General features: G+C 45.9%; 2 protein-coding genes and 1 pseudogene across 4 annotated transcripts; 2 read left to right on the plus strand and 1 right to left on the minus strand.

Annotated features, from left to right (window-relative positions):
• Positions 1–49,956: 49,956 nt before the first annotated feature.
• On the minus strand, positions 49,957–50,694 carry LOC308515592 (large ribosomal subunit protein uL30-like; annotated as a pseudogene). Its single transcript has one exon. The product of its transcript is annotated as a large ribosomal subunit protein uL30-like (transcript).
• An 11,902-nt stretch (positions 50,695–62,596) lies between these two features.
• On the plus strand, positions 62,597–193,558 carry PUM1 (pumilio RNA binding family member 1). Of its 2 annotated transcripts, none has more exons than XM_081087502.1 (22): positions 62,597–62,829; positions 67,289–67,662; positions 91,139–91,207; positions 114,630–114,738; positions 115,689–115,867; positions 126,015–126,181; positions 128,472–128,742; positions 137,322–137,415; positions 138,543–138,659; positions 143,631–143,782; positions 148,328–148,466; positions 150,536–150,679; positions 151,823–152,119; positions 153,176–153,412; positions 168,866–169,133; positions 170,692–170,821; positions 173,320–173,448; positions 178,241–178,378; positions 184,002–184,127; positions 185,383–185,504; positions 188,841–189,033; positions 192,980–193,558. In XM_081087502.1, the coding sequence occupies exons 2-22, from the start codon at positions 67,300–67,302 to the stop codon at positions 193,109–193,111; spliced, it is 3,576 nt and encodes a 1,191-aa protein (XP_080943628.1). In that variant the 5' UTR covers positions 62,597–62,829; positions 67,289–67,299; the 3' UTR covers positions 193,112–193,558. The 2 variants fall into 2 exon arrangements, with proteins under 2 accessions (XP_080943628.1, XP_080943629.1); XM_081087503.1 differs by having other exon boundaries at positions 138,555–138,659; positions 173,320–173,454.
• Positions 193,559–204,802: 11,244 nt separating this feature from the next.
• SDC3 (syndecan 3) lies at positions 204,803–242,522 on the plus strand (the record flags this gene model as incomplete). Its single annotated transcript, XM_081088427.1, has 5 exons — positions 204,803–204,937; positions 233,850–233,967; positions 235,468–236,081; positions 237,521–237,812; positions 238,691–242,522. 5 exons carry the CDS (start codon positions 204,803–204,805, stop codon positions 238,855–238,857), a joined length of 1,326 nt encoding a protein of 441 aa, XP_080944553.1. The 3' UTR covers positions 238,858–242,522.
• Between the last annotated feature and the right edge of the window lie 45,836 nt (positions 242,523–288,358).

Raw genomic sequence — 288,358 nt, forward strand, 5'->3', positions numbered from 1 at the left:
GTACATGCCCTTAACCGGAATCGAACCCGGGACCCTTCAGTCCGCAGGCCGACGCTCTATCCACGGAGCCAAACCGGTTTCGGCATATTTTTTCATTTTTAATAGAGGCATCCACAGCTCTACAGTTAGATGAGTTTTTGTGGGTTGTTTTTTTTTTTTTTTTCCTGCAAAAAGCTTTATTGTTTCATTTGGTCCCATGCACGGGAGACGGCTCCAGGGTGGTGAAAAAAATGGCCAGTGGTTTCAGGGAGAAGCTCAGGCAAAGCCAGACACCAGGGGAAGCAGAGGGGCCCCTCAAAGGCCTCTGGGCTCCAAAGGCCCTGGCGGTGCTTGAGGGGGAGGCTTCCGGAGGAGACGCTCCCCGGCCCAGCCTGGGGGCCGGCAGCCTGCGGGGTGAGGCAGGTGTTGCCCATCCTCCGGGTGAGGTTCACCTCCTGCCCGGAAGTGGTTCTGCAGGAAGCCCCGGAGCTGAGGGTCTGCGGGTGGAACCCAGGGCGGCAGCTCCACGGGGCCTGGCTCAGGTGCCTCTCCAAGGCCGGGGCGGCTGCCATGGGCCCTGAGTTTTGCCCCCTCATCTTGGGGGGCTTCAGCGCGTCCTGGAGAGAATGCGGCCGCCGCGCTGGTTTCACATCTTCAAGCTGCTCAGCGCCCTCCATGCCTTCACCAGCTCTCGGAAGAGGGGCCCAGCCCTCCAGAGCCACATGGTCCCAGTCGGAATGGAAACGCAGAGAGAGGTAGGTGTGGGGCCGCAGATGCAGCCGGCCAGGCGGCTGACGGCAGCCCCCCCCTCCCTCGGTGGAATAACTCTGAGGAATTGGGAGCTCATGGTTTTCGGCAATAAGGTGTTAAGTTTTTAAAAAAGATCCCCAAAACGGTGTTGGCTGGTCTCGGATGCTGAGGATGGCTGAGGTGGTTCCAAAGGTGGTCACTGGAAAAGACATTAGAGGGTGGTCAGAGGCTCAAGCAAGAGACAGATCCAGCCCGGCTGGTGTTGCTCAGTGGTTGAGCATCGACCTGTGACCCAGGAGGTCATGATTCCATTCCCAGTCAGGGCACATGCCTGGGTTGTGGGCTCAATCCTCAGTGTGGGGTGTGCAGGAGTCAGCCGATCAATGTTTCTGTCTCTCTCTCTCCCTCTCTAAAATCCATAAATAAATAAATAAATAAATAACAAATAAATAAATAAATAAATGATCCAGGACCTTTGAGGGCACTCCAGTTAGATGAGTTTGTTTTTTAAAAATATATTTTTATTGATTTCATAGAGGGAGGGAGAGGAAGAGATAGAAACATCAATGATGAGAGAGAATCATTGATTGGCTGCCTCCTGCATGCCCCCCACTGGGGATCAAGAATACAAACCAGGTATATGCCCTTGACCGGAATTGAACCTGGGACCCTTCAGTCCACAGGCTGATGCTCTATCCACTGAGCCAAACCAGCTAGGGCAAGATGAGTTTTGACAAAGGCATACCCCCTGTCATCATCTCAAGGTAAAAAATATTTACATCACCCTTGAAATGTCCCTCCTGCTCTTCTCTGTCAATCTCCCTGCCTCCATCCCAGGTAACCAGTACCTCCCCAGTAATAAATCATAGGAAAAGTTGGTATTCTGATTTTTGCACACAGTGTTATATCATAAGCAATTGCTCATGGTAATGTAGGGAGGAAATTCATATTGACTGATTGGGAAGTACATGGACATTATCTTACTTATTTTCACAACCACCTCGTCAGGTATCAATATCCCCATTTATTTTTTTAAATTTTTTAATATATTTTATTGACTTTTTACAGAGAGGAAGGGAGAGGGATAGAGAGAGAGAAACATCAATCAGCTGCCTCCTGCACACCCCCCACTGGGTATATGCCCACAACCAAGGTACATGCCCGCTGGGGTCCAGCCCCAGCAGGTCCAGGGGTCCCCAAAGGTGTGGATGGAGTCGGCGAAGAAGGAATGACACCGAGACAGCGTTCAATTGGTCAGCAGCCTAGGCAGGATCTCTAGCCAAGTTCTGGTCAGGATCGCCAGCGAAGTTCTGGTTAGGATCTCCAGCCAGGTTCTGTGTCCATGTTCTCTTGCTAGGTTCTCCAGCCAGGTTCTGTAGCCATGTTCCCTCGCTAGGTTCTCCAGCCAGGTTCAGTCACCAGGTTCTAGTTAGGTTCTCTTGCCATGTTCTATCCAGGTTCTGTAGTCAGGTTCTGTCTCTAGGTTCTTCAGCCAGGTTCTCTCGCTAGGTTCTGTCTCTAGGTTCTGTGGCCAGTTTCTGTCCCGGATCTTTTGCCATGTTCTCTCCAGCGAAGTTCTTCTGTCTCTAGGTTCTGTGTCTAGGTTCTGTGGCCAGTTTCTGTCCAGGATCTTTTGCCATGTTCTCTCGTTAGGTTCTGTGTCTAGGTTCTGTGGCCAGTTTCTGTCCAGGATCTTTTGCCATGTTCTCTCACTAGGTTCTGTCTCTAGGTTCTGTGTAGGTTCTGTGTCTAGGATCTGTGTCCTGTTGTCTTGTTACATCTGTATTTATACCAGTTGATTCCAATCCTATCAATCTCTATTCCAAAGGTTAGGGCGTTTCTTATCTCCATTCCAGGGAGTAAAGATTATGTAGCTTAAGCATGATTGTTCGTAGTTAAAGTGATTAATTACCCACCTGGCACTTAGTTAAGGGGTTTTATTCCCTCCCTAACTTCAGGGGAAAATCCCTACCTGGGGAAACAACCTTTCTCAGAGAGGTGACCTTGGTTAAAACACATAGTGCCAAGAAGGTGAGCAAACATATTAAGAACAGTATGCCATATATGCCAGGTCCCTTGAAACAGCAAGGATGGACCGGCTCCCGGCACATGCCCTTGACTGGAATCGAACCTGGAACCCCTGAGTCTGCAGGCCGACACTCTATCCACTGAGCCAAACCAGCCAGGGCAATATCCCCATTTTACAGGTGAGGCCACTGAGGCCCAGATTGGTGAAGCAGCTGAATAGGTAGATTGGGTCATAAGTGGTGGGACTGCTACTGAGAACCAAGGCTCTAAGACTCCCAAGTTTCTGTCCCATTCTGCTCATGTTGCCTCAATATAATTCTCTACTAGTGACTTTTTTTTTTAAATGCCAAGGTGTGACGGAGGCAAGAGTTGACCTAGAAGGTGTCCGAACCCTGGTAGCATGTCCTCAAAGGGCCCCAAGTTTACCATGGGTGTTGGAGTCTGCTCACCTCTGCTCCTGACTGCATACGGTTCAATATTCAGGTTGATGTTGAGTTGGAAATGAACTAGAAATCAGTCACAGTGAGAGTATTCACACCAAGGAAATCAACAAATGCTACAAACCAGAGCTATCTGTTCACCCAGTAGCTGGTGGTTGGACAATTACCAGCACACCACTCGTGACCTCCGTCACACTGACTCCTCTTCCCTACACAGGATCACGCACAGTCAGATAAGCCCGCTTAAACAGTCGAATGAGAAAGGCCCAGGAGATGAGTGTGTTATCTGAGTTTGGTAGTCCCCTAGATGAGCGACCTTGAGCAATGAGCTCATTGCTCAGTCACAGTAAACAAGGGGAAAGGCAAGCCAAAGCACATCGAGTTAGGGTCCTGAGAGCATCTCTAGCTGGGGCTTTCTGATGTTTCCAGGCTGCGGTGCAGGACCAGGCAGGTTTTAATAGTCTCTTCGCTGTTAATAATGTAGAAGGCTGCCTGGTGAGACAGAACTTAATTTTTGGTTTGGCAAGAGAAGCTGCTATTTTTAAATTGCTGATTGCTTCTCAGCCTAGAGACGGACACAGAAAGTCATTAAGGGGCAGAGCTGTCCAGGGAAGGATTCCTGGAGTGACCCCTATTAGTTATATAAATGTAAGGCTGGTTTGCCTGCTGTGTGTGTGTGTGTGGTGTGTGATTGTACTCTTTGTGGCCTGCCATGGGCTGCCTCTCCAAATTGGTGTCTGGATGGAGACAGGAGGACCGAAGAAAATTTGCATTCTGGGAATGATCAGATTAGGATCCCGACCCATAGACCTCTCTCCAGAGGTCTATTCTCTTTCTGAAATTCCTAGTAGTTAGCTGTTGTTCTTCTGAACTCATCTCTGTTTTTTTTTCCACTGAGATTGGAAGTTAATTTAGAAAAATTAGAAAATACAGGCTCTCTTAAATTATCTTTTCTAATTACTTCTTGAGAGCACAAAGAAAAACAATTGATTTTGTCCTATTTATCTTGTAGCCATCTCCTTACCAAATTCTCTTGTTAGTCTGGTAGTGGATTGGTTCCTAAGGCTGCCATAACAAATGCCATGACAAACCTTGGCTTAAAACAGAAATTTTCTCTCCCAGAGTTCTGGAGGCCAGAAGTCCAAACTCCAGTGGCAGGGCCACATCCTGTAGAGGGTGGTCCATCCTGCCTCCTCCAGCTTCTGGTGACTCTATGTTAGTGGTCGACAAACCACGGCTCGCGATCCACATGCGGCTCTTTGGCCCCTTGAGTGTGGCTCTTCCACAAAATACCATGTACAGTGCGAAGTTTACTTAAAACTTTAAGTAAAGTTTATTAAGTTAATTTTAGGGAACATTGTGGAATGAAAGAAGATGTAGTGTTGAGGATTGAGAAAGGTATGTTGAGATGGTTTGGACATATAGAGAGGATGAACGAAAGGAGAGACGAAACAAGTATACAAGACGAGTGTGGATGGGAGAGTTGGAAGGGATCGACCTCAGCGAATGTACCTCAATCAGTTGAGGACATTTTTAGCAAAGGCCAGCTTAGGAGCACCCTAACTAAGTTAATAACAATGTACCTACCTATAGTTTAAGTTTAAAAAATTTGGCTCTCAAAAGAAATTTCAATTGTTGTACTGTTGATATTTGGCTCTGTTGACTAATGAGTTTGCCGACCACTGCTCTAGGTGACCCATGGCTTGTGGCTGAATAACTCCAATCTCTGTCCGTATCTTCACATAGCCTTTTCCTCTTCTCTGTCCATCTCTGCTCTGTGTGTCTCTTATAAGGACATTTGTCATTGGATTTAGGCCTACCCAGATAATCTTATCTCAGTATCCTTAACTTAATTACATCTGCAAAGACTCTTTTCCCAAATAAGCTTGCATTCCCGGGTCCCAAGAGGTGGACGTATCTTTTTTGGGAACTACCATTCAACCTACTGCAGGAAGTTTGATGTGGGTGTTTTTTTTCTTCTACTAGAGTGGATTGGGGTTTCCTAAGTAAGTAAAACTATCATTCAGCATTCATTAATTCAACAAATATTTCTTGAGCAACTCCTACAGGCCAAGGACTACTATGGGTTAAGGTTTCTAGGTGCTGGGAACACATGAATAAACAAAACATAGAAAAATCCTTGACCTTATAGAGCTTACATTCTAGTGAGGAGAGATAGATAATCACAAGAAATAAATACAAAATATATCAGGGGATAATAAGTTCTATAAGAAAATTAAAGCAAGCTGAGGGATAGAGGGTAACTAGAAGGCTATTTTAAAATATATCTGTTGATTTCAGAGAGAAAGGGAGAAGGAGAGATAGATAGAAACATCAATGATGAGAGAATCATCAAATGGTTGCCTCCTGCATGCCCCCTACTGGGTGTTCCACAACCCAGGCATGTGCCCTGATTGAGAATCAAACTGTGACCTCCTGGTTTATAGGTCGATGCTCAAACCATTGAGCAACACCAGCTGGACTAGAAGTGCTATTTTAGATTCATTGGTTGGGGAAGGCCACTGTGATCAGTTGACATTGAGAAATGATTTGATCATGTGAATCATCTGAAGGACATTCTTGGCAGAGGTAAAGGTCCCAATGTGAGCTTGATGTGTTTTGGGGATAAAGAGTTAAGTAGAAAAATGACAAGTTTTAAAGCATTGCTCTGAATGCTGAGTGGAGAATAGACTATGGGGCAGGGCAAAGGTGGAAGCACTTGGAGCCAAATTAATTAATCCAGGAGAAAGATGATGGTGGCTTGCACTGATGTGGTGACTGTGGGGGTATAAGAAGTATCCAAATTTTATACACACACACACACACACACACACGCATATATATATATATATATTTAGAGATATATTTTAAGTATGTTTTCATTGATCTTTAGAGAGAGAGGAAATGAGAGGGATAGAGAGATAGAAACATTGGTGGGAGAGAAATATTTTCAATAGGCTGCCTCCTGCATACCCCCTGCACCCCCCACTGGGGATGGAGCCCACAACCCCAGCATGTACCCTGATGGGGAATTGAACCAATGACCTCTTGGTTCATGGATCGGTGCTTAACCACTGAGCAACACCAGCTGGGTTAGAGATATATTTTAAAGACAGAGCTGATAGCATTGCTGATGGATTGGAGCATAGAGACACAAGAGGAGAGGAATCAAGATGGATACAATATTTTTGACTTGAGCAACTAGATGAATGAAGCTGTCACTGATGAGATGGAGAAAATTGGGAGAGGAGCAGGCTTAGCAAGGAAAATCAAGATATCATCCTGATTAGGTTAAGTTTGAGATGCCTATTTGAACTGCCAAGTGAAAAAGTTTAGCCAACAATGGAATTCTTTGTCTGGAGGTCAGGGAAGAGGTCAGAGCTGGTGATATAAATCTGTGGTTGTCAGCACAGAAATGGAATTTAAACCCATGGAACTGGATGAAATCACCTAAGAAGAGACGGTAGCTAAGAAGGGGTCCAAGGACTGTGTCATGGGGACCTCCAACATTTAGACGTTAGAAAAGAAGGGAGGCTTTGTCAAAGAATACTAAGGAAGAGAAGCCAGACAAGTAGAAGGACCAAGAGTATGGTGTCCCAGAAGCTAAATGAAGAAAGGGTGTTGGGAGGAGGAAGTGATCAACTTCTCTCATCATAGATCTACACTCAACCACTGAGCCACACCGTCAGGGCTTTTGAAAATTATTTTGATATAATCCTAGACTTACAGAAAAATTTTAAGAACATACAGTACAAAGTATTTCATATACAATTATTATTTACATTTTGCCCTACATAATTATAATTCTCCCTTTCTCTCTGTCTCTCTCCATGTTAAAACGAAGACACTCTCCTTTATAACCACAGAACAATGATAAAGTCAGGAACTTTAATATTAGGGTATTGTTATTACCTATATACAACCATATTCAATTATCATTAACTAGAGTTCCAGTGCACAAATTTGTGCATGGGTGGGGTCTGGCTGGCCCAGCCCCAGTTGGAGCAGATTGGGGGCCCAGACTGTCGGGAGGGACTGTGGGCAGTGGGCCGGCTGGGAGGGAGGGGCTGCGAGAGGTTGGCCAGCCAGCCTCACCCCCGATCGGGCCGGTTTGCTGGCTGCAGTGGGCACCATAGCGACCGGTCGTTCTGGTCATTACAGCGTTCCAGTCGCTGGCTTTTTATACTAGTACTAGAGGCCTGGTGCACGAAATCCATGCATGGGGGGATGGTCACCTCAGCCCAGCCTGCACCCTCTCCAATCTGGGACATATAATCCAGGACCACTGGCTCCTAACTGCTCACCTGCCTGCCAGCCTGATCACCCCTAACTGGCCCCCCTGCCAACCTGGTCACCCCCAACTGCCGCCCCCCCCACCAGCCTGGTCACCCCCAACTGCCCCCCCGCCAACCTGGTCATCCCCAACTGTCCCCCCTGCCAGCCTGGTTGCCCCACACAGCCTGCTGTTTGGTTGTTTGGTCATCCCTCACTAACCCCCCTGCCAGCCTTGTCATCCCACTCAGCCTGTTTGGTCGTCCGTTTGGTTGTTTCAGATGTGACGGCCCCTGCTCTTTATATATATAGATATATAGATTATTGTAGTAATGCCACTTAAAGCTGTCTCCTGCCTGCCCCCCCCCCCCCACTCAGGTCCAGGATCTAACCTAAGATCGTAAACTGCTTTTAATTGTCCTTTTAAAGACCTCCTTTAATCTTAATCTGGAATAGTTCCTCAGCCTTAATTTGTTTTTCCAACCTTGGCAATTTGGAAGAGTCCAGGCTGTTATCTTGTAGAATGTCCCTCAGATGAGCTTGCCTGATGTTCCCTCATGATTAAGCTCAGATTGGGCATTTTTAGCAGAAACATCACAGAAGTGAGCTGTGTCCTTCTCAATACTTAGTACTGTACCTTGATAAACTGTCAGCTATCCCAATCATGGTGAGTTAACTTTGACTATTCAGTTAAGTTGGTGTCCTAGTTTCTTCACTGCAAAGTTACCATTTTTAAAATTATTATTTTTTTTTAATCATCACCTGAGGACATTTAAAATATATATATTTTTTATTGATTTCAGAGAGGAAGGGAGAGGGAGAGAGATAGAAACATCAATGATGAGAGAGAATCATCGATTGGCTGCCTTCTGCTCACCCCCCACTGGGGATTGAGCCCACCACCCAGGCATATGCCCTGACCAGGAATCAAACCCCAGGGTCGATGCTAAACCACTGAGCCACATCCTGCTTGACTGAGGACATTATTTCCATTATATCTTTAAAGAGCGTGGAGGAGAGGGAGGAGCGGGGGAGAGAGAGAGAAAGAGAGAGAAAAAAAAAATCGATGTGTGAGAGACACATCAATTGGTTGCCTCCAGCATGAGCCTAGACTAGGCTCAGGATTGAACCAGTAACCAAGGTATATGCCCTCGGCCAGGATTTGAACCTGAGACCCTTGATCCTCGGACTGAGGCTCTAACCACTGAGCAACCGGCCAGGGTGATCATTTTTTTCAATTTTTAATTAATAAATATTTGTGGGACATTATTTTGAGGTCACCTAAATATTCTGTTCCTCATCAAACATCTGGTCTCATACTTTAAAAAAAAAAATGGAGCTTTGCTTTGACTGGTGTAGCTCAGTGGGTTGAGCATCGTCCTATGTACCAGAAGGTCGCCAGTTCGATTACTGGTCAGGCTTTGTGCTCAATCCCTGGTGCGGGGCATGCAGGAAGCAGTCAATTGATGTTTCTCTTTCCCATCGATGTTTTTCTTTCTCTCTCTTCCTCTCCCTTCTTCTCTCTCAAAAAAATCAATAAAAACATATTTCATAATTGTAATAATAATAGAGCTTTAAGCACTTTCCGATCTCTTTTTGATGATTGGGGATTCAAGTTGTATAGTTATTTTTGGGTCAGGTCTCTGCCTGTCTTCTGCATTCTGGGGAATTTTATCACCTTTCATTTAAAATTCTCCAAATGCATTTTAAAAATACGTAAGCAGTCATTATGAATGCCAATAAGTCTTCCTCCGTTCATTTTAACAAGCATGCTAGTGTTGTTTAATGGATTGCAATAACTTCAGATTTCTCTAAGGACACCAACGGGGTCCATTACATTATCTTTTTACCTCCAAGGCCTTTTTTTCCTACTTGTATATCTTGGTCCTCTGCTTTGATGTGGCAGGCTTTCCTCAAATGCTTGGCAAGCCTTGCTGGTGTGCATTTCTAAGAAGGAGGCAACGCAAAGGCTCTCGGGGACTTGTGAGAACTTGCTGGAGGTTTTCTGACGGGAGTGGGAGGGCCGTCATGGTGCTGGAGGAGCTCTGAGGAGAGGTTTATGTCGGGCAGGAGCTTCCACCCTCACTGTGCTCACTGTCTCCACAGAGTTTGCTTAATTGCTTTCGAGGCGAGCACTCACATCGTAGCCTGCCCTTCTGTGTGATGGAAAGGCGTCTGGTAGGGACGTTCCACGAGTACCTACATTTACAGCCCATTTTTGACTCGAGTCCTTTATCCTGTTCTCATTTCCCCGTCAGGAACATCTGAGAACTCTGTGAGAAAAATGGATTCTCTCTCTCCCTGCAGCCTCCTCCTCGCACATTCATATTTGCTGCTTTCTCCAATATGCTTCATCAGTTAACTCTTGGCCAGCATTTTCCATCATCCTGAAATTGGCTGACTCTAGTTCACTGATAAATGAATCCCCACCTTTTAGATGCCGATATATAATTTTTAATCCTCACCCGAGGATGCGTTTTTCATACATTCTAGAGAGGGAGGAAGGGAGAGAGAGAAACACCGATTGGCTGCCTACCGCATGCACCACCACCAGGAAGCGAACTGGCAACCCCGTGGTGCAGACAATGCCCAACCAAAGGTGCCATGCCAGCTGGGGCATTACTTTTCCATTTTATAGGTGAGGGTGTCTATGCAGCAAAATTGACCCCTTTGAAACACAGCTCTGGAATCTGTAAATATTTTCATGATTTCCTGTTTGATAAAAATCAAAGTTAAGGGCCAAGAGACATATGAAAGCATGCTCAAAATCACTAATCATCTGAGAGATGCAAATCAAAACAACAATGAGGTACCATCTCACACCTGTCAGAATGGCTATCACCAACAAATCAACAAACGACAAGTGCTGGAGAGGATGTGGAGGAAAAGGAACCCTCATGTACTGCTGGTGGGAATGCAGACTGGTGCAGCCATTGTGGAGAACAGTATGGAGTGTCCTCGAAAAGTTAAAAATGGAACTTCCATTTGACCCCGTGATCCCACTTCTAGGAATATATCCCAAGAAAACAGAAACACCAATCAGAAAGGATATATGCACCCCTATGTTCATAGCAGCACAATTTACAATAGCTAAGATTGGGAGACAGCCTAAATGCCCATCAGTAGATGAGTGGATTAAAAACTGTGGTACATCTACATGATAGAATACTACGCTGCTATAAAAAAGAAGGAACTTTTACTATTTGCAACAGCATGGATGGAACTGGGCCAGTCGGAGAAAGATAAATATCACACGATCTCACTCATATGTGGGATATAATGATCAACATAAAGTGATGAACAAAAATGGATCCAGAGACAAGGTGGCACTGAGTAGACCATTCAACCTCAGGGAGAAGGCATGGAGGGGGGGAGGGTTAGAGATCAACCAAAGGACTTGTATGCATGCATATTAGCATGATCAATGGACACAGACACTGGGGCAGTGGGGGTTGCCCTCGGAGGTGGGAATGGCTGGAGGGGTTAATGGGGGGAAAAAGAGACATGTAATACTTTAAACAACAAAAAGAAAAAAATCAAAGTTAAGATTCCTTCGTTTGGAAGACACTAAAATTTTATTTATTTATTTATTTATTTATTTATTTATTTATTTATGAGAGAGAGACAAAAACACACACGGTCTGTCGTTCCACTTAATTATGCATTCATTGGTTGATTCTTGTATGTGCTCTGATCAGGATCGAACCTGAAACCCTGGTGAATCAGGATGACTCTCAAAGCCACTGAGCTACCCAGCCAGGACTATTAAGACACTTTAACACCCAGCTCCCTACACCTCTCTCACCTTGTCTTACATTCTTGGCTCCAGCATCACTGACGTTTTCTCAGTCCCTCCAAACATAATAATTTTGTTCTTTTTTAAAAAAATATATTTTATTGATTTTTTTACAGAGAGGAAGGGAGAGGGATAGAGAGTTAGAAACATCGATGAGAGAAAAACATCGATCAGCTGCCTCCTGCACACTCCCCACTGGGTATGTGCCCGCAACCAAGGTACATGCCCTTGACCGGAATCGAACCTGGGACCCTTGAGTCCGCAGGCCGACACTCCATCTGCTGAGCCAAACCGGTTAGGGCTAATTTTGTTCTTAATATTATGTATTCTAAATAAAATTCTGGTTTCAAATGCAAGAATAAGAATATTTAACTCTTGGGCAGAATCACCTAATTTACACCATTTGTGTTCCATAGCTTATACAAACATACATGTTTACCAGAACAATGGAAATGCTGTGCCAGACTCAGCTGCTTTTATTTCACTTCTTGATATGCACGCATTCTATCAGCATGGCTTACTGATGAATAAGGAAGGAAATGAAATAATTACTACTACTTATCATAATGTTAATCTTAATAATAACCACCACTGCTAATAATTCATATGAAATAATTACTGATGAATAAGGAAGGAAATGAATTTTGAGTTGCCCTATCTCAGAACAAGTGGCTGGTTAACACAGGAAAGTAACGTGAGTAAGAAGTGATAGGATAGGGTTTTCCAGCCACTTGTGTTTCTGAGAATGCTACTGGCCTCTTTCTGCTTTTGAAACAGGTTCTGGTTTGAATAGGAACCATGACCCCTCGGGACTATCAGAGCTCACCCTTCCTCAGGCGTGGAGGTAGCTCACTTTCTTTGCTCTTGCAGTGAGTCCACTAGAATTCTGGGTTCACAGCCTCCTGAACACTGTATGCAAATGAGGGCGGCAAGGAATGGCAGTCACATGGTGCTTATCTGCTCTGCTCATGCACAGGCTCCATCATCCTCAGATTTCTTACAAAACACAAGTTCAAAGATGAAATTATTAAGAATTTCAAAGGGATGACAGTAGAGCACTAAACCAAGCTTGGGGCCCTTCTGAAGATGGGGTCTTGTGAAACTGCAGAGTTCACACGCTGAAATTGCCGCTATCTGGAGGTCCTCCAATTATTGTGGTTCTTTTTAGAATTTGAGGCACTTATTGCCTATTTGTCCCAGTTTGGGGTCAAATCTCCAAATCTGGTACACCAGGAATTTTCCATGCAATTTCTGTTATACTTGTGTGGCAAAGTCTGCTGATCGTCCCCTCTTCTCTGATAATAGAATTTCTAATATTCAACTGGTCATAAAGTCTAGAATAAAGACTAAATTTCCCAGACTTCCTTGCAACTAATGTGGTACATGATGCTCTGGCCAATGGGACGGAGATGAAAGTATCCTATTCTTTAGAGACTCTTCATAAGAGTCTTTTTAAAAAAAAAAATATTTTATTGATTTTTTTACAGAGAGGAAGGGAGAGGGATAGAGAGTTAGAAACATGGATGAGCGAGAAACATCGATCAGCTGCCTTCTGCACGCTCCCTACTGGGGATGTACCTGCAGCCAAGGTACATGCCCTTGACCGGAATTGAACCTGGGACCCTTCAGTCTGCAGGCCGACGCTCTGTCCGCTGAGCCAAACCGGTTAGGGCCATAAGAGTCTTAAGTGTGAACTCTTTTTTAGAGACTCTGGGTATCCCTTTCACTTTTTCATTTCTTGGAGTGTAAAACTGGCTTCTTGCATCTTGAGGTTTAGACCAAGCAAAGTGGGGTCAAAAACAGGGGAAACCTGTGTTCTGACAACAGAATCTGGACCACCACCCTGACAGAATTGTTTTGGGCTTAGTGCATTAGCAGCTAAACCTAACCCTAACAGACATAACTTCTTTTTGTGGTTGTCTTTCCCAATAGACTAAGCTCCATGAGGACAAGAACCCATCAGCCCTGACTGCCCTGTTCACTATTGTACTATAAACACCCAAGACAGGGTCCCACACACTGTGTTTAATAATCGAATAAATGAGGTGAGGAAACTGAGGGCCAGAGCAGTTGATTAACCTGCCCAAGGTCACACTGGATACCTGGTAGGGGGCAGTTTGAATCCAGGTCTACCTGCCCTCAAGAGTCATGCCCCTAATACTCTACTCCATTGACCAGGCTAACTCTCAGGGCAGTCCTCTTCCCATATTTCTTCCCATAGTCCCAAATGACACTATTGAATGACTTGCAGTTCCCCTAAACACTTCTTGCTGTTTCATTTCTTTGGGTTTTTGCAAAGCTGTTCCTTCTGCCTAGAATGCCTCACCCACCCCTCCCCACCTTGCCTTCTCAGCCTGGTGAGCACTAGCACATCTTTTAAAACCCAGCTCACATGTCACCTGTACCTTCCAGGAAGAATTGACCTTTCCTTCCTCTTTGCTCCTACTATATTCTGTACAGATGTCTATGAACCTACAGATAATATTTTACTCTATGACAAATTACAACAGATGTACAGTGTTGTGCTCCAACTGTAATCTCTCCATAGGCCAGATCTAGGCTTTATTTATCTCTGAATTCCAAGGACCAGGAACACAATAAGTGATTGAAATATTTGTTGAATTGTTAGGATCCTGATAGAAATTTATAGATAAGGAAATTGATCTTAAGACAATATTAGCCTGGCCTATGTGGCTCAGTGGTTGAGCATTGACCTATGAACCAGGAGGTCACAGTTCCCCGTAAGGGCACATGACCGGGTTATGGGCTCCATCCCCAGTGGGAGGCGTGCAGGAGGCAGCCAATTGATGATTCTCTCTCATCATTGATGTTTCTATTGCTCCCTCTCCTTTCTTCTCTGAAATCAATCAATCAATCAATCAATATCCTATATAATAAAAGCCTAATATGCTAAGTGTCTCACCATTCGTTCAACAGTTCGACCAGTCGTTATGACATGAACTGACCACCAGGGGGCAGATGCTCCAACCAGTAGGTTAGTTTGCTGCTGGGGTCCGGCCGATTGGGTCTGGGCGAGAAGGGCCAGACACGCCGTGGAGCCCTCCCGCGGTCCCTCCCTGGCCCTGATCGTGTACCAGTGGGGTCCCTCGGCCTGGCGTGCAGCCTCTTGCAATCCGGGAACTCTTGGGGGATGTCGGAGAGTCGGTTTCTGCCTGATCCCCACAGGCCAGGCCAAGGGACCCCACTGGTGCATGAATCCATGCACCCGGCCTCTACTATATGTATATAATTTCTGTATTTAAGACAAGATTAAGCGCTGTTACACAGCCAAATCTAATTGGGGCAAGATGCAGGTCTCCTGCCCTCAATTTTTGTATCTGTTTGCTAGCGCTGCCCTAACAAAGTACGACAAAGTGGTTTATTTATTTATTTATTTATTTATTTATTTAATATATTTTATTGATTTTTTTACAGAGAGGAAGGGAGAGGGATACAGAGTTAGAAACATCGATGAGAGAGAAACATCGATCAGCTGCCTCCTGCACACCCACTACTGGGGATGTGCCCGCAACCAAGGTACATGCCCTTGACCGGAATCAAACCTGGGACCCTTGATTCCGCAGGCCGATGCTCTATCCACTGAGCCAAACTGGTCAGGGCACAAAGTGGTTGTTTTAAATAACACGAATGCATTGTCTGAGAGTTTCGGAAGCCAGAAGTCTGAGATCACGGTGTCAACAGGGTTGGTTCCTTCTCAGGGCTACGAGGAAGAATCTGGTCTGTGCCTCTTCCCTGGCTCCTGGAGGTTTGCAGGCAATCTTCAGTGATACTTGGCTTATGGAGCCAGCACCCCAGTCTTCCCTTCAGCTTCATATGGTGCTCTCCCTGTGCGCACACCTGTCTCCGAATTTCCCTAATGATCTCACTTTAACTTGATTACCTCTGTAAAGACCCTGTGTCCAAAGAAGGTCACATTTTGAGGTACTGGGGGTTATATCTTCAACATATGGATTTTAGGAGGACACAGTTTAGCCTGTAACAGTTTCTTAACTGCAAAATGAAGGCCTCTGCCTGGGTGGTTGTTAAGGTCACTTCTGCCTCCATACGCAGGAAGAGGAAGTGGCTGGCCCAAGGCCACATAAATAGTGGCTGGAGCGGGGATTCCAAACCCTGAGCTTTTAATCCAGACAGATTTACGATGCCCAGTTCACGGGAGGGAGCCTTCCTTCATGGGCTCCCTCTGTTCCGGGGTCAGCCCTCGGCCATGTCTCTTGTCCTTGCAGCTGTTCTCGGCCTCCTCCCTCCCTCATCCTCTGGCGGAGCTTTCTGTACCATTCTGAGCTGCAGCAGTGAGGCCCTGGGCAGGAGCTGCCTGTCTGTCCCACCCTCAGACCCAGCAGGGAAACAGTGAAGCCCAGAGCTTCTCCATAAATATTTGTTTTATGAATGTATGCTGGGTGGATGAGGCTGGGTTGCTGAAATTCTCAGACTGAGGATTCCGCGGTGAAATCCACAGTGAAGGGAATTTGTGCCTCACCCCCTGTGCCGAGGGCAGGACTGCTCTAGGCCTCTTCCGAGCCAGGCGCCTGAGCAGTGAATGGGTGATGACTGAGGACTCATCTGCATGGGTGGGCCCCTGGCACCCTCACAGACTCCCAAACATCCCAGAGCAATGCTGCCAGAATTATAGGTGTGACCAGGGTCACTACCCATCTCTAAACTTTAATTTTACCATCTGTACGAATACAGACAAAAGTACTTATCTCTTACCATTGTAATAAATAGTTATCAGTCACTGGGCTCTTCCTAGGGGTCAGGAATTATACCAAACCTGGGGTTGGCACATTTTTTCTGTGAAGGGCCAGATAGTAAAGATTTTAAGATTTGCAGGCAAAGAGCCAAAATTGAAGCTATCATGTAGGTACTTATATAACATAAGAGAAAGCAAATTTCCACTAATTTTTTAATGGGATTATAAATGTAAAAACTGTTTTCAGCTCCTGAGCCACATAAAAATCCACAGCATGCCCTAACCGGTTTGGCTCAGTGGATAGAGCGTCAGCCTGCGGACTGAAGGGTCCCGGGTTCAATTCTGGTCAAGGGCATGTACCTTGGTGGGCACGTCCCTAGTGGGGAGTGTGCAGGAGGCAGCTGATCGATGTTTCTCTCTCATTGATGTTTCTAACTCTCTATCCTTCTTCCTTCCTCTCTGTAAAAAAAATCAATAAAATATATTTTAAAAAAATAAAAGTCCACAGCAGGCCAGATTCGGCCCGTGGGCTGAAATTGGCTGACCCTTATTCTAAACACATTAAGTGTAATGAAAGGCTCAATTACTCTTCTTATGAATAGGATGAGGTGTGTACTACCTTATCCTTGTTTTAGATGAGGAAACCGAGTCCTAGAAAGGTTAAGTAAGTTGCCCCAATTCACACAATTTGAATTGGTGGAGCTGGAATTTGAACCCAGGCAATTGTTTCTGGAGTTTGTCAGCTTAACTCCTTGTTGTCCAACAAACCTCATGCACATGGAGGACTTGGTACTTATATATACTTATATATATGATTTCTTCCCTTTCTCCTCTCAGCGGTGCCAGACTGGTGAAACGATATTTCCCATGCACAGTAAGAAGTACAAAGCGAGAGGAAAGCACAAGGAACTTAGGGAGCAAAAGGTCCCTCAACATTTCCAGTTTCATGCCCATTACCTCCCCATGACGCTGTGACTCAGTGAGAGCAGATTTTAACGTCCTGTAGTTTTCTGAGTAGAGGTCTTTTACCTCTTTAGTTAAGTTTATTCCTAGGTAGCTTAATTTTTTTGGTGCGATGGTAAACGGGATTGTTTTTATAAGAGCAGATTTTATTATCTCTCTGTTCTACAAATGCAAAGTGAAAACTCAGAGAGGTGAGGTGACTTGCCCAAGGTCACACAGCAAGGGTGTGGCACAGCCAGGATTAGGGCTCCAGTCTCCTAAACTTGTCTAGGGTGCATCTTCCATCACAATGTCCTTCAGGCTCAGTCCAGGACAGTGACCTCTCTGCTGGTGAACACGTTATCCAGGACCTGGCCTGTAGAGAACAGCACGTGTGATCCCACCACGGGTTATGCATCAAATCCCCGATTGTTAGAGCCTTGCAGGTGGTAAGTGGTAAGTCCAAGAGAAACCATGAGGGAGTCCTCTTACTTCCAGGATTCTTCTGAGTTCTGGGCATTGCTGGCTGCTCCCATTATTCCATTTAATTCCACAAAAGACTTCAGGACCTTTCACTTACTCATCTGTGGGTGTAACAGTAAGTCTCAGTGAAAGGAGCAAAGACTGCTCCTGCCAATCCTGACTCAACACTCACCAGCTCGATGACCCTGATCAAGTTGCTGCACCTTTCTGGGTCTTACTTTCCTTTGTAGGAAAATGGGATAATGACACCTATCTTAACAGCGGTTGGAAGAATCGAAAATAATATTTGTTTGTTTGTTTGCTTTTTTAATCTTCACCCAAGGATATTTTTCCACTGATTTTTAGAGAAAGTGTAAGAAGGAGGGAAAGACAGAGAGAAATATCCATGTGAGAGAAACATCCATTGGTTGCCTCCTGCACGTGCCCTGAACGGGGCCCAGGCCGTGGAGGAGCCTGCAACTGAGGTACGTGCCCTTGACCAGTCCTTAGTCTGACACTCTACTAGGTGTACCGGTTAGTAATGCGGATTTTGTAATCAGAGAAAACACAGTAATTTCAAGAGAAACATCAAAGTGCTTTATTCAAAGTAATGTCCATCGCTAGCTACACATTTCCCCCATCTTTCAGGTAATTTGTGGATACCGCCCCAATAGAACTTTTCTTGTTTTGAGGCAAACCATTCAGAGACCCAATTTTCCACTTCTTCGTACGCTTTGAAGTGCTGCTCAGAAAATGCGTATGCCACCGATCGGAACAAGTGGTAATCTGAAGGAGCAGGGTCTGGTGAATACAGCGGGTGGGTTAATACTTCCCTGGCAAGATCTTTTAGCGTGCCGTTAACGGGTTTTGAAGTGTGTGATGGTGCGTCATCATGAAGCAAAATTACTTTGCCATGTCGTCTGGCCCATTCTGGTCGTTTTACAATCAAAGTGTGGTTCAAATTGACCTAGATGTTCTTTGTCTTTCACATCGAAATCATCACTTTTAAAGCGTTTAAACCAGCGTTCACAAGTATCTTGAGGTGGAGCATGTTCACCATAAGCTTCCTTAAGTATACGATAACTTTCAGCAGCACTTTTCTTCAAAATAAAGTAATGAATTAAAACCTCACGCAAATGTTCTTTTTTTGGCATGAAATTCGACATTTAAAAAAATATATATTTTATTGATTTTTTACAGAGAGGAAGGGAGAGAGATAGTGAGTCAGAAACAACAATGAGAGAGAAACATTGATCAGCTGCCTCCTGCACCACCCCCCTTCACTGGGGATGTGCCCGCAACCAAGGTACATGCCCTTGACTGGAATTGAACCTGGGACCTTTCAGTCCACAGGCCGACGCTCTATCTACTGAGCCAAACCGGTTACGGTGAAATCCGACATTTTTAAGCATAAAAATATCTATGATGCTAACACCTTCAGAATATTTGACATATGAAGTTTTGAAGCTGTTGTCAATACAACCAAATAGCATACATATCAAATCGCATATATATCAATAATAGTGTAACTCCATCTATTGAAAAAAATCCGCATTATTAACTGGTACAACTAGTATCCACTGAGCCAAACTGGCTAGGGCCAAAATAATATTTATATGTCAAGTTGTTCTCAGTGGTTACCACTAAGGGATAGGATTATGGGGGACAGGAACATTTTATAGACTCCTATAATTATAAATATTTTATAATAGTCATATATTACTTTGTAGGTAGGAAAGTATGTAGGGATGAATATCATATAAGCACATATATAGGCTAAGTGCATATAGTAAGCACTGAATTTACTTGTTTGTTTATATATTTATTCAACAAACAGATAGGGAGCACCTCCTGTCTACCAGGCTCTAGCTACAGAATGGTACCTGGGATGTGAGCCCTACGGAAGTTCCCAGTGTGATTCACTGGGTGAGGGGGAATGAAGTGCTGTGTGCAGGTGGCAGGGCCAGTTGGGGAGTGTGAGCTTCTAATTGTCAGTTAAAGGTGATGGAGACACGGGGGTTGGGGGGAAGCAGGCACCCAGAACAAAGGGTAGATTTTATGGATTAGAGCTTGCCGGAGGGCAGAGCAGGAAGGTAGTTTCCCACATCGAACTGATTTTTTTGCAGGATTAGGAGGAAAAGAGTTCTTTGTTTGAGGATGTCTCACAATGTGTCAACCTCTCTAGCAGGAAAGTCAGGGCCATAATATTTAAGCCCCAGCAAGTCGTCCTGGTTGGGAGGAACAACTCTCAGAGAGGCTGGGCTGTGGCCTAGATGGAGTCAAGCTTCCTTACAGATTTAATTGTTAAACCTAATGCCATCAAAGTTCAGGAAGAAAATATGAGAATATGTTTATAAAGTGGGGTTCAGGAAAGTGTTCCGAACAAACACAAAACCATGATGTAAAAGATTGATTCATTTAATGAGGAAAAAAATTAGACATATGTATTGCAAGAACCCAAAACTAAGTTTTAAAAATGACATATTGGGCCCTACCTGGTTTGGCTCAGTGCATAGAGCATTGGCCTACAGACTGAAGGGTCCCGGGTTCAATTCTGGTCAAGGGCACATGCCCGGGTTGTGGGCTTGATCCCCAGTAGGGGGCGTGCAGGAGGCAGCCAATCAATGATTCCCTCTCATCATTGATGTTTCTATCTCTCCCTCTCCCTTCTTCTCTGAAAGCAATAAAAATATATATGTATTTTAAAAAATGAAATATTGGGAGTAACTATTTGTAAAATACTAGAGGCCCAGTGCACAAAAATTTATGCACTGGGTGGGGGGAATCCCTCAGTCCGACCTGTGTCCTCTCACAGTCTGGGACCCCTCAGGAGATAACCACCTGCTGGCTTAGGCCCGCTCCCCAGGTGGCAGATGGCAGGCCCGGATGGCGGCGGAGCGGGCAGCGAATTGTGCTGTCCCGCCCCACCTGCAATATGCAAATTTAACAGCCATCTTTGTTGGGTTAATTTGCATACTCTTCTGATGGGCTGATGGGCATAGCAAAGGTACGGTCAATTAGCCTATTTGTCTTTTATTAATGTAGATATGTGATATACACAGTGTAAGAACAGCTCACCTAAAAGCAAATGACAATAAAAAAATAAAGAAAACAAATAGGCAATTCACAAAAGAAATGGCTGAGGAGGAGAGAGGTCAATGGGGGGAAAAGGAGGCATAAAATACTATATATAATACTTTAAACAATAAAAAAGTTAATTAATAACCTGTCAAAATGTTAATGGAAATGGAATGACTCCATTTGTAAATCATTATTTACCAAAAAAAAAATTATTTGGATTTCAAAAGTGTTTTAAATAGATGTCTTATATTTGGTTTGTTTAAGAAACAGCCTGTCCCAGAAAGTCTATGGCTAATAAATGAAAAACTAAAACACACACACACACACACACACACAAAAGAAATGGCTGAGGAACGTAAAAAGATGTTTAGAACCCCAGCTGTGCAAAGTGATAAAAAATCCAATGAAAGGCCGAAACCGGTTTGGCTCAGTGGATAGGGCATCGGCCTGTGGACTGAAGGGTCCCAAGTTCGGTTCCAGTGAAGGGCATGTGCCTGGGTTGCGGGCATATCCCCAGTGGGAGATGTGCGGGAGGCAGCTGATCGATGTTTCTCTCTCATCGATGTTTCTGACTCTCTGTCTCTCTCCCTTCCTCTCTGTAGAAAATCAATAAAATATATTTTTTAAAAAATCCAATGAAAGAATACATTTATTTATATATTTTTAAATAAAAATTATATATATATTTTAAATTATATATATTTTAGGTGTACAATATGATAATTTGATATACATATTCATAGTGAAGTGATTACTATAATCAAGCTAATTAACATAATCTCATGTAGTTACCGTTTTTTGTGTGTGTATGATGCATGTACCTGAAATCTACTCTCTTAGCATATACACACACACACACACACACACACATATTTGTTGTTGTTAATCCTCACCCAAGAATATATTTTTCCCCATTGATTTTTATTTATTTTTATTTATTTATTTATTAACATACATATTTTTATTGATTTCAGAGGGGAAAGGAGAGGGATAGAGAGAGAGAGAAACATCAATGATGAGAGAGAATCATTGACTGGCTGCCTCCTGCACACCCCCCACCAGGAACCCAGCCCACAGTCCAGGCATGTGCCCTTGACCAGAATCGAACCCGGGATCCTTCAGTCCACAGGCCAACGCTCTATCCACTGAGCCCAAATAGGCTAGGGCTCCCCATTGATTTTTAGAGAGAGTGGAAGGGAGGAGAGGAGGGGTAGAGAGAGAAAAACATCCATGTGAGAGAGACACATTGATAGGTTGCCTCCCTGCACACCCCCAACCAGGGCAGGGATTCTGCAACCCGAGTACTCACCCTTGACCGGGAGGTGAACCTTCAACCCCTTGGTCCTTGGGCTGATGCTATAACCACTGAGCAAACATTCCAGGGCTCTTAGCATATTTTAGTGATCAATACAGTATTATTATTAAGTATAGTCAGTCATTATGCCAGTACATTAGACCTCTAAACTTAATTCAATTAAAATTTCCCCGTATAAGTGAGATCATGGTACTTGTCTTTCTCTGTCTGGCTTATTTTACTTAGCATATAGCAAATGTCCTCCAGGTTCACCCATGTTGTCATAAATGGCCGGATTTCCTTCTTTCTCATAGCTGAAGAATATTCATTCATCTGTCAGCGGGTACTTGGCTGTTTCCATATCTTGGCTATTGTGAATGATGCTCCAAAGAACATGGGAGTGCAAATATCTCGGAGATCCTGATTTCATTTCCCCTGGATAAGTACCCAAAAGTGCTATTGCTGGATCATCTGGTAGTACTATTTTTTAATTTTTTGAGGAATCTCCATACTGTTTTCCATAATGATGGCGGCTTTATTTTTAATATATTTTTTATTGATTTTAGAGAGAGAGGAAGGGAGAGGTAGAAACATCCATGATGAGAGAGAATCATGGATGCCCTTCACTGGGGATCGAGCCCACAACCTGGGCATGTGCCCTGACTGAGAATCAAACCATGACCTCCTGGTTCATAGGTCGATGCTCCACCACTGACCCACACCTGCCAGGCAATGGCGAGTTTTTAAGAATTTGTTTGAAATATTTATGAGCACATACTAGAATTATAACTTTAAAAAGAATAAATGTTCTATAGAATAAAGAGGTGATATGCAAATTAACCCTCACACCATAACACCGTCACAAGATGGCAGCGTGCACAGCAGGGGTGGGGCTGGCTGCTCCGCGCGCCTGCCGTCACAGTTCCCTCGGCCCCGTGGGGGGGTGGGAGGTCCAGCGGCTGCTCCACGCGCCTGCCACGGGAGTTCCCTCAGCCCCACCGGGGGCGGGTCCCGGCTGCTGCTCCACGCAGCTTCCACCGGGGTGACCAGGCCAGAAGGAGAGGGCAGTTGGGGGCGGTCAGGCCGGCAGGGGAGCAGTTAGGGGGTAATCAGGCAGGCGAGCAGTTAGGAGCCAGCAGTCCCGGATTGTGAGAGGGATGTCCCTGGGGGATTGGGCCTAAATCAGCAGTTGGACATCTCCCAAGGGGTCCCAGATTGGAGAGGGTGAAGGCTGGGCTGAGGGACACCGCCCCCCCCCCTGTGCACAAATTTTGTGCACCAGGCCTCTAGTTTTAAAATCACTAAAGAGAAAATTTTAGCAGCTGCCTACATCACCAAGATCTGCTTTCTGTTTTTGTTTTTTTTTTTCTCTTCTCCCTTCTCTTCTTTGTTTTTTCTATTCTTCTTCTTACTTTTAAATCCACTATTATTTTAAAATATATTTTTATTGATTTCAGAGAGGAAGGGAGAGGGAGAGAGAGATAGAAACATCAATGATGAGAGAGAATCACTGATCTGCTGCCTCCTGCACGCCCCACACTGGGGATTGAGCTCACAACCTGGCATGTGCCCTGACCAGGAATTGAACTGTGACCTCCTGGTTCATAGGTTGACACTCAACCACTGAGCCATGCTGGCCGGGCTCCACTATTATTTTTTAAAAACTTTTTTTTAAGCTCATAAGGACTTTACCATGTTTGTGCAGTGAGGGGCCCTAAAACTTAGTGGTGGCAAAGTGCTTGGGTTCAAATTCCAACTCTGTGATTTGATTGATTGATTGATTTAGTGAGACAGGGCAAGAGAGAGAAAGAGAGGGTGAGATACATCCACTTGCTATTCCACTTATTTATGCATTCATTGATTGCTTCTGGTATGTTTCTTGTATGTGCCCTCACCCGGGGTCAAACCCATAACCTTGGCACATCAGGACAATGCTCTAACCAACTGAGAGCTACCCGACCAGACTCTAACTCTGCTATGCACTAGCTGTGTGACTTTGGTAGCTTTCCTAGCTTTTTTCTCTGTAAAATGATAATAATAGCAACTCCTTCCTAGGGTTGTGGTCAGGATGAAATTCATGAATATGCATCAGGCCTGGAGGGCAGTGTTTGGCACAGGTTTATAAATGAAGAAATGAAGGCAAGCCATAGGGACCCAAGCCCACATCCATTGGCGTGGCTCCAGAGCCTGAATCCTCAAAGCCTTCCCCCACTCCACCCTCCCCGCCACTGCCCTATTTTGGGAGTCCACCTTTGGCTTGGACTCGGGGGCAACCTGGGGAGGTGGAGCTGGGAGATGTTCCCTTCATGGTCCTTCCTGTGTTGCTTCAGCTGGTGAGCACAGCAGTGTTTTTCTTAATTAAGCAGAAGACAGTCTTAGGAAAACTAGAAGCAGATCCTCCGCACTCCAAAATCCTCAGAATTTTTATGCTGGTTGTAAAATTAACATGTGCAAAACCTAGGAGGGTCTCGGGGTCGTGCGTTTTGTGGGGGACTCATTTCCGTCTTGGCCTGAGGATCTGCAGCTCTTTCTGCTAAGATAGCAGCAAGGGGAGGCAGGCTGGCGGATACCCCGCATGCGGGTCAGGGTCCCATTAACCGCCCCTGCAGGATGGCCTGGCCCAGAGGCAAAGAAATGAAAGAGAGCTCCCTTGGAAAAGTTGCTTTGAAAATTGTGTTTCTAAAATATTGTCATTGTTTTGCTTCAAAAACATGTTATTAGATGCTTATAGAAAAAGAGCAGATGGAAATTCATTTATTTATTTTTTTAGTGCAGTCACAGAGGGAATGTGCAAAGTCCAAGGCTTTCTTTGTGCTGCCCCTACATGTACTGCCCCACCCCCTCACTCCTCCACTCCTCTCCTTTCCCCACCCCCTCACCAGGTGTGCCGGAGCTCTGGGGCCTGGGGGTAAAGCCTGCAGTGAGGTAAGAGGCTAGGGCCACCTGGTTGAACTGGATCTGCTCCTATTCTTACCCAAAGGCCTTTTCACACCAGGACCTTTCCAGGACCCAGGCTCCTCCCCCACCGCCTCTTGTTCCTTGTAATTTTGTATAATGATAATGATTTAATTCCTGGGGTTTGTATGTATGCAGAATCTGTGTGTGCATTGGGGGAAGAAGTCTGGCTTATACTCCACTGAAAATAAAGAATAATAAGCCACAGTCCTTGCTGGTGTGACTCAGGTGGTTGAGTCCAGGGTTCAATTCCCAGTCAGGGAATTGATCCCTGGTGGATGGGCTTTGGGGAAGCAACTGATCCATGTCTCCTCTCTCTCTCTCTCTCTTCCTCTCTCTGTAAAAATTCAATCCTATATAATAAAACCCTAATATGCAAATCGACCAAACGGTGGACGACCAGTCGCTATGACACACACTGAACACCAGGGGGCAGACACTCAATGCAGGAGCTGCCCCCTGGTGGTCAGTGCGCTCCCACAGGGGGAGCACTGCTCAGCCAGAAGCCGGGCTCACGGCTGGCGAGTGCAGCAGCGGTGGCGGAAGCCTCTCCCACCTTCACTGCAGGAGGTAAGGAGCCAGAGGTCCCGGACTGCGAGAGGGATGTCTGACTGCTGGCTTAGGCCCGATCCCTCAGCCAGCAGGTGGACATCCCCCGAGGCGTCCCAGACTGTGAGAGGGCATAGGCCGGGCTGAGGGACCTCCTCCCCACCAGTGCACAAATCCATGCACCAGGCCTCTAGTGAAAATATATCCTCCAGTGAGGATCAAAAAAAAGAAAAAAAGAAAAAGCCACAAAAATCAAAACACATGCACAAAAAGACGACTTTGAAAGCAATATTTTATTCGGGTTTTTCTTTTGCTTCAAAAGGTAATACATGCTCTAAACAGCACAAAATGGAAAAAACAGAATGAAAATGTAGCTACTCACCACAGCAGGGGCCAGCCAACCTTGTTGTGCTTCTTCTCTTTCGGTTACAGGACGCCTGTGATGCTTATTTACCCCTCGGGCTGGGTAGACAGCCCACCTGTCACTGCCACTGAGCACTTGTGTAATGAAGCGCCCTCTCTATACCTCCCTCCCTCCAGGGCGGAGAGAGCCTTGGAGTTAATGTCAGCTCTGGGAGGGTTCACCCCAGTGGCTGGAGCTAAGGACTGAACCATGACCAGTGTCAGTTTGTGACTCTGCTAATGGGAACAATAAGTTGACCAGATTTCATCTGGGCTCTTTGACTCAGTGGAAAGACTCCCAGAGGGCAGAGCAAGACCCCCTTTTCCTTCAGCTCCCTTAAAATACACTTACTCACCCACTTGTTAAACATTAACTGACCCCCACCCTGCCAGGTTCTGGGGCCTCAGAGGTGGGAAGCCACACTCCAGGGCCTTCCAAAAGCTATCAGTTTACTGGGGACAAAGGAAAAGTGAGAGACAATGGCCCTGGTCCGTGTGGCTCAGTTGATTGGAGTGTAGTCCTGTACACCAAAAGGTGGTGGGTTCAATTCCCTGTCCAGGCACATACCCAGGTTGTAGATTCAATCCCGGGTCAGTGATTAGGATTAGGGTTTCTCTCTTTTTCTCCCTTCCTCTCTCTAAAAATCAATTTATATATATATATATATATATATATATATATATATATATGCCTAAGCGACCATTCGACCGGTTGCTATGATGCTCACTGACCACAAGGGGACAGATGCTCAATGCAGGAGCTGCCCCCTGGTGGTCAGCGCGCTCCCACAGCAGGAGTGTCACTCAGCTGACCGATGGGATCATGGCTGGCAAGCGCAGCTGTGGAAGCACAAGCCTCTCCCGCAGACACTCCCCCTGTGTGCCCCTCCCCTCCCCCCAATCCAGATCAGGACCGGGATCCAGACAGGAATCAGGACTGACTGGGCGTGAGCCCGGGGCCACTTCTGGGTCATGGGGACGCAGGCATCGCCCTAGGACAGGTGCACAGAGACTGCAGCAGAGCCGCAGTGAGCCTATCGAGCAGCGGCGGCAGGCGCAGCGGGGCCGGGATGAGCGGGATCAGTGCAGCGCCTGGCCCAGACTCGGGCTCTTCCCCGGCCACCTGCCGCTTCATGCACTACTGCATCTCTCAGGGCATGTCCGACTGCTGGTTTAGGCCCGATCCCCGCAGGCCAGGCCGAGGGACCCCACTGGTGCATGAATCTGTGCACCGGGCCTATAGTATTGTCATAAGAGACAATGAATGTCACTAAGGGGCACCCCAGGAATGTAGGGAGAGGGGTGGGAGAAAAGAGAAAGAAGGGCATGTAGCAGAATCCCAGAACGTGTATGGACTATTTAAAAAAGAACATTATAATTCCATTTTCATTTGGAAAATACAAAACAAAAAAAGTTATATTTTTAATCAGACTATGGCAAGTAAAACAGGAGGAAATCTGGTCTTGCTTTGCTGGTGTGGTTCAGTGGTTGAGTGTTTACCCAGGAACCAAAAGGTCACTGGTTCAATTCCCTGTTAGTGCACAAGCCCAGGTTTCATGTTCGATTCCCGATCGATGCTCTCTCACATCAATGTCTCTCTCTCTCCCTCTCCCTCTCTCTCTCTCTCTCTCTCTCTCTCTCTCTCTCTCTCTCTCCCTCTCCCTCTCCCTCTCCCTCTCTCTCTCTCTCTCTCTTCCTCTCTCTTCTTTTCTCTCTAAAAAATCAATAAAATAAAATAAGAAAGAAATCTGGTCTTGGGGCCCTGGCTGAGTAGGTGAGTTGGTTAGAGCATGGAGCATGATCCCTAACTGATGTTTTTCTTTCACTTAAAAAAAATCAGTTAATAAAAATTTTGAAAAAATAAATCTGGTCTTGGAGCTATCACAAGTCTTTTCTTATCAGTGATCCCAAATCTGGTGAAGGTGAAAGGGAGCAAGACCTTGCCCCTTTCTAGAGGCCAATCAGGAATGGGTGGGTGTGACCAGTTTTGTTTGGTACCAGAAGGGTGGGGGAGGTCTTCCTGATGAAGAAGCAGAGAGAATCTAGACCCTGCAGGTGGAAGGGAGAGCTTGGCGACTCTCCCACGTGGCTGCCCCACAGTACACATTTTAGGCTTTGAGGGCCACATAGAGAGCTGGAGGGAGGCGGTATTGAAAGGGGCAGTGGCAAGACATGAGGCTGGGAGATTGCCAGGGCTGGCACCTAGGACCCTGAGTCCTTCTGACCTGTGTCCCCAGGGCAATGTGAAGCCACAGAGAGTATTGGCTAGAGTTACTGGGTTAAAGGCCACAAAATTTCATTCTAACTCTTAAGGAAAAGGACACTCTCTTTTTTTAAAATATGGGTGTGTGTTTTTGTAATTTATTTTTTGTTTTTGTGTTAATCCTCACCCAAGGATATTTTTCCACTGATTCTTAGAGAGAGTGCAAGAGAGAGGGAAAGACAGAGAGAAACATTGATGTGAGAGAAACACATAGATTGGTTGCCTGCTGCATGAGCCCAGACCAGAGCCTTGGCTCGGGAGGAACCTGCAACCAAGGTACGTGCTCTGGACCAGAATCAAACCCAGGACCCTTTGGTCTGCAGGCTGACACTCTATCCACTGAGAAAATCGGCCAGGGCTTTATTGATTTTTTTAGAGAGAAAGAGAGATAGAAACATCGATAAGAGAGAAACCTCTTCAATTGGCTGCCTCCTGCATGTCCCCCAATGGGGATTGAGCCTGCAACCCCAGCATGTGCCCTACCAAGAACTGAACCAGCCACCTCAGTGCACAGGTTGATGCTCAATCACTGAGTCACACCAGCTCAGCAAAAGGCTCTCTTAAAGAGAGCTGAAGGACAACCAACCTGGCCCAGGGAAGAGGAAGAGGGGGTCACGGCTACAGGAATTTGTGTGCTAGCTCTCTAGGACTCAGGACAGCTTTCTTTATGGGGTCCCTCCCTGTGCCAAGCATTGCTCTGAGCCCTTCACAGGAATGAGCCTATTTAATCCTCAAGTGGTAAGGCCTTAGTAAGTGTGACCTGTCGTTCTGATACCCCTTGCACAAGTGAAGACACCCAGGCCCAGTTCTGTGACTTGCCCAAGTCACACAGTTTAGTGAGTGGTGGGGCTGAAACTCAAATCTAAGCAGTGTGGCTCCTGAGCTCACAACTGAATCCCTACTCCAGTGGTCGACAAACTCATTAGTCAACAGCCCTAGCCAGCTTGGCTCAGTGGATGGAGCATTGGCCTGTGGACTGAAGGGTCCCGGGTTCGATTCTGGCCAGGGGCACATGCCTGGGTTGCGGGCTCGATCCCCGGTGGGGGGCGTGCAGAAGGCAGCCAATCAATGATCCTCTCTCATCATTGATGTTTCTATCTCTCTCCCTCTCCTTTCCTCTCTGAATTCAATAAAGAAATATATTAAAAAAACAAAAAACAAAAAACACCTCATTAGTCAACAGAGCCAAATATCAACAGTACAACGATTGAAATTTCTTTTGAGGGCCAAATTTTTTAAATTTAAACTATATAGGTAGGTACATTGTTATTAACTTAATTAGGGTACTCCTAAGGGTCCAAAGAGCCGCATGTGGCTCGAGAGCCGCAGTTTGCCGACCACAGCCCTACTCTATAAAGCTGACACCCATAACAATCGATTCAGCATTACTATGCATCTTCACTCAAGATTGAAATTCCCAGGAGAGAGAGCAGTGTGGGACTCATACTCACCTATTTGATTTTAGAAAAATCACAAGATATGGGAGTCTTAACACATTAATGTCCCATCAAAATCACTTCCTTCTACATAGAAATGCTCCAGGGCTTAAGTTTGTTCTATTTTCTCCTCTATCTACGTTAACTCCCTTCCTAATCTCATCCAATCACATGATTTAAATACCATTGGTATGCCAGCAACATCTCATCTCAAATTTGTCATAAATTTTAAAAAATATATTTTTATTGATTTCAGGGAGGAAGGTAGAGGGAGAGAGAGAGAGAGAAGCATCAATGATAGGAGAGAATCATTGATTGGTGGTTTCCTGCACACCCCCTCCTGGGGTAGAGCCCGTGACCTAGGCATGTGCCCTTGACCTGAATCGAACCTGGGACCCTTCAGTCCGCAGGCTGACGCTCTATCCACTGAGCCAAACCGGCCAGGGCTCAATCATAAATTTTTACAGAATTTTAGTATACCATACTTTTTATAATTCTTCAAATTAGATTTATTATCTGGATTAGAACACTTTAAAAAGGCCATATTCTTTCAGGATCATAAATCTTTAAAGATGCTATTAGTGGGTCTAGTATTACAAAATAAAATAATTTTGAAATTTAGTTTGGGGTTTTGGAAATCACAATAAAATGATTTTTCCTAGCATATTCTACATGAGCAATAGCATCAATGTTGAAATGTCACTAGGCATCAATAACCTATTTTTCATAAATCTTGCTTCCTTTTTAACACAAAGAATACCTTAAGGTTGTCACTCTCTTCAAGGGCATTATATATAGTAAATTTTGGTTCACTTATAAGATTTTACCTAAATACCATTTCATATTAACGATGAGCAAATACATTTAAAAGCTGAAATTTGCTAGAGTGTACTTGGCATTGTAGAATCAATTTCTTTATTAATATTAAGAGTTCCTAAAAAGGGCTTTGCCTCTGCCTTTTGAGTTTTTAGTGACATTGCATCCACTTGACTTTCTCATTGTGAATTCAACATTTGAAAATTTGTATTTAAAAATACGCCCTGACCGGTTTGGCTCAGTGGATGGAGCGTCGGCCTGCGGACTCAAGGGTCCCAGGTTCGATTCTGGTCAAGGGCATGTACCTTGGTTGGGGGCACATACCCAGTAGGGAGTGTGCAGGAGGCAGCTGATCGATGTTTCTCTCTCATCGATGTTTCTAACTCTCTATCCTTCTCCCTTCCTCTCTGTAAAAAAAATCAATAAAATATATATTTAAAAAAATAAAAAATAAAATAAAAATATGTGTTCAAGCCCTGTATGGTTTTCTCAATGGTTAGAGTGTTGGCCCTTGGACCGAGGGTTATGGATTCGATTCTGGTCAAGGGCATGTACCTCGATTGCAGGCTTGATACCCACCCCGGTTTGGGTGCGTGCAGTAGGCAACTAATCAATGTGTCTCTCTCACATCGATGTTTCTCTCTCTCTCTGTGTCTCCTCCTCCCTTCCACTCTCTCTAAATCAATGGGAAAAATATCCTGGGGTGAGGATTAACAACAACAACAATAAAATTGACTGAAATTTTGCTCTATAGTTCCTGGACAATATTTTAAATTCAATGATGTAAAAACCTTTTTTTTTTTAAATATATATTTTATTGATTTTTTACAGAGAAGAAGGGAGAGGGATAGAGAGTTAGAAACATCGATGAGAGAGATCGATCAGCTGCCTCCTGCAAGCCCCCCAGTGGGGATGTGCTCGCAACCAAGATACATGCCCTTGACTGGAATTGAACCTGGGACCCTTCAGTCCGCAGGCCGACGCTCTATCCACTGAGCCAAACCAGTTCGACTAAAAAACCTTTTTACCATGAAATTCACTATCAAGTATAAAGAATACAAAAAACAAAGAAGAAAGATTCCCCTAGAATTATTTTTTAAAGATCTTTTGTTACAATCCATTATAGTTTCCCATGCATTTTTGTTGCATTGTCATATTTCTAGCCCCTTGGGTTATTTTTGTCTAGATTCAGTTTCTGTAAGTAGTCTACTGAGATTGTAAAATCCTTCCCTAGTCGAGTCATCTGCTAAACAAATTGCCCCAAGATGTTCACATATAGATATATTTGCATTTTGGAAATCAACAAATCTAAAAGAATTGCTATGTCTCTAACATAGCTTGCTCTTGGCATTGTATTTAAAATAATTGAGTAATGTCTAACATTTCTTATTTTATTTAACAGGATCTTATTCATTGTATCTGTAATTTTAATTATTTAATTTTGTCTTTTATTCCCTAAACAATGTGTAATATTATTTTGTGTCAGTGTTTATATTTTGCATAAATGTTCTGAAATAATGGTATCAAATTTTGCTAGGATTCCTGCCAAATAAAAAAGATTTCCCATTATCATACTCATTAACTTTCTTGGATGAGCTTAGCTAGTCCCTCACCAAAAATTGAATCATAAGTATCATATGCTCAAAAACAGCACCCAATATTTTTTTCTCATTTTCGCATGGATATATTTTTGGAATTAGATTTCAATTTGGTGTCACTTTTTTAATGTTTATTAGAAATAGCAGGAAATGCTGCCAATCTTTGCTTTCATTCTCATTCTAGTGTTGATTTGATTTTTTTATATTTTTGTCTTGACATTACAATGAGACAAAATCTCCTTTGAGGTAGATTTAGTGATTTTTCTTCTCTCTTCAAGAACTATGAGTATTAAGTTTTTTTTTTTTTTAAATGCTAGTAACAAGACTTTATTCCTATTCTTATTTTTTTTTTAATATATTTTATTGATTTTTCACAGAGAGGAAGGGAGAGAGACAGAGAGTTAGAAACACCGATGAGAGAGGAACATCGATCAGCTGCCTCCTGCACATCTCCCACTGGGGGATGTGCCCGCAACCCAGGCACATGCCCCTGACCAGAATCGAACCTGGGACCCCTCAGTCCGCAAGCCGACGCTCTATCCACTGAGCCAAACCGGTTCTGGCGAGTATTAAGTTTTCTGTCTTGTTATCTGGAAACAACATTTCTTCTTAAAAATGTATTTATTTATCTTCTTCTTTTCTTTCTTTCTTTTTTTTTTTTTTGGCTTTGTTTGTTTCTTGGAAACTTAATATTTCCTACCTGAGATAGATAATTTTTGCCTGCATTGCCTGTTTAATGTAGAAAGTTATGTGGTCAGGTTTCTGATAGGCAGGCAGTACATTTGGTTTAATGGATTCTTTGTCTTGTTTGTTGTTGTTTCCTCTTCCAGTATTTCTTGAACTCCATCAGTTATGGAGTGTAGAAGTCCAAGGTAAACTCAAATCCCGCCCCATCAGCCCATCAATCATGTGTTAGTGCTTTGTTTTGCTAAAACTAGTGCCTCTGAAGTGTTTTCTTTTCTTCTGGCAGTCCATCTAATTTTCGAGAAAGTTGGTCATCTGGAGGAGTCTCCATTTTGCTGGCCAGTGGAATCAAAATGCTTAAGACAGTGCCTAGATCATTGTAAGCAACTATATCACTATATCATATTTAAAAAAAAAATTTTTTTTAACAGCTTTCTGATTTCTTTTTTTCTGGACCTCATGATGTTTTAAACAATGTTTTTCCAAATTCCTGGAGAGAAATAATGTCATGATTTAGTATTTTATATTATGACAGCACTAAATTATTATTGATATTACATGCTAATAACCTTTAACAGTAGTTACTGTTTTAAGTAATGAAATCTCCATGGCAACAAATAAATAAACAATTGCTATAATATAATTAGCAGATCATTATATAACAATCTTTAAGTTATATCTGTGTAATTCCTTGTGGATTTTCTTTTTAAGTATAAGAGACAGTTTATTTAGAAAGTTGCAGAGGTAGTAGAAGTGAGCCAGCTGAGCTGCGTAGCTCAGGAAACAGGTTACAGCAGCAAAAGAAGGGGCCTTGGAGCTTAGGAGAGAGAAAGGCAACCCGCACGGGAGAAGGGTGTGGCTGACAGGAAAGGCAGGAGTATGCCCTGAGAGGGGAGGGAGGCTTTTGTAGATTTTTAATGGGAGATTCATGCTGGCTATTACACAGTAATTTGTTAAAATGAAAGTACTGGTAAATTTAATTGGAAACTCAACAATAACCTCATTGTACAGAAACAGCAGATGGTGTGACTTGTAAGTTAAAATATGTCACATTTGGCCAGGGCAATAATACCAATGGGATTCTTGTTTTTGTTTGTTTGTTTGTTTGTTTTTTAAGATTATTACTGATCAATACTGTAATAAAAAAAGCAACTGTTATTCAACTTATTTTCTTTTTTCCTTTTATGTATTTAAATTATCTTAGATGATATTAGAGTGACAAGGTTTTTGTTTTTTTTTTAAATATATTTTATTGATTTTTTACAGAGAGGAAGGGAGAGAGAGAGAGAGTTAGAAACATCGATGAGAGAGAAACATCGATCAGCTGCCTCCTGCGCATCTCCTACTGGGGATACGCCCGCAACCCAGGTACATGCCCTTGACCAGAATCGAACTTGGGACCTTTCAGTCCGCAGGCCGACGCTCTATCCACTGAGCCAAACCGGTTTCGGCGACAATGTTTTTTTTATTGTCAAAATGAAATGATATAGATTGACTTTGTTAGAAAAAGTCACTATTATTATTGTTTTAAATTTTGTTTATTGATTCATTTTTTTATTTGTTGATTTTTAGAGATAGAAGAAGAAGAAGAAGAAGGAGAGAGAGAGAGAGAGAGAGAGAGAGAGAGAGAGAGAGAGAGATTTATTGTTCTGCTTATTTATGCATTCGTTGGTTATATGTGCCCTGACTAGAGATTGAACCCACAACCTTGGCGTATAGGGATGATGCTCTAAACAACTGAGCTACCTGGCCAGGGCTTAGAAAAGGACACTTTAATATCTATTTAAACATTGTTGCAATACCAATAACTGTGGAGTCAGGAACATTATAATGAAATATTATAAAATTGTTTAAATAGCAAAAATATTGCCTGACTGGTGTGGCTCAGTGGTTGAGCATTGACCTATGAACCAAGGGGTAAGGATTGGATTCCTGGTCAGGGCACATGACCGGGTTGTGCCGGATCCCTAGCGGGGGATGTGCAGGAGGCAGCTGATCAATGATTCTCATTGATGTTTCTATCTCCTTTTCCCTCTCCTTTCCTCTCTGAAATCAATGAAAAAAATATTTTTTTTAAAATAGCAAAAATATCTACTATTTGAATGACACCCCCTTAGATAGGGTGATGTTATATAGTGTTCAACCTTAACTATAATACACAGCGACTCTGCTATGCAGGTGATCAGATGGAGATGGTGATGAATACCCAGGGAGAGGACACCAATCCCAGAGAAGAGGCATTTTACCCTAATCCAATGACAATTACTGCCAGGAAAGGTTGGGAGGAGAGATGAGAGGAGGGCTACAGATAGAGCCTCTCTGTTCTCATTTTCTCTGACTTGAAGAACTGAGCCCTTTAAGCAACCTAGTCTTTACTCAAGCTTACTCCTGCCTTAGGTTTTTGAAATGCAGCACCATCTTGGTTCATCAATTCTCTCTAAAAGCTTTGAAGTTGCTTTTCTTCTACTTTCCTCAAGACCATAATCCAAAGGTATAATGATATACCTTTGGATTGCTTTTCTAGTCTTTCTCCCTACTGTCTTGTCATTCATTCATTCATTCATTCAATAAGCACATCAGGTGCTAGACTCTGGAGGTTTGAAGATGGACCAATTATAGTCCCTGGTCCCTGGGCCTAATGGAAGACTCAGACAGGTAGATTTACAATATTTCAGGCCATTTTATAAATACTTTACACAGGTTATCCCATTTAGTACCTGCCACAAACTCAGTAGTGGATTGGAGGAAAGAATGTGGGTAAAGGAGGTGCAATGACCTGAGGTTCCTGGACTGACTGGATGAATCAGAAGCCTAGTAGACTTTTTCTTGGCAACTGGATAATAGTAGTGCCACTTACAGACATGGGGATACACAGTAGGTTTGGGGAGAGATAAGTAAAGGCCCATACAAAGTGTGGAAGAGTCTAATAAGCATTTGGTGACTATGAGAGACATCTGTACTAAGCACTTAAAATTGAGCATAATTAGCATATAAGTTATAGCTGCATCAATAGAACCAACCAAGGAAAGACTGATAAAGAGAATCCAAGATTAAAAACATGAATAACAGCAACATAAAAAATCCAGGCTATATATTCTAAGATTCTTTCAGTTGTAAATAATAGAAAACCAACGGAAACTGGCTTAAACACAAACAAAACAAAAAGAATTTCTTGACTCAAGAGGACTGGCTTTTGGGTATGGCTAGAACCATGGCCTCAGTGTCCTCAGGTCACCATATCTTGGCTTCATTTTCCTGTTCTTCTCAGGAAGGCTCTTCCTACAAGGCAGCAAAGATGACAATAGGCAGAGCCAGACTTATATCCTAACAGTCAACAAAGTCCATAGGAAGAATGCAGAATTTCTCAACAGTTCCAGCAAAAGTCCTAGGCGTGATGCTCAATGGTTCCTGTTGGATCATTAGACATTTCCTGAGCCATGACAGTTTGGCCAGACGAGGGCCATAAGTGTACTCCTGTGTTGGGAATGAGGTCGGTATCATTTGAACCAAGGTGGGTGGAAGGATGGTTCCCCACAGGAAAATGGAGCCTCTCTTAGCAGTTGAAGGGGGAGTGGAGCTACCATATGCAAAGCCACCAATGCCCATTACACAGACAATGGGTATACCAGGGAAGCCCAGGAAGGAGGTGAGGAAGGAGTGAGAGGACTAGAAGATGCACCCCTTGACTCAAGAGGTGGTATCACTGGAAGCAAGGAAAAAAGAAAGTTTCAAGTAGGCCATAGTGATCAGTGTCAAAGGAGAGATCAGGGAGAATGAGGACTGAGCCATGTTTACTGGATTTAGCATTTAGAGATTTTTGGTTGGAATGATAAGAGCAAAGCAAGATTTCAATGCCTGAAGAGTGAATAAAAGACGAAGATGGGCCCTGGCCAGGTAACTCAGTTGAAGCATCATATAAGAATCAACCAAGCCCTAACTGGTTTGGCTCAGTGGATAGAGCGTCGGCCTGCGGACTCAAGGGTCCCAGGTTTGATTCCGGTCAAGGACATGTACCTTGGTTGCGGGCACATACCCAGTAGGGAGTGTGCAGGAGGCAGCTGATCGATGTTTCTCTCTCATCAATGTTTCTAATTCTCTATCCCTCTCCCTTCCTCTATGTAAAAAATCAATAGAATATATTAAAAAAAAAAGAATCAACCAATTACTGCATAAATGAGTGGAACAACAAATCGATATTTCTCTCTCTCTCTCTCTCTCTCTCTCTCTCTCTCTCTCTCTCTCATCAATCAATAAAATGTTTAAAAATACAAAGAAGTAGAATCTTTATGTAGATAACTGTTTCAAGTACTTTTCCTGTGAAGGGGAAGAGAGACATAAGGCAGTAGCCCATAGGTACAGTCTTGGGCCTGTTGAAAATAAAGAGCCAGGAATAATATTTTCATAGCTCTCATTTATTGAGCACTTGCTAGGTGCTGACCATTTTGCTGTCTTTGAACATAAGACTTTGGCCCATGTGTTTTGACTTCAGATGGCGATTTGTCAAAGAAATGGTCTGGAGACAACGGCAATCTCAAAATCTGCACCCACATGCATGCTTCCCATAGCGACATAGATGAACTTTCTTTGTTCCTGTCTAGAGTCAATCTCTCCTCTGGACATTGCCCAAGGACATTGCGCCAGTGTTCGTCCTCTCTCTCCTACATCATCAACATGTGCTCTCTCCTGGATCATTCTCACCAGTTCACATTCTGCTATTTCTCCCATCTTAAGAGAAACTTTCCACCAGTTACAGCTTCTCCGAAGCCAGTCTCTTCCAAAGAGTTGTGTCTGTTCACTACCTCTAACGTCTCTGCCCCCATTCTGTTTGAATCCCACTCTAATCTGATTTTTGTCCCTGGCATTCCACTGAAACTGCTCTGGTGAAGGTCACCGATGACCTCAACTTTGTTAAATTTCGTGGTTAATCTTCATTGTTCCTCTGGGTTGTTACATATGCCCACTCCTCCTTGATGCACTTTCTTCTCTTGGTTTCCAGGATCCCACATCACCTCCTGCCATTTTGTGGGTTCCTTCCCTTTTCTCAGACCTCTTAATGTAGGAAAGCTCCAAGGCTTAAGTTTGTACTATTTTTTTCTCTATCTATGTGGACTCCCTTCCTAATCTCATCCAATCGCATAATTTAAATACCACTTATATGCAAGCAATTTCCAATTTATATTTCTAGCCCAGACCTCTTTCTTGAGCTCCAGACTTACTTCTCTGTCTAGTCACCGATATGCTTGAATCTGCTTGAATGATGAGTCAGCATCTCAAATTTAAAATTCAAACTGAACACCTAGTCTCTCCCACCCTCATCCCCCCAACTTCCTCATTCTATAACCTTCTGCAACAAAATGAGGACAACTTTCCAGTACTCAGGCCTCCAAATCCTCAAGTCATCTAAGTTGTAAGCCAATGTTGGGGGTGGAGGGTGGAACAGACAGTGAGAAGGGACAATAATAATATCTTTTTAGATATTATTAAAAATTGCTAGTGCATAATGATAATAAACAGCAGACCAACAGTAGTCCTTTTTATTATGACTTAAAAATTCTGCCCTAGCCAGTTCGGCTCAGTGGATAGAGTGTTGGCCTGTGGACTGAAGGGTCCCTGGTTCGATTCTGGTCAAGGGCACATGCCTGGGTTGCAGGCTCAACCCTCATTCCACCCCCCCCCCCACCCCAACCCCTCCCCAACCTGGGCTCCTGCAGGAGGCAACCAATCAATGTATCTCTCTCACATCGATGTTTCTCTTTCCATCTCCGCCCCCGCCCTTCCACTCTGCAAATCGATGGAAAAATATCCTTGAGTGAGGATTAACCCCCCAAAATAAAAAGAAACGTAAGTCACATGATGTGGAGACCCTGCTCAACAGTTCCTCAGCTCAGTCTTCACAGTAACCTCGGAGGCCCCGCAGGTCAGCAGCTCCCTAGACCTGACCTCCTCTCCTGCTTTCTTCTCTTTCTTGCCTTTTGTGTTCCCAGCCGAGGGCCTTTGCAAGAGCTGCCCCCGTCATCTGTCAGCTTGGCCAACTCAGGTGTTTGTTCAAATGTCACCTGGAGGCGGTGTACGGACCCCAGCCACACTTGTTAAATTCTGCAGTCCGTGCTGCGCTCCCCTATCCCAGCATTCTAGTCCCCATATCTTAATCTGCGTCTGGATTTTCCTTTACCTTGAGCACTGTACCCTCTAATGCATTACTTATTATATTTAGTGTTTATTGTCTTTCTCCTGGACTAGAATGTATGTTCCCTGAGGGCACTGATGTATCCCAAGGGAACGGTAGCCATACATTTATCATCCCAACCAGGAGTGAAAGGAGATGCTATTTTCTGGGACTTCTTGGGTATAAATGAAGACTCCTCCGCGCCCTTCCCTCCCCCCCCCCCCCCCACACACACACAGCAAACTGGCATATGGTCATCCTACCCAAAGGCCCAGGCAAAGTCAAATTTTTCACTTGCTTATCGGGAAAACTTGGCAAGGATCCAAATACACACTTGACAGCAGATCTTCCCATGCAGATTTTCCCATCACACTCTCACCTCTTTTTTTAAAAAAATATATTTTATTGATTTTTTACAGAGAGGAAGGGAGACAGATAGAGAGTTAGAAACATCAATGAGAGAGAAACATCGATCAGCTGCCTCCTGCACATCTCCTACTGGGGATGTGCCCGCAACCCAGGTACATGCCCTTGACCGGAATCGAACCCGGGACCCCTCAGTCCACAGGCCAACGCACTATCCACTGAGCCAAACCGGTTTCGGCTACACTCTCACCTCTTTGTTTTCGTTCTGGCTTTATGATACAGTCTCCCCACTGCTGCCAGAATAGCACCCCTCTTTTCCTTATTCCTTTAAGGACAATCATTTAATATATATCCTTGGAGTTATAATAAGTATTATTGTAAATGAAAATAATATTTTAATAATGATATTTTATGTGTTTGAGTTTAATTCCTGCAAATGGAACTGATTCTTCATTTAAAATTTTCCCTATAACAACATATGTTAAAGATCCACTCATACAGAGAACAGAGGGACAGCTGTCAGAGGGGAGGAGGGTGAAATAGATGAAGGAGGGGTGAAGGCAGGTGGAAGAGGGTAAATGGGGGAACAAATGGTGGTGGAAGGAAACTAGACTTTGGATGGTGAGCACACAGTGCGATGTGCAGATGATGTATTGCAGAATTGTGTGTATATATATATATATTTAATAAATTTATATTGATTTCAGAGAGGAAGAGAGATGGAGAAATAGAAACATATATATATGTTTATTGATTTCAGAGAGGAAGGGAGAGGGAGAGAGAGATAGAAACATCAATGATGAGAGAGAATCATTGATCAGCTGCCTCCTGCATGCCCCAAACTGGGGATGGAGCCCGCAACCTGGGCATGTGCCCTAACCAGGAATCTAACTGTGACTTCCTGGTTCATAGGTCGACACTCAACCACTAAGCCATGCCAGCTGGGCCACAATTGTATATTTGAAATCTATATAATTTTATGACCAATATAACCGCAATAAATAAATAATACATACATACATACATATCCTTTCATGTTGCCTTGTGTACTGAAGCATAGCACTCCACTGAGGGCATCCACCCCATTTCATCTTTTCGCTACCCCAGTGTTGGACACCTGGTCTCTGTAGCCACAAATAAAGCCATGAAAAGCATCCTTCTATGATGTATGGACCCTTGTAAACATTTCTTTGGAATCTAAAATAGGAGGTTGAATTGCTGTATCATAGGATGGGCGTATCCTTAATCTGATCAAATTCAGATGTGTTGATCCTTAAAATGGCTTAGGGCCTGAGGGATCCTATATGCCTCTGTCCTTGACAACATTCAGATTCTTGGCTTTTTACTTTTTGCTGCGGTAGTAGTATGAAGTGGTATCTCACCATGGTTCTAATTTGCATTTTTCAGATGACTAATATGCCTGAGCATCTCTTCATATGCTTGTTAGCCTTTTGCTTTTCCTTTTCTGTAAATTGCCTGCTTATGTATCTGCTGCCAATGTTGATTGGCAGGAATGCTTTGTTTTTTGAGTCATTATCAGTTCTAGTCATTTTCAGTCATTGTAAATACTTCTTCCACTGTCCTCTGCCTTTTTTATTTTTATTTTTTTTATTGATGAGAGAGAGAGAGAGAGAGAGAGAGAGAGATTTGTTGTTCCACGTATTTATGCATTCATTGGTTGATTCTTACTTGTGCTTTGGCCAGAGATCAAACCCAAAACCTTGGCAAGTTGGGAGGACACTCCAACCAACTGAGCTGCAGGGCCAGGGCCAGTCTTCTGTCTTTTAACTTTGTCTATTGTATCATGCTTTGTAATACCTTCATTTTAATGTGATTAAAATAGTTCATGTTTTTAAAGTTTCACTTAAGAAATACTTAGTCCTACCAGTGTGGCTCAGTGATTGAGCATATCCACAAACAATGGATTCAATTCCACATGCCTGGATTGCGGCCTCCATCCCCAGTGTGGGGTGTGCAGGAAGCAGCCAATCAATGATTCTCTCTCATTGATGTTTCTATCTCTCTCTCCCTCTCCCTTCCTCTCTGAAATCAATAATAATTTTTTTTTAATGAAATACTTACTCATTCCTAACTCACAAATATATTCCCCTATTGACTTCAGACTTTGCCCTTCACATTTAGGTCTTTACCCCGCTTGGGTCTTCTTTTGTATGCAGTGGTGAGTCATCATCATGTTACTGTAGCCAGTTCTCCCAACTCCGCCTCCTAAATAAACCATTCATTCAACACTGATTGTGGTGCCACCTTTCTTGTATTTTAAGTTCTCATATACTGTGTATTTATATCCCACATTCAAAGGCTGTTAAATCGCATTGTTTACCCATATCTTCAGAAAAAAATCACTTCTACTGTCGTGGTAAACAACCTGCTTTCCTGTTTATAATGGTCTGGCCCTCTAGCAACTTCAGCGCGAAATTATAGCTAATTTGCCTACAAACATCAGGTGGTCATAATAATCTGGCCCCTCAGTGTATACATGGATTTTTCTGTAAGCTTTCTATTTTATTCCATTGTGCTCTTTGTTGGTTCTTGAGCCATGCTATATATAATATATTTTATTCCTATGGTTTCATAGTGTGTCTTTTTAAAAAAATATTTTATTGATTTTTTACAGAGAGGAAGGGAGAGGGATAGAGAGAGTCAGAAACATCGATGAGAGAGAAACATCAATCAGCTGCCTCCTGCACACCCCCTACTGGGTATGTGCCCGCAACCCAGGTACATGCCCTTGACCAGAATCAACGGGGGACCCTTGAGTCCGCAGGCCGACGCTCCATCCACTGAGCCAAACCGGTTATGGCTCATAGTGTGTCTTATAACGGACAAAGCTAGTGCCCTTTCCTTACTCAGTCTTTTCAAGGTGGACCTTTCTCTGTGACCCTCTCATTTGGAATTATTATTGAGGTCGCAATTAATTTGTAGACCATTGGGGAGAGTTGGCACTTATATAAATTTTGAGTTATTTCTTCTAAGACATGTTTTTTCATTTTTTCAGATTAGCATCTATCTCAAAAAACAAACAAAAAGCAGATTATCGCCCTAGCCGGTTTGGCTTGGTGGATAGAGCATCAGCCTGTGGACTGAAGTGTCCCAGGTTCGATTCCAGTCAAGGGTACATGCTCGGGTTGTGGGCTCGATCCCCAGTGGGGGGCATGCAGGAAGTAGCCGATCAATGATTCTCTCTCATCATTGATGTTTCTATCTCTCCCTGTTCCTTCCTCTCTGAAATCAATAAAAATATATTTTTTAAAAAACCAGATTATCATTTATCTCCATTACCATGGTCTTAAAAGTTTTCTCAGTAAATATCTGCATATTCTTTGTTCTTAAATACATTAAGATTTTGTTGTCATTGTGACATGTTTCTTATTTTTTAAAATTATGCTTTCTAATCGGTTATTGCTGGTAGAGGCAAATTTCATTGATTTTGATAGGTTGCTATTCAGTAACATTGCTGAGCTGTCTAATAGATTCTAATAGTTTTTTGATGAATCTGCTGGCTTTTTTAAATATATATTTTTTATTGATTTCAGAGAGGAAGAGAGAGGAAGGGAGAGATAGAAACATCAGTGATGAGACAGAATCATTGATTGGCTGCCTCCTGCATGCCCCACACTGGGGATCGAGCCCGCAACCCAGGCATGTGCTCTGACTGGGAATTGAACCATGACCTCCTGGTTCATGGGTCAACTCTCAACCACAGAGCCACACCCGCCAGGCCTGTTGGCTTTTTTAGACAGATGATTATGTTATATGCAGTAGTGATAATTTCATCTTTTTTTTTTAAAATATATTTTATTGATTTTTCACAGAGAGGAAGGGAGAGAGATAGAGAGAGTTAGAAACATCGATGAGAGAGAAACATCGATCAGCTGCCTCCTGCACATCCCCCACCGGGGATGTGCCCGCAACCCAGGTACATGCCCCCGACCGGAATCGAACCCGGGACCTCTCAGTCCGCAGGCTGACGCTCTATCCACCGAGCCAAACCGGTTTCGGCAATTTCATCTTTTTGTTTGAATCCTCACCCCTCTGAAGTCTTTTTTCTTTTCCTACGGCGTTGGCCAGACCTCCAGTAATATGGTAAACAATAGTGGTGACCGGATGTCTAGTTTTGTTCCCATTCTAAAGGGAACACACTAAGAAGTCTCAATTAAGTGTAATATTTGCGGTTGATTTTTGGTATAAAATCTTTACCAAGGTAAGGATGCTCCCTTCTATTCTTAGTTTGCTGAGTTTCAAAAGTACTGTAATAATAAGGTAAACTATCTGTTTTTTCCATCATTAATCTTTTAATACTTAGTATGTATCTATCATAGTTCTAAATATTTTATTTTCTCATTATATTTAATCTTCACAACTCCATGAAATAGGTGCTATTATTATACCCACTTTTCAGATGGAGAAAGTGAGGCACAGGGAAGTTAGATGATTTGCTGAAAGTCACTCAGGAAGTAATGGAACATGGGGTATAATAGGTAGCCTGGTTCCAGAGTTCACACTCCTTTAAAAAAAGTGTTTTTCATTGATTTTTAGAGAGAGAGAGAGAGGGAGAGGGAAAGAGAGATAGAAACATCATGAGATGAGAGAGAAACACTGATCGGCTGCTTCCTGCACACCTGCTACTGGGGATCTGACCTGCAACCTGGGCATGTGTCCTGACTGGGAATTGAACTGGTAACCTCTTGGTGCAGGGGTTCACACTCAACCCTGAGCCACACCAGCCCATCCAGAATCCATGCTCTTTTTAAAAAATATATTTTATTGATTTTTTTTTAGAGAGAGAGGAAGGAAGAGGGAGAGATAGAAATATCAATGATAAGAGAGGATCATTGACTGGCTGCCTCCTGCACTACTAGGGATCGAGCCTGCAACCTGGGCATGTGCCCTTGATCAGAATTGAACCCTGGACCCTTCAGTCCACAGGCCAACGCTCTCAGCCAAGCCAGCTAGGGGGAGTCCACACTCTTAATTATTACACTAAAGTTTGTGATTTTTTATTTGGTTAGCTAATATTTTATTTATGTGCTTGTATTTCCATTTATAAGTGAAAGTAGTTTTTACTTTATTAGGTTACCTTAAACTTTTTAAAAATTGAGATATAATTCACATACTGTAATATTCAACATTTTAAAGTATACATTTCAGTGGGTTTTAGTATAATCACAAATCTGGGCAACCATCACCACTATCTAATTCCAGATTTTCACCACTTCAAAGAGACATCTTGAACCCATGAACAGTTACTCCCCATTCTCCTCTTGGTCCAGCCCCTGGCAACTACTTACCTACTTTCTGTTTCTATGCATTTCCTAGTCAACATTTCATATATATGGAATTCTACGATATATGGCTTTCTGTGGCTTCTATCACTTAGCATTATGTCTTCAAGGTCATCTACACTGAATTTTTATTTGTTTTTATGGTTAAATCATATTCCGTTTAATGGATATGCCACATTTTGTTTATTCATTAATCAAATGGTGAGCACTTGGGTCTTTTCCACTTTGTGGCTATTAATGATATCGCTATGAACATTAGAGTGTGAGTTTTCGTGTGGATATATGTTTTCAGTTCTCTTGGGTATATACCCAGGGGTGGAATTGATGGTCACTTGGCATGTTATGTTTAATTTTCTGAAGAATTTACCTTTATCCCAGATTGGACTCAAGATTATGCATGTGCTTTCACTTTCTACTAAAATAGAAAAATGGTATGGGCTGCTGCTTCCTCCCCAAGTCACCCCCACCCCCACCCCAAGAAACTCAAACTGAAACTGATACAGAAGATAAGGAACCAAAACAACAGGGAGAAAACCCTGGGAAAACCCTTTTTAATTGGTTAGTACACACACACACACACACACACACACACACACACACACACACACACACAGCTAGAGACAAAGGGTAGCCTGCAGGGCTATGAAAGGATACATTCCTAAGATGCAGTTTAAATTCTGCTCTGGCACCCCTCCACCATCACCTTGGTTTAGCTGTTCCCTGGCCACTTGCTGCAAAAATCTGGGGTCATGACCCAGACCTGTGACAGTGATCAAATCAAGATAGTGGGGGTCGGGGAGATAGTGGGAAACAGATGGTGCCTCAGTAGCCTTGGGCACTGACTTATTCCAGTTCATTTCCCACTCATTCCAGTTCATTTCAGTTTGTTTCTTGGAGGTTTGGAGGGAAAGCCAAAAGGATTTTGTGATGTTCTTTGGGACTAAGACTGAAGCTGACCTTTCTCTCTTCCCCCTTTCCCAAGAGGCATTTCCAGGCACAGAATTCAGTAACCCCAGGAGAATCTGAGCTGGCAGGCCAAATTAAGAAGATGTCATACAACTAGAACTGCCCCAAATGAAAACCAACAAATCGATTGCCCATATTATCAGAAACAGACGTCTTAAAAACAAAAAGCACCAAGATTTAACACAGAATATATTAAAGAGATAAGAAAAGTATTAACAATATGAAAAATAAACAAGAAATTAAAAAAAAAGGAAGAACCAAGTAAAAATATTAGCCAGGAAAAATATAATAGATGAAAAAGAGGACATTATAGATGGGATAAATGGTTGTTAGATATAGCTGAAGGATGAATGATTGGATTTAAGATCAGATTTCAAGAAACCCCCAAGAAGGAAGAAAGGAAGGATAAAGTAAAGGAAAATAGAAAGATATTATGAGCCATGGAGGAAAGAAGTAGAAGTACCAACATTTGTCATTTAGGAATATTAGAGAGCAAAATATTTTTAAAGAAAGGACTTTTCAGCATTAAAGGAAAATGAAAGACATCGGATTGAAAGGGTTCATGAAGTGCCAAAAAGTAATGATAAAAATAATTCTAGCCCTAGCTTGTTTGGCTCAGTGGATACAGCATTGGCCTGCGGACTGAAGGGTCCGGGTTCAATTCCAGTCAAGGGCAAGTGCTTGGGTTTCAGGCTCAATTCCCAGTAGGGGGCATGTAGGAGGCAGCCGATCAATGATTCTTTCTCATTGATGTTTCTGACTCTCCTCTCTTTCTCTCTGAAATCAATAATAATAATAATAATAATAATAATAATAATTCTAAATACATTTCAGTAAAATTTAAGAATATCAACCCAAATGAGGAAATTCTAAAAGCTTATAATCAGAAAAAAACACACAGAGAATTTCCAAAGGGATAAGAAATAGGATTGAAAATGGACTTTTGCCCTGGCCAGGTAGGTCAGTTAGTTAGAGCATCATCCCAATACACCATGGTTGCAGATTTGATCCCTGGTCAGGACACATACAAGAATTAATCAATGCATAAATAAGTGGAACAACAAATCTCTCTCAAATCAATAAATAAAAATTAAAAAAAGAAATTGGACTTTTTAAAACTACAATAGAGAGTTGTGCTATATAGTAGTATGGTGGATAAATAGATACAAGGCGACAATGAAATAAATATCTTAAGAGATTAAAGGAAAATAATTTTGAACTATTTAAATTATCACTCAAATGTGAATGTGGAATAATAAAAATAGTTTCAGGCATGCAAAGTATTGCCATGCAGACTCACATAGGAAATGTTGTTCTTGGAGAGAATTCAAGGAGAAAAACAAATCCAGGAGATGCTGTAAGAGATAAGAAGTAAAGTTAATAAAAAATGTTGGAAAGGCTTGCTGTAGTCTTAAAACAACAGAACAAAAACAAAACATCTTCTTTTTCCAAAAAAGGAAGAATTATTTTCATAACAACCCAGAATTAAATTTTCAGACAATATCATTATGATGAGTGAGGAGACACCAAGGGACATGAGAGCACACTAAAGTTCTCATCTTATCAGAGGAACAATAGAGATATTAGGTTTAAAAAGAAATAAGGGCCTGGCCAGGTGACTCAGTGGTTGAGCATCGACCTATGAACCAGAAGGTCACGGTTCAATTCCTGGTCAGGGAACATGACCCGGTTGCGGGCTAGATCCTCAGTGCGGGGCCTGCAGGAGGCATGCAATCAATGATTCTCTCATTATTGATATTTCTATATTTCTCTCTCTCTTTTCCTCTCTGAAATCAATACAAATATATTTTTAAAAAAGATATTTCAAAAAAAGTGTTCCCTTTAGCCACACGTATACTAAAATTGGAATAATACAGAGAAAATTACCATTACTCCTATGCAGGATGACATACACATTCGTGAAGCATTCCATATTTTATTTATTTTTTAATGTATATATTTTTATTGATTTCAGAGAGGAAGGGAAAGGGAAATAGATAGAAACATCAATGATGAGAAACATTGATTGGCTGCCTCCTGCATGCTCCCTACTGGGGATTGAGCCTGCAACCTAGGCATGTGCCCTTGACCGGAATCCAACCCGGGACCCTTCAGTCCACAGGCCAACGTTCTGTCCACTGAGCCAATCCAGCTAGGGTAAGCACTCATATTTTAAAATAAAATTAATTTTTAAAAAACCTTTCAGGTGAATTTTAACCAAAAGTAAAGTTAAATAAAATGTATAGTTATATTTACTAGTATAGCAGAAGAAAAATAGGCTTTAAGACAAAAAACATTATTGGAGATAATAAAAAGCCACTGTATAAGAGTAAACGTTTTGCCCTGACCAGTTTGCCTCAGTGGATAGAGCGTTGGCCTGCGGACTAAAGGGTCCCAGGTTCGATTCCAGTCAAGGGCATGTACCTCGGTTGCGGGTACATCCCCATTAGGGGGTGTGCAGGAGGCAGCTGATCGGCGTTTCTCTCTCATTGATGATTCTAACTCTCTATCTCTCTCCCTTCCTCTCTATAAAAAATCAATAAAATATTTTTTTTAAAAAAGAGTAAATGTTGCCGAAACCGGTTTGGCTCAGTGGATAGAGCGTCGGCCTGTGGACTGAAAGGTCCCAGGTTCGATTCCGGTCAAGGGCATGTACTTGGGTTGCGGGCACATCCTCAGTGGGGGATGTGCAGGAGGCAGCTGGTCGATGTTTCTCTCTCATGGATGTTTCTGACTCTCTATCTCTCTCCCTTCCTCTCTGTAAAAAATCAATAAAATATATTAAAAAAAAAAAAGAGTAAATGTTTCAGTTCACCAAGAAGATATAAAAATCTTAAACATATATGCTCCTAAGAAAATAGCTTAAACAAACCCAACATTAATAGAACTGTATGGAGAAGTTGCTAAATCCACTTTCATAAGAGTACTTCAATTCATCTTTCCCAAAAAACAAACAAACCCCACATCAGCAAAGTTTAAGATTTGAACAATATGATTAACCAACTCTTCCTAGTGGACTTATGTAGAATGATGAATTCCATCATTAGAGGATTCATGGATTCTTCCCAAGTCCTTTGAACATTTACAAAAATCATATCATATGTATTGATGACGATATGGAGAAATATGAACTCTCATACACCACTGATGGGAATATAAAATAATTCACTTTGAAAAATAGTGTGGCAGTTCCCCAAACAAGGAACATAAACAGAGTCACCGTGTGACTAACCAATGCCATTCCTAGGTATGTACTCAGGAAAAATGAAAACATAATCCACACAGAGGCTTGTACACGAATGTTTATAGCAGTACTATTCGTATTAACCAAAAGGTGGAAACACCCAAATATCTATGAACAGATCAGCAGGTGAACAAAATACAATGAAAGAATATTATTTGGCCATAAGAAGGAATAAACTACTGATACATACTACAGTTTGGATAAACCTTTAAAATTTTATGCTAAATGAAAGAAGCCAGTCACAAAAGACCACATATTATATGATTCCTATAATATAAAAGTTCTGAATAGAGAAATCTGTAGAGAAGAAAGTAGATTAGTGGTTGCTTAGGATTGGGGATGTGGAAAATGGGAGGTAAGGAGGATAACAGCTAAAGGGTACAAGGTTTCTTTCTGAGATGATGAAAACACTAATTGCTAGCGTTTGCAGATATCTGTAAAGACACTAAAATGCATTACATTGTACACTTTACATGGGTGAATTATATAGTATAGGAATTATACCTCAATAGGTAAGTCTCAACATATTTTAAAAATAACTATCATAAGTACATATCACAAAACTATTAGAAGTTATTAGTAAAAAGATAAATTTAAAAAGTTGTATATTAAGAAATTGAAAGAAAAACTTTTAAAAAATATATTTTATTGATTTTTTACAGAGAGGAAGGGAGAGGGATAGAGAGCTAGAAACATTGATGAGAGAGAAACATCGATCATCTGCCTCTTGCACATCCACCACTGGGGATGTGCCCGCAACCAAGGTACATGCCCTTGATGGGAATTGAACCTGGAACCCTTTAGTCCGCAGGCCAGTGCTCTATCCACTGAGCCAAACCGGTCAGGGCTAAAGAAAAACTTTTAAATAAGTCATGAGTCAAAGAAGAAATCACATTGGAAATAAACATACATAGAATTTAATTATTTTAGAGATACTGCACTTAACATTTGTAGATGCAGAGAAAGTAGAGTCTTAAGGGAAATGTATGGCTTTAAATATTAATATTAGAAAAAAAAAGAAAAGCTGAAAATTAAGGAGCTAAATGTAAAAGAACAAATCAACAGTAAACCCAGACTTAAGAATATAATAACAAAAAAAGAATATAATAATCAAAATAATTAAGGGTAGAACTCAATTAAATAGAACCAAAGTCAAAAATTGTGTGCTGCCCCGGCCAGTGTGGTTCAGTTGGTTGAGTGTCGTCATGAACAGAAATGTCACTGGTTAGATTCCTGATCAGGGCACATGCCCAGGGTTCAGGTTCAATCCCCAGTCAGGGCTTGTGTGGGAGGCAGCTGATTGATATTTCTCTCTCACAGCAATGTCTCTCTCTCTCTCTCTCCCTCCCTCTCTCTCCCTCTCCCTCTTCTCTCTATCTAAAAATCAATAAAAACTTATTTTTTAAAAATTGTGTTCTTTTTTTCCCCCCAACTTGAAAGCAATTACTGTTTACTAACTGATCAGGATACAAAAATAATCATGGTAGATACCTGAGTTCATCCTTCTAATAAGACTGTTGATCCGGTGTTCCCTGTTGCCAGCACCTCCCCCTTCTACAAATAGGTTGTCTTTCTCTTCATTCCACCCGTTGGAGAAAATAGCTTGAAGAGCCATAGGAAGTTGCTCCTTTGAAGCATTTTCTAACAGCATAGAGCGCATGAAACAGACCAACCATGCAGTCGATGCATGAGGGATGATGATCAATGTGTTATGCCAGGGCAATCCGCTTCTTGTTGATTTAGCCATAATTATGCTTGTAGATCAATTCATTAACCTACTTCAAGTTCTACTACCCCTTCCAAAATATGTTAATTGAGCTTAACAAAGGTGCCATTGAAGATCTGGCGAAGGCAAAGGACCTGCCAACACTCAGACTTATGAGCTCACGCCATCTATACTACTAGGATTCTGACAATAAATGCTAATTTGGGTTCCGCAGGTACACAGAAGTTGCCAGCTTTTCTTGCCATCCTGGCCATTTGAATCTCAGTCTGTACTTCTGCCTATATTTCTTGTGATAGTGCTTAGTTTTTTTTCATAGATAAGTTTCCTCCTTGCCTTTGGAAACATGTCTTGAGTAACCTTCTTTCTCAGATGCTTCACCTTCAGCTCTGTAAAATTTCTTCTCTGTTTCTTACGGGTTTCTGTCATAGCAGGAGCCTTCTTTTTCTTCTCTTCTGAACCCTCCATGGTTCCAGATGGAAAAGCGGAAGAAAAATAATTGTTTGTTTGTTTTGACAATCTGACAGAATAGACACATACTTAATAAGGTTTAATGAGAATAAAAAGAGAAGCACAGATAAATATTATACATAAAAAGGGAAACTTAGATTTAAAAATAGAACTATCATAAACTTCATGCCAATTCTAAATTTGTATGAAATGAACAAATTTCTAGAAAATATAAACAACTAAAATCAACTCAAGAAAAAAAGGCAAATAATCTTTTAAAAAATATATATTTTATTGATTTTTATAGAGAGGAAGGAAGAGGAATAGAGAATCAGGAACATCGATGAGAAACATCGATCAGCTGCCACCTGCACACCCCCAACTGGGGATGTGCCCGCAACCAAGGTACATGCCCTTGACCGGAATTGAACCTGGCACCCTTCAGTCCGCCAACGCTCTAACTACTGAGGCAAACCGGTTAGGGCAAGGCAAACAATCTTATAATGATTAAAATTGTACTTTTGAGCATTTATCTCAGAGAAATAAAAATTACATTCACAAAAAAAACACTATACACGCTGGTTTGTGCTAGTTCTACTTGTAATTGCCAAAAACTGAAAACAGCTAAAATGTCCTCAATGGTTGAATCTACGGTATATCCATACCACTGAATACTACTTATTTAGCAATGGGAAGGAACAAACTATGGATACATAAAATAGCTTGGATAGAACTCAAGGGAATTATGCTGAGTTAAAAAAAAAACAAAAAACACACACACCCCAAACTAATCTTGAAAGGTTACATACTGTATGATTCCATTTCTATAATATCCTTGAGTTAACAAAATTACAGAACGAATTAATGAGTGCCAGAGATTAGAAAGGGGGAGGTGGTTATGGCTATCACGGGCAGTAGGAGGGAGCCTGTGGTGATGGGACAGTTCTGTATCTTGATTGTGGTAATCGTTACACAAATCTTCACATGTGAGAAAGCTGCACCGGAGTGCACACACATCAGCCCACAAATGTGTGCATGCAAACTGGTGACATCTGAAGAGCCGTGTGGGTTGGTCAAGGCCCGTTTTCTGGTTTTAATATTGTACTATAGTTAAGCAAGATGTTACCATTGGGGAAAACTGGGTGAAGGGTGCACAGGATCTTCCAGTACATGTTTTTGCAACTTTCTGTGAATCTATAATTATTTCATAATAGAAAGGTTTTAAACGTGGAAGCAGTAAACAATTTCCAGCAAAGGGAACACCAGGCCTGGTGGTTTTAGAGGCAAATTCTATCAGCTTTCAAGGCACAGATCATGCTAATCTCCAGATAAAGAAATCACAGGGAGCCCAGATGGTGCGGCTCAGTGGTTGAGCATTGACCTGTGAATCAGGAGGTCATGGTTTGATTCCAGGTCAGGGCACATGCCCAGGTTGGAGGCTTGATCCCAGTGTGGGGTGTGCAGGAGGCAGCCAATCAATGATACTCTCTCATCACTGATGTTTCTATCTCTTTCTCCTCCCTTCCTCTCTGAAATCAATAAAGATATATTTAAAAAATAAAAATAAATATAGGAAATCATATCACCCATTTGTATTTAAGGTCAGCCAATCAATGTTTTTCTATCTCTCTCCCTTTCCTTTTCTCTCTCTAAAACAAATAAAAATATATCACTGGGTGAGGATTTATAATGTGAACTGCCTCCCTCCCACATTGGCCTGGACCGGGGATTAAACTTGCAACCTGGGTATGTGCCATGACTGGGAATCAAACCCATGACCTTAAGTACAAATGGGTGATATGATTTCCTATATTTATTTATTTATTTTTTTAAATAATAGAGACCCAGTGCACAAAATTCGTGCATCAAGGCGGGGGAGGGGGGGGGCGCAAAGTCTCTCACCCCAGATTGCGAGAGGGCACAGGCCAGACCAAGAGACCCCACTGGTGCACGATCGGGGTCAGGGAGGGACATGGGAGGTTGGCCAGCTGGAGAGCGACCACAGGAGGGCTTCAGGGCATGTCTGGTCCATTTCACTCAGCCCCAGTCTGCTGGACCCCAGCAGCAAGCTAACCTACCGGTTGGAGTGTCTGCCCCTGGTGGTCAGTGCATGTCATAGCGAGCAGTTGAGTGGCCTTAGCATATCATTAGCATATTACACTTTGACTGGTTGAACGGATGACTGGATGACTGGACACTTAGCATATTAGGCTTTTATTATAAAGGATATAAAATTTTGCAAGATCATATAGTTGACCATGGACATCTCCACAGAGTGTAAGAGCCAACGAATCTTTTACAATTTTTTTTTTTAATCTTTACCTGAGGATGTTTTTCTGTTGATTTTTAGAGAGGGTGGAAGCAGGAGTGTGGGGAAGAAACACAGATGTGAGAGAGACACATCAATTGATTGTCTACTGCAGGGGTGGGCAAACTTTTTGACTCGAGGGCCACAATGGGTTCTTAAACTGGACCGGAGGGCCGGAACAAAAGCATGGATGGAGTGTTTGTGTGAACTAATATAAATTCAAAGTAAACATCATTACATAAAAGGGTACGGTTTTTTTTTTTTTTTTTTAGTTTTATTCATTTCAAACGGGCTGGATCCGGCCCGCGGGCCATAGTTTGCCCGCGGCTGGTCTACTGCATGGGCCCCAACCTGGGCCAGGCCAGGGATTGAGCCTGCAACTGAGGTATGTATGTGCCCTAGAGCAGGAATCAAACCCTGGACCCTTAGGTCTGCGGGATGAGCTCTAACCACTGAGCAAAACCAGCTAGGCTTCTTTTGTGATTTTGATTCCTGTTATTAATAATAATAATATTCTTCTTCTTAATAATAATGTTATTATTTTCTTCTTATTATTTCCTTAGCTCTCATAGGATCTACATGGTTCTCCTTTAATTTTCCCTTTGGGCTTGCTCTGTAACTTTTTCTAACTTCTTGAATTGGATGGTTGGCCCATTCATTATGAGCAATTTTATCTCCTAAAAAATATATTAGAAATAAAGTATATTTAAAATGATACAGACCCTGGCCAGATTGCTCAGTTGGTTAGATCATTGTCCTGACACACCAAGGTTTTAGGTTTGTTCCCCAGTCTGGACACATATAAGAATCAACCAATGAATGCATAAGTGGAACAACCAGTGGATGTTTTTCTCTCTCTCTAAAAAATTATTTTAAAAAATGATATACTTCACTCTAAGTACTGTTTTTGCTTTATTCCAAAATTTATTTTATTTCACAATTTAATATATATATATATTTTTTTTATTGATTTTAGAGAGAAAGAGAGCTGGAGAGAGGGATAGAAACATCAGTGATTAGAGAGAATCATTAGTCGGCTGCCTCCTGCACACCCCCCACTGGGGATTGAGCTCTCAACCTGGGCATATGCCCTACACCGGAATTGAACCTGGGACCTTTCAGTCCACAGGCCAGCACTCTATCCACTGAGCCAAACCGGCTAGGGCTCCACAGTTTGACATGTAGTGTTTTCCTATTAATCATTTGTAAGGACTTTTCTTTACACTTTTAAAAATACAATGGTTACTTAAAAGTATAATTTTGCAATTCTGATTGGACAGGGCAGATCTTTGTCTGTTGGTAGAAAGACGAAACCAGAGTCCCCTCACCATCCTCCTGACAAAAAAGAAAAAAGTGTAATTTAGTTTCTAAGTATATAGGGGTTGTAGTTTTCAGTAATAAAAAAACAAAGTTTTAAATTTCTTATTTCATGGTTAGGGAACTTGGTCTGTATGATATTGTTTTTTTGGAATTTGTTGAGCCTTCTTTTATAGTATTACTAGAGGCCCGGTGCACGAATTTGTGCATGGTTGGGGTCCCTTGTCCTGGCTGGGCGATCATGGCTGATTGGGGATGGGAGAGCTGGCCAGCCAGGGGGAGGGACTGAGGGAGGTTGGCTGGCGCGGGATGTTGGCTGTGGGAGTGCACTGACCACCAGGGGGCTGCTCCTGCATTGAGCATCTGCTCCCTGGTGGTCAGTGTTCATCATAGCAACCAGTCAACCGGTTGTTTAGTTGCTTAGGCTTTTATATATACTAGAGGCCCAGTGCACAAAAACTCAGGGGAGGAGGGTGTCCCTCAGCCCGGCCTGAGCCCTCTCACAGTCCAGGAGCCCTCGGGGGATGTCTGACTGGTGGCTTAGGCCTCCTCCCCAGGCCTAAGTTGGACATCCTTAGCGCTGCTGCAGAGGTGGGAGCAGCTCCCGCCACTGCTGCTGTGCTCATCAGTTGTGAGCCCGGCTTCTGGCTGAGCAGTGCTCCCCCTGTGGAATTGGGCTGAAATCAGCTCTCTGACATCCCCTGAGGGGTCCCGGATAGCGAGAGGGCGCAGGCCAGGCCAAAGAACCCCACTGGTGCACAATCAAGGCCAACGAGAGATGCAGGAGGTTGGCCAGCTGGGGAGGGACTGCGGGAAGGCTCCAGGGCGTGTCTGGCCTGTCTCACTCAGTCCTGATTGGCCGGACCCCAGCATCAAGTTAACCTACTGTTTGGAGCATCTGCCCCCTGGTGGTCAGTGCACATCATAGCGACTGGTTGACCAGTTAACCGTCTGTCTCCTGGTGGTCAGTGCATGTCATTGCAAGCAGTTGAGCAGCCTTAGCACATCATTAGCATATTACACTTTGATTGGTTGTATGGCTGACCGGTCAACTGGACACTTAGCATATTAGGCTTTTATTATATAGGATAGATGTATGTTCTATATTTGTTTAAAAAGCTTATGATTTTCTGTTGGTTGGGAATATAATTCTACATATAGTACGTTTAGTTCATTAATTGTCTCATTCAGATTTTTGATATTTCTATTTATTTTTGTTAACTTCATCTGTGTATTTTTTAAAAGTTATGTTAAAATCTTTAATTTTATTGATTGATTTATGATTTCTTCCTGCAGTTATATTACACTACTAGAGTCTGTGATATTCATGTATAAAACTTATGTTACTGCCCTAACCGGTTTGGCTCAGAGGATAGAGCCTTGGCCTGTGGACTGAAGGGTCGATTCTGGTCAAGGACATGTACCTTGATTGCAGGCACATCCCCAGTTGGGGGTGTGCAGGAGGCAGCTGATCGATGTTTCTCTCTCATCAATGTTTCTAACTCTCTATCCCTCTCCCTTCCTCTCTGTAAAAAATCAATAAAATATATTAAAAAAAAACACTTTATGGTACTGATAGTTCATGTTCCACTAACTTTTTTTTTTAACCAATTGTAGCATACCTTTTTGTCATTATATATAGACTAGAGGCCTATATATCTATGCACTGGTGGGGTCCCTTGGCCTGGCCTGAGGGGATTGGGCTGAAACCAGCTCTTTAATATCCCTCGAGGGGTCCCAGATTGCGAGGGGGTGGTTCTCAGGTGATGCACCCCGCAACCAGGCTTCCTCCTCTCTGGTTCCGGAGCATCACCGGAAAACCACAGCTTGGCAGCTCCTGCATTGAGTGTCTGCCCCATGATGGTCAGTGCACGTCATAGCTACTGGTTGGCTGGTCAAATGGCCAGCCAGCCAGCCAGTCGCTTAGGCTTTTATATATATAGATATATTCATATTTAGCTGATATTTGTTTTTATGTGTGTCTCATAATTTCATTCAAATCATAGAGTTCTCATCTTTTATTGGTAAATTAAACCTTTTTATATCTATTGGAATTACCTTTAAGACTTTTCCCCTATTATATTAGTTTCTATTTTTTATTTACTATACTTTATTTTTTTACTTCTAAAATCTACCCATACCTATATGGATCCCTGTATCTCCTAACCAGCCAGTACTTCTGCATCTTTCTCATTGCCATTGGATTCTTCTGCCATGAGGTCATTTATGATCATATTGTCCAGAATTTTAGTTCTGGGATCTTATTCATAAACTTTTTAATTCTCTTTTCCTTTGGAGTTAGCTTTTCTCCTTCTCCCTCCCTTCCTTCCTTTCTTTTGCCAACACTATACTTCCTCCATTTCTTGCCATGTGTTGAATTTGCTTCAGCTTTGTTTTCATTGAGGCTTTTGCAATGACCTGAATTGACCTCATTTCTCTTGAGGATGGTGAAGAGACAGTCACCACTTCCTCAACCCTCACCTACATTCCAGCCTTAATTTTCCTGAGGTTTCTTGTTTATAATTCATAGTGTTTCTTGAATTTGTGTGTTTATTTTTTCATTAGCTTTGGTAAGTTAGCCTTTTCATGTCAAATATTGCTTCTACCCCAGTCTTTCCTTCCTGCACTTCTGGTTTTCCAGTTCTATACAGCAGTTAAACTGTGTCATTCTCTCCTCTGTGACTCTTACCTTTTCTCTTCTTTTGCCTTTTGATGTTTCATTCATTTATATTTACTCCCGGCCTCTAAGTTTATTAATCCTCTCTTTAACAGCATTTACTCTGCTGTTAAACCCAATCCACTGGGTTATTTATGTTTATTATTATATTTTTTCAGTTATGGAATTTTCACTTAAGTTGTTTTGTATACTTTTTACTTTTTGGCCAAAATTATCAATCTATTTATCTTCTTGAATATAATAAGCAATGTAATGACTATAATATCTGGGGTTCTTTGGGTCCTTTTCAATTGTCTTTTGTTGCTGTTGGTTTTTGCTCATGTTATACTAGAGGCCCCGTGCATGAAATTCATGCAGGGGGGGTATGCCTCAGCTTGGCCTGAACCCTCTCCAATCAGGGACCCCTCAGGAGATGTCTGACTGCCTCTCGCAATCCAGGACCGCTGGCTCCTAACCACTCTACTGCCTGCCTGCCTCATCACTCCTAACCTCTCTGCCTGCCTGCCTGATTGCCCCTAACTGCTCCCCTGCTGGCCTGATCGCCCCTAACTGCCTCTGCCTCGCCCAGCACCCGGGACCCAGGATTCCCTCCTCTGGCTGGTTGCAGGCACCCAGGACCAGGGCTTCCTTCCCTCTGGCTGGCTGCAGGCACTCAGGACATGGGCTGGCTTCGCCTGGGCTGGCCACAGCCGCAGGGGACTGTGGGCGGGAGGCTTTGCTCGGTCCGCAGCTGCAGGCGCCCAGGACTACGGGGCGGGCGGCTTGTCCCTCTCCCAGGCTTCAGCCTGGCTGGTCCCCATTCCTCTCTCCCCAGTGTTGAGTGTCTGAGCCGTTACCACGTGACAGCGTGAGGGTGTGATGACCATTTGCATATTAGCTCTTTATTATATAGGATTGTCTTCAGTATGTGTGATAATTTTGCTTGTTGACTGAATATTGTATTTGCATAATTGTTCATAGAAACAATTTGAGGCCTAGGATGATGATATCTTTAACAAGAGCAGATTCACTTTGTTTTCCGCCACATACCTGGTGGCAATAACATTCTGAGGTCACCTTAATAAAATTTCAGGCTTTGAGATCCTAGTTCAAAGCTGAGTTTTAATCTCTGTAAGAGCTTGTCTACTCTATTCACCTTTGCTTTTAGAGTGCAGTCCCTTGGGATCCTAATCCAAAGTAATAGTAATTTACTAGGTGCTCTCTCTCTGAGCAGGGTCTGGACTCTAGTTTGCTTTCCCATAACTGCCCAGGCTGTTAAAAGCACTACGCAGTCTCTTAACTATCTCCCAGGAAAGTCCCACCTGGAAAAGTAGTCCTAAATGTGGGGCTTAAATTCCACTTTCCCTCTTTTTCATTTCATTTCAGAATGAAATCATGGAACACAGCACCTGGTAAGATTCTGGAAATTCTGTAATTTTCTCATGTCGGCTATGTTTCCTCCTCTGACATTTTTTCCCATTTTAGCTACTCCACACTCTCCAGTGTCCTTACTGCACGGGGTTAAGTGCTTTATCTGCTTTATTTCATTGAGTACTAATTTGTTAACTTTCCAATGATTTCCAGAGTTTAGGTTTTTCTGGTTTACCAGTTTTCCTCAGTGGGAGAGTGGCCAGAATTATCTATTCACTAACACTGGAGGCCCAAACCCTCCCTCCCTATGAAAAACACACTCCAATAACCAAGATTTCCCAGGAAACCAAATGACAATGGAAATGCTAACAGTGTAACCATTTCCAAGAAACAAAACAACTGTGGGAACGTGCCACCCAAGAGAGATTCTACCAATCCCCCAAAACACAATTGTAACATAGTTGCAAGAGCAACTGAAACCAACGTTGGAAACAAAGTATCTTTTCATATAAGTGGGAGTATTTCAGCTTTGTTTGAGAATATTTTATATTTAGTTTGCCACATGGTTACTTTTATAGCCAATAGCAGTTGGTTGTAAGAGAGAATGGAAGACTGTGGAATTGAATAGTATTTGTCCATTCTGGGATTTGTTCTCAGCTGTCAGCATGGCCAGGTTGGTGGACTCACCAGTGAGCCTCCGGCCATATAGTTTGACAATCACGACTGAAGGAAGTGGTAAACATTTGAAATTTTTATTTTATTTTATTTTTTTGTTTTATTTTTATCCCCTCTGTGCCCTCTTCCACCTCTCCCTCTGCCCCCCAACATTTGTAATTCTTAAACCAAGGCTTTTTAAAATGGTCTTCACTAAATTTTTCTGTCTTGAGATCTCCGTCTTTCTCTGATTAGGTTACAATGGGATGGATTTGGTTTCTACTGATTAGAGTTAAAGTACCCTTCTCAAATCCACCTTAATCCTCACTCCATCTTGGTAAGATTTTATGAGTTTAACCAGAAGAATTGTGAAAATTCCTAAGCTTTAGGAATGATTTCAACATCCTCTAGACCAGACAATTCTCAGCAAATAGCTTTAGATAACATTTTTGGTTAAACGCAAATCTTGTTCCTTAACTTCCTTAAGCTTCAGTTTCTCATTTTTTAAAACAGGAATAAAAAGGGAGGATAAATGGTGATGGAAAGAGACTTGACTTGGAGTGGTGAACACACAATACAATATTCAAAGGGTGTATTATAGGATTGCACCCCTGAAACCAATATAATTTTATTAACCAATGTCACCCCCAATAAATTCAATTAAAACGTGTAATGGGAATAATAATGTCCAGGTCATAGGTATTTGGGGAGGTTTATATGAAACGAGAGGCCCGATACACAAAATTCGTGCAAGAGTAGGCCTTCTTTCCCCTGGCTGCTAGCACCGGCTTCCCTCTGGCACCCGGGACTGGGCTTCTCTTGCAGCCCCGGCTTCATCTGGAAGGTTGTCCAGAAGGACGTCTGGTCTAATTAGCATATTACACTTTTATTATTATAGATAATGAATATAAAAGCCCTAGGATGTCTCATGAATTTGTTGGAGGTGATGCTCTGATAGGGTTATTTTGGGCTGGGCAGGGTCCACTGGTCCTTTGGAGCAATTCCTTAAGGGAGACCAGAGCTGGGTAATTAGCATTCTGTTGGGATTACAGCATTTGACTGGGGAGGGGCCTGAACTGGGAGTGGTACCACATGGCTGTGACTAAAATGATATTAGAATTTCTATACTGAGTAATAAAGTTAAAGCTTAAAACTAAGGAGTTAGCCATGGAGCTCAGAATGAAATCATGGAGCACAGCACCTGGTAGGATTCCGGAAATTTTGTAATTTTCTCATGTCGGCTATGTTTCCTCCTCTTACATATTTTCCCATTATAGCTACTTCCCACTTTCCAGTTTCCTTACTCCACGGGGTTAAATGCTTTCTCTGCTTTATTTCATTTAGTACTGTTAAATTATTAATCTCATGTTCCATGGGGTGGGGGAATGAGGCTTAGAGAGGTTATTTCTGGTCTGGCTTAAGAGCTGGATCTATGAATATAACTGTCCTAGTGTATTATTCGTAGGGTTGTTGAATTTGAGAGTTGACACTAAATGGCTGTTGAATTCATTCATTTAACAAACATTTAATGAGCAATGACCATATGCCCTGTACTATGTTGGTCTCTGGGGATTCAGAGATGAATATTAAGACTGCAATGACAATAAAACAGTTATTTATTGAGTACTAATTCTGTGCCAGTCACTTGATGTCTGGTAGTTCCTTTAACCGTTACAACCACCCTGTGAGAAGAGTATTGGTATCCTCATTATGCAGGGGAGGGAGCTGAGATTCTGGGATTCACTGAAGGTCACTCAGCCAGGATCTCTAAATTCCAAGTCTTCCCCGTCCCCTGCACCCCCCAGAAATAAAAATCTCACTATTTTATTTTTAAAGTAAAAGTGACATTATTTTCCACCCTGGTCAAGGTGGCTCAGTTGGTTGGAGCATTGTCCTGTACACTGAAAGATCTCGGGCTTGCTTGATTCCCAGTCAGGTCACAGCCCTGGTTGGTGTGAGCTTCATCTAGTGCTCCAATAGGTTGCCACTTTGATTCCAGGTCAGAGCACATGCTAGGATGCAGGCTCCATCCGTGGGCGAGTCCTGGAGGCAGCCAATCATCAATGTTTTAATCTTTCTTCTCCTCTCCCTTCCTCTCACTCTAACATCAATAAAACATGTTTTTGGGTGAGGACTAAAATAATAATAATAATGATAAAAATATAACATTATTTTAAAAATAAAAATAATATATATGCAAACAATGTAATCAATGAGTGCTAATTTTCTCACAAAATATGTTTTTTACACAAAACTCGCTAAAACAGGGTGTTAATCATTTACATTTTTACAAGTGTATTTAATAGATGAAAATATTATATTTCAAAGTTGCATTTATTATTGCATTTCTCACTTTTTACAGGTTTATGAGATCTATTTGCACATACCATAAACTTCATTCATCTGAAGTGCACAGTTCAGTGGTTTTTAGTGTATTCTCAGAGTTGTAGCAAACATCGTTACAATCTAATTTCAAAACCTTTTCAACACCCCCCAGAAAACCTTTACCCACTGGCAGTCCCTCTCCATTCTCCCGCCTCCACCTCTCAGCCCCAGGTTAGTTATCTTTTATGTGTTTCTTGGCCATTTTATGTCTATCTCTTTTGGATTGCTCTTTTTTGATTGCTCAGAGAAGTTCTGTATTGATCATGAAGATGAACTATTTATCTATGTCTGGAAATATTTTAAAGCTATTTTCTCATTTGTTCTTTTTTGTTGCTGGCATCTCTTACTGTAAAGATGTTTAAATTTCTTTTAAGTTTAAAAATGATTTATTGATTTTGATTCATTATAAACATTCCCTCCTTCCATTATAAAGCTTTCCCCTGTATATCTTTTTTTCTGGTTTCTTATAATACTGTAGTTTGCCTAAGTTTTCAATCCATCTTGGGTTTAGTTTAAGATAGAATAACTGTATCTTATCAAATACTACTGATTGGGAAAAAAATCACTTTAATCAAATTCCTATTCATTTTCGAAAACGGACAGAATGACCACAGCTAAGACGGATGGAGCCCTTGCAAGTCGGGTCAGCCTTATGTTTACGGTTTCAGGTTCTGCGATCGTCTTGAAATTTTTAATCATTGGGGAAAAGGGACCCCACACCTTTGGTTATGGACGGAGAGGCTCCGCTTACAAGCCGCAGACACTGGACTGAGCCCTTTGCAAATCCTATTTCGCTTAACCCCCTAGGCAATTGCGGGGTAGCCGTTTTCATGTCCCTCTTCATGTTGCAAACGGGGCCATCCATGGAGCCGGGAAGACGAAATCAGCCTCCGAAGCAAAGAGCTGCAGCAAAGGTTTCGATCCCAGCACCTGTCACGCCCGAGCCTGGGGGCGGGGGGTGTGTGTGTGTGTCAGCGTCCGTGAGCCAGGCAGCCGGTTACAATCGGGGTGAAGGCGGGTGGGCGCGGAGGCAGGAGGTGCGGGGTGTAAACTCCCACGGCCACCCGGTGGAGCGCCCCTGCCTCGACCCCGCGTGCCCAGCTCCGTGTCGCGCGCTCCGGGGCGGGCCCGCGGGACCTTGCCTTCGGCCCGCGGCCGCGCGCGCTCGCCCAGCAGGCGGGCCCTCACGCGCGCCGCGGCCGTGCCGCCTGCGAGTTCCCCAAGTTCACACAGGCCTCGGGTTGGCATGGCAACCAGGCAACCTGTTCCAGAGCCGCCTGCCTTCTCCGCGCACGCCGCGGCCACTGCCGGAGCCGGGGCCAGAGCCCATCCCATGATGCACCGCGCCAGCCCCGTCCCCAGTGGGCCGCCATGTTGTCGGAGTGAAAGGTAAGGGGGAGCGAGAGCGCCGGAGAGAGAAGAACGGGGGGCTGAAATCCATCTTCATCCTACCGCTCCGCCCGTGAGTATCCGCACCCCGCCGGCCCTAAACGCGGCTCCGGACCCCCAGCGAGCAGATTGTCCCGTCGTATTGGTGTTTGAAAGCGATTGGGGGGACGAGAAGGGCTTTGGAAAAGCCGCCGGGGCCCTGGCGCTGGCTCCTCGCTCGATGTTCCTCGTACATGTTTTGGAGTCAGCAGCAAGGCCCCTATTGTTATCAAAGGAGGGAGGGGGTGGGGAGCGGGGTCGAAACGAGGAAAATGCCGGGGGTTTGGGCCTTGGCCCAGGGCATAGCCGTCCCTCCACATTTCTGCTCGGCCCCTTCGGAACCCCCGAAGATTGATGTTGCCATTTGGGTTGCTTTTTTTTGATGGGTTTGCGAAGCCCCGAGTCTTCTGTGTGGCCATGAAGTGTGGTTTCGTGCCCCTCTGATTTTTTTCGACTTCTCGGGCTTCCGCGGCAGCGCCGAAGCGGGAGGAACAATACATAAATCGCTTAAGCGGCGGCCACGGCCCTGGGCTGCCGGCGAGACCGCCGTGGGGGAACTCCGCGAGCCGAATGTGGACCGGGAGCGATCAGGAAGTTTCGGACCGGGTGTTCGGCTGCCGGGTGCCTGTGGCCTTTTGTTTCCGTGAGAGCTGGTGCTTTCGGCGTCTGCTTCCTCTCTGGTCCTCCCCGGCTGGTGCGTGTGTGTCTGAACTCGCAGAGGGGCTCGCCCCGCGGCCGTGGGAAGGCAGATCCTCGGTACGAGGTAGTTGTAGTCCTCGCACACGTTCTGGGTAAACAGATCATTTATTCCGCTTGTCGGTACCCCTCCCAGGTCCAGGGGTGAATCCACTCCTGCAACTTTTTCTTCCCCCGTGGCCTCCCCCCCCGCCCCCCCAAACACGCTCGCTCAACATTTATCAGGGAAGGTTCTCTCCTCGCCGCAACTTGAAGGGTTGTTACTTTTCATTGTTCAGTTACAGAAGACACTGTTTTTAGTTGTCGATACAATCCGTTCCCTTCATACTCTTTTTTAAGAGTGGTGATAGCTTATGAGGCTTCTTTGGGGCTCTGTTTGTTCTAAAGGCATTTACGTTTGAAGCCGTCGGTTTGTACATTTAGCTTTTTGTCTATTTCCTGAAAATCAAAAACAAAGCAAAACCCGTAAAAACTCATCAAGACAAGCCCTCCTGCGAATGTGTAGTTTTGAGGCAGTTTTGTTTTTTTTTTTTTGTTTTTTTAGTAAGCAAAATACCAGACATGTGATTTATTGCGAATTTCAACTTTATAAAATACTCTTGTTTATCTGGATCTTTGGGACATACTCACGGGATTCTGAACTTTGAGTTAGTATTTCACCTTCATGGAATTCATTTTGTCTGAGGCCACAGTTTTTTGTTTTTTTTTTTTTCAAGTTGGGTTTGAAGTTTAATTTGGGTTTGCGGTGAATTGTTTTAAATGTATGACCATAAACTCCCCCCCTCCCCCCCAGGGTGGTAAAAAATAAACACCTTTCAGAACACTAAGCATTTTTGTAGGAAAAAAAGATAGGCCATGGAGATAGACTAAATCGTGTTCCTTTGTTTGAAAGCTGTGTGTTATTTAAAAAGACAACCAACCCGTGATGTAAACAGTTTGAAAACTGGAGGAGTAATTAGAATCAGCCCTTATTTCTAGTTGCTTAAAATACTAATATTTATCATGTGCCATTTGTAAACAAGGCACATTTGAAATGCTACACACAACTTTTTAATGGACTTTGAGAGTTCTCTAAAAGGCATCAGCAGTTTGAATGTTTTCTAATATTTAAGTGACCGATTGAAACATTTTTGTGTTGTAGTTGCCAAGATATTACAAAATTACCCAAAACATGTTAATTTGCTCACTTTCAAACTGTCCCTTCTGCCAGGTTTTCTCTTGTTTGAGAAAACTGCCTTGCTTCATTAGGTAAAGCAGGAAGTCCCAGGGCAGATAGCTCTACAAAAGCCAATTGTTTTGTTTGAACATTTTTATAGGAATCGGCCCCCCCCCCCCCATCCTTTGTTGGAATGAAGTTGTGTTCAATGTGTTTCAGAGGTACAACACCCTTTCCATATGGAAAGTCTTTGCTATATAAGTATTATGGCAAATCTTTTATTTCAGAAAAGATTGCTTTGGCTGTTTTAGGAATTTCTCAGGGACTGGCGTGCCATAATGGCCTTCACTGATGGTAACCGAATTCCTGGGGTCGCAGCATAGTGACTTTATGTTTACAAAAAACTTTTACATCTGTTTTATTTTGATTCAAAATCAAACTTGTGAAGCATAAAGGAAGGATTTTTATCATTTTCTAGATGAGGAAATAGCCTCAAAGAGGTTGCTAGTTTAACGGTAAAACTTGGGGTTTGGAATTCTTGGCTTGCCTTCTAAAACAAAGACTGTCAGATTGATACTACCTTGTAGAAGAAAATGGAACTGGCTACTACCGTTGGTAATAGGAAGGCAAGAAGTTCTTTTGAAAATCAAACCGGAAGGCATTAGGCTGGTTAGCACTTTGCAAAGATTGATGTAAACACTGCAATGACTCTGATTTTGGTACTTACCCACGGACACAGTTCAATACATGAAAGCAGAAACGGAACTCTAGAAAGCTAAACTAACTCGGTACGCTGGTAAGGTTCTGATGCATTGGAATTGTTACTGAGACTAGGCATTTCCAAATTAGGCTTTGAACAAATGACAAATTCCGCTGTGCCTTTTTTTTTTACGTCTGGCTTCAAAACATGAATTAGTTGTGAGAAGCAAATGCTTCTTTAGAGAAGGTTTAATTATCTATAAAGAAAGAATAGACTTCTCATAACTCTTGTGGGTCTGTTTTTGAAATGTTACAGTTGGGTTAGGGAGAGAGAAGGCATTTGTAGCAGTTAAGTTTATAGCCTTGAAATCAGTTTTTATGGACAGATGTGTTCTAATTGGTCACAGGTTAATTACTTTGTAGCATTTTTTTTAGCACCTACAGGGTGTCAAGTGTTATAGCTTATGTACAAATGTAGTACAAATGTAGTTTTTTATATTTAAGAGACTTAAATAGTAATGTTTCACAATAACAGTTTGGCGGTTCTTTGTTCAGCCTTCCAGAGAAGGAAGAGTAGCAGATGAGGGTGAGAGAAATAGTGTATCTGTGTGGATGTACTGGGGTGTAGCAAGGGGTTGATAGAAAGAACTAGACTTGGATGCACAACAGACTTATGTTTGAATCCCTTATCCATACTCACTAGCTGAATGGCTTTGTGCATATCACATAACTTTTCTGTCCCTTAATGTTTTCATCTGTAAAATAGGGATGATTAAATAAAGTCTGCAGTATATTTGCCATACAGTTATTGTGTTGAGGCATCTGATCGATCTATCGATCTATTTATCTATGGAGAGTGGGGAAAGGAGAAGGGAGATACATCATTGTGAGAGGAAAACATCGATCAGTTGCCTTCAGTACAACTGACCAGTGATCAAACCCACAACTTGGGTATGTGCCCTGACTGGGAATTGAACCTGAGGCCCTTCGGTGTATGGGAGGATGCTCCAACTAACTGAGTCATACCAGTCAGGGCATGTTTATATATATATATTTTTTGGTTATTGTCGTTTTTACAGTGAGGCTTTCTACTCTAGCGTTCGGTTTGGTCTCATCCTGTTTGTAGGAGTCAAAGTACTAATGGAATAATGTGATTGCGATTATAATTGTAAATTATTGGTAAAAATATTGACCCTCCCTCCCAACCCCCCATCAGTAGCAGCTGAGGATAAGTTTCAGGCTAAGAACATTCTGTTGCTTTTCTGGGTCAGGGGGCCTTATTGTTTCTTCAAGGAGCATCCTATGAATTTGTTGGACATTTTAAAGGGTCCAGTCAAGTTTTAGACAGTCTGAGTCATTGCTAATTATATATGGGGTTTGGATTTTTGTTTGGTTTATTTATTACCTTATATCTGCTTTAGCATTAAAATATCCAAAGTGATATTTGATACAGCTCTTGCTTATTTAAAAAGTATCACCATAGTTGGCTTAAGGTGTAAATAAGTTGAAGTTTAATTCTATATTGTTTCCTTTGATAACAGAATAAGTTTCCCTGAAGTTGCCATGTTGAGTCCTGATCTGCATACCTTGTCTGAGTACCTGCCACCAACCACACTTATTCACACTCACAGCACACACACACACACACACACACACACACTCAGCAACTTAAAAGTGGAGGTTTCAGTTTAGAAAATAGTGTTATTTATTTTAAAATATATAGCTGCTTGGTATGAACTAGTTGTAGATGATATATCGCAAAAGACATGGAGCTCACTTTTATCTTGGTGTATGTCAAGTAATGTTTTAAAAGTGCAAGTTTTAGGGGGCAGGAGCGGGGTGGAGGGAGTCATTGGGGGAAAAAAGGGGACATCTGTAATACTTTCAACAATAAAGATAAAAAAATGCAAATTTTAACTATTTGTAACTTTTTTGTCCTTAGGTGTTGGTGGAATGAGCGTTGCATGTGTCTTGAAGAGAAAAGCAGTGCTTTGGCAGGACTCTTTCAGCCCCCACCTGAAACATCACCCTCAAGAACCAGCTAATCCCAACATGCCTGTTGTTTTGACATCTGGAACAGGGTCGCAAGCGCAGCCACAACCAGCTGCGAATCAAGCTCTTGCAGCTGGGACACACTCCAGCCCTGTCCCAGGATCCATAGGAGTTGCAGGCCGTTCCCAGGACGACGCTATGGTGGACTACTTCTTTCAGAGGCAGCATGGTGAGCAGCTTGGGGGAGGAGGAAGTGGTGGAGGCGGCTATAATAATAGCAAACACCGATGGCCTACTGGGGATAACATTCATGCAGAACATCAGGTAAAAAAAGTTCACTATTTCAGCTTTGAAACTCTTTTGTAATCAATCTGCTTTTAGTGAATGTCTTCAAAAGCCTAAATTGCTAATTTCATGTGGTCTAAATTAAATAGTCACTTGTTTTAAAGGATGATTGTTTTAATGTCACTGGGTCATATCAATCTGGTGCTAAATAGTAAATGACCAATTCTTTAAAAAAAAGACTTAAGATTGTTATAATGTGCACATTGCATTTGTAGGTATGTTTAATAATACGACTTTTTTTCCTCTTGATATATTCTTTTAAGAACGCTTTGGGCTGTTTATAGATCATATACATACAGTGGGGCCTTGACTTACGAGTATGTCAAATCAACAGTGAAAGAGTGAGACACGTGATGCTGGGCTGGTGTTGTGGCGTTCACTGTGATGTTCGCTGCGCCAACTAGCGGTGGGGTATCTGAAGCTGGCTCGTAACCCGAATTTTAGCTCACAACTCAAAGCAAAAAATCTGCTGAGAGACAGCTCGTATCTCGAAAAACTCATTAGTCGGGACACTCGTAAGTCAAGGCCCCACTGTATTTTCGAGCCTTTCCTGTTGGGTGAGGGTGACTTTTGTTTTTTACGATGTTATAGTTGAAAGTAGTAGGAAGTTGATAAGAGATCAGCTGCTCAAGTGAAATTTATTTGACGTGGAATTGATATGTAATGTTTTGTGTCAGAGAGGAGTGGTTGTGGCTTTTAGATTTTAACCATCTTCATTCTCTTGTTCTAAGACTTGTTTCACTTGGTTAATTTTAACATGCTTACCTTTACTAATCCAGAAACATACCTGGGAGCACAGCATATTTTACTGAGAAGAGTATCCTGATCTGTATTTCCTAACTTCCTGATAGTGATGAAAGGATGCGGTTCTCAACCTGTGGGTCGCGAACAATGAAAATACATCCTGCGTATCAGATACTTATAACGATTCATAACAGTAGCAAAATTACAGTTATGAAGTAGCAACGAAAATAATTTTATGGTTGGGGGTCACCACAACATGAGCAACTATATTAAAGGGTCGCGGCATTAGGAAGGTTGAGAACCACTGGTAGGATGTTTTAATCAGGCTATTCTTTGAAATTGTACACAGGTTGAATTTGCAAAGGTTCATTTTATATTGCTACTATGTGAGTACTGACTAGCAAAAAGAACTGACATCTGTCAGGAGGCCTCTAGTGCTTCTGTTCTGCTTCAGAAACAAATTAGGCACAAACATATTTGCAAATCTGAAGTCTCAGTTGTGCTTCCCCTGTCCCTTCAAAAAAGTAGCCTATGTACCATAGTAGAAATCAAGAGGGGGAATTTATCCTCTTATTCCACAGAAATATATTGAGCACATTGATCAGTGGTCTTCGGTTTACTCAACCAATCATCAGTATCAGTGCTGCTTCATAAACACCTATGTGTAGGTGAGGGATACTTAGAAGTATGAGTATACGGGGTTTCTTGTGAAACTTTTAAGGTACTATATCTGTTTTCTATTTTCTTGCAGTAGTTGAGGGGGTCATTTTATTCATGTCAATATCCCAGTTCCTAGAATTTGGCATATAATAGAGTTTCAGAAATTTATTGAATGTATGAGTACCTAATCCTTTGGCCTTAAAATAAAGTTGGGGAAAAGGACATTGTCACAAAGATATAGGCCTTGAGTGCCAGGCTAAAATTGCATTAAGTAGGTTGTTGTTGTTTTTTTTTTAATGTATTTTTATTGATTTCAGAGAGGAAAGGACAGAGAGAGAGAGAGAGAGAGAGAGAGAGAGAGAGAGAGAGAAACATCAGTGATGACAGAGAATCATTGATCAGCTGCCTCTTGCATGCCCCTCACTGGGGATGGAGCCTGCAACCCAAGGATGTGCCCTGACTGGGAATCAAACCATTTATAGGTCGACGCTCAACCACTGAGCCACACCTGACGGGCTGGCGTGGCTTTTAGTAATGTTTTGGAAAGATTGAGTCGGCAATAAGAGGTTGGAGTGGGTAAGGGGTGATACTAGCTGGATAACAACTCTAACAGTTCTGGTATGAGCAATGGAAAAAGAAGGTATGGATGGTACTGAGAAATACACTGAATTTGGTGATTGAATTAGAAATCTTAGGTCTTGGGGAAAATGAAGTAATACAGGAAAAGGAATACAAAAGGGGATATGATTTGGGGACAAGGTAATTAAATTTAGTAGTATACATGTTGAGTAAGATTTAGGCAGCTGTACATGTGGAGAGAGAGAGAGAGAGAGAGAGAGAGAGAGAGAGAGAGACAGACAGACACACACACACACCCTCAAGGTAGGGAGGTGTTGAATTGCACCCATAACAGTTCTGTTGGGTTGGACACATGATATAATCAAGAGCATTTAGGGAGTTGAAGGTAGTTGCTATGCTGCAGATGTTGGTCACACACACAAAAAGTCATTCCAGTGTATTATAATTTATTTTTTTGGTGTTGATATCACATCTTGGACTGAACTATACTGGGGCAGAGGCTATTGTATTTGTCATGTCTCTTTCCCAGGTGGTGTCTGAAATTTTTGTGTTGATTGAATGAGGGAAAAACCACTAAGTTCTTCAGATTTGCACCAGGTAAAGTAGTGGAACTTAGAGCTCAGATATTCTGTTGGGAAATCCGTGGCAGTAGGTAAAGGCCACTTAGACAAGCAGCAGTGGTGAATGTAATGTAGTTAAAGAGTTGAGGGGCATATCTCTAGGTCAGTGGTTCTCAACCTTGGCTGCACATTAGAATCACCTGGAAATCTTTTTAAAATCCTGATTTCTGGGCCTCATCCTCCAGAAATTCTGTTTGTTACTAATGTTGTGGCCTCACCCCATAACAAAGAAACAGAATTTCCGGAGGATGAGGCCCAGAAATCAGGATTTTAAAAAGATTCCCAGGTGATTCTAATGTGTAGCCAAGGTTGAGAACCACTGCTCTAGGTGAATCACTGCCCTCAGTAGCCACTGTTAAGATTGGAATAAGGTGTCTCTGTCAGGTGGGAGTACAAAAGAGGTTGAGAATCACTGATGATGATAAATAGATTTACTGAGCACTTACGTTCTAGGAGGTACTGGCTATATATTTCCTGTATTTAATCCTCAGAAAAGTCCCATGAGGGAAGTAATATCCTTTTCTGAGAGATGAGAAAATGAAGTGTAGTTACCAGGTAGAACCTGGTTTTTAAATTAGGTCTCTGATTCCAGTGCCCATGCTCTCTGTATATTTCTGCCTCCTTAAACATATTTCTAGCCTTAAAAATTAAACCAAACTAAACTATTCCAACAAAGTAACGCATCCTAAATAATTACTTTGCTTTAATTTTAGAGATGATAAACTTGATAATAAGGAGCTGGATACAAATGTTGACTTTTCTCCTATAATTGCAAGAGTTCTCCCTTCCCCCCACAGGAGCAATCATGCTAACATTTTTCCAGTTTTGTTTTTATTATGTGTGTATTCTTTTTATAAAATTTACCTTTATTGTTGAAAGTATCACACCCCTTTGTTTTCTTCCCATTGACCCCCCTCCACCCTACATGCTTATTCTAAGTAGAAATTGTGGGAAACTTTTCTCTGTTGAGACAGAATGACTCAGTATAAAGTGATACTAGTGCCAGCACATTCTGCAATACCAAGAGTTTATTTGAGCCAAATTGATGATGTGCTGGGAGGAAGGATCTCAAATGCTTCTGGTCTACTCCTTTTTGGTGGGCCTATTGCCTTTGGCGTGCGCCCCTCCCCCCTTTTCATTTTGAAAGTATGTTTATTAGAGCTGGGGACAGTGAAACAGGAAAGGCTTAGGATAGAAGCAGCAACAGGAGAGAGCCTCGGTGAGGCTGCTTTGGCTCACTAGTAATGTTATAGGAAAGAAATGAGCCGAGGTGGTGCAGTTTTGGCTCACTGAGAAGTCAGAGAAAAGGGGGGTTGGAGACGGGTTCAGGTGGTTAGCAATGTCGATTGCTCCCCTGGTTGCAAGTCTTGAGGGATCCCTTAGAGCAGCGGTTCTCAACCTGTGGGTTGCGACCCCTTTGGGGCTCGAACGACCCTTTCACAGGGGTCGCCTAAGACCATTGGAAAACACATATATAGTTACATATTGTTTTTGTGATTAATCACTATGCTTTAATTATGTTCAATTTGTAACAATGAAATTGGGGGTCACCACAGCATGAGGAACTGTATTAAAGGGTCGCGGCATTAGGAAGGTTGAGAACCACTGCCTTAGAGTTACGAGATGCATACCTGTGGGGGAAGGACTAGGGGAAAGGAAAGGCCCTCAGGAGAGCACACCTCCTTTGCCTTTTTCTAAAGGACTTGGCATAATGGAACAAAATTTAAGATCAGATTGTCAGAAGATCACAGGCTGTGATGGCAGCAGCAGTGTTGGCGGGAAGGGAACTATTTATAGTGCCAGGTACTTTACATTTATTTCTCTCATTACTCTCATTTATGAGCAATCACTTTGTTATACTAGTACTAAAACATTTTTTTAACCTGATGTAGACATTCTCTTAATGTCTGAATTTTCCCCCCTTTTAAAAGTGAACTCTTTAAGCTGTGCCCAAATATATATGTGATTGACTTTTTTAATACTTAAGTTTTTCCCCCATGCCCCTCCCCTCTCAATATTTAATTTTTTAAGTATGAAACTTGAAAGATAATTAGCATGAGGGCTTTTAAATGAATGTAAAACATCAACAGCTTGAGAACATGTAAAGAGGTAATAAGCAGTACTTTAAAGTTGTAACATTTGCAGACTATGGTATTTCTGTATTTTTTCTACATTATGATTAAAAACACTAAATATCACTTGTAGTACATAAAATTATTGTAGCTAGTATTCTCAGAAACGTAAAAGCCTCCATTTTTGGGCCAAGTTGAGGTCTTTGGAGAGGAGTGAGGGAAAGAAGTCCCATTGAATAAGATTTATTTTTGTCTATGAATTTACCCATTGTAAACAAGACAGTGGGTGTGGATCAAGATATAGAACACTAGAAAACACTCCTTCTTAAGTGAATAACATTTTAAATGTTATATACAAAAAATGTACATATTTAACAGTAATTTTTATAACTGATTTTTTTTTTCTGAATAGTATTAAAAGTATCATTGTGCAAAACCCAAGGTCAGTCTTTGACTTGTTGTGATAATTTTCTCTTATTGTGAAATCTGTTTTCTCTAAAGTTCTGTGAGATAAAGTGGGTGATGAAATAGGGAAAACATTTTAAGGTCCTCAGATTAGTTGAACTGTGGTCTCTACTGGATTTTAAGGGGCAGGGATAGGTGGAAAAGAAAATTTAGAGGACAACTCCACAGAGCTTTTTCTCACTTTTTTTTCCCCTCTCACTTTTGTTTGTAGTCTTTTGGTGCTAGGATGTATCACTATCTACTGTAAATTGACAGCTCGTCGGAGATAATTCTAGGCAGAATTTTGTGGGTGAATCTTCTTTTTGGCTCTATTTGTACCCCCTTTTTCTTTTATTTTTTTCTTTTTTTTTAAAAATATATTGTATTGATTTTTTACAGAGAGGAAGGGAGAGAGATAGTTAGAAACATCGATGAGAGAGAAACATCGATCAGCCGCCTCCTGCACATCTCCTACTGGGGATGTGCCTGCAACCCAGGCACACGCCCTTGACCGGAATCGAACCCGGGACCTTTCAGTCCGCAGGCCGACGCTCTATCCACTGAGCCAAACCGGTTTCGGCTGTACCCCCTTTTTCTTCCACTTGGTGTTGCCATCCTCTAGTGGTATTCTGACACCACCTTTGATATGTCTCTCTTTCTTCCCTTCAGTGACTGTGAGATAACCCTTACACTTGTAATTAATAAGTACTGTGCTAAACTGGAAGGGCGGTCAAGTATTCACCATACTGGAAGTTTTGGCATTCCCTGGAGAGCCTTTTCTGTTTTCCCTGTTGAATGACTTGAGACTAGAGTCTCTTATCTTTTCTGGGCAGATTGTTAAAGAGTCCCAGCATTTGGGACAGTGGCATCTAGTTAACACCATGTGGTAAAGCTGAGTAATTCATGCTTCCATGTCCGCCCCCCCCCCCCCCCCCCGGTACTCTTAGAGCCATTTTTGAAAATTGATTTTTATTTTTAGAGAGAGGAAGAGAGAAAGAGAGAGCAAAACAAATATCGATGTGAGAGGAAAACATTGATTGGTTGCCTCCTGCACTCACCCTGATCAGATCTGACCTGCAACCTGACTGAGAATCAAACCTGGCAGCTTTCGGTGTACAGGACAATGCTTCAACTAGCTGAGCCGCACCCACCAGGACACTCTTAGAGCCTTTAAAAAATTGAATTTGCTGTTAACAAAGTCTTAACGTTATACTCTTGTTCAAAAGGACCATTAGAAGGCCGCCTTTGACTAAGATTTTCCAATTTTAGCCCTGGCCTGTGGCGCAGTTTGTTAGAACATCGTCCAGATACGCCAAGGTTTCGGGTTTGATTCCCAGTTAGGGCTCATTAAAGAAGCAACCAGTGAGTGCATAAATGGGAGGAACAACAAATTGATGTTTCTTTCTCCCCCCACTCACTCTCTCTAAAATAAATAAATAAAAATTAAACTAAGAAAGATTTTTCAATTTAAAGAACTAAGTTCCAGTGTTAAAAAAAAAGTATTCACTCAGATGCTGTTTTGTTTTAAAGATTTTTGGTGTGGAATTAGGAAAAAAAATGGATTGGTGGTACTGAGATATAACAGTGGGAAAATAAGAGTATTTTAGGAAACGAAGCGGGTATATTTAGAATTTAGAAATATGTACCAGTTGTGGGTTACAGAATTTGCTCTGGGTGCCCATGTGGCCAAAGAAAAGAGGGAAGTGTGTTGAATCATGAGAGTTTTAGTAAAGAGAAAAACAGGGTAGTTAGGAAGAACTGTGTTCCAGATTTCAGTTATGGATATGGTTGAAGTGCGTTGTAAGCTGTAAAGTAACATACTGTTTTTCATCACACCTCTTTGTACTTGCAGAAGAGACACATCTTTTGTGCATGTGTCCATTTTCTCAGGCAACAGCATTTACGGAATACTTTCTACAGGCTGAGACTGAGAACAGAATACTTAAACAAAAAATTGAAAATCTATCTGTTCACTCCTGAGAAATGGCTTAACACCCTCAGAATAACATAGACTGAAAACACAATGCCAAAAGAGTAGTAAGTGCTGGAGATAGGGTAAGTAATAGTTTTTTGTTGTTGTTGAGGGATTTCTTATCCACTCTTCTCAATTTTTATATTCAGTTTCCTTATCTTCTGGGTTTCAGCTCAGTGGACTGCTCTGGCATTTTGCTCCCTGCTGTGAATATTGTGAGAAGTGATTAGCAGTAGGTTGGGGGAGTTTAACATTTGGGAATTTGGTTTAAGAACTTGAGCCTGAAGGATGTACTAGTTAGGGGTGGGCAAACTTTTTGACCCGAGGGCCACAATGGGTTCTTAAACTGGACCGGAGGGCCGAACAAAAGCATGGATGGAGTGTTTGTGTGAACTAATATAAATTCAAAGTAAACATCATTACATAAAAGGGTAAGGTCTTTTTTTTTTTTAGTTTTATTCATTTCAAACAGGCCGGATCCGCCAGCGGGCCGTAGTTTGCCCACAGCTGTAACTAGTATATGACATTGGTGATAAAACCTGCAGTTGAAGAGTTTATTGGACCTTCTCCAGGGAATTGTTATTTTTTTCATGTAATATTTTTTGAGAACTGTTAAAGTACCTTGTTAATGGTGCCTAAAGATTTATTTGTCTGTTTATGGCTTTTAATAAGTACTCTTTTATGGTTAAAGTATCTTTCTTAATGTCTTTACAAATCTCATCACAAAAACTTTTTTAAGTTTGTGGAAATTGCGGGCCCTAAAGATTTTTCAAAGAACTGCATTGTTGATATATAATCCACCTATTTAAAGTATATAATTCAGTGGTTTTTAGTATAGTAGAGAGTTGTGCAGTCATCATCACAATCAATTTTAGAACATTTTCATCATCCCAAAAATCCTGTACCCAGTAGCAGTTGCTCTCTTGTCCTAGACTGCTTTTTCTGTCTGTGGATTTGTCTATTTTGGACATTGTATACAAATGGAATTTACAGTATTTTTTTTAAATTATTTTTTGTGTGTGTGTTTTTAAAAAAATATATATTTTATTGATTTTTTTTTAGAGAGGAAGGGAGAGGGATAGAGAGTCAGAAACATCGATGAGAGAGAAACATTGATCAGCTGCCTCCTGCACACCCCCCACTGGGGATATGCCCGCAACCAAGGTACATGCCCTTGACCGGGATCGAACCTGGGACCCTTTGGTCCACAGGCCGACACTCTATCCACTGAGCCAAACTGGTCAGTGCATGGAATTTACAGTATTAACAAATTTTTAAAAAATATATTTTTATTGGTTTTAGAGAATGAGAGGGAGGGAATATAGGAGGGAAAGAGAAAGGGAGAGAGGAATATCGATGTGTGTGTGTGTGAGAGAGAGAGAGAGAGAGAGAGAGAGAGAGAGATGTCCATTGGTTATCTCCCCCATCCACCTAGACTGGGGATTGAACCCGAGACCTGGATATATGCTCTGAGCGGGAATTGAACCCACAACCTTTTCGTGCCTGTGACAATGCTCAACGAAATGAGCCACAATGGCCAGGCCAAATGGAATTATACAATACATGGTCCTTTGTGACTGGCTCTTTCACTTAGCATTTTTAAACATTTATCCATGTTGTAGCATGTATCAGTGCTTCATTTCTTTTTATTGCTGAGTAATAATAGTACATTATATAGATATATACCACATTTTGTTTCATTTAACAGTTGATGAACCTTTTTTTTTTCTACTTTTTTGGCTGTTATGAGTAATACTATGAACATTCGTGTACAGGTTTTTGTTTAGACATAACGATTTTTTTTAATGAATTATTTAAAAAAAATATATATTTTTTTGATTTTTTTACAGAGAGGAAGGGAGAGAGATAGAGAGTTAGAAACATCGATGAGAGAGAAACATCGATCAAGTGCCTCCTGCACACCTCCTACTGGGGATATGCCCACAACCAAGGTACATGCCCTTGACTGGAATCGAACCTGGGACCTTTCAGTCCGCAGGCTGATGCTCTATCCACTAAGCCAACTGGTTAGGGCAGACAACGATTTTTAAAGGTGCCTATGTGTCTAATGTAAAGATATAAAAACAACAGGGATATTATTAGTGGTGCCAGGTGTTTTTTAGAAATAGAGGTAGGGAGGATTAGTTTATCTATTTTATACCATGGATTTGGAATTTTTTCAAGTGACAAGTTTTCTGGGCTAATGGTAACTTTCTTCTCTGTCTGAAGAAAGTTTATTTTATTTTTTTTAGGTTGACAGCATAAATAACTTGTTTATAACCCTGGAAAGAGGAATGTTTAAATTATGTAGAGAACAGGTGTTTTCAGGGGAGCTCTATGTTTAGATACCATGAATATAAAGTCAATTGATCTGTTAATGACAAGTATTTTTCTCTATTGAAGAAAGTTCCCTAAGGACTTTAACAGTTCATTAACCTAATTCTGGTTATTGTATGTATTTAAAAGCACTATATCTGATGTTACTAAAAAAATGTTTTTTAATTTGTTAAGAATTTGTTGATTCAAATTGTTCTTTCCTCCCCAATTGTCCAAATTAGGAAGACACTATATCTGTCAGAAGCCTATCAAAATGCAAAATGGTGAAATTAATATATTCTGTCTCTGAAGAAACTTTGCTTCATGAAAGGAGGAATAAATTATAAAGAAAGTTGTTTTAAAATGAGAATTTCAGGGAGTGTCTATATTGAAATGGGTGCTGAGATGAGTAATTTTATGTTACAGTTTCTTTTTTTTTTTAATATATTTTATTGATTTTTTTACAGAGAGGAAGGGAGAGGGATAGAGAGTTAGAAACATCAATGAGAGAGAAACATCGATCAGCCACCTCCTGCACACTCCCCAGTGGAGATGTGCCCGCAACCAAGGTACATGCCCTTGACTGGAATCGAACCTGGGACCCTTGATTCCGCAGGCCGACGCTCTATCCACTGAGCCAAACCAGCCAGGGCAATGTGTTACAGTTTCTTAATTTATTATCTAGAAATTGGCTTTAAGCTCTATGTATTTTTTAAAAATATATTTTTATTGTTTTCAGAGAGGAAGGGAGAGGGAGAGAGAGATAGAAAACATCAATGATGAGAGAGAATCATTGATTGGCTGCTTCCTGCATGTCCCTCATTGGGGATCGAGCCCACAACCTGGGCATGTGCCCTTGGCTGGAATCAAAACCGGAATCCTACAGTCTGCAGGCCGACATTCTATCCACTGAGCCAAAACAGCTAGGGCTCTATATATTTGTTAAGAGTGCTGATGTACAAGAAAAAAGGACTGGGAGGAAATACAGTAAAATATTGCCTTTATTTGCGTGGATGAGATTACAGCTAATTCAGTTTCTTGTATATTTTGTTTTTCCAAATTTCAAACCCTGAAATTTTTATAGGCTAAGGAAGAAAAAGACAGACCTTATACATTATATTAAGAGCTTGGTTTACCATATTGAACAAAAGTGAATTGGCCCTGGCTGCTGTGGCTCAGTTGGTTGAGTGTCATGTTCCGTGCGTACTGCTGGTTCCATTCCTCGTGCCCTGACTTGATCCTCAATAGGGATGTGCAGGAGGCAGCCAATTGATGTATTTCTCCCTCTCCCTTCTTCTCTCTAAAATTAAAAAAAAATCTCTCTATATAAAACCCTAATATGCAAATAGACCGAACGGCAGAACAACCGGTTGCTATGATGTGCACTGACCAAAAGGGGGCACGCACAGGACATGGCAGGCATCATCCGCAGCAGGATGGTGGAGCAGGTGAGTGGGGGCACCAGACCAAGGCAAGGCTCTGGTGGCTGTTATCAGGGCGAGCCTCTGGTGGTTACTGAAAATTTTTGCTCTTGTGCGCTGTGGTCCTGCCCGCCGCTCGCACCTGCTGCCGGCGCCGCTGCTCGTACCCGCTGCCTGGTGCTGGTCTCCATCACTCAGAGAGCTGGCAGCTGCTGCCATCGCCTGGCACTGGTCCCAGTTGCTTGGCGGGTGCGAGCAGCAGCTGCCAGCCCTGATCGCCCCTGAGGGCTTCTCCACCTCCCCCTGCTCCTGAGGGGTGATCAGGGCAGCAGACAGGAGGCTGGGGGCCTTGGCGGGAGGGGTTGAGCAGGGGCATGGAGGATGGGCCGAGACCCACCCCTGTGCCCATCGCAGCCTTGTGGCCCACAGTTCCTTTCAAGGTGCACCAATTTGTGCACTGGGCTTCTAGCATATTATAATTTAGGGATACCAGTAAGAGGTGAGTTTGTATGTCTAATTATAGGAGCCCAGTACTTGATTCATAATAGGTGCTCAGTGAATGGCATGATGCTTTCCAAAATGGAACTCATTAGTTCTTTCATTCCCTATATTCTATTTCTGCGAATGACATCTCCATTACAGGCAACCTAGGAATTTTAGATTCCTACCTCCTGCCTTGAAAAGTTCCAAGGATATATTTATATTGCCTTATTTGATAGGCTCATATTTCTTGCTGTGACATTTATAGTAGTCTTCTGACTGGTTTTCTGTATCCCCACTCCCCTACTCTTTCTTTCTTCTGGCTATTTTTATGCTGCTGCCAATTTGATATTTTTGAGGACAAATCTGCTTATGTTTCACCCTTGCCTAAATTTTATATTTAGATTTTCAATTGCTTTTATTTTTTTTAAAATATATTTTTATTGATTCCAGACAGGAATGGAGAGGGAGAGAGAGATTGAAACATCAATGATGAGAGAGAATCATTGATTGGCTGCCTCCTGCACGCCCCACACTGGGGATCAAGCCCACAACCCAGGTATGTGCCCTTGGCCAGAATCAAACTGGGACCCTTCAGTCCATAGGCCGACACTGAATCCACTGAGCTAAACCAGCTAGGGCAGTGGTTGGCAAACTCATTAGTTAACAGAGCCAAATATCAATAGTACTTCTTCAAAATAGATTCGCCCATGCCGAAAACTGAAGTTTCAATCGCACTGTATGTGCGCCCGCACGTGGTATTTTGTGGAAGAGCCACACTCAAGGGCCAAAAAACCGCATGTGGCTTGTGAGCCGCAGTTTGCCGACCATGGGGCTAGGGCTTCATTTGCTTTTAGATAATTTCCAAGCTCCTCAGCATAGCATAATGTAGGCCCTTTTGTGTTTTGAACCAGTTTCCCTCTCCAGTCTTTACTGGTACTCCACTTCAGCTGTACTGAAGTATTTGTAACTTTCAGAACACACATGTTATTTTTATAATTTGTGCAATTCCTCAACATAGTAGTTGTGCTCTTTTTATTTATGTAGTTTCTCTGCTTGGAATTCCTTTCCCCTCCTTTTCCCCCTAGCCACTCCCTCTTCTTTCAAACTTCAACTAAAGTATCTCCATCTTTGGTAAACCTTCCCCTTTAACTTCCTCCTTTCGTAAAGGTTGGTACCTCTTCTGGTGCCACCATCATGTTTGGTACACATCTAATTGAAGCGAAGCATTCAGCTGTGTGTGTGGAGTTGAATACTGACTTTTTCCTTCACCAGTTAGTGCTAGGAAGCTATTTGCAGTAAAGAGATTCTTGGGCTTAAGTCCAGACTTACTGAATCAGAATCTCCAGTGATGAGATGCAGTTCATGTATTTTTTAAAAAGCACTCCCTGGTGATCCTCCTGTGCACCTTGGTTAAGATTCACCCCTTGAAGAATCTTTCAGCCTTGTGTCTTCAGCACCTGGCAAATAGTATGTACCTCATAAATGATGAATGCATACGTTATGTCATCAGGGCATATTGAAGAGACTTATTGAGTGTAGTGCTTTATTTTGAAGACTATTAACATGTCACTTAGAATTGATGTGTATAAGATAGAACAGAATGTAGGGTCTTGAATACTGAGAGGCTTTTAGGCCTGAAGGTAAGGAGGAGTCTGTCAGCATTTTTGAAGGGCTACATTAAAAAAATTTTTTTTTTTATCCTCACCCAAGGACATTTTTCCATTGATTTTTAGAGAGTGGAAGAGAGAGGGAAAGAGAGAGAAATATTGATGTGAGAGAAACACATTGATTGGTTGCTTCCTGCTCATGCCCTGTCCAGGGCCCGGACCCAGGAGGAGCCTGCAACTGAGGTACATACCCTTGACTGCAATCGTACGTGGGACCTTCTGGTCTGCAGGCTGATGCTCTATCCAAACTGGCTCTATCCAAACTGAACCAAACTGGCTAGTGCTAAATTTTGAAAGTAATTGCTATCAGCTCTTATTATGGGCTAGAGCAGCCATGGGCAAACTACGGCCCGCGGGCCGGATCCGGCCCTTTTGAAATGAATAAAACTAAAAAAAAAAAAGACCGTACCCTTTTATGTAATGATGTTTACTTTGAACTTATATTAGTTCACACAAACACTCCATCCATGCTTTTGTTCCGGCCCTCCGGTCCAGTTTAAGAACCCATTGTGGCCCTCGAGTCAAAAAGTTTGCCCACCCCTGGGCTAGAGGCCCAGTGCACAAAATTTGTGCACTGGTAGGGTCCCTAGTGGCTGCTGGCTGGCAGCCGGGTACTCCCTCCCTTCCCCTGGCTGGCCCTGCCCCTTTGTCGAACTCCCAGATAACTTCCGATTGATGAGACAATTTGCATACTACCCTTTTATTATATAGGATTTTATGTTCTTTTTGGTTTGCCTTTTTTTTTTTTTTTTTAAGTCATATTAGAGGTAGCCAAACAAGGGGCTGTAGGAACAAGATTTACTTTCCTGAATTTGGAAAACATTGAAACTTTGTTTCTGTTCCCAGTCACATCACATATTGGGAAACAGTGCCATATCCATTTCAACTTTTTAAGGTTCATTCCTGTTCTCAGAAGTGATTTTTAAAAAGTTGAATTTATTGGAGTGACATCTCTAATAATAAAAGCATAATATGCTAATTAGACCGGGCATCCTTCCTTCTGGACAAAGTCTCAGCAAGTGGGGGGCGCAGCAGAGGTCCCTGGCTGCGGCAGTGGTGGATGGGGCCTGGGGCCAAGGCTCTTGCACGAATTTCGTGCATCGGGCCTCTAGTTGGTTAATACAATTAGATAGGTTTTAGGTGTACAGTTCTGTAATACATCATCTGTATATTGTATTGTGTGTTTACCACGCCAAGTCCAATCTTCCGTAACCATTTATTCCCCATTACCCTTCTTCTACCTCCTACCCAGAAGTGATTTTTATCATCTAGGACAGTGGTCGGCAAACTGCCGCTCGGCAAACCGCGGCTTGTGAGCTACACGCGGCTCTTTGGCCCCTTTGAGTGTGGCTCTTTCACAAAACACCGGCTCTTTCACAAAATACTGACTTCTGCGCATGGGCCACGAAGTTTCAATCGCACTGTACGTGCATGCCTGCACGTGATATTTTGTGGAAGAGCCACACTCAAGGGGCCAAAGAACTGTGTGTGGCTCGTGAGCCGCGGTTTGCCGACCAGGGATCTAGGATAGTTCAAGAAGATAACGTCCTTATGAAGATAGAATGAAGGTTGTATTTTATTTGTATAATGTCAATCATTAACTGCTCTTCAGACTATTGGCTTATTTTTCTCATTAGAAGCTTTTTAAGAGATGCAATTTGGGTTTAAAGTTTCTATTGGGACATAATGTATAGACAGTGTATCTATTAAAATGCAAAATGTGTACTGTATTATAGTTGTGGATTTTGTTATAAAGTGAAATTTTAAAAACAACTTTATTGAGATATAATTCACATGCTATACAATTCACCCATTTAAAATGTATCTGGAATCTAACTGGGAACCAACTGAGCCACACTGACCAGGCGCTTAAATGGATTCTTGTATTCTGCTAGTAAGATTGTATTAATGCAGTGGTTATCAACCTTCCTAATGCCGCGACTCTTTAATACAGTTCCTCATGTTGTGGTGACCCCCAACCATAAAATTATTTTCGTTGCTACTTCATAACTGTAATTTTGCTACTGTTATGAATCGTAATGTAAATATCTGATATGCAGGATGTATTTTCATTGTTACAAATTGAACATAATTAAAGCATAGTGATCAATCACAAAAACAATGTAATTATGTATGTGTTTTCCGATGGTCTTAGGCGACCCCTGTGAAAGAGTCATTTGACCCCCAAAGGGGTCGTGACCCACAGGTTGAGAACCCCTGTATTAATGTATCTGCCATCCTGATGCCAATGATGGCAGATACATTAATTTCATTTCATTTTTTTGAAAACAGCCTGATACTTCTAGATTTAAGAACTGTTGGGTGTAGGAAAAAAACACACAAAAACAAAACAAAAATCACAAAAGAACTTTTGGGTGAACATTTTTTATTTTTTATTTTATTTTTGCCTTTTCTATATGTCATCTTTTGAGACTGGTATTTCAGAATGAAACTTTTTTATTGCTAATGAATATGCTTTGATGTCTTCTCCATGTGCAAATAACCATTATTTAAATATAAATATGATCTTCTGTATAGTTGTATAGGAGTCTCTTTCATGTTTTTGGAATTAGTTCCTTTACAAGCCAGAAATATGCCATTCAGGCCCAGCCAGCGTGTTTGAGCGTTCATCTATGAACCAGGAAGTCACGGTTTGATTCCCAGTCAGGAACATGCCTGGGTTGAGGGCTTGATCCCCAGGAGGGAGGGTGCAGGAGGTACCTGATCAGTGAATCTCTCTCATTGATATTTCTATCTCTCTCTCCCTCTCCCTTCCTCTCTGAAATAAATTTAAAAAAAACCAAACCATTGAGCTAGATGGCTATAGGTAGTAGTTTCTAGATAAGCAGAGATAAGATTTATCATTATCTTAAGTTTTAAACTTTTAAAAATATATATATTTTATTGATTTTTTACAGAGAGGAAGGGAGAGGGATAGAGAGTTAGAAACATCGATGAGAGAGAAACATCGATCAGCTGTCTTCTGTACACTCCCCACTGGGGATGTGCCTGCAATCAAGGTACATGCCCCTGACCGGAATCGAACCTGGGACCCTTGAGTCCGCAGGCCGATGCTCTATGCACTGAGCCAAACCGGTTAGGGCTGTATAAAGTTTTAATACATTATATTAGAGGTCGTGGTGGTACTGTTTTACCCACAGCATCTACAGGAATTGCTGCAAATTTACTTCTCAGTGGAAGCATCTTTCATTCCCAATATAAATTACTGATTCTATTAAATGAAACTTCAATTTCTAGACTCAATATAAAGAGTGAAATTGCTAAAACTATTAAAAAGGTCCAACTTCTCATTATTGATAAATGCACCATGGCATCCCGTCATGCTATAAATGCCACAGACAGATTACTAAGAGAAATTATGAGTCTGAATGTTGTATTTGGTGGGAAAGTTCTCCTTCTTGGAGGGGATTTTTGACAACGTCTCAGTATTGTACCGCATGCTATATGATCGGCCATAGTACAAACGAGTTTAAAGTACTGCAGTGTTTGGGGATGTTTCAGAAAGTTGTCTCTTACAACAAATATGAGATCAGAGGATTCTGTTTATAGTGGATGGTTAGGAAAACTTAGAGATGACAAACTTGATAGCAGTTTTCATTTAGGAATGGATATTATTGAAATCCCCTGTGAAATGATTTGTAATGGATCTATTATTGAAGCTTCCTTTGGAAATACTATATCTATAGATAATATTAAAAATATATCTAAACATGTAATTCTTTGTCCAAAAAATGAGCATGTTCAAAAATTAAATGAAGAAATTTTGGATATACTTGATGGAGATTTTCATACATATTTGAGTGATGATTCCATTGATTCCACAGATGATGCTGAAAAGGAAAATTTTCCCATCGAGTTTCTTAATAGTATTACTCCTTCGTAAATGCTGTGTCATAAATTAAAATTGAAAGTGGGTGCAATCATCATGCTATTGAGAAATCTCAATAGTAAATGGGATCTTCGTAATGGTATCAAAAGATTGCGACCTAACATTATCGAAGCTGAAGTATTAACAGGATCTGCAGAGGGAGAGGTTGTTCTGATTCCAAGAATTAATTTGTCCCCATCTGACACTGGCCTCCCATTTAAATTGATTCGATGACGGTTTCCCGTGATGCCAGCATTTGTGATGACTATTAATAAATCACAAGGACAAGCTCTTCACAGAATAGGCATATTCCTACCTGAACCCGTTTTTGCACATGGTCGGTTAGTTATATGTTGCTTTCTCTTGAGTTTGAAGAGCATGTGACGTTACAGTTAAAGTTCTAAATACTTCATCACAAGGGAAATTAGTCAAGCACTCTGAAAGTGTTTTCACTTTTAATGTGGTGTACAGGGAGATATTAGAATAAGTTTAATCACTTTATCAGCCATTTGCATCACTGTTGTTTTTATATCATGTTTTTGTTGTTTTCATATCATGTTTTTGTTGTCTTTATATCATGCCTCTATTATATCCTTTGGTTACTGTTTATTAATAAATTTATATATTATTTTCATATACATTTTACTAATTTCCCTTCATCTCTCACACCTCTATTATAGAGAAAGGGAAAATAGCAATATTAAAATATTTCCGCTAATTAATTCTGTTTTAATATGCACAAATTTCATGCACCAGGTACTAGCCCAGGAGTGGGCAAACTTTTTGACTCGAGGGCCACAATGGGTTCTTAAATTGGACCAGAGGGCCGGAACAAAAGCATGGGTGGAGTGTTTGTGTGAACTAATATAAGTTCAAAGTAAACATCATTACATAAAAGGGTACGGTAGTTTGCCCACGGCTGTACTAGCCCTATATAATAAAGAGGCAATATGCAAATTGACTGTCACTCCCTCACACAAAGATGGCTTCCCCCCATGTGGTCACAAGATGGCTGCTACAAGATGGCTGGCAGAGGAGGGCTGTTGTGGGCGACCAGGCCTGCAGGGGAGGGCAGTTAGGGGGGACCAGGCCAGCAGGGGAGGGAAGTTGGGGGCAACCGGGCTGGCAGGGGATGGCAGTTGGGGTATATCGGGCCAGCGTGGGAGTAGTTAGGCGTCAGTCAAGCTGGCAGGATAGTGGTTAGGGGGTGCTCAGGCTGGCAGGCAGAAGCGGTTAGGGGCAGGCAGGCAGGCAGGCGAGCGTTTGGGAGACAGCAGTCCCGGATTGTGCCTAAACCGGCAGTCCAACATCCCCCGAGGGGTCCCAGATTGGAGAGGGTGCAGGCTGAGTTGAGGGACACCCTGTCCCCCACCTCCTAGTGCACAAATTTTGTGCACCGGGCCTCTAATAAATTATGATTCATAACGTTTTTGTGTCATTAACTTCTTACATTAGGATTCCTTTGTGCCTAAGTTTAAGTTTAAATATTTTTCTTTGATAGCAATGTTGGCTGGCAAAAAGAGAGACAAAATCTAAATAGAGAGGTAGGAGAATCAGGAGACATAGTGGTATGTACTACTAAGTCAAGGAATGAAGGAATTTTAGATGGTGACTTTACTGAGATTCTTTTTCACAAAATGAGAACTGAAAGAACATGCTATGATTTTTTTTTTTTTTTTTTTTAAGTTTTGGAATGGATGAGAATGGAGAATGGAAGTTTCTCCAGATTATTTAGCTGGAAATTGAGAAGAGAGAAAAATGAAAGTACTTTTGAAATGCTAAGTTTTAGAAAATAAGTTAGGCCCAGCTGGTGTGGCGCTCAGTGGGTGAGCACCGACCCAGGAACCAGGGTTCGATTCCCGATCAGGGCATATGCCCAGGTTGTAGGCTCAGTCACCAGTAGGAGGTGTGCAGGAGGCAGCCAATTGATGTTTCTCTCTCATTGATGTTTCTATCTCTCTCTCCTCCTCCTTTCTTCTCTCTAAAAATCAATAAAGACATATTAAAAAAAAAGTAAGTTAGCTGTTCACATGATCTAGGTATGTACTTCTAATGTATTGATTATGGAAATACCTGAATAGAACCTCCTGCTGCCCTTGCGCCCCCGCCCTCCTTTTCCCCAAGAAATGAGCAAAGCATGCCCTGTACTGACTGAGGGTAGGGAAAGAAGGATGAACCTGTGGAGGAGGCATTTTAGTCTCTTAAAGAGAATGATCTGTGAGTGGGTCCAGTTGAATAAGTGCCTACTAAGTTGGACATTTTACCTCACTTAATCATTATAACAAACTTGTAAAATAGCCTATTATCTCAGTTTTATATATGAGGAAACAAGGAAGTGTGTAACATTCATTGGTGATTCTGGTAAGTGTATATGGAACATTGGGTATGGTAAGTAGGGTTTCTCAAGGGGTGATGGATAGGGTAGGCACTTTAGAATATGATTTTTAAAATAAAGATTTGTGATGTTTTTGCTTAATTTTTTAAATTTTTTTTGGCTTTAGGATCTTTTTATTATTTTTTAAAATATATTTGTATTAATTTCAGAGAGGAAGGGAGAGGGAGAGATGAAAATATCAATGATAAGAGAGAATCATTGATTGGCTGCCTCCTGCACACCCCCTACTTGGGGTTGAGCCCACAACCCAGGCATGTACCTTTGACTGGAATCGAACCTGGGACCCTTCAGTCTGGAGGCCGACACTCTATCCACTGAGCCAAACTGGCTAAGGCTGGTTTTTTATTTTCCATATGTGATGTATAGTTCTGAGTATATCTGTTTTGATTTTATAACTTTCTGAATGGTTAAGCACACACTTAATTTGCTAAATTATGGTTCTAGTTAGGATGGAATTCCTGTTAGAAGAAGGCAGATGTTGAGGCTTACAAAAGAAAGTTCTGGGATCTGGAAATGGAAGGGAAACTCAGAAGCATAGGTCATGTATCATTGGGTGGAATGAAGAGAGGAATATAGAGGTAGGTCAGGCACTGAAGTGGCCTCTTGCTTTGACTCTTTAATAAAGGGCGTGGGAGATGCCTTTATGGGGAGGGGTAGCAGTAGAGAAAGTCCTGGATGGACATGAGAAAGTTACATTACTGGCAAGTAGCCCAAAGAGAAAAATAGGAAATAATTTTGTGAAATCGAAGGAGATAGATAAGGTCAGTTAGTAGAGTCTTAGAAACATTTAGCAAAAGTGAAGGAATTTTAGTAATACTGGAAATTAACATTGGCCACTCAAATTGAATTCTAGAGGAAGAAGAGTTTGAGTACAAGAACTTGAAAAGATTATTCTGTCTTCCTGAGAGCATTTACTCTGATAATAGTAATTTACAGCCAGCCTTTCTCCTTTATGATAGAAAAGGCTTTTTGTTACCTGCTTATAATATTATTTACATTTCTCTGTCTTCATTCTTTGATTTAATTCCTGAGCATCTGATTTCTGATCATTAGTTATGTTTTCTAGGAAGAATTTTGGCTGCAGAGTCTGCCTGGTGTTGATGACCATCCCAAGGGTAGCTCCCGTTTTAAACAATAAGTTCCTTACTAATTTAAAACCAGTTTTGTGAGAATGATTTGGTCTTTCTGGTGTAGACAACTATGGAAGAATGGTTTAAAACGGAGGTTCTGGACTGGCAAAGAAAAGCTCACACAGTGAGGCTTTCTCAGCAGTCCTACCGGAGGTAGGAAGGCAGTACTCAGAGGTAGGAAGGCAGATGGGAACACCACGGAAGGGGGAGGATGGGAGGTGAAGAGAGAGCTAACGTGAGTGAGAGAGGAGACCTGAGAGGGTGAGCTAGTGAGCAAATAAGTAGTGAGAGAGCATGAGTGGGAAGATAGAATAGAAAGGAGTGGAAATTGCTGCAAGGGGAGGGTGGGCATATTTTGAAGTTAGGGGGAGGAGACAGTGGAAAGCAAAGACAAGAAAGACCATGAAAGCATACTTACCAAAACCAACAGCAGAAACAGAAGGCAGTTTTATCTAGGGATGGAAACTTCCATCAAGGCAGCTTGGTGATGTAGAAAGGACCTTGCTCTTTAAATTGGAAGACCTGGATTTATATCCTAGCAATGCCATTTAAGTCCTCTTCCCTACTTAACAATGGTTGGGTAAGTAATTTCTCTGATGCTCTGTTTTTTAATATCTTTTAAAAAATATATATATGTTTATTGATTTCAGAGAGGAAGGGAGAGGGAGAGAGAGATAGAAACATCAGTGATGAGAGAGAATCATTGATTGGCTGATTCCTGCATGCCCCATACTGGGGATCCAAGCCAGCAACCTGGGCATGTGCCCTGACCGGGATTGAACTGTGACCTCCTGGTTCATAGGTTGATGCTCAATCACTGAGCCATGTCACCTGGGCTATTTCTTAGTCTCTTAAATGGGAATAATCTGTGAGAATGTTGTGATGATTACATAAATATGCATATTGTATGTTATGTCTTTGCCTAGTCCTACATTTTCCTTGGGAAATAATAGAATTTTCAGTGTTCTTGGTTAAAACTATTTGTAGATTTTTGGATTTTTAAGAAATTTCTAGCTCTAATTAAATGTATGATCAGATTCCTCAGAAAGAGCTAGATACAGAGCTTTGTGCATTTGATTTACATGCTTTGTAAATGTTAACTTTGACCTTAAAACTCAAAATGATTTCATTTAACATGTAGAGTTTCCAGCTAACATCCTGTCCTCATCCTCCCCTATTTTTTTAAATTCTTTTTTTAAAAAAAAAATATTTTATTGTTTTTTTAGAGAGAGGAAGGGAGAGGGATAGAGAGTTAGAAACATCGATGAGAGAGAAACATTGATCAGCTGCCTCCTGCACACTCCCTACTGGGGATGTGCCCGCAACCAAGGTACATGCCCTTGACCGGAATCGAACCTGGGACCCTTGAGTCCGCAGGCTGACGCTCTATCCACTGAACCGAAGCTGTTGTGGCTCCCCTATTTTTTTTTTTTTTTTTTTTACTGCATATTGCTTAGAGCTTATTCAGTGTGCTTACTTAAATAAATACTTTACAGTGTGGTCATACTTTCTGTTTCAAGGCCTTTTCAAACTGTTTTACTAAAATAACAAGGCTTGTCTCTGTCTTTGTTCTCTTGGCTGAATTTTAGCTTCATTTTTAACATTAAAATTTTTTTTTTATTATTAAATTGATTTTTAGAGAGAGAGGAAGGGAGAAAGAGAGAAACATCAGTGTGAGAGTGAAACAATGATGAGATGCTTCCCATACGCCCCCTATCAGAATCAAGCCCACAACCCAGGCATGTGCCCTGACCAGGAATCGAACCTGCAACCTTTTAGTGCACGGGACAATGCCCAGGCATCTGAAGCACCCTGGCCAGGGCCATTTTGAATTTTATAAATTTATATTTTTAGCAAGCATCTCAAAGCTGTTACATCTTAGTGTCACAAGGTGCCATTTCTAGCATAGTATCAGTTCTGAGTTTTGAAAATAATGTGATTTAAAACAATGCAACTGTATTTTTATGTGGTGTCAGTTCAGTTAAATTAAGATTGTTGGGTGATATATAGGCAGCATGTTAATAAATCCTTTAATTGGGTTCCTGAGTTGTATTCTGGTTCCTGTTCTCTGTACTTTTCCCTTTCCCTGCCTGGCCCAAGCTTGATCTTCTTTGCATTTACTGACTGCAGAACCTCACTGGCTGGGCGAGGATATGTTTTTATTGAGAGAGAGAGAGAGGTAAAGAGACTGAGAGAAAGAAACATCAATTGGTTGCCTCTGGTACATGCCCCGACTGAGGATTGAGCTCTTAACCTAGGATGTGTCCTGATGGGGAATTGAACCCACAACCTTTTGGTGTATGGGATGACACTCCCAACAAACTGAGCCAGGGCTAATTTTGAATGTTTTGAATAATCTGTTTCATGCTTCATCCTTGATCCTACCGTTACCTTGTAGTAATGACAGGAATGAGTTAATGGAAGCCCAGAAAGGTTATGATGTAGGTAGTACATTTACTGATAGGTAAAGTTTGAAGGAATTCTTGTGATATGCTATTTTTTCCCCTCTAAATTTGAGATTCTAGGAGCCTCCCCGAGATCTTCCAGTATGGAGAAATGTTGGGGCACTCTGTTATAGTTGGCACCCCTTTCCCTTTGGTTTATCAAAGAAATACTGGGTTGGATCAAATGAGTTCCCTAATTTATATGCTCCTGTTTGGGGACAAGGGTACAAGTACTTGGTCTTTGATTTAGCAACCAGGTTTAGGTTACATAATCATCCTCATGTGTAATTGCTCTTCAGTATGTTGGTGTTTAATAATTAAATTAAAATGTATGAAAAAAGCTAACATAATTCTTGTGCTGTAATTTGCTTTTTCTTTGTTTGGATTATATGTTTTTCATGTTTTGAAAACAAAAGGGAATGGGAGGGGAGAAAGCAGGGGTCATTGCTGAACCCTGATGGCTAAAGGTAAGTGAGTGTTTAATCTCAATCTCTTGAAAATTGTTAACTGTCTTTATCAATATCTGAAAGTCAACAAAAGCTTTTCAGTTGTGTTTAATGTGTATGTAAAATTCAAGATGCTAACTTGAAACTTTTCCCTCCTCTATTCTGAACAATAGGTACGTTCTATGGATGAACTGAATCATGATTTTCAAGCACTTGCTCTGGAGGGAAGAGCGATGGGAGAGGTGAGTGAATTGGTGTGTCAGAAAAGTGGGCCTGTTTTTAAGGGAAGGTTGGAACTGTCTTTCTTCAGATGTATTAGATTCTAGTCTCCAGAAGTATGTGTTTGCTTTTCCTTGTTGCCATTCTCATGATAGGAATGGAATATTGCAGAATGTTGACAAAACGATCTCATAGGAATGTTAACCGTAGCCTAATGTCCTAAAAACAAGGTAAAACAACCAAAATATGAGCACAAATTATTTAGTATTAACTAGTGAGTTGTAAATTGAGGTGTTAAAATTTTACAAAATAATTTAATTTTATATGCATCCAACATCCTTACCTTTGCTTCATTTTTCATTTGCTAGAAGAAGGGAGATTTAGATTGGTAATTATTCAAAATATGTTGATAACCTATTTTTAGAGTAGTGCCATGTTTGAGGAAGTTGTGTAGAGCTCCATTGTGAAGAGGAAGGTGTTAGGTTTCTGGCAAAATAATTCCAGAAGTAGAGGCCTGAGCCAGTCATTCCTTATGTACATAGAATTCAGAAACAAGAATTTTTGTTTATTGGTAAAGTTTAAAATTTGCAAAAACAAAATTTACTATCATCTGTTATATTGGCAGGGAAGATTGCCATAATTCTAAAAGAAAGGGGAGTATAGATGAAGTACAGTTGATTTCTAGTGATTCTAGTTGTTTACAATAAGAATGTATTGGTGATAAGGTAGAACATACAGTTTGCTTTGCTAAAGATGTTACAGGTTCATAAATCGGGGGCTCTGGCTTGTGATTTTCTTGTTCTAGAGAGTTAGCTTAAGTTTTTTCCTTCTGTTTCATTTTTTGTGTATCAGATATTTAAAATTTCCCACATCTATTTTAATGTTTTAAATAAATGGATAATAGCTATATTCTGAATTCTTTTTTGATACCATTCATTAAATACATTTGTTCTTTGACTTAGCCAGTATTCTGTGTTCCAGGCACTGTGCTAGGTTCTGAGGATTCAAAATGAAGATAATTCCTTTCCTGACTTATAGCAAATATTTGTAGACTGCCCTTGTGGATAGATATTAAATAGTTAAACTCTTGGGTTTTTTGTGTGTTTTTTTTTTTTTCCAGTCCTGAGATTCTTGCTTCCTTTGTTAAAAGATTTTGTTTCCAATGTTTCTGAATCCTCTTATGATCAGAGTCCAGTGTCCTATCATTTTAGGTTCATGGGTTTTTGGTCTGTTCTTGTTCTTTTCCCCTAGAGCTTTACGAGAGTATTGGTAGGTGTCATTGTGTTTCCTGTGCCTGTCTAATATCATTGAAACAGTGCACATCAACAAATCATATTGGTTATAGGGTAATAGATTTTCTAAATTAACTACTGTAGCAAAGTTTGAGCAGAAAGTTAACAGATGTGTCTGATATTAAGTATAGATTGGAAAACCACATTTATCTTCTCCACTCATGTGATTCTAATCTGGTCCACTCCACCAAAAATCTAATCCCAGGTTTTAAAAATTTATTACACAAAATCAAAATAATGTCCTGTTGCTGTTTTGCAAGCAAGACTTTGTAATCTCTAAAGATGAGTTGTAATTGAAGAATAGTGAACAGAATTGAATAGAAAGTGAATTTTATTTAAATGACACTTAAAATAAATATTTTTTAAATCTTTCTTTTTTGCCCAAAAATGCTTCTTTTAAAAGATCTCCAAACCTCATTCTCCTTATTTTTCCTAGAAATGCTATTTTTGGATATATGTATATATATTTCCCCAGATCTGTACATAAACATGCATGCATTATCTCATCAGTAACTCTTATCAGGTTGATGCTATTATGCAGATAAGGAAAAAGGCCAATAAAAATGAATTAATTTGCCCAGGGTCATGCAGCTATTAAGTGGTGGAGCTGGGATTCTGACATGGCTTCCTCTCCAAAGCATGTGCCCTTAGAATAACAAAGCCAATACTTGTAAAATGATTGACGGTAAAATCTCATTTTAATAAGCTTTATAAAAATTGATTTTTGGGAGTATTCAAAAAATGCTTAATATACTTCCCTCTGAAAATACAAATACTTAACTGAAGTTATTTTTTGGAAGCATAACCAGTGTCTAGGCACAAAGGGGACAAACTAAGTATGGAGTAGTTTCTATACACAAGGAACTTCCTTTAACTAGTTGAGGAAGCAGTGAATACATATGACAACAGAAAATGCATGTTTTTTCTTGAGTTTAGAAAGTGATTGGGCTCTGGCTGGTGTGGCTCAGTTGGTTGGAGTGTTGGGTTCATTCCATTTCCAGCCAAGGCACATAGTACTTAGGTTGGGGGTTTGATGCTTGGAACCGATCTCTCTCTCTCTCCCCGCCCCCCTTTCCTCTCTCTAAAAGTCAATGAACATGTCCTCAGTGAGGATTAAAAAAAAAAGGGTGGGGGAAGTGATCAGTATTGGCAGGACTAATTTATGATTACATGAATGGAGGGAGAAATAAGACTTGGGAAACATCTAGTTAGGATTTGCATAGGTGCAAGTTGGGAGTGATTAAAGGGAGATTGGCATATAAGAGAAATGAAGATATTGTTTACAATAAAAATTTTAAAAAGCACAGCTTCTAGTTTAACTTTATTAAATTTTCTTCCCTTTAAGCAATAAAACATCTCTCTGGGAGGCGATGGGTATAAATACAGCCGTTACCCATATAAACTCTAAAATTTCAAGTACATTGCATGAAATATACCAAGCTAGGCATGGTATATTTTTGCTGCAGTTATTTTATGTGTATTTGTATTGGGGGGGGTGGGGAGAAAAAGAGAAGAAGGAAGGGGACACTTCATTAGAGTAAATACCTCTGTCCAAGAATGTAGGAATCCTTAGAATTCAAAGAGAATTGGCTGTATTAAAAATAATTGAAAGTAACATTCAGGCTACTTGGCTCTTGTTATTTATTTATTTATTTATTTATTTATTCATTCATTCATTCATTCATTCGATCAACATAGTTGGTTCTCTAGCCAGGATCTCCAGCCAAGTTCTGATCTTGTTATATTTTTTTCATCAAAGCCACTAGTAGACTCTTGGTGTCATTTTGCAAGATTTGGAGCCTATCTTAGAAATCTTGCTAAAGAAGTGGCTTAACACATTGCGTACCACATAGAAATCTCTAAGACATACACCAGGGACCTCATGTTTTTGGGCAAACTGCACGTTATTTAAATCATCATAATGCACTTAAGGTGTTGTTTTTCAATAATTATAACATCTTTATTTACAAAAACAATTAAACAGTTAAACTATTAAAGTTCCTAGTACTTTTTTAACATATGGTACTGCATAAAACATTTTCCTCTATGAAGAGGGACCAAACAAAATTTACATAAGTATCTAGATTCGCACCTTTTTCCATGGGCGTGAAAAACTAGAACACTCGTGAGGGGTCCTTAACAGATGGCGCACGAAACACGAGAAAACTCGTGAGTGGTACGAAATGTGTTAAAACATCTTCTTCAAACCTTGTTGGTTGTCTGAATTATAGCTCTTAGCTGAAGGACTCAGTACAAGTGCTTTAATTGCCCCTATTCTAATTCAGTGGTCGCCAACCTTTCAGACCTCACGGACCACCGCTGTTTTAGAAGGTAAACATAAAAAGGAAGATAGGGAAATATTTTAGGCTTAAGGCAACAAATTATTTTCAAATATTTCATCCACTGCTTGCTTAGCCCCTTTCATTCAACATAAAGTCAAAGTTCTGAAAAGTTTAAAGGCACGTATTTGAGCCGCTTCTTTATTTATATACTAGAGGCTCGGTGCACGAAATTTGTGCACGGTGTGTGTGTGTGTGTGTGTGTGTGTGTGTGTGTGTGTGTGTCCCTCAGTCCAGCCTGCACCCTCTCCAATCTGGGACCCCTTGAGGGATGTCTGACTGCCCGTTTAGGCCCGATCCCAGTGGGCAGTTGGACTTCCCTCTCACAATCCGGGACTGCTGGCTCCCAACTGCTCGCCTGCCTGATTGCCCCTAACCACTCCCTTGCCAGCCTGATGATGCCAAACTGCTCCCCTGCTGGCCTGATTGCCCCTAACTGCCTTCCCCTGCTGGCCCGGTCCCCCTCAACTGCTTTTCCCTGCTGGCCTGCTTCCCCTACAACTGCCTGCCTCTGTAGGCCTGGTTGCTCCCAGTTGCCCTCCCCTCCCGGCCCAGTCACCCCTAACTGCTCTCCCCTGCAGGCCTGGTCCCCTCCAACTGCCCTCCCCTGCAGGCCTGGTTGCTCCCAACTTCCTTCCCCTGCAGGCCTGGGTCCCCCCCAACTGCCCTCCCCTGCAGGCCTGATTGCCCCAACTGCCCTCTTCTTACAGGCCTGGTTCCTTCCAGCTGTCCTCCCTTGCTACCTGATCGCCCACAACTGCCCTCCCCTGTTGGCCATCTTGTGTCCACATGGGGGTGGCCATCTTGTGTGTTGGAGTGATGGTCAATTTGCATATTGCCGCTTTATTATATAGGATGAAAGGATTAGTTGGTAATTGAGTGTTTTAAGAGATTATCTTTGTAGTACTGAGGAAGGCTCACTAACCTTTGGGTTTTGGAGCTCTGCTTCTACATTGGTTTGGTTTATGATCTTGCATGACCTATTTGCTCCACCTGCAGGAGGGCAGCATTATTTGTAAAGAGGAGAACAGTTCTAATTAGAAAGTACTTTGAGAGCCTTTGACAGAAAAGGCACTTTATTCTGTGTAATTGGTTTTCTAACTTAAAAACTAAGGACTTTTTTTAAGATTACTTAATGTTTTATATGTGGTAAACTTGACAGCTTTCAAGAACGTTAAGATCAGGGGTCCTCAAACTACGGCCCGGGGGCCACATGCAGCCCAACGAAAACATTTATCCGGCCTGCCGGGTGTTTTTGCCACCGCTGCCTGTTGCTTAGCAGCCGACTAGGTTTTTTTTTAAACTATATAGTCTGGCCCTCCAACAGTCTGAGGGACAGTGAACTGGCCCCCTGTTTAAAAAGTTTGAGGACCCCTGGTTAAGATAGTAGTGATTATTTCTGGGGGAAACAGAATGTATTTAGACGTGTATTTAGATGTTTTAGAAAACTGAAGCATAGAAAAACTTACTTTAGGTGATATACAAATTTGACACCTGAGGAAGGAAATCTGGAAAGCACGCCTGTATATAGTGAATACTGAATACTGACACGTTCTGTTCCCTGAAAGTAGAATAAAGTGAGATATCTATAATAATAAAAACACAATATGCTAATTAGACTGGACATCCTTCTGGATGACCTTCCAGACGAAGCCGGGGCTGCGAGGGAAGCCTGGGTCCCGGCTGCCAGAGGGAAGCCGGTGCCGGCAGCTGGGGGAAGGAAGGCCTACCTACTCTTTCACGAATTTCGTGCATCGGGCCTCTAGTATTTAAAATATAGCTTTAGGTTCTAGTCAGGGGTGGGCAAACTTTTTGACTCGAGGGCCACAATGGGTTCTTAAACTGGACCGGAGGGCCGGAACAAAAGCATGGATGGAGTGTTTGTGTGAACTGATATAAATTCAAAGTAAACATCATTACATAAAAGGGTATGGTCTTTTTTTTTTTTTAGTTTTATTCATTTCAAACGGGCCGGATCCGGCCCGCGGGCCGTAGTTTGCCCACGGCTGTTCTAGTCAGACATTACATGGGAATTCTATCTATTAGTATGAGACAGCAGAATGACTTGTAGAGAGAGGAATGTGATAGTGATTTGGAGAGCTGGTAACCCAAAGAATGGCATAACTTGGTGAAATAGAGTTCTCACTGGACTACAACTTTGAAGCCACAGCTCCCAGTCTTGGCTCAGACATTCATCTTCTTTGGACTTTGTTTTTTTTTCCATCTGTAAGACAAAGTGGGAGTAGATGGTGTTCCAGGATCCTTTCAAATCTAAGATTCTTGGATTTTGCCCATAAGTCTGTTTTTAAAAATATACAAGACAGCACACACGTGAAATCTATATGTTCATGTTGACCAATGTCACCCCAATAAGTTTTATAAATAATAAAAAAATACAAAAAATACAAAATAGTTTATTTTTGGGCTTTCTATTCTGTTTCATTGACCTGCATGCCTATTTTTATGTTAGAGCCATGCTGTTTTGATTACTATGGCCTTGTAGTAGATATTGGATAGCATGATACTTCCAATTTTATTCTTTTTTTCTTATGGTTGCTGAGGTTATTTGGGGTCTTTTATGGTTTCATATATGTTTTTGAAATATTTTTCTAGTTCTGTGAGATATACTATTGTATTTTGATAGGAATTGTGTCGAATCTGTAGATTGCTTTTGGTATGGACATTTTAATGATGTTAACTCATTCTTCCTCTCCATGAACATAGTATATGCTTCCACTTATTTGTGTTTTCTTTAATTTCTTCAGTATCCGATAATTTTCCGAGTAAAGGTCTTTATGGTTAATTAATATTTGACAAAGGCGGCAAGAACATACAATGTGGTAGAGACAGTCAAGTCAATAAATGGTGTTGAGAATATTGGACAGATACATGCAAAAAAATTAAAACTAGACCACCTCCTTATCCTATACACAAGAATAAACTCAAAATATATTAAAGACTTAAATGTAGGTCATGAAACCATAAAGATCCTAGAAGAAAACATAGGCAATAAAACCTTTGACATTTCTCATAGCAATATATATATTTTTTGGTAAATTGCCTTCGACAAGGAAAACAAAAGACAAAATAAACAAATGAGACCACATAAAACAAAAGCTTTTACACAGCAAAGGAAACCAACAAAATGAAAAGACAACCCACTGAATGGGAGAACATATTTGCCAATGATGCATCTGAGAGGGGGTTAATATCTAAAATTTATAAAGAACTTGTATAGCCCTAGCTGTTTGGCTCAGTGAGTAGAGCGTTGGCCTGCAGACTGAAAGGTCCTGGGTTCGATTCCGGTCAGCGGCACATGCCCAGGTTGTGGGCTCGATCCCCAGTAGGGGGCGTGCAGGAGGCAGCTGATCAATGATTCTCTATCATCATTGATGTTTCTATCTCTCTCCCCCTTCCTCACTGAAATCAATAAAAATATATTAAAAAAACCCCAAAAAAACTTGTACAACTCAACACAGAGAAAACAGTCCAATTAAAAAATGGTAAATGACTTGAATAGACATGTCCGCAAAGAGGACATACAGATGGCCAGTAAACGGATGAAAATATGCCCAGTGTCACTAATCATCAGGGAAATGCAAATTAAAACCACAGTGAGATAATATATCATTTCTGTCAGAGTATCTATCATTAATAAATCAGTAAACACGTGTTGGTGAGGATGTGGAAAATAGGGAACCCTTGGGCACTTGGTGGGGATGTAGGTTGGTGTAGCTATAGTGGAAACCAGTATGGAGCTAACTCAGAAAATTAAAAATGGAGCTGACTTATGACTCAGCGATTCCACTTCTGGGGATATATCTGATGAAACCTGAAACACTAATTTGGAATACTATATATCACCCCTGGGTTCATTGCAGCATTATTTACAATAGCCAAGATTGGAAGCAGCCCAAGTGCCCATCAGTAGATAAGTGGATAAAAAAGCTGTGGCACATTTACACAACAGAATACTACTCTGCTGTAAAAATGAAGGAAATCTTATGTTTTGTGACAGCATTTATGCTAAATAAAATAAGCCAGTGAGAGAGAGACAAATACCATATGATTTCACTTATATGTGGAATCCAGTGAACAAAATAAATAAAATAGAAATAGACTTATAAATACATAAAACAGCCTGACAGCTCTCTCCCAGGGAGCTGGGTGAAAAAGATGAAGGGACCAAAAAACAAACAAATAAACAAAAAACCCAAATGACACAGGCAACAGTATGATGATTATCAAAAGGGGATAAATGGTGGCGGAAAGAGACTTGACTTTGGGTGGTGAGCCTACAATGTGCTGTAGAGTTGTACACTTGAAACCTGTGCACTTGAAACCAATGTCACCCCAATAAATTCAATGAAGAAAACAAATCAAAAACAGAAATAGTTCTCCTTTTTCTAAGATATTCCATAGGGCATCTAAAAGATGCCTTTTTAGAGTGACTTTGCCCTTGTGGTGTAGAGGTTTCGTAACTTTCATTGTATTCTCTAAGACGCATTCACCAGTCTGCAGCTGCCTAAGACATTGGCTGTCCATTAGGGCTTGTGGCTTGGTAATTCTGAAATCAAGACAAGGGAGAGCCTAATGTGGATACCAAGTCTTAAATTTTTTCCCCATATCTTTCCATCATGGCAAACAGAATGGTTCATAGAATTGGAGGCTTTTGGGTAGCCAAAAGTACTTCCCAGATCTACAGCTCTTCTTCACACTGGCAATTCCTTGCAGAGTATCATAAGAGTAACTAAGGTGACTCCAATATGGATTGAATTTTGGAAAGGAGAGATATTGTCCGCCAGCAAGATCATACAACCTTTCTTGCAGAAGGGAGGAAAAAGTAATAGTGCCTTGTCATGTATTAATATAAAAATATCTGACCAAGCAGTGTAACAAATCCGTTTCCCCCCAAAATGTAGCTTTTGAGTAAAGATAGTAATGCTAAAAGCTGCTTTACTTCCATACTTTGTATTAATACTGTGAGAATGCTCACCTGTCCGAATTCAAATAACAGACTTGGAGACAGAAGTATGGCAAAAATGAGACGTTTAATACATTCTTGAGAGCGAGTGTACAGGCATACCTGGGGCAGCAAACACAGCCTATTTATTCAATCCCTCCTCCAGTTCCTCATTGGCTGAGTACTATGGGGTCACCTGTTTCCTCATATGTCTCCCTTTGGGCCATTTTAAAAAAATTGGTCTGAGGCCTTTTCAAGTTGCCTCCACCTCCCTCCCCCTGTCTAGCTGAGGCGGGCACCTGGTTGGCTGGCTGGCGGGGGAGGGGTGAGGGGGGAGGGGGGGGCACCATGCTGCTGGCACATGTCCACAGTTCTTTGTTCCCATATCTTCTTCCCTCCTCCCTACATTCTGTTTATCTTGGAAAATTCAGCAACTGTTTCCATCAAAAGCCAACCATGCTGGAGATGGTTCACAGAGGCCCATTTCCTACAATACCATTTAGTTGTTTGGTCATTTTTGACATCGGCCTTTTAAAATGGAATATTTAGAGAAAACATAGTTAGCCAGGTCAAGTAAACTGGAGGAAGGAAATTTTACTTAATAACTTTTCTGTATTAGATTAATGACTGTGTGTTAGAGGTGAAGTGACCTCTTCACGAGTCTTATTTGGAAAAGTTATAGTTTAGGGATTGGACATTTTAAGGAATTAGATAAGAAGGTGTTTTCTAACCCTGAGAATGTGGGTACAAATGACATTTGAAACCTGTTTCCCAGTTCGGTCCTGTCACTTTGAGACCTGTGTGGAACCCCACTCATTCCAGTACCTGCTTTCTGTCCTGCACTGGGCAATCTAGGCAGACCAGGCAGACTTACAACCATGTATTTTGAGCTGTTCTTGGAATGTTTGTGGCAAAACATGCTCCTTTGAAGCAGAATATAACTGATCCACACACTGCATAATCTGCCTTCATTTAATTTCTCCCCTTTGGTCCTCCTTTGGCTAAATGTTTTCATTCACATAAAGTATACTTTATATGAGTGGAGGTAATCCAACTAAATAACTAAAATAAAACATTAACACTTAAGACACCTTGGTATTGATTTCATTACCTCTGTCAATCTCCCAACAGGTTTTTGTGAGATATCAGTACCATTTTTTTTTCACATGTGGAAAATTAGTCCTAAGGTCACGTGATTCTAGCTAAGGTCATAAGTGTCAAGATGTTGGATTGACTAAGTTTTATTTCATTAGGCTCAGAAATAATAGCTGCAATATATTGAGGATATATGATTTTCCAGGCACTGTGCTAATCACTTCATATACATTACTGTCTTTACCGTGGCCCTTCAATATTATGATGCCTTGTTATAGACCAGGCAAAAAGTGATTACAGAGGTTAACGTGATCATTAGGTAGCTGTTTGAACGCAGATCTTGATCCAAAACCCGAATTTCTGTTCATTTCTGCATGTCCAAAGTCTACCCATTATTCAAAATTCAGCCTTAATTATCAGCTCTTCTATAAAAGTTGTCTTATTAATTAAATTTTTTTATTATTTTAAATTTATTATTGAAAGTATTACAGATGTACCCTTTAAACATTTTTTTTTTTTTTTATTTCAGAGAGGAAGGGAAAGGTAGAGAGAGAGAAATATCAATGATGAGAGAAAATCACTGATAGACTGCCTCCTGCATGCCCCACACGGGACCGAGCCCACAACCTGGGCATGTGCCCTGACCGGGAATCGAACCGTGACCTCCTGGTTCATAGTTCAACGCTCAACCACTGAGCCATGCCGGCTGGGCCAGATATACCCTTTTTTAATAAAGGCTTTCTTGCTCTCACCAACCAGAAGCTATGGAAATGAATTCAAATAGCAAGTTATTTGTATCATTCTTATGGCTCTAGTTTATTTTATACATAATGATTTGTGTAAATGTTTTTTATTTGATTGCACTTAAGTTTGTTGAGGGCAGGGGCTTCAGCTAATAATGTACTTTGTAAATAATGGATGCCTAATATATTGTTTTGAGTGAAACTTAAGCAGTAAATACCTTTTTCTAAGCATGGATTCCTCTTTATTTTCTCTTTATTTCAGAAGTTGGTATTGGCCTCTCCTCAAGGTACCATAGTTCAATTATGAAAGTCTTTGTCTGTATGCTCTGTTCAGAATACTTTTTTACCCTTAGGGATAAGGAGTATTTGAAAGGAGAGGATGAGGAACAGATATAACTGAAAAACATTTATTCAACCTTCTCTGCAAATTTTTATATTTTTGAACTATTAGATAATTACTTTTGTTTAATACAGATCAATAGGACACTTTCTCTGGGCCATTTGCTGGGGTATGGAAATATCCTTATTACATATACCCTACCAGACATAGGGTATTTGAAAAACTGAAATTATTTTTGTTATATTTCTTGTTTAAGCATGTGTTAGACTGTGTTGTGTATAATTCTCATATATTGTTATTTTATTGATGAGGAACCAGAGCACCAAAGTTTAATTCATTGTCTCTTGGTTAATGCATTCTGTGGTTTTCATAATAAAGCACGTAGAAGTTTATTTTTTCTGTTGGTCTTCCCAATACATATATAGTAGCCATATCTATGAAATATTCATCTCCTGGAATGCATGAAAAGGGAGCTTGTCCATATATGGCATACTGAGATCCTTGCCAATTGAATAATAAAAAATACTCTGAGGTTGACTGGATATGAGTCGGGTAGATCATGAAGCAATCTAGATGTTTTCAGGGTTTTGTGAGCTTTACAGGTTTCTTAAGTAATCTGGAAGCTTAGCTTTTGTGCACTGGGCTCTCAGGAACTGTAACAAAAATCATTTATATAACTATTAAAGTCTAGATGTAGTATAACATGAATGTAGTTACGTTATAGATCAAACCATACGCTTATACATATATGAAAACAAATGGCCTTATTTATAGGTAAATAGCAGAGGTGACATAGTCTTCTGTTTACTTACGTGCTTTTCCTGTACCCTGCAGAAAAAGCTTGGGTCATTGGGCATTTCTTCATATTTTGAACATAGTTTGCTGTCTGTCAGGTTTTATGAAGAAGTTTCGTTTGGCTCTGTTCCAATAACTTGCACTAGGAAGGTATAAAGAAAATTTTATTTTCATTGGATTTTGCAGTGGAAAAGGAATACTGTGGAGTTTGCCCTAGGTTAATTTATCAGAAAAATAACGTGGAGATTGAGATGTTAACAGTAACTGAATTTTTTTGAAGAGCATGTTTTATGAAAGTACAGCCAGTGTCATGATAAATTTGTTAACATTGAATGTGTTCTTTGTGTGGTAAAAAACACTGGGAAACCCCTGTGCTCCTTTGAGTAGAATGCATTCTCACACTAATCATCAATTGAAGAACTGTTTGCAATTTTATCTAATTTGGGTTCTAAAATTGAAGAGCTACTAAATTTTTCTTATTTGATTGCTTTTTTTACTCCAGCAACCCACAGTGGACCTCCAGGACAACCTTAAAACTTTACCATTGGACTTGTAAATTTAAACTTGCAACACCATCTTCTGACATATTTGTATCTTGTTTTTCATCTAGTTTTGCACTCAATTGATTCTACAGAATCAGTTGCTGATTAAAAGAACTTCAATGATAGACTGGCTTATGTATACTTAGTGACTTCATTCTTGATTATCATAATGGGCTATGAGTCTTCACTTTTGAAATTACATAGCTTTATTTTTTAACTAGAGGCCAAGTGCACAAATTCGTGCTCCAGTGGGGTCCCTCGGCCTGGCCTACGGGATTGGGCCGAAACTGGCTCTCCAACATCCCCTGAGGGGTCCCAGATTGTGAGAGGGCACAGGCCAGGCCGAGGGACCCCACCACCTATGCATGATTGGGACTGGGGAGGGACTGTGGGAGGGCTCCAGGGCATGTCCAGACTATCTCACTCAGTCCCGATCTGCCGGACCTCAGCAAAAAGCGAACCTACCAGTCGGAGCATCTACCCCCTGGTGGTCAGTGCACCTCACAGCGACTGGTTGACCAGTCAACTGTCTGTCCCTTGGTGGTCAGTGCACGTCATAGCGAGTGGTTGAACAGCCTTAGCATATCATTAGCATCATGATATGCTTTGATTGGTTGAACGGACGACTGGACACTTAGCATATTAGGCTTTTAGTGTATAGGATAGGATGCTTGGAAAACTGAGAGAGGCATCTAAGCAGCGGTTCGTACATTCCTTGCCCCCATTTCTATAGATCTCTTCTTTAACCATTTTTACCTAGATTACCGTAGTGACCTCTTTGCTTAGCCTCCCAGCATCCAAGTGCTTTCCATTACCCCATTTTATGGAGAAATGTCAGATTAATCTTTTAAAATTAGTTTTTATGATGTTACTCCCTAGTGGATTAGAGCCCAACTTGTTGGTGTTCCATAAAGACTCACTGGCGACTGGACTAGTTCTGCTTTTTCACCTCCTTACTCCTTTCCTATGTCAATACCAGCCTTTTTTATTGGTGGACACCTGCCCCAATTGTTTTCATTTCTAGCTTTGCTCTTTATGGAAAGCCCTTTTCACTGTCCTCTCACTCTCAATCTCCCCTCCATCCCCCACCCTCTTTAAGGCATTCCTCGACCTGTCCTATCTCAGGTTATTGTTCCTTTCTTCATCTGTAGTGGATTGTAAAGTTTAACACTCAGTACCATACTATTAGTGTGTTTACTCTAAAGCGCTTTGTAACTGTATCAGTTTGACTCCTGGTAGGTTTTTATTTTTAATCATTTCTTTCAGGGCAAAGAAGTCTTTTACTACTTTCATTATTCCAGTAGTGGCTAATGCAGGCTATTCAAGTAATAGTGTTTACATCAGTAAGTACTTGAGATGCTGAAACTTTTAAATATTTTCAGTAGCCAGAAAAGTAGTATTGGTCTTCAGATGTAGGAGAGAAGATCAAATTAGATCATATTGTCCAAGCCTAAGTAATGTCATCCTTATTGGAAGGACATTAGATACAACTATAAACAGTGCTTATGAAAAGTAGTTAATAACTTGGCAAAATATTTTTTAAAAATTTGTTAATTTTTCCCTGGCCGGTTTGACTCAGTGTATAGAGCGTTGGTTTGTGGACTGAAGGGTCCCAGGTCCCATTGCAGTCAAGGGTACATGCCCAGGTTGTGAGCTCTGTCTCCAGTAGGGGGCGTGCAGGAGGCAGCCGATCAATGATTCTCTCTCATCATTGATATTTCTCTCTCCCCCCTTCCTTCCTCTCTGAAATCAATAAAAATATAAAAAATAAAATAATTTAAAAATAAAGTTAAATATAATAATTCCCCCTTAAAAAATAAAAGAAACTGTCCCCCCCCCCCTTTTAAGTATGGACATTTGTTTTCAGTAGTAATTATCTTGCCACATAAGCTAAAAAAATTTTTTTTTAAACAAATGGATTAGTGACATTTTTAAAAATTGATTTTTTTAGAGAGAGGAAGGGAGAAAAAGAGAGAGAGAGAGAAACATTGATATGAGGGTGAAATGGATTGGCTGCTCTTGCACATTCCAATATCGGGGATCTAGCCTACAACCCTTTTTAAAAAAAAATATTTTTATTGAGTTCAGAGAGGAAGGGAGAGGGAGAGAGAGATAGAAACATCAGTGATGAGAGACAATCATTGATTGGCTGCCTTCTGCACACCTCCTACTGGGCATCAAACTTGCAACCCGGGCATATGCCCTTGATTGGAATTGAACCTGGGACCCTTCAGTCCACAGGCCGATACTCTGTCCACTGAGCCAAACTGGCTAGGGCCGTGGTCGGCAAACTGCGGCCCGCGAGCCACATGCGGCTCTTTGGCCCCTTGAGTGTGCCTCTTCCTAAGCCTTAGAGGAGTACCTTAATTACGTTAATAACAATGTACCTACCTATATAGTTTAAGTTAAAAAAATTTGGCTCTCAAAAGAAATTTCAATCGTTGTACTGTTGATATTTGGCTCTGTTGACTAATGAGTTTGCCGACCACTGGTAGGGCAACCCCCAACCTTTTGGTGCATGGATGACACCCAACTAACTTAACCACACCAGCCAGGGCTAGGCTAAAAATTTTAAGAAGTAATTACTAGATGCAGATTGTGATGCTGCCTAGTAGAGAAATGTGAAAAAATTATAGCAAATGTTGATTGTTAGAAATTTTTTTGGTGATTTGAAATAAAACAAAAATGTAATAGTAACATTTAAAAATAATCTTGCCCAGTCCAGTGTGGCTCATAAATAGAGCATTGGCCCACAAACCAAAGGATCTCAGATTGAATTCCCAGTCAAGACACGTACCTGGGTTACAGGTTTGATCCCCGGCCTCTGTCGGGGTGGGTGCAAGAGGCAACTTCTCTCATATTGGTGTCTGTCTGTCTCTGCCTCCCTCTCTCTGAAGATCAATGGGAAAAATATCCTTGGGTGAGGATTAACTAAAAAAACAAAACAAAACAAAAAAACCATCTTTAGCCCTGGCCTGTGTAGCTCAGTTGGTTGGAAGCGTCATCCCATAAATTCAAAGTTGGGGGGTTCGATTCCCGGTCAGGGCACATGCCTGGGTTGTGGGCTTGATCCCCAGTAGGGAGTGTGCAGGAGGCAGCTGATCAGTGATTCTCATCATTGATGTTTCTATCTCTCCCTCCCCCTTCCTCTCTGAAATCAATAAAAATGTATTAAAAAAAAAAAAGGGCAAGGCACTTCCTTAATTAGTAGATATATGAATAGGAAGTGAGAATTTAAATCATATTCCTTAAATGGAAAGAGAAGGTGAAAACTAAAACACCGTCTTTATATAATTAGTTATTTTTAATTGAAAAATACCTGGCTAGAAAAATATAAAAATAACTGGCTAATGATTAAACTATTGAACATTTTGAACATTTCCTTATTTAAGTGATAGTTTGCAAAGTAGATTGGAAGTTATCTGCTTTCTTAAGAATATTTGAAACAGTGTTGCTCAGTGGTTGAGTGTTGGCCCATGAATCAGGAGGTCACCGGTTTGATTCCTGGTCAGGGCACATGCCGGGTTGCGAGCTTGATCCCCAGTAGGAAGCGTGCAGGAGGTTCCTCTCATTGGTGTTTCTATCTCTCCATCCCCCTCCCTCCCCCCACCTTCTAAAATCAATAATGACATATTTAAAAAAATACTTGAAACATGTTATGAGTTCTTCCCTTAAAATTGCCATTAACTTTTGTCACTTAAAAATTAAGGTGAAGTGAAATGTGTCTACTTAAGAGAACATGTCTTATTTATTTGTAGAGAATTCTGTATCACCATCATCGAAGTTTTTATTTATTAGAAAATCAGTTCCAAATCATAATAAAAGTAGATTTTGTAACAAGTCATCCATAATCCCATCACACTAACCTAGTTCAGTTTTTATTTTTCTTCCCAATCTTGATCTAAAAGGGAAAGAGGTACGATGAGAAGCATTATTTACATGTATATTTTACTTTTAAAATTTAATGTTATTTTACAAATATTGCATATCATTATTATTATTTTTAAAATATATTTTTATTGATTTTGGAGAGGAAGGAAGAGGGAGAGATAGAAACATCAATGATGAGAGAGAATCATTGATCAGCTGCCTCCTGCATGCCCCCTACTGGGGATTGAGCCTGCAACCCAGGCATGTGCCCTTGATTGGAATCGAACCTGGGACCCTTTAGTCCGCAGGCCGATGCTCTATCCACTGAGTCAAACCAGCTGGGCTCCATATCATTATTATGGCTATTCTGGGTGAGCTTACATAGTACTTAGTAGCTGTCTATTGAACATTTACTTTGCTCCCAGTTTTTTTTGCTCTTTTATGTTGAATGTAGAGTTTTTTTCTTTTGACTTTTATGTCATTGAGATCAATTCTCAGGAATGACCATGATTCTTGATGTATATATTTTCTGATATAAAAAGAATTGTGACATTGAATAGATATACCTTTTGTTTAAGCCTTCTAAATTATATTTAAAAAAATGTTTTTATTGATTTTTAGAAAGAGGAAGGGTAAGGGATAAAGAGATAAAAACATAGATTGGCCGCCTCTTGCATGCCCCCTACTGGGGATTGAGCCCTCAATCCTGTGACCTCTTGGTTTATGGGTTGATACTCAACCACTGAGCCACACTGGCCAGGCTAAATTATACTTTTACATTTAAATTGGTTTTGGTTAAAACTTTAGTAATTATTTGAGTGTAGTTCATAGTATTTGTGAAAGCACTTTGTACACTATCTTACTTGATTTCACAACAACCCTCTATGGCAGTGGTTCTCAACCTTACTAATGCCACTACCCTTTAATACAGTTCCTCATGTTGTGGTGACCCCCAGTTTCATTGTTACAAATTGAACATAATTAAAGCATAGTGATCAATCACAAAAACAATATGTAATTATATATGTGTTTTCCGATGGTCTTAGGTGACCCCTGTGAAAGGGGAGTTCGACCCCCAAAGGGGTCGCGACCCACAGGTTGAGAACCGCTGCTCTATGGTATGGAGGGCTAGGTAAATCCCCTAAGGACATTAAGGTTTTGAGAAGGGCTTTCTGAAAATTTTCACACATCACAGCTCTGACTAGAACATGTGACTGTCAGCAGAAACCAGTACAACTATTTCAGTCAGTTCTGAGCTCTCCTTTTTCTGAGTTAATATCCAATTCTTTTAATGTAATGAGATAGTTACTAAGAAATTAAAAATAGGGTGAGGGAGGGGGGTGTCGGTCTATATCTTACCAGCTAGTTAAAATATCAGGTATTTGACTTGATGATTGGCTACATTCCAATGAAAGGAAGCTTGTGTTGGAAGTTTTCATTGCCATTACATGATCAGACCTGTGCATGGCTGCAGGGCTGTAGCTTTCCTGTGAATAGTATTCCTTAAGAAGCCACATTTCTGCTGAGGGACAGCTTTATGCCATCTATGTTGAGTCTATAAGCAGTGACCTAATATTTTATGCCTCTTGAGCAGAGTGCTTGTTGGAATGTGCATTTAGTGTTGAGACCATCTGAAAACTTCATTGATACTTCCTTATGCAAATATTAGTGATGGTATGGTCAAAAACGCCCAATCTTTTTTTTTTTTTTTTAATATATTTTATTGATTTTCTACAGAGAGGAAGGGAGAGAGATAGAGAGCCAGAAACATCAACGAGAGAGAAACATCAATCAGCTGCCTCCTGCACACTTCCCACTGGGGATGCGCCCGCAACCAAGGTACGTGCCCTTGACCGGAATCGAACCTGGGACCCTTCAGTCTGCAGGCCGACGCTCTGTCCACTGAGCCAAACCGGTTTCGGCATAAAACGCCCAATCTTTAATAATCATCCTGCCTCTTAGTTTCTGCAAAGCTGTGGTCATGGTTCTTCTTGTAGTGTTTTGTGAATGCTCTCAATTTTATGGGATTTGCACTGAAGTGGGCTGGGTGATGCTGTGCTGGGCACATGGGAGCATTTCATTGGCTAGTCAGTAGTTTTATCAGTATTATTAAAGAACAAAGTACTAGTTTGCTTTATAAATAATAATAGCAGCTAATTTGTTGAATGGTTACTCTGCGTTTAGCATTATATATTATACACTATCTCATTTCATGTTCATAACAGTTCATTTATGGGTGAGAAAACTGGGCGTGGAGGGGTAAAATTCACACAGTTGGGATTTAAAACCGTTTAAAATATGATTTCAGAGCACCTGTGTGCTTTACCACTGTATTAGTCTTAAAATAAGAAGCCTAGAGGTTCTTGACATTCTCAGCCCTTAATTGTCTCTACCTCTGTTTAAAGGGCTCTTAGTAGGAGTTAATGTGATGATTGCACAACGGTGGCTTTGTGTATGGTCTTTTTGTTACATGATAAAATAAAAAAGGTGTTTCTAATAAAAATTTAGAGGTTTCCCAAGCAGATAGCAGTATTTGTAAACCAATGCTTGATTTCTGTTTTGTTCTCCAGAAGCCTCATGACTAAGCTTGCCTGATTTCTTCTTTAAGTCTTTTCTTTTACAAACCTATAGTTCAGGCTGGGATAATAGTGTGTGTGTTTCTCCCAAAGATTTGAAAACAGAGGGGTGATTAGGAGTCCCATTTAATGGGATCATACAAAGAAGAGCACAAGGTCCTTGTGTTGCTGGGAGGATGTAGGCTCCCCCAAGTCTTGTTTCTTAGTAAGTCTTGAAAGGGCTTTAAATCTACAAATCATAGATGATTGGATTATGAAATTAACCCACGCTAACCAGAACTGCAAGAGACTAATGTAAGAAAACCATAATGTAGTTTACTAATTTATAAGGAGAAGTAATAACTCTCAAGTGGACAGGAGGATTGCATCCAGTGATCAGCATGCTTGGCTATAGGAGGAAGCCAAGTTCTTATAAAAAGTTTGCTTGGTAAGCAGATTTTGAGCCAGGGAAGTTACTTGGATGTTTTTAGTAGCTGCTGTAGTCAAGCTACTATCTAGCCTGTTGCATTAACTGTTTTTTATAAGGATAGAATTGTTTGTGCATCATATATATAAACATGCCAACTGGATAATAATGCCTACATCTGACTCCCTGGGTCTCCTTTGCTTTTTTCGGACCAATTCCTAATTCCTATTATCTTCTTTTAGAATTGTCAAATCTTTTAATCCTCTTTTTACCTAAATTTTTTTAAAGTGAAGTTTGTAAACCTCTGCTGTGATCTTTTTTTGTTTTTTAAATATATCTTACTGATTTTTTACAGAGAGGAAGGGAGAGGGATAGAGAGTTAGAAGCATCGATGAAAGAGAACCATCATGAGAGAGAAACATAGACTAGCTGCCTCCTGCACACTCCCCACTGGGGATGTGCCCGGAACCAAGGTACATGCCCTTGATTGGAATCGAACCTGGGACCCTTCAGTCCTCAGGCTGACGCTCTAGCCACTGAGCCAAACCGGTTAGGGCTGCTGTGATCCTTTTTGTTCTGTCAAAGAGCAGTATTTATTTCCAAGTTCTTGATGGGGTAAGCATAACTCTCTTTTCATCCACTAGTTGCACTTCAGTTTTTGGTAATTGAATTGAAGTGTGGTTTAAGTGAAGGTTTGGCAGCTCCTGGCATTTATGCCGGTCGGTTGGTGAATCCTAGGATGTTTTAGCCAGTGCTGTGAATGACATAACCTCCAGAAAGTTGCTGCTGAATTTGAAGTAACAGTTGGATACTCAACATTACTTTGCTGTATAATTCAGTAGATTATAGTATAGCTCCTTTTACTATGATCAGATTTGAACAGTAATGTATTTTAGTTGACTCTTGAATATGTGATTGCTACTAATTGTCAGTGAGCTTAACATCTCTGAGTTGATTTGATTTAGGAGAATATAAAAAAGCCAGTCATTTTTAAAATAAGGGCTATTAGGGAGAACATAAAATGGAATGGATATAATTTTTCCAAATTCAAAAGTACTTGGATTTTGGGCATTAGAACAAGAAGTGCTTCTTGAAGAAGTATTTTGAATATAAGAAAATACTATATATTGACAACTGTATCTGTTACCTATTGCTACATGACAAATTACCCCAAAATTTAGTGGCTTAAAACAACACAGGTTAAACCTCACAGTTTCTGGAGGTCAAGAACCCAGTCATCGCTTGGCAAGAACCTCTATTTTAGAGTCCCTTGCGAGCTGCAGCCAGTCATCTCAAAGTCAATTGGGGAAAAGTCTGCCTCCAAGCTCACTCACATGGTTGATGTCAGGATTAAGTTCCTTACAAGTTGGAGTGAGGGCCTCAATTCATAATGAATTGATGCCCAGTGACCTCTCGTGGCTCCAGCAGCTGGCTTCATCAAAGGGAGCATGCAAGATAGATGTGAGTAAGAGGGTAAGAGAGAGAAGTAGAGGCAAGACTGGTCAGTTTTTTATGACAACCTTGAGAGAGACAACCCACCCCTTTTGCCTTATACAAGGTCTAGCCCACAGTAAAGAGGAGATTACCAGAGGAATCATTTCAAATGCTGCTTACCACACACCTGAAGAGTGGGGATGGGTATGTTTTGGACAAAAGAAAGAAATAGTAGGTTCCATGTAAGATCCAGAGACTGAAGAAGTTTGCTAAGTTTGCTTCTGTCTTTGCTCAAGTACTTTGGTGCAGTACTTTTCCTTTCCTTTCCACTTGCAGGGCACTCTTGTAACCCATAATTTCTACCTTTTTTCTCCCAGAATCAGCATGCTGCCATCCTCTCTCCCACCTCCTTTTTCTTTATCTCTTACAGACTTGCCTTTTCAGTGCCTGCTGTTTTCATTGATAATAGTAATTGTATCTTCTTGTTGCCACTCTGCCAAAGCATAAGGAGTTCTAGTACTTTTGGGGCTGTTCCTAGCATCTACTTAGGATTTATATTTATACCAATTGTTAATAGTGGGACATATGGCCTCTTGGTATCTGACTAGGGTCATGAGTTTTTATGTGTGTTCCTATGAGATTTGTTGCATTTATCCCTACTTTTAAATAGAATCTTCACTTTTTAGTAACTTTCTATGTTGTACTAGTATAGTTGTTTCCTTTGAGAGAATTTCATCTGGAAACAGCCTTGTTTATATGTTCACCTGCTTTTGCTAGCTTTGTGTTATGACAGCCTGGCAAGCTACATTGAAAATGACAGGATTCCAGAAGCCATTTTTGAAGTCTTGAGTTTAAGGACTGCTACTCTCAGTAAGCAATTTGACCAACTATGGACAGATTATATTATTTTGCACATGGAGTTTGGTACTTACACAATCTTTTCCTTGAGGTTTGAATAAAGATTTTCCAATTTGTGTAGAGAGGGATGAGCACTATAATGAATATTTTTAATCACCTTTGCTCTCTTTCCAGAAATTAACCAACTAGTGAGGTGCCCCTTATGCTGACATTCTTCTGGTACAGAGAAGTTGATGGGAACTTCTCTTTGCTCACACTCCCTACAAAATAGAGGAGAAAAATCAAAATGTTAGTTGGAAAGGGACTACCAATAGGGAAGTAAATTCTGTTTGTAATCTTCCGAGAGGGCATTTTTGAGACTAAAAGGAGAAGTTGTTTAAAAGCAAGAATTCTTGAATTGTGCTTGAGTAGTTCTCATTAATTTGCAGTGTCCCTTCTGTGATTTATAGCTATTTTGCCTTGATGTAATGCCATTGAATACATTTATTGAGAACCTGATATGTGGCAGGCATTGTGCTAGGCACTCATCAACAGAACTTCTAATCATCCCAACAACTTGGAAAATATTTCCTTTATCAGTACAAAGAGATGAGGCACCCAGGACAGTTCAGTGATTTGTCCTAGGATACACATCCAAGTTGTCTGGTCTAAGGCTTCCTTATTCCACTACTTAGCTATGGTCTGGGCTCTTTCTCTTGTTTGTTCCTCCCCTGCTTCCCAAATCTCAAGTTAAGAGACTAGCTCTCTCATTGTTTCCCCCAAAGAATGAACCCAAGGGGCTCACTAGGAATTGACTGCTTATAACTACTTATCTTCAAGCAAATCTATGCTTCTGTGTATTAAAATGCCAGACCCAAATCTGTATTCTGTCATGATCTTGTTGGCTTAGAAATAAATTAGGACCTGAAGAGAAAAGTGTGGGAAACTGCTTTGGTCCAGGTAGTAGTAGCCCATGTCTATCAGATTTATAGAGCTAGATTAACTAGATTTAAAATATGCTGAGAAATGTAGAATTTCTGTTTGGAAAGTTGAGATTTATTTTAGTGAGGGCAAAGTTGAGTTATTCCTCCATTATCATTGGGTTATGGGTTTTAAATTGGAAAGATAAACATTTATTATCTAGGAAAGCAAATGTTTTGTTCCTCCTGGGTTTTAACTCTGTACCTCTGAGACATTCAGCTCCCCAGGTGTGCTCATTTATGCTCAAAAGCCGTGATTAAGTACTATCTCAAACACCTGAGTTTCTTGTCTGACTAGTAGCAGCTGAAATGAAAACATAATTAGAGGAAATAAAGAGGGACATTTTAGTAAGTAAAGCTGATGACCAGAATGAAGAATGATGGCATTCTAGTGGAATTTTATTTTGTAATTCTGGTCACGAATGCTTTGCTCTTGTGTAAAACTGTACTGTGTTTTGCTTAAAGGCTACTTTGCATTTCTTTGGTTGAAGCTAGTTTAAAGTTCTCACATTGTAAGTTTATGGCCAGTGATGCCTGCATTTCTACAAAGTATAGAATGTTTTGTGAAGTCACTTTAATGACATTACTAAGTATTGTTAAAATTAATTGAGGTTAGGAGGTTTTATGTCTCTTCCAGTAATGGGGAAAGACAGCTGTTCTGTCTTTCCAAAAATTTTGGAATAGGTTAATGATGTGGTTGGGAAGTATTTTTTGTTTGTGTTTTTCTTTCTGGTGATGAAAGTTTTTTAGTTAACAGAATCTCTGTATATAAAGGAGGTGGATTTTGCCTGTAGCATTCTGAGTAACTGTATGGTCAGTTAATAACACATGTGGGCAAAAGTGTTTTAGTAGTTGTAGGTATTTTTCTTTTTTCAGTAAGAGACTTCTTAGCAAGCAGCTAGCTAATAGGTCTAATATGAGTCCCCTTCCCCCTTTAAAAAATCTTGGCATAGGTTAAGTGAAAAGTTGTAGATATTTAAGCTGAGCCTCTATTGTGACGGCCTGATCTGTGCAGGGCCCTCCCCACCTGCCACCCTTGCCGTAGACCTCTCTGTGACTTTTGCCAAACGTACAGAAGTGTTCTGACCACAGTCTGTGTAGCCAGAACACTGTGACTGGAAACTTCCAGGGCACGTGAGCATCTTCAGTACCCTTGTCTAAAAGAAAGTGTTGACTGCTGTACTTTCATCCTTTATGAATTCTTTAAAAGCGTCTATTATTTTTAATTTGCAGCAGCTCTTGCCAGGTAAAAAGTTTTGGGAAACAGATGAATCCAGCAAAGATGGACCAAAAGGAATATTCCTGGGTGATCAATGGCGAGACAGTGCCTGGGGAACATCAGGTAATCTAGATCTAGCATCTGTACTGTGATTTATGCCTGTCTTAGAGCTCCTTTCCTCAGCAATTGGCAAGTCATAAATTGTACATCAGTGACATAAGCATGTCAAGCAGTGTCCTGTCCTATAATATAATTACCATGAAGGAGCTTATGTGATATAATTTATTAAAGCATAATTAAGCAAAATCAAATCTTCAGTATTTTATTGAAGTGCTAGCCACAGGGGAATGGTCTTATTTGAAATGACCATAATTTCAGCTATAACTTCTTGTTCTGTACTGCTGTCAGCATACTTAGAATTAGAAAATCCATGCCTGCCATTTGAAGTCATGCTTCTTTTTCCTCCCCTTGCCCCCCTGCATAAAGTGTATGGGATGATCTATCTGTATGTGGGTGAGGCCAAAATCAAGTCACTGGGCACAGATGCTCTTTTGACAGATTACCCTTGAAGAGGGATGGGGAGAACTTGTAGAGGCAGACACACTGACAGCAGAAAGAAATGATAGATCACAGGGAGGAAGGAGACAGAAAATCCAAAAGCTGATGTGCTGTTATAGCACAATATAAGAATGGAAACTCAGATAACAGCAAGTTATCAGAAGAATCAAATTATGTTTAAAAAGGGCAGTAAAATCATATTTTGTTTTAGTAATATCACAAATAAAATACATTAAAAAGAAATTCTACCACTTGAAAGGAGCAAACATTAATTTATTCACTTAGCTAGGAAAACCAGTTCTGTGAACTGCTGTATTGCTCTGCTATCCTGGATATATGAGGGGTGTGTTCTGTTTTCTTAGTTATTTAGTATGAAAAACACAATAGGAGGTTTTGGCTCAACTGACTATGGCAGGTTTCCTGACTCCCAGTCATTGGTTTATCCTTGAGACATCACTCATAATTTGTTTGAGCCTCTGGCTGCACTGTATCATGCTTGTGTATCTTTTTTGTAGATCATTCAGTTTCCCAGCCAATCATGGTGCAGAGAAGACCTGGTCAGAGTTTCCATGTGAACAGTGAGGTCAATTCTGTACTGTCCCCACGGTCGGAGAGTGGGGGACTAGGCGTTAGCATGGTGGAGTATGTGTTGAGCTCATCCCCGGGAGATTCCTGTCTAAGAAAAGGAGGATTTGTAAGTTGGCTTGAGGAACTTGTTCCTATATCTCTCTTTTTTAACCCCAAAACAAAACATGCCTGTTTAGTTTCCTTAGATATTCACAGCACTAATTAGAGGGTATTATAAAAACACTTATTGAAATTAGTAGGGGATGTAAACCAAACTATTAAACATAGAGAAATGATATTTTTTTGGGACACATTGATAGTAATGTGAGGTAGGAACTGAAATCTAGATTTCAGTTCATTGGTCTATCAGAAAATACCATTTTTAGTTTAAAACAACAGAAGTACACAAGAGTAGGAATTTGAAAAAAGAAAGCTGAAACTGGTGTCAGTAGTGAATAGATTGGAAAGCAGTGATTTGTCAGCACCTAAGAACCCTTAAAATGGATCAGCTATGTAGGATCATTCTTGTTTTGCTAGCTAAGTTTTAATTATAGAATGATCTTTGACCTTCTTTGAACAGCTATACTTCTCACACCCAGCCTGTCAGGAAATTAAAAATTCTGTTAATTCTATATCTGTAATTTTTTTGTGTGTCCATCACCATTGACCACTTTGATGCTAAATTTGAGTCAAAGCAGCTTGCCTGTCTATAGTCTCTTTCCTTTTAAGTCTAAGCAGTCCTCCTCAGGCATTCTTGATAGCCTTTCTCAAAACTAGCCCTTTCTATGGCATCGACTTTCTAGATCTAGAAGTCTTAAGATGGAAACATTTGAGTCTTACTCATCTCTGACTTCCTCATCTGTGATAGGAAGGCCATGAGAGGCCCCATGACTCTGTTTCCCCTCCTTTTTCCCCAGGTCAGATTGTTTTGTACATTTTTAAAGCTCTCCCTGAAGTCCTTTTGGTCTAATAGTACTTGCTGGCAATAATTTAAGACATCTTTTTTCCTTCAAATCATATTAATTTTTTCCTCCATAACTATCTTTCTTTATCATATAGCATTTATTGTCAATATTTTTATTGGCGTATATCTGTTGCTGTGTGTCAGAGGCTTTGTCTTATTTCCCCCATTCCACTCGAAACTTCTTTAGTGTAACAGTAGTTTGTTTTTGGTGCAGCTTCAAGTGTCAAGTACAATTCTTTAATATGTTAGTGATATTAAATGAATGATCGTTGACTTGGTTGGCATGAAGAGAACCAGGTACACACGGAATTGGCTTTATTCTAGGCACATCTAAGGTGTTGCTTCAGCATGGCCTAGAGCTTTTAATTTGTAGAAAAACCAGAAAAAAATGAAATGAACTTCTTTAAGAGACTGGTTTGGTTTTCTCTTAGCTCCACACTTAGAAGTTTGGTGTGAGGAATTTAGCCAGAAGAGGATCTCTTATAACAACCCATAGGAAGATCAAGGAACTAAACTGGGGCTTTTGTCTTAGTCTTGAGAACTAGCCATTCTGAAGCTGACTTGATTGTTTTTTGATGCTGTAAAGACGGAGAGGTCAGATTTAGTGGCTTGTGGATCAGATAGGAAAATACTTTTAATTTGAACCTTCCCAAGAGGCTGCTTGGGAAGAACAGGATCTACCCTTTGGATGTGGGGAATGGGATCAGGCAAAAATGATCATTTGCCTATTGTTCCATGGGAAGAATGGTGTTAACTACTTTTCTTCTTTCACCTTATCCCTAGCTTACCTCTTTTTTTTTTTTTTTGGTCCTCATACATTTTTATCTCACGAACCCAGATTTCTCTAGGAAGTGCTGTCTATTCCTGCCTATAACTTTTATTTACTGTAGAAGAAAAGTTAGTGTTGTGTGTAGGTAAGTTGTTACTGTGGTAAACTGGAACCTGTGTTATGTACGTGATCAGTTTTTAATTCTTGTGCATTATCCAAGGTGGCATGTGCCTAGGTTACTGTGAAGTTTGAAGGAGGTAGAAAAATAATTGAAATAAAGAGAAAGATAAAACTCTGGGATTGAATTAATATTTTTGTCTGTTTTTCTCTTTTTGAACAATTGTTTCATTATTCTGTAACAAAGCTGTATCTTTTGCATTGTGTCTTGCATTTGTATTTATGAAGGCAACTGTCATCCTTTGTTATCTTGGGAGGCTAATGGTTTTTAGTTCTTAAAATATTGTCACCAGAAGTTAAGACCTCAGGACAGAGTTCAGAAAATTGTACTCTAACAGTCAGATAATCTACTGGGCTGAGGTTTGCATTAGGATAAATGAAAATTCTGCACATCTGTGTTCCAGCTTCTTGTCAGAGGAAGGTCGTGGTAATGAAATATTATTCCATATTTTGACGTGGGTGCCACCTAAGCAGCGATCGCCAACAAGTGGTCTGAGGACTGGGTCCACTGGTGGTCCGTGAGGTCCGAAAGTTTGGCGACCACTGATCTAAAGGATGGTATAGCAGGACTGATCAGTGACATCAAGCTACAACATTGGCATATTCAATAGTGGATGGATGCTTGAGGATCCGTGAATTACTTTTTCGCTTTGTGGTTGTATCCTGCTGATCTTATACCTAACCTGGCCTTTGCTCTACCTGTTGCTTAGGATGACATCTGACCAAAGTTCTGGTCATGGAAACCTTAGTCACTTTTTGGTTGTCATGATATGCATGCATCTTCTTGGAAAAGTTGAACTCAAAAAAAAAAACACACAAAAAAAACTAACCTGTCCTTCAAAGTGTTGAGTTTAGAGGCCAAAAAGATTATCTGTGGCTTCTAGCTAATTGTACTGAACTAAAGGGTGGCTGATGGGTGGTTTATGGGTCAGAGCACTCAGGTGTTTTTACTTTTTGGGTGACTGTATCAGCATTACCTCCATAAGCCATGGAGAAGCCTCATTTGAGTCTCCTTAGAGCTGAAAACATCATTTCGGAGGAACGAATGAATGTAGATAGACCTCAAAACAAGTACTAAGTGGTCATTCTCAGATACTGACAACAGATAATCCAGGCTCTGATTAATTTTTCAGTTAAAGGAGGTTTAGAACCAAAGTAATCTACTCATTGTACAGTGGTTTTCCATTTTTAGTAAGGTTTTTACTGATTGCAACTTGAATGAAGGTATTGAACTCTTGTCTAGCCTTTTAAGGTTCATTTGATTTTGCACATGGATTCAGTTTAGTACTTAACGGCTTCTGTGATAAGAGTACTTTCAGCCGACAATAAGAATTCGACAGCAGTATTTTGTTCTTAATACTGTAAATTTTTGGTGGTATTGCACATAGGAACCAGGGACTTCAGGATAGCGGTTTTCAGAATAGGAAACCTCAGAAGACCAGTTAAGCCAGGGTCAAGTTATTTATTTATTTATTTATTTAATATATTTTTATTGATTTCAGAGAGGAAGGAAGAGGGATATAGAAACATCATTGATGAGAGAGAATCATTGATTGGCTGCCTCCTGCATGCCCCCAACTGGGGACCGAGCCCACAGCTCAGGCTTGTGCCCTGATCAGGAATCGAACCAGCAACCTTTTGGTGCATAGACTCAAACAATTGAGCTACACTGGCCAGGGCTATCCTTCATAATTTCTGTCTTTCTGGTTTATGGTGCCCAGGGAAATAAGGAAGACCACTGTAAACTTGGATTAGGGTGAAGACTACCCTAACCTTGGAAGAAAGATTTTTAGAAAATACATTTTGGGAAGGCCTTTCTGCTTATCTGTAGATTGACTGCCTTCTGACCTGGAGGATGCATGTACACTCGTAGCAATTTATTTGGGTCATAAAACTTGATGACTTGCTTTTCTAGACTCCATTGCATTTATTTTAGGTAACCAGTGCTACTTTAAAAACTTTGTGCAGTGTAATGCAGATAGAAGTCAGGGGTTTAAGTCTCAACTGGATCTTAATTTTCTCATCTGCAAAATGTGGATAATTAAAACACCAAAAGTCTAATTCATATGGCTAGGTAATATATTGAAAAAATGCTTTATAAACCTCATAAAATCTTGCTCCTCCAAGTCCATGGGCCAATAGCATCATCATCACCTGGGCATCTCAGCCCTAACTGGTTTGGCCTAGTGGATAGAGCAGGGGTGGGCAAACTTTTTGACTCGAGGGCCACAATGGGTTCTTAAACTGGACCAGAGGGCCGGAACAAAAGCATGGATGGAGTGTTTGTGTGAACTAATATAAATTCAAAGTAAACATCATTACATAAAAGGGTACAGTCTTTTTTTTCAATAGTTTTATTCATTTCAAATGGACCGGATCCGGCCCGCGGGCCGTAGTTTGCCCACGGCTGGGATAGAGCGTCAGCCTGCAGACTCAAGGGTCGCAGGTTCGATTCTGGTCAAGGGCATGTACCTTGGTTGCGGGCACATCCCCAGTAGGGAGTGTGCAGGAGGCAGCTGATCAATGTTTCTCTCTCATTGATGTTTCTAACTCTCTATCCTTCTCCCTTCCTCTCTGTAAAAAAAAAATCAATAAAATATATTAAAAAAAAAAAAAGTAGTATCTCAGACTCTACCCCAGACCTATTGAATCTGCATTTTGACAAGACCCTCGGTGATTTTGTATGTACATTAAAGTCTGAAAAATACTACTATCAGACATAATTTTCTTGGAAGTTTAAATTACCATCAAGCTATGGATCAAATTGAGAAACTTTTATTTGCAGGGTGGGGTTCCTTCAGATTTTAGCTTCTCTTGAACAAGAACTGAACATGTTGTACTTTGTAGTGTCAGGCTTTTAGACATTGATTAGATAAAAAGTTAAAACAAAAACACCTTTTAGAAAACCAGTTCTTGTTTTTCGTTTTCGTAATAATAAATAGCATTCTACCTATGTAAGACATATTTTCTTTTTCTCTTGGATCTGGTGGTATCACAGCAGAGGGGAACACTTTTTTTTCCTTTCTGCACACCAGGCATTTGGTGATCATATAAGCAGAGCCTGGTATAGTTTGTGTTTCACTCGAAAGTTCACACCTCCTTACTTTGTTCATTTTGAAGTTGGGATGCATCTTTCAAATGTTAGTATGTCATAGTTTAATTGTCAGTGTTTCCTTTTTAGCAGCACATAAAATGATGGTATGTCTTACAAATTGATGGTGTCTCCGATTTGATGAAATGTAGTTGGTGGCTTGATTCTGTAACAGTTTCTTTGGGTAGGGCGGGAGAACAAGGGGACATGAGCTGTCTAGCAATTTTGAAGCTTTGGGGAAGTAGAGATGAGGGTGGATTTGCTTTGAAAAAGGCAGTGGCAAAAAATGAAAATGGGATAAAGTACTGCTAAGGTTTTTTTTTTGTTTTGTTTTTTTTGTTTTTGTTTTTTTCAGAATTGCACTTTCATGAATTGCCTTATTTTTAATCCTTGAAACAACCCTTTGAAGGTAACCTTTGGTCCTGAATTTATAGATGAGAAAAATGAAGCTTTGAAGGGAAGTGATGGTGCCTGGATTCAAACTTTATTCTAATTTCAGTTCTTAACAATACTGTTTTCTGTTATGCCATACTGGTCAGTCAAGTTCCTCACAATAGGTAATATGCCAGTTTAAAAGAGTAGTTCACATGGCTAGTAATTTCAAGCTTTTACTAATTTTTGAATATTTAATTTTTTTACATTAATGATGGAGCTATAAACTGTTGAACTTTAAAGGAAATTAACATTTCAGGGTGTTTTTTTTTTTTTTTTTTGCATTTTGTAAAAAACAGACAAATGATCCTGACCGGTGTTGCTCAGTGTTTAGAGAGTTGGCCCATGAAGGGGGAGTGAGAGAGAGGGTGTGTGTGTGTGTGTGTGTGTGTGTGTGTGTGTGTGTGTGTGTATCTGTGTCTGTGAGTTTGATTCCTGGTCAAGGGCATGTATCTGGTTGGAAGTTTGATCCACACCTCTGATTCAGGCTAGTGGAGGAGGCAACCAATCGATGTGTATCTCTCACATCAATGTTTCTCTCTCTCTCTCTCTCTCTCTCTCTCTCTCTCTCTCTCTCTCTCTCTCTTCCACCCTCCTCCTTTCCACTGTCTCTCTAAAAATCAGTGGGGAAAAATATCCTCACTCCTTGAGTGAAGATTGAAAAAAAAAATACACCAAAAACCAGGCAGATGTATACAGGAGAAACCACCTTTTTAGTTAAAGTTATTGTTTCTGGACTGAGTGTGTCGAGCAAATATGTTAAATATTCTTTTTTAAAAAGAGGAGAGGAAGATTATTAATTTTATTGAATGTAACTTCTGCCATATGCAGCTTTGTGGTAAGATCACTGCAGTAAGAGAAGAAATTCAATTCTCATTTCTCTGACTTCACTCAGAATTAATAGATATTCTCTGAAATATTCCTCCTGTTATATGAGGCTTTTGAGGAAGCTGAGCCAAAAATGGATGTACTATGATTTCTACAATATATAGTTCTTTTCTCAGTCTGTTCTTATCTCAGTTCTTTAATATCTTGCAATGGGACATATTCCTCCCCATGCCTTTTGAGATCTGGGTCTCACAGACCCCTTCTTGGCCCCACTCTTGAGGTTTTGATTGGGTTTGGCCACTTGCATTTTGAACGCTCACTGAAGCCTGTATCTGAATACTACAGGTTTGGATTAACATTGAAACCCACAATAAAATGATGCTATTAATCCTTTTTGTTTTTTCTTTCATTTACTGAATAGACTTTCCAGTACTGTTACGTACTAGGTAATATGTGACAAAAAAGCAAAGCATAAACTCTGTATGTATGATATTTATGTTGGACTTTATTACAGTGATTCTTAATTGTGACTGCTTATTGGAGTTATTGGAGAGCTGTTTATAACATTTGTGGGAGCCGGTGCAGACCAATTAAGCCAGAAACTCTGGGAGCGAGCCCAGACACTTGTAAATTTTAAAAAGAATGTGATACCCAACACTAATCATAGAGCCATTGTATTGTGGAAAATGACAGTGCCCTGGTAGGGTCAGATTGACTGTATACTTATTTAAACCACTTAATTGGGACATTTAAGATTTTAATCTTGGTATCATAGATAATGGTACATAAATACATCCTAGTGATAGCTTTTACTAATATATATATTACCTTTGTATAACATGATTATACTTTATAAAACTTTTATACTTGTATTATTTCACTGATGTTTGTAACTACTCTGTTTGAAACAAAATTATCCCTGTTTTAAGGTTCAAGTTTAATAACCAGTCCAAAGCCTTGTGACCAGTAAGTGTTAGCAGTTGAGGTCGAATGTAGATTCTGTGCTATCTGGTTTAATACTTTCTTAAATACCATGTAGTTACAGGCACCTTAAATATTAAAATAAAAAATTTAAATCCCATAAAATGTACCAGCCCATTTATACTCTTTTACTCTTTTTACAGCCATCACATTTCTGAGACCATTTTTATGATCCTGAACCCTGTATTCTCTTATTTAGAAATCAGACTTCATGTCAACTATTTTTATTTAAAGTTGTTGATTTGCTGAATTCTTTCTCCTATGAAAACTTAAAATTGAAATATGACCTATGGCCCTAGCTGGTTTGGCTCAGTGGATAGAGCGCTGGCCTATGGACTGAATGGTCCTGGGTTTGATTCTGGTCAAGAGCACATGCCTGAGTTGCAGGCTCTATCCCTAGTAGGGGGCGTGCAGAAGGCAGCCAGTCAATGATTCTCTCCCCTCATTGATGTTTCTGTCTCTCTCTCCCTCTCCCTTCCTCTCTGAAATCAATAAAAATATATTTTAAAAGAGAAATATGACCTGTGTATCGAAAAGTGTATGTCATAAATGTTTATCGTTATGAATTTCCACAAAATGAATATACACCCTTGCATCCACATCAAGAAATGGAAGACTTCCTTGGAGCCCCCACCTTCAAATAGAAGGAACCTACTATTCTTCCGAGGCATTTCTACTCAAGAGTAGAAAATCAGACAACTATACTTTAGTTGAATGGACTGTATAATATTGGTGAAAAACAGCCTACCCCAGCGCTATGTTTGAAAAATCTAACCTTTGGCTGTAATTGGGAATGTAAGTTATCAGAGGCCACATTTTCAGGCCAGAGCAGCTGGCTTCTAGATCGGCGGAGCAGCTTCTCAGCAAGCCCTTGTAGAGGGTCACTGAGGGAAGTTAACACAGCATTCATTGATTGGGTGAGTGTCGCTTTCACCGGATTTCTCACTTGTTAGCGAAACTTCCAACTACTTCTTTATCCCATTATCTTCCCATTTTCACACACAGACATTTTGAATTTATGAGGAATTGGAGCTGAACTGCTCCTTCGAAGCCAGTGACTTGTAGATTTGTGGAAGATGACTTAGGTGTGTGAGTTGGGTAATCCTCCTAACACTCTTTTATTATTGACATCAGTGATGTCTAATTTATGTAGAGCTGTTTGTTATCTAAACCATATCTCCACCTATGGGATTCTTACCTGACAATGGAAGGATCCTTCGTTTAGCAGTTCAGTTTTGTAGAATTGTTGTGGTCATTCAGTTTTCTTTGTCATAGTTTCTAAACTTCGTCCAGGCACTGTATTTAGTATTGGGGATATGCAAATGAATACATGGCTTCTGTCAGTTTTACCTTTGTAGTAGGGGGGAGCTGTTGTCTCTGGACATATTGAAATATCTTTCTGTCTCTAGAATCCTGTCATTTTCATCTCTGCTTAGGGATCTCATTATGGTGCTTAACTGGCTGTCACTCACTCCTTTAGAACCGCTGACAGTCTTATACTTTGAAGATTTTGCTGTGAAAGTTACATCTCAGTGGTTGCTAAAACTGCAGTTTATCATCTTGATGCCACATGAAACAAGTGGCATATCCTTCTTGTATATGTTCCTTTGTTCATATTAGCCATGCCATCTTTCTTTTTCTGTGTTGCATTTGAACAGAGCATGATTTTGAAAGCACAATGGGCTCTGAACTGGCAGTTGAAAGGTCTAAGCATGTCAATGTATGTGCCCCCCTTTCTGGGCTAGAGATCTTTCAGAACTACTCTGAGAGCATTTGTTTATTTTGCATTTGTAGGCCTACTCATTCACAACTTTGTACCTGCTGTACCAGCCCCCATTATTGAGTTCTCCCCAGTGAAATTTGGTTGTGGTGACTGTTAATGCTGTGCAGCAGCTCTCATCTTTTTCTGATTGGATTTTGCCTTTTACCAGGAGCTTTAATTGGTCTAGGTGTGTGTGTTCTTCCTTAAACCAGAAGTCAGTGGTGGGGACAAGTGAGATTGCTTCTCTCTATTTTTACCAAAACAGTAGTTACTTATTATTACTCTTTGGTAAGATTGTGCCAGGCTGCCTGAACCACAACAAGTCACTATACCAAATCTTCTTTTCCTTTCGGAAATCAAGGCACTTTGCTTTATATGTCCAGGTCTTAAGTTAGGGTGTTGGTAAGAGGAGACAGATTTAATTTCCTGAGGACACAGGATGGACATCAGTGTACTTGGCATCACAGTTCTCTTGGGTCCAGTCTTTCATTAGTCACAGTTTGAAATACTTTAAAGATAACTTATTTTGCGTCAGTGATTCCACATAAACAAGGTAGTCTCAAAATAATCTGGTATGGGGCAGGTCGATAGAAGAAGACAACACTTATTGGTGAAAGAATTTCACAGCTGGATTTAATATGTTTTGAAGGATTAAAAATGTTATACTTAAGGTGATTGTTGAATTATTGATGCAGTGAACTGTGAGACATAGGGTGGAACTGGGGTGGTGGTGATAGTGCAAATTCGAAGGGCTTATATCCCAAGATAAGAGTTATTGAATTGGAATGATGTTAGACCACACTTAGCTCAATATTCGGAAGTAAGAGGGGAATTTACATAGGCAATGGGGGATAGATTTTTTTTTTTTATAGACTTAACTAACACTTTTTCAACTATACTATTAGCTGCCATACCTGGATCTTCTTAGTCATGCTGTTACATAGAGTTAGATTTGAGAGTAGAAAAGTGGGACCAAGAGATACACAGTTTTGGCTGGGCTTTGGGTAGGAAAAAAAAAATGGGATGGTGGGGCACTGGGTATGGTAAGACTGTCCTAAACTATAACATAAATGTATGTCTGTCTCCCCCATTTGGCAAGACTTTCTGCAGTGTTCCTGCCTCTGTGTTGTCTGTTAATTAGGTTGTAATGTCTTAAAAGGACATAGACACTATCCTGTTCTAATTAGCATCTAGTGTAGTCTGGTGTCCGTAGTGGTTACCCACTATCATTAGTTGATGATTAGTGAAGCTGAAGCTATTTTTTAAACAGGGCCCAAGGGATGCAGACAGTGATGAAAACGACAAAAATGAAAAGAAGAACAAGGGTACGTTTGATGGAGATAAGCTAGGAGATTTGAAGGAGGAGGGTGATGTGATGGACAAGACCAATGGTTTACCAGTGCAGAATGGGATTGATGCAGACGTCAAAGATTTTAGGTTTGTATGTTTTACACTTCTGATTTTTGAATGGGGGCTATGGGTTTTTGTTTTAAGTTTTGTTTTTTTGTTTTTTTACTTTAGTTTTCTTTTTTCTTCCTTATGTGTCCTTTTTAAGAATTGGGTCTAGTGTAGGCCATACTACAAAGATTATAAATTGATTGGTAAGGTGGAATTTTCTAAGAGTTGTCAATGCCTGGTGCTTTGCCAAAACAACAGATTTTGCATTTGTATAGGACTATAATTTGCAGATTAATTTCCATGAAGAACATTTCATGATTCTCAAATATCAAAATCACCTGGAATGGGTGCCTTGGGACTTTCCCCAAGGGAGAAACCGTGGTTACTAATGGGAGTTTGACATATCTCCCTGGCATGCTAGAATAGATGGCAAAACATTTGAGAACTTATTTGAAAGTGATAAGCTCCCTTTGAGGTAGTTGCGTTAAGTATCATTTTCCTCATTTTGAAGAACCAGAGATGCAATTAAATGGCTTTTCTTAAACATACCCCTTCCACAGATGGCCTCCCATTCCATCTCTGGTCACGATTGATTTGCAGGTTTTAACCTATAATTCAATTTATGCAGTATTAAAATGATATTGTATATTTGTGTTCCACATTTGGCAAGTTCTTCTTTTCTTCATTTATGTAGATAACCTTTAGTGATGGTATATAATTTTAAAAATCTAAAACTCCTCGCTCAGTAATGTACAGATAGAGAATTAAATTTTGACTAGTTTTAAGTTAATCTAAAGTTAATATGTATATGTTTGGCCACACTTCTATATCTTACCCTAATATTTATCAAAGTCAAAATTAAAATATATTTTGGGTCATTGTTTGTAGAAAAATGTTCAATTGTTAAATATTTCTAATCTAGCTTTTGTGTCTTGTTAATGTAAAGAATTAACAGTCTTTTGAAGAAATTTGAGGCACAGAGTTATAGAGTTACCTAAGGTCTTTCAAATGAGTTTGGGTAGCCTCTCCATCTTGAATCTCAGGCAGCCTGCAGCAGTGTTTTCTGGTATTTGACTTCGGGGAAGGTGGTGGTTGCAAGGCTTGAGTGTGTCAAGGAACACAACAATAGCTTTAATTTGTACCAGCTTTGGGATTTCTTTTAGACATGAAAGGTATAGAATATAGTCACAGGTTATACTCCTTTAGATTATAATATTATTCTATACTAGAGGCCTGGTGCACGAAAATCATGCACTGCAGGCGCCCCTCAGCCTGGCCTGCGCCCTCTCGCAGTCTAGGGCTCTTGCAGTCTGGGATCCCTCGCCCCTTACCACCTGCCTGCCAGGATCCTTAGCACTGCCGTGAGCCCGGCTTCTGGCTGAGTGGCGCTCCCCCCTTTGGGAGCACACTGACCACCAGGGGGCAGCTCCTGCATTGAGCGTCTGCCCCCTGGTGGTCAGTGCGCATCAGAGTGACCAGTTGTTCTGCCGTTTGGTCGATTTGCATATTAGGGTTTTATTATTAGGATTAGTCTGATTTGGAATCATATTGTCCTACAGTCCTTTTGGATAGGGTGATCATGTGCCCTGGGTTTCCCAGGACAGTACTTTATACCTGTTTTCCAGGATATTTATTAATAGTGCACTTTTTTTTTTTTTTTGCTTTTAGGAGTGTCCTGGTTTGGATGATAAATTATATCTTCATATTATTTTTAATTCTTAGACTTATCTCCTTAGCAGGTGCATATCCTAAATAAATAATTTATTTTGTACTATTTTGTAATGGTCTGATTCTTCTGGTTTCTTAGAAGGGGAGGAGACAGTTTTAGCATTGGCCAGTATATTCACATAATACAGAAAAAGAATTTCCACTTATATCAAAGTTATTTTTTTAAGTAGAATCATTCTCACATGTGGAACTTCCCCCTTAGAAACTACTCTTCCATTATTTCTATGTTTAAGATGTTAATTTTGGGGGGCATATTTTACTATCTGCATTTTGGGATCTCTGTTTTCATGGATGCCACAGTTAGTGATTTTTCCAGTTTATCCAGTGTTCTCAAATCTGAGTCTCTTGGTTGAAGGGATTGTAAATCAATAGCAGTAAATGCAAATTTAAGGGGTGGGCTGTGGTGGGAAGGCAAGCAATAAAAAAGTCATTTTATGGTATAACATGGAAACACCATAAATGGTCTTGGTTGTTTTGTAGGAATGGTTTTAAGTACTATTGAGAACAAGTTATAGCATGGACGTTGTCCTTAAACTTGGGTTGCTGTAGTGTCCCTCCCTGCTCAAAATAAGGTTTAATGCCCTTTACTTTCTCTGTTTAGCCGTACCCCTGGTAATTGCCAGAACTCTGCTAATGAAGTGGATCTTCTGGGTCCAAACCAGAATGGTTCTGAGGGCTTAGCCCAGCTGACCAGCACCAATGGTGCCAAGCCTGTGGAGGATTTCTCCAACATGGAGTCCCAGAGTGTCCCCTTGGACCCCATGGAGCATGTGGGCATGGAGCCTCTTCAGTTTGATTATTCAGGCACGCAGGTGCCAGTGGATTCAGCAGCAGCAACTGTGGGACTTTTTGACTACAATTCTCAACAACAGGTATTGTGTGTGTCTCTGTCACTCTCTTTACTCTCCCTCTAGCCAGCACATTAACAAGGAATAAGAATGGGGGGATGGGAGGAGGGTGGCTTTATTTTAGGCTATTGATATCCAGACTTTATTAGCCTGACGGTGATGTGGGTTTACAAAGCCTCTGTATCTTCCCCTCAAGAAGCTGATTCCCATGCTGAGGTTATTGGCAAGAAACCACTTTCGTCTACAAGTACTTAGGCTCCTCTCTTGCCCCAAGGCTTGGAGAGTGTGTGAGGTGGTGTTATCTTTTATAACAGTCCTCTTGGATGCTATGTTAATCTCTCTGAAGAGAAATGTGATTGTAATGCTGTGTATTTGAAATAGTCCCAACTCTGTTTAGTTATGTCTTTTAATTGAGTCACTGCACTTTGAAAGTTAGTACCTTACAGTGAAATTACTTGGCTCTTTTATTGATAAACCCCTGGAAAATATTGCATGTGTGCCTTCCGATTTTGAAGGCATAATATGACTAACCTCTAGGGTTTTTGATCCTTCCCTTAACAATTTTTTAAAGTAAAATTAGTTGACTGAATTATTAAAAGGGGGCCTGCTAGCTTTCCTATCCTGTTAAGTACCGTAAGTTCTCTCTTATGGCTGGAAGCCATATCATGGGCCATGAATTTCTGATACGTCTTAATTTTGGACTGGAACATAAATATAAATTTCTAGGTGTGAAAGGTTAACATCTCATTTTGACGTTTAGAAATTCTTGGGAGACCATACTGTTACCGTAGTTGTTATAAATAGCTGATTTTAAGTGAGTTTTGAATGATAGACAACTGGATAATAAGGTTAATAACCTTATTAACCATATGAAGTTTACAAAATGAAATCCCTTTAAGGGATTTTCTTTTTTTTTGTTAATCCTCGCCCAAGGATACATTTTTTCCATTGTTTTTCAGAGATAGTGGAAAGAAGGGGTGGTGGGGAGTGGGGACAGAGCAGAGAGAGGGAGAGGGAGAGAAGAGAGAGAGAGAAACATTGATGTGAGAGAGACACATAGATTGGTTGCCTCTGGGCTCCTGAAGCCACCCGACTAACCGACCTGGGCTGAGGATTGGGGCTCAGGATCAAACCTGCAAACCTGTGGCCCTTTGGTGCATGGACCATGCTCTGTCCACTGACCTACGTCAGCCAGGACAAGGGATTTTCTTTTTTAAAAGATTTTTTTATTGATTTTGGAGAGGAAGGAAGAGGAAGAGAGAAATAGAAACATCAATGATGAGAGAGAGTCATTGATCAGCTGTCTCCTGCATGCCCCGTACTGGGGATCAAACCCGCAACATGGGCATATGCCCTTGACCGGAATTGAACCCAAGACCTTTCAGTCCGCAGGCTGATGCTCTATCCATTTTGCCAAACCGGCTGGGGCACAAGGGATTTTCTGATGTACATATGCTCTGTGCGCCTATCAGATGGCTGTTAGTAATAATTCCAAACTTTTTTTAGAGAGAATAAGCTGAATGTGTACATTATTTTCCTTGTAGTTTCCAATAGATTTGCCCACTTTTCCGTAAGAATTGACTTGTAGTGGTTTTTATCATCTTTATAAGAAATAGTCTTCTTTCATGGTTTTGCCCTTTTTCAAAATAAATCCTCAAGGCCAGCTGGCATGGCTTAGTAATTGAGCGTTGACCTACAAACCAAGAGGGCACTGTTCGATTCACATGCCCGGGTTGCGGGCTCAGTCCCCAGTGTGGGGGCGTGTTGGAGGCAGCCGATCAATGATTCTCTCTCATCATTGATGTTTCTATCACCCTCTCCTCTCTTCCTCTCTGAAATCAATAAAAAAAGAATAAATCCTCAAAACAGGAGTTTTGCAAGAGGCCAGAAATTACTTCCAGTGCTGAAGATATACTAGACTTCAAAATATTTTATGTCACACCAAATATAGGGACATATTATATAGACTTCAACTTGTCCAGCTTAGAAAATTAATTTGGCAATTTCTTTATCTAAATTGAGGTTCATGAGTGTAGGCTATTCCTAATCAGATCCTTTAACCTAGTTAATACCAAGAAGTTTTATTTGAATTATTTACTCTTTCTTTTTGGTCTGACATTCCCTAGCCACCCTTAGTGCTGAGGCCATTTTTGGTTCTTAGCTTCCATTCCCAGTTTAATCTTTAGCTTATTATTTAAGAAATATTTGTGTCCACCTCTTATGAATGAAATCTGATTCTCTTTTATTTAGTTGTTCTTTACTTCATAATCAGAGTTGGGATTCTCTTTTAATTTATTGATCTCTGGCTTTAAAATTTTTACCAATTTTTTGGGAGGCTGGATAATTATTAGAACTTAAGCAACAGAAATGTACTTTTGCACACCCACATGTAGTGTATCATGATTATATCAAACAACACCTATTCAAATTTATAAAACCCAGCATGCCTTCACCATGAATCCCAATTCAGCTTTTGAAAGTGAACATTGTTATTTTGAAAGTTAAACTGTTGTTGGGTTCTGGCTTTTGATATACGTTTTGGTTGCTGCAACATAGGGCATTGTTACACAGAGATTCCACCATCATATGATGTGATCATTGTTGTTTATCCCATTGCGTTTCTGAGTAGAATACCGTCAGACCAGGGGAGGGCTTGATGAAGACCAAGGTTGCATAGATACAGCTTGAAAGACAGATGGAGTGATACTGCTGCAGTTAAGAGAGCAGAGGTGTGGAGCTGGAAATGACTATGGTGTGGTTATGGGCTGACAACAGTAGAAGGTACATGTATCAGGGAAAAAGGAGATAAGTACCTGGTTACTCAGTTCGGGTCACAGAAGCCTTGAGAGCCAAGCCTGGGTCCCAGACAATATTAGTAATTGTGAGCATTGAACTAGATGTCTAGTGTGGCACACACTTTTTTGTACATTCTATTCTTTTATCTTCACTTTCTTAAATGGGTATTTAAGGCTAAGGCTATCTGTTTTTAGTTTTTAGTTGTTTGCTACAATTGGTAGGGTAACTTTATTTGTGATTTTAGGAGAGGATCTGGCTTGCAGATTGACAAAATAATTTCTTCTTTTGTCTTATTTCCTTCAGATCAGGTTTGATTTGGTATAGTAAGTTGGTTTCATATCAGTTTATATTGAGATATGTAATATAGAGCAGCCACGAAATATAGTAAAGGTAACTTTCATTTAGTTCATTGCAAACTTAATACTTGTCTAGTCATTGCTAATCATAAACTTAACCTTTCTAAATTGATTTAGATCAGGGATTCCTTTTTTGGGGCAATGAATCCCTTAGAAAGTTATATGAGATCTGTGGACTGAATTCTCAGAATAATGTTTTAAATAGAGTGTAAGTAGGATTACAAAGGAATCCAATTATATAAAAATATCTATCATTTGAAGCACGAAAAAGAGTTACGTGTACTAGTTATCTTAGTGAGCATAAACAAGATTTTGAGATGTGCAACAATTGCAAAGTAACCTGAAAATGTATGTGATTTCTATTGGTGATTAAGTCACAGATGTTAATGTGGTTGGTTGCTTATAATCATGATTGAAAGACATGCTAAATTTTGTGAAAATAAAGATAATTTTACCTATCCCAAATACAAAGATCTGGGGTTAAAAAGCCCTAACTCAGGGTAGTTTGAAATACTTATTGATATTTCTGGACTGTTCTCCCCCACTTTCCCCTTATTGTCTTCTCCTGAATCCTAGAAAGCACAGTAAACCATTCATATATAGTGTTAGATACCATTTTGTGTTATGATGCTTGAGCAATATTTTTTACTTTAGTAAAGAGCTATACAGCTATCATATTTCCATAAGTATATTTTAGAAAATTAATACGGGTCTCATTAAATTACATTCCTAGATAGCAGAAACAAAACCAGAGTTATGTCATTATAGATTAATCAGATTAATTGTTGATATTCTTTATTTAGAATTCAGTTAATCTAAAAATAGCCTAATGTAGCATGTTTTACAAAATTGTATTCTGATGTACCAAAACTCTCACCCTGTTAAGCATGAATTTTAACAAAGAGAAAATAACTCTGAAAGTCATAATTGAAATACTGTATTTATTCCTTCACAGCCCTAGTCAGATAGGAGAGGAAATGGCATGCATTGCTTTTTAGCAGTATGGTAGTGATTAAATGTCATTTTTATGAGGACAAGTTTGTGCATTGTTATAACATAGGAATTTACTATTCTTGACTTGCCTTTCAGTTTACAAATGAGAAGATTATTAGTGTTGTGTATAATCACTGTTAAATACTTATATTAGGTAGCAATTTGGCTGATTGAAGCTTATCTTTATTATTATTTGACATTGAAATTTTATGATGTGATTTTCTTAGAAAGATATGAAGTTACTTGGAAGAAGGATATGTTTATTTTTTTTTTTTTTGTACCTTATTTAGGAATCATTTATTATGGAATGAGATCCTTCATCTTTTTTTTTTTTAATATTTTATTGGCTTTTTACAGAGAGGAAGTGGAGGGATAGAAAGCTAGAAACATTGACCAGCTGCCTTCTGCACATCTCCTACTGGGGATGTGCCTGCAACCCAGGTACATGCCCTTGGTCGGAATCGAACCTGGGACCCTTCAGTTCGCAGGCCGGTGCTCTATCCACTGAGCCAAATCAGTTAGGGAGAGATTCTTCATCTTTTAAAGAAATGTGAAGTTTCTTTTTTAAAATATTCAGGAGCATGGTATGTGAGTACCTGTTAAACCAGAAATCATTAGTTGATCTTTTAACCTGGTGAAGTGTTAAGCAGTTGTTCAAATAACCTGATACAATATGGGCTTTGACCTGGAAGCTTTAAACAATACCAAACTTTTACACATGTCATGTACTGAGGACTGGCTCCAAGATAATACTTTTGAATTAAAAATTTATAGTTCCACCATTGATGTAATACTTTAGTGTTTCAGAGGGCTTTTCTCTACGAATCTTGACAACAGCTCCCTCAGGTAGGGCAGCTATTATGGTTTACAGATAAGAAAATTAAAGCTAAAAGACGTGATTACTGAAAGGTTATATTCTGTAAACTATGCAAACATGTAATTTTTGGTTTCTCGCTCCAGGCTGTTTCTTTTGGACCTAGTACTAGAACACGAAGCCTTTTGATTATGGGGAGTTGTTTCACCTTCAAATTCAACTGCATTCATAGTTTTTGTGTTGTTTTTTTTTCCTGCATGGAGATATTTTAAAAAGTACCCATCAGCAATAACAAAAAAATATCTGGTTCTCCATTGTCTTTGTGAACTGCTGAGAGCAGGTGCTCATGAAACTCTGTGTGGAGTTTTGTTTTAACATTGACTCTGAACAGTCTTACCTTCTGTTTTCCCCCTCCTGGGCTGCCCTGTTGGGAGAGGAGCTATAAAAGGTGACTCACAGAAGCCCCGTGTCTGTGTGGGGGTGCTCTTCCCATTTCGTCAATAAGAATATCACACATAAAAGATTATTCTGAGTGCTATACATGTATTAATTTTATTACAATAACTTTATGAGTTAGACATATCTTTATTTTCTCTATTAAGAGGGGGAGGAGAGAGAGGCACAGAGAGATTGTCTTGCCCAAAGTCACATAGAAAGTCAGTGGTGGAGCTGAGATATGAATCCAGGCTTTCTGGCCCCAGAGTCTGTTCCTATTTCTTTTTTTTTTTTTTTTAAATATATTTTATTGATTTTTTACAGAGAGGAAGGGAGAGGGATAGAGTTAGAAACATCGATGAGAGAGAAACATTGATCAGCTGCCTCCTGCACACCCCCCACCGGGGATGTGCCCGCAACCAAGGTACATGCCCTTGACCAGAATCGAACCTGGGACCCTTCAGTCCACAGGCTGACGCTCTATCCACTGAGCCAAACCGGTTTGGACGTGTTCCTATTTCTTATCCACTATGTATATAGCCTTAGACTGGTAAAAAGCCAGGGCTGGCAGTATATTTTGTTTTGGGAAGAGGGAGGGATAGTTTTTTATATTTGCTAACTCCATATTTAGATATTACTTCTTCATATTCTGAAAACAACGTTTTTATGCCAACAATTATTGATAACAACAGTAATAGTGTAGCTATATTTTATAAAATGGCACCTGTATGTCAGTCACACAGTTTTTGACTGCCCAGTTCGCTTTTTTTTTTTTCTTTTCTGGAACAAAAACCCCACAAGGGTCTCTTCTGTAAGGCTATATAGTGGTAGAGAAGGGAGTCAAACCAATCTCCTTGCATAGTTTCCAAATCATGAAATAGCTGATATATTTTTCTCTGTATTCTGTCTCTTAAACAATTTATGCATTCTACCCAAGTAAATTTTAATCAGTAGTGGTACATTTATTATTATACCAACCTTAAAATAAGCATTTTCTCCAAGTCTCACAGTATTGTGTTTCTCATTGTGATTAGCTTGCTTTGTGAAAATCATGAAAATATTTACAGAGCTCAGTGCTTTGCCCAGCAGATGGCATTTGTGTGAGTTTTTCAGGATCATTTGGAATCCATCAGTTGCCAATTACCCAATTTTGTTTTCAATACCCTGTATTTCCAGTTAATATTGGAACATTTACATAAAAAGAATTACCAGAATTACTGTAATCTATAATCAAATCTGCCTGCTGTAGATAAGTAATTTACTTTTGCTAATTGTTTCCTGCAAAATGCACTCAAGAAATAATTCCTTCTCTGGTCACCATAATCATTGAGATATTAATCAACTCTCAAATATAGGATATATTCTCAAAGAGTGATAACATGGTAGTTAGAACCATCAACTCATGTTATGCGGAATTATAACTTTCATGGTATTTACACACTATTCGTGTTTACAAGAATACAGTGTACATACATGTAATGAGTTACATGTAATGTTAAAAACATGAAGCAAAGAGAAGTCATGGAATGGCATTGGAGTACTATTTTTGATTAATAAATCAAGAAAACATCAAGATTTATATTTTGAATGGACCTTCTTTATTTACTCTGTCACAGCGTTTAGCTAATAATGTGCTAAAAATGTTTGTTGAATGAAGTGAATTGTTTTGTTTATAGCAGGGTGGAGAGAAGAGGTATGGCATTTCTGAGATGTTAAATAAATCAGAATGTTTTAGGCTAGAAAATTTTCAGAGAGCCATTGAAGAGACAGTAGTGGAACTATGAGGTATTTTTATAATCTTCAAAAAATCAACTTCTCACAATTTAACTTGTTTTTTGCCTCCTGGCTGCCCCTCTTAGGTGGACTTTGAAATCTCTACATGGTTATTTTTGACATTGTAAAAGCAAAGACTAAGTTCTATTCTGGTTTTTAGAAAGTTAAATATGTAGAAAAGAGGTAAGAGGTGAAGTTGGTGAGTATGTTCAAAATACTCACTTTTTGTTTTCTTTTAATTTAAAATCAGTCTACTCATATATATTTGAGGCATAGAAGTAGTCAAATCATAGGATTGTCTTTCTATTAAAACTTCAGTGGTGACGAAAATTAAGCTGAGTTGGTGGAATGCCATTATCTTCCAGTCTCTGAAATAATCGGCTCTCTTTATGAGGACATCGTAATTCAAGATCCATGGTGTCTGTTTTATATCATCCAGTGAGGTCAGCAGAGCTGTTGAAATGTGCTTTAGAAAGAGCAGGTAGGTTGAAGGTCCTTTCTATGGAGGTCTCTTCAGTAAGTGCTCTCAGTCTGATTCCAGCAAATACAGAAGTCTTCAGTATGACTGCTATGAAGGAGGTTTGTCAGAGCAATCCAAAATCAGGGTACTGACTTCCCCTTTCTTTGTACCAATACTATTCATACTAAAATCTATGAACATTTTATGTATTGTTATATCCTTAGCTCTTTGCACAGTGCCTAGTAGGTATTACTTGTTTCTTAAATATTTTTTAGAGTAACTGAGTGAATGACTAACTTTGTATTAAGATTCTTTGAACTCCTTTCCTTTTCTTGGGAACTAAGAAGTGTGCTAGGTCTGAGTTCATAATCCAGGTTTTGTTAGTAGCAGCTGTACTTCCCTGGAAACTCAAGAGCCCCCAAAAGTGAGGCAGTTGTCCAGTTTACTCATGATAAGCCACTAGTTGAGGAAGGTATTCCAGTATCATTTCCTCAGGAAGAGGCAGCCAGAGGACAAGATGAATGCTTTTCATTTTCCTTCCCAGAATGTGAGTAGGTAAGGATTAATTCAAAGTTTTTGTGGGGTTCAGTAAAGAATGGTAGGAATATAACAGCACTAGGGGCAATGTGGTAAGTCATTTTATTGTACCTTTGTTTAATTTTGTGTGTCTTGGATTAGGCAGGTCCCTCAGACCTGTTGACAGCCACTGTGGCATTTGTATGCATGTGTGTGGTTCAGGGACATATAATCTGTGAAATAGTCAGCACGTGAGAGCTGGATACACCAAACTGAGGTAAAGAAAGGGAAAGCAGAACTAAGAAGCATTGTGATACTACATGAATGGGTAGAGCATGAGAACATTTTTGTTTAAAGTATCATGCCTCAATGGGGTGTGTAGAAATTTTTATTCAGAGAGATTTTAAAAGTATTCATGAGACAGTTTCTCTAACCTCACCATGTGTTTTTCTTACCTCAGCTGTTCCAAAGACCTAATGCGCTTGCTGTCCAGCAGTTGACAGCTGCCCAGCAGCAGCAGTATGCACTAGCAGCTGCTCATCAACCTCATATTGGTAAGTCCTTAAGCCTATGCCTCCTTTATTATTATCATCAGTGTGGCCATCATTTTAGGATACTGGCTGCTGTGAAATCCAGAAGACTGATTATAAAAATCCAGGCAAAAATCCCTCAAAGTAAATCCCTTTTTCCTTTTGTTCAGTTGTCTCTAGCTACATTCTTTATTTTTGACACACCTTCTATACCTCAACTCATTTCTTAGTATCCAGTTACTATTGCTCTACCTCAGCTCTTTCAGGATTTAAAAGTAGTTACTGCAGTGGTGGCTAGCATCAGTTCTTTTGGTATGATTGGATGAAATCGATTAAATATAAATAGTTTTGTCCATGTTGGGGTTTTATAGAATGTGACTATATCAACTTCTCTTATTAAGTAACAAGACGTACCTATAAATCCATTTTCCTAGCAGCATGTATTTTTTTAAAGTCTTCTTATATAATTACTGGTTTTTAAAGTAGCTTTGTCCTTCTGTAGCAATTCATTTGACCTGCATATTTTCGTCTTACTGCCTAGACGACCCCCCACCCCGACTTTTTTAAGGTCTCTGAAGAACTCACAGTGTTATACATGTAAACAAGTACAAGTAGAAGTATTTTTTAATGTGTTTAAATGACATGATTGAATAGGAAGGAGACTGCCAATCATGGATTGTGGTATGCTGTGGAAGAAAAGACTTGTTTCCACCTAGATATATGAAGGCCAGGCACAGAGGCCTTTGCCTGGGTCTAGTATTTATACTTGAAGATAGTTGTCTTTATAAATACCCATACCATTTTCTTTGAGGTAAACTGGAAAATTGTTATAAATGGAAATAAATCCTTCCCTCCATCCCATTCCAACGTCTTTTAAATTGCTCTAATTTTAATAATATTTTAGAAATTGTGCAAATTTAAAGCTGCCTAATATTTTAATTGTAATTTTTAACAAAGGTAGGAGAAAAAAGACAAAAGATAAATGTCACCATAATTTTTAGTATAGGGATTGTTTACTTTAAAATTTTTTTATTTAGTCTCAACCTATCCTATATTGTCTCCCCCCTCTTACCTATAGCCTGGAATGAATACCTAAACATGTAGGTATTTGGTAGGGCTGCAGTTTTAGTCAAGTTTGTTTTTACTGACAGGTATGTTTTCAGCAGGTTTAGCTCCCGCTGCGTTTGTCCCCAATCCATACATCATCAGCGCTGGTCCCCCAGGGACGGACCCCTACACAGCTGGATTGGCTGCAGCAGCAACACTAGGTGAGACATTCTGCTGCATGAGGGGTTTTTCTCACCTGCTGAACGTCATTTGAATTGGGCATGTGTCCTTCATACTCTTTCACGAATCCATGTCTCCAGTGAGGATTTCTCTCCTGACTTCCAATGCCATCTACCTGCTAGCTGTGTAGCTCTGCTTAGTTGTAACCTCAGACTTGAACCTGTCCAAAGGCAAACCAGTCAGTCACTTCCTGGATAGGTATTTTTGATCCATGAAGCTGCCAGTTGTTAAATATATTTTGGGAATTTCTTCCTTTACCCAGGTCTTCCTACTACCTCTAGTCTATCACAGCCCAGGTTCTTATTTGCTTTGCCTAAACTTTTGCAGCTGTTCTCTCACGTATTCCTAGTTCCCTTGCTTCTTCCCCCTCTTTTGCCTCCCAGAAATTGCTCAAGAAAACTGTATCAAACACAAATCTTACCCTTTGTTCTTGTGCTTAAAGTGTTCATTGCTTTCTGTATTATCCACCTTAGTGTAGCAAATGTTGGTTATTATCAAACACAGCTGATCATTATAATCTGCTTTGGTGGTGACAGTGGTGTCTTATTCTTTGGAATCAGTATTTTTAATGAGGTGCCATGGCATTCAGAGGATTAAGGAGGATTGGGACCCATTATGTATAGGTATCTCTCCATGATCTGTACATTGATCTCTTGACATGTGGGCCACTCTCTCCCCTTCAAATTGGCTACCATTGGCTCATGCTGTTCATTCTAGCAATGCTAACCTGATTTTAGCTTGTTGTAAATAACATGGTTGTTTAGGTCTCAGTATCTTGGGACCGTATGGTCTCCTGAGTAAATTCTTTGCCTGAAAAGCTCCTTAACTAGCATTGCCACCTCTAGAACAGTGGTCGCCAACCTTTCGGACCTCACGGACCACCAGTGGTTGACGACTGCTGCTCTAGAAAGCCTTCCTTTGCTAACCCTTCCCTATTACTTATTATTGTTTTGTATTTATTTGCTTATGGTTTTATGTATACAGGAGTGTGTTTTTCCCTTGAGACTGAATTCTTCCAAAAGTAGGCACTTTTGTTATTTGACTCTGGCATAGTTGCTGTCTCCATAGAGATAAATGTGTGGTAAATTGAATTCAATGTTAGGACAAACGAAATGTTGTCCAAAAGTAAATATTTGGGGGGACAGAACCCTCCAAGTCATATTAACCCTTTGCGGTCGTTTGTCTACTCGCAGCCACCAAAGCTTTTTACCGTTCCGGTCGTATGTCTGCTCTCAGCCACCACAGCAAGGAACCGTACGAATCTTAACTCTATTCATTCATGTATCAGTTCATAATTTCTCTGAAAGCTCTTAAGTGTCTAAGCCACCTTGTCACGAACCAAAACATTGCCCCGACAAATCGGAGATATCGAAACTCAATATAAACAAACGCGGGCGTTCCACACTCGCCATGCAGAACACCGTGGCGAGTCCGTCGCCTTTTGAGAGTGAAGAAATCGACAAGCTTCGGAGATACTTCGCAGAATTTCAAATAAAGCTTTACAAATTACGTTTAACTGTAATTAGGCATTCTCGCTTGTTAAGATATTTCAAAATAATACTCCAAAATGGCAAAAAGAAAGTTACCGGAAGAAGTGTACTGCGAATCTGAAAGTAACGAAGAAGTTTTATTTTGGCACCTTGAATACTGACTCTGACGTAGAAAGTGATGACGTTTGTAGTGATTCTACTAGTAGTGACATAGTTCCAAAAAAGAATTAATAAATCTTGTTTATCCTTCATAATCTTGCATGTTATGTATCACTGCTCTTTCAATGGAAATTAATTCCAACCAGTACGACACCCATGTCCAAATTCAATACGACCGCAAAGGGTTAATCATGACTAAATATTATTGTAAAATTTCACTTATATAACATGTAATTTGTAATTATGAACTCAAATGCAGTATAGATGTTCATGTTTTCTTTAGAATTGTTCACATTTTGGCATGGAGGGAACAGGTAGTATAGTTCTGCTCCCCTTTGGCCTTTGGGGGAGAAATAGAAAGCTCTTCCTAGAAGAGTCATCTTTGCTAAATACCATTCATATTTATTGTACCCTTACTAACTATTTGCCAGGCATTATGCTGAATGCTATATGACAATTTTATAGGTTAGGAATTTGGGGCTCAGAAGGCTATCTTGTTTGTGATCACATTTTAAATGTAGATTTGGGGTTTGAACCAGGTCCAACTCAAAACACTTCACAATACTATATAATCTCTATCTTTAAAAACTTCTGTTATTTATTGATTGATTTTTGAGAGAGAAATTGTTGTTTCACTTATTGAATCATTCATTGGTTGCTTCTTGTATGTGCCCTGATGGGAGATCAAACCTGCAACCTTGGCATATCAGAATGATGCTCTAGCCAACTGAGCTACCTGGCCAGGGCTCTTTGTTATCTTAAATTGTTTTTTCTGTACTTTCTTTCCTCTACTAACTAACTTGGCTCTACTAACTTACTGTATATTATTTGAAAGAGAGAACTTGTCTAAGTTCTCCCTGACACGCTTGTCCTTACTGTGATCACTGTTTGATGATGAGAATCTTGTGTTTTTGTACTCACCAGCTGAGTCAGGCTGAAAATGACTTAAGTGCTTTCACACAAAACTGGAAATGTTAACTACCCAAACTATGAAACTGCAAATTCTTATGGAGTGTTTGTTAATCACCCAGAAATGGAAACAGACACCCAGATGAGTCAATCTCAAGTAATGATGCCCCGTAGGTTATTTTCCTAAACTCAGGCCACAAGACTAGGGAAAGTCGTAGGAATGCCAGTTAAAGAAAATTTAAAAGATAGTGGAAATGTTTATGGTAACAAAACTCTGTGCCCAGTAGGAGTTTGCTTTGTTGGCTTTTGGCGGAACCTTAGGAATATCATTGCAGGTTGCAACCTAACCTTTCAAGGTAGATGTGGCAACACCCTAACACCTATTATACCCGTTTTCCATGTGAGAAAACTAAGGCACAGATAGGGTCTTTTGTTATGTTTTCTCTTTCATTCTTTTCTTTAAATGCCCAAGACAGAGTCCCTCTTAACATACACTAGCCAGATGAGTTAGGGGACCAACTTTAACTTGGAGGTATGGTTTTTAGATTATTTAGATTCTGATAAAAATTTTTAAACCCATTTGCTTATTATAATAAAGCTCAACTGTAACATAGCTTTTTTAGGCAGTTTCACAGTGAGCACCCTTATAAACAGTGCTTCTTTTTTAAAAATATATTTTTTGTAGATTTCAGAGAGGAAGGGAGGAGGAGAGAGAGATAGAAACATCAGTGATGAGAGAGAATCATCCATTGGCTGCCTCCCGCATGCCCAACACTGGGGATTGAGCCCACAACCCGGGCATGTGCCCTGACTGGGAATTGAACCGTGACCTCCTGGTTCATAGGTCCACGGTCGATGCTCAACCACTGAACCACACTGGCCAACAATGCTTCTTGGTCTTGGCTAAGCCCTCAGATACAGAAAATGCCAAATTATAAATGTCAGAGTGACATTGGGCAGTGATTGACTTACTTGTGTTTTAGAAACTTAAAATGTAGAAACAGAAAACATGTACCAATTTATTTTGACTATTAATGAAGTATATGTTGCTTTAGGATTAATGTCAGAATAGCTATATTTAAGACAGCTCTTTAGAAGGAACTCCATTGTAAGATGGGGTTATTAATCACATTGTAAATATTTTAAACTGTTCTTTAACTAAGAAAGTTTTAGTTGGAGATGGATTTCAGCAGATTTGAAGAGCTGGCTTTGAGCCTTTCTTGGTTGGCAAGTAGGCAGCTTCAGAAAATTCTATGGTTTAGATTTCTGCCACATCCAGGTTGCTGTCTGTATACTCTTACTTCTGCAGTGTGGCAAAAACTTCAGCTGTAACTTGTGAACAAAGGTGAACAGATAATTTAGTGTGAAGCAAAAAGCATAGTTGTGTTTAGGATACTGAATAGGTCTCTAATAAGTCAAGGTACTACATTTTTTGTTTTTATTTGTTTTCAATGTGAAAAATTAAAATTTCATATATCAATGTCTGAATGTAGTTGTATTGAATGACTTTTGCGAATTTAATAAAAGTAGAAATAGGAAAAGTAACCCTGTTAGAAATTGAGCAGTGGAGGTTCAGTGGGGTGTCTGGGTTTTGCTGTCAGAAGACTGATGGGTTTTCATGTTCTTGGAGTTAATGAAGCACCAGGGTCTCTGGTCCTGTTCATCAGCTCAGGTGCCATCCTTACCACTGAGAGCAGGGTACCACTTAAGTTTTTTTTTGTTCTTTTCCATCACTTTAAGCACGCGAACTCTCCAATTATTTCTCTTCTAACAACAAACTTTGTCTATATCTTTCTTTTAAAAAATATTTTTATTGATTTCAGAGAGAGAAAGCGAGAGGGAGAGAGATTGAAACATCAATGATGAGAGAGAACCATTGATTGGCTGCCTCCTACATGCCTCCTACTGGAGGATCCAGCCTGCAACCGAGGCATGTACCCTTGACCGGAATTGAACCTGGGACCCTTCAGTCTTCAGGCTGACACTCTATCCATTGAGCCAAACTGGATAGGGCTGTCTATATCTTTCCTTTGTCCTTTCTTTCTTGTGGACATGCATGCCTTTCCCTTCTTCCTGACCAAGGCCAAATCCTCCATGTATTCTTAAACCTACTGCTTCCTACTTCTATCAGTTATGTTCCCTGTTACCTCCAATGTTTCATCCTTCATTAGCTTCTTCCTCTAAGGCTGGTTTATTACCTACTTTAGAAGACTTTGGTGTGGGGATTATGCATAAAAATTTCTATTTTAAAAAATAGAAGTAATGATTAGGTAGAACAAATCAATATATATTCTTAAATTAATATTTTACAGTAGGATCTGCTGAGTCAGATGTAGTCTTTGGAAACTCTGAGATTAGTCTTAACTTTTCTTACCTTTCTCTTGGCTGTTTTAGGCCCGGCTGTGGTCCCTCACCAGTATTATGGAGTTACTCCCTGGGGCGTCTACCCTGCCAGTCTTTTCCAGCAGCAAGCTGCTGCCGCTGCTGCAGCAACAAATTCTGCTAATCAGCAGACCACCCCCCAGGCTCAGCAAGGGCAGCAGCAGGTAAATGTTAACAAAATTTATGCTGTGTAAGTGTGAATTTTAGTTATTTATTAATTAAAAGGTAATGTTGGTCCAAATAGAGATGCACTGAATGGGTGATTTCCCTCTCATGTTTGTCTCTGAGTTTAGGCTTAGACTTAGCTGTGCTTACTGAATGCCATTTATGAATTAGGTTCTTGGTTAATGTAAATAGTTGAAATAATGATAGCAGACAATTTACATATGAGAATGCTGCTTAGAGAATGGTCCAGTTAAGAGTACATGGTTATCTAGTGGCAAAGTGAGTATCATACTAACAGTAAATTTTCTTTCTGCCGTACTGTAGTTAACTGCTGAGCAACATTCTCAGATCACTTCTGGCTCTGTTACAAGTCGCTTGCCATTGAAGGGGAGGGACTGGTTCTTTAGACTGCTTATTTATAACATCTATTGGGTTGGATATAAATCTTAAACCTCTTATGTCTTTTTTAACTTACAGTAATAAGAGCTTTTAAGTTGAGTTGGGAAAGGATAATTAAATGCAAAACTGAGTATATCTTTTTTATTTTAAATAGATCATTTTCTCCTGCTTGCTAAATAACACCTATTGCTGAATATTGTGGTGAATTGCAAAACTAAACACACACACACACACACACACACACACACACACACACACACACATAATGTGAGAAGAAACCAATATGAATGTATTAATGGTTGGTATCTCATTTTAGCATTGTTAAATGAATTTTTAAAATTGGGATTATTCTGTTCATGTGGTTTTGCCTACTGCTTTTACAGTTTCCCATGTTATTTAATGTTCATTTTAGTAACATTTACTAGCTATATTTAAATCTATCAAAGAATATCCCATGCTTTATTTTGACAAGTCCATTATTTGATATTTAACTTAGTAATATTTTTGTGTTATAAATAAGACTGATAGCCCTGGCCAGTGTGGCTCAGTTGGTTGGGCATCATCCCCTGCACTGGAAGATTGTTGTTTGCTTACCCGTCAAGGCGCATGGCTGGGGTTGCAGGCTCGATTCCCAATAGGGGGTGTGCGGGCAGCAGCAGACCCATGGTTCTCTCTCATTGATGTTCATCCCTCTCCCTCTTTTCCCCCTCTTCTCTAAAATCAGTACAAACGTATTAAAAAAATAAGACTGATAAATATCCTTGTCATAAGTCCTTTGCATTATTTCAATGGACTAAATTCCCAGAAGTCGAATTTTTTTTCAAGCAATAAAATGAGCATTAGGTTTTTCATATTCATTATCTAATTAAAGCTGTCTTTTGAGACATATCATGTTCATATGTGTTTATATGATATAATAAGAATCATCTGCTTTTTATTAGTCTCACTAAGATAGCATGTTTATTTTCTTAGATTCCACAAAATTATAGGAAGAACGTGTGTTTTGAAATTCTAGTTAGTTTATCTTGGTCCAGTATTTTTATAGTATGATCATTTTGGGGAAGCTAATGCATGATTTTCTTTGCAATAGATACAATTCTAGTACCAACTATGTTAGGGAATTTGTTGACAGAATGGGTGATCCCTATTAATGAGTTTGTTAATAGCTCCTCTTTGTAGGTAGCCTGTATTTGTTTATGAGATGCTCTTTGTGTTTAAATGGCTGCCAAATACTTGTAGATTTGAAAGACTGAAGTAATTATCATGTTTTAAATTGAGCTCTAATAAGTGAACAACAAAGATAGTAGTAATAAGTTCTTCCTATTGAAAGCTTTCTTTTTAAAGCTAAGCGCTCTCCTTTTTCCTATAGATTATATGACTTCCCATCATAAGATTGAAGAAATAGAATTCGTGTGCCTAGAATCACACAAATATGAAGTTTCTAAGATTACAGAAGTCTGTTATTTCACAATTTTTGCTGTTTTTGACCATATTGTGATATTTGGAGTTATGTATAACCTGCAATCTGGTCTTTGTTCTACCACTAACTGGTTGTACCTAGGGCAGATTGCCTAACTTCTCTGAAGATAGGTAGTAAACTTAACTCCTTGGATAGTGTTTTATAAATAGATTTTCAGACATTTTTAATGATTTTATTAGATGTTAAAATGTTACTTGTTAAATTTTATATATTTGTTTCCATAAAGCCCAGATTTGACGCCAATTGATAAAATACATGAATATTGGCAGCTGACTTAAGAACTATGTTTTTTCATCAAGGTACTACATAGATTTCTAAAGAGTATACCAAAAGGAAACATGTTGCTCTCATTGATACAGGATTCAATAGTCAGGACTACCTCTGTTTTTCAGGCACCATGTCCATTTACCTGTCCCCTGACATTTCATACAACTCCTAACCAAACATAAGCCATGTTTATCATGCCCAACGAAAATGATGCTTGCATGATGTTTAATTAGTTGTCTAATAGTTTTGAACTGTAGCTATTTACCATATCTCTGTGCATGCTGTTTACTTTTTCTAGAGTGAAGCTCTTCGGGGTTAATGGTTAGGTATCTTGTAAGTCTTGCCCAAACACTTGCCTATGGAACCTTTTCTACATATGTAAATTGAAGTATTCCTTCTCCTATAAAGTTGGGTAGTTTCTTTAGGTCACAGCAGAAATAAATTTCCTAATATTTTGATAATAATTAGCTGTTGGTTACTGATTAGCTCCTAGGTAATACATTAACTCATACTTTCAACAAATCTGTTAGATAAGCTATTATTCTCACTATTTTTACAGATAAGGAAATAATAGACTTAGGGTAATCGAAATGTCTTCTTTTCAATATGGACAATATTGTTCACCTTATGGTTATTTAATAAATATTTAATTGATTGCTAGTGGTGTTTCTCTTAAATATTTTACCAAATGGTACCAAGAATAATCTGTACCCAGGCTCTTGACCACATGTCTAACTGTTAAAAACAGCAGAGTGATAGTGAACGTGATCTGATAAGAACTTTGCATTTGAAAACATTGCAAAATGTCTTGTTTTTAAACTTGGTAATTTTAGCTTTTATCTGTGGGTTTTGCATTTTTACCTGCTATAGTTTATAAATCTAGAGGAATAGATTCTTCAGAGTTATTCAGAGTAAGAATGGTTACCAGCATCTTGACACCTGTGTGTCATTAATAAAAAAGTAGATCCAGGGTGGGACGCGAGCTGGGGGATGGGGGGTAAGAGATCAACCAAAGGACTTATATGTATGCATATAAGCATAACCAGTGGACGCAGACAGTAGGTGAGGGCATTTGCTGGGGGGTGGGAGCAGCTGGGGAGAGGTCAATGGGGGAAAAAGGAGGCATCTGTAATACTTTAAACAATAAAGATTTTAAATTTAAAAATAAAAAATATAAAAAAGTAGATCCTTTATTACAGTGGCAGAACTGGTATTCTGCACCGAAAGGACAGTGTTCTTGACTAATGTTCATCTCCATTTAGATTGTTGTATGTTTGTGGAATTTATGAGAGGAAAAATAGAAATGATCAGGTCAGAAGCCTCTTAAACCTGGTGAACTCATTTGGATGTTTTAACTTAATTTGTTCATTTTTATATAAATCCTCTCACCCACTACATCATATTCTTTTCCTCTTCACTCACTTTTTGTCAGCTGTTGACACTTTATTATAGAGTTACTGTTTATTTCATTCACAGAATAAAAGCTCCAAGAGGGCAGAGGTTTTGTTTGTTGTATTCTTTGCTTTATTCTTGGTATAGGCCAAGTAGTAGGCATTACAAGTATTTGATTAATTATTGAATCATCACTTTATAGGTTTTGGCTGCTTTGTAAAGATAATAAATATGTTTAACCAGTTAACTGCCACACATCCAAAACGCCATGATATTTTGAATTTAATTTAAAAAACCAATTTGCAGTGAATATTATAAAGATAAATATATGATAATTCAGGTGTTCTTGAATATTTTCAGTTGAAAATTCTCACAAAAAATGATTTGAAAGTTGGTCAGGGCTGCCACTTCGGGAAAACATTTTTTTGTTTCTATAGACGCGTATGTCGGGTAGGGAAGGTCCACCACTTGCACCTACAGATGCTTATGGCATACAGTGGGTTAAATTTAGGTAGCATGAATCTCACCATATGAAATGTTAACTGACTTGTTATGCTAACAGCCATGCGATGTAATACCAATATAGGAAAGATGTTTTTATAACTGTCAGTTCTTAGACCCATCACAGACAACAGTATGGTAGTTACCAGAGAGAACCGGAGAGGGGATAGCAAAGGGTAAAGGGGTTCAAATACATGGTCACTTTGAGCGGTGGGCATTACAAATGATATATCATAGAATTAAACACTTGAAACCTATATAACTTTATTAACCAACTAGAGGCCTGGTACATGAATTCAGGCACGGGTGGTGGTTGGCTAGCTGGCCCCGCCCCCTGGTTGAACTCCCGATAGAGAGGACCATTTGCATCTTAGCCTTTTATTATATAGGATATCATCCCAAGAAATTTAATTTAAAAAAAAAAAAGTGTAGCCAACTTAAGCATGTAGTGGGTCTTAGACATACCGAATGAGAAAAAAGTGGTTGATTTCTTTCTCTCTCTCAGGTTCTCCGTGGAGGAGCCAGCCAGCGTCCTTTGACTCCAAATCAGAATCAACAGGGACAACAAACAGATCCACTAGTGGCAGCTGCAGCAGTGAATTCTGCCCTTGCTTTTGGACAAGGACTGGCTGCAGGCATGCCAGGTGAGGCTGCATTTTGTTCCTAATACTTTGAGGAAAAATAAAGTCTGCTTGTTGGGAGAGATTCAGAGAATAAGCAGTGCTTTTAGCTTGCTTAGGTTTGTCATGATTTGGTGACTGGCAAGGATGACATATACTTGCCCTCACTTAGACCACAATTCGTTGATGAGAACACCTAATTGTTCTGAGCCAGTCTTAATGTCAGTTGGTGGACACATGCACATCTCCACATATTGCTTAGATTATGTTGTTTTCATTGGTGTTGATCTATTTCCCCTCTCAGGATTAGGTTTAGAAGGAGTGCCCTGGCCACTTTAACATTACTCCAAGCCTATAGTCGTTATGATGATGATTTGTTTTTTCAAAATATGTTTTTATTGATTTCAGAGAGGAAGGGAGAGGGGCAGAGAGATAGAAACATCAATGATGAGAAAGCGTCATTGATCGGCTGCTTGTTTCATGCCTCCCACTGGGGACCGAGCCTGCCACCCAGAATTCCTTGATCAGAATTGAACTAGGGACCCTTCAGTCCACGGCTGACACTCTATCCACTGAGCAACACTGGCTAGGGTTATGATGATGTTTTTGAACAGCATTATTAGGAAGAAATTCATGATATTTCTTGATTGTGTCTAGGATTTCTTCTGAACCAGTACAAAGATCATTTGTAGCTGCCTACCCATGGTTGATATCTATATACATATTGAATATATGTAGCTCACTGTCACCTGGTCCTATTCTTTGCATGGATTGGATGTAGTTTGAGGTTCTTCCTTTGAAACAGGTTCTTACGAAATCTCAACATAATTTTATGGATCCTTACTGAGCATGGAGTGTAGCCAAATTAAACTATTTCTTTTATGATTTAGTGAGTAAATTTAACTTGTATTATTTGTTTTGTTAGTTACTAAGCATTTATGTATTAAGAAATCACCTATAATTTCTTATATACCTGCTGGAAGCCGGTCCATCCTTGCTGCTTGACACAGTCGCTGCAGGATAGAAACATCTGTACAGCATATGTTTCAAGGGACCTGGCGTATATAGCATACTGTTCTTAATATGTTTGCTCCCCTTAGCGCTGTGTGTTTTAACCAAGGTCACCTCTCCGAGAAAGCTTGTTTCCCTAGGTAGGGATTTTTCCCTGAAGTTAGGGAGGGGATGAAACTCCTTAACTAAGTGCCAGGCGGGTAGTTAATCACTTTAACTACAAACAATCATGCTTAAGCTACATAATCTTTACTCCCTGGAATGGAGATACGAAACGCCCTAACCTTTGTAATAGAAATTGACAGGATTAAAATCAACTGGTATAAATACGGATGTAACAAGACAATAAACAGCAGAACTTCGCTGGAGATCCAGACCAGAACTTGGCTGGAGATCCTGGCTAGGCTGCTGATCAACTGAACGCTGTCTCCATGTCATTCCTTCTTCGCCGACTCCGTCCACACCTTTGGGGACCCCTGGACCTGCTGGGGTTGGACCCCGGCATATACCTTAATAGGATTTGGAGATTTTATCTCATTAGGCATTAAAAGATCCTATTAATTGAAGTCTATCTAGGTTTTTCCTGCTAACTTGCAGCATATTTGTGCTTAGATTATTAAGTGGTATAGAAATACTATGATTGTTGTAATCATTTGTTCCCTCTGTTATTTGTGTAGTCAGGAAAACATTAAAAAATTGTCAGTGAATGCTGGTTGGTGATAATCTTGGCTAGCACTTTGAAGAGTGTAGATATTCTCTGTTGTTCCAAATTCTCTTTCTAGCACCTAGTGGATGAAAATAATGCTCCTCTTATTGTGCTAGATAGTGTGCTGGATCTTTCACATTCATCTTTAGCTTAATCTTCACAAGAACTTTATAAAGACAGGTATTATCCTCATTTTACAAATGAGGAAATGGATAGCCCGAGATTTACGGTCATATAACTAAGTGTTGATGCCAGCCTATACACCTAAGTCTGTCTGTCCCCAGAGCTGAGTTTGTGACTGTTTACCATATGCTGGTGCCCAGGAGACATTGTGAGTTTTATATGTACTTACAGTATGTTGCCTTTCTATTCCTAGGTTATCCGGTCTTGGCTCCTGCTGCTTACTATGACCAAACCGGTGCCCTTGTGGTGAATGCAGGAGCAAGAAATGGTCTTGGAGCTCCTGTACGACTTGTAGCTCCTGCCCCAGTCATCATTAGTTCCTCAGCTGCACAAGCAGGTGAGCTTACATCCAGGGTAAAAGGGTGATGAATGACATTCTTAAAATATGTTGAAATACACTTTATTTGACAGTTCTCAATATAGCATTTCTACCCTGTGATATTTGAAAGAGAATCAGAAGCAAAAAATGGCATCGATAGATTCTGATTTTGTGGCATGTACCAGTTAGTGAAGAGCAAGGACTCATTTCACTGCAAACATAGGAAGTTAGATTAGTCATATAAAATGGCACTATTGGCAGAAGTCCAAGGCTGATTTCACAGAAATCCATGTCATTATCTTCAAATAATGTAGATTTTCGTGTCTCCCCGCCCCCAACCCCCCACCCCCAAACCGGGGGCAAGGATGGAGAAGGTGGGAGATGAGTAGAGAGACATGACAACAATAGGTTTTGGTGGGGGAGGGGAATAAGTTTTTATTTTAAGTTATATATACTTAATTGGGAATAATAGTGGGAAAATCTAGAAGAGAAGCAACATGCTTAAATGTCTTACGAATTTGAGGGACTTTAGCATATGGATGACATTAGTTCTAGAAGTACAGGTGTTTTTTGTTGTTGTTGTTGTTTTAAATCCTTACCTGAGGATATTTTTTCCATTACTTTTAGAGAGAATGGAAGGGAGAGGGAGAGACACAGAGAAACATCGATATGAGAGAGACACATCGATTGCTTCCCACATGCCCCCGACCCGGGCCAATGCCCCCGACCAGGGCTGGGAGCCTTCAACCGAGTTACGTACCCTTGACTGTAATCGAACCCGGGACCCTTTAGTCCGCAGGCTGACACTACCCACTGAGCAAAACAGGCTAGGGCTAGAAAAATGTTTCTACCATAGATATTTGTGAAATGAACTTTTGGGAAGTAGATATATTTAAAATGGATATATTTGACATTGTACCTATTTTAAACTAGACTCTTTAAAGCCACAACATACTGAACTTGCAACGGTGCTATTTTGAAAGTAGAAATAGAAAATAAGAGTTTCAAATGAAGGGATCAAAGATCTGTATAGCTTTTTACAAGGTTTGCGTCTACTTTGAATACAGTAGAATTAAAAGATTTTCAAAAAAGGATAACAATGTAGTTTGGAAATGTGGCCAATCCCTTTTATAGCTATATGATTTGCTTTCTTCTTTATAGCTGTTGCAGCGGCCGCAGCTTCAGCAAATGGAGCAGCCGGTGGTCTTGCTGGAACAACAAATGGACCATTTCGCCCTTTAGGAACCCAACAGCCTCAGCCCCAGCCCCAGCAGCAGCCCAATAACAGCCTGGCATCCAGCTCTTTCTATGGCAACAACTCTCTGAGCAGCAATTCCCAGAGCACCTCCCTCTTCTCCCAGGGCTCTGCCCAGCCTGCCAACACATCCTTGGGATTTGGAAGTAGCAATTCTCTCGGCGCCACCCTGGGATCAGCCCTTGGAGGGTTTGGAACAGCAGGTAGAAATCAGACTGATGTGCTTTAAAACTTATAATTACTTTTACAATCTTTATGGAACACTGACGATGCATGGAAACCTGGACAGATTCCACAGGCAGACCTGGACTGAGCCCCGTGGGATTCCAGCCATCCCACATATCTTTGAGATGATGTACTATTAAAATCAAGATTTACAGTTGGGGCCTATTTCAGGTTTATGCTTGTGTTGCTACTTATATTTCATAAACGATTTGTTATAGGAATTAGGAAAGCAGGGGAGATTTTTTACTGGCACTGGGGAGAGCGTGGAGGGAAGCATAGAAATGTGGATGTTAAAAACAGGCAGGACGACTTACCAAAGATCACAGAGTAGTGGACTGTACAATCTGCAACCCTTAAGGAGTATTGAGTTTTCTGCAGTCTTTTGAGAAGAATGGAAAAGTGGAAGGAAATTAGATCAGTATATTTTTAATGCCTTATGGGAGAAGAAAAATCAGGAAAGTAGTAAGGTAAACAGTGGGATAATACAGTGTTTGTAAAACAATGTGATGTGGACACAGGAGGGCACATTTGCAAGAAGGTATCTTAAATTGGAATTGGAGTCTAGTAATAACTCTTGATTGAATGAACCCATGGAGAAAACAGGCTTTCATATATAAATCTGGTGTATGGGGCAATGTCCCATATACAAACATGTTTTCTGTACTCCATTTTTCCTACTAGAACCTTTGGGTTGATGAAAGGCATTCTTTTTAGCCCATTTTCTTTCACCTTTTCCATAGCTTATGTGGCCGTCTGTCAGCTTTTTACCCACCCCACCCCATAATTTATGACACAAAAGGAAGGTAAATTTAGCATATGTGTGATGGTTTGAACAAAAGTTTCATGTTAAACTGAGCCATGTCCTCTTTATTACCTTACCTGCCCACAGAACTGCCACATGAACAGTTAGGCTGTCTCTGCTGACAAATTTGCGGTGGTAGGGAGTCTGGATCAAAGTGTTAGGAACAGGTCACTGGGCTTGTTCTTCAAGGAACAGGCCTGTTCTTATCTGCATTGTTTTAATTCCATTTTAGTTGCAAACTCCAACACTGGCAGTGGCTCCCGCCGTGACTCCCTGACTGGCAGCAGTGACCTTTATAAGAGGACATCGAGCAGCTTGACCCCCATTGGACACAGTTTTTATAACGGCCTTAGCTTTTCCTCCTCTCCTGGACCCGTGGGCATGCCTCTCCCTAGTCAGGGACCAGGACATTCACAGACACCACCTCCTTCCCTCTCTTCACATGGATCCTCTTCAAGCTTAAACCTGGGTAAGAACCATTACTCTAACACCACCTTAAACTCGAGAAATCTCTTGCCACCGATGCCATTAGAAATACTTTGCATAAGCAAAGCACAATCCCTTTATTCTGGAAATGTCCTGGGTGTTCTGTGCCTTCCTTGAGTACCTCATGTTATTTAGGCTGTACCTAGATGGCATAGCAGTTATGGATATATTAAAGTTTGGGTGTAGCCCCTATATTTTCACTTTAGTACAAACATCATGTTCTCTGGCTGCATGTGAGAATCTTTCATTATAAGCATAGTCCAGATTCATTTTAAGTAAAACTGGAAAACAGAGAAGAAGAATGTATTCACCTAGTATTACCACTTAAATATCACCATGATTATTATTTTGCCTTATTTTTCAGACTTCCCCCTCCCCCATGTATACATTTAATATCTTTTGCACATAAAGCATTTTATTTTAAAGTTTGCCAGATTCTTTTTTTTTTAAGGCATTTTCTTTTTTATTGATTTCAGAGAGGAAGGGAGAGGGAGAGAGAGAGATAGAAACATTAATGATGAGAATCATTGATTGGCTGCTTCCTGCACGCCCCCTACTGGGGATCAAGTCCACAACTTGGGCATGTGCCCTTGACCGGAATCGAACCCAGGACCCTTCGGTCCCCAGGCCAATGCTCTACCCACTAAGCCAAACTGGCTAGGTCTGCCAATATATTTGTATATATTTTCTTAAACTATATAGCATGCTAATGAGTATAGATCTATATTTTCCAATTCTATGTTTTGGTGGTTAAATGTATGGGATTTTTAAATGTTACCATCTAGATCCTAGAAAATGAGGAGGATAAAGAGGCTCCTTAATCAGCAAGCTGTAAGAATGTAGAGGCACTTTTATTATCACGTTAGAGGACAAATTTCTAAGTCTTTGAAGAGATAGGAAATGGTTTACTACTCCCTTCTCCCAGTTACTTGTCAGGTTTGGATTTTGAAGTACCGATTTATTTCTTAGATGAGGAAAGTTCAGGCATAGACTTGGAGTAACCATATAATTTATCATGCAGCCCAGGACACTTTTGACACTGAATTGGGGGTTCTGTTAATTGTTATTCTGTGAAGATGTGCCTAAATATGGACTGTCCCTATCCTCCTATATAATAAAATCCAAATATGCAAATCTACTGAGTGGCAGAATGACCAGTTGCTTGGCACGCACTACCAGGGGCAGATGCTCAACGCAGGAACTGCCCCCTGGTGGTCAGTGTGCTCCCACAGGTGGAGCACTGCTCAGCCAGAAGCTGGGCTCACAGCTGATGAGCACAGTGGTAGTGGTGGGAGCCTCTCCCGCCTGCAGCGGTAAGGAGTGAGGGGTCCTAGACTGCCAGAGCCCAGAACTGTGAGAGGGATGTTCTGACTGCTGGCTTAGGCCTGATCCCGGACTGTGAGAGGGCAGGCCAGGTTGAGGGTACACACACACCCTCCTCTCCCTGCCTCTTCCATAGTGCACAAATTTCATGCACCGGGCCTCTAGTTTAAAATAAAATTAAAAAAACACACAACTTATCCAGTTTACATGGACTTTTTTTTTTTAAACTATGTTCTTATTGATTTCAGAGAGAGGAAGGGAAAGGGAGAGGACAGAAATATCAGTGATGAGAAAGAATCACCAGTCGGCTGCTTCCTGCAGGCGAGCTCACTACCTGAGCATGTGCCCTGACCAGGAATCGAACCGTGGTCTCCTGGCTCATGGGTCAACACTCAACCACTAAGCCACACTAGCAGAGCTTTTTTCACTTTTTAACTAGGAAGATTAAAAATGGTTTTATGGACTCAGAAATGAGGATAGGCTATAAACGAATAGTATGCTTTCATTTGGAAAGACAAATACTTGGAAATTATTTATAAAAATATAAAAGTAAGACTTGAAGAAGGGGATAATAGTTATTATTCTAGAATTAATGCTATTTCTGAGTTTGAGAGATGAGTTTTGAGGCAACATTATCTATCCAAATAAGTACATATACATCTGTGCGTGCATGTGTGTGTGTGTGTGTGTGTGCGCGCGCGCGTGTGCGCACGCTAAAATTTTATAAGTTAAGAACTATGTGGTTATAGAACTCATTGTCTCAGGTTATATTAGGAAAGTTGTAGGGACATTTCAGGTTGCTAAATCCATATTGGATAATAGCTAAGGGATATGTGTTTATTGTATAACAGTGTTTTCTAGTGACAGAATGCCTGGCTTTAAAGACTCAGGATTAATGCAAAATTATAAGGGATAGATGAAAGTGCCATTTTAGTGTGTAGACGGAAGGAACTAACATTTATTGAGTAGTTATTACCTGACACTACTAATGGTTTTAGCTGCTGTACATGTAACTCTGGAAGGTATTATGCCTATGATACAGAAGTCAGGAAACTGACCTAAATATCATGCCTAGGTCTCATATCCGAACAGAGTTAGTATCAAACTTTTTGATTTCAAAGCAGCAATTATCATTGTATATCCTATCACATGATGTCCCAGGATATATTTTAAACCAGTGCATTATCAGATGCAGTAATCTTATCTTTTAATTTCTTGGTTTAAACATTTGAACTGTGTCAGCTCTTATTGAGTACTAAACGAACTAAATCTGTGAGGTCAGATGGTCTCTGTAGTGAATATTCAACTCTGCTGTTGAAAATAAAACTTTATTTACCAAAATAGGTAGCAGGCCAGATTTGTCCTGTGGGCTGAAGCTTGTCAACCCCTGAACTAAATGCTGTGGCTCTTGAGTGTTTGAAAATGGAGCTGGAAATAATACTTGCATGCATGGTGCCTTTTCTCTTTCCAATATATTAGCAGTTTAATGAAATACTGCCTTATTCTTAATTCATGTTCCTCTTGTGAAGTAGGAAATAATTATTGGGCAAGTTATTTCTTAATGACTCTTGCTTTCTGCCTAGATTTATTTTTAACATATCATCTCCTTAAAAAAGTGTACCTTGTTTAAGCAATTTGGTTGTATGTATTTGCATTGGACTTGAATTGCTGCATATACTACAAAATCATACACATCGTTCTTGAGGAACTTAACATCTTGATTGGCTAGAGCTTTGCCTTAACTCAGTCTCCTTTAGAAAAGGGTTCTTGTATGCTTTAGTCTTACTCTATGAGGTATGGTACTTGGTTTATAGCAGTACCTATACAAAGACCCTAAAGACATCTTGGTGTAAGAAACAGCATTTCTTTACCATATGTATATTGGTCCACACCTCATATAGCTTCTACTATTAATACTACATCACTGCTGCCACCAGCCATCAATTCTTCAATCACTAACAACTACCCTAAACATTTATTCATTGTATTCATTCAGTATGTTAAATACTCAAAAGACTGTTCTATAGAGGGAAACTTAAACTCAGCATAGTTTCATGACTTTCATAAAACCACACAGCTAGTAAATGTTTGAATGCACATTTCAGCCTATATGTCTGTTCTCCCAGTGTGGATCTATTATCTGTGATACCGTTTTCACACTTCTTCCCAGTGGTCAGACATAAGTTAGGATACTCAGAAAAATCAGTGCCTTGCTTATTTTTCTCTCATTATTGATTAAGCAATCACTTGTTGACTGCCTATTTAAGACTCTTTAATACTACTTTTCCCATTACCCATTACGGAAAGACCATACTTTTTAAAACAACTTAATGATTTATCTCACCATAAAATTATGTCATAACGTTCACTCATTTCAACTGTATAATTCAGTGATTTTAGTAACTTTCTGAATTATGCAACCATCATAAATGGTTTTAGACTATCTTCATCACTTCAGTAAGATTTCTCATGGCATTTTATAGTTAATCCCTGTTCATACCCTGCTAGTTCTGTTTTTAAATTTGCCTTTTCTGGACATTTCATAGAAATAGAAGCATACAGTATGTGATCGCGTTTGTTTGGCTTCTGTACCTTCTCATGTTTTTGAGATTTCATGCTTGATATAATGTGTATCAGTAGTTTGTTACATTTTGTTGCTGACTCATCTTCAGTTTTATGCCATACCACATTTTGTCTAACCACTCACAATTGAAGGATGTTTGTTGGTTATGGTTTTTGGTTATTATAAATTATGCTGCTATGCCCAACTGGCATGGTTCCTGGTCAGGACACATGCCTGGGTTGTGGGCTCAATGCCCATTGGGGGAGGGAGGGTATGCAGGAAGTAGCCGATCAGTGATTCTCATCATTGGTGTTTCTCTCCCTCTCCCTTCCTCTCTGAAATCAATAAAGAATAGTTTATGGTGCTATGAACATTTGTATGCAAGTCTTTCTGTGAGTGAACGCTTGCTTTCATTTCTCTGGGAGTAGAATTGCTGATACGTATGTTGTTTTTTTAAGTTAAACTTTTAAAGAAACTGCCGACCTGTTTTCCAAGTTAGTGTACCAGTTTACATTCCCACCAGCAATGTGTGAGGATTTCATTTTCTCTGCACCGTCACCAACATTTGTTCTTATTTGTCTTATTTAATATAGCTGTTCTAGTGATTATGAACTGGTATATCATTGTAGTTTTAATTTCCATTTCCCTAATGCAGTGATGGCAACCTATGACACACGTGTCAGAGGTGACACGTGAACTCATTTTTTTGGTTGATTTTTCTTTGTTAAATGGCATTTAAATATATAAAATAAATATCAAAAATATAAATCTTTGTTTTACTATGGTTGCAAATATCAAAAAATTTCTATATGTGACACGGCACCAGAGTTAAGATAGGGTTTTTCAAAATGCTGACACACCGAGCTCAAAAGGTTCGCCATCACTGCCCTAATGACTAATAATGCTGAGTCTCTTTTCATGTGCTTATTAACAATTCATGTATCTTTGGTGAAATGTCTGCTCATATTTTTTGCCCATTTTTTGATTCAGGTTGTTTGTCTTATTATTGAGTTGTAAGAGTTCTTTATATATTCTGGATACAAGTTCTTCACCAGGTATCTGTTTTGCATATTAAGTCTTTTGGTCTTTTGCTTGTCTTTTCATTTTTTAAATGGTGTCTTTGGAAGTGTAATAATTTAATTTTGATGAGGGCCAGTTTATCATGCTTTCTGGTATAGAAATCTTTGGCCAGCTCAATTTCTTAAAGATTTTCTTATATGCTTTGTTCTAAAAGTTTTAGTATTTTAGTTCTTATAAATAAGTATATGATCCATTTTGAGTTACATTATGTGAGGTGATGGTTCATCGTTTTGCATACGACATTTTTCCCAGCAAAGTTTTGAAATGTTTGGTGTACAGGTCTAACAAGCCTTTTTGTTAAATTCGTTCCTACATATCTTATTTTTTTGCTATCATGAGTGGAATTGTATTCTAGCTTTATTTTTAGGTTTTTTTCTGCTTGTTAATAGAAATACAATTGATTTTTGTATATTGATCTTGTATTCAACAAATTTGCTGTACTTATTTATTCTAATAGTTTTGGGTGGTTTTCTGAGGATTTTCTATATATAGGTTCATGTCACCTGTGAATAAAGACAGATTTTCAATCTTGATGCCTTTTATTTCTTTTTCTTGCCTGATTTCACTAGCTGGAACCTCAGTACTGTGTTAAATAGAGTAGATGAGAACATACATACTTTCCTTGTTCCTAATCTTGGGGACAAAGTGTTCCTCTTTTGCTTTTAAGTATGATCATTGTGGTTTTTTCATAGATGCCTTTAACTAGGCTCAGTTCCATTCTGTTTAAGAGTTTTTTCATGAATGTGTTTTGGATTTTTTTTTTTCTGTCTTTATTAGTAATCATTTACTTTAAATCTATATGTGTATTTTGAAGGTGGGTTTCTTGTAGACAACATATAGGTGGAATGTGTTTTGTGATAACATTAATCTACTTTTCAGTTGGTGCATTTATACCATTGACATTAAAATAATTGGTATAGTTGGATTAATGTCTACCATATTTGTTACTGTTTTCTATTTGTTGGTTTCTGTTCTTTGTCCCTATGTTTGTCTTTCACACTTTTTCTGTCTTTTGTGGTTTGACTTAAGCTTTTATATGATTCTATTTTCTTTCTTAACATATTAGTTATACTTTATTTTTAAAAACTTAAACATTTCTTATTATTGACTGATTTTTAGGGAGAGAGGAATCGTGGAGAGGAGAGAAACAGAAACATTGATTTATTGTTTCACTCATTTGTGCATCCATTAGTTGCTTCCTGTATGTGTCCTGACTACTAGGGATTTAACCTGCAACTTTGGCACCTTGGGATGCCACTCCAACAAAATGAGTTACCCGGCCAGGGCTTAAACCTTTTTTTTAGTGGTTGCCCTAGAGTTTGTGTTATACATTTACTACTAATCCAGGTTCACTTTCAAATAAGGCTAAACCACTTCACAAGTAGTGCAAATACCTTATAATATGAAACCAACCCTAGTTCCTCCACCCATTGTTGTCATTCATTTTACATAGATAAGCACATAAATGTGATATAAACATAGCATACATAATTGAACACATTGTCACTATTATTTTGAACAAACCTTTCAGATCAATTCAGAATAAATTAAAGTTTTTATTTTTATGTCATTAAGTTTCATTGATGCTCTTCTTTTTTATATATATATATAGATTGTAGTTTCTGACCTGTATTATTTTCCTTCTCTTTAAAAAACTTCTTTTGGCATTTTTTGTAAGGCACACCTAGTGGCAACACATTTCTTTAATATCTGTTTGTCTGAAAAAGCATTTCTTCACCTTTGAAGGATAATTTTGCAGGATACAGAAATCTAGATTGGTAGTATTTTTCACTATCGACACTTTAGTTTTTATTATTGATTTTGTGAGAGATAGACATTGATTTGTTGTTCTACTTATTTACGCATTCATTGGCTGATTCTTGTATGTGCCCTGACCAGGAATCAAAATTACAACCTTCCTGTATCAGGGGCGGCCAGGGCTCTCCTCTCTGTTCTTGCTTGCATTTTTTTTCCTGAGGAGAAGTGAAATGTAATTTATTGTCATGTTTTCCTCCCCTCTGCCTTCTTTCAGGATTTTTCTTTGTCTTTTCTATATTTTGAAGATGATAAGCCTAGCTGTAGTTTTTCTGGCATTTATGCTGCTCAGTGTTCCCTGAGCTTCCTGGATCTGTGGTTTAGTATTTGACATTAATTTGGAGAGATTCTTAGTTGTTATTGTTTTAGATACTTCTGTTCCTTTTTCCTTTCTTGTCTTTCTGATATTCCCATAATGTATGTTCTAACTTTTGTAGTTGTCTCACAGTCTGTGGATATTCTGTACTTCTTAATTTTTTTTAGTGTTCTCTTTTTTTTTTTTTTATTGATTAAGATATTACATATGTGTACCCCCTACCCCGCCCCCCCGCTCATCCCCTCACCCCCCCGTTGTCCGTGTCCATTGGTTAGTCCTATATGCTTGCATATAAGTCCTTTGGTTGATCCTTGCCCCTTGCCCCCACCCTCCCCTACCTTCCCTCCAAGGCCCGACAGTCCAGTCAAAGCCTCTCCGTCTCTGGATCAGTCCTTGTTCATCAGTTTATGTTGTTCATTATATTCCACAAATAAGTGAGATCTTGTGGTATTTATCCGCTCTCCAGTTCCATCGATGCTGTGGCAAATGGTAAGAGTTCCTTTTTCTTCTTCCTCTTCTTAAAGAATACCTTTCAGCATTTCATATAATGCTGGTTTGGTGGTGATGAACTCCTTTAGCTTTTCCTTATCTGTGAAGCTCTTTATCTGACCTTCAATTCTGAATGATAACTTTGCTGGATAAAGTAATCTTGGTTGTAGGTTCTTGGTATTCATCACTTTGAATATTTCTTGCCACTCTCTTCTGGCCTGCATGGTTTCTGTTGAGAAATCAGCTGACAGTCGGATGGGTACTCCCTTGTAGGTAACTGACTGTCTTTCTCTTGCTGCTTTTAAGATTCTCTCCTTATCTTTTGCTCTTGGCATTTTAATTATGATGTGTCTTGGTGTGGTCCTCTTTGGATTCCATTTGTTTGGGGTTCTCTGCGCTTCCTGGACTTGTAAGTCCATTTCTTTCACCAGGTGGGGGAAGTTTTCTGTCATTATTTCTTCAAAAAGGTTTTCAATATCTTGCCCTCTCTCTCCTTCTGGTACCCCTATAATTCTGATGTTGGTACGCTTGAAGTTGTCCCAGAGGTTCCTTACACTATCTTCATACTTTTTGAATCTCTTTTCTTTTTTCTTTTTCGGTTGGGTATTTTTTGTTTCTTTGTGTTTCAAATCTTTGACTTGATTCTTGGGATCCTCTTGTCTGCTGTTGGATCTCTGCAAAATATTCTTTATTTCAGTCAGTGTATGCTTAATTTCTAGTTGGTCCTTTTTCATGTCCTCCATGGTCTCACTATACTCCTTGAGGGATTCATTAAATTTATCGGCGGTTTCCATAAAATTCTTGACAAACCTTATAAACGTGGCCTTGAACTCTATATCCAGTCGTCTGTCCTCCTCCGTTTCTGCCAATTGTGACCTGTTTCTCTGTCTCCGCATTTTGGCTGCTTCCCTGTGTTGATAGAGTGTCCCTGCGCGCCAGGTGTCCTGTAGGGCCCAGTGGCTCAGCCTCCCCAGTTACCTGGGGTGGACACTCTTGGTGCACTCTTAGTGCCTTGGTTGATGTAGGATCACTGGGAGGAATTGACCTCCAGGCCAATTGGCTGTGGGAAGCAGCTGTGTCTGAAGTGGGAGAATGGTCCCCCTCTGACCGCTGGGTACAGTGGCTCCTGGATCTAAGGAGGTGCTAATTCAGCCCCTGCCTGAGGCCACACAGCAGGAACTATGAAGAGGCTCAGCTGTGAAGCAATGCAAGCCGCTGCGGGGCCTTGGGCCTTCTCTTGGAAGTTCCGGGTCTGGCTGGCCCCGCTGCAGTTAGGTAATTATCAGGTTGCAAAGGGCCGGGGCATTCACATGCAAAAGCCTCTGCCGCAGCCCGGGTGGGGCGGGGTCTCAGGGAGTCAAAATGGCGGAGAAAGAAGCAATGGCTGATTCTCCGTGCCCGGAGTCGCTCGTCTCAGTGTCCCGGTAATGGCTGCAAGCACCTCTGAGGGAAATCCGCCAAGTTCGCCCGCTGCCGCCTGAGAGAGCAGCCTCTCCCCGTATGAGTCCTGGGTCCCCAGAGACTTCCCGGAACCGGAGATCAGAGCAGTCGGGAGCTTGTGATTCAAAAAGACAGCCGCTCCTCAGGTGCCACCCCCTTTCCGCGCGCACGAGCCGCCGCCGTACCTCTGCACTCAGCCTCCGCAGGTCCTCTGGCTCTCAGCGTGCTTTTCTTGTCTTCTAGTTGTAGAAACTACACTCAGCCAGCCTTCCTGTTTTTCTGGACGATGTTTGCTCCGTCCTTTGGGATAATTTTCAATTGCTGTGGGAGGCGACTATTTCCCGGTGTTTATCTATGCCGCCATCTTAGTTTCTCTCTAGTGTTCTCTCTTTTTTTTAATCTTTAAATTCTTTATTAGTTAATGAATTACAAATGTGTCCTCATTCCCCCCCATTAACACCCATCCTCTTCCCCCCACCCCCCACTCATGCTCTCATCCCCCTGTTGTCCATGTCCATTGGTTTGGCTTATATGCATGCATACAAGTCCTTTGGTTGATCTCTTCCCCTTACCCCCACCCTCCCCTACTTTCCCTCTGGGGATTAATAGTCTGATTGCTGTTTCTCTGTCTTTGGATCTGTCCCTGTTCATCAGTCTATGCTGTTCTCTATAGTCCACAAATGAGTGAGATAATGTGGTATTTATCTTTCTCTGACTGGCTTATTTCGCTTAGCGTAGTGCTCTCCAGTTCCATCCAAGCTGTTGCAAAAGGCAAGAGTTCCTTCTTTTTTACTGCAGTGTAGTATTCCATTGTGTAGATGTACCACAGTTTTTTAATCCACTCATCTGCTGATGGGCACTTAGGCTGTTTCCAAATCTTAGCTATGGTGAATTGTGCTGCTATGAACATAGGGGTGCATAGATCCTTTCTGATTGGTGTTTCTGGTTTCTTGGGATATATTCCTAGAAGTGGGATCACTGGGTCAAATGGGAGTTCCATTTTTAGTTTTTTGAGGAAGCTCCATACTGTTCTCCACAGTGGCTACACCAGTCTGCATTCCCACCAGCAGTGCAGAAGGGTTCCTTTTTCTCAGCATCCTCTCCAACACTTGTTTGTTGATTTGTTGATGATAGCCATTCTGACAGGTGTGAGGTGATAGTCGTTTTGATTTGCATCTCTCTTATAATTAGTGACTTTGAGCATGTTTTCATATGTCTTTTGGCCCTCTGTATGTCCTCTTTCAAAAAGTGTCTGTCTAGGTCCGTTGCCCATTTGTTGGTTGGATTGTTTATTTTCCTATTATTAAGTTTCATGAGTTCCTTGTAAATGTTGGAAGAAATTGAAGCAGTCATCAAAAAGCTCCCAGCAAACAAAAGCCTGGGGCCAGACGGCTTCACAGGGGAGTTTTACCAAACATTCAAGGAAGAACTAAAACATATCCTCCTCAGACTATTCCAAAAAATTCAAGAAGAAGGAACACATCCCAGCTCATTCTATGAAGCCAGCATCACCCTAATACCAAAACCAGATAGAGACAACACAGTGAAAGAGAATTATAGGCCAATATCCCTCATGTTCTCTTTTTTTTTTTTTTTGGTTTTTGAGGATTTTATTGGTATAACCTCCAACTCTTTCCTTATCTGTGTCCTGTCTGATAATAAGCCCATCAAAGGCATTCTTCGTTTTGTTTTTTATCTTCTAGCATTTCTTTCTTAATCCCTTCTTCTGCTGACTTTGCCTACTTGTTCTATGCATACTGTCTACTTTATCTATTAGAGTCTTTAGTATATTAATTATAGTTGTTTTAAATTCCAGGTTTGGTAACTCCAATATCTTTGCCATGCATATTTCTGATGATTCTTTATCTTCAAATTGTGTTTTTTTTGCCTTTTTTTAAAAAAATATATTTTATTGATTTTTTTACAGAGAGGAAGGGAGAGGGATAGAGAGTTAGAAACATCGATGAGAGAGAAACATCTATCAGCTGCCTCCTGCACACCCCTTACTGGGGATGTGCCCGCAACCAAGGTACATGCCCTTGACCGGAATTGAACCAGGGACCTTTCAGTCTGCAGGCCAACACTCTATCCACTGAGCCAAACCGGTCAGGGCTTTTTTTGCCTTTTGGTATGATGCTTGCTTTTCTTTTCTTCTTCTTCTTTTTTTTAATAGCCAGGCTTATTATACTGGATAAAAGGAATGGCTTTAAATTGGCTTTAGTAATGAGATGATGAGGTGTTAGGGAAGTCCTATGATCCATATCTCATTCGTTTAGTGAGCATATGCCTCTGGACTGTCAACTTCACAAGTGTTTCTCTTTTTTTAAAAATATTTTTTATTGATTCAGAGAGGAGAGATAGAAACATCAATGATGAGTGTCATTGATTGGCTGCCTCCTGCACGCCCCCTACTGGGGATCGAGCCCACAACCAGGCATATGCCCTTGACTGGAATTGAACCCAGGACCCTTCACTCCACAGGCTGACGCTTTATCCACTGAGCTAAACCAGCCAGGGCACACAAGCGTTTCTTAGTGGCACTCCCCCTACCCCCGTGGGGCAGGATGGTTTGTGTAGGCTGGAGTTACATGTTTCCCTTCCCAGGTCAGTTAATCTCTGATCATAACCCTGCAGGTTAGGCTCTGGTTTACTAGTTTCTCCAGACGACAGGCTTTGTTAATTAAGGTTTAGTTCTCTGGCATATTTCAAAATTGTTTCTTTTCCCTTCAGTCTGCCAGAAGCCTGAGGAAAATTCTCTCTGATACTTATTGTGCACTTGTGCTCCCCATTCCCTATGTAACTGGGCCCCCCTGGAGTTAAAACTCTCAGAGTTGTCCACACTGAGCCTCTAGCAGTTCGTCAGTTGCATGCAGGTGTTCCTGTTAGTACTGGTTCTGGTGGTGGTTTTGTTTAAGTTCCTGTTCTGGTAAGCTGTGGTATGACGTGTATTCGCCTCTCTTTCCAGTCTTGGGGGCAGTGGTTTGCTCTTGTTCTTCCTTCTTTTAAGGATCCAAGAAGAATTCCTGATTTTTTGATCTGTTTAGCTTTATACTTGCTGTTAGGATGGAGTGGTGACTTCCAAGCTTCTTACATGTGAACTGGAAACCTGCATATAGTAATTTAAACAAAGCATTTAAGCCCTTAATGTCTGTGGAATGTCAGAATACTGGGAAAACTTGATGAGATCACTAAGAGGCTTCTCTGGAGGCCCTGTATGAAATGTTTATTTTAAAATCAATTGCAAATTCAAACACTTTTAGGGGTCACCTCCAGGTGTATAGTAGTTAGGTTACAAGAATATGTAGATGTGTAATCCATGGTGCCCTTGAAAAAACACATTTCTGCATATTCCCCATCTAAAGGAGATACTTACTGATGGCCTACTATTTTCCAGTTACCTTTACATAAACAATCAGGAAACTACAATTTTAAACAAAAACCTACATTGGTTGAATATTTACAGAAAAATTAGTCGGCTCAAGCAAATATGCCTGTGACTGTGTCAGTTTGCTGATTATAATGTTGTACCTGGGAACATTTCTTTTCTTTTTTAGATTTGTTTACTTACTTTCTCAGTAACAAAAGTTGTATATAGCCCTAGATGGTTTGGCTCAGTGGATAGAGCATCGTCCTGCGCACTAAAGGGTTCAGGTTTTGATTCCAGTCAAGGGCACATACCTCGGTTGCAGGCTCAGTCCCTGCCCTGGTCTCCCTTGCCCTGGTCTGGGCATGTGCGGGAGGCAAATCAATCACTTACATCGATGTTTCTCTGTCTTTCCCCCTCCCTTCCATTCTCTCTAAAAATCAATGGAAAAATAGCCTGGGATGAGAATTAACAATAACAAAAAAGCTGTATGTACGTATGTTATGTGTGTATGTGGCTCTGTGTATGCAGCCTGGCATCCAAGGAGACCAGAACTCAAAATCAAAACCTCAGAACAAATTTATAAAACTTTACTTTAGACTTTACACGTGATGTACTCCAGTCAGTGAATCCAGTCTTAGACATTAGTCAGTATGCTTTTTGGCCACAGTAACAGAAAATGTAATTGTGGTTGAAACATTAAGTGTAAACATTAAGTGTATTCTATTGGCTCATATCAGTGTAGAACAGGGGTCCTCAAACTTTTTAAACGGGGGGCCAGTTCACTGTCCCTCAGACCGTTGGAGGGACGGACTATAGTTTAAAAAAAAAAACTAGTCGGCTGCTAAGCAACAGGCAGCTGCGGCAAAAACACCCGGCGGGCCGGATAAATGTTTTCGGTGGGCCGCATGTGGCCCGCGGGCCGTAGTTTGAGGACCCCTGGTGTAGAAATAGGGCAGAGTTCAGGATTGGTTCCTGTCATTCAATCTTGTCACAAAGGATCTTGTTATAAGGATATGTGTCGGGCCTTTTAGGAATTCGGTTCTTTTCTCTGTTGATTGGTTACTTTTCCCTAAGTGCTTTTGTTGGTGACAGATTCTTAAAATACCTTGAAATTATTTTCAAAACGTTGTGTGTTCATGCTACTTTCTTCTCCTTAAGCATCTTACTTGCTATTATCACACTCTCCCATACCTGTGACCTACTTGATTGCCATCTCTGCCCATTTCCCCCCAATCTCAAGTCAGGGAAGAAAGTATTGCTTCTGAAACAGAATAAAGAACACACATATGGCTACTGTTCTCTTTTCTTATAAACCCCTCTCTTTCTTTTCTTAAAGGAATGTTTTCCATTTGGATTAAGAAATATTGTGGAATTTGACAAGAATAACAGTGTCCTTTAGAATAAGCAAACTTGATATAGTTGAGTCTGAAAATGGACCTGTCTAGTTGCAAGGGCACTGACTCTGAAATTAAGAGTCCTGTGACAATTCTGGCCATGATTGTTTGTGTCTTTGGGGGAGCATTTGGGCCTTAATGCTCTGTTATATACATGGGAATTTAAAATCTTTCTAAACATTTTCCTAAAGTGCTTCTTTATCATAGAGCTTGGCTTAGGCCAAATGCTCAATACAAATGTTTTACACATTTTAACACTTTGAGCCTTTTCCAGTTGGTCTCATCACTTTCATTGAGACTCAGAAGTTTGAAGATGAGCCCTAGAATTCTGTGGAGAAATCCAAGCTGGGTATATTTTTGTAGCTACCATTAATCTCCAAATCAGACATTCATTAAAACTCATGAAGAAAGAAGTTCACCTTAAGTGACTTTTCTCTTGGATCCTGAATTGTTTTCATCTACATACTCTTTTTGGTTTATGTGTGTTTCTTATCTACTTTACTTTTTTGTTTAAAAGGGGGGGGGGGGGTTGCGGCAAAAGAAAAGGCTTCACATTCATTTATAAAAGGCTTTACATTCTTTTTATGTTATGTAAAAATTATGCCAATATTGGGAATATATGTACTCAATATAATTTATTATTCTGCTTTACATAGTTGTTTTGAAGATTAGTTTTTAAATTGATTTTTGGAAAGAGGAAGGGAGCCGGGATGGGGGGCAGAGAAACATTGATCAGCTGCCTCCTGCACACCCCTTATAAGGGATCGAGCCTGCAACCCGAGCATGTGTCCTGACCAGGAATCAAATCAACATTTTGGTGCATGGGGTGATGCCCAACCAACAGCCACACCAGCCAGGGCTGCTTTACATTTTGATAAGCCTTTTGGTCTTATCTTTGTTTTACTTGTTTAGGAATTTACAATTATTATTCCCTGGTTATCAGTCACAGCAGCAATATCAGTGGCATGAAAGTTGTTGCTACTGTATCATTTCAGGCTGTGTCTCAACAGAAGGTGTTAAGAGCTGCCATTCCTGATGAAGAACTTGAAAACCTTCTATTTCAAAGCATATGTCCTTTTTTTCTACCCCTGATGTGTAATCCTTGGCCTAAGGTGCCTTCATAATTTTTAGACTTCTTTTCAGCACCAGAATCATTTCTTCAAAGATTTTTTTTGGTGGCTCTCTTTATAAGACAGGCAAATCTGAAAACCCCAATCTTTTTTAAGGGGTGGGTTTCAGATGGGAGAGTGGGGTTTATTCCCTAAGGGCAAGAATCTCCACAGAGCACAGAATGGAAAGCCACTCAAGTCTCCATGCATTTTGTGTTTTCTGATTCTCGGTGCTCAGGTTCTGGTTCACAAGGCAGGAATTTTAATGGCTTCACTAACTGTTCCTCCATTTTTGCTAGCAGTATCCTATCAGTGGTTAAAAGCATTCCCCAGATAATGTTTGTGCTAATGTTTCTTTCAGCTTGCTGAATTGCCCTTATGGAAGTCTTGGCACTAATAGAATTTAATCTTAATACAAAAGCAACAGAATTGAAAAGGAATCAGAGATGATGTAGGCTTTCACGTATGGGATGCTTTTTCCACTCTTGAACAAAGTTCCTTAAGAATGAATCCTGAGTTCTCCTGTTCTGTAACCCACAGGAGGACTCACAAATGGCAGCGGAAGATACATCTCTGCTGCTCCAGGCGCGGAAGCCAAGTACCGCAGTGCGAGCAGCGCCTCCAGCCTCTTCAGCCCTAGCAGCACCCTTTTTTCTTCCTCCCGTTTGCGATATGGAATGTCTGATGTCATGCCCTCTGGCAGGAGCAGGCTTTTGGAAGATTTTCGAAATAACCGGTACCCCAATTTACAACTGCGAGAAATTGCTGGGCATATAATGGAATTTTCCCAAGATCAACATGGGTCCAGGTGAGGACTTGGCTTTGGCACTTAAGGTAACTGAAATCTTAATGCCTTAAATTCCATTCCTCAAATACGTATACACTAAGTAAATTGCTATAAAATAATTGAAGCAGTTGCTTCTTAGTGTACTTTCCATTATTTTAAAGAAACTGGGATTATGAAGGTCGCCAGATACACAAGTGATTGAAAAGAACCATTTAGAAATTGAAGTTGGGATCACGTGCATAATTAAAATAAACTTTCTTTTTCAAACAAGCCTTTTTACCTTTCTGAAATATTAGCCTGATGTTTCTAATTCACGAGAACCTCACAGAATGGCTACAATTTAAGAAACAAACACTACCACAAAGCATATATCCGCACATGTTTGCTATTTGAATCCCTGTTAAGAGCTACTCAAATATAAGTTGGACCTCTGCTTGCTGCTCAGGATTAAGACAACTCCATCACTTTTTTGTTGTTGTTTTATTCTATAGAAGTGAGAGTCTGCATAGAGGTGAGAGAGGCAGCTCTTACAAAAACAGAATTTGGCTTGGTTACTTCCGCCTGTTTGACTATTCATTTGGCTTCACAGAAAGGAACTCTGGTCCTGGGGAGAAAGCATAATTATGATGTTGCCCATCCTTTCCTATTTGTCTCCATTTCTCTTTCTCTCTGACTGTGCCCACTGAAACAGCTTCTACAAAACCTACTTTCTCACTAAGTTCTGCCAGCTTGCTATTGGGCAAGGATTTCTCATATTTGGATCCTGTAGACCAGATTGAAAGACAACATGATTTTTCTGATAATCATCTGAATCAAAAAATTGTTATTTAGATTGGCAGATTGAGTAGCCACTACTTCAGACATTTATAACAACTGTTCCACATCCTTAATGAGTATTGCTTCATATGAATATGAGGTGAATAATATAGCAAGGACCATAAGCTTTAATCCTCTTAATGTGGGACTGGTTTCTAAAGGAAAAAGTTCTCCTTGTGTTATGCCCATCTTCACCCTCTCCTCTCTTTTCCTATTTCCCCTTTTCGCCTCAAACCCACATATAATTACAATTTTGTACATATGTCCTACTGTAATGACATATGCTCACACTTAACCCTTTGAGTGCCAACCAATATCCTAGGAACTATGCTAAAATTGCCAAGGCATTTTGAGTTAAGGTTTTTAAATTTTTTTTCCCACATAAAGAGTGAACTACTAGCATCTAATAGTGACACTGCAGGAGGAGCGCGATAGCGCTCCCAGCACTTTTGGCGAAAGATAGGAAGAGCGCAGTCGTGCTCCCCGGCACTCTAGGGGTTAAATCTACTTTTAAAAGCTCAGTTAAGTTAGGGTATACGTCACACTATAAACATTTTTTCCTTTTTAGAAATTCTTCAATTAAGTGAGCTCAAGGGATTCATTTAAATAACAATTGTATTTGTGCACCCATGTGCACCTGCACCTGTGTAAATGTACACACATATATTTTCAGAAATGATTCATTATACAAATTGAGCTAATTCTTATTTATTTCCAAGTCTTTCTAAAATGCTGTGATTGCCCTTTTTACTTCGCACTTCAGATTCATTCAGCTGAAACTAGAGCGGGCCACACCAGCTGAGCGCCAGCTTGTCTTCAATGAAATCCTACAGGCCGCTTACCAGCTAATGGTGGATGTATTTGGAAATTACGTCATTCAGAAGTTCTTTGAAGTAAGCCTTTGTACTTTCTATCCTTTGACTTTAGAGACTCTGCAGAGCATTTTGATTTTCATTAACTGTTTTTAGAATTGTCATCCCATTCCAGTCCTCAAAATGAAGTGTGTGTGGGCTTTTTAAAGAATTTTTAAATGTTTTCCAATTCATTTGCAGATGCCAGTCTAATTTAGAACTGTGTTTGGAGAATCATTGTCCCCATTTAGCATCTCTAGTACATTATTTCTGGTTGTTACAATAGTTTTACTAAAATGTAATTTTTTGAGGAAATAATTCTTGTAAGATAATTTTAGCGAGACCACAATAAAGTGTTCTAAGAAGTGAATTTTTTTTTTTTTTTTTAGAATTCCTAGAGAATTATCTTTGAACACCAACTCTACTGTTTTTCATCATAAACTATAGTCGTGAAGATTGTTAAACACTTACTGGGTCATCCTTCGGCCTTGGTTTCTTAGTTTTCCTCCATGAATGTGAATAATGGCCACCTCTTTTATCATTGTCTTTGGAAAGGATTAATGAGATTGTTGGGTTAGGTCTGTTCCCTTAGTTAACCAAACTCTTAGAAAGGTGGGGATTCTTGGCTTACCATTATAGCCCTGGTGCACTGGGATCAACAACTCCAAGCTATAAATCCAGAAATAAATGAAACATTGAGGTGAAGAAATGAGTACAAGGGAAAAGTACTGGAATTGTACGTCTTTGCCGCAGAACAAAATAAATTTGTTAGCTTCTTATGTATTATTTTGTTTGATTTATGTGAAGATTTAAAAAGTGGCTCACTCAGCCTATATCTTCCTAACTTGTCTTGTAAAGACTTAAGTTCTTCGACACTTAATTCTCCAGCTATGGACTAAGAGTCCAACCTAAACATGACTTGCAATTTTGATTTAGAATATCTTTTCACTTATTTTTGTCATAGGTAGAAAAATATAGGAGTCTCCAGCTCCAGATCTCTGTAGCTAGTGGTAGCTGAACAAACAGTGGCTTACAGCCATGTGATTTGGGACAAGCTGGAAAAAGGCCCCTGACTTAGAGAAAGTGGACCTTAGTTCCCTTGTATAGAAAATGAGTGGGTTGGGCATAAAGTCTCTTGAGTCTCATGATTATGCTATTCAAACAAAACTAAAAAGCCAAGATGGAAAATCATTCTAGGAAGAGTTTTAATATTGTGCGGCTTTACCTTTTGATTTTCTTTTTCCTCCTGACTCGGTTTCATTGTATAATAGATAATACATATCAGTTCTTGGAATGATATTGAACACTAATTCAAAACAGAGTGCCCATATGTGCTTTGGCTTAAATTTCATATAGATGAAAGAACTTTTCAATCCCTGGACCTCAGATACCTCTAAAGTGCTGTTGATTTTCTGTAATAAGTCCTTGAATCTTCCCCAGACATTTTGTAAAGCCCTATGAATTCTGTCTACCACATGTATTATTATTTTAGAGTAAACATAAATGCTCTTATAATTAATCAAGTATAGATTTATTTAATAGTACTAATACATCAATGGCAGCTTTGATGAATGACATTTTTGTTTGGCAGATATTAATAGTAAAACACTACTGTTGATAGCTGAGAAATTTTTTTAAAATTAAAACCTGTTCCTCATAATCAGAGACTGAAAACTATTCTCTTGAAGAAACAAATGCTTTAAAAAATATATATGTTATTGATTTCAGAAAGGAAGGGAGAGCCCTAACTGGTTTGGCTCAGTGGATAGAGCGTCAGCCTGCGGACTCAAGGGTCCCAGGTTTGATTCCGGTCAAGGGCATGTACCTTGGTTGCGGGCACATCCCCAGTGGGGAGTGTGCAGGAGGCAGCTGATCGATGTTTCTCTCTCATCAATGTTTCTAACTCTCTATCCCTCTCCCTTCCTCTCTGTAAAAAAAATCAATAAAATATATTTTTTTAAAAAAAAGGAAGGGAGAGGGAGAGAGAGAAACATCAATGATGAGAGAATCATTGATCGGCTGTCTCCTACATGCCCCCTACTAGGGATTGAGCCTGAAATATGGGCATGTGCCCTTGACGGGAATTGAACCCGGGACCCTTCAGTCCGTAGGCTGACACTCTATCCACTGAGCCAAACCGGCTAGGGCAGTGGTCGGCCAACTGCGCCTCACGAGCCACAATCTGCTCTTTGGCACCTTGAGTGCGACTCTTCCACAAAATACTGGCTCTTCCACAAAATACCGACTTCTGCGCATGGGCCACGAAGTTTCAATCACACTGTACGTGCACGACTGCACGTGGTATTTTGTGGAAGAGCCACACTCAAGGGGCCAAAGAGCCGCCTGTGGCTCGCGAGTCACGGTTTGCCGACCACAGGGCTAGGGCAAAAACATATGCTTTTTAAACAAAATGTTTTAATCATAGGTGACCAGGCTAAAGGAGGCATACCAATGGTTTATACAGAATAACGAATGCTTTGCTTTCTCTGGTTTCTTTCCTTCTACCTAAGTAATGGTGTTCACCCAAACATTATGTCTAGTTTGGCAGCCTTGAACAGAAGCTGGCTTTGGCAGAACGGATTCGAGGTCATGTCCTGTCATTGGCACTGCAAATGTATGGCTGCCGTGTTATCCAGAAAGCTCTTGAATTTATTCCCTCAGACCAGCAGGTAATTGTAAGTTTCCCCTTTAACTTTTCTCTTGGTGTTTGATGTTTCTCCATGGCACATGTAGTGAACCCTGTAAACTTGCCAGCTTTTACTTTTCTTTTACAGTTTTTCTTTGGTGCTTGTGGCTGCCATTCTGTGCATGGCAAGCATGAACTGTGCAATTTGTAAATTTATAGTAGATTAAGTGTCCTGTGTTAAAACCAGTGGTTTCAAACACTCTTCAACAGTCTTTAGTAGGTGCAATTTTACAGGTCTTTTTTTTGTTTGTCAAGACTTGAAGGCTGTAAAATACTAGTAACTTGTCATTTTCTTCAGCTTGAACTGACATTTCAACAAATCAAACTTTAATCCAAACCACCTTCCATTTTCCTTCATTTACTCTCTCTTATTCATCCACCATACCACCATTTACCCAAGGAGTGTCTTCCCAGTGCAGTGGCTGGCCTGGCACATTGACCTGATGCCCACTTTGTGCCAGACACCAGCACAGAGATGACCAAGATGATCCCTGCCCTGAGAGCACAGTGGGGAAGAGCGATGGGAAGCAGTGGTGAGAACATGTGCTCCGAGTCTTGGAAGGAAGGCTTTAAAAAAAAAACAACAAAAAAAAACCCCCCCAAAACCTTACCAGAGGTTATTTCCCATTGTTTTTTTAAAAAAATATTTTTATTGCTTTCAGAGAGAAAGGGAGAGAGATGAAAACATCAGTGATGAGAGAGAATTATTGATCGGCTGCCTCCAGCACGTCCCACACTGGGGAGCACACCCTACACTGGGGATCAACCCCGAAATCCGGGCATGTGCCTTTGACCAGAATAGAACCCGGGACCTTTCATTCCGTAAGCCGACGCTTTATCTACTGGCTAGGAGTTCCTTTGAATTTTAGAGAGAATGGAAGGGAGGGAGGGGAGTGAGAGACAGAGAAACATTGATGTGAGAGAGGTATATTGCTTGGTTGCCTCCCACATGCACCCTGATGGGCTGGGATCAAACCTGCGATTCTTTGGTGCTTATGCCAATGCTCTAACCACTGTGCAACGTTGGCACGGACTGAAGGAATGCTTTGCATGAGGAGAAGTCCACGCTAAAGAGGAGTCAGGCAGGAAAAGAGAACAGGGACAGATCGAAAGCGCGGGGTACTGTGAGTGGGAGCTGACCAAGAAAGCACCTGCAGAGGCCAGTGATTCAGGAACAGTCAGAGCAGGTCCATCCAGCCCCACAGACCACAGGGCCCAGGCAGCCAGATTAACCCCCGGGTGCTGCCAGCCTTGGGGTGCTTCTCACCTAAACCCTCAGCCTTTGGGCTTTGAACTCACTCAGCCCTTCTCAGTGGGAGAGGATGCCTTGGTCTGGCAGTGATGAGCCACTTGCCCTCACTGAGAGCAAAGTTCAGTGATGAGAATCTTTGTTATGGACTCGAGTTCTGAGCCAGACGAAGCACCTGCCACCTCCAGTTCAAAGCAGAACAAAACAAAACACTGCATTGGTGTTGGTGATGGCAATTGAAGGCTGGGGGAGTCCAAAGTCCTTGTGGTGTGAGGCTCCTGGAAATGCGGGTCAGGAGGCTGGTGAAGGCAGAGGGAATGTTGGAGACGTACAGCAGCTTGGAGTTTGTTCATTCAGTGCTCAGTACTGGAGACGCTGCAGTGATACGGGGTGGTGTGTGTAAGCAAATAGAAGCAGAGTGAGACTTACTACTAGTAGTTTTCTTCTAATGTTCATATTATTATGGTTTTAATTTTACCTGGGATTTTCAGGGATGAAAATTTCATGGTCAAATCTCTCTTTAGTTTTCTGGGTGTTTTTGAACATGGAAGTTTCTTTCTGATATCTATCTATCTATCTATCTATCTATATATATATCTATATATTTTAACAACTTTAAAGCCCATTTACTGAAAGATATCAGGAATATTATAGTTTCCTGGCTATTTTTTCCATCTTTGCCCTCTCCCATGATTGTGATAACTTGTTGATTTGGTCTCCCAACTTTTCAGATTTCATTATTTTCTGATTGGATCCCAACATTATAGTAGTTTTCTACCTTCCTTCCCATTCCCCCCAGCTGTTGTTCTTTCTATCCTGCATTTCTGTATATCTTTTCCTGGTCTGGTTTTTCTATGATAAATTGTTCTGGGTCTGAACTCCTCCTCCTGCTATTGATAATTTTTTGTTTTCCAGATACAAGTTTATTATTTTATGTGAAATGGTTTAATCTCTAGTGGTTTCTTTGGGCTCAAGAAAATATTTAGGGAAGCCACCTTCCCCTTCATTTCCATGATAAGTCTTCTTTGCCTTTATATAAACATCATTCTCTACTTATCAGTCCCATAACTATATTTTCAGGATAAAGCTGGGTTTGTTTGTTTTTTGACATTTGATTGCTTTAGGAAACTTTCCCAATTTTATTGCCTTTTGCTTGTCTTTGGCATTGTAACCTTGATTTTTTTTTTTTTTTTAAATTAGAAGATCTCTTAGATGCCTTGACATATTCACCATCTCTGGAATTTAAGACATTGCATTCATAAATGTCACCATTTTAAACTGGCTCGTAGCCTTCCACCATAAATATGGAGTCATTACAGTGGAGCTAATATATAAAGATTGGGCATAGCAAAGACATTGGATAGTGAATACCAGGTTCCAGACATGCGTGGTGCAGGTATTCAGCTTCAAGATACATGAGACCCGATGCAGCAAGTTTGGGGGAAGGTCTCTAGTCAGAATCTCATCATTCTGTTTTCTATACCCTTGTCATCTCCACTTATAACCTCCTCACACAAACCCCTCAATACCTGTCCTGCTCCTGTATTCCCTGACTTTGGACACTTTTCATCAATGAATTGAGAGTACTGTTTCTTCTACATTGCAGTCACTGTGGCCTGGTGGAAGTGTGTTGGCGTCACAGACCTGGGCTATAATTCTGATTTAGTCACTAGCTATAGTTTTAAATACCTTGCTTAACTCTTTGAGGTTTAATTTTTTTTTTAATTAATTAACTTCTTAATCCTCACCCGAGGACCTTTTCCCATTGATTTTTAGAGAGAGTGGAAGAGAGAGGGAAAGACAGAAATATCGATGTTGAGAGAAACACATCAATTAGTTGCCTCCTGCATGATGCCTGACCAGGGCCTCGGCTGGGGGAGTTGCCTGCAAATGAGGTACATGCCCTTTGACTGGAATCAAACCTGAAAGCCACTGAGCCAAACTGGCTAGAGTGAGATTTAATTTCTTCATATATAGGTTGCAAGGAGGTCTGGAGGATAATAAATAATTGACAGGTGGTTTACTGACACACACTGTTCTGTCACACATAGGAACCATATTGCTTGCGTTTGAATCTTGGCAGTTTAGGTCTGTGATTTTAACAAGTCATTTAATTTGTCTGTCTTGGGTTTTTTATTTCTTTAAAAAGTATTTTTTATTGATTTAAAGGGAGAGAGAGAGAGAGACATTAGTGATGAGAGAGAATCATCGATTGGCTGTCTCCTGCATGCAAGTTGTCGTCGTCGTCCCCCTCTCCCCCAATCGGGGATTGAACCTGCAACCCGGGCATGCACCCCACCTGGTTCATGGGTCGATGCTCATCCACTGAGCAACACTGGTGGGCTGTCCTGGTTTTCTTTCTTTCTTTTTTTAAAAATATATTTTATTGATTTTTTACAGAGAGGAAGGGAGAGGGATAGAGAGTTAGGAACATCAATGAGAGAGAAATATCGATCAGCTGCCTCCTGCACACTCCCCACCGGGGATGTGCCCACAACCAAGGTACATGCCCTTGACCGGAATCAAACCAGGGACCCTTGAGTCTGCAGGCAGACGCTATATCTACTGAGCCAAACTGCCTAGGGCTGTCTTGATTTTCTTATCTATAATAGTGTCTAGACCAGGGGTGGGCAAACTTTTTGACTCGAGGGCCACAATGGGTTCTTAAACTGTACCGGAGGGCCGGAACAAAAGCATGGATGGAGTGTTTGTGTGAACTAATATAAATTCAAAGTAAACATCATTACATAAAAAGGTACGGTCTTTTTTTTTTTTTTTTTTTTTTTTTTAGTTTTATTCATTTCATCGTTTGCCCACGGCTGGTCTAGACCATAGGATTATTATGAGGGTTCATTGAGTCAAAGGATGTTAAGCAGTTAGAGGTATGCCTAGCCTATCGTGAGCTCTAGATTAACAACTATCATTATTAATATTACATATCTCACAGAGCTGTCATAGCAGAAACATGTTGAATTGCTTGTGAAATTCTCTAATGAGGTGTACTTGATATAGGCTCCATTCTATTTGAAGATGTCTGCATTAAAAAAATATTTTTTTATTGATCTCAGAGAGGAAGGGAGAGGGAGAGAGAAATAGAAACATCAGTGATAAGAGCGAATCATTGATCAGCTGCCTCCTGCACGCCCCCCTACTGGGGATTGATCCTACAACCTGGGCATGTGCCCTTGACTGAAATCGAACCTGGTACCCTTCAGTCTGCAGGCCAATGCTCTATCCACTGAGTTGAACCAGCTGGGGCAAGATGTCTACATTTTTAATCTTCCAGAGGTCTTTTGCAAGTTAGAATAGTTTTTTAGACTGGTTACTGTTACAGGAGGTTTGCTAACCTGTGGAAAAACTCTATTCATCATTTATTGCCATAGTGTGCCGTCCCTAAGCTGTTCCACTTTCATTATCATGATTCTCTCCCTCTTCAGTGCTTTTGTGTTTGGTAAGGAGAACATTGATTGTCCAGCTGTTTGCTTGCTGTGATTCTGGTGGTGCTTTCTTTCCCTGTCTCCAATAGAATGAGATGGTTCGGGAACTAGATGGCCACGTCCTGAAGTGTGTGAAAGACCAGAATGGCAATCACGTGGTTCAGAAATGCATTGAATGTGTGCAGCCTCAGTCTTTGCAGTTTATTATTGATGCATTTAAGGGTCAGGTAAGTGACTTGGGAAAGAAATAAGGGAACAAATTAATGTGGCATTTCCACTGTGGGCTGAGAACAGGATAGGATTTTTGGAGTGTTCTCAAGTGCTCCAGTAAATTGCAGCTCTGTTCACTTGTGTCAGGTGCTTAGCTCTGTGTACCCAAGTCTCTTTCTTCCTTTAAGTATCTGTGGATCTTCTGTCATTACTGCAGATGTCTGCTCATGTTGGGATGAGTTAGTCATCAGAGTTGTTAAAGGTAAATCTCATATTTGAAGAATAGATTTTTTCCTTTGGTTAAGTACTATTTATGTTGATATTTAAAAGTTTTGATCACATTTTAAAAAAACAAGGTGTTTCCTGCTTAATTTGGGGGAGGATGGGATGGTGATCAGATTTATTTGAACTGTATTAAGTGACAATAGGTTCAAATTTTTCTGAGTTAACTGTATGTCATAAGAGCCTATATGTGCCTCCGCCCCATTTTTTTTAATGCAGTGGACAGTTTAAAAATGTACATTTTTAATTGATTTTAGAGACGGGGGTGAAGGGAGGAAGAGAGACAGGAGAGGGGAGAGAAACATTGATTGGCTTCCTCCTGCACACCCCCTATTGAGGATTGAGCTTGAAACCCAGGCATCTGCCCTCACCAGGAATGGAACTGGTGACCCTTAAAAAAAAACCCCACAAAACCTTGTGTACTTACTCAACAGCCTATATAATAAAGAGGTAATATGCAAATTGACCATCACACCCTTGTACAAGATGGCCACCACAAGATGGCCTGCAGGGAAAGACAGTTGGGGGAGGTGGGGAGACCAGGCCAGCAGGGTAGAGCAGTTGGGGGGGGACCAGGCCGGCAGGGGACAGCAGTTGGGGGCGACAAGGCCAGCAGGGGAGGGCAGTTAGGGGTGACCAGGCCAGCAGGGGAGGGCATTTGGGGGCAACCAGGCCAGCAGGGATGGGCAGATGGGGGCAGGGAAGAAGTTAGGCATCCATCTGGCTGACAGGGGAGTGGTTAGGGGGTTATCAGGCTGGCAGGCAGAAGCAGTTAGGGGCAATCAAGCAGACAGGCAGACAAGCGGTTGGGAGCTAGCAGTCCCGGATTGTGAGAGGGTTGTCCAACTACCCTGTGGGATCGGGCCTAAACCGGCAGTCGGACATCCCCTGAGGGGTCACAGATTAGAGAGGGTGCAGACTGGGCTGAGGACACACACACACACACACACACACACACACACACACCAGTGCATGAATTTTATGCACTGGACCTCTAGTTATAAAACTGGAGTAAACTGTAGAAGCCTACAGTATTATAAGTAAATATTTAAAACATAATGTTGAGTGAAATAAGATGTTTCCGACTGTTCGTGTTTATCATATTTATAACATTACTAGGGCCCCGGTGCACGAAATTCGTGCACTGGGTATGTGTGTGGGGGGGGAGTGTCCCTCAGCCCAGCCTGCCCCCTCTCACATACTGGGAGCCCTCAGGCGTTGACCCCATCACCCTCCGATCGCCTGATCAGCCCCTTGCCCAGGCCTGACGCCTCCGCCAGAGGTGTCAGGCTTGGACAGGGGACCCCCATCTCCCCCCGATCACTGGCTCTGGCCCCCGCCCAGGCCTGAGGCCTCTGGCCCAGGAATCATGCCTGGGCAGGGGACCCCCATCTGCCTCTGATCGCTTGCTCCACCCCCCGCCCGAGCCTGACGCCTCTGACCCAGGCTTCAGGCCTGGGCAAGGGGACCATCATATCCCCCCGATCCCCGGCTCCGCCCCCCACCCAGGCCTGATGCTTCAGCCAGAGGAGTTGACCCTCATCACCCTCCGATCACCAATCACCGGATCGGCTCCTTGACCAGGCCTGAGGCCTCCGGCAGAGGTGTCAGGCCTGGGCAGGGGACCCCCAGCTCCCCGCGGTTGCAGGCTCCGCCCCTACCCAGGCCTAACGCCTCTGGCCTAGGCATCTGGCCCAGGCAGCGGGGACCTGCAGTGGCAGCGGGGGGCGCCGTGATCGTGGGCTTCACTTTAGGCCCAGGCAAGGGACCCCTAGCTCCTGGGACTGCCAGCTTCGACCTTGTCCAGCTCCCATCGCTGGCTCCACCCCTACTTCCTGCTATCACTGGCCAGGGTGGCAAAGGCGCCTGATTCTCCGATCATGGCTGGGGGGCAGGGCAAAGGTGGCCCTGGGGCCGCCTTTGCCCTGCCCCCCAGCTCTTAGCTCCCCCCTGGGTTTCAGATCACTGTCAGTGGCAGGGGCTTCTTCCTGCTTTCCCTTTCGCCTCCCTGCATTGTGCCTACATATGCAAATTAGCCGCCATCTTGTTGGCAGTTAACTGCCAATCTTAGTTGGCAGTTAATTTGCATATAGCCCTGATTAGCCAATGAAAACGGTACCGCTGTACGCCAATTACCATTTTTCTCTTTTATTAGTGTAGATAATTGTTCAGAACCATACAGTATACCATTAAAGTATTTAGTTTTGCACATGAAGCTACATACATAAAATCTACACTAATAAAAGACAAACATACAAATTGACCATACCTTCGCTACGCCTTAAGCCATGCCCACCAGCCAATCAGAGCGACTATATGCAAATTAACCCAACCAAGATGGTGGCTGGCAGCCATGGAGCTGGAGCAAGCAGGAGGCTTGGTTGCCCCAATGACGGAGGAAGCCAAGCTTCCCGCCTGCTGCGGCAGGGTCTGAGCTCCACTCAAAGCAACAAATTTCAATTATAGAAGGTAAATAAACCCCAGATACTTGCTTTCAGCCAGCTGTGGCCACAGAGCTGGAGTGAGCAGGAGTGGGTTGCCCCTGGTGATGGAGAAAGCCAAGTTTCCCTCCTGCCCTCCCTGGCCGGCTTTGAGCTCCTCTCAAGGCTACAAAGTTTCAATTATAGAAGGTAAATAAATCTCAGAATAAAAAAGAAAGAGAGAGCCTGGGAGCTTCTGTCATCGGGGGGGCTTGGCCAGCCTGAAAATGGCCCTCAGCCCCTCACCCAGGCTGGCCAAACCTCCATGGGGTGAGGGTCCCCACTATGGGGGGCTTGACCAGCCTGCAAACAGCCATCAGCCCCTCACCCAGGCTGGCCAGGCACCCCAGTGGGGACCCCCACCCTGAAGGGGTTGTGACCAGCCTGAAAACAGCCATCAGCCCCTCACCCAGGCTGAGCAGGCATCCCAGTGGGACCCCCACCCATGCACCTGGCCTCTATCCTATATAATAAAAGGGTAATATGCAAACTGACCCTAACAGCAGAAAGACTGGGAATGACTGGTCACTGTGACACACACTGACCACCAGGGGGCAGATGCTCAATGCAGGAGCTGCTCCCTGGTGGTCAGTGCGCTCCCACAGGGGGAGCTCTGCTCAGCCACAAGCCAGGCTGACTGCTGCCAGTACAGTGGTTGTGGTGGGAGCCTCTCCTGCCTCCTCAGCAGCGCTAAGGATGTCCGACTGAAGCTTAGGCCTGCTCCCCGCTGGCAAGTGGACATCCCCCGAGGACTGCCGGGCTGCCAGAGGGATGTCTGACTGCCAGCTTGGGCCCTATTTCCCCCCCCCCCCCCCCCCCCCCCCCCCGCGCACAAATTTTTGTGCACTGGGCCTCTAGTCATATATAAAGCACTTAGTTCAGTGACTGGCAGTAAACATTTAATAAGTGTTAGCTGTTGTTACTGTTCTTACAATTATTGTCATTATTCTTTTTCTTTCTTTTTTTTTTATATATTTTATTGATTTTTTTTTACAGAGAGGAAGAGAGAGAGAGAGAGTTAGAAACATCGATGAGAGAGAAACACCGATCAGCTGCCTCCTGCACATCTCCCACTGGGAATGTGCCCGCAACCCAGGTACATGCCCTTGACTGGAATCGAACCTGGGACCTTTTAGTCTGCAGGCCGACGCTCTATCCACTGAGCCAAACCGGTTTTGGCATGATTCTTTTTCTTAAAAAATATTTTTATTGATTTTAGAGAGGAAGGGAAAGGGAGAAAGAAATACCAATGAGAGAAAATCCATTGATTTGCTGCCTCCTGGCCACCTCCTACTGGGGATTGAGCTTGCAACGCAGGCATGTGTCCTTGACTGGAATCAAGCCAGGGACCCTTCAGTTCACAGGCCGACGCTCTATCCACTGAGCTAAACTAGCTAGGACTCATTATTCTTTTTATATTTTCTATTTTTATTGATTTCAGAGGGGAAGGAAAAGGGAGAGAGACAGAAACATCAATGATGGGAATCATTGATTGGCTTTCTCCTGTAAACCACCTACTGGGGTGGGAGCCTGCAACCTGGGCATGTGCCCCGACCAGGAATTGAACTATGACTTCCTGGTTCATAGGTCGACACTTAACCACTGAGCCACACTAGCCAGCCTATACTTGTTTTTAAAATCCTCACAATGAAGATATTTTTTTCTTTAGAGAATGTGGGGGAGGGGTGTGTGTGGGAGAAAGGGAGGGAGGGATTGGTTGCCACTCGTATTCGCCCCAACTGGGGCCAGAGATCAAATCTGCAACCCAGGTTCGTGCCCTTGACCAGGAATAGAACTGTGACCCTTTGGTTTACTGGCCAACACTCTTAACCACTAAGCCACACCAGTAGGACAGTTGTCATTATGCTTGACTAGAGGCCCGGTGCATGAAATTTGTGCACTCAGTATGGGGGGCGGCTCCCTCAGCCCTGCACCCTTTCACAGTCTGGAAGCCCTTGGGGGATATCCAACTGATGGCTTAGGCCCACTCCCCCTAGGCCTAAGCCAGCAGTTGGACATCCTTAGTGCTGCTGCGGAGGCAAGAGAGGCTACTGCCACCGCCGCTGTGCTCATCAGCTGTGAGCCCAGCTTTTGGCTGAGCGGTGCTCCCCCTGTGGGAGCGCACTGACCACCAGGGGGCGGACCGTGCATCGAGCATCTGTCCCCTGGTGATCAGTGTCCGTCATAGCGACCAGTCGTTCCGCTGTTTGGTTGATTTGCATATTAAACTTTTATTATATAGGATAACAGATCTGAGGTGCAAGTTTGGCTAGAAAGGGCAGAATTGAGATAGGACACCTGAAGCCTGTGTCTTATCTTGCACCAGACCCAATAAAAAAGCTTTACACCCCAGTTTGATTCAGAACATTACTTTGTGATTATGTGAAAGCACTTAAGATTTGATTGCAGACCTTTTTCTGTTTGTTGTTGTGTGTTTTTTCTTTGTTTTTTGCCTCTGTCCTTTGACACAGTGAACTCTTAACTAAGTGTTTTTCATGATCTTGACTAATTCTGCTCTTTTCTAGTCTTCTTGGAAAAGTATTTTTCATCTCTGAATTTATGTATGTGTGATTTCCTAGAGTAGTTAAGAAATGGGTTTCCATATACACCTTATTATTTGTAGAGAGAACTTAATGTAATATTTATAATTGGGCTTTTGAATCAGACTAGGACATCATATCCTGGCTCTATCATTTACTGTCTGTATGCCTGCACATCATGTAGACTTAAAGGGTCTTCGATTTTCTCATCTGTATGCAGAGAATACATTCATGATTGTCTCTCAAGGTCATAGAGATTAGTGGGATTATGTATATTAATATGAAGCATTAAAAGAAGCAGCTGTCATTTTTGGCTTTCTTATGTTTGTCTGCCCTAGGTATTTGCTTTGTCCACGCATCCTTACGGTTGCCGAGTGATTCAACGGATCCTGGAGCACTGCCTCCCTGACCAGACACTGCCTATCTTAGAGGAGCTGCACCAGCACACCGAGCAACTTGTGCAGGTAGTGGAGTTGCCAGTAGAGTAACTGCAAACACCTGGGGGCTCGTGCAGGCCCAGAGCTTGTGTGTTTTCTCAGCACAGGTATCCGTTCCAGTAAAGGTTAATGTTAATGTGTTTAAAATGCCCACTGAAGCTTTGGGCAGGTTTTCATTTATACCAGCCTGCTTATTGTTTTGTGAATATGGGTAGTGACTAGAGCCTGGCCTTGGAGCAAAGAGGATGTGCCTGCCAGAGCTCTGCTTTGGACTCACTAGCTATGTCATCATGGGCAGGTCATTTAATTTGTCTGGATCTGTTTCATTGTTTAAAACGAACTAAGTGGATTAATTGATTTCTTTCTAGCTTTGATACTTTGTCTTTCATCTACCACTAAAAATTTCTTCCACATCATACTAACCATTTGTCCATTTTCTACGTGTAGAATGTTATACTGAAGAAATTTTTTTTTTAAAGCCATAATTTGTTTCTATTTAAAATTTCAAGAGACTTTAAAAAGGCTCAAAGGCCCAAAGATGTCCTGGAGCAGTTTTTTTTGTTTTGTAGGGGGTTTTTTTGGTGAGAAGTATGATATTGTAAATTATTAATTAGTCCTTGTAGAAGAATTTGAAAGTGCAGAAAGCAGCAACAAAAGAAAAGAAATGATCCATAATCCTGTCATCCAGAAGCAAACACATTTGGCATTGGCCATTAAAAAAAAATACTACTTGTATGTTCTTAATTTTTTACATCTTACAAATAAATATTTTTGCCTCTAGAATTGCTTGCACACATTTATTCTCTCAAAGATCTTCCACTTTAGATAAATGAGTAAATATATTTGTAATATTATTTAATCAGGCATTGTCTGTTTTGTTGGACATAAGCTTTGTTTCCAGTTTTTCGTTGTACATAATAGGTACAGTGAAATTTGTACTTTTTTTTTTATTCTTACCTCCCTAGCCCCCTGCCACCACCTTTTTATTCCTCCAGTCTTGAGGAGGCTTGCTTTTTTGTAGAGAATATTTTATGAAGAACCCAACTAGATCTTTTGGGCATAAAAATATTAGAAATATTCTATTGTGTAATAGTGATGTATTCCTATTTTGTGATCATAGGAAAATTGTCATTACCTATTTAAAAATTCTTATGTGTTCATTAGTATTCAGGTAAGCCATCATAATGCTACAGGAAAATAGGTTGATTAGATGTAAGGATTTTGGTAATCCACTGAACTCATTTCTATATGAATTTTATTTCTTTTGCTGTTTCTCAAACAGGATCAATATGGAAATTATGTAATCCAACATGTATTGGAGCATGGTCGTCCTGAGGATAAAAGTAAAATTGTAGCAGAAATTCGAGGCAATGTACTCGTATTGAGTCAGCACAAATTTGCAAGGTACGGGCTTTGAATTACAGTAGACAGTTTTTTAGAAGAGAGGATTAAATAGTATTTTAGGTCTAGAGAGAAAAATAATTTTCATTCTTTTAAAAAAATGTTTATTTTTCTTAAAGTATGCATAGTTTAATTAAAACATTAGATTGTTCGATTATAAAGTATAAAACATAAGAAGTCCTGTAGTGGGCTCCTCATTTCCTTAGTCAGCCCATAATATAAGTTTTGTTCTTTGGTAAACAACTTTCATTAACTTATTTGTTCAGAATTATGACATGTTCTTTACTCAGTTTCCTCTTTGGCACCTGCATTACGAGGCAGTATATCGTATCTGTGTATAGGCCTTTTATTCTTAGAATCTCTTTCTCATTCTTCATATTGCCAGCTCAAGAATAAAATGCACTAGTCATTCCCAGGTTGTGAAAGATGTCTAAATACTTTATAAGCAGCAGGGGTTGGAGAAGAAATCTATGGCCCTCCAGTGGCTTAGTAGTATGGTCTTCTAAATAGAATTTGTGTTTGCTGCCATACACATAACATAGTAGTTCATATTTTTCTTCTCTGGTTTTTAGGATAAATTTCAAGGCACATACGACGTAATCTTGATGTTTTTAAATGGCTTATTTTTAGTTTGTAAAAATCTTATACCATTATAGCATGGAAAATACAGAAAAGAAATAAAAAGAGTCATTGTCTCAATAGCCTAACCATATTAGGGACATCTCTTAGAGCCCCCCACCCGAACTTCCCCCATAGGGATCGGAATCTCTTAGGTCTCTTCTTTGGGTCACTGTCCTATTTACTTTTTTGTTTATTGTATTTAATATCACCCTTGGATATAGCATAGTGTTAATATTACAATAGCCTTGTGTTCAGATAAGGACTGAGCAGCTATTGTGGGCACTGCTGTCCCACAGATAATAATTATAAGTTATGGACAAAATGCCAAAAAAAACTATGAAGGCATTAGAGAATAAACAAGAGCAGGCCGAATGGAGGGTGGGAGTGGGACTGTTGATACTTGGAAGCAGGTAATTGCACTGAGGAAATTGCCCTTCCCCCATTTAAATTTTTTTTTTTTTTTACTATATTAAGATATAATTGACATACAACAATGTGCAACTTTGAGGTGTATAATGTGTTTGTTTGATACATTTATATATTGCACTATAACTACAGTTGCATTAGCTAGCACCTTAATGTCACATTAAGACATGTTGAGAACCATTATGATCTAGTCTCTTAGCAGCTTTGAAGTTTATAATACAGTATTGTTGACTATAATCAGGAAATTTCCTGTTTTTATTGGCCTTTAGCCTGTAGGCCCTTCCAAGTCTGCTCCATGCTGGGCTCCTAAATTGGGATGGAAAATCTCTAGAATTCCCAGAAGGCAGAGTTTGGGGCACTCATGGCAGTAGAACTGACAAAAAATGACAGGGAAGAAATCTGGAAAGGAAGAGAACCGTGGAGGAGGTGGGGAGGCCTATATTTAAACTTCCCAAGTATCTGGTTGACTCCCAAATCACATTTGCATGGGATACACTCTAGGCAGCCCAACGAAGGCTAAAAGAAAGAAACTGAGAGCTCACCTGCTGCCTACTGTGTGGGAGAAGTTTGCAGTTTGAGTTTAGTCAACTCCACTAAAAAAAAAAAAAAAAGGAGTTGGAGGAGTAATATTCTTTGGAGAAACATAACAGAACTCAGTTTCTACAGGATATCATCTTCTATGTCTAGATAATAGGAAAATGTGACCTGTACTCAACAAAAGCAAAAAAAAAAACAGAAAATGAAAGAGCAAAACAACACACCACCACCCAGATCTTGGAGTTAGCAGAGGCGGATTATAAAGTAGCTAGTATCCTTACAGTCAAGGATGTAATAAAATTCACTATATGGACTTAAGAGCAAATTAGAGATACCGGAAGAAAGAGCCATTAAAATGGAAAACAGATCAATAGGAATACACCAAAAAATAGGTTAGTGGCTTTCTTACATTTTTGGTGACTCAGGGTACAAAGTAAATTTTTCATTGACTTTGCATGCACAGGCGCACACACACGTAACGGAGGCTGTTTTGTCTGTGGTTGAGCCTGATGCTTACTATTCTGTTGTCATTTTTTGAAATAAAGCTGTTCACAAATCACTAAGTTGATTTTAGCCCCACAAATGGTCTGGGAACCATAGTTTCAGAAATACTAGAATAAACTTCGAAGACTGAAACAGTATCTATTCTGTATTAAGGTGGAAGCCAGATGGGATCCCATAGTGGTAGCTCATTACCTGCTTGCGTTGCAGCCAGAATGACTGCCCTGTCCCCAACCCAGTTTGCAGAAGGTCATGTTCTGCTCCTAACCACTTTGTAGGGGAAAGTGGGCCTGGGGTGGATGAAGATATACCCAGCCAAGCAGTCATGAAAAGTGTTGAGTTCTTTGTCTGAACAATTGAAGATTATGGCTGGCTTTGTGCTCTCTGAACCAGCCCAGTAATATCTTAACTCCCTTTTCTACTAAGGGAGAAGCCAGCAGCTATTAGGTGATTCATATCCACATTGCCATGTCTTCAGCTCATGCTAGAATTGCATAGTACTGTAGAAGGAAGGGGGAAAAGTTTTTCTATGTCGCTGTATCAGATGGGAGAGGCTGTTGTCTTAATTAGACTTGATAGGTTAACTCTCCAGATATGATACATTTCTTCATTCAATATGTCTGTTGAGCCTTTCTTAACACATTGCGGACGGAGCACGAGAATTCTCGCTTCATGTTACACAGTGTTTTACAAAGTATCATACTTTAAAAATATATTAGCTTCTAAGAACACGTAATAAACTACTTCAAAATACAATGGATATTTAATTTTAAAGTGTCCCTTTAACATTTATGTAAAACGTTTTTTTGTACTCGTTCAATAGAAACTTAATCTGGCCACTGGTAAAGCTAGCAATAAAACTACATGTCCGCAATGTGTGAAGTACCAAGCAGAGCTTGGCACTAGGTATATAGACATAAGTAAGACTTGTTTCTGGCTTCATAAGCCCACAGAGGTGGAGACAGATTTTGATTCATGTTGAGATTACGCTCATTAACCGGTTCAGCTATTAACCAGTCTTGTGAACCTGTGTTCAAACCTGGGCTTGTTACCCTCCCCTGTTAGAGGTTGGCCTCGTCCATGGTTCACATTGGAAGCCACAGATGGCAAAGGTGGAGAGTCTCAGAGCCAAGCAGTTGATGAATTCATCTTCTAAAAATGTTAAGATCTTTTGCTGCTTATTCTGAGGTCAGGGCAGAGGCCAGACAAGCACTAGGTCCCTGAAGTGATGTTCCTGGATTTGTCTCGTTACAGCAATGTTGTGGAAAAGTGTGTCACTCATGCCTCCCGTACGGAGCGTGCTGTGCTCATCGATGAGGTCTGCACCATGAATGACGGTCCCCACAGTGCCTTATACACCATGATGAAGGACCAGTATGCCAACTACGTGGTCCAGAAGATGATCGATGTGGCAGAGCCAGCCCAGCGGAAGATAGTCATGCATAAGGTAGGGAGGTGGGCAGATCTCAGAGAGGAAATGTGTAAGGCCTTGGGTTCTTCGTGTTTCTGAAATGCAGAGGAGGATGGACATCTTGCTTCTTTTTGCAGACTTTGTCACTAAGCTATGTCTCATGCTGTGCTTTTTCCTTTTATCTGAAGTGGCCATTGTCCAATGTTGCAACCCCTCCTTTATCAATAGCTCACTGTTGTGAAAGAGTCTTAAACTCATTCCTTGGGAGGGATTTCCCTCCCTGATTTTAGGCCAAGCTTTTATCCATTTGCTCCTGAGAGACCAGCTTCTCAGTCCAACAAATCAGTCTGCCTGCCTCATTTCCTTTCTCCCTCCTTTCTTATTCATTCACCCACCACCATTTACCGACCGAGTGCCTGCCCAGTGCAGTGGCTGGCCTGGCACATTGACCTGATGCCCACTTTGTGCCAGACACCAGCACAGAGATGACCAAGATGATCCCTGCCCTCAGAGCACAGTGGAGAAGAGCGATGGGAAGCAGTGGTGAGAGCACGTGCCCCGAGTCTTGGAAGGAAAGCTTTTTTTTTAAAAAAAAAAATCTTCACCTGAGGATATTTTTTAAAATTGATTTTTAGAGAGAGTGGAAGGGGAAGAGGGGAGAGCGAGAGAGAGGGAGAGAGAAACAATGATATGAGAGAGATACATTGCTTGGTTGCCTCCCGCATGCACCCTGACTGGGGCTGGGGATTGAACCTGCAACCTAAGGACGTGTCCTTGGCTGGGGATCGAACCCGCAATTCTTTGGTATATATACTCTAACCACTGAGAAACACTGGCCAGGGCTGAAGAAAGGCTTTGCATGAGGAAAAGTCCACGCTAAAGAGGAGTCAGACAGGAAAAGAGAACAGGGACAGATCGAAAGCGCTGGGTACTGTGAGTGGGAGCTGACCAAGAAAGCACCTGCAGAGGCCAGTGATTCAGGAACAGTCAGAGCAGGTCCATCCAGCCCCACAGACCACAGGGCCCAGGCAGCCAGATTAACCCCCGGGTGCTGCCAGCCTTGGGGTGCTTCTCACCTAAACCCTCAGCCTTTGGGCTTTGAACTCACTCAGCCCTTCTCAGTGGGAGAGGATGCCTTGGTCTGGCAGTGATGAGCCACTTGCCCTCACTGAGAGCAAAGTTCAGTGATGAGAATCTTTGTTATGGACTCGAGTTCTGAGCCAGACGAAGCACCTGCCACCTCCAGTTCAAAGCAGAACAAAACAAAACACTGCATTGGTGTTGGTGATGGCGATTGAAGGCTGGGGGAGTCCAAAGTCCTTGTGGTGTGAGGCTCCTGGAAATGCGGGTCAGGAGGCTGGTGAAGGCGGAATATAGGAAACATGCAGAAATGTAGAGCACGTCCACTCACCCACAAAGACTCATGAAGCACATTCTCCATAGCAAGCCCTCCTCCAGTGGGGCTGCTCTGTGGTGAGAACGACAGTGTTTGCTCACGTGGTGCTGCAGGGGATTCTGGGGAGGCTGTGTGACAGTGTGGAAAGGTGCCTCTTCTAACGTGGGGGCACAGAGATGGTTCCCCAAGAGAGTGACTTTTTTTTTTTTTAAATATATTTTACTGATTTTTTACAGAGAGGAAGGGAGAGGGATAGAGAGTTAGAAACATCAATCAGCTGCCTCCTGTACACCCCCTACTGGGGATGTGCCCGCAACCAAGGTACGTGCCCTTGACCAGAATCGAACCTGGGACCCTTGAGTCCGCAGGCTGACGCTCTATCCACTGAGCCAAACCAGTTAGGGCAAGAGAGAGACATTTGAATAATGTCACTTTCCAGGCTGAGGGAACCTGGGTTGTGAAGGTTTGAAAGCCGGAGATAAGACAGTATATTCACGTAGTAGAGCAAGTTCATTAGGGCAGGACTGTGGTGCCAAAGTCACATTTACATTTTAAATCATTGTCCTGGCTGGGGAGTAAGTGGAGCATGGGAAGCTGAGGAGGCAGTGAGGAGACTGGATGGGAAGCTGTTGAAATAGTGAAGCCAAGAGCCAATCAAACCTGTGTCTCCCAAACTAACAGGTATAAAGCTTCCTGGACCGCTGAGCTTCCCCAGAGTTTCCAAAGTCCTAACTCGAGCCCCTGGAGCTCTGGCGGGGCCGCCAGGAACACAGGGGAGGCCGAGTGCAGGGTGGATGTTCTGAGTGATCAGTGTGGGGCATGTAGTGGGCCAGCACTTGCACATTGACAGCAGTTCAGAACGCATAAAGGCCAATCGCAGAAGCCGCAGATCTGCGCCACAGATCCTCAGTCTAGAAGAGGTTAGCTAACCAAGCTAAACAACAACAGGATTTTCTAAAAAACCAAAAAAGTTAAGCCAAGAGATGGTGGTGGCTTGGAATTGAAGAGAAGTGGATAGAATGCGGGTTAGCAGTTAAATTGGATGAGGAAGTTGAGAGAGGAGGATGAGTGCCAAATATCTAAAAATCTAAGAGGTTTTAGCTCTTTCACTGCTAAGCCCTAACCTTTGTAGCAAGAGGAAGCATTGGGAATGGAGCATGTGATTACTCTTCACCTCCCATTAAATCAAGTACAAATAGGTTCCATAATATGACACATGTGCGTACACATGGGTGGTTAGTGTTTTTGTCCTGATAAGAGAGGTATAAAGGTTGAGTGGCTGAACTCATTGGCCATCCCATCCCAGGGAGAGCAAGGGGGTTGAATTTCAAATACTAATGACAAAAGCATGAGCACGCACACAGTCCTCACTACAACCCAAATGAAAGTGAAGCATTATAGATTGGGTTTTTTTACAGGTGAATTTAGGGATGTTAGGTAGATGTCTAGGTTGCACAGCTCAGAATTCAAGCCAAGGACTGTTATGGATAAGCTTCCCTCGCAGGCTTCTCGGTGAGAATGCCGTAGCTGCTATCGGTCTGTCTCCTCTGTGGGCTGCAGAAGTGGTTTCAGGAGCCACTTGACCCTTCCTTGCTTTGAGGACACAGATCGAGAGACAAACAGTTGTCCTTGTGGGACCCTCAGTCTGGAGAGCTTGTCCAGAGTGTTTGAGAACGCAAGTGCGAGTGGGATGCAGATGCGTGTGCGAGGATGGGTGGTCCAGCAAGTGGTTGTGAACACACTGTGTGACAGGCTGTAACTGACGTGTGTAGGAAATTCCATGAGCTCACAGAAGAGGAATGGTGGTTCCAGAGAGGCAGCGTCTGTCTGGTTGTCTGGGATGCACAGTAATTCTCCACGTGGATCTGCCCAGGGCGGGGAGAACAGAGGAGAATGCTGAGAGAGCTGAGCCCAGCTGGGCTTGCGGAGGGTGAAGGATGAGACTGGCGCAGTAGGCAGTGCCATGAGAGCACAGTGCGGAGAAAAAGGAGTTCTGGAGGAGCCAGATAGTTGGGCTCCAATATCTGTGCCATCCCTTGTTAGCCGTTGGACTTTGGGTGAGTGACTTCACCACTAGGCCTTCATCCTTTTCATCCATAAAACGGAGATAATCACACCTCCCTTAGGAGGCTTACATGAACCAGCCTGGCTCATGTGAGTCGTTTTCTTTGTCAGTAGTAGCTTTCTGTGATCCTCTGTGAACTGGAGGTCAGGTTTAGGTGGTGAGCTTAGGACCCGTGGTCCCTGAAAGTCCCCTCTCAGAAGGGCCGAGGGCGTGCCTTGGGAAGGCTCTGTGCAGTGGGCAGGGTGAGTGTCAGTGAGAATGTCCTTTCTCCACATGCTGTCCTCGGAGTGAGTGGTCCGTGGCTCTTCAGTCTCCAAAGCCCTCACGTCCTGCGTCAGCGCTCAGGATAGGTGCTGACTCTCCTCTGATGGGTCAGTAGGGCCCTAGAACTCGGTGCTGTGGCTGCACCAGGGAGAGGCATTGCTGTGGCCTGGCATGTGCAGCGCCCAGAGCATGCTGGGAGCATGCGTGCCCAACTCTGTTTTCAGGCCAGAGTGACGCCAACTGTGCTTCCTCCTCAGATCCGGCCCCACATCGCGACTCTTCGGAAGTACACCTATGGCAAGCACATCCTGGCCAAGCTGGAGAAGTACTACATGAAGAATGGCGTTGATTTAGGGCCCATCTGTGGCCCCCCTAATGGTATTATCTGAGGCAGTGTCAGCCCTGTCCCCTCATTCCCACTGACCTCACTGGCCCACTGGCGAATCTAGCCAGCAACCAGAAATGTTCTAATGTAGAATCTGGAATGGTAAATGGTTGTGCCAGGATTACCCTCCAAAAAAAGGAATCAAATCCACAAGTGGAAAAGCCTTTGTAAATTTGTTTAATTTTATTACACATAACATGTACTAATTATTTTTTTTAATTGACTAATTGCCCTGTTGTTTTACTGGTGTATAGGATACTTGTACATAGGTGACCAATGTACATGGGAGGCCACATATTTTGTTCAATGCTGTATCTATATTCCACATGTGGAAACTTTCAGGGTGGTTGGTTTAACAAAAAAAATTAAAAAACACAGAAAAAAGGTTTTTAACTCATTTGCCGTGCTGGCAAGTTTTGCAAATAGCTCTTCCCCACCTCCTCATTTTAGTAAAAAACAAAAACAAACAAAAAAACCTGGGAAGTTTGAATTTTAGTTAAATGAGCCCATACTGGCATTTAACACTGTTTATAAAATATATATATATACATATATATATATATATATATAAAATGAAAATTGTTTCAGAGTTGCTAAAGCTTCATTTTATGACATTAAGTTTATGAAACGTCTAAAATTGCCTTTTTTGGAGACTATTATGCTGAAGAAGATGGTGTAGTCCGTTTTGTGATGAGGAGACATGAACTCCCAGAATGTCTTTCAAGGCCGGGCGGGTGTAATTCTTTACTGCCTGTTGGATTTTTCTTTTAACATTGAAAGGCAAAATCTTGATTATTTAGCATGAGAAAAAAAATCCAACTCTGCTTTTGGTCTTGCTTCTATAAATATATAGTGTATACTTGGTGTAGACTTTGCATATATACAAATTTGTAGTATTTTCTTGTTTTGATGTCTAATCTGTATCTATAATGTATCCTAGTAGTCGAACATACTTTTGATTGTACAATTGTACATTTGTATACCTGTAATGTAAATGTGGAGAAGTTTGAATCAACATAAACACGTTTTTTGGTAAGAAAAGAGAATTAGCCAGCCCTGTGCATTCAGTGTATATTCACACCTTTTATGGTCGTAGCACATAGTGTTGTATATTGTAAATTGTAATTTCAACCAGAAGTAAATTTTTTCTTTTGAAGGAATAAATGTTCTTTATACAGCCTAGTTATATGTTTAAAAAGAAAAAAAATAGCTTGGTTTTATTTGTCATCTAGTCAGACTGTAGCGAGATCCTTTCTAAATGTTACTTAAGATGATTCAGTTCACGGTAGTGTTTTTTTAATCCTAAAAAGTAATGTTTTGCTTATTTTGTGACAGTCAAAAGGACGTGCAAAGTTTGGCCCTGCCCCAGCTTTCCTTACAATCAGAGCCCTCTCACCTTGTAAAGTGTGAACTGCCCTTCCTTTTTGTACAGAAGATGAACTGTATTTTGCATTTTGTCTACTTGTAAGTGAATGTAACATACTGTCAAATTTCCTTGTTTGAATATAGAATTGTAACACTACACGGTGTACATTTCCAGAGCCTTGTGTATATTTCCAATGAACTTTTTTGCAAGCACACTTGTAACCATATGTGTATAATTAACAAACCTGTGTATGCTTATGCCTGGGCAACTATTTTTTGTAACTCTTGTGTAGATTGTCTCTAAACAATGTGTGATCTTTATTTTGAAAAATACAGAACTTTGGAATCTGAGTTTGTGCTGTACCTTTTTTCTCTAATATAGTCCCCAGGACAGCCCTTTCGTTGTTTGTGCCTTTCTTCCTGCTTGTTTTGTTTTTTGTTTTGTGAGGGGACAGGAGTGGAGGGAAGGAGACTTGAAATAGGGACAGGATATCAAACTTGTTCTTGAGCCCAGTTGACCCGAAGATGTTGGGGTAGCCGGTTGAGTGCTTTCAAAATCAAGACGTTCCATGTTAATCCAGATTTCCAACTTCTACTGAACTCGCAGAATACTCGCCTCCCTGGGCCCAAGTCTGCACACCCATCCGGGAAGCATCGTCAGAAAGCCTGTGCCCTGCAATTTGCCCTGTTCCCTCTGGTGAGCATCACTGCTTCTTCCTGGCCTTGGCAGCACTTGTGAGCCCAGGGTCTAAATTAAGATGCAGTCAATTACAAATGTCACACAACCGAGTTAAATGTTGGGGCACCTGCTTTTCTGAGGCGGGTTCTGTAGGTGAGGCATCTGGATGGCTGCCCAGGCTGTCCAGGCCTCCCCTCCCTGAGCCCCTTTCCCCTCTGGGCTGCTCCCGTCCTCACTCTGCCCACCACGCCCACATGCTGAGGCTGGCCCAGGATGGCCTAGTGTCCTAGCTTGCTCATCTTATCCTCCAATTGGGGACCTCTTCCAGCTCTTGGTACAGGAGGCTGTGGGTCAATAGCCTCATGTCTGCAAGTGGAGCCTCAGGGTGGCAGCTGGAGATCACTGTGTGGTCCCCTCCCAAGGGCAAGGGAGGGTCACCTACGCCTGAGGTGCCAGGAATAAATGGAGGCTAAAGGAAGCTGAGGGCTTCCCCCAGCCTTCTGCTGAGGCCGCAGTGGGCCCACCCGAGAGCATGCTGGGGCGTTGCCGACTGTGGCTCTGGAATCAGACGGCTTCCCATACGCATCCCACCCACCTCACCGTGTGCCCTTGGCAGGTGCACTCATCTTTAACCAGATTCCTTGCTGGAAATGGGCTGAAGGTGAAAACAGGCGAAGTGGCTCTCACAGCACGTCATGGAAAGTCATGGTACTAAACAGTGGTTTTCCTAGGCCTGTGCAGAAGCAGTTGAGCCAAGTAGGGGCTTGGGTTTCTTCCCATTTGCCTCCTGCCTGGGACCTAGGGAGAGCCGGTTCGAGCTGTTTCCTCCAAGATTGCAGCGACGCCTCCCCGAGCTGTGGTGGGACAGAGTTGTTAGTAAATGCCACTGCCTGGCGCGTAGTAGGCACTCACGGGTTGGTTTTCTTTTCCACCTGGACTGCTTATACATAACATGGTTTTTTGTTTTTTAAAAAAATCTCCTTAATACTCTTAGCATTTGATGAAATGTTTCATTTCTGTGGGTTTTTCTGGTGGTAACAAAGCAAGGCCCTCGCTCAGAAATGGGAGCACCCCCGTGGCCCCTCCTGTTTGAAGCCTGTGTCTTGGAAGCCTGGGGAGGCTTTTCAGCCGGACCAATAGAGGGTGTGACTTGAAGGGCCTTTTATCACCTGGGTCATCTTTCTGAGGCCATTTCCCTCTCTGCAAAATGAGGGAGGTAAATGGTAGCACCCATGTGAAAGTTTGGTTGTGAGGATGAAATCATGTCCAGCGCAGCGCCCGTACACGTGTAATACATTTATCACCGTTCACCGTCAGCACCAGGTTGTGGTGAGCAACACAATCCTTGTCCCTGATGTAAAGAAGTTCCCATAAAGTCATTGGTCCTGAACCGACTCTGCCAGGTGCCTAAAGAGATGGTTTATACATACTCTTTTTTAAAATTAAATTTGATTTTCCCTCCATCATCCATCCCCCCTATCCCCTCTCCTACCTCCCCCCACTCCTCTCCCCTCCCCTCCCCCTGTTTGTGTTCATGAGTTCTTTCTCTCTTTTGCTACCCCCCCCCCCACACACACACACACATATTCTTTTATTCACAATAATCCTGCAAGGACTGTGGTTATTTTCTCCCATTTCATAGATATGCAAGTAGCTTCTGGGTTCTGATGGATCAGACCAACTCTGGGCCTGAGGCTTCCCCCCCCCCCCGCCCCCCCCCCCTAGGGTACGCCCCTCCCTCTGCAGGATTGAGTTTCGCGGAGCAGGCTGAACTCAGCTCAGCATCCACGTCCTCATTGGACTGGTCACCACTGTCCACTGCCACCAAGTCTGCCCAAGGACGTGGGTACTGGGCTGCCACCAACGGATGCCCGCATTCGTGGTCTCCCTTGCAGAGTCCCCCCAAGATAGATTCGCCACCCAGTTTATATAACGATCCTTTACCTGGCCAGTGTTACCATGTAGTTACCAGCTACAGCCACAGGAGGGTGCTGCTGCCTAAAGAAAGCATCATACATAGCGACCTAAGGGCTCAAGGGGCCAGGTCAGGGCTGAGATGGCTTTCCCAGAGACCAGAGGTCTGGCATCTGCCCTAAGACTAAGCTTCCCCCCTTCCTCCCCAGCCGCTCCTGGGCATAGGGCTGTCCCTCACTCTGGCTTGGGGTGGCAGGGTATGGTCACGGATCCGGCTCAGGCCCTAACTTTGCCGTGGACTTACTTCGTCACCTCTGGCTTCATTTCCCCAACTGCTACCCACTGCAGGTAGCCCAGCCCTCCCACCGTCTCAGGGCTGGTATGAGGCCAGATGGTTGGGGCTCTGTTAACGTGACCTGAGTCCTGTTGACTCTTTCTGGGGCCACGTCCCCATCCTATGCACCAAGCTTGCCAACAGCTAAAACCACCAAGTCTTTTTCGGATGGATCACTGCCCAGCTTCCAGTCCCAGCTCCACTGGCCCCATGTGACCTTTGTGAGTACATTTGCCCTCTTATTTTCCTCATCTGGAAAATAGGAATAATAATAGTTCTACTTCACAGGGTATCTTGGAAGCACTAGGCACACGGCTGGGTGCATAGTGAGCCAAAAATAGGAGTTGTTTTTATTATTATCAATTATTATTATTCCCTCCCATTTCCCCCTGCTATGTTGGGAACATTAGAGTTTTTACTAGTGTGACCATCTCATTTATCCTGCAAACTGCGACACTTTTAAGCATGAAAGCGGATGCACTAAATCATTACCACATGGGGTGCGGTCCCTCCAAGGGGGCCCCGCCTCCTGCTGTTCTCACCCTCTTGTGTGCGGAATGGGGCTGCCTGGCAACAATACTGTGAACAGGGTGGAGCGCGACTTCGAGGCGAGGCCACACAAGACACCGTCGCTCCAGGTCGCCCCAGCGTGCTCTCTCCAGGATCACTTGGTCACTTTCCAGGACGCAGTGTGACAAGGGCCACGTGAGAGGGGCCGAGGCCTCCTGCTGTTAACCAGTGTCAACTGGCCAATCCTGACTCCCGGCCTCATGAGAGACACCCCCCACCCCATCCACCCCCCAAACAGGACCACCCAGCTCAGCTGCTCCCGAACTCCTGACCCGCAGAAGCTGGGTGAAGTACTTTGAGTTTTTGTGGTTTTAAGCCGCTGTGTTTGGGGTAACTTATTATGGACCAAGAGATAACAAATACACAGCACAAAACCTCGGGTAACCCGGGCTGGTCCTGGGCAGATCAGAAGGCCCGTTTCTCATGTCTTTTTTGAGGCAGAGGCTGCCCTACCCTGCGCTGACCCGACCCACCCACCTCCGGCCTGGAGTGTCCCAAGCAGGGAAAGGCTGGAAATAATGGCCGGTTGGGTTGGACTCTGGGTCTTGCTCTGAGCTGGGTGCCGCCTCGTGTTACCCTGTTCACTTCCCTCAAACCCGGGGAGGGCGCGGCCGTCACGCACGCTAACTCCAACGGGAGGAAAGAGGCCCCAGGCCACTGGCAGGAAGTGGCAGACAGCAAGATTTGACCCCGATTCCCCTAGGCCTCTCCTCAGAGCCCATGCCCGCCAGCCCCTCCCCGCTGCTCCCCTTGCCAGGCCCTGCCCCAGGGCCCTTGCACTGGGAATTCCAGTTGGCCTCCTGTTTACGGGGAGGAGACCGCGGCCCAGGGTGAGGGAAGTGACCTGCTCAGGGCCACCAGACGGTGGTCCCATGTGAACGGGCGTATCTCCTGCCCTGGAATGCCAGCCCCCTGGGCGCCCAGGTCTGTACAGCCTGGACCTTAACAGGGGCTCAGCAGCTGCAGGGTGGGGTTGGAATGCCGGTCTCTATAAACTGCAAAAAGCCGAGACACCCACATGACACATTAAATATCGCGATGACAGCTGTGTTCTCTCGGGTTCCATGGCCCGGGGGACAGGGGACCTCCCAACCTCGCACCGGTCACTCCCCTGCACCCCTTCTTTGCTTGGCACCAGCTGGGCTGCTCTAGCTCCAGCGTGAGTTGAGAAAGGAAAGATATTTTTAGAGGCCAATTTTTTCTTCCAGGAAAATGACTCCAAATGTGCAATTTATTCCCAGGAATAAGGGAACTAACATTCTACTGTTAGTAGAATGGCTTCTGCTATGGCAGTGCCTTCTGCCCTCTTCTCTCCCTCCCTCCCTCTCTCTCTCAACCTCTCTCTCTCCCTCCCTTGCCATCCTGCCTTCCCTTCCTCTCTTCCTCCACATCCCTGCTGCCCCCCCGCCCCCTCTCACAGGGAAGAGGCAGGTGTGAACACCCACTCCTGGGTCAGGGTCCCCCACACAACCATTTCCTAGCCCTGTGACCCAAAGAAGGGCTTGAATGAGGGCCTTGGTGGTGGGGTAGGTTCTACCCTGAGTTTTCCCAAACAACAGGGCAATTGGTCTAGAGCAGGGGTCCTCAAACTTTTTAAACAGGGGGCCAGTTCACTGTCCCTCAGACCGTTGGAGGGCCGGACTATAGTTTACAAAAACCCACTATGAACAAATTCCTATGCACACTGCACATATCTTATTTTGAAGTAAAAAAACAAAACGGGAACAAATACAATATTTGTATTTGCATGTGGCCCGCGGGCCGTAGTTTGAGGACCCCTGGTCTAGATTCTAGAGTCACTCTAGAAGAAGGGGGTGGGCTGGAGAAAGCCCCCAGGGCAGGATGGGGCAGCCCATGCGCTGCCATACACTGTGTGACCTTGGGACAGTCTCTTCCCCTTTGGGGCTTCAGTTTTCTCACTTGTGAAATGGGCAGATGGGGCGGGTGGAGTGTGGTTCTCAGGGCTTGTCCACATATCTGACCTCGGAGGCCTCCTCCCAGTGGGACTCAGCCTCAGTGAGACCCCTTCAGAGCACCCACTGTCCCAGGCCTGCCTGCCGTGGCTTAGTGGAGATGTCACCACACCCCGAGTCTTGCTAGATTCTCTCTGCAACATCCCACCCCTCAGAGCGGTGTTAACCCCACCCTACCCAGTCCACCCCTCCTGCCTCCCTACCCTTCACCCCCCACCTCAGGACTCTGCTGGTCTAATGATGGTCTAATGGGCTGGGCTGTGGGCTTCCATTTAGAGGCAAATTACAGTAAAATTAATGAAGCTTGAGCTTCAGGGCCCCTCGCCTGCATAGCACCCCCATCCAAGGCCTTGTTCCTAGTTGTGATCCCCTCAAATTGTACAACTTCAGGGCCCCACAGAGTTGGGACCCACTCCTATTTTCATCCATACCCAGCTTGAGGTGCCACAGTCCTCCCCTCCCCCCCGCACCTGGCCTGGCACCTGGGCCAGTCCTGACCTGGGCAAAGCTTCGGCATCTCTGCAATCACCACCCTCCTCCGTCAAGGCCAGCCTGGCCTTCTCTGTGCCCACAGGTCCCTCAGCTCCAACAGAATCTGACTCCCTCCTGTCTCACCCACATCTGCCCTGGGGGCCTCCAGGGAAAGCTTTGGGCTCCACAGTTTGCAAACCTCCAGCTCACAAACCTAAGAGGCCTGGGTTCAAATTCTGACCCCTTGCCTGGCAGCTCTGTGCCCAGGGGACACCACCCAATCTCGTTTTGAAAGGACTTGCTAGCACACAGCTGGAGGCCTGTCCTGTGAGACCCTCACAGTCAGGATGGGCAGGGGGCTCCCACTGTGGAGGCCCCACCGATGGAGGCCAAGCCCTGGTGCTCTGCAGGCCCTGGGGAGGCCCCCGGCAGCCCGTTGGCTCAACCCTACTTCTTGGGGCAGCCCTTTTGCCAGAACCCTGTTTCTGTTCCTGATTTTGGGGTCACTGACCTCAGGGCAGCCTTCACTCAGTCTTTCTCAGAAGAACACCCGGCTCTGGCCTCCACCCTGAGTCTTGGGCAAGACTGGAAGTTGTGATGGAGAAGGTGGGTGGGAGCGAGCCCTGGGGAGACAGGGACTTGTTGCCAAGGCATGTGATTGCTTTGAGCCGGAGGGCCGGTTAGGATCACCCAGTTCCCTGGTGCTAACGGGGAGTGGCCATGGAACCTGGGGCAAGTCACCCAGCTCCTCAGAGCCCCAGTTGACAGACTCTAAAGTAGGATGAAGTGAAGCGCGGATGTGTGCGTCCGCTCACTGTGGGCCAGGCTCTGCTCAAAAGGTGCTGAGCACCCTTGGTCCTCAAGGCAACAGCCCCGGGAGGCAAGAGCGTTTGTCGTTCCCAAGTCACAGGATGGTGCAGATGAGCAGGTGCGGCTCTGGCAAGTGCCAGGCAGCCTGGCGGAGAGGAAGCCCTCAGTGGACCCTGGCTCTCATCGTTGCCCGAGTTCCAATGAGCCAGTCCATTTCGCCAAACCTCTGGGGGCAGGCAGTAAATACTGAGCACCTGCTGTGTGCCAGGCCTGGAGACGCAGCTCTGCACGGGGGCCTCAGGCATGGAGCTCAGAGACCTCCCCTTCCCCTTTGCCTTGTTAGAGCCAGGAGGCCCCATTAGGGGCAGAGAAAGGTCTGATGGGAGGTGGGGCAGGAGGGGCCAGGTGTGCCTGTCCCGAGTTATCTGGGTTCCAGGCTCGTCTGAGTGCCTGTGGGTTGGCTGTGTCCGTGTGACGGTGCGACCCCCTACACCAAGCCTAATTCACTTATCAGATGCTTCGGGACCTGGTGGCAGAGCCTAACTGTTGAGTTGGGGACAATATCTCAGCTCTCACTCCCCAGCTGTGTGAGCGGGGGCACGTCTCCTAAAACATCTCTGTGCCTTGGTTTGCCACCTTTAACCTGGGGGTGATGCAGTGTGCACCTCGTAGAGCAGTGCCGCACAGTCAGCTCTGCTCCAGTCCTGCGATTATTGCCCCTGGGGACACTGAGGTGCTCCCACTTCCGGGGAGACAGCAGAGACTAAAAACAGCAGCCTGGGGTGCTCCCGGATGGGGCTTGTCCAGGGTGCCGGGCAGGGTGGGACCAGCCCTGCCTGATGGGAGTCAGGAAAGCCCCCCAGTGGCCCCAAGTGGACCGGGGGGGGGGAATGTCTCGAAGGGGGGCACGCCTGCATGGGTGGTGATGGCAGAAGGGAGACCTGAGATGCTGGCATGTGGCTTGATGCACAGGTAGCCATGGGGGGGAGGGTATGAATGACTGTGTGCCGGAGTGCAGGTGGACGTGTACACCCGTGAACCCCAAGGAGCGCTGGAGCGGGGGGTTGAGGGGCAGAATGAGACTCGGGCCCAGACCTGCCTTGCTTCTGGCTGTGACCAGTATCTCTGAGGGACAGCAGGGGGCGCTCCTGCCCAGCCCAAAGCGCCCACACCCCGCTCTCCTCCGGATGTCCCGAGTCTCTGGACAGGCGGGAACCTGTGAAGATGGGCAATGCTCACTGCTCACCTCGGGCATGAGCCTGTCCTGACAGCCTCCCTGCTAGCTCGCCCGCTGAGCCCTGCACAGCTCCCAGGACAGCGGTCACTGCCTCAGAGTAGCCACCGCCAGGTGACCAGCGCCAGCTTCCCAAAGTCCTTCCTGACGCCGAGCTGACAAGTGGCTCTAACGCTGCCCTTTGGGAGCCCCTTGGAGCCAGTGTGTTCCTGGGGCCGGGGCAGCCCCTCTGGGAGGTGACTATTCCGACACCCAGGTCCCTTCCTGTGTAAGCATCACCCCAGCCACCTGTATTGAACCCCCAGGACAATGGCAGGGAGGAGCTCATTTAAACTTCACAACCTGGCTCCTGGCCCCGGGCTGGCACACACGGGCACTCAGTTGATGCTGGAGAGGGAATGAAGGAATCCCCTGTGGTCAGTATGCTCACATTACAGCTGGGAAACAGGCTCGGAGAGCTATTCACCCACTGTCACCCAGCGCGTAACTGGCCCAGCTGGGGCTTGAACCCAGGTGTTCACCCAATGCCGAGTCAGAGCTCTTCAGCTCCTAGCCGTGCTGTCTCAGCCAGATCCCCACACACTGGGCCTCTCTCGGCCCATCTCCCCAAGGTGCCCGTGGGCCAGAATCCTAAAGGGACCTGGGAATGGGAGTTCCAGAGGCTGAGACCTCAGAAATCCTAGGGGATTTTAAATCTGCGCTGGAAGGTTTCCCTCCCTTCCCCTCCAGGATCTCTCCGCCACAGGGTCGTTGGCTTGGCCTTACGTAGCCTTTCGGGATGTGGCTCTCACCCCGCTCAGGGAGCACCTCCTCATTCAGCTCCCTTTGTCTTCTGGTCCTCCTTCCAAGGGCCTCGTAGGACAAATCCGGGTCCCCTGGCGCCCCCATATCTTGGCTGGCGCCCCAGAGTCTGTTCCTCCGGGTCCACCCTAGCCCACTCCGCTCTCGGCTCCATTCGTCCTGGTTTCGGTTCCCTTTTCCTCAGGGGAATTGTTCCAGATTCAGCTCAGTCCAGCTCCTACTTCCTGCAGGCAGGCCCTGCGCTGGGTGCCCGGACACGGGCCGTCCTTAGCGAACACCCTCCCGCTCGGGGCCTCGGTTTCCCATCAAGGAGGTGGGGATACCGGCTTCACCTATTTCACGGGGCTGCTGAAAGAATTAGATAACCCACCTACGGCCTGCGGGGCCACACCTGGCACATAGTTAGGGCTTAAAAAACACTCCTGCCTTCTCCTCCCTAAACACCTGGGTGGGGGGAGCTCCGACGAATGGGAAACACATTCATTGATTCAACACATTTGTGTTGAGCGCCCACTATGTGCCAGTCTCTGAGCCGGTATGGGGGACACAGCAGCAAACAAGGTGACCCCACCCCCTGCCCTCCTGGATTGGGTACCAGTTAGTGGTGGGAGACCCCAGCGAGTAAGTGAAGTGCATAGTAGGCCAGATGGGGGTAAGTGCACGACGGCCACGCCACCCAGGGACACATTCTTACCCCTCCTGCACTGGAGGGCGGGTCTCCATTCTACCCCAGGAATCTGAGGCTCACAGAGGAGGGGCCCCTTCCATGGTCTGCCCAGCTTTTCCTCTGCAGACCCAGGGACGGGGCCCAGAAGTCCGCACCCCGCAGGTGCGGAGGGGAGCCGGAGGCCCAGAGAGGGTGGCCCCTGACCCGAGGTCACCCAGCGCATCCGCGTCTTGGAGAAGTCAATGTCCAGTGGGCCTGGTGGCCAGGCTTTGGGGGGTGATTGTCCGGGAAGAGCTATGCCACCGAAGCCGTAGGGGGGGATAGCGATGGTCACGCGAAGGCCACCCATGTCCTCAGACGCTCAGAGGAGGCAGGCCCGCCGTTCCCCCGCCCCGCACCCCACGCGGGACCCTCCCTTCCCTCACGACCGCCAAGGGGGCGCCTTCCGAGGGACCCGGTTCTCCAGGCCGGGCTCGGCGAGACGGGGTCCGCGTCCCAGGCCCCGGGCGCACAGCAGCCGGCGGAGCGCCGCCTCCCGCTGCCCCACTGCGGCGGGACGGCCTGTGCCAGGGCGCGGGGTGCGGGACCGGCGCGCGGGCGCCGGGCGGGGGCGCGGGGGCGGGGATCCCCGGGCTGGGGGCGCTCGGCCCCGCCCCGCCCTCCTCCCGCCCCGCCCGCGCTGGGGGCGGCCCGGCGGCGGCGCACGCTTCCTGCGGGCGCGGCGGCTGTGGGCGCGGAGCCGCGAGGCGGAGCCGGGCCGCCGAGCCAGAGCCCCGAGCGAGCCGAGCGTCGGTCCAGCCGCCGGGCCGCGCCGCCGCCGAGCAGCCGCCCCGCGCGCCGCGCCTCGCGAACAAAGGCGCCCGCCGCCGCCGCCGCCATGAAGCCGGGGCCACCGCGCCGCGCCGGGGCCGCCCGCGGGGCAGGCGCTGCGACCGGGGCTGCGGCCGGGCCCGGGGCCCGCGGGCTGCTGCCGCCGCTGCTGCTGCTGCTGCTGGCCGGGCGCGCCGCGGGGGTGAGTGACGCGCGCCGGACCGGCCGGGACCCCCTCGCCGTCCCCCGCCCCTCCCCCACTGCGGCCCGCGCCCCTCCCGGGAGCGCCCCCGGGGCACCGGTGGGGACGGCCGCCCCCCCGCGCCGGCCGTCTGCGGGGCTCGTTCCCCGTCCTGAGGGGACCCTCCGCAGAGCGAGGCCCGGCGGGAGCCCGCCTTCCCGCTGAGCCGGGCGCCGGCCCCGGTGAGGGCGCGGGGAGGCCTGACGGCGGGCCGGGGGCGCCGGGCGCGTGGCCAGGGCTGGGTGTGTCTCGGGTCTGGAGTCAGCGTGGATGTCGCTCGTGGGTGTGTCCGGCCGCGGCCACTTTCAGGCATGGGTCTGCTCCCCATCCCGGGGGAGGGGGGTGTGTGTGCATTTGGTTCCTCCCAGGGAGCTTTGGGGAGGGCAGTGGGGGCCCAGAGAAACGGAGGGTGGAGGGTGACTTGTGTGAAGGTGACCCGAGGGGGTGAGTGAGGTGTGTCCCAACCCGGGGAAGGGTGCCGGGCCCTGTGGTGTGTGGGGGGTGAACGGGGTGGGGAGGGCCAGCATGTCCTACCTGTGTGTTCGGAGGTGTGAGGGTGACCCGTGGTGCATGGCGCGTACAGTGACGGGGCTGGTGACTGCTGCTGTGGCTGTGTGTGCTGCAGGGGTGAGTGTGGGGAGACCTCCGTGGTGGGTGTGTGCTTGCACCCAGGGGAGTGGGTGCCTCTGTGCATGCAGGTGCTGGGCGGCTGCACCTGGGGCGTGCACGCCTGAGGGGGCGGTGTGTGCAGGTAGAGGTGAGTGCGCATGTAGGAGGTGACTCCTGAGTGTCCCTTCCAGTGACCAGGCAGCAGCAGCAGCTGTGGGGGGTGGAGCTCTGTCCTGGCTCCAACAGGGGGAGCGGGAGGAGGAGAGCATAGGGAGCAAGGGCCTCCTCCCTCTTTTGGGGAACTCAGGTTCCTAGTGAATCCCGCGTGGGCACATGTCTGAAGCCTGGCTGGGAATGAGCTGGGGGGTTCTGGGCCCATTCTCCTCGGTTCCTCCAGGAACTCGGCCCAGACCTCTCAGGGTCCCTCTCAGCGCGCCCACTTACCCCTGCAGGTCTCCTTGAGCCTCAGCCAACCAGCCCATAACCTGCAGGAGGACAGGCAGGGCTCAGGCTGCTTCTTGGGCAGATGGGCTCCTCACCTGCCTTCCCCACCTGGGGGCTTCGAGCCAGGGGGAGGGAGTGTTCAGTGCCAGGGGAAGTACCTGCAGGATGGCTGGATGCTTCAGCCCCAGTGCTCCCCCGGGTGGGGTGCGGAGAGGGTGGGGTGTGGAGAGGGTGGGTGCGGAGAGGGTGGGGTGTGGAGAGGGTGGGGTGCGGAGAGGGTGGGGTGCGGAGAGGGTGGGTGTAGAGAGGGTGGGGTGCGGAGAGGGTGGGGTGCCGAGAGGCCGTCCCTGGGAGGGACAGAAACCCAGCCAGCCTAGCAGCAGGGTCACTTGCGTAGCTGCGCTTTGGGAAGGCCACACAACCTTGGGTTCAGCTGATCACACAATGCGACCCATCTCCTCCTGCCACTGCCCCTGGCTCATGATCTGACCTTAGACAAATCCTCTCATCTCTCAGAGCCTCTCTTTTCCCCTCTGTGAAATGGGACTGATAACACCCCTCGAAGGTTAAATGAGAGGATGTGTGCTTTCATATGCAGAAGGAGGTCAGTACATGCTTGGTGTGCTCATTAGTGAAAGGGGCTCAGGACAAAATGCTTTAGACCTGGAGGCGCAGCAGGAATCTCAAGCTGTGTGACCTGGGCAAGCCCCATCCCTCGCTGAACAACTGCTCCTTGTTCATCAACTAAAGCCAAGAACTCATTCCCCAGGAGGTGGTGGAAGGAATTGGTCCGAGAGTGTGCCAGGTGCCAGGCCCCCATGCAGTGCGGGCTCAGTGAGGCAGGGGGCCCCTGGATCTGAGGGTGAAGTAGAGGGGGTGGTTCAGACACAGTGCTGGTGGCAGAGAAAGCAAAACCTTGGGACTTTGGGTCTGGAGGCCCATATGGCTGGGCTTGACTTGAAGGAGAGGAGGGGGGAGGCTCCAGATGAGGGGGGCGGGGATGGGTGGTGGCGGGGAGGAGGTGAGACTCCCCAGGCCTCACACCTTCCCTGGGGGTCCGGCTGTGGAGGAGGGGTATCACCTCATCTGCCTGGGAGGCAGAGGGTTAATGGGCGGTGCCCAGTTGCCAGGGATGCCACAGCAGAGGAAAAGGGTGATGCCTGCAGGAGGAGGGGCTGAGTTATACCAGCAGAGCCCCAACTGGGATGGCTCCAGGAGAGCCTCCATGGCGGGGTCCTCTAAGGAGATCATTGGGGTGGGAAGTGGCTGACTCAGAGGGCCAAGATGGCCCCTAGATCTGCCCACCAGCTTGATAGTGAGAGAGAGAGAGAGAGAGAGAGAGAGAGAGAGAGAGTGAGTGTGTGGCTTCCAGAGTGACCTCAGTGGTAATAGCAGATCTCATTCATGCTGCAGATGGTGACGAGTTGACGTGTGTGTGTGTGTGTGTGTGTGTGTGTGTGTGTGTGTCTGTCTGTCCTGGCATCTGCTTTGGGGAGTCCTCTCTTCTGAGAGACCAGGTGACTATCACTCTGAGGGACATCTGCCTTCAGGGCCACCTCAGCTGCTGTCCTTAAGTCACCACCCAGAAAGGCATGGAGTGTGGGGATCCTGGAAATGTGAGCTTTTAGAAGCTCAGGGCTGGCAGGGATTTTTAGGGGCCCCTGAGTCTTGCTTGAATACTCCCAGTGATGGGAGTTCACTACTCTGTGGCTGTGTGACCTCGTGAAAGTTCCCTAACCTCTCTGTGCCTTCGTTTCCACCTCTGTAAAATGGGGAGACTCCGAGCATGAAAGGAGTTCATATGTAAAGCTCGTAGCACAATGCCTGGCACATACCAAGCACTCAGCCAGTGTTGATTCTTGTTCTTTTACAAGGTTGCCATTCTGTGGTTGGGAAGGTGGTGGGGTGGGGAGTGAGGGACCGTGAGGATGGAAATTCCGTGGGGCCTGGTAGTTCTGCTCCTTCCCCACCCGACCGTGTCAGTCATCCAGGAGCTCCCACCGTCTCCCCTCCAGCTACTCCAGTGGACTCTGAACGCTGGGTTCCTCGGGTAAGACTGTTCTCACTGTAAAAACGAAAAGCCAGGGATCCTTGTGCCAGGGCCCGACACAGGGACACCACAGGGCCGGGTGCTGTTAGCGCCCAGTTGGCAGGGGCTCTGGGGACAGACACCTGCTGTGCGATTTTGGGTCAGTGATTTCTATTTCAACTTCCTCATGTGTAAAATGGGGACAGTGACAGTGCCAGCCGCGCAGAGATGTGATGGGAAAATGAGCGCCTTGAGTAACTGAGCACACCTGCGTGTGGTGAGCTCTCTGGGCCTTTCCAGGAGGGAGCCCGGGGGTCAGGGAGGGCGTCCAGAGGGGGAGGGAGAGGGGGAGGGCGTCCGGAGGAGGAGGAGGAGGAGGAGGAGGAGGAGGAGGAGGAGGAGGGCTCACCATGTGATGTGAGCATGCCGTAGCACGCCTGGACCCTTGGCTTTCTTACCTGTCAACTGGGGACAAATACTTGACTTACAGGACTGAACTGGGGTTACCACAGCCTCACGGTGTAGCTGGGATTGGAACTGCCTCCGGCTGCGACTCCAGCACGATTCTGGGTCCTGTGTTGGGGTTTGGTGCGGGCTGAGCCCTGCTGGAGAAGAGAGTTTGGCCTTTTGAAAACAAACGGCTGCTTCCACCTCATGGACTGGGGCTTGGGGTCCTTGGGGCCCGGGCAGCTCTGGCTTGGGCTCTGGATGATGCTAGAGCAGCAGTGGGGTGGGTGAGGGCATCCTGAAGGGAGGAGAAGGTTAAGATTGAGCTTCCCCCAGAAGCCTGGTCCGGCACAGGCCTCCCCCTGTCCCTCCCATGGGAGCTGGGACCTTCCTCCCGAGCTGCTGGGGGAGAGGGAAGGGTCCTTCTAGAAGGGGCTGCAAAGCATTCCTGAAGGCTGGCTGTGGACGGATGTGGGGAGGTCTCCACCTCCCTAGCCTCTGAGGGCTGAATAGTAGAATCTGCATTTATTTAATCCTCATGGTGATCGTTGGAGGTAGGCGTTACTAGAACCCCCATTTTACAGAGGAGTAGACTGAGGCATGGAGGTTGACTGCTTCAAGGTCACACAGCTGGAAAGGGGCAGAGCTGGGTTGAGCTCGGGCCTGGCAAGCTGATAGGATTGGGCTGCCTCTCCTCTTGTTGTGTGATCTTGGGCAAGTTACTTCACCTCTGGGACCTTCCTACCCCCAGATTATGACCATGTTACTCCTGTTTCATAACTGGCTGTTTTTTGCCAGACTCTGGGCCAGGTGTGTCCCATATATTTTCTCATTTAATTCTCACCTTAGCCTGGGAGGTGGGTGATGCTCAGTGCAGGAAAGGGCTTGCCCAGGGCCTCCACCCCTCACAGGGCTCTGTCATCTGTTAAATGGGCTGCTGTGAGCACCACTGTGGGGTGGAGCCAGGAGAGCTCTCTTTGTAACTTGCGCAGGCTGTCCACAAAAGGCGGGCGGGAGGGGATCTCATGTCTGGGCCATGTGATCGTGGCGCAGGCGACGGGAATATCTAGAACAGAGGATGAGAGGGCTCTGCAAAGCCACCGTTCCCCCTAGACACACCGTGGCTGCCCAGTGATGGGGCTCACTCTGCTTCGTGGCCAGGCCTGCCTTTAATCCCCTCTGGTCCTTAGGACGTTGTGTGGAGCTCCCGTCTACATCCCTGCAGCCCCATCCTGAGTCCTTGCCCCACTGCACCTAAGGTACTCGCTGGCCCGAGTGACTGAGGCTCAGAGAGGAGGAGTGACTTGGTGGGAGTCACACAGCCGCCAGGAGAAGAGTCAGAATGCTTTCCTGATAGACCATGAGCTCCCAGGGGCAGCCTCTGTGGCTGCCTTGTTCTTTGCTGAACCCCCAAGGCCAACTTTGTGTCCCGCCCAGAATTCAGTGGTTTGAATGAATGAAAGAGGGAATGAATGAAGGCAGGCAGGCAGCCAGGAGTATGAGCTTTGGAGCCCAGGCTGGGGCTGTGTGTTCTCTCCCGCGGAGGTGGGTTGGGGGGACGGATGGAGGCTGGCAGAATCCTGCTGGGTCCAAGGCGTGTACCTGTGGGCTGGGAGGGGCCGGGGGGGCCGCACGGGCGAGCCTGCGGTCTGAGTGCCGGGACTCGCCTTCCCACGTCTGGGTGGGACGGAGGCACTGTGGCTCTGGGCTCCCGCCCAGCTGCTGGGAGCCTTATGATTCTGAGTCTGGGGAGGGGGGCAGGGGGGCCAGAGGCAGGAGCTCTCCCAAGTCCCACCCCCTGTTCCCACTCATCCCAACTCTCACCCCAGGAGGGAGCAGGGTCTGGGCTGGTCCTGGACCACCTGGCTTGGCTTGCTGTTCCCGCTAATGGTCCCCCACATCCTGGGAACATCGGGCCAGAGCCGGGCAACTATTGTTGACTGACACCCCTCCTTCCCCCTTCCCTTGGCTCCCAGCCTCCCAAGATTCCAGGGGGCCGGGTAGCCTTCACTTCCGGCCCTCTCACTCCAGAGCAGGCCCTGGCCAGAGGGATGGCCGCTCCCCTCCCCCACTGACCAGGCCTATTCTCAGCGCCAAACAGGAAGCTGTGATTACAGGGGAGTCTGAGCGGCAATGGCTGAGGGCCCAGCTGGGGGATGGGGGTGGGGGCGGCCTTGGACAAATGCTCCGGCCCCTTCCCTACCTGGCTGCTGAGGGTGGAGGGCACAGCTCGCCTTTTATACCAGCTGGGGAGGGTTCCACAACATCCGTGCCCCAGCTGGCTGAGGTCTGCCTTCCCGCCACCGGGTCCCCAGGCCTTGGTGCTGTCTGTTTTGAAGGGGCAGGCACCCTAGAGCCAGCTGGACTAGGGTTGAAATCCAATTCCAATTCTGCCCATTTTCTTGCTGTGTGACCTTGGTGAGTGCACTTAACCTCTCTGAGCCTCAGTCTCCACTTTTTTAAAATGAGCCAAGAATACCTCTGCCTCAGTTATTTGGGAATGAGCAACATGAAATAATGAAGTGCCCATTTCTCCCACTTACCTGCTTCCGTTTTGCTCTTTTCCTGTCCCTCTGGTCTCACCGGAGGAATGGCTTTTGGGGGTGGGGATAAGGTTTTCCTTTGGAGAGTGGGAACCAAGTTTGAATGATCACGATGACCCGAGCAGAACCCTGGGGGTGGGGGCCACCCGACGAGCGAGAGAGAACTTGGGCCAGGACTTCCAGGTGGAGCCGGCAGGGTTGGGGCCAGGTTAGCGGAGGCACCTCCCAGGCCCTCGGGGTGCTGAGTTCACGGGGCAGTGGGTTCTCCGGAGCTGTTGGCAGCCTGCAGTCCAGTCTGGAGCCAAAGGATTGGGCTGGGCCACGCCTTAGGTTCTTCCAGCCTGGACTCCAGAGACACCGTGCTGTTTGCAGCATTAGCCCGGGACCCGGAGACACCAGGCTTCTTTTATTGTCTGCCCTGCTGGAAGCATCTGGGCTGTGCTCCATTCACCACACCTGCCCTGCTCTGAGCAGGTGACTGTGATGTTTGCACAGGAGCTCAGAGGTGGGAGACCGCCAGCCCCACAGCCTGCCCTCCCACGGACGGAGTCCTGAAGCCCGGAGATGGCATGGGTCTTGCCCAAGGACTGGCCTGGTCCGCCAGCCTTAGGGGATCGCACTGAGCCTTCCAGCCACTCGGACGCTGGTGGCGTTCCCCTCACTTCGAAGGCTTGGAGATGTGCCACCACCTGCCAGAGCCCGCGTGGCCAGGTACCGGTGAAGCGGGGGTTCAGTTGCCCCTTCACCTAATCTGGACTCTGTCTGTCCCATCGCTGACCTTGTCATCACACCCCCTTTGTAAGATTGGAGTCACTCAAGGAATTGGGCGGGAGCAGCGGGGAAGTTAATTAGAGGGAAGGGGGGAATGGAGCCGATGAGGAAGGTGAGGACTCAGCCTCCGCTGTCCTTGGGGTTGAACTTTATGCGCCCAAACTGCAGGGGGCAGAGGCTGAGGGATGTAGGTGTTCTAGTCTGATTAGATGGAGGTCCTTGTCCTTCAGCCCCGTTAGTGCCGTTGAGGCTGTGGGCTTGGCCTGCTCTCTCGCCTTCGCCCTCGGGCAGCGGCCTCCTGTTGTGCTGCATAGGGTGACCTCAGGCTGTTTCACAAAATGAGGCAAGGGGCCACCTTCCCGTTGGGGAGTCCGCCTGAGCCAAATGTCCTCTGCTGGCCTGCCACCCCGGGGCGGGCGTTTTCTAAGATGGGGGCGGGGCAAGGGAGATATGCTGATGAGGGCCTTCGTCCTGCTGCTGGGATGGGCCGTGGACTTGCTTTCCATGGGGTCAGCCTCAGCCCAAGGCCTCCTAGAGCTCTCTGTACCCCCTGCATTGCCAATCAGGCCCCCCCAGTCCCGTCCTCCCTTCCCAGCCCTGGTCACCAGCCCAGACTTTAATAAGAGTAATTTAGAATCAATCGCCAGCGGGATCTGGGCAATCTAATTGCAGCAAACTGATTGCCAATTTGACTGTGGGCACCAGGGCGGCTCGTTAGGCCAGTCGCCCTCCCTGGGCTGGGGCCTGGGGGGCTGTGTGTGGGGCTGAGCAGGCAAGGGTTCTGCAGGGCTGGGGGCTGTTACAGTGGGAGCCGGGGAAAGATAGTCTTGCTTCTTGGGGTGTCTGGCAGGACCGATAAACTGCCACCCTCTCCAGGGCCCACGGCTGGGGTGTAGGTAACTGTCTATCTCTACCCTTCACCCCTCCCCCCTCCCCGGGTTTGCTGCCACCTCCTCATGGCCAGGCTGGTTTGATGGCAGTTGGGAATGTCTGCAGCTGAATTCTACCTGGTTTCTGCCCTCCAGATACTCCCTGTGTTGGGGAAATAGGCACAGATGGTGACAACAATGACGGTGGTGATGGCCAATCCTTAGAGAGTGCATGCTACATACCAGGCAGTTCTCTGTGCTTAACATGTGCTATCTCAGTTCTCACCATGACCCCATGAGGTGGGCACTGCCACCCCACTTTACAGGTGGGGACCCCGAGGTCCGGGAGGCTAAGCAACACGCCCAGGGTGAGGTCGTTAGCGAGCAACGGTCTGCCCTTCCTGAGATGCCATGTTGTTTGGGGGCCTGTCTTTTGCTTGGCTGATTCATCCATTCTGCAAACACTTATTGAGCACCAGCTGTATGCCGGGCCCTGTGCTGGGGGCTGTGGGTATGCAGCTTATTGTAGGTGTGTCCTGCGTCTTGTCAGTGAGCCTTGCTTGAGGGGTGTGTGAGGTTTCAAGGGGAGGATTGGAGAGAGCAGGGAGGGAAGGCCTGCCTCCCGCTCCGAGACAGATTCGAATCCCAGCTCTGCAGAGTGACCGTGGGCAGCCTTGCCCCCTCTGAGCCTCTACTTCTGCATTTGCAAAGTGGGGAGATCAGACTGGGCGACCCAGGGACCCTTCCAGTCTTTGCATTTGAGGACCTACCAGAAACACCCGAGGCCGAGAGGGCAGGGCCTGAGTGGAGGCCCCGGGGGGAGGGCGAGCAGGCTGCGGGGCAGGGGGAGCATGGGAGGCCTGTCTGGTTCCTCCTGGGCCAGGGTGGGGTTCCCTCTCCCTGCCCATCACGCCGAGCACCACTTCTCTTCCCAGCCTCTGAGACGTGATCGGTCAAATTCAGCCGACTGGGCTGGGCGTGAGTCCGGTTTCCTGGGCAGAGCGGGAGCACTGGGGAGGGAACCCAGGACCGGGGGTCTTATCCCTACTCTGCTGCTGACCTGCCAGTCACTTTAGCCGCTGTTTGCTGATGCCCCTCTATGCCTGGCCGGTGCTGAGCACCTGGAACCTGGTACCCGGTCTCAGGAAGCTCCCACTGAGGTGAGGGAGCCAGCACAGCACCTGAGAGGGGCTGAGGACATGCGTGGGGGCACTGAGAGGCTGGTTTTGGCTCTGGAAAATCAGGGAGGGTTCCATGGAGGAGGCGTCTTTTGTACCAGGCCTTAAAGAATGGCAGCACGTTGATAGGCAGAGGGACCAGGGTGCACAGAGGCTCAGAGATGGGAAAGGTGATGCTATATTAGGGAAGTGGTGTGGTTAAAAGTAGCAGCTCCCAGCCGGCAGGTGAGGTGGGCCGTGAATGAAGGTGGGAACGCATCTCCCTTTGGGGTGAAGGGGCTGGTGCTGTAGGGGGCACAGTGTGAGTGAGAGTGTGTTGTTTCTTAGTTTAACAGACACTCACTGGGCACCTGGCACCGTGCCACGGGGTGTTCGGGGGCTAAACCCCACGGGGCCTCGGCATGAAAGACCCCAGTGGCCACAGGATGGGCGTTCGAGTCCACACCAAGGCTTTGGGTTCCCTCCTGCAGGTAGAGAATGGCAATCTATAAAATGGGCGCAGCCCTGCTGCCCTGTGGGCCTGGCATGGGATGCCCACAAAAGCATGGTAACAATAATATTAACATTGAAGTATGCCTGTTGAGTGCCTGCCACATGCAAGATACTCCGCCACATGTCTGACATATAAAAACGCAGTCCTTACAACAGCCTCAGGAAGGAGGCACCGTTATCTTGATTTTCCTAAAAAAGACATTGGAGCACAGAGAGGTTAAGTAACTTGTCCAAGGTCACGGAGCTCGTACGCGGCACACTCTCCAGGACTTGAACCCAAGTGGTTTGCCTTGGGGTCTAACCTGGTTGGTGCACAAGAGCTGCTCCACACTGCCTCGCGTACTGCAAACTGTAAAGTGTGGTCCCTTAGGAGGGTGAGTTTAAGGCCAGTCAGGTCTCGCTCGGTCCCTGACCCCAGCAAGGAAAGCCCTGCCCGGGAATCCGGAGGGGGAGGCAGGAGAGAAGGGATGTGAGGGTTCTGTTCCGTTGCTCCTTGGTGGCTGGCTCCCCAAGGGTTACATCCTCATCTCCTTGGAGCCCTCCCTTGGATATATTGTTGCAGCAGCTACTCCCCCAATTACATCATCGCCCATGTCAGCCCTCACACATGTTATTTTGCTTCATTTCCCCAAATTCTGACATTGCTTCGTTGTATCCCTTTGTGCACGCTTTTGCACACCCTCAATCTTCTTGACTCCGAGTTCTCCCCTTTGTCCAACCTGGTCCTTCTCCCCTCCCCCTGCTCCCATGATCCCCAAGCTTGCAGAAGAGGAAGGAGCCTGGAGGTGGCTGCAGGGAGCCATGGGTTCGAGGGGCGCGGCCTTCCTGCCTCCTTCAGTCGAGGGTGGACCGGGACCTTTTGAACATCCCGGGAGCTTGTGGAGGCGCAGGCTTGGTTACAAGAGACCTTCGCCCTAACTGGTTTGGCTCAATGGATAGAGCGTCAGCCTGCGGACTCAAGGGTCCCAGGTTCGATTCCTGTCAAGGGCATGTACCTTGGTTGCAGGCACATCCCCAGTAGGGAGTGTGAAGGAGGCAGCTGATCGATGTTTCTCTCTCATCGATGTTTCTAACTCTCTATCCCTCTCCCTTCCTCTCTGTAAGAAATCAATAAAATATATTTTTTTAAAAAAAGAGAGAGACCTTGCCCCTCTGCCCGCCACCTCCTTCCCCACTGCAAACCTACTCACTTCCTCCTCCTCTGTCTGCTCTCTGCACCCCCACTTCTCACCCTCTTTTCTTCTTCCTCCTGCCCTGGTCCCCAGAGGCCTCTGCCTCCCTCCCCTCCCTCCCTGGCTGGAGCCTCTCCTCTCCCTGTGGCCGCTCAGTGGGCCAGGCCCTGAGGAGTCCTGGGGACCTGGGGCGGAGAGGGCTGAGGGGGTGGTGGGTCAGGGCTGGAGAACCTCTCATTCCACCCCCTCCGCGCCCCCCCTGAAGTGTGGTTCCGAGAACTCCAAGCCACAGGAAATCGGCCGCTCACCTTGCAGTTCACACGAAGACACTGAGCCCAAGGGCGGAGCTTGGCTGTGCAGGGTTCCCCAGGGGGGAGCAGCAGAGCGGTTCCCCCACAGCTGTGGTCCCCGGTGCCTCTGGGAGCTGAGCCCTGGCTTGGCTGAATCCTGTTCTCCTGTGAGGTAGTGGGGCTTTTGGGGATGATCTCAGATTCCGAAGAAGGAGTTACAGGAGTCTCCAAAACTGCTGTCTCCGCTTTCTCAGCTGTAGGGGGCTTGGCCCTAGCAGGTAGGTGGCCAGGGGTATTGGCCGCTCCTGGGAGGATAGTGGAGGGAGTTGCGAGACACCCCCCTACCTCAGGGGAGTCGAGGCACACGGAGAAGTGTGCACCCCTGTAGACCATTTGTGTACGTGAAGTAACACGCAGTCCTGAGCACATACCCTTGTCCTGTGCACACGCGTGGAGACACAGACCCACACACATACCTGCACACAGAGACAGGGAAATACACCCCCCAAGCACACGTACCTCTCACACAGATGGAGCCCGCGCACTCACCTGCACACACCCAGGCCCACCCAGTGCACACGTACCTCTCACACAGATGGAGCCCGCGCACTCACCTGCACACACCCAGGCCCACCCAGTGCACACGTACCTCTCACACAGATGGAGCCCGCGCACTCACCTGCACACACCCAGGCCCACCCAGTGCACACGTACCTCTCACACAGATGGAGCCCGCGCACTCACCTGCACACACCCAGGCCCACCCAGTGCACACGTACCTCTCACACAGATGGAGCCCACGCACTCACCTGCACACACCCAGGCCTGCCGGGAGCCGGTCCATGCTTGCTGTTTCAAGGGACCTGGCATATATGGCATACTGTTCTTAATATGTTTGCTCACCTTCTAGGCACTATGTGTTTTAGCCAAGGTCTCTGAGAAAGGTTGTTTCCCCAGGTAGGGATTTTCCCCTGAAGTTAGGGAGGGAATAAAACCTCTTAACTAAGTGCCAGGTGGATAATTAATCACTTTAACTATGAACAATCATGCTTAAGGTACATAATCTTTACTCCCTGGAATGGAGATAAGAAACGCCCTAACCTTTGTAATAGAGATTGATAGGATTGAATCAACTGGTATAAATACAGATGTAACAAGACAGCAAGAGACAGAGAGAGACAGAAATTGGCACAGAACCTACACAGAACGTTCTCTAGAGACAGAAGAACTTCGCTGGAGAGAACATGGCAAAAGATCCTGGACAGAAACTGGCCTCAGAACCTAGGGACAGAACCTAGCGAGAGAACATAGCAAAAGATCCTGGACTGAACCTGACTACAGAAATTGGCAAGAGAACCTGACTAGAACCTGGTGACTGAACCTGCCTGGAGAACCTGGACAGAACCTGGCTGGAGAACCTAGCAAGAGACCATGGACACAGAACCTGGCTGGAGATCCTAAGCAGAACCTCTCTGGAGATCCAGACCAGAACTTGGCTGGAGATCCTGGCTAGGCTGCTGATCAACTGAACACTGTCTCTGTGTCATTCCTTCTTCGCCGACTCCGTCCACGCCTTTGGGAACCCCTGGACCTGCTGGGGTTGGACCCCGGCACAGGCCCACCCAGTGCACATGTACCTCTCACACAGATGGAGCCCGCGCACTCACCTGCACACACCCAGGCCCACCCAGTGCACACGTACCTCTCACACAGATGGAGCCCGCGCACTCACCTGCACACACCCAGGCCCACCCAGTGCACACGTACCTCTCACACAGATGGAGCCCGCGCACTCACCTGCACACACCCAGGCCCACCCAGGCATCTGAGCCACCTGACAACCCACAGGGGTACACAGATGTATCTGCACGCATGCCCTGAAACACCCCTGGATGTGCTTGCACGGGTGTACCTGCGTGTACACACCCACAACCCCCCTCCCACCCCCATACACACATCTGGGGCTCTAAGCTACCAGGAATGTGTCCGTCCTTAATCCCAGCTCCTAATCCTTGAATCCAGGGAGCCCAGGCCAGAGGGGTAGCTGATCATCTGCCTCCTCAGCAGTGATTAAGGGGGGGCGGGGTGCAGAGGGCCTCAGGGCCTTGTCTTCTGCCTGACCTCCAGGCACACTGCAGATTTCACCCCTGGGGGTGCAGATGTGCTGGGGAGCAGGAGGAGGTGTGGTGTGTCCCTGAGGGAAGTGACAGCAGGGTCAGAGAGGCCAGGGGAGGCAGCCCTTTCATTGAACCACCGACCTGATGCTCCCCTCGAGTCAGTCTTAAGCACACTGCTTCCTGCAGACTCTGATCTCTGGGAACCTGCTCTTGGCCAGAGCATTTCTGGACCAAGTGGGAGGATGAGGCCGGACCCCAGGATGCTGTCTTTGGGGCCTTGAGCAGGGAGGGGGCGTCACTGGGGCAAGGTTGGGATGGGAAGCTGCCCGGAGGCAGTGAGGCCTGAGCTGGGTCTGGGAGGCGTCCGCGCCTGGGCATCGGGAAGCACACAGGCACTGCCCATGTGTCTGTGAGGAGTGGCTGTGGGGGACGGTGCAGAGCGGGTGGTCTGGGCATCAGCCCCACTGGAGCTCTGACTGCCACCTCCGCTGTCCCCTGGGTGGCCTTGGGCAGCTCACCGCACTCGTGTCCCCTCTGTAAAGCTGAATGGTGGCCATTTTGCTGCGGGTCATTGCAAGCATCAGGGCTCACTTGGCCAGGGCCCAGCGTGTGCAGTGCCCAGAGCTGGTGCCAGTCCTGATAAGAATGGGGGCCGTGGAAATGAGAGGCTGTGTCGCCACAGAGCTGACTGTCACCACCTGTCCTTGTCCTGGGGTTTGGGGAAGACGACTGGGCTCCAGGAACAGCCCCTTGCTGATGGCCAGCTCTGAGGCCGGCTTCTCCAATCCAGGTTCGTCTCCCCCCAGGCACTGGGCTGGACCGTTTAGGGCTCATGCATCTAGGCCTCCCTGGGGTCCTGCTCTGGCCGGGGCTGGCCCTGGCCCTGATAGAGTTTCCTGCAGGGAGCGAGGCAAGCTGGTGTGATTGGGGCTCTGATGGTAGGAGCCCAGGGCTGCGGCCTCTGACCTCTGACCCTGCTTGTGGGGTCAGGTGATGGGTGGGCTGAGACCTGAAGGAGGGTTTGGTCAGGGAGGCCACGTTTGAGTGACATGTGCTGAGAAGTGGGCATGCCTGGTGCCTAGGTTGCAGGGCACATGGGGCCAGACACTCAGGCTCCCTAATTCCTTATGGGCGTTTGGACTCCTCTGTCTGAGCTCACTGGGAGGGGCTCTGTGGAAAGACATGGGCTGGCTGGAGCCACAGGAGGCTGGCGGTGATGTCGGGGAGAGGATATGGGGCTGGGGGGCTGGAGGGACCTTGTGGCATTCTCCGCTTCCCTCCTCAAGACCCTTTGTGGCCTCACCCTGCAGTCTGCTCTGTAAGGCTGTGAGGTCACCTCTTCCCCTTGTTTTAATCAAATCCTCACCCAAGGATATGTTTATTGATTTGAGAGAGAGAGGGAGAGAGGGAGGGGAGGGAAGAGAGAGAGAGAGAGAAACATGGATGTGAGAGAAACATCAATCAGTTGCCTCCTGCATGCACCCTGACCAGGAATTGAGCCCACAACCTTTTGATATAGGAAACTAGAGGCCTGGTGCATGAAATTTGTGCACAGGTAGGGTCCCTAGGCCTGGCTGGTCATCAGGGCTTATCAGGTTCCCCGCCTCCCGGCCTCCCTGCCTCCTCCTTCCCTTGCTCCCTCAGTGTCCCCACTGCTGCTGCTGGTTGCCTGCCATGTTCTGCGCTGCGCCCTGGTGGTCAGCACACGTCATAGCGAGCGATTGAACTCCCGGTCTCCCGGTTGAACTCCCGAGGGGACAATTTGCATATTAGCCTTTTATTATATAGGATGACGCTCCAACCAACTGAGCCGCCTGGTTAGGGCCACCTCTTCCCCTCTTAGTGACTAGACAGGGACCTGAGCCAGAGCCAGGATGGGAAGGTCACCGAGGTAGTGGGCTGGAGGCAGGGGACTGAGGGCACAGGCTTCTTACCTGAGTTTGTCCTAGTTGGGGTTTGTGGGGACTGAACACCTGCCAGACAGAGGCTGGCCCAGCCGTCAAGGACAGACGGGCCTCTGAACAGGGAATTGGGAGCGGAAACCAGCCACGGGCTCGGCGGCTGCCAGCTGGGCTGGGCGGAGGCTGGTGCCCAGGAGCCAAGTGGCAGCGGGACAGGGAATGAGAGGCAGGCCCCAGAGACGTGTCTGTCCTCACGGCCGCCCTAGACAGCCACAGGGGCGGGGGACAGGTAGACTCGTCGTCTAATTCAGATGTCCCTGGCAGGGACGTATCCTCATGCCTCTTCCTGAGGGAGCCAGGGGCCAGCCCCAGGGCCAGAGGGCCAGGGTGGGGGCATTTGAGGACCTCAGAGAGTGGGAGCGGGGACACTGGGTGTGGAAGTGGAGATGGCAGCCGGCCTGAGTTTAGAGTGGCCGCCCTTCGCTTGGGTTATTCTGGGCCGAGCCTGCCCTCTTCCTGTGGTCCCACCTGACAAAGTGGCATTTGACAAACACGGAGGAGGGTGCTGTGCTGGCCGCTCCCACCTGTGGTCTGCAGGGCCAGTGTTTGCCCTTCGGACGTGGGAGCTGGGGAGGCTTCCCTGGGCCTTGGATGGGGGAGACTCAGATGGGAGAGGAGGCGAGCAGGGATAAGGTTCACCTCCGCTCCCACATGAATATTTGAGCCCAAGCTCTGCTGTGTGACCCTGGGCAACACTCTTGCCCTCTCTGAACCTGAATCTCACATTCATTCTTATTTTTTTTTTCTAAACAAAAGCTTTATTGAGATTTAACTCACATGCCATGCAGTTCACCCATCTAATGCATATGATTTAGCCTATTTTATAGAGTTGTACAAACCACCATTAATTTTTAAAAAATATGTTTTTATTGATTTCAGAGAGGAAGGGAGAGGGAAAGAGAGATAGAAATATCAATGATGAGAGAGAATCATTGATTGGCTGCCTCCTGCATGCCCCCTACTGGGGATCGAGCCTGCAACCTGGGCATGTGTCCTGACCGGGAATCGAACTGTGACCTCCTAGTTTCCATAGGTCAACGCTCAACCACTGAGCCATGACGGCCAGGTCACCATCAATTTTATATATTTTTATCACCCTCCTCCCCTCTCAAAAAAAACAAAACCCTACACCTATTAGCAGTCACTCCCACTTCTCCCCAGTGCCCCAGCCCTAGGCAATGGCTAACTTGCTTTCTCTGTGGATTTGCCGATCTTGGACATTGTGCATAAATGGGAATATGTAATATGTGGTCCTTTTGTGACTGGCTTCTTTCACTGAACATAATGCTCAAGGCTCCCCATCGGGCGGCACTTGGTTCCTTTGGAAAAGCACCCCATTGCCTGGGCAGCCCACCTTCGGTTCATCCCTCAGCTGATGAGCATGGGGGTTGTGTGCACCTTGGGCCGTCATGAATAATACTGCTATTTTAAAAAATGTGTGGACATATGCTTCCAGTTCCCTTGGAGAGAGAGATACCTCAGGAGTGGGATTGCTGGATCGTGCGGTGACTGTGTTTAGGCTTTTGAGGAACCGCCAGACTGTTTTCCAACGCGACTGCACCATTTTCCGTCCCCACGGGCGGTGGCTGAGGGCTCCGATTGCTCCCCAGCCTTGCCAGCTCTTCTGACTTTCTGTATATTCATTCTCGCTTCCACTCATCCTTCAGGAGGTATTTATAGGGCGTCTATATTTGACAAGGCCCTGCCTGGCTCCCAGGATTCAGGGGATGAGGGTGAGGGATTGGGCCTCAGCCCGTCCCCTCCCTTTCCTGACCCAGCCTGCCTCACAGAGTGTCACCTGGGCTGGAGGTGGCCCAGGAGACAAGCGTGGCCCAGGCAGGTCTCTGGGGGCGATGCCCGTTTTCCTCAGGTGTTTTTTGGTCCGATTCTATGCTCTGCGTCTGTTCCCCACTTGGGCAATGGTGGTGGTGGTCCTGGAGGCCCTGGAGCAGCTCAGAAGCCCGTGGGACAGCCCGGGGTGGGGGGTGGGGAGTCACATCTCCACCCGTGTTAGTTCGTGCTGGTCATAAATAACCTAACAACCAGGAGGGTGAGGGGGACCACAGCCCCGCCGCTCAGGGGCTGGACACACAGACGCACGCAGGTGGGAATGTGGTAGGAGTGGGTGTGCGTGTGGTGTGACCTCGGGGTGAGGCTGGCATGTGCCTGGGAGGCTTTGGGGAGGATGTCAGAGCCACCCGTGTCCCGGCACAGCTGGAAGGGCTGGGCGTGGCTTGGCAGACTCCAGCAGGGCTGCTCCGTTTCCTGGAGGTGAGCTGGGGTCAGCTTAGTGGAACCCAGGGCTGGTGCGGTCCCTGGAGCCCCCTCACCTGGCTCCGGATAGCCTCCAGGGTCCTTCTGCCCTTGGGGCTGGCCTTCCCTCAGTCCTGTGGGCATGGGAGCCGGACGCATGGCCTGGGGCTCCTATCTGCTCTCTTAGCCTCTCCCCCACCACAGGCCCCACACCCACCGGCCTTGCCCCCATCACCCCCATCCTGATTCTCACGCTAGTGTCTCTGTGACCTTCAACAAGCTGCCTGGCCTCTCTAAGTCTATGAGTAAGGAGTCCATTTCACCGGGCTCCATCGGTAAGGCGCCTGGCGCTTAGTAGGTTCTCAGTAAATACTTTCTACCCAGCCCAAGTCTGTTTATAAAGTGGCCAGAATTGTAGGTTCTACAGGGAGCCTGCTAATCTGCGTGTTTTGCATATAATTTGCATAGTTGTTTTATGAAAAACTATGTTGGCATCGGTCTCAATTTCTCTTTCCTCCTCCCAGCTCAGTTGGAGTCCTCCTGTTGAATTTTGGAGGCACCAGAGAGAACCTTTGCCCAAAGCCCCTGGTTTTACACATGGGGAGACAGACCAGAGGACAGGGCGCTGCCCAGAATTGCAGTGACTGGGGGCAGGAAGTGGGCGATGGGGTTCTAGAGGGGTTGATCCCACTCATAGTATTCATTGAGCAAATATCGATGGGGGTCGACTATATCCCAGAAATATTCTGGGCACTCAGGACATAGGCGTGGCCTCGGCAGGCCCAGCCACTCCTCCCAGGAGCCGTTGGAGGGGGAGACAGACATTGGACAAGTAAATAAACAAGCTAATTCCAGGCGGTGGTGAGCTCTGAGGCAGCCCTGGTGTTGACAGTGACGGGGTGTGTGGGCCACTCGGGTGGATCTGGTGTCAGGCAGGAAGGTGAGCTTTGAGTAGCAGCACTGTGTCATGTCCTGGCACCTCCTCAGTGCAGTACCTGCTCTGCACCTCACAGCTGGCACCCCCATGTGCTGGGAGTCATTGTCCCCATTTTGTCAGCGGGCACTCTGAGGCCCCGCCCAGCGAGCTGAGGGACGCTACCCAGCTCTCTGGGGCGAGGAGGGGGAATATCTAACCCCACATGGGGTGTTCCTAGGAGGCTTATGGGCCCCAGGAATGGGTGGGCCCTTGCCCGCTTGTTGGCGGGAATGGTTGCAGAGCCTGGAGGCTCAATCCTAAGTCACCTGCTGGTTGGTCATGGCGTGCTGGGTGGGGCTGCCCACCTGAGCAGGCCACCTGCATGGGAGCAGGGGTTTCCCTCCCTGTCTGCTCATTCCCAGACAGTCAGTCAGTCTGCCTGTGTGTCTCTGTGCAGGGCCCTGGTGCAGGGAGAGGAGAGCTTTGGGGAGCTTTCTGGAGGGGAATGTTGGTGAGGGCTGAGAGTGGGTGTGCACTGCAGTACAGACAGCATGGTCTTTAGGGTACAACTGACCCAGGGTTCCAATATGGCCCCATTGCTGGGTGGCTTTGGGCCAGTTGCTTTACCTCTCTGAACTCTGTGAAATGGGGATAGCAGTCCCTCGTGGTAAGAGAAATGAGGCGATGCACGTATGGAGAGCCTGGCACACAGTGAATGCTCCCGTGTGCCGGCTGTAACTGTTGCATGGGAAGGGATGGAATGGCCCAGGCCTCCTCTGGCTAAAAGCCCCGTGAAATGAGGGTTGTATCGCCACCTGGGAGCCTGCATGCATTCTCAGGGGTTCGGGACTCTACTGAGCACAGGATCTGGTGTCAGTGAGGCCAGGGTTCAGGTCCTGCTGTTGCCCCACTACAGATGGGGACAGTACTTGCTTCCCAGGGGGTGGAGTGGGTTCAGTGAGACTCGGTGGAAGGGGCCCACGTGTGTGAGGGGAGCACAGTTGGTGGCTCCTCTTCCCCCAGCAAATGACAGCACCGTGGAGGTAGAGTCCCCAAGAAGGGACCCCGAACTCAGACTGGGCAGGTGGTTGGTGTGGGGAGGCCTCGCAGAGGAGGTGCTGTTGGAGCTGACTGAGCGCATTCCTGCCTTGCTGATTGTGGGACTCCGAGTGTCCAGAATAGTGCCTGACACAGAGTAGGTGCTTATAAATACTGCTTGCACTGAGTAGGTGCTGGCCAGCAGAGATAGGGAAGGGTGTTCCAGGGAGCAGGAACAGACGTGGGGAGCCTGAAAGTGCCTGCATTCCCAGAACCATAAAGGGTTTAGTGTGGGAGGAGCATGGGGGGGGTGGGCAGCCGGGTGGAGGCAGCTGAGTCTGGACTGGGCCTCAGTGGGTGGTCCCGCGCTCAGGCACGAGCTTGGGGACAGGAACAAATGGGCAGTGTGAGTCAGGGCGGCCAAGCGGGGGATGCGAGAGGGCAGGTGGCTGGGAAGTGATGGAGCCGTGAGGGGTGGCAGATCCCAGCCCTGGGCTGAGGAGGGGGCTGGTTTTCCCAGGGCTAGCCATACATAGGTGACAGTGTGAGCTCTGGGTGGCCAGCCAGCACCCTGACCGGGACTGGCGGGGATGGCAGGGCCAGGAACTGGGCTGACGGGAGAAGATGGCAGGCGGGCGAGGCGTCTAGTGCTGCGGGCCAACGTGGCCGCCCGCCACGTCGATGCCAGGGAGGGGGCAGCTAGGCCCTGCCAAGCAGCCCGTCTGCGGTGAGGCACAGCCCACAGCCCTGGCCGCGGGGCTGCCAGCTCCCTCACAGGCTCCTGTGTTGTTTCCTTTCTGCCGGTTCCTCCGTTTGCTCCCAAGTTCCCCCAGGAGCAGCCCCAACAGGGTCTCGGCAGAATGAAGGGGGCAGGGAGCTTGGCAGACGGGAGGGTGGCAGAGGTGGGCCTCGGAAAGGCAGTGTCTTCCTGTACTAACAGCACTCGGAGTTCATGTGGAAAATTGGGCAAGAACACAGGCCCTGAAGAAAAAAACGAAAAGCCGTCTGCAGCCCCACTGCCCAGAGAGAGCCTCTGGGAGCCGCTGGGAGAACTCAGCGTTGAGACATGCACATTGGCAGTGAGTTCAGTAAAGCAGGATCAAGTTCTTTATATATTCGTTGCAGCGTACTTTTCAAAACTTGGTGACAATAGTATTACTAGCCAGCGCTTATTGTGCAGCTCATTAACGTGGGGGCTCCTGGGGTCTTTTGCATTGAACCCCACGAGGTGGTGTCTGTTACCTTCGTTTACTGGGCAAACCCGGCTGAGAGGTTAGGGTTAGGGTTAGCCCAGGCCGCCAGGTGTGGGGAGACACAACATCTGCAGGACACTCCGACAGCCTGCTGGGCTGCCTCCTGACAGCCCGGGCATGCAGATCCGTGTCCTTAATTATCCTTTGAAATGAGTAAAGAATAGAAGCCTCCGTATGTACATAGGCCTTTGAAAGACCCGGTTCAACAGTATGGATTGTGAAAACCCCGTTCTTGACAGCTGCTTAATATTCCAGGGCAGGGTTGGCCCTGACTGATTTAACTAGGCCCCTCTTGTTGGGAATGTCGGTTTTTCCCACGGAAGGCTGACTTTTTATTTATTTTGAAAAAAAAAATATTGATTTCAGAGAAGAAGGGAGAGGGATAGAGAGGTAGAAACATCAATGATGAGCGAGAATCATTGATTGGCTGCCTCCCTCGGGTCTCACGCTGGGGATCGAGCCCGCAACCCGGGCATGTGCCCTGACTGGGAATTGAACTGTGACCTCCTGGCTTATAGGTCGACGCTCAACCACTGAGCCACACCGGCCCAGCAGGTTGGCTTTTTATATGTCCAGCGTGTCAGGATCAGAAAGGCCCTTAGAGCATCCAGCTCGACTGTTCATTTTACAGATGGGGCAACGGGAGTGCTGAGAGGGGAGAAGGGGACTTGTCAGGTCCCAGAGGCTGTGGCCTCCTGAGCTGGGACGTTACCTGCTCTCCTGTCTGGCCCAGGGTGGGCATGGATGAGGGCAGTGCCCATGGGGAAGGGGTGTTCTGAGAGGGTGGGTAGTGGAGAGAGTGGTGGAGGAGGCGGGCTGGAGCTGGTGGTGGAATTGGGGCGTGGGGTGTGGAGGCCTCTGTGGCCAGGATGTCCTCAGTTGGCTGAGATGAGATGGGCCCAAAGGGGTGTTTCCTGTCCTCAGAGCTGCCCTGGAGGGGGTGGGGATAGGGAATCAGAGTGGTGGGAGGGTATGTCAGTGACAATGTGCACCAGGGCTTTTAAAAGAATATATATATATATTGATAGAGAGAGGAAGGGAGAGGGAGAGAGAGTGAAACATCGATGTGAGAGCGAAACATAGATCAGCTGCCTCCTGCATGTCCACCACCAGGGATCCAGCCCGCAACCTGGGTGTGTGTCCTGCCCAGGAATCCAACCGGCAACCTTTCGGTGCACGGAGGATGCCGAACCAATGGAGCCACAGTGGCCAGGGCTGATCTTTTTCTGGCGGGATGGTCTGTCAGGTTCAGCCTGGGGCTTCTCTACAACCCCTCCCCCACTCCCCCAGGCCCTTCTGCTCTCTGGGACCTGGGTTCTGTGGCCCCTTCCCCAGCAGATGCAGTCTTCCCTCCCCTCACCCCCTCCAGCAGCAAGTGAATGCGGTGGAAGCTGGGTTCCCAGCCAGGGCAGCTGTGGCCGGGCCGGGGGTGGAGACGGAGGCTTCCCCTGCCCGGGCCAGGCTCTCCATTGTGTAGCACCCTTGGCTGTCCCACTGCCCAGAGCCTGGCCCAGGCCCACATTCCTGCCGTGACGCTCTGGGTCTCCGGGTTGGAGCTGCTGAGCGTGAGGGGCACTGAGTTCTCACAGCACTGAGGGCTTTTGGGGTCGGGGTCGGGGACGGGGGCTGGGGGGAGGAAGCCTATAGGGACTCACAGGTCTCTGCACAGACCACCTGCGTCCAGGAGCTGGTGGTGAAGTCACCGCATGTCTTTGGACAGATCACTTTACCTCTCTGAGTGCTGCTTCGTGTGGTAATTCCCCACCCTGCCCCTCTTTCCCCTCTTGGGGCCTCAGTTTCCACATCTGTGAAATGGGAGAGTTACACTCAGTGATCACTCAGGCCTTATGGTTGAGCCTTAAGGTGAGCCCTGAGGTGGGAAGCGTGCGGTGGAGATACCAACCGACGGGCAGCACATTATCTGGTGCATCGTCTCACTTGATTCTCACAGCTGCTCTGTGGGGTAGGAGCTATTATTGTCCCCATTTAACCAAATGGAGGCCCAGAGAGGTTAAATAACTTGCTCAGAGTCACCCAGCAAATAAGTAGAGTTGAACTTGAACCCGAGACTGAATCTAAAGCTGGGATCCCAACCCCTGCTCACACTCCTCTAGTCACCAGAAGAGTCGTGCCCGCGTCTGGCTAATGCAGGGAGGGAAGCTTGCACAGAATTAATCATACGCGGTTTTATTCTAAGCGTTTGCAGCATGATTAGCACAGCACAGGGTGCTGGCTCCCGGCGGCCTGCCAGCTGACCTAATTTGTGCGTCTGTGTCTGTGTCTGTAACTCACCCTTTCTCCTCATTCACCCTCTCTTTTTCTCTCTCTGCACCCTCCCCTGCCGGGTGGCCGCGGCAATGCCTCTTAACCTCTCTGGGCATTTATACCCTCATCTGTAGTGTAAATGAGATAAAGTCTTCAGAATGATACTGATAGAAATATTAACGTATCTAACAATAATCACAACTACACTTATTTGTTCAGTTCTAGATGTGGGGTCCTGTGCTCAGCTCATTACCTGCATGATCTTACTTGATTCTCCTGGCAACTCTATGAGCTGCATCCTATTATTATTATCCCCATTTTACAGATGAGAAAACTGAGATTGCAGAGAATCAGTGGCTTGCCTGCTTTCCTACAAGTAGTAAGTGGGGGGGGAGGGTGCTGACTCATTCTGGCTTAACCTCTTTGCTGTCCTGTCTCTCTGGGAAGACTCATGATGTGGCGAGGACTGGTGGTGGGGTTGGGCATGAGGGACCCCAGACCTCTGGCCTTGGCAAAAGGCTGAGGGCAGAGGGAGGGAGGTGCCCGGCTTCTCCTCGACTGTGTCCACCATCCTCAGTGAGTGGCTGTGAAGCAAGGAGAGTTACCTGACAACCAGCTGCTTTGGGTACCTCACCTGAAACTATGGGAGGATCCTGTAGGGGTGAGTGGTAAGTGAGGGGGGCCCTCTGATCACTGTGGCCTGAGGTGCCTCCAGGGTGAGGCTGTGTGAGTCAGCTCAAGAGGAATGGTGGTGGGGGATGGTGAGGGAAGGGGACAGGGCCACGTCAGTCCATTGGGAAGGGTGCCATGTCCCCCTGGCATTGTATGTGCTTGAATGTGCCTGGTGTTCTACATGGTGCACAGGTGTGGAGGGGACAGGGGTGCAGGTGTCCAGGGCTTGTTGGTGGGCGTCAGAGAGGCGTCGTGCATATGATGGGGTGGATGCCTATCAGGAACATGTGGTGGGATGGTGTGTGAGAGCACGTGGTGTGTTTGTTGTATGTTGAGTGTGTGTACAGTGTGCATAGACACTGCGTGTGTGTGGATGGCTCTGGGTAGTTCTGAGCTGAGGTCATGCAGGGGTGAGGGGGGCTGTGGGTCACGGGTGCAGGAGTCCTGGGTGAGCAGTGGGCTGGGGATGGCCCTGGGGAAGGATTCCAGGAACTGAGCACCTGTGTTGGTGTCTCCAGCCCCAGTATCTGCATCTGTGAAATGTGGATAATGAACGCGGGAGGCTGTGAGGGGTGGAGGAGGCAGCACAGGCAGCGTGGCCCTCAGCTGCGTTGGTGCCTCCACTGGGATCTCAGACCTTCACTGGCTGCCCAGGGAGCCTCCAGTTGGGTGACTATCCTGGGACTGACGATGTGGGAAGCAGAGGTCAGGCTTCTGCCGTGGGCACCCTCTCCTGCCTGCGCCTGCATCCGTGCGTGAGGGTGTGGGGGATGCAAACAGGAGACACGGTGTTTACGAGTCGTGAGCTCGGTGTCAGAGCCGGAAGGTGTCTCTCCGTAGGGATGTGCGTGGACAGGGAGGGGTTGGTGTGTGCCCTGGGTGAGGTGATGCGATTGTGCTGAAGTTGTGTGGAGCATTCGTGGTGTGTTAGGTGTGGACAGGGTGCATTTGTGTGTCCGTGTGCGTGTGCACATGTAGCTAGCGGTGTAGTAAGTGGGTGATCATAGGATGGTGTGTGCGGGGCTCTATTGTCTGTGAGCTAAGAAGGTAGGCACACAGGTTGGGGTCAGTAAATGTTGCCCATCATTATGTGTGTGTATGCCGGAGTATGAGTGCAGAGCTGTGTGTTTTGTAGGGCGTGGCTGTGTGTGCTGGGATGTGTGTGTGGTGTGTGCATGAGGATGTCACGGGATCATCTGTTAGCTGCAGTGTGCGCACGTGTGTGTGTGTGTGTGTGTGTGTGTGTGTGTGTTTATCAGGCACAGGAGGGTGTGAGTTTACCTGGGGGGATGCAGTGAGAGTCATGGGGAGGCCAAAGGGTCCTGGGCATTCTGAATCAGTTCTCCTTTAAGGGAATGGAATGATTATTGTGCTAATTATGCATGGATTATGCAAATGAGAGGTCGTTTGGGGGTCAAAGGCTGTTTGTCGCCGCCCTCCTCTGGCATTTTGTGACTTTTGAGGCTTTCCCAGGCTGCTCTCCGCCCCCATCTTTTTCCTCTGCCCTTTCTGTCCCCCTGGGAGCCACAGCCACCAGCAGCACCCTGGGCGGGCCCCCTCGAGCCCTGGTCCCCGCTGGCCCAGGGACGGGTAGAGCTGGCACGCAGTCACCTTGGGGGGAGGTGCTGGGCAAGATGGCATTCTGCACCCCACCTCCCTCCCCTGCAGGGGCGCCCAGCATCTAGCTTCCCAGGGCGAGTTCAGGGGTGACCGGGCCATGGGCCACCCTCCCCTCCGCCCCATCGAGGGGCTGCTTATTTCCTGGAAAGAATGATCTCTTGGATGCAGGTTTGGAAAATCACCGAGGTGGCCCCTTCCCCAGCTTTGTCTGATGAGCGTGAGTCTAAATTAAGATGTGAGAGAATTCTCTCCCTCCACCTCCCACTCTTGCCTTCTCTTTCTCTCACACAGTGAGTCCTCCCTCCACTCCCCCCGCCCCCCCCCCCAGACTCCTGACCCCTGGCCTTCCACTGTCCCTGCCTCTTCGTCCCATGTCTCTGCCCTCCCCCCTCCCTGTCATCCTCTCTGTTCCTCCGTGATCTCTCCCTCTCCTGCCTCCTGCCCCCCCCATCTCTGTGGGGAGCTGGAGCTCCTGGTCCTTAGCATGGAGGAGATGGTCGTCATGGTAACGGTTGTCATGTCAATGGCTACTGATCTGGGATGAATGGTATCTAGGTGAGAGCTACCTGAGTGGAGGCGGATGGGCTCACAGAGGCTCCATGCTTGTCTCTGAGCCTCAGAGCTACACAGTATGCACCCCTACCCAGTGCCCGCACCCCTTCCCCGTGCCCGCCCCCCCTGCGTGTGCCTGTTTGTACCCAAAGGCACGCCAACACACGGTGCCTCTCTTGGCTGCCTTTAGGTGAGTGTGTGTCTGTATATGTTTTCTCTGTTTCTGGGTGTTTCATTACAAGGGTCTGTGTGGCTTTGGGGTGGGGGTTCTTTGGATTTTTCTGCAGGCCTTTCTGGGACCAGGGTTTCAGGGGCTGTGTGTGGCACTTGTCACTGCGGCATCATGAGGCTGCCCTGTTCTGGCTCTCACATTTACCTCAGTTTGGAAGTCCCTAGGGATCACAGATTCTTAGAGTCTCTCCTCCCAGCTAAAGACCTCCCTGGCCTGCCTGGAAAGATGGAAAGACCTGTGAGGAGGCCCCACCCAGGAGTGGAGCCTGAGCCCTGGCCCCTGCTCAGTCCCCATCCCTGTGTGTCCCGGGGCAGCAGCTGCAGTCTCCGTCCTGCTCAGTCCCCATCCCTGTGTGTCCCGGGGCAGCAGCTGCAGTCTCCGTCCTGCTCAGTCCCCATCCCTGTGTGTCCCTGGGCAGCAGCTGCAGTCTCTGTCCTGCTCAGTCCCCGTCCCTGTGTGTCCCTGGGCAGGAGCTGCAGTCTCTGTCCTGCTCAGTCCCCATCCCTGTGTGTCCCTGGGCAGCAGCTGCAGTCTCTGTCCTGCTCAGTCCCCATCCCTGTGTGTCCCTGGGCAGGAGCTGCAGTCTCCGTCCTGCTCAGTCCCCGTCCCTGTGTGTCCCGGGGCAGGAGCTGCAGTCTCTGTCCTGCTCAGTCCCCATCCCTGTGTGTCCCGGGGCAGGAGCTGCAGTCTCTGTCCTGCTCAGTCCCCATCCCTGTGTGTCCCGGGGCAGGAGCTGCAGTCTCTGTCCTGCTCAGTCCCCATCCCTGTGTGTCCCGGGGCAGCAGCTGCAGTCTCTGTCCTGCTCAGTCCCCGTCCGCTGTGTGTCCCTGGGCAGCAGCTGCAGTCTCCGTCCTGCTCAGTCCCCATCCCTGTGTGTCCCGGGGCAGCGGCTGCAGTCTCTGTCCTGCTCAGTCCCCATCCCTGTGTGTCCCTGCTCCCCATCCCTGTGTGTCCCTGGGCAGCAGCTGCAGTCTCTGTCCTGCTCAGTCCCCATCCCTGTGTGTCCCGGGGCAGGAGCTGCAGTCTCTGTCCTGCTCAGTCCCCATCCCTGTGTGTCCCGGGGCAGCAGCTGCAGTCTCTGGCTGCAGGTAGTTTTCCTAAGAACTGAGCAGAGTCTCCAAGGGACTCCAGCTTAGCTGCCCAGGTGTGGAGGCTGGCAGTGTGGGGAGCCTTCCTTCTAACCTCGTCACCCCAGGGCCCGGGGGTTGTTCTTCTGGGCTGGGGAGGTGGAGATGGGAGCTGGGGAAAGTTGGACGATGGGTGCGCTGAGCTCCTGGAATGTCTAATCCGGAGGAAGCCCAGCAATTAGTCACGGGAGCAATTACACTAATTGTTCCACTCCATGACTCACTGGTAGCAAGTAAATACTGATTAATTCATTACTTTGAGACTGTGTGTGTGTGTGTGAGAGAGAATGGGTGGGGCGGGGGGAGGGGGAATCTCCTGGCCCCCTGCCCTGGCCCCCTGCCCTGCCTGGGTAGGGCTTTGGAGCAGGTGGTCGAGGCGGGGGCAGGGAGCCAGGATTGGGATCCTCTCACTAGCTCTGTATGAACTCCAATAGGGGGCCTGTCAGGGGCGGGGTGAGAGGCTGATCCAGCCCCCCTCCTGCTCACATACCCTCCGTGGCTTCCATGCCAGTCAGACAGTGCGGTGCCCAGCCTGCACCTCAGAGGAAGTCGCCAGGTGGCCACTGAAGGCCCTCTGTGGTGGGCTTCCCCAGCCTCAGCCCCTGCCCTGTCTCTCCCTTGCCACAGCTCAAAGCTGTGACAGATGTGAATTCAGCAGCAGAGACGCTCTGAAAGATAAAGCAGGAGGGCTTCTCGGAAGAAGGGGCAGGAGTTCGTGGCACAAAGTTGGAGAAGGCAGAGTGTTCTAGGTGGAGGGAGCGGCAGGAGCCAAAGAGGCAGGAGAGACCAGGCCGGTTCCAGAAACAGAGGGGTCAGGGCGGCTGGAACCAGTGATGGTGCGGAGGGACCCTGATGAGGCTGGAGGCGGGCCGGGCCCGCTCCGAAAGCACAGGCTGCCCCCCACTCCTCACCCGGAGCCTCTGTGCATTCTATTCCCTCCGTCTTTCTCTCTTCATTTCAGGTGTTTAAGACTCAGGTGCTAACCTTCAGCTCTGAGCAGCAGGAGTCAATCTCGCCTTCCTCTGGAAAGCCCTCAGGGGCAGGGACTGTGGCTGGAGGTGGGACCAAGCCTGCTCCTCCCAGCGGGTTGCAGGCCTGTCTTGGATGTTCTTGGTGCTGGCTCTCAGCCCAGGGCTGCAGGAAGGCCCCCGGAGCCCCAGTCCCCGTCTTCCCAGGTTCTGATTGTAGGGTAGTCTTGGGCCTGGTGAGCCGGACCCTAGAGCCCCTCTCCGCTCTCCTGACCCCCAGAGACCTTGGGGCAGCATCAGGCCCTGAGCTGACTCTGCCTTTGAGATCCTTTGTGGGGAGGTGAGGGGGGCTGACCTCTGGTTTTGGGGAAGACCCAGGGCTGGAGCCTGCACTCTTTCTCTCCCTGCCCCCCACCTTTATCCATGGAAATTCCTTCCAGAGCCCCAGATCTCAGCAGCGCCATGCCTGTCTGTTGGGACTAATTGTCCTGTCTGGAATTTCAAGGTGTGAGACTTTGGGTCCCAAGCCAAGCCTGACTGTCACATCTGGGGCAGCTGGTGCCCTGGGCAATTCAGTTCTGTCCTCGGTGGAAGCGGGTCCACATGGAGGGTAACACTAACTTGTGCTGAGCACCTGCTGTATACGAGGCGCTCAGCTCTGCACACCTCTTAGCACGTTACCCGATAGGGCAGATGCTGTTTGCTATGAGTAATGAGTAAACTGAGGCACAGAGAGACTAAGTAACTCGCCCCACGTCCGTCACACATTTCGTAAGCGGTGGAGCCAGGACTCAAACCCAGCATTCTGGCCCTCAACCTGCTCCTGCCACCCAGTGGTTCTGATCCGGGGGCGGGGAGGGGGGTGACGGGTCCTCAGTGGTGGCTGTCAGCAAGAGGGCTGCCGCCCTGGCCCCTGGGTGGGCAGGAAGGGGTAGTCAGGCCCACCCCGCTCTGCCCACCTGGTGGCCACAGCCGATGCCGTCCCCCCATTGTCACTCTGTCCCTCTGGGTGTGACCGGGCTGCTGAGCCCAGGGCCTGTGTCTGCCCTCCCCAGGCTCAGCGCTGGCGCAGTGAGAACTTTGAGAGGCCCGTGGACCTTGAGGGCTCCGGGGACGATGACTCCTTCCCCGATGATGAGCTGGACGACCTGTACTCGGGGTCCGGCTCGGGCTGTAAGTACCTCCCCTTCCTTTTCCTTGTGTGTGTGTTGTGCTGGCCATGTCGGTCTGCCTCCAGTGCCCCACGCAAGGCTGATCTCAGGCAACAGGAACCCCTGCAGGCTCACTGAAGCCGTGGTGTGGGGGAGGGGCGGCCAGGCTGGGGTCTCCCATGGACCTCAAGCACATGAAGGGCCAGTTATCCTGGGGGTGGAACCAGGGCCTTATGGCCTCCACCCCCAGGACTCCCGGCTCCCCACGGTTCTGCTCTGTGTCCTCGCCTCCAGGTGGGAACAGAGACATCCCTCAGGAACCCAGTTTTCTGTGCTGTTCCAACACGTGGGGGGACGCCCCCTCCACCCCCCCGCCCCAGGAAAGGCCAGCGGAGTAGTGTGAGTTCAAATCCCAGCTTCGCCACCAATAGCTGCAGCACCTTTATAAAGCCGCCTTTCCTCTCAGAGCCTCTGCTCTTATCTGTGAGTGGTGAGATATATATACTGAGTGGCCAGAATATTATGACCACCCATTAGTACAATGAAGTGAATTAGTTATGCAAATAATAATAATAAAACCTTGAGAGTATTTGCTTAGGAAGTTTTCAATATTCAGTATTTTTGGAAGTGTCAGGGAAGTACGGATGGGGTGGTCATAATAATCTGGCCACTCAGTGTGTGCATATACCTTCTTTGCAGAGTCTGGAGGGCTTCCGCGCAAGGCCTCAGGGTCTGGCACAGAGAGGGAGCTCTGCGCGGTGTGGCTGAGGTTTGAGCCCAGTGAGAGGACAGGACAGGCCTCGTGAGGCGGTAGGAGGTCTGCGTGCCACAGAACTGGCCCTCCGCAGCCACCTCGTCTCCCTACTTCAGCCCACTTTTTAAAGCCTCTTGCGAGTTAATTTTCATTAACTTCATCTCTGATGGGTCAGGCCTCCACTCCCAAACCTTCCTGGCTCCTCCTCGCTTCTCCTGTGCCGGGGTCAGGCCCCGTAGGAGCTGCGTGCGGCTTCTCTTTCTCTTTCCTCATTTCTACCCAAGTCCCTTTCACTTGGCGCGGTTTCTCTAGATCGCTCAGGCATTCCCTTGTAGGAATGTCTCGTTCTACCCCTGCCCTCTGCCTGTGCCTCAGGGAGCCCTTAGGGTACCCACTGTCTCTTCCCAGAATGCCCTTCCCCTGCTGCCCCAACCTCTATCGAGATTTGCGGCCAGTAGGCTCTACCACTGCCTGGATTCAGCCTGTTAGAAGCTCCAGGCTGGGTGGCTGGGGTAGTCAGAGAAGGCTTCCTGGAAGAGATGGTCCCCTTGAGGAACTTTCGGCTAGGCAGAGAGGAGTTGGGGAACAGCCACCAGCCATCAGCCACCTGGTAACCTTTGGCCAGACTGCGCCTTCCTCCTTTCCCTCGTCTTGTCCTGGGAAAACTGTGCAAGGAGTGAGGGTTGGGAGCCCCTCATCTGATGGCCATTGCTTCCCTGGGATCCTCATGCCCAGATCCCTAGCTCTCTCCTCTCCCCCACCCCTCAGACTTCGAGCAGGAGTCAGGCATTGAGACGGCCATGCGGTTCAGCCCAGACGTGGCCCTGGCAGTGTCCACCACACCTGCTGTGCTGCCTACCGTGGATGTCCAGCCCGTGGGCACCCCGTTCGAAGAGCTCCCCTCTGAGCGTCCCACACCAGAGCCAGCCACTAGCCTCCCAATGGTGACGGAGGTCCCAGAAGAGCCCAGCCAGAGAGCCACCACCATCTCCACTCCCATGGCTACCACTGCTGCCACAACCACAGGGGCCCCGACCGTGGCCTTGGTGCCTGCCACAGCGGCCACCGCCGCTCCCAGCATCCCTGCGGCACCCCCTTCCACAGCCACCACCTCTGTCATAAGGACCACCGGCGTACGGAGGCTGCTTCCTCTTCCACTGACCACGGCGGCCACGGCCCGGGCCACCACCCCAGCAGCGCCCTCACCTCCCACCACGGTGGCTGTCTTGGACACTGAGGCCCCAACACCCAGGCTGGTCAGTACAGCTACCTCCAGGCCAAGGGCCCTTCCCAGGCCAGCTACCACCCAGGAGCCTGACACCCCAGAGAAGAGCACCCTGCCCCTGGGGACCACTGCCCCCGGACCAACCGAGGTGGCTCAGGTAAGCAGGGGAGAGGACAGGGAGTGAGAGCAGAGGAGGGGGGCCAGGGTCTGGGGAGGGAGGATGGAGCTGGGCAGAGGTGAGGATGGGAAGGTTCTGGAGATGAGCCAGACTGGATGGGGAGGGCAAGAGAGGGATGTGGCTGGAGTGCCCCTGCTGGGTGTGAGTCACAGGATAAGGATGGAGGGTGAGATGGATGGGGATGGAAGAGAGATCAGGCTGGGTTTTAGAATATTAGGAAGGAATTGGGTGATGTGTGTGTTGGTGGTGGAGGGGGAGGGTCCAGAGCCTGTGTGTTCTGTTAACAGCACAGTCTCGTTACCCAGGCAGCCGAGGTTGGAACTTCTGCCACTTTTTAGCCATGGGACATCAGGAAGCCACCAATCCTTTCTATACCTCTGTTTCTTTTCTTTTAAAAAAAAAAGATATATATTTTTTATTGATTTCAGAGAGGAAGGGAGAGGTTGAGATAGAAACATCAATGATGAGAGAGAATCATTGATCGGCTGCCTCCTGCACACCTCCTACTGGGGATTGAGCCCACAATCCGGGCATGTGCCCTTGACTGGAATCGAACCTGGGACCCTTCAGTCCCGCGGGCCGACGCTCTATCCACTGAGCCACACTGGTTAGGGCTATACCTCCGTTTCTTTATCTGTGAAAGGAGACAATAAGAATGTAAATCATAGTGTTGAGAGAATTAAGTTCCCTGACGTATCCCCAGTGCTGAGGACAGTGCCTGGCCGTGGTAAACAAACCATGTGTTTTTGTGTTATTATCGTAATCACTGGTGGTGGTGTTAGTCTGAAGGAGCGCCCTGCCCCTGGGCACCACTTGTGGCTGGTTAAAGCTCAGTGCTATGCACTTGACCTGTGCCATCTCCTCTCTCCTCACACGGGCTGGTTCCCTGGACACCTGGCCCCAAGGGGCCTCAGACTCGACAGCGTGCTCTCGGACTCACCTCCACCTCAGGCATGTGGACTGGGGACCTGGCCCAAGAGTGTAACAGCTGCCCCCGGAGTCCTGGGGTAGAAACTCAGCAGGAATCCCCCACGGCAGCGGGAGGGGAAAGTGACGGAGGAGATGCGATGGGGACAGTGTGTGGCCAGGGGAGGACAGAGACAGTGTAGTAAATGCTGAGAAACACAGATGCTGGAGATCTGAATTTTAGTTCTGCTTCTTCCGCTTACTAGCTGTGGAAGAAGCTATCTTTCTGAACCTATTCCCTGTTCTGTAAATTGGGCGTAACAATACTCCCTTCATGGAGATGTTGTGAGGGTAAATGCTCATAATGTGCTTGGCACAGTGCCTGGCACATAGAGTGCTTGGTAAGTGTTAGTCCACTGTGTGTGTGTGTGTGTGCCCGCGTGTGTATGTGGCTGCCCCGTGGCTGGGGGTGCTGGGGCCTGGCGCCTGGGCTCATACCATCCTCTCTACAGACCCCAACTCCAGAGTCCCTGCTGACCACCATCCGGGATGAGCCGGAGGTACCAGTGAGTGGGGGGCCGAGCGGGGACTTTGAGCTGCCTGAGGAAGAGACCACGCAGCCAGACACAGCCAACGAGGTGGTGGCCGTGGGTGGGGCTGCGGCTAAGCCATCGCCTCCACCTGGGATGCTGCCCAAGGGTGCCCGCCCCGGCCCTGGCCTCCTGGACAATGCCATCGACTCGGGCAGCTCGGCGGCTCAGCTGCCGCAGAAGAGCATCCTGGAGCGGAAGGAGGTGCTTGTAGGTGAGATGTGGGCTCGGGAGGAGCTCAGGGGGGCTGAGCTGGGCCTCAGTTTGGAACCCTGGAGGATGGTCAGGGTGTGAGTTTTCTAGGAGCCTAGTTACCCAGGACCTGCCCCCTGGTTTCCCCCTTGGCCTTCACCCATCCCAGGGTCTGACTCTGACTTCATGTTACCTCCAGCACCTTCCTCAGCACCCTCTGACCCCTGTTCAGACTTTGCCCTTGACCCCTGCCTTTTGGGCCATGCTGGTTGACCCTCCCTCCTTCCCTCCTTGGGTCCTGATTTCTGAGCCCATTCTTTAGCTTGATCTGCCCCTACCCTTGACCCCAGTCACTGAGGACCTGCCCTGGCTGAGTCTCCTGAAGAGTCCGGACTCAAGGTCCAATCCCCAGTCCCCACTAAGGAGGAGCAGTGTGGCCTCGGCAGGTCCTTCCCCTCTGAGGCTCCCCTTTCATCATCTGTAGAGTGGAGATCATCATTTTGCACTTAATTCTTAGTGCACATCTGTTCATAGGTTAACTCCTCTGCTTGGGATGGGTCGTAGTTTAGTTGGCAGAGTTGTTCTTTCCTAATGGTATCGGAAATACTGGGACATCTTTCCACTGATGGTGCCTTACGTTGCATGGGGACCATAGCCCCACCCTTGAGCTGTATGAGGCTTCGATGGGTTAGTGTGTGTTAGGCAACTAGACCTGGCCAAGCTGCAGTGAGGGCTACAAATGGCAGCAACTCCAGTCTCCCAGCCCTCTCCCCACTCTTGCCCCTTTCCCTCAGGGCATTGCTCCTCTCCCCAGGTACTCCCCTCGCCTCCAAGCCATTACCACCCCCCCCCAACCCAACCCCTTCCTCTGGACATGACCTCTGCTCTCTTCCTCCACAGCTGTGATTGTGGGTGGGGTGGTGGGCGCCCTCTTCGCCGCCTTCCTGGTCACCCTGCTCATCTACCGCATGAAGAAGAAAGACGAGGGCAGCTACACTCTGGAGGAGCCCAAGCAGGCGAGCGTCACATACCAGAAGCCTGACAAGCAGGAGGAGTTCTACGCCTAGCGGAGCCACAGTGCCTCCCCAGAGCCTCAGCGTCGCCCCTCTGCCCAGTCCCCGGCCTGTTCTACCAGCCCTGGCCTAGGATGGGGCCTGGCCCCAGTTCATCTTTGCCCGCCCTCTCAAGGTCTGCCCAGACTGTCAGCATCACACAGATCTTCCCCAAGGCGCAGGGGGCACTGCCATCTGCCCTAGACTGTGCCCTTACGAGCTCATCTCTTGTCTTCCACTAGCCTGGGCTTCAGGACCTTGTGTCAGATGGATAGCAGGAAAGAAGCTCCTGATTGGTCGGTGGAAGAAAGGGTGGGGCTTTAGTTGGGCTTGAACTCCAACCTGGCCCCACAGGGCTTGCTGAGGTCTTTTAAGGGCAGAGTGGGACTCAGGCTAGTTTCCAGGACAAGCATTTATAAGCTCAGCCCTTGAAATTGAGACACTGCCACCTCTTGCTTCTTCCCAGGGCCCCTTTATACCCGGGTAAGAGTGTGCCCCTTGTTGCCAGTGTGTTTTGTCCTGGCCTGCCCCAAGTTGTGGGTTCACTCTACCCTCACCCCACCCACTGCACATGCACTCTTTCCCAGTCTGTCCCTGAGGAATTGGCTTCCCAAGAGTGCCCTGGCAGTCACTGGTGAGGGGGGCTGGGCTCCGACCTCCCTCTTGCAAGTGGACTCTGCACAGACACCATCTCCCACAAGGTCACACATATTTTCACATCCAAAGACAGAAGCACGAAATGACAGAATCATACGCAATCCTGACCACCCTGCCAATCCAGATATGTCACAGACACAAACATCCTCCCAAAGATGTTTCTTCTCATGTGCTTCTCATGCACCCCCAGATGCTACGACAATGCAAGTCACAAGTCATTGTCACCCAGTGGTGACGGTGTGGCCTGCTCCCCTCACTGTGTCTCTTTACACACGCACATACAATCTGGTACCATGCAAGTTGCTCTCTAGCTTTCAGGCTCACTGGGAGGGCAGAACCAAGCCGGAACAGTCAGCCCATATTGGGTCCCCTGAGTTGCCCTGTCAGACTCAGTCCCTCACCATAGCACCCCACCAACCACTTGCCACCAACCCCGGTGTGTCAGACACAATCCCACGTGGATGCAGTCTCACCCCACACAGCCTGCTCTCACACTGGAGGAAGACAGGTGGGCACTGGCTTTTCCCATAAAGTGTGTGGGAGGAGTTGCCACAGGCCCCTCAGGGCATTGCACACCCCAGCCTGCTTCCCTCCTCTAAAGCCTGCAAGGAGTTGGTTTGGGGCCAGTGCCCCACTAGCCGGGAGCCTTGCTTAGGAAGGCAGGCTGGTTCCTGGAATTCTAGGGCTGGGGAGGGGGCATGGATCTCCCAGGACCAAAGGCCCCGGGTGGGGAGGGAGCAGGTGATCTGGCTCCTGGCCTCCCTGCACCCCCTTCCTGCTCTGAGCTAGGGGCTGACTGCCTCCCAGGACACAAGTCTCCAAAGTGCCTGTGAGGGTGGGCCCTGCTGCCCGGGCCCTCTGCACCCTCTCCCCTCGGCCTCTCCAGGCCCCCCTCAGCCCAACTCCGGGTCCTCCCTGGGCCTCCCCCATTGACACCTTGTCCACGTATTTGGCCAAACAACTTGGCAGTTCTGGCTGCAGCTGGATGGACCTGCAGCTGGAAGCAGCCCATCCAGATGACCTGCCCTGGGCTGAGGGCTGAGAGCAGGTGCGGACGGGCGTCGCGCCCCCCAGCCCGCCTCCCCCTTCTCTACCCTTGCAAGTGGGGCCACTTCCGTGGCTATTTTAAATGTGGGGCCACAAATCTCCTTTGGGGAGGGTGCGCTCAGTGGGGGCTCTTGGAGCCTGGGATGTGGTCTGCTCGGTAGCTGGCTGGTGCTCACACCCCCACCCCTCACCTGCAACCCAGGTGAAAGCCAGGACCCCAGGTTTTATTTCTGTTTCCTTTTCAAGATGCACTGGCAGCAGACTTCTGCTGGGTGAGGGTGGGGGTGCCTGCAGTGGTGAGGGCGAGGTTCAGGGCTTCCACAGCCCGTCTCCTCACCCTCCTCCTTCCAGGCTGGGGCTCCATCTTGCAGACCCCGAAGCCCCTCTCAGCGGGGCCTGGAGACTTGTGAGGAACCCAGCGGGTCCCAGCCTTGGAGGGGGATGTCATGGGGAGAGGCATCTGGGCCCACAAACTGTTGACGGTGACCTGGCCTCAGTCCCCCTGGAGAGGAAGGGCTGGGGCACAGATGGGTGGCACCGAGGTCCCAGCCTCCCTCCCCCCTGATCCCTGGCGGGTTGCTGTCTTGGGGCAGCAGCTCTGGTGAGAAGGCCTGGGCAGGCCAAGGCTGGGAAACCAGAGACCTGTGGCGGGATGGGGGCGGGTCCAGCACAGGATGCGCGACTCGGCTCGGACTGGGCGACTCGGGCTCGGACTGGCTGGAGTGGGCTTGGGTGGCCTGCCTGGGTCACTTCGGGGCCTGGCTTCCAACTCGGGGCTTTACCTTCTGGCACCGGCCTCTTCTCTGTGCCCTTAGCATTTGAGAGGAGAGACCGAGGGCCTGGTTCATGGAGCCCTGGGCAAACGTCCAGGCTTTATCCTTATGAAGTTCAACGGTCTGACCAGCCCAAATCCACTCCGGCCGGCCCGAGCCGGGCAAGGCGATCCACGAGGTCGGTTCAAAGGATGAGCTGGCGCTCTCCTAGGTGCAATGTGGGGGCAGGGCCTGCCCAGATCCCCAGACACCCTGGTGCTTGCTCCCGGGGAGGGTGTCTGGTGGGCCCTGGCCTTTCCTGGCAGCATGGCCAATGCCAAAGGAGGGGGAGCTACTGTGGCTTGAGGACCTCCCTGGGGCCCAGCTGCAGGGAGCACGAGGCAGGCTGGGAGTTGAAGGTTGGACCCACCCCCAGTTGTGGTGTCTGCAGCCAGGCTCTGTCTTCCCAGGGGCCAGAGGGAGCACTTCCGAAGGGCTGGGCCGGGCAGGTCTGCGGCGGTGGCTTGGGATGCTCGGCGCTGGACCCCCCGGGGTTGGCAAAGTCATCTGTCCATGCTTCCAGCTGGGGCCCTGGGCGCAGGGAGCAAACCCATCTGCCTCCCGGGCAGGAGTGGCCGCTGCCGCCTCAGCTCTCTGAATTGCTTCTGACAGCCACCACCCTGGACTTGCTTCCCAGGCCTCCCGCCTGTAAATAGAAGCTCCTGAACTGTACAGATTTACAGAGATGCTGAGACCGGGCCTGGAGTCACTGCCTAAGGGCCAATGGCCCCAGCACCCCTCGGTGCCCACCTGGCAGCGCAGCGCACCCGGCCCAGCGTGGCGAATGCATGTAAATATTTTTTGTAGGCAGCGTGGCTCCAGAGAGCCCCCTGAAGACAGTGTCCCCCCGCGCGTCCTTCCTCCTGTACAGAGCCCTCCAAGGACCTGTCCTGGGGTGGCTGGGAGTTTGTCCTTCCCTGCCCCAGGCGTTCCCTGTCCCCTCTCCCCCATAACCTGTTTATTAACCACACCTCTCCTGAGTTCATGGCCAAAACTTTAAGGAAAAGCCGAGGAAGAAGACTGGAAAGTGACCAAGGCGCCTGCCCCCGTGGGTGCTCACCTGTCCCAGGCTCGTGAAGGAACTGTTTGGGTTTTTTTGTTTGTTTTTTAACACTTCCCGTGCTGTGCCCATTTATAAGAGGAAATAAAATTAAGCTGAAATGATGTGCTGTGGCCAGACTGTGAGAGGAACGTAGAGGTCACTGGGGGAGGGGCAGCCCACAGTCCCCCTGGGACCTCAGCCACCTTCCACTTTAAAACAACTTGAGAACCCAGCAGGGAGAATTGACCAGCCACCCCTTGTGGGGACCATTATGGTAAAAGCTGCTGTTGGTTGAGTGTTCGGGAAACCACGGAGCTGACTGTGGCGAGGCTGTGGTTGGGTGAGGGCCAGGCTGTGGTGGCCCTGGGGGCCACCCCCAGAGGAAGAACTGTGGTTTCAGGCCGCAAAGATCGAATCCTGGGACCAGAGGATACTGGAACGGTCTGGCGAGGTGGGATGGCTTTGGGATCTGATGGGCCGGGTTTCAGGCTCAGGTGGCATTTGCTAGCTCTGACTCTGGAGAAGTGACCTGGGCTCTCTGAGCCTCAACTTCCTCACCTGTAAAGTGGGACAACAATGAACAACGTCCCTGAGATGGAATGGGGCAGGAGGAGTTCGTGGCCTGGAAGCACAGACGGACTTCTGCAATCACAGGACGGGAGGTGTGTGTGTGTGGGGGGGGGGGGGCCCTTCCGAGCCAGCCCCGGGCCCTGTGGTGTCACCCCTTCAGGGCTTCAGTGGGGTTGTCCCTGCCCTGCTTGTGCACCTGTGACAGGCTTGGTGCACCTTGGGCCAGTGGGTCTTCAGTCCTTGCTCTCTGGGGCACACTGGGCTCCGCCCCCTTGCCAAGGGCTCGCCCCCTGGCAGGAGAGTCCTGGTCACAAACTTCCCTTCTCCAAGGGAGACCTCTCATGCCCCACAAATATTTTCTCTAGAAATTATTCCTCTGGAAAGGTGATACATAGGGTCCTGATGGTCCTGGGGTGGGTTGGAGTCTAAGGCCCTGGATTTGGTCTAAGATCCTATCCCTCCCTTCCTCCATCGCTGCCTCCCCGCCCCCACCAGCCTCCTTCCATCCTCCCTCTCTCCCTCATTCCCTCCCTTCACTAAAGTTTCTTGAGTGCCCACCCTGTGCCCCACGCTGTGCTTAGAACTGGATGACGAGAGGTCACCGAGACAGACCAGCCCTGCCCTCTGAGCGCTGAGTCTGTTGGGGAGACACAGTAGCCAGTCTCATGACTGCAGTGAACTGGGCAGCCAGCACCTCCAAGCCCCTCACTGCCAGACGGTTCAGGGATCAACGCCGAGGTCTGGGCCTCACTGTGGGGCTACAGACAACCTGTCCCCTGGGAGTCTCAGTCTGCACAGCTATAAACCGGCGAAGGGGCCAGCCTTGCCGCCTGGAGGTCCTGACAGCGGACTGGGCCCAGTCAGGTGTCTGCTGGGAGGTGAGGGGTGGGTTTGCCACCATTCAAGGCCCAGCTCTGCACATGACCCCTCGTCCAGGAAGCTTTTGGGAAACAGCTCCCCCCTCTGAGTTCCTGCAGCCTGTCATCCTCTCCCTCCTGCAGGGCCCGCCACCTTCTCGTCTGCAGGCCAGTGCTGAGCACCCATGGCCTCAGCTTGGAAAGAGCATGATCTCAGGGTCAAGTGGACGCAGCTGTGTGCACTTAGGCACAACGTCAGCCTCCCTGAGCCTCAGTTTCCTCCCATGCAAATGTGGACAAGTGAGGTTGATATTCAGAAGCTGTTGTGAGGACTAAATGAGATAATATATCGAGGCAACTAGCCCGAAGCTCGGCATACGTAGCAGCCGACACCGGGACTTAATGCCTCCCTGTCATGTCTGTCTTTTTGCAGGCAACCTTCAGTCAACCCCAGCTCTGCCACTCACGGGCCATGTGACTGTGGGTGGGTTATTCAAGCTCAGTGCTCAGTTTCCCCACCTGTAAAATGGGAACAATAATAGCCCCTGCCTAATATACACAGTGCTTAGAGCTGTGCCTGGCACAGAGGGGGCTCTGTGTAAGTTTGGGCTGTTATTATTCTTATTATTTGCAGGGCCCAGCTACTGAGTGAGCGACACTGAGGCTGAGGAACGAAGCAATATTGGTGTGAGCTCTGGTATGAGCTCTGGCTTAGGCTCAGGCTTGTTCGAGCTGAGGCCGATGCCTGGAAACTACGCATTTGGGCTGCAGGGCTGGGCCGGGCTCCTGGGCCCAAGGGATGAGCAGCAAAACAGAGGGGGAAGGAGGAAGAATAGCTGATTGTTTCCCGGAGCCCAGAGGCCACAAGCTGCCCTGAGAACAGAGCGTGCTCAGCTTCTGAGGGCCGCCCACCCGTCTGCCGTCTGCGGGCCGGAGGGTGGGCTGGGCAGCCACCCGAGGGTCCAGGGTGATCACCGCCAGAGCCGTGAGCGAGGATGGAGGCTGGGCTGCATCCTCTTCTAGTGATGAGGCGAGGCACCGACTGTGCCAGGCACCCTGTAGGGGCTCTTCTCACATTAGCATCTCATTTTAGCCTCACGCAGGGCCGGCCTGCTGGCTGTTTTTTCTCAAATGAAGAAACAAAGCTCAAAGAGCAGAAACCCGAGGCTATGAAAGAGGGGCTGTGGGATTCGAACCTGGTCTCTCTGCCTGACGTCAAAGTTTCAGTTCTGTCAGCCAGTTCTTGCCTCTGTTACCAGCAGCTGAGTGAGCATGGCAGGTTACTTAGCTTCTCTTACCCTCGGCTATATCGTCAACGAGCAGAAGCAACAGGCTATTGAAAGGCTCACAATATATATTAACGTGTGACATTGGTGGGTGCCTTCCAGTGGTCAGCGCTGTTCGCAGACGCTATCTCAGTTAATTCTTCGAGGGAATGATTACCCCTGTTTTACAGACAAACACATTGACCCCATGAGCAAAATCCACCCGGTGTAAGCAAGAAAAAAAGAGAAATGCAGAGGGAATTTATAGGTAAGCTTAAAAGACATGTCAACTATTCAGTGCAGAACTTGATTTGAGTCCTGGTTCACACAAATTCTAAAAAAAAAAAATGCTAATTATGAGACAAGTGGAAATTTGAACGTTGAGTGAATACTTCTAATAAAGGAACCATTGTTAATGTTTCTTAGCTGTCATAATGGTCCCGCAGTTACGGTTTTTTAAAAAGGTCCTATTGCCAAAACCGGTTTGGCTCAGTGGATAGAGCGTCGGCCTGCGGACTGAAGGGTCCCAGGTTCGATTCCGGTCAAGGGCATGTACCTGGGTTGCGGGCACATCCCCGGTAGGAGATGTGCAGGAGGTAGCTGATCGATGTTTCTCTCTCATCGATGTTTCTAACTCTCTATCTCTCTCCCTTCCTCTCTGTAAAAAATCAATAAAATATATTTAAAAAAAAAAAAAAAAGGTCCTATTGCCCAGTCGGGATGGCTCAGTGGTTGTGAGTTGACCTATGAACTAGGAGGTCATGGTTCGATTCCTGATCAGGGCATATGCCCAGGGCTGTGGGCTCGATCCCCAGTAGGGGTCGTGCAGGAGGCAGCTGATCAATGATTCTCTCTCATCATTGATGTTTCTATCTCTCCCTCCCTCTCCCTTCCTCTCTGAAATCAATAAAAATATATATATATATATATATATATATATATATATATATATATATATTAAAAGTCCTTATCTTTATAGCAACTGAAATCTGGGATCGGCTCGCAGAGGATGTGGGAGGGGGACGGGAAATAAGGCAGGGCTGGAGGTCACATTTGCAGAAGCTGAGTAATGGCACCTAAGGGATCATTATATTATTCTATCCACTCGAAGTTAACTTTTAGAGTCTCCATATCAAAATGTTAAAAAAAAAGGAGGGGGATTAATTCCCAGAGAGGCATGGGGAAGTGCCAGGGGTGGTGGCACCTCCAGTCGATGCAGAGCTGGGGTTCCTGAGTCCCGGCCCAGGCCCCTGCCCCTCACACCGCCCCTCCCGTGGCCGCCTGCAGTGTCAGCTCTCCGCTGGCTTTATGTCGTCCACGTCCAGATGGCCAGCACCTCCATGGGGCCTGCGCCCTCCCCTTTACAGACACCGATGGAGAAGGGCTCTGATGAAAGAGTGCGTGTGCGAGTGAGTGTGAGCGTGCCCTCCCCCCAGCGTTTGTCTCTTCAGGAGAGAACGACAGAAATGGCCGTCCCCGTGGGTCGCGGGCAGCGTGTCAGGGCTCACAGAGCACGTTCCAGGGACTCCGCGGTCTTGTTTACTGTTCACGTAATCCGTGGCTGGTTGGGGATTACTCCTCTCACTTTGAAGGACATTGGATTTGGTCATTCCCACCCCCACTCCCCGCCCCCACCCCCACCCCCATTTTCAAGCCTCCGGCCAAGTCCAGACCTTTATCATGTCTTCCCAGAAATACCTAAATAGACGTCCAGCCTCCAGAACTGAGAAAATCACTCTCTTGTTTAGAGCAGTAAAACCAGCCCATAGCATTTGGCTATGAGAGCCGAGCAGACTAAGAAACGTAGTCTTTGCAGAAACCCCGGGAGGTATCGGTACTCTTATTACTCTCATGTCTATAGATGGGGAAACCGAGGCATAGAGCTTCTAAGGAGATTGCAGCTTTGGGTAAGAAAACAGTCAACCTTGATCCCCCCTCCACCCTTCGCCGGGTTAACTATGGATCCTCAAAGCCCTACTCCAACATCGAGCCCTCTGGGCGCTCCCAGGCAGCCTAGTGGTCGGGCTGGTAAGGGCAGGAAGAGAGGCTGGAGGCAAATACTTAGATGTGGGAAAGGGGAAGATGGAGAGAAGAGGGAGCTGGATGGAGGAGGTCTGGTGAAGAAGGCGGGAGTCAGAGAATCTGAGGCGCGGGGGCGGGGGGGGGGGGCCAGAGGCTTGAGAGAGAGAGTCCCTGGCTGGCTGGCTGGTGGGAAGGGCGTGAGCGGAAAAGTTCGTGGTCCTTTCCACCACAGGTGCCTCTGTTTCGTGGCTTGTCCTTCAAGGTCAAGTTCGGTCCCCAGCTCTCGGGAGGTTAGCTGTGCACATACAAGTCAAGAAATAGACGGGGGCCAAGCGGCTCTGGTTTGAATCCTGGCTCCTCTACTTATCGGCTAAGTAATCTCGAGCAAGTTACTTAGCTTCTCGGTATCCTTATGGGGATAACCATAGTACCCATCCCATCGAATGGTTCCCGGGTTATAATCGAGTTAATACATGGCACACACATAAAAAATGCTCAGTAAACATTAACGAACGGTCGTCTTGAATTATTCTGCTGCAGGGTGCGCTCTCTTCTCTGAGTCCAATGAGCTTAAGCATAAAACACTCAGTTCAGCCCCCAGTGATGACGATCATGAGGACCCTTTATTGGGCACTTACTGCTGGGCAGGCTCTCTGCCTGGCGCTTTACATACAGTGTTCCACTGAGGAGTCATAGCAGCCCTACGGCATAGAGCCTATTGATACGCCCACTTTACAGATTTACAGATGAGAAAACATCTGCCTGCAATGACACAGCTAGCACCTGGGAGAGTGAGGGTTCGAACCCAGGCAACCTGACCTGGAGCCCACGTGACTCATTCTGGTTTCTTAATCATTCACCCAATATCCATAGAGCCTACTGTGTGCCAGCCATTGTGCTCGGTGCCAAGGACACGGGGTTAAGAGACGCACAGTCCTGCGTCAGGGACAGCCGGGCCGGGGCAGGAACATATCCTGGAATCCGATTCCTGAGAATCCGGGACGCGGAAGGAGCAGGGCGGAGCCTCACGCCTGCCTTAGATCCACGAGAGGCTGTTTTAGTTCGTCAGAGTCCAGCAATTATCGGGCATATGGTCCACATAATCACGATCTCTCTTCCCAGAGACAAAGCAGACAGGTTTCCAGAGCGAAAAACTGACACAAAACGCACAGCTTTGCCATTATTTTTAGGTTTCCAAGGAAATTTGATGCGCAATCTGAGTAACTGGCACTGTGGGTGATCACACGGTTCCTGGAAAGCCGGCGTCTGGTGTCCGCGGCTCCCTTCCTCCCTGGCCCATCATGCCCCGCCCAGCGACTCCTGTCGGAACCAGGGACACCGTGAGCCAGAATTCAGCGGTGCCGGGGACACAGGTGTGTAGGAAGCCTGAGGGAATACGGAGAAGAAGGCCATGAACTTCGGCGTTTCTGGGAAGAGGAAGTGTTTGACTTGAGTTTTGAAAGCGATGTGGGAGTTCTTTGTAAAAAGAAGAGGATATGCCCTAGCTGGTTTGGCTCAGCGGATAGAGTGTTGGCCTGCGGACTGAAGGGTCCCAGGTTCGATTCCGGTCAAGGGCATGTACCTGGGTTGCGGGCACATCCCCAGTAGGGGGTGTGCAAGAGGCAGCTGAATCGATGTTTCTCTCTCATCGATGTTTTTAACTCTCTATCCCTCTCCCTTCCTCTCTGTAAAAAGTCAATAAAATATATATTTTAAAAAATAAATAAAAAGAAAAAGAAGAGGAGAAATAGTCCTTAAGCGAGAGGCAAAGAGTGGGCGATCACCCCAGCATGTCTGCGGGGGTGGAAGTCAAGTGAGGCTGGAGTGTTGGGGGCCCCTGGGCCGGGAGGGCTGGGGAGTGCATGCGCCTGGGTTAGGGCAGGTTTTGAATGTCAGGCTAAAGGGTTTGGAGTTTACCCTGAAGCAACGAGGGGCGGGGTGCCTTGGAGCTTTTCAGAGTGCGATCTGATCAGATGTGTGGTCTGTAAACATGGCAGCCTACAGGGAGGAGGGTGAGAAATTGGTGGCAGGGCAGCGGTTTCCCAAGCAGACTCTAAGTGCCGTGGGGGCAGCGACAGTCAGCGTCTTTCCCTCTGGCATTTCCACAGCTCCTGGCAGGGGTGGGCATGCAGCTGGTGTTCCACCAAGGCCTGCTGCCTGCACTTCCCGCAGGCCCCGGACATGCGTGCCTGTGCCTGTGCCTGTGCCTGTGCCTGTGCCTGTGCCTGTGCCTGTGCCTGTGGCTTTTAGGAGCACCTGAGCTGGCCTCGCTGTCCATGGTACCAGGGAACACTAAAGCTGCAAACCTGTGGGCTTCCTGGTGGCAGCTTGGTGTGTGTGTGTGTGTGTGTGTGTGTACAGTGTGCGTGTGTGCACACGTGTATGTATGTGCGCGCATGTGTGTGTGCATGCGTGTGCACACGTGTATGTATGTGTGCACGTGTATGTGTGTGTGCACGTATGTGTGTATGTGTGTGCGTGTGCGTGTGTGTGTGTGTAACAGGTGGGGAAGGGATCAGGGCAGGGTCCCAGCTGTTAGCCTCAGAAGGGCTGCTCAGGTGCCATGATGTTTGCAAGGCAGGTGCCCCTTCACCTGGTCAGGCCTTAGTACTTGGATCCGAAGCAGGAAAGGAAGCCGGCGGGAAGGGTGAAACCACAGCTTTGAATGCCATGCTTCAGGGTCAGGCCTATAGGAAGGAGTGGCACGGTCACATCTGTGTTCCAGAAAGACCGGTGGTGGCAGGGAGGATAGACTGGAGCGGAAAGGAGACGTGGACTCTGGCCACACATTCGTACCCAATGGCATGCAGCGGGCTTTGGAGAAAGAGGAAATCAGTGAGGGTTAGAGCAACCGGGCAGGTCTTCCTGGAGGAGGTGGCCCTTAACTCCCGGGGGGAGGGGTGTGCCAAGCAGGGGAACAGAACTGCAAAGGAAGAGAGGTTAGAGCAAGATGTCAAACTCGCGGGCCGCGGGCCGCATGCCTCGTTTGTCTGGCCCGTGTTAGCCTTTGAGTTTGACAAGCTTGGGTTAGAGTGAGGGGTGGCTAAGGACGAGTGAGACGCCTGCCTTTCTGTTCTCTCCTCCCCCCTCCTTGCTGGCCCTCTGAGCAGGAGGGAGCCTGCGCTGAGACCGAGCGCAGCTGCCTTTCTGGGTGCCTCTGGCTGAGGGAGGGGTGGGCTGGGTGCAGCCTGGAAAGGTCCTTCCATTGTGTGCCAGGCCAGGCTGGGGCTGCGGAGGCGCGTCCATGGAGCCCTTTGTTTGCGAGTCACCCACCAGGGCTCAGGCTGCCTCCAGCGCCCCTGTGGGCCTTGGGCTCGAGGCTGTGCCATAGACAGGTTGCTCCGCCTCCGCTGGTCCTGGTGTCATGGCTGAGGGAGGGGCATGCAGGGCAGGGGTGGACACTGGCGGCCGGCCTTCGAGGCTGGCTGAAGGCTGACAAATTGCCTTGAGGCTCAACAAATCACCAACTCGTAAAAACCTTTAATCATCGGATCCACAGACTGATGGATGGAACCCTCTAGCACCCGCGAGTCCCGGAATAATGGAATCTTTTTAGGATCATGAAATCTTTCATAATAGACCCTGTGGAAGCCACAGACTCCTGTAGGATAGCAGAATCTGAAGTCACTGACTTTTTAAATGCCTTCCTTCTAAGGTGTGGTGAAGATAAAATGAAATACTACATGGCAGGCACAGACCAGTCCCGGCTTGTAAACGCTCGTTAAGTGTCCGTTGTTGTTTCTGTTTTGAGGAAACTCAGGCCCAGAGAGGTGAAGTGACTTGCCCAGGGACACACAGCCAAGGAATCAATGGCATAGAATGGCAATGGCTTGGAGGGAACCCAGGTGGGCTGAGCCCTCTGCTGCAGGATCCCCCTGTAGCTGAGCCAGCTGCTTCTGTGTCTGAAATAAGGTCTCTGAGCAAGAGGCTCACTGATGAGGGTGAGCATGGGAGCAGGGAAGAGGGGGACTCCAGGCTTTGGGCTAGTCCTGGCTCTCCGGGCCAATCCCTGTGTCATACGGGAAGTCATCCTGGGCGAGTATTCCCCACCCTGCTTCCACTCCCGGGGCAGGTACGGCAGGCTCTGAAGTTAGCCCTCGGCGCTCGGGTCCTGGCTGTGTGTTCCTAGGCCAATGGCATCCCTCTCTGAGCCATTTCCTCCTCCGTGCACGGGGAGGACAAGGTCCCAGGAGCACCAGGGGAAGGGAATGAGCTAATGCTCTCCGAGGTGGCATGGTGCACAGGCTCCCTGCTTTCAGGCCCCGGCTCATGGGTCAGTGACTTGGGGCAAGTCCCGTAACCCGCACGCACCTCCTTTTCCTCAGCCGCAAAACAGGACACAACAGCAACTCTCGCTTAGGGTAATCGGGTTAATACAAGCGGAGCACTTAGACCAGGGCCTGGCGCGGGGCGGGGCTCGGTAAGTGCCCAGCTCTCACTGCTATCCTGTGAGGCTCCATCAGGGCGAGCAGTCGTTATCAGTGGCCAGTGAGGAGCTTGGGAAGTGCTGCACGCCTGTGTGTGAGAGTGTGTGAGTGAATGTGAGTGTGCGCGCACGTACGTGCCCGAGTGCGTGCAATGGTGCTCGTTAAGAGCAGAGCCTGTGCCACCATTGAGCCGCGTGCCCAGAATAGCTGCCGCTCCTGGCGGCCTCCCTGGGGACCAGAGTGTAATGAGTGTTTACGGAGCCCCCTGCCAGGCCGCGATGAGAGGCGCTGAGGAGCCAGCTTCCAGCCAGGCAGGGCTGGGAGCCCAGCGTTATTATATTAACAAGCATCAGGGTGATGATTACCATTAATGAGATTATTCACCAGGCAGCCTTCCCCGCCCCAGGCCTCAGGCTTAGGATGGGCCAGGCAGGCAGGCGTTCTCTGCCTCCGCCGCCGCCTCTGTCCTTTTGGGAGAGGATGCCTTGGGGCCAGGCATGGAGCAGGGCCCTCGACTTCCTTGTCTCACTGCATCTTTCCAAGTCCCCAGGTCAGGTATTGGCACCCCCTTTACAGATGGGAAACTGAGGCTCAGTGAGGGTGGCCTTGGGATCTCCTAGCGCCTGCCTGCGCCCAGCGCACACGTATTCTCATTGCTTCTTCATGTTATCTGCAAACGTTCACAGTGGAGCGAGCCCTGAACTGGCAGTGTCTGTGGACTAACACTTTCACCGTCACAGCAGCCCCATCCGCAGCGGGGAAGCAGGCCCGCAGCAGCTGAGTAACTTTCCATCCGTGTTACAGTGCCTTCTGCCTCCAGTGGCCCCTGTCCTCCCAGCAGACAAGATGAGGGTGTAGCTCCAAACACTGCTATTCTCCCATAGCAGCCTGAGCTGAGGGCTCTGTGACTGGGGGCCTGTGGGTAGCTTCCTTCTTGTCCCTTGTCCCCCACTGGCCCTCAGTCAGGCCTACCTCTGGGCACAGACTCTTAGTGCCACCTGCCATGCGAAGCTGAGGCTGCCACCTACCCACTTACGCTGCAAACATTCTTCTGACCCTCGTTGGCCCCAAACATCAACCCCTTTGGATACACTCTGAGAAGTCAGGTTCACTCATTTTAACTTCACTGGCCAGCTAGCGTGCGCCCAGCACTGTGCCGGCTAGCGTGCGCCCAGCACTGTGCCAGCTAGTGTGCATCCAGGACTGTGCCACCCTTGTGGGCACATGATGAGAGAGACAAACCCTCCTCGTGGAGTTTTCAGTCTCTGGACAAATCAGTGCAGAGCACAATCATTACTGACAGCGGGACTGAACACCCAAGGGCAGGGCAGAGGCCTGGAGTGTGGAATGGACCTGCCATGGGGGAGGCCTGCCCTGGAGTTGGGGCTACAAAGCTGCTGGAGCAGAGGGTGCACCAGGAGAGACCTCTCTCAGGAAGTGACATTAAGATGAGACACAAAGGCTGAGCAGGAGCTGGGCAGTCACAGGAGCGAGAGCATTTCCGGCAGAGAGAGTGGCATCTGTGGGGCGAGATCCCCACGGAGGCCTTGCCGCCTGCTCAGCCAGCACCCAACACACAGGTGCCTCCTGGTGCAGTCATCATCCATTCAATACTCATTGATCAGTTAAAAACTTCTAATTTAGGCAGTTCACTTTCTCATTCATTTCTGTATTCTACACTAGAGGCCCGGTGCATGAAATTTGTGCACTCGGGGGCGGGGTGGGGGGAGGCGTCCCTCAGCCCAGCCTGAGCCCTCTCGCAGTCCAGGAGCCCTCAGGGGCTGTCCAACTGCCACAGAGGCGGGAGAGACTCCCACCACCGCTGCTGCACTCTCCATCCGTGAGCCAGCTCAGGGCTTCTGGCTGAGCAGTGCTCCTTCTGTGGGAGCACACTGACCACCAGGGGGCAGCTCCTGCATTGAGCATCTGCCCCCTGGTGATCAATGCTTGTCATAGCAACTGGTCATTCCTCTGTTTGGTCAATTTGCATATTAGCCTTTTATTTTATAGGATCCCCAATGCCCCTCCCATTTCAGGCTTGATGTTGGGCAGGGGGACACTGAATTGAATCAGTTGTGGTCTCTGCCCTGAGTTACTCCCAATCTAGTGTGGGTGATGGACCCTTACCTGCAATACCATGTGATCAGTGGGCACAGACCCTGAATCCAGGCTGGGGCAGTGGTGGTCAGGAAGGCTTCCCAGAATCAAAGGTAGAAAGGAGGGTGGGCAAAGGAGCTCAGCATGTGCATAGGTATGAAGACCCAGAACCAGGCTGGCTGTGAAGGGCCCTGAATGCTAAGGTGTTGCAGAGGCTGTGGCTGTTCCTTAATATCCCTTCTCCCTTCAACACTAATGAGACATGGCTGCTTGGAAGAAAGACTACATTTCCCAGCCTCCCTTGAACCTGGGCGGGGCCATGTGACTAATGTGGCCAATAGGATGGGAGCAGAAGTATTGTAGGCAGTTTCAGGGTTGTTTCCTGTAGTGGTGAGCCCTCTCCTCTACCTTTCACTCTTCCCATGTCCTAGAAGGTGAACAGGGTCCCCTCTTGGGACATGTGAACGAGGGCAGCAGCCCGGCAATTATAGGGCAACAGGACGGAAGGAACCTGCCACTGGATGGCTTATGTGTGAGTTATTCTATGAGGGACAAGTAAGCTTCTGTCTTACTTTAGTCAGTGCTATTCGAGGTCAGCTGTAGGAGCTAAACCTTTATGTAGCTAATAGCAAGGCTAAGGGCTAGTATCCTCTAGGGCACAGGGAGCTGTTAGAGTCCTGGGGGTGGGGGTGGGGAGTGACATGGTCAGATTTGCATTTTGGGGAGATCTGCCTGGCAGCAGAATGCAGGTTGGGTTGGAGGGGAGAGAGACAGGAGGCGGGAAGACCAGAGAGGCGGCTGGTGTCTTAGAAGGGGGCAGAGACCTCCAGGCCCGACCCCAGCAGGCCTGCTCTGTGTGTTCCTGCTGACAGAGGGAGGGCCAGGTTCCTCACTCAGGCCTGGAAAGCAGGCCTGTGGAACCCGGCCTTCAGCTGCCACGGGAGCCCCAGGAGCCCCCGGGGTGGGGGGTGGGGGTTGGTAGTGCAGGGCTGAGGGTGGGAGGGAGAGGCTTGAGGAGGAGTGAGAGGTGGTGGGGAAGTGCCTATGGTGGGCGGGGCCTGGGTGGGAGATGGAGATGGGGCGAGGACAGATGGGAGGAAGAATGAGGGGACTGTGCTGGTCTGGTCTCCTCTAGCGGCAGGTAGCAGAGACCCAACCAGAACCAGGGAAAAGGGGACGTTACTGGCTCTCACTCTGGGAAGAACACCGTAGACTGGAGACTCGAACGAAGTTGTTGGGCTGCCATTCTCTCCACTCCGCCTCCCTGTTAGCTCGTTCTCTTCCACTCCAGACAGCCTTTCCCCATGCTCAGGGCAGGAGGTCGGCCTGGCCAAAGGCAGCTTAGGGTCCCATCCTTTCAGCTCCACTGAGAAACTGTTTCTTCCAGCAGCCACATGTAAGCCCCAGGGAAGGAGACCTGGCTGGGGTCGCCTGCCCACCCACGGCGGATCGCTGTGGCCAGGGGGATGGATGCTCTGACGGTTAGGCCTGGGTCCCTTGTCCAGCCCGGGGCCAAGGATTGGGGTCCTGGGATTGTGCCCCCGACAGGGAGGAAGGGAAAAGAGGTTCCCCTAAGGAAGGAAGCATTTTTCTGTTACCTGGAGACTAGGGGCAGGGTCTCTGGGTGGACAGCAGCAATCAATAAAGTCTGCGGCCATGGAGGGGGAGAGGGGGCATATGGGGGGATGGGAGACAATGACTAGGGATGGGGGTGGGAGGCCTAATGTGGGGAGAGACTGAGATATAACCTTTCTGTGCCTCTCCTCCAGCAGTGAGCACACTCCAAATGCACCCCCCAGCCCCCCTTTTCTGTCTCGGGGCTCCTAGTGTCTTATTTAATTGTTAGGAAAGGATGCATCAAACCAATACCTATGAGAGCTGATGGGCTGAGAAATGCCAAGCTCCTCTTCCTAAAGCACTTTGTCACTTCCTCTCAGAAGCCCTCCTTGATTTCTCCCCAGTCTGGCAGAGCTGGTGGCTCCCTCCTCTGGTCCCTGTGTTCCTCTATTGGCTTCTATCTGGGCACAGCTCACCCTGTGCTCCAGTGAGGGACCCACATACCAGTGTCCCTTTAGGCTGTGAGCCTATTGAAGGCCATCACTATCCTCTCTTAGTTAGCACCCGTCCCCCAAGTCTTGGTCCTGCCAACTCTTGGGTGTCTGCCTGTGTCTCTGTATATGTTTCCGTGTGAAGGTATGTTTACGTGTGTGTCTGTGGTTATGGATGCTGTGTCTATGCATATATGTTCACCTGTGGGCATATAAGACTGTGGATGTGTGTCTGTGTGGAGATTTTATAGGGGATTTTTTGTGTCTGCCTCAGTGTAACTGTGTATATAGGATGTTCTGGGGGCCACTCCCTCTGGGGCTTGGTAACACAAATACACACACAGACCCACACAGAATATAGATACATGCAAACGTACACACCCAGTTGAACAAATACATAGACACAAACATACAGAAACAGACACACTAGTTACACACACACACACACACACACACACACACACACACACACACACACCTGTCTGGAGAACTGTGGCCCTGCCTGGGGCTGCCCGGCTGCCCTCGGCTGCCCTCGGAAGGAAGGCTGGGAGCCCTGTCTGGGGCAGGCTGGCTGGAACGGATTCCCGGGGCTTCCCCTCCGCAGACCGGAGTGTTTTCTGTGCCCGTGCAGTGGCAGGAAGCCAGCCCCGCCCTGTGCCTTCCATTCCCGCCCATGTGGCCACCCTCTGACAGCAGGACAGCGGGCCCGCCCTGCAGGGTCATAGTTCCGGAAAACACGAGGCAGTGGGGCCTTGGAAGAGGAATTCTCACCCTTTCCTTTCAGGCAACACACCTCGAGCACCACAGCCTCTTGTTACAGCATCTGAGAAGCACCGTGACGGCATCTACCTTATTCTATCTGAAGCTGCAGGGTCCTAAGTCAGGCGGCAGGGCACACCCACGGGGTGGAGGGAGGCCCGCTGCTCAGTAGCTGGGCCCTGACATACCACTAAAGGTGTATTCCCTGCTGCATTCCCAGTTCTTGGCACAGTGCCTGGCACAGAGTAGGTGCTCAGTAAATGTCTGTGGACTGAATCAGGAAGGAGGCTCTTATGGCTCCATCTTACAGACGTGGACACGGAGGTCCAGAGAGCAATTTGCCCACGACTGCACAGCAACCGAGAGGCAGAGACAGGATTTGAGCCCAGGAGCCATCCGCTTATCAAACCCCTGCTGGTCCCGCTGTTCACCCAGGGTTACTCCAACTGAACGGAGTAAATCCCGAGCTCGTGGCCTGGGCCCTGGGGGTCCTCATGCACATTCTCAGTACTTGTTCTAATTCTCGGTTTCCGCATCTGGACAACAGTGGGTTTGAGAAGATATCAGGCATGAAAGTACAAAATTAGTTCATGAGAAATGCAACTTACAAACAACAAACCCCACTGACCTGCATTTGTATGTGGAGCCCACAGTTCCCTGAGCGTAGCAAGATGTGCTCTCAGTTATTTGGGGACCTCTTCCCAGGGGCTGGTGTCTAGGCTGGGGAGAGCGGGCAGAGGGATTTGTAGTGGCAGGAGCTGGGCTGGCGCTATGCCCTCTGGCCCCCACTGAGATGCCCTCCTCCCTGCCTGGCCTTTGACCCCCGCCCTCAGATGTCACAGCTGCGCTACCCTTTGTCCCCATCTCGAGCCTTGCAGCTCTGGCTCTCCTCAGCCCCTCCTGGGCACAGGGGCTGTTCTGGCCTTCAAGCCCAGCTCCAGCACTTCCTTAGCAAGCCTCGGCTTTCTTATCTAGAAAATGGGGAGAGGCTCGTTTGTCAAGTAAACACACCGATCCACACAGAATCCTTAGAAGAGCACCTGGCACGTTGTAACTGCTCAGTAAATGCCATTTTAGCTGTTACTGTTCCCTGCTCTGTTCCTGGGGGCGTGGCTCAGGGCAGGAGTGGGGGCAGGGCCCCTGGTCTCAGGTCACCTCCACGCCTGCCCCCTCCTTCTGACAAATGAAGACAGACAGGCTGGGGACTGTCCCCTGTGTGTGTGTGTGTGTAGGTGCGTGTGCGCGCGCCTGATGCCTGAGTTTGGCCTTCAGGGTGCCTCCTGCCCCCAAGCCCCACCCTGACCTGCTCCCTTACCTCCTGCTGTTCTTTGCTCAGTGGCCCTCCTGTGGCTCCAGTGCTTCCTCCTTCCAGCAAAGAACAGCAGGAGGTAAGGGAGCAGGTCAGGGTGGGGCTTGGGGGCGGGAGGCACCCTGAAGGCACCTGGGCTGCCCTCTCCTCCAGCTGCACTTACAGTGCCGCCTCTTCAAGATCCAGCCCCATGGCTGGCCGAGGCTGGCCATGGTGGTGTGTGCGGCCAGGGTCAGGCTGCTCAGCAGTGGGAGGGGCGGGGTCCAGGTCGGCTCCTCCCTCCAGGAAGATGCTCCAGGAAAGTGGGGATAGAGGAGGACCAGGCGGGCAGGGGGCTGGTTGGCAGGTGGCTGGTGGGCCCTGGGCACAGGGTCTGCTATCTGGGAAGCAGGACAGCCGTATAGTCAGTGTGTTAGAGTCCAGCTTTCTTTTTAGCTGGTGACCTCAGGCAAGTGGCTTAACCCACATGACCCTGGGCAGTGACCTCAGCTCCCTGTGCCACACTTGCTCGTCTGGAAGATGGGCACGAGACTGGCTGGGGCGGCAGAGCTGGAGACAGAGGGCCATTGTTGCTGGTGCTGGGAGCTGCCTGACGCAGGGAAGGCTGCCCGGCGACGATGTCGGACAAGTGACCCTGGATCCCCTCTGGGAAACAGGAAGCGCCTGCTGCCCAGGCCGCCGCCCTGGCCACAGGAAACAGCTGCCCCCTCGCCCTGTCCCAGCCCTGTCCTGTCAACAGCCCAGCCTGGGTTTTCATATTTTGTGCTGCATGTGTGCTTTGGGGGACCTGCAAACCCATTGAACATACTATGTATATGAATGCATGTGTATATGAACATACTATGTATATGAATGCATGTGTATATGAACATACGATGTATATGAATGCACGTGTATATGAACATACGATGTATATGAATGCACGTGCATATGAACAAACGATGTATATGAATGCACGTGCATATGAACATAGCATGTATATGAATGCATGTGTATATGAACATACGATGTATATGAATGCATGTGCATATGAACATAGCATGTATATGAACGCATGTGTCTATGAATATAGCATGCATATGAATGCATGTGTATATGAACATAGCATGTATATGAGTGCATGTGTCTATGAACATAGCATGTATATGAATGCATGTGTCTATGAACATGGTATATATATGAATGTATGTGTACATGAACATAGTATGTATTTGAATTAGTATATACATAGTGTGTATATGAATGCATGTGTATATGAACATAATATGTATATGAATGTATGTGTATATATGTGAGGGACCCATTTCCTTGCTTAGAAAAAAAGCAGCTCTGTTTTTCCACTGCAAAAAAAAAAAATATGTCTAAAAGCCACATCTCATCAAACTCACTTATTTAAAGGTGGGAAAGCGGAGGCTGAGGACAGCAGGAGTGGGAATAAAGGGACCCTCTAGCCCTTGCGTGGAGGAAGGAGCTGGCAGGCAGGAGTTGTCCGTCTCAGGTAGCAGGCCGCCCCGGAACCGAATGGAGGGAGCGCAGCCCAGCCTGGTGCCCTGGATGGAAGGGGGCACGCTGACCCAGAAGGAAAGCGGCCGGCGATGTAACCCGCGGGAGCAGCGTGACGCGAGAGGAGAAGTCCCATCTGTACGTTCAGGCCCCGGGCTGGGCGTGGGATGTGTAAGACAGACACGGCCCCTGCTTCAGAGAGCGGCTGAAAAGTGCGCAGACACAGGATGCCGCGATGCGAGTGCCCAGCACCACCTCCCAAGAGAGAGTGGGCTGGTGGGAGGGCCTTTGACTGAGCGCTGGGACACACCAGGAGGGCTTCCTGCTCCTGCCCCGCCGGCCCTGCTGCGTGGCCTAGGGCAGCCTGTGCCTTCTCTGGTCCCTGGAGTGGGTGGGAGAGCTCCCCCAGGGCGCTTTGCTCTCTGGCACCCAGGGAGGCCGCGTCACGGGAAGGACACCATGTTTGAATGCACCCGTGTTTCTTCGCTGCTTTTATGTGTCTCTCTTCCTTTTCAGCCAGAGGCACCCAGGGACTTTGAGAGGAGTAGGATCAGGATCAGGAACACAACGGGAGGAACTGACGTTCAGCTTTTACTGAAGAGGAACCTGCCAGCCTTGGACAGACAATCGTCTTGAAAACCAGGCTTTGTTGAGAGGTGGGGCGGCTTTCTGAGTCCCAACGTCCTCTTTGCACATCAAGAGCCCAGCCCGCTGCCTCCGAGATCACAGAGGAGTGGGGAGGGGACCGAGGGACGGAGAGAGGGGGAGCCCGCCAGGCAGGAGGGAGGCGGGGTCTGCCCTCACAGGGTCCTGGTGAGGAGGGACAGGCGAGGACATGGCCTGGGCCCCAGGAGTGGGGAAGAGACTAGACCACAGAGACAGGACATCCGTGCTCTGGTCCACTTCGCCACTGACCAACGTGGGGATGGAGGTGAGATCGTGGGGTGGGAACCTGACACTGGTGGGAGGGGGGCCTGGTTAGGTGAGGCTGACCCAGCACTGCTGTGTGGGGTGACCAGGAGGTCCAGAATTCCAACCCCCAAGATCAACAGACCAGCAGAGAAGGGCACCCTGTGGCCAGGGACAGGGGGGAATCCCTGGACCAGGTGAGTCACACCTGGTGAGTCACAGATGGGAGACCCCCCCCCCCACCCCCCAGGAAGCTCGGCCAGCTTCTCCACACCTACCTACCCCGTTGCCGTATTCGGAGGAGAAGTGGGAAGGGGAAGCCTGAAGCACTGAGCATTCACTCCAAAGCAACTGAATTGCCTCCTGAGAGACCACATGAAACTGGAGGGGGAAGTCATATTTAATGACAATGAACTTGTGGGTTAACAGCCCCTCTCCCCACCTCCACCCTCAGTGGGAGGGGTGTTGGAGCGTTTGTGAGAAGTCAGAAAGCGGCCTTCGCTCTTCCTTTGTGCATCTGAGTCTGCTGTGCAGTTTTGAGCTGTGGATATCAGGAGAAGGGCCTGTCCGTATTTACGTGTGTTCGTCCCTCTCCCTGGTCAGGTTTTGTCTTGTCAGTTATGTGCACAGAGGCTGGCCGTGGGGGCAGGCGGCACACAGCTGGTAACTCCCCGGGCCTTTACGAAGCGTCACACACGTTGTCTTGTTTGATGGTGTCAAGGATGAACTCCCTCTTTGTGGCACCTGAAGCTCCGAGAGGTTAAGCAGTTCGCCCAAGGTCACATCGCGAACTGACCACAGAGCTGGGATCTGAACTTGGGTCTTCAGGTCCCTGAAGCCATGCGCCTCTCACTGGCACAGGCTCTGTGGAAAGCGCCACAGCCACGTGATTGATAACGGTGGTTACAGGCCATGATCTACTCGGGGACCTCCCAGCATACGTCAGGGGACATCCGTGGTGATCAGTCAGGGGCCGCGTGGGAACTGCCTGCTGGCTCCCGGGCGTGTCACGGCCGTGGCTTCCAGTCATCACTCTTCCTGCGGTGCATTAGGGCGCCCGGATGAAAAGCCTCCAACACACCTGGCAAAATGACGCGCAGGAAAGACTCATGCATCTTGCTCCAATTAAGACGTTGGGAGAGATGAGAATCTAATTGTCCCACAATTGCCTTTATTTATCAAACTCGGAATGAAGTGTGATTGCGAAGTGTCTCAGGAGAGCTTGGTGGAGTTGAGATGGTCTAGGAGGCTCTGACCGGCATCCCAGCCACTGCAGGACACAGGCCGACCTGTGCGGGCATCTGGGGAGAGCCTCCTGGTCCCGCGGAGGAGCAGGGTGAGATCTGGCTCCTGCCTTGTCTCTGGCTTGCAGGGAGCTTTGAGTTTATCCTTCCCCGTCCTGGGTCTTCGCTTCTTCCTGTGGAAAATGGGGAAGGAAGGAAACAGGAGACTCATCAGCAGACTCCTCCTCTATGACTGATGCTGTGTCCACACTTTCACATATGTTGTGAGATCCCTTTCTATCTCACAAAAGGTCACCTCCTCCAGGAAGCCCTCCTTGGAGCCCCCAGGTTGGGTCATATGACTCTCTTTATACTTCCATTCTATGGATTTTGACGGGGTCTTTACTGTCCTAGGAGTTGAATGGTCCATCTCTTTGCTTGCACTCTGAACTCTGTAAAAACCAAGAAAAAAAAATTTTTTTTGTAATCCTCACCCAAGGATAGTTTTCCATTGATTTTTAGAGAGAGAAGAAGGGAAGGGTAGAGACAGAAAGAGAAGCATTGTTGTGAGAAAGACACATCGATTGGTTGCCTTCTGCATGCACTCTGACTAGGGCCAGGGATCAAGCTTGCAACTGAGGTATGTGCCCTTGACCAGAATCAAACCTGGGACCCTTCAGTCTACAGGCCGATGCTCTATCCACTGAACCTAACCAGCTAGAGCAAGGCCAAGATAATTTTTGACTCATGTTGGCATTCCTAGCACCTGCAACCCTGGAACAGACTTCCAGTAGATTCTCCATAAATGTTTGTTGAATCAACGAGTGACAGATAAGAAATTTAGGCTCATGGGATGTCAGTAAGGACACACAGTAAATCATTCTTAGAGCCAGGAGTCAATGTCTCGAGGGGACCCTCAAACCAAGGATGAGGGGCAGGTGATGAGGGATAGGTAAGCCATGGGGATTAGCCTGTGCAAAGGCTTGGAGGTGAGGGGGAGCTTGGCTCTGCTGGGATGACTTGTCTCTGTCCAGGAGGCACTGGAAGCTGCAGGAAGAGAGGTTGTGGCCCTGGGCTGGCCCCGCCCCAGTGGCTGAGCCAGCTGTTCACTGTCAGCTCTGACCCTGCAAACTCCTGAGGCTCCTGGGTCACCGATGCATCCTGCCGGATCCAGTGGCACGAGAAGGAAGGAAGCAATCTTGGTTTGCTCCGTTTCCGCTGGCCCTTCCCTAGTCCCTGTGCCCCGACAGCTTGGCACAGCAGGATGGAGCGAGGGGCCACAGGCTGCTCTTCCAGCCCGGGGCTCCTTTGCAGCCACATGTTGGCTGCTGTCTGGCCACCACCCCGGGATGCCCGGCCATGGCTGAGCTGGCCAGCAGGACACAGGAGGGCTTGGCATTTGCTGAGGATTTACTGGGGCAGGGGTGGGGGGGAAGTACAGACGGTGCTGGGCGCTTTCATACATGCTTTCCTCACTCAGTGCAGCCGGCAGTGGTGCTGTTAACCCCATTTTGTAGATGGGAAGGCTGCTGCTCAGGTGGGTTAGGAGGCTGACCCCACGTACAGCTCATAAAAAGCAAGACTGGGATTTGAACCCAGGACTGTCCGAGTCCACCGTGCTAGGCTGCCTTTCAACTCACTGAACTTCTTAACAGACCAAACGTCTCTCTGGCAGGGTAAGGCCCGCACAAGAGGGCAGGTGGGCACATGCCCTTCCAGCAGGTGACAGGCCCTGAAGGCAAGTGTTGGTCCTGACAGGTGGGCCCAGGCCACATGAACTAGGGAGCAGGAATGAGGGCCTGGAGGAAAGTGGTGGGAAAGTTCAGTCTCCTCAGCCAGGTCTGACCTTGGGTGCCCTGGACTGAATGTTCTTCAGAGAGACAATAGTACTGCTGATGGTCCTTTATATATATATATATATATATATATATATATATATATATATATATATATATTTAAATATATTTTTATTGATTTTTTACAGAGAGAAAGGGAGAGAGACAGAGAGTCAGAAACATCGATGAGAGAGAAACATCGATCAGCTGCCTCCTGCACATCTCCTACTGGGGATGTGCCCGCAACCCGGGCACATGCCCTTGACCGGAATCGAACCTGGGACCCCCCAGTCCGCAGGCCGACGCTCTATCCACTGAGCCAAACCGGTTTTGGTCTTTATATTTTAATATACATACATATTCATACATTCACCCACCCAACCATCCAGCTCCCCATCCGTCCATCCATCCGTCCATCCATCCATCTATCCATCCATCCATTTATCCATTCATCTGTCCCCATTCCTGTGAACATTTTCCATTCACCTACTGATTCATCCACCCACCCATTCATCTACTGTCTACCCACTCTCAGTCCATCCATCCATTCATCCACCCATATCCATCCATCCATCCATCCATCCATCCATCCATATCCATCCATCCGTGCATCCATTCACCTGTCCCCATTCCCATGAACATTTTCTATTCACCTACTGATTCATCAACTGATCCATCCACCCATCTATCCATATACTTACACTCATCGGTTAATTCAGTGGTTCAATGAGAAGCTTCAAGGACCCAGGCTCTTTGTATATTCTTGCTCTGTGGTACTTAGAAGGTCAGGCTTTTGTTCTCCATCTAATCTCCTATGGCTGCAGCATCTCCAAACATCTCATCCTCACACATGTGTTCAAAGGCCAGAAGAGAGAACACCCCCTCTTTGTGTTCCTTTAATGAGGAGAGCTTTCCTGAAGGGTCCCCACTAGACATCCTCTCATGTCTCCTGGGTCAGATTCACACCACAGGGCTAATCCCAAACCACTATCTGGCAAGGGAAAATCACCATGATGGCTTCAACTAAACAAGATCAGTTTAGTCTCCTCCTAAGCTGCAAAAGACTGGGATATAATTTGGACTCATTTAGCAAGGAAGAAGGATAGGGGAAAGGCAGGTGGCTGATGAGTAGGCAACTGTGTCAGCCACTCCATCCATCTTTCCCATTCACTCACCATCCACACAGCCATTCATCCATCTACATAGCCCTCATTTATCCATCCATGCATTCATTCATCTATCAAACATTTATTGATGCCCACTGTGAGCCAGTCCCTCTGCTTCCTGTCTGGTGGGAGCTCACAAGAAAAAGATCTCATTAGGGAGAAATATGGAGTTTCCCAGAATACCTCTGATAACTGCTTTATTTAGTCACAGTAAGAATAATATCTGAAGATCGTGCTGTGCATTGCAGTTTGCAAAGATCTCCCAGGACCACTCCTTCATTCCACACATGTGTCGGTGAGCATCTGCTGCACCCCAGGCCCCGCTTTTTGGTTTTACAAAGCGCTTTTCCTGTGTTTGTCAGAAAGAGCCCTCCCTCCAAAGGCAGAGACCAAACTGCAGGAATGAAGCACCTTTTGGGCCTTCCTCAGAGCCAAGCGCCAAGAGTCCGCCGAGGCCAGGTTTGCTGGGGGGCGGCTCCTCCTGGGGTGAGGGAGACAGGCTTTTCCAGAGACAGGGCAGGGCCTTTCTAGAACAACAGACTGAGCGTTCTCCGGAGCTGGCAATGGGTATCGCTCAGAGCCAGGGTGGGGCCTCACAGCCCATAGCCAGGGTGCTTCTGGGCATAGCAGGATAGAACTGTACTTTGCTCAGCACAAAGTGGGCATCTCCATTGGACCCAAGGACACAGGTTTTTCTCTGTCAAGCGGGGCAGTGCCCCTGGCCAGCCCTCCAGGGACTGTGAGGTTGGTAGATGTAAATCTGCCTTTGACTCAGACGCCCCCATTTTGGTCCGAGCCACTCCTCCCCCCATCCTTTACCTCCACATATACTGACTGGTCTGTGCAACATCTGAGGACCTCCAGATTCACCCTGACAGCCCATCAAAACGCATCATCCCCTGTTCCATCTCTGAGGAGCCTCTCTGCTCAGACAGAGGGGCAGCCTGCGTGAATCATAACCATTTCCTTTCAGCTGGGAGCTGGGCCTCACCTCCCAAGGGACCACATTCTAGGCTTTCCAATTGGGAGCAAATACCTGAATTGTGTATGTGGTAGCGAGGTCATCAGGATAAGATCAGGACATATTAGGACAGCGGTTCTCAACCTGTGGGTCACGACCCCTTAAGCTGTCGAACGACCCTTTCACAGGGGTCGCCTAAGACCATCCTGCATATCAGATATTTACATTACAATTCATAACAGTAGCAACATTACAGTTATGAAGTAGCAACGGAAATAATTTTATGGTTGGGTCACAACATGAGGAACTGTATTTAAAGGGCCAGAAGGTTGAGAGCCACTGCATTAGGATGTTAGGAACGCCAGCTCTTCAGGACATTCTTGCCTTTTATGTCCCCTAAAATCTTGGAATTGACGTAATTACTTTAGAGCTGGTTATCGTAAATCAAGTGACAAAAGCTAGGACCTGTGTTTCATGGAGTTCTCCACACCCAGGGCCTGGAAGGCCTCCAGACCCCTGAGCTGTGTCTACACCAGATGGTGGGGTGATGGAGCCGGCTCGTACTGACCGTTGTATGAGGCAATTATATGCATCTCCTCCCCAATTCGTTTTTGGTGATGTCACATTGATAACTTGGCATGAGCCCTGGTGGAAGTAGTCACACCATGGGAATTGACAAACGCTACCAATCAGCAGTGTGCTGGGCTGCATATCTGGCACTTCGGCCAGACGGGTCATGCTGTGCTGTCTGTTCCTAAAGCACATAGATAGGAAGGTACTGACATCAGGCCAGGCCTTGAGATATGGTCTCATGGCCCCTTCCCAGCTCGCAGGCCTTCTTCTCAGAAGGCCCGGAAGTCTCATTCCAAATTTGGGAGACGAAAGACTGGAAAAAGTATAAATAAAGAGAGTTTCCTCCATATTGGGGGGCCCCAGAATTTGAAAGACACATTTGTCTCTGGGCCTCCACAAAATTTAATAATAAAATGTAACTCCTGTAATCTGCACTGCAGTTCAGCCTTTCCTTCAGCAGGGTGCTGTAACTGCGGTCAGCTGGCCAGCTTAAGAAAGGCTCTTAAATTTAAATTCTGAGTCGGTGGTCTATCTCACTGAGTGAACCCATAACAAGCAGCCCCTTGGCCCCACCACCGGCCCGTTGTTAAACATTCACCAGCACACCGCTGGGCTCAAGGCCTGCAGATTAAGTGGGAGAGCCCTCCAGATTTAGCGGGGAGGACTCTGCAGCCACGGGCGGTGGGTGTTCCAGATCTTCGGATGAAAGGATGTTCTGATGTTGCATTTCCTAGAGCCCTGGGCAGAGCATTTTTTCACAGTCCTGAAGGGAGCGTTTCCTGCAGCGTAGGACGGAGTGTTGTCCAGAGCCGGCAATGGAGTGATTTCTAGGCTCAGGACCGGTGTTTTCCGGAGCCTGCACTGAAGTGTTTTCCAGATGCAAGGATGGGCCCCTTTCCAGATCTAAGAGGGAGGGTTTTCTAGAGCTACGGACAGAAATGTTCCCAGATTTGGGAATAGAATTTTCCAGAGCTGCGGGCTGAGAATGTTCTTAAAACAGGAACAGTTCCCCGCCCCCCCCCCCCCCCCCCCAACTTCCCAGGTCATAGTCATAGACTTTTCCAGAGGGCGCAAGAAAAAACTTCAAGATGGGGTGCCGGCTCTCAGTTCAGAGTACCGAACGGCATCTCCTCCAGAGGCAAACGGTGCTGGTGTCTGGGAAGCTCGGCACTTCAGTTCTCGCCCAGATCCCATCAAACCCCACTCTCCTTGACTGTGGCTCCCAGACAGAGGGTGGCAGGCTCATCACATCTCAGCCCCCCTCTGTCTGAACCAACTCTGAAGTGGCCCACGCGCCCAGAGGACGCAGCCGCAGGCCCTCAGGCCAGAGTGGAGGCTCCCGGGGTCACCTTCCTTCAGTGGAGAAGAACGTCTAAGAGCAAGGACCTCAGAACCTTTCGCCAACGGGAGCGCTGCCCTCTTCCCCTTCATCATATCCTCACTTCTTGGAAACTTGCCCACTTGCCCTAAGCGAATCGCAGTGAACAGACCTGGATGTTGGAACGAAGAAGGGCACCGGCATCGTCGGATCCAGGTGAGGGTCCTTGGGCCGCTCCTTACCCATCTGGGCTTCAGTTTTCTTATTGAGCAAACGGCAGCAATGCAGCGCGTCCTGCTCCTGCGCGGGAAGCTCCCAGCAGGGTCCCCGGGAGGCAGGAGCCTCTGATAAATGTAAGACACAATGAGGCAGCGAGCAGAAACAGCACCGCGCGTCCCGGGAGACCTCACTTCCTCCCTGACCCTCAACTTTCCAGTTAAAAGGGTTAAAAGAGGCGGCGACAGTTCATATCCACACCAGCTCTGCCACGTATTCACGTGCTATGAACTGAGCCTTGGCCGTCAGAACGCTGCCCCAAAGCCTGGCCTTTGCGCAGGGAGAGCTGAATCATTGCTCGTTGTCCGGAATGACATCCATCAGCATCTTGTTGGAGGGTGAGGTGAGATCTTCGTGGTATAAATATGGTGACCTAGGAACGGAGGACACCTCCTGGCTAATCAATCCTCCTCCCTCGAGACGTCCCGGACATCTCTGCTCGCGAAGATGAAAAATAAACGGGAAATTAAAGTGTCCCGGTGACAAGGGAGCAGAGAAGGCTGCCTTCCCGGTCCGAGAAGGGCTCCCGCCTAGAGCACTTCTCGTCACACGCTCTGCCCCTGAAGGTGTGTGGGAAGCAATGCTTTGGAAGCGAGACGGTGTTCCTGGTCCATCCAAACTCCCAACCAATTCACCGCTGAATCCTTTCAAGGATGTCTGCTTAAAATAAAGCATTTTATTTATTTACTAGAGGCCCGATGCACAAAATTCGCGCAAGAGTAGGCCTCCCTTCCCCCAGGCTGCCGGCACCAGCTTCCCTCTGGCACCTGGGACCCGGGCTTCGTCTGGACGGTCATCCAGTCTAATTAGCATATTATGCTTTTATTATTATAGATTTATTTTTTAAAATATGTTTTTATTGATTAGAGAGGAAGGGAGAGGGGGAGAGAGATAGAAACATCAATGATGAGAGAGAGTCAATGATCAGCTACCTCCTGCACACCCCCCACTGGGGACCAACCCCGAAACCCAGGCATGTGCCCTTGACCAGAATTGAACCTGGGACCCTTCAGTCCTCAGGCTGACGCTCTATCCACTGAGCCAAACCAGCTAGGGCAAAATAAAGCATTTTAAACTGAAATGGATACAAATTATTTACTGTTTTTCATTATTTTAATTTTATTTTTATATATGTATTTCCTGTGATTATTTTTAAATCATCCAGTTACTGAACCCTGCATGAACGGACAGTGGATAGGTTTGTACACTGACACTGCAGGATGCGAGGGAGGTCCACCTTCTGCACCACAGTGATCAGGTGCCACAGCGTCAATAACCGGTGATGGGCGGGTTAGAGCCAGTCCATCTGGATTGGATCTGGGCTGGGAGTGCCCCCAGGTGTCCCGAAGAAGCAGGGAAAACGTATGGAAAACAATCAGGCAAAAACCCTGGTCCCTGTGCAGTGGTTCACCTGCTGCTCACGCTACCTTCGCCACCCGGACTTGTGTGCCCCGGAAATGCATCCAGCAGGGAATGCATGAGCATTAATTGCCGCCTATGTTCTATTTGTTTAGTATGCGTGAGGCACCATTTGTTTTTGGTAAGCCATTCAGATACGAGAATTCAGCGAGTGTGGCATAATTACAATTACTTAAATTTCAATCAATATTTAATTTATTAAAGTTATAGACATTAGAGCCCAGCTCTTCAGCTCTTACGTCCAACTTATGGATCTTGATATTTTATTCATGAACTTCGTAATTTTTATATTAAAGCAAGATCACATTTCTTGTTCATCGATTCATATTCAATTAACTTATAAATTTGATAGATTAAATTCCCATAAACTGTTAACACCACTTACACATTTAATTAAGCAAATTCCTGTAGATATTTCAAACTACAATTACAAATTCAATTTATCTGATTCAAACACTTCAAACACCTGACAAGGGAGATTTACAACTATGACAAACAAATTATTCCTAAGCACTTAAACAACTTCTGTAAATCTAATCAGACATAAAATTAATGCTTGGATCTTGCTGCCAACATGGTAAAAAACAAGCAGAACAACATCAAAACAAAACCATGATTATAAAATTTCTTACTACAACTGTAAACACAACTCATATACAAAAGCATCGATATTATTATTAATTTCTTTAACATCTTGTTATGTTAGAAGAAACATGTGTGGGTCAACCTATACATTCCTCTCCCCTCTCAAAATGAAGCACATTACTACCTTGCGTTAAAGTGAAAGTTCTTGGCAGAAACTCAGGTCCATGACATTGGCGGAGTGACTTTTGGTTGAATCCTATAAATAAGGAGCCACAAGACACGAGTCCAACATACTGAACACCAACCGAGGCCCAATCATGGGTGGACTTTCCAGGCATCTGATGTTAAGATTCTGTTGGCCATGTCATCGGTGCTTTTTAAACTCTTGCCTTTTGCCTGGAACTTAACCAACAATATGTTTCAATTTCTTGCATCTAAGGTCATTTCCTGGAAATGACCGCCTCTTAAATCCGTGGTGGGGATTCCAGGCCATTAGATGTCACCTCATTCCCATCAAACAGTCCAATTGTGTAATCTCTTACATTGAAGCTTAGCGTGCTCATCTCTTACTCATTTTTCTACCAGGCTGTCTTATATTTTTTTTAATTCATTCATTCGCAGGATTCTTTATGAATTCTGAACGTGCGTTTTTTGCCAGATATGCCTGTTGTAAGTACCTTCTTCCACTCAATTGAGATCAAGAGTCTGGGTCTCTCCTCTGAAATCCTAGCCTCAACTGCATACTCAAGATCTCCTCTTGAACATCCAGCGGACACGCTGAACTACATGGCAAAACGGATCTCTCATTTCCAGACCCTCCGTCTTCTCTCTTCACCCCTTCTCCTGAAACTATCTCCAAGTCAGAAGCTGACACCATTCTTCACCCAGTTGCGTAGCCCCATTCTTTTGAACCCCTTTTTATATTGTAAAAGAAAAATTACATCTAGGAAGTACGTAAAACAAGATGATTTAATAAATAAACACCCATGTCACTACCATCCAGGCCAAGAAATACATTGCCAGCCCTCAAAGTTCCTGTAGATGCCTAAATTTTTTTTAAAAAATCTGTTTATCTACACACACACACACACACACACACACACACACTAGACCCTTGAAAAAAAGAGAATCAAAACTACATGAGTCCACTTATACATGATTTTTTTTTCAACAAAAACTGTTCATGTGTTTTCCTTATGATTTTTATAACATTTTCTTTTCTCTAGCTTACTTTATTGTAAGAATACAGCATATAAGACACATATCATACACAATATGTGTTCATTGACCATTTATGTTATCAGTAAGGTTTCAAGTCAACAGTAGGCTATTAATAGTTAAGTTTCAGGGGAATCAAAAGTTATACATGGATCTTCGACTGTGCGGGGTTCAGTTCCCCTAACCTTTGTATTGTTCAAGGATCTACTGTACATATAAATATTTCAGTCTTGCCTGTAACTGAGCTTGGTATTGATGGGTCACATTGAATACATTGTTTTGTGTCTTCATTCTTCCTTTCAACATTATAATACTGATCCTGTTGTTGTGTGTAACTGTTTTCATGCATATTAATTGGTGCATGTGATTCCACTCTAGTGTATATGCCACCTTCTATTCTTGATGGAGATTTGGGTTGTTTCCAATTTTCAGCTCTTAAGCACAGTGTGTTTGTGCTTCTAAAAATATTCTCATACTTTTTTTAAGATACACAAATGCACAAATTTGTTAAAGATATATACCTAGAACCATAATTGCTGGCTACAGGGTATATCTATTTTCAACTTTCCCAGAAAAAGCCAAACTCCTCTCTAAAGGAACTGTAACACTTTTTTCTTGGCTGTATTGGCGAGCTATATTTTTCTTGAGGTTTGTCCACTTCACCTACAGTGTCAAATATTCTGGGCATGAACGTTTTCATCACGCCCTTTCTGATGTCTGCAGGGTCCACAGTGACCCCACCCCCCTTTTATCGGGGAGACTGTGCATCCGTGCCGCCCTGCATTATTCTTGGTCAGTGGCCTCGGGGCAAAGAGGCTTCCGCCTCACTTTCCTCTCTGCGTTCTCATATTTCTTCCCAATGTGCCCTGGTCATTTCTTATCATCTTGTCAGCTCTTGATTGCTTTGAAGAAGAAGGCTTCACATTTTTATCCAGCATCTTTATTTTTTAGGTGGGAGGGCTGGCCCTCTGTTTCTGGGGGTCACTCGAGATTCCTCACTTTGCCTCATGTCCAGTGTGCAGCAAGCACATCAGGGGGAAGTCCCGTCAGCTCTGCTTCTAAAACAGCCCCCAGCCCCGCCCTCCGCTCTCCAGCTGTCAGCCTGCAATGCAACGTTTCACAAGTGCCGTCCTGACCCAGTTTGGAGATCCTGGCTAAAAACTCACCATGCCCATTCATGGGCACCTTGCTTCCCTGCTGGGCTCTCACACTCCTGCGTTACAACACACCTAACTACCAGGGGCCCCGCAGCCAAACATTGAAGGATGGCCCCGTTTCCGAGTTCACAGAATCATTCAAATGCCCAATCCACAGGAAGCCTGAAACCTACTAGCCACGCACAAGCTGCCCCATGTTCCAGCCCGGTGCTGCTCTTTCCAGGTGCAGCCCCTGCGTGGCCCTCGCGGCGGCCTTCTCTGGCTCAGAGCTGACGGAATAAAGGGTCTGCCTTTCATCTCTCTGCAGTCGTTGCACGTTGTCCAGCTATCATCAGAGCCCAACAAACATTAAAACAATAACTCCGCCCCCTCACTGCTTCAAGTAAGTCTCCATCATCTCCAGCCTGGATGCCTCAAATAGCCTCCGATTTTCTCTGAGTTCCGCTTTCCTGCCCCCCATGCATGATGCTCTTATCGCTGAAGTCAGACTGAAACCCAAACACCTTCCTAAGGTTTCAAAGGCCCTAGATCAGTGATTCTCAACCTTGGCTGCACATTAGAATCACCTGGGAATCTTTTTAAAATCCTGATTTCTGGGCCTCATCCTCCGGAAATTCTGTTTCTTTGTTACTAATGTTGTGGCCCCACCCCATAACAAAGAACCAGAATTTCCGGAGGACGAGGCCCAGGAATCAGGATTTTAAAAAGATTCCCAGGTGATCTAATGTGCAGCCAAGGATGAGAACCACTGATCTAGATGGTTCTGCCCCTGCTGACCTCTGGCCCGTCCCTGGGTATCATGCTTCGGCCACACTGGGCTCCTTCCCTTCCTTGCCCAGGCACCTTCTCTCCTGTCGGGAGTCTTCCTGTTCCAGAAGTGCTTGGAACCCTCTCTCCAGACCTTCACATGGCATCTTCCTTTTCCTCATTCAGGTCTCAACTCCAGGGTCCCGAAAGGAGGCTTTCCCTGGCCTCCGTGCTAGGCTTGAAACAGCATTTCCCCCGATGCACAGGCAGGCTGTTGTCTAGAGCTAGAAGCAGAACCTCTCGAAGATGGAGAGCCGTCCATTTCTTGTGAATAAAGGACAGCATCTCCTCCAGGCGGAGGGGCCCAGCCCTGCCTCCGCCCCGTGGAAGGGGCCGCAGGGGGCTGTGCTTTGGAGCCTCATCAGACACTTGCTTTGTACGTCTCATCCTCCCGGCCCTTCTTCCAAGACACCCCGAACCTATGGCCCCTTCAAGACCCCCAGACTCAAGCAGAGACCTCATTTAGACGTATTCTCCTGCATTGCATCCTGAGGGCCTCTCCTCAGAGAATGTGGGGGTGGTGTCTCTGTCTGAAAACGTGCTCTCGTCTCTAAATCAGCCTCCCAGTGGTCCCCTCTCTAGACCCTCAGGCTGGGCAAAGCTCTCGGAGTCACGTTCCTTTAAGGAGCGCTCCACAGAGCAGGGTAGGTGTACAGACCAACGTGCAAGAGATCCGAGGGCCTCTTCTCCTTTCAGCGATGACGCTGGCAACGCTCTCTGATGCCCCAAACACACCAGACCGAGTGGTTCTAGAGCCGACACACGGTCATGCCAAGAGCGTGGGCTTTGCAATCTGGCAGACCTGGGTTCGACCCGGTAATGCTGCGTCGTCTTGCGCGAGTCACTTTATCTTTCCGAACCTTTCAAGTGGGAACGATAATAGCCACCTGGCAAGGCTGTCATGAGTGGGGAAGGTAGTGGTGATGCGAAGGCCCCATGGGTGCCCTAGGCTGCGGGGCGTTCTAGCTCGTGTTCAACTGTAAGACAGACCGGAGTCCGAAGAGCACAGTGAGCTGGAAGGTGGGGCACCTGAAAAAATCTCCTGCTGCCGCCCCGCAAGCCAGCTGCGCGACTCTGGGCAACGACTTCCCTCTTCTGGCCCGCAGTTCCTGTCTGTGAAACAAAGGCTGAGTAAGAGGGTTCTATGGGCACTGCCAGCTCAGAAATCCTGCAGATCCCTGGGGGATAAGATCTGGATGGATTCTCTCAGCAGTCAAGGAGCTTCCAGGAGTTTCACCTTTGTTCCTTGGGAGAGGACACCTGTAACCATCCTACTGGGGGTTTAGGTGAGGTGTTGATGGTATTAACGTGGCATCATGACAAATCCAGGATTCTCGTCTGACCATCATGCTTCGTCTCGTGTTTTCCCCAGAGAGTGTATAACAAGTGCGAGTGACAAATGGGACATCCCAACACCACTTTGTGATGAGCTAAGCGAGTGCCCCGTATCCCAGTGCCAAGCTGTGTCATATTAGAGTCCTAGCCAGGCCTTTCTCTCCGCCTATGACACTCAGTGATAACGTCATCAGGATAGCTGACTCATTGGATAATTAACAGCCCTGTGATTGTATTATAATGCCCTGCTGACCAGAAAACAGGCCCCATTTGTCTTCGGAAATTTGACCCAATGATAGGCAACCTGTCTTCCCTGCTTGGGGGTGAGAGAAGGGAGAGACCACGTGGGGGAGGGGACCAGCCCCAGCTCCCAGGCCATGGCTACATCATGACTATGAGAAAGGGGGGGTGGGGAGGTGGGGAGAGGTGCATGGAGGCTGGGGTAGTCATGGGGTGGGAGACTTCAGGGGTTCAGATCAGCTTTGTGGGCTTGTACTCGGCAGAGGCTCTGTGTCCAGTGCTGGGAATACAGAGATGAACAGCAGCCTCGGTGTGCGGTGGGGGCGGGCGTAGAAAGAGGCAGACATCTTTTCAATGCAGCATGACTCTTCAAACCAAAGTTGCATCCACAAGACATCAGTGTCGCATGCAAAGGGGAGAGGTGATTCTGTCTGGAAGCCAGGAAAGCCCTCCCAGCGTCCCGGGTTAGGTGGTGACATTCCGCAGCCACCAGGCCTGTGGCTCCTTTATATGCCTCCGGAATTGGGTTCTTCCCATCTCCTCTTTAGGGTCTGAGTCCCTCCCGCCCCAGCTCTCACCAGCCCCTGCAATAATGGGTCTCCTAGCCCCCTCCAGCCCAGCTTCTCCAGAGCAGCAGAGTGGAGGACTTCCTAAAACACAAACCTAAGCGCAGCCTCCTCCCCTTCACATCCCTTCAGTTGCCTGGGAGTGTGGCCCATGGCCCCATGGCATGACTTTCAAGCCCTCTGGGGTCTTGTTCTTGCTTCCCCTTTCAGCCTTACCCTGAACTCACCCCCATTTCACCCCCCCCCATTACCTAATTTCCTGCCACAATGCCCCAAGTGCTCCTTGCTTTCTCGCACCTCCTGCCTTTCTTTGCACAGGTGGCTCCCTCTTCCTAGAACTCCCTCCCCCACCCTTGCTCCTCTGGCTAACCCCTTCAGGTCCCAGCTCGGCATTCCTTTTTCAGAAGCCTCCAGACCTGGCAGGCCCCGGGCTCCCCTCCTGTTCGTCTGCAACACACGGCCTGGGGCTTCCTGCTGCGCTGAGTGCTGGCTCAGCCTGGGGCTCCGTCAGGGAGGGAGGGCGGTGAATTCATCTGTCTCAGCAGAACCCAGCAGCACCTGGAAGGGAAGGGTGCTCACCGCTGTTTGCAGGGTGAATGGATGGGTGGTCGGTTCCGGGACTGGGGGGCGGGGTGGTGTTGGCACTGGAAGAGGGGCTAGGTTGTGGCAGGGGAGTGGATGGGCACTTTTGGAGGAGTTTGGGTCCTGGGGCTGCAGGAGCTTGGCTTTCCCCTTGGGGGCTAATTCGGGGTCCCTGGGGATCAATGGGGTCCCTGGGCCCCGCCACAGGCTGGATGGAAAGAGGTAGGGACGGGACCGCCAGAAGGGCGCAGCGCCCCTCTCTTTCCTGCCCAGCGCCAGCCAGAGCTGTCATAGCAACAGCCCGCCCCGGCGGCTGGGCCAACCAATGGCAGCCGGCTGTGGTGAGGTAATGCTCAAGTCTTGCAGCTCATTGGCTCCTGTTTGACCCACGTCCTGGCCGGGGCGGCGGGAGGGAGACCCGCTGGGAAGGGCGCGGGAGCTCTGGGACCGGCTCTGCTGGGTCGGCCCGCTAGGCCCCGCGCCCCGCGCCCCGCGCCCCGCGCCCCGCGCCCCGCGCCCCGCGCCCCGCGCCCCGCGCCCCGCGCCTTCCTCCCGCCGCCTTGGGGCAGCGCGTCTGCGTCCGCCTCTCCCGTCGCTGTCCCTGCGCCGCGCTCCTGTCTCCGGCCGTCTCGGTCCTTCTCTCTGTTTGTCTCCCTTCGGGTCTGGGCGACTCCTCTCCACCCGCTGCCCCTGCCCCAGGTCTCCGCTGTGAACGTCTCCATCTCCTTGCCTCTCCGCGTCCCTCCCGTCCCTCCCGCCGGCATCGCCGGCCGGCGCCTTCTCCAAACAAGGGCGCAGTGAGGGCGCCTGACGCGCAGCCAGAAGGTGACTCAGGGCTTCAAACCGCGCGGCCGGCCCGCCAGCGAGGGGTACCCTCACCAGTGGCTGCAAAGCTCGCACCCGGCTCAGTTCCCGAGTCCGTGGCGAGGCCGGCGGGCCTTTCCCGGGAGCCTTACAGACATTGCTCTTGTTGGCATGTCACCCGTGGAGGGCAAGGCGGGCTGTTCCGCGCTTCGGGGCAAGGAAGGGCATGGAGAACAGACCTAGGAGTCTCAGTGACAGCGGAGGGCGGGGCTTCGGCTAGACAACTGCAGGGGCTCCCAGCAAACAAACCGGGAGGCACTGGATGAGCCAATGCCCTTCTACCTCTCGGTCCATCCATCAACACAACATATCGGTGCCCCTCAGTGCCAGGCTCTGGGCTGGCATCGGTTCAGTCCCCTGGGCTCCAGGAGGCAGGCACGCAATTCGTGGGTTTTGATGGGATTCCCGAGGCGGGGGCAAAACTTACTCTGCCAGGTGTGCACAGCGCTCAGTCGGGGAAGCTTCATGGAGGAGGTGACCTTTGAGCTGGTGTGTTGGGGAGAATGGCCAATAGCTTATTTGGATCAGCTTGGGTGGTGCAGACAGGCAGGTGACCAGCCTGGATAGATGCAGAGGGGGGTAGAGGGCGCAGGAATGTGAATACCTGGATGGGGAGTTTGCACTTGAACCCAGGGGTGATGGGGAGCCACGCAAGGGGTCTGAGAAGGGGAGGGGCGCCGTTAGATGTGGGTTTCCTGCAACCACCCTGGCGGCTGGGTTCTTGCTCCACGTTGAGCCTCAGCACACAGCACAGCGCCAGCCCACAGTAGGCGCTTTGGCACAAACCGGAGGGACAGAGGTTCAGATGGGTGAGGGGTGAGATGATGAGGCCGCATTCCTGGGGCGGTGGAGGGATGGGAAAGTGGCTGGGTTCGAGAGATGGAAAAGCAGTAGAATGAGTGGGCCTTGCTGGTTCACTAGAAGCTGTGTGGTGATGGGGAGGGAGGTGCCCAGGGTAATGCCCCTGTTTCTGGTTTGAGAACTGAGGAGGGGGCAGGGAGAGGGAGCACAGGCAGAGGTAGATTTCAAGGGAAAGGTGGCTAATTTGGAGTAGCATCCACAGAGCCTGAGGTCTTGTGGGATGTTCAGTGGGGCTGTCTGTGGGAGAGGTCTGGGCTGGGCGACCAGCACAAAGATGGTCACTGAGGCCATGCAAGAACTGGGACATTTAAGAGCAAGCTTTTCAGGCGAGGGTGCCCTTTAGCACCTCGGGGAAGTGTAGCCTGGGGCCAGGAGTCCGGTTTCTGATTTGGACCCTGACACTAGCTTGCTGTGTAACCTTGGTAAGTCCCTCTTCCCCTCTGGGCTGCAGTCCCCTGATCTGTCAGCAGAGCCATGTAGTAAGGTTCTGGATGTGGTTTAGAAAATATGTGCCAATAACAGGACAACAAAAATGTTGGTTATTTATGTGTTTACATTTATAAATTAATATTGTGAACAAAGATAAAGGGATTACATGCATGACCTCATCAAAGTCTAGATTAGAGTCATGTTGGGGAGTTAGATGCCGGGTTATGGCCTTCCAGGTTGCCTGGAGTAATTGCCCCGTTTGGTAGGAAAGGTGAGGGAAGGGGCTGAGCCAAGGCCTAAGTTTTAGCAGGAGCTGCTGCTTGCCCTAAGCCAGACATTCACACCCCTCCGCCTGGTCCTGCCAGGCCCAGCTCTGAGTCCTTTCTCCCGGAGCCATCAGGGCCATGCTGAGCCTGGCCCCTGGGTTTCCACAGGAGGAAAGCCCACTGTTGGGATTCTAGCACCGCCACCTTCCTCTCCTTGCTCATCTCTCAGGTCCTCGGATTCAAGAGCATTAGGTGGAGTTCAGCCCTAGCTCTGCCTTTAACTGGCCCTTGGGCAGGTCACTTCCTCTCAGGGTCTGTCTCAGCATCTGGTCTGCACGTAATACATCTTGGTATAATTGAATTAATGGCCAAGTAGTTCATTCAACTGGAGCATGGGCCGGGGGAAGGATGGTAGAGAGCGCTCACCCCATTGAGGCATCAAAATATAGAACGGCTGCAAATGCGCTTTGGGAAAGGTAAGCCATCAAGTATTTATAAGTCTGCATCATATTGCATTTGGCCAATGCCCCTGAAAGACCTCCAGAGAAAAAGCAGACACAACAGGGATCTACTCCAATAGGGCTCACTTCAGTGGGGTGCCAGCTGCACGGTCTCAGGCATGCAGGTGCCTCTAAAGGTAGAGACTTGTGTCCAGGTAGACCAGTTGTCTGGATGGTGCCCTGGCCTTTCGCCTCCACCGCTGGAGTCACAGGCTGATGACGCTGGGAAGGGCCATTGCTTCTCCCCTCACCTGTTCCATAAACAGCAGAGAGCCTCGGGTTGGGCTCCAGAGGGAGCATTTTGGGGAGAGATGGGGTGATGGGGTGGTCTTTGGAGACTGACCAGAGTGTCCAGGATGTCCTTGCACCTCCTTTGTTAGGTTTGTGTGTGAGAGAATTTGTGAGAACATGGGTATACAAGTGTCCATGTGTGTGCATATGTTAGAATATGTACTGTCAACCATTTACACACATGCACGCACACAGCCCGCAGGCTGGGCTTGCTGTCAGCAAGCTCAAGGGGCTTGCTGCTCTCAGGCTGCGATGCCAGCACTGTGCTGTGTGCCAGACTCCCAGAGTGAGCCCAGGAAACCAGGCCTGGTGGGGCTGGAAGTCCCCTCTCAAGGGGACAGAGAGGCAGTGCTCACACCAATGAGAATGCTGACCGTGCCCGAGACACCTCACAGCCATCACTTCATTTTTCAGATGAAGACACTGAGCCTCAGAGAGGTTGGGAAACGTGCCCACGATCACACAGCAGAAAAATGGCAGATAGGAGACTTGCCGTGTCACTCAACATGTCAATGGCAGGGCTGGGACTTGAACTCAGGCCTCTCGGATTTTAGAGGGTGTACTCTTCACCACCACCACCCTCCCCAAACTCTTGGGTGAGCCAGACATACTGGGGATGTGTGTGGGGAGGAATGTGTGTGGCCAGTAGAGGGAGGGGCTGATTCAGCCTGGAGGGGTCAGCCAGTAAACAGGGAGGCACGAATGACAGTTGGGAGGGCTCCAGGGAGACGGGATTGGAGGGGGGCTTCCCTGGGAGAGAAGAGTGTGAGCAAAGGCACTGAGGCGTGAAATAGGGTGCCACCTTCAGGTAGTTTATGGCTGGCCCATTGAATAGGAAGACAACCGCCCCTTCTCCCTGCCCCCATCCTCATCCCAGCTCAGAAAGCCTGATTGTCCCCACTTCCCTCTGCCCCCTCCAGTTAGGCTCCTGGGATATGGACAAGAAAGGAGCTTGTCTTTCCTGGCACTGCTGGAGTCCTGCCGCTGAGGTTTGGTTACCATGGCTACAGGCTCCATGGAAACTCACAGTGGCCCTTTCGAGGATGGGCCTGGACTCCAGCCCACCTGCTGACGCGTTATCTGCCATGGCCTCAGCATCCTGAGGAGGTGCCTGGGCTCACTCTGCCGCTGCGTCCCCATCCTTCCACCTTGCAGGGGACAGGAGAGTTCCCAAGTCCAGAGAGGCGGTCATTCCCGTATGCAGGGCCCATAGGTGGCTCCAAGTCCCACATAAACTCACAATACAGAGGCAGCCCTGGCAGGTGTGGCTCAGTTAGGTGAGGGACACCCCCTGCATCGAGAGGTCCCCGGTGTGATTCCTGGTCAGGGCACAGGCCTGGGGTGCAGGCTGGATCCCTAGCAGGGGGTGGGCAGGAGGCAGCCGATCAATGTTTCTCCCTCACTGATGTTTCTCTCTCTCTCCCTCTCCCTTCTTCTCTCTCTAAAAGTCAATAAAACATATTTTTTTAAAAATACAGAGACCAAAATTCCCTTATATTTAGGCAAATGGGGGGCAAGTCTTTCTGTGGCCACAGCTTGACGCCCTGCCTGCCTGTCCCTGCACCCTGGTCGGTTGTACTTGCAGAGCTGCATTCTCTTCATTCTCTTTCTCCCCCCGCCCTGCTGGTCTCTGAGTCCTGTCTGTTCAAGCTGCCATCTCCATCCCACGGCCCTGCGTCACCCAGCTCTGGAGAGTTCGCACGCTATTGACACGCCTGCTGTTGGACAGACTTGGGAGGGGACCCTAGCTCCACACCGTTAGCCATGGGAACTTGAACAAGTCACTTCCTGTTTAGAAGCCTTGGATTCCACGCCTCCGAACATGTGCTGTATAAGGCTGGTTATTCATGCAACGAATGTGTTGAAAAACATCTACATGTATTGAGCACTTAGTTATTGTGCTTTTGATGCATTTATTTTGCTGAGAACTGCAGTTATCATCTCATATATCCCTTATGGCAACGCTACGAGACAGGATTCCCAATTGTAACTGATGACGCTGAGGCGAAAAGGGTTCAGGACCCGGTCCAAGTCACGCAGCGACCACGTGGCAGAGCAGGAGGAGAAGGCAGGCTCACCGGACACCGAAGCTGCACTTTTCACCACTTTATCATTTGGCCAGTTCATTTTTATTAAGCACCTGCTACGTGAAGACCTGGTTTCTGCCCCATGGAACCTCTATTAGGGGAGGTGGGGGAATAAATATAACACACATTGTTTGTTGTAAGTAGTGGGCTGAGATAGAGGATGATGGAGGCTCATTCTTTAGAGGGAGCGGGGGGAGGGGGATGGAGGAGAGGAAGTGCAGAGCGGGAAGCAAGGTGGAAGAGAGATGAGGGACGCAGGCTGCGGCCCAGAGGTGGAGGGGAGCAATAGCTGGGTAGTTCTGGCAGCTGCTTCTGTGTTCCCAGTCCGGGTCCTGAGGGGGCCCTTGGCATCCTGGGGACAGCTGGGGGCAGCCACACAGCCCCCGAGGAGGCCAGCGTAGGCGTGTGCACGCATGTGTGTTGGCAGGCACACATGTGGTCTCGGATAACGGTGAGGACAGCAGGGGCTGGAAGGCCTGACCTAGAGGCTCTTATGAGCTGCGGGCCCGGGCAGGGAGCGACCGGCCGCTCTGAGCCTTGGGCCTCACCTGGAAAAGGGTGATAATAACATGTGAAAGTGCTTTGCCAGCTCCCAGGTTCTGCCCAAGTGTGAGGAATGATCAGTGCTGCCCTGGCCACAAAACTCTGTGTGGGGCGTGACCTCAATTTTGTTGAGAGAGAAAAAGAGCGGGGGAGAGAGAGGGAAAGAGAGGGAGAGAGAGGGATACGGTGACAAAATGAGACAGAGAAAGACACAGAAAACAGAGACATAGAGAGAGGCTGAAAACAAGACAGAGGGGGAGGGAGACAGAGACACAGAAGATAGAGACAGAGACTCGGCAGAGACAGGAAGATCTATAAAGAGACAGAGAGACCGGGAGAGATAGGTGGTTGGGTGCAGGAATGATAGATAGATAGACAGATAGATAGATTTGGGAGAGGAGTGAGGGAAAGAGACAGAGATAGAGGGAAACAGAGACTCAGAGAGAGACAAAGAGAGAGAGAGAGCAGGATGGAGAGAGGGTGAGAGTGAGGTGGTGGATTCCAAGATAGTGAGAGACATTAGGTGTGGGTGGTAAAACTATGAGTGATTTTGACTTGCATACTTCAGCTCATATTACTTTCTGATTTTTTCCCTCTGTATACTTAAATAATTATCTTCTTAAAGACATGGTTTCTAGATGCAAATTGGATTCTAAAAACTTTCTGTAATTTGGATCTATCTATGAGAAGCTTTACAATTTGCATACAAATTGACCCAGAAATTTCACTTCTTAGAATTTATTCAAAGGAAATAATCATGGATGTGTCAAGTGATTTAATTACAAGGATAAATTTGAAGTTTATAACAGAAAAAAAAAATACCCCAAAACAAACCAAAAAAGCCTCTACCTTAAATGTACAAAAATAGGTGAATAAAACATGCTTCATTCATAGGATGAATTTCAGTGTAGCCTTTAGGCGGTAATTCATTGGCGTGGACATTCACGACATATCGCTATGTAAATAAAAATCACATTTCCAAAAGGTATGCTATAACCCCATTTTTGTTAGAAAGAGACATGTTTGCTTGTGTGCAGAGAGAAACACCTGGAATATTTACCACCAAGGTGCTAACTGGTGTGTGCAACCAGAAAAACAATCGGTTATTGGAAATCTTACCTAAGCATGAAGAATTCTTCCACCGGGGAGGTGGCCCTCCCGCCCCTGGCTCTGTCCTCAGAGGGACGGACAGCAGCTGCTCTCAGTTCACCCAGCTCTAATCCGCGTGATGTTGACGGTGTGATTAAAGCGCGCCCCATCCACATCGATTCACACGCACTTATCCCACTGTGTACTTACTTATTTTTGCAATTCTTCCCACAGAGGGCTACAGTCAGACGCCACCCATTCAAAATGTAATGACTTCTCACGTTTTCACAGGCTGCGACAGTTTCATTCCCTTGATTGTTGCCAATAGAGGTCTGTCCTATCTTTTAAGGTATGGACTCTGGGGCCGGTGAACTGCAACCAGGAGAGCACTGTGACAGGTGCGGAGGGGGCTTCTCCAGGTGGAGGCAGCCAAGGGGGAGCTATCAGCCTTGAGAGCCCTATCAGCCTCCTTGGTTTTTCTATTAAAAACTGACACCTTTACAACACCTTCAAGAAATCCTGGATTTTATTTATCTATACTCATTTCAAAAAGCATTTGAGGTGCTCACTAAATTATGTATGAATGTAATAGGGTAAAGGCAATTGAGGTCATCAAGGAGAAGAAAAGCTAATTATGAGAATAAGACAAAAAGAATCAAGTTAGTAGATAAAAGCCCAGGCCCCAGGCATTGAATACCTGCTAGACCGGATGTCAGTGTGGCTCTGGCCTTCCCAGTGGCTTGTTTTCAGCATTTACTATGAGTTAATACAGAGCAAAACGTAAAGAGCTATAAACCTTCGCCATCACCTCTCACCTTTTCCCTAAATTAATCTGTTATCAGCTTCTACGCAAACAAAGGCTCAGCTTTTCTTTGAAATCTCAGGAGGCTAGTGCCTTTCTCTCCTCCCGCCATCTCCAGCGGAAAGCTGACGACCTGCCCCACACTCCACGGGGAGGCACCCCAAGTTCCTCTCCTGTGTCTCGTGTGCGATGAGATTCAAAGGGGGGCGAGTGGGTTCAGTTCTCAAGCTCAAGTGCCAATTCCTTCTCTCGGAAAGCAATCAGCCGCGGCTTAAGACAAGACTTTAAACTTCCCTTCTCCCGCACTTCCCCGTGCTCTAAGGTTCCATATTCTCCGTCCAATGATGGGAGGACTCGGCTGCCCCTCTGGTCCTTGGCCAGGCTCAGTCCGCACTCATTGTGCGGATGAATTTACTCCAAGTGAGCCGTTGCCTTGGCAACCAGCTTACAAACTCACTCAATTAACCTGCTTCCTCTCTGTAATCAATACTCATTAGCGCCGAACACTCCTGTGCTCTGCCTGGCAGTTTTAACCGCTCATTCAGGTCAACCCTTTCTTAAAGGCAACAGGCTCTCCTCCCTCTGAACACGGAAACCCATTTGGAGCCCACAGACCCTCTCCCTGGGGCCTGGGCAGCTGTCATCCCAACTCGGGTCGGCCAACAAGGACTGGCTGGTGACTTGGGGGGAGTTGGTAGCAGAGCCTCCAGGATGGCGTTTGGCATTGGGGCGGGGGGGGGGGGGTCCTGGGGCTTTGCCCACAGGGGAACTGGCAAGAAGGAAGGTGGCACCTGCCATTGAGAGTCGGAGAGACGGCTCCTGCACACACAGGAGGCTCCTGGGAGGCCCCAAGGAGAAGTGTGATTTGAGAGAGAGAAAGAGAGAGACATTGACATGAGAGAAACATTGATCAGCTGCTTCCCCCATGCACCCTGACTGGGGATGGAACCTGCAACCTGGGTATGTGCCCTGACCGGGAATCGAACCCACCACCTCTTGGTGTGCCAAGATGACGCTCCAACCAACTGAGCCACCCAGCCAGAGAGAGAAAAAATTACTATGGCCTTAGCCGGTTTGGCTCAGTGGATAGAGCATTGGCCTTCAGACTGAAGGATCTCAGGTTCGATTCCAGTCAAGGGCACATGCCCCGGTTGCCTGCTCGATCCAGTAGGGGGCGTGCAGGAGGCAGTTGACCAATGATTCTCTCTCATCATTGATGTTTCTCTCTCTCCCTCTCCCTTCCTCTCGGAAATCAATAAAAATATATTTAAAAAATTACCGTGAAAACCTCAAACAGCCTGTATCACTTCCTGGTCCGGTTCTACGGCGGAGCAAGGGTGGCCGTGGTGTAAGTCACATCACAGGGAGATAAAATTCTAGACACCCCTTTGCTGCAGAGCCCAGTGGGGGGCGGAGGGGAGTGGGCCTTGGGGGGACTCCGCCCTGTCTCCTGCCCTGCTGCCCGCAGGGACCTGGAGTGGACGGCCCTCTGGGAGCAGGGATGCCAGTGGGTCTCCAGGGCCAGTCAGAGGGGAGCGAGCTCGGCGAGGGGACGGAATGCTGAGCTCAGTCCTAAGGGAGGGGAGCCCTGCCGCCCAGAGGCAGAGTCTGCGGGGAGAGGCTGAGCGAAGGGAGCACAGACCTCGGGAGAGTCTGCTGTGGGCGGGCCTCCTGTAAGTGGTGTTGGGCACCTGCGGGGGCAGCGCAAGGAAAGGGGCCAGTTCCGCCCCCGGACAATGTGTTGACCACGGGAATCGGACTGCTGGCTGGCAGATGACCCACAAGCGAAAACATTTAATTAGTTCATGAAAAGCCTTGTTCTCGGCCCGGGATACAGGCACCGACAGAGACACGAGAGCCCCGTTCTCAAGGGGCTCACAACGCCAGAGGCAGATAATGGGCCGGGAAATAAACCGTGAGCACGTCAGGTGTGCAGGGGCCGCGGAGAAAATAAATCAGAGACACCGGGAGGGCGGCCCCTTCAGGTGGCTGGGCCGGGGGAGGGCGGGTGGGTGGGGGGGAACCTCTCTGAGGAGCTGATGTGGGAGCTGACAGCCGCAGGTGAGGGGCGGGCAGGTGAGGGGCCCGGAGAGCGGGCTGCAGAAAGAGGAGAGAGGAAGTGCCCGCGCTGCCCCCACGCTCCGGCCGCCTTGCCTGCCCTGGCCAAGCACTGCTGTCCTTAACCGATCGACCAAGGCGGACATTCTCTGCTCCGGGGCCTTCACACCGCCCCAGCCCCGCCCAGGGCCCGTGGCTTCCGATTCAGGCCGGTCACATCGCCAGCCCTTAGAAACAGGCCCCTGTGTGACGTGGCTCCTCCAGCCTGTCTGGACCTCAGTTTCCTCGTTGGTAGAACAGGCGTATCATTCATCTACCCCCCCCCCCCCCCCATGATCAGAGAGAGTCCTTTCTATGAGGATTTTTAAGAGGCAAAAAAATAGGAGATCATTAACTTTCTTTGATCCCAATGAGGGCGGGCGGGAGGTTTAAAATGAAGTCGGTGCTCAGTAAACCACAGCTGCTGCCCTGCAGCGCGGAGGAAACCGCCAGAAAGGCGCTGCCTGCCTCAGCGTGCTTGCCTTCGGGCCTCAGTTCCCACTACTGTCAAACAGAGCTGAGAGGAGCCCTTGCGGAGTGCAGCGGGAGCCTGAGCCCTCTCCACAGTGACTGCGGGCAGCGGCACAAGGTGAGCTATTCTTTCCTTAACCTCATACTGAAGGGCGGGCGTCCCGACATAGTGGTGGCGTGCTGGGCCTCCGAGGGCAGGGCTGCGTCCTCAGGCCTCAGGGCTGGGCCCGTGGAAGCGGCTTTGCCAGGCTGGCCAGGGAGGGAGGGAGGGAGGAGGGGTGGGGAGGCGTCCCAGGGGATGGATGTTTGCGAGGGAGGCAGCCGGCCAGGCCCGGGGAAGGGCTCTGGGTTCCCCTGACCCGTACCCGGTGCTGCGGGCAGGTGGCCAAGTCACTAATGAAACGCGCAGCCGTGGCTTCTGAGGTGTCCCCGGGGAGCCCTTGGGACCCTCCAGGCGCAGCTTAATACTGGGGTGGTCCCAGGGTGTCAGTGGAGTGGGAGGTGTGCCCAGATCCACAGGCGCGGCCAGCAAGATGGGGGAGGAGCTCTGGGGAGGTCCTCTGGCTTGGATCCCAGGCCTCCCCCCTGCACCCTGCGGCCTTGGGGCCCGGTCTCTCAATGACCAGACCTCGCTGCTCCCCCGCAGCTGGGCCTAGGTCAGCCTGCCCGCCTTCCCATCCTGCACAGCCTCGCACTCGCTGGTGACTTGGAGAGGTCACTTAAGCGATCCGGGCCTCGATGGCCCCCTGTAGACGGGGATGTCGTAGCCCCACGTTAGGGTTGTGAGATGAAATGTTAGCACACGTGCAGGGCTGAGAGCAGGCGCGCAGCCAGTGCTCACTACACGCTGAGGTTGTGCTGGGACTGGCATCCTGAGGCACTGAGATCGCTTTAGGGGCGAGAACTGTGTTGAGAGTGGCTGGGGGGAAGGTATGAGTCCCGGTGCTGAAAGCAGTGGTTTGGGCCCCTGCTCTGTCATTGACTACATCTGTGAGCGCGGGCAAATCATGGCAGCTTTTGGAGCCTCAGTCTCCTCATCTGTAAAATGGGCGAATGTCCATCTGGGACAATTATTACGAAGATCAGTAATACAGCATCGTTTCCCACGTGGGGAGGCCAGCGTGGTGCTAGCGCTCTATGTGTGGGACATACGCTCACAATAACCCTACTTACCACCTGCTCAGGGTCCCACAGCCGGGCCCTGGGCCCTGTGTCCTGAGCCAGGGCTGGAAGTGAAGTCTCCCTGGTTCTATGTGTTTCGTCAACTGCAGAGCTGGTAGTTACGGGGGAGACAGAGGAGAGCCCGAGCCAGCCTCTGGAGTGGGGCAGTGTGGGCAGCGGTTCTGAACTTGGCCGAGGGGGTCAGACCCGAGTTCTCCTCTCTGCTCAGCCCCGTCTTGCCTGGGTGGCCTTCGACAGTCACTCGGTGTTGACCCCCGACGTCCTCATCTTTAGGGCGGGCATTACCCTGCCCCCTGCTTCACGAGGCAGCTGGCAGGCTGAGCGAGGTGCTCGTGCAGAGCGCCTGGCACGGAGCCGTCTCCTAGGCGGGGCTTAGCAACTGGCTGATGTCAGGGCCCGTTGCTGCTTACCTGCTCATTTAGCCGCCGCTAGCAGCTGTCACCCACAGAGGAGTTGGGCCCTGGAATTTGGACAAATCCCCGCCCTCAGGGGGCCCCCAGTCTTGTAAGGGAGCAAACATGGAAGCCATGGCGACGGCTGTCAGTGCAGTGCTCTGAGTGGCAGCTGGAGGAGGGACCCACTCCTGATGGTGGGGGAGGGAGGGGCGGGAGCGGTTAAGGACGTGGCCTCAGGTCACTCAGCCACGAGAAGGCCGGGCTGGGGTTTGAAGCGGCCACTGGAGAAGCAGGAGTTTACCAGAGAGACAGGGGGCCCGGGGAGGCACTCCGGGCAGGACCGGCATGGGCAGCGGTGGCGTGTGAGCCTCATACGTGTACGAAGCAATGCCAGAGGCTCAGCGTGGCAGGAGCGGGGTGAGGGGACTGGGCACGTGGTGAACGGCCGTGACGCCAGCAAGGAGCTTGGATTCTATCTCAGGGAGCCTTTGACCCCTAAGGACCGAGATAGGGTTACGGGCGCTGGGCAACTCCCCTCTCAACACTAACAGTAGCACCCAACCCTCTCCCAGAGGCCACAGGTGGCCAGCACAGATAATAATCCTCAGAACAACCCACTATCTCAGGAAGGTCCTGTGATGATCCCCATTTGAGGCCCAGAGAGGTTAAGGAAGTAGCCTCGGGTCACACAGCCACGAGAAGGCAGGGCTGGGGTTTGAAGCAGGCTGGCCGGTTCCAGCATTCACTCTCCTATCCACGTCCCCCTCCCGCCTCCCTGTGTGATCAGCCCTGAACACCATCCCCAGGGTCATGGATCCCTCCGCTCTGTGCCTGGCCCACCCCTGCTGGGTGCCTGGCCCACCCCTGCTGGGTGCCTGGCCCACCCCTGCTGGGTGCCTGGCCCACCCCTGCTGGGTGCCTGGGTTCTTTCTCACAGCTGACTGACAACGCAGCTATAATGGAGCCTTGGCTGCCAGGGCGTGGGGGAGGGGAGCGATTTCTCAGAAATCCAATAAGCCAGTGAGAGGCTCAGTGCGCCAGCAGCCCCCCTCCC

This window comes from Myotis nattereri (assembly GCF_964212035.1).
Source record: "Myotis nattereri genome assembly, chromosome: 3".
Classification (NCBI taxonomy): Eukaryota; Metazoa; Chordata; class Mammalia; order Chiroptera; family Vespertilionidae; genus Myotis; species Myotis nattereri.

Coding starts and splice junctions, on each gene's coding strand:
- PUM1 (XM_081087502.1), top strand. CDS start 67,300: ATGAGCGTTGCATGTGTCTTGAAGAGAAAAGCAGTGCTTTGGCAGGAC. Junction 126,182..128,471: donor GCAGACGTCAAAGATTTTAG/GTTTGTATGTTT, acceptor TTCTCTGTTTAG/CCGTACCCCTGGTAATTGCC. Junction 148,467..150,535: donor ACTGGCTGCAGGCATGCCAG/GTGAGGCTGCAT, acceptor TTCTATTCCTAG/GTTATCCGGTCTTGGCTCCT.